We start from the raw sequence: 288,358 nt of genomic DNA on the forward strand, positions 1-288,358 counted from the left end.
CTTCACAGAACTGTAGCACACACTCTGCCTGGGCGCTAAGAACAAGAGGCAGCAGCTCTCATGCACTTACCCAGGGGATTTGCTGTCACAGACATTCTTCCCACATTCTGTCCCCCACGCATAAAAGTGCTCCCTTTCGTAGGACAGACAGGCACTCACATTCACACATACCCGGGGACAGCAGAGACAAGAGCTTTTGCTCATTTTTTTAATGTATCACAATGAGCAGGAAACATACTTGATGAAATATTTTCAAAGGAGTATATTCAATTACCATCTACAATCAACTTAACTATGACAACAAAGTGTTTTGTGACAAAATCTTTTTTTTTAAGAGTTCCGTGTGGTTTCTGTTTTTGTCCGTCTCCATGTATTTTGGTACAGTTCGAGATCAGCATTGTTACAGTAACAAAAAAGCTAACAAGACTACATTATAGAAAAACACCAAGAACATCATTTTTGGTTTCACTTGCTCTAGTTTTTGTACATTGCAAAGGCTGTTCATATACCTCTTCACCTCATTTATGCTTTCTGTTTTATCCAGACTTGTCCCCACCCCCCGCCCCCGAATCAAACAAATGAAAAATAGTCAAAAACTTTGTGTTTCACAGTGGGCAGGATTTCCAGCGCCATCAATCCAACCAAATATCTCATGTTCTACTTCTGTTTAAGAGAGTCCCAGACTGCCACCCTTTGTGCTGGCTTGCACAGGGGCCCTGCTGCACCTCAGTCATCACCTGCCTGCCTACCTGGCACGGTCTTGGTTGGAACCAGAGCCAGCAACATTCCACTTCTTCAGAACACTCTTGGTTACAGACACTGCTCTGCTCAATAATGCCATGCTTGTGTTTTCCGTTCTATCACTTGGCTTAAATTCCAGCATCAAGGGAGAGCTGTTAAAAACAAAATGACATCTCCGCAGTGTGAACGGTGGCTCAGGTAAGAGGCCAGTTCCATGGGAAAGAAGAGGCTGGAGGATTTTGCAGCCCAGGCACCAAATACTGGCTGGCACAGAGGCCTCATTCCCACCCCCACTTCCCAGCACTACTCTGGGTGCTGCTTAGTGCAGCTGCTCCTCCTTCCCTGCTGAGCTTCTGCAGAATCCAAGTGCCAACCCACACAACCCAAAATGGCAGGGTGGGAGGAGGCAGAGGATGGCTTGGAGGGGCTACTTGGCTCAGGGAGCTCTATGAGCTCCATGTTGGCTGTGGGAGCAGGAGAGAGGAGAGGGGCAGCAGGGGAGGCTGCTCTGCCCTTCTAGGACAGAGACGTCTCTCATCAGACTGGGAGAGTCTCCCCCCACACAGAGGAAGAGTTATCAGAAAATGCACTGAAACACTATTTGGAGTGGGAGGAGGAAGATTGCACCCTGTGTGATTAATCTATGGGAGTGGGGCAGGGGAAGGGGGGGGGAGGGAGGGAGAAGGGGAAATAAACAAAATGATTTCAAAGCAGACCACGCAAACCTGACAGGTAAAGCTAGTGTTTAACTGGCAACTTATACCACACAGAGAACCAAAACAAAACAAAAAACTTCTATATGATACAGAGTAACATACAAGTTAAATGGCAAAAAATATATATATATATCTATATATTTTTCATAGAATTACAAACAAGATAAAATAATGGAAACAAAAACTGTACAACTTTAAAATTTAAAAAATGTTCATCTCAAGCAAGGGAAAAATACAAGGATCTTTGTAAAAAGGGAAAACAGCAACATTTTGTCCGCTTTTGACACCTTATGCTACAATTGGATACTGGCAGGAATATTCAATGGTACTCTTTTTAGTACGGTCTACTTAAAAAATTAAAAAAAGCAACTTGCATTGTGCATCAGTCTAGTCAGAAATATGTACACCAGTTCAAGGTTGAGTCTTCCATTAAGCTAAAGACAAAAAAGGCATGAAGAGTCCTGGTTTGGGAGGGAAGGAGAGAGGAGGAGGAGGAGGACGCTGCTGCTGTCCATTGGTCAGTCTGCCTGCCCACCCGCCCTTCCTCTCTGGGATGGAACACACCAGCCTCACCCAGGGGCTCTGGCAGCTTCCACAGTTCGCGGGCTGGGGAGAAGGGAGGAAGGGAAGAGAAGTCTGAAGGAGAAAGAAGTGCCCCTTCCCTCCCCCTCCCCCCATTCACAGTCTAGTTCCCTTTTGAAACACAAGGAAGATGGTCAGGAAGAGGAGGAGGAGGCGGCGGCCTTTCACTATTGAGGGTGGGTGCAGGGAGGGAGAAGGGAATGTTGACCTTTGGCTAGGAAGTGACCATGCAAGGCCTGCTTGTCTCCAAACTCTACATTGTAGCAGCACAAAGTTTTCCTTTCAATTTCCGGACCAGAGAAGATGCCACCAGGAGCAGAGAGAGATTTGCACCAGGCCCCAAATGCTTTTTGTTGCCTGCCCCTCTGGGGCTCACACGACACTAGCAGCGACACCACCCTAACAACGCAGGAGCATCGTGTTGTTTGTTGCAGTTGCAGGAAGGGTTGCTCCTCTGCTTGCAGAAGAAGCACAGAGAACAACCTACATGCATGTTTTTCTTTATGAGTTCCTTTATTTAAACTGATTCTTGTGGCGGTAATCAGAAACAAATCCTCAAGTCAAAAGAATCCTTTTTGCTCATTCTGCACCAGTGGTGAAAAGGGTTTGTCTTTGGATTTTATTTAAAGCATGAATTTTCTTTTCGAGGAAAGAAAAACAAAACAGAAAAACAAAACAAAACCCACCCACACATGCACGCGCGCGCACACACGCACAAGCACACACACACATATATAACAAAAAGTCCTTGGAAAAAGGAAGAAGTGCACCCTAATTACCCAAAGAGAAACAAAGGCCTACAGTTCCAAAATGGAGCCTTTGAAGCATTTACAAAATGAGGAAAGGAAGCCAAAAGAAGAAGAAAAAGAAAAGAAGAAGACAGAGTTAAGTGCACAAGGGTAACAGACATGTATACACCTTAAAAAGTTTTGAACCCCCAACAAAAATATTCTGCAAGGGATCCTACTGACCCCCTTTGAAACCCTTTGAATTTTTTCTTTAGTTTTTATAAAATAATTCTGCAGCTGCCCTCTAAGAAATGAAGGCAGTGACCATAAGTGGAAGATTACAGGATGGAGAAGGGAGTCAAGGTACAAAGGGGGAGGGGAAGCTTCGGCGAGCGAATCGATGGGTTGTAATCTAGCTGGCTAGGAATGAACAAGACAACATCCAATGAGAAGCCGTCAGCTGGACCAATACAAAAGCTAAATGTACACAAAAGGGGTTTTTCTTTTAAATCTACCATACTGCTTCAGTTCATTTCCAATGCAACAATCTACTCAACACCAAAAATGGTCATATCTATCATAAATACAGAAAGTCAGTTGTTTTAAAACTTATTTTTAAGCTCCAAGTCCTTAACACTCTTTGCGTGTTGTTGGGTTTGTTTGTTTTTCTGAAAAGTGGGAGTGCTGAACTTTTCCCCTTGAAATTGGCTTCAGCAGAAAAGCTACCCTTAAAATCCCCAGAAAGCTAACACAGTTCACATTGTTTGTCTCTTGAAGACTTTCTGCCCATTTTTAAATTAACAAAAAAAATCCTTTTCTTGGAAAAAAAATCAAAACCAAAAAAGAAATTATATATATATATATTTATATAAAACAATGATTCTGAAAACCGAACAAAGTGTGAGCGATTGACCTGAGAATAAAAAGACGTTACATTTCTTTTTTTTTTTCCTTTTAGCAAGCCATTGGTATCTGAATGCTAAGATAGCAAGAAATTTAAAACGGTAACAAGGTGGTCTGCTTTCCCATACAGTTATGCCGGCCTCTGCTGTGCTCTCAAAGGGGGGGGGGAGGGCTGGGGCTCCACAGACAGACAGAAAGACCCCGGAGAGGCAACCAGGGTGGGGTAGGGGGCTTGGGCCTTCCAGACCAACACAGCACAGCCGAAATGCAAAAAGAAAGCAATGGAAAATCTGCCGGCATCGGTATATGGGAAAACAACCCACACTTCTCTCTTCTTTTTTTCTTTTTCTTTTTTTTGGTTAGAAGCTTTGGAATTGCAGTTAGTCTATTTTTGAAATTGGTTTGTTAATTTTTTTTTTTAAATTCATTTTTTTAAATTGTTCATCTTCAAAGCTTACAATCTAAAGGTGTCCATTTCTAGGCTAGTGAGACCACCGTCCTTGGGGCAGCTTGGCTCCTCAGGCCTCTCCGCCGGGCTAGCCGGTCCATTGGACTTTTGGCTAAGATCCGAGTCAGACTCCTCCAAATAGTCATCTGTTGGCATCGAGGGCTGAACCCCTGAGGTGCTGCATGAACTTGAGGTAACCGTTGAAGATGAGGAGAGAGGAGGAGGAGGAGGCTTCCCCAGAGGAGCCTGGGGGACCACTTGAGGCCAAGACTTTCTGGAGGTGTGGGGGGAAGCTGAGGACGGGGGGGAGGGGCTGTCATTTGAGTGAGCGGCAGACTGCGAGGTAGATGCGGTGCTAGGGTCGGGGAGGCAGGCGGAGTGAGGTAATAGACTGGGGTGCTCTTTGGCGTTTCTTGCTGCTCTTGGGATTGTTCGATGTTTGTGCGAGGCAGACTCGAGATGCTGCTGGAGGGCTTCATCCCCGCACACCGTGCTCTCACACGCCACACACTGGTACGAGCTGTTGCCCTTGCTGCTGCCGCCCGTGGGCACATGAAGCACCATCTCTTGCAGATTCACCACAGACTGGCCGAAGAAGCAGAGGGACTTCAGGTGGTCGGTGGCTGCCTCCTGGGTGCTGAAGCCTGCCTGGCACTTCTGGCAGACCAGCCTGTACTGCACCTTTGGAACGATGAAGGGGTCACAGAGAGAGTCCACAGCACTGTTGCTTTCCGTTTCAGGCTCTTCTTGGGGTTTGGGCAGGTGGGGGGACACCTCGCGGGGTGCATTCTTCTGCTCTTCTTGCTTGGGGGATTCTTTGGCAGGGTCTTTTTCTGGGGTAGCAGCCCCTGAGGGGACTGGGGTTTGGCTTCCTTTGGGCTGCTGCTGCTGCTGCTGCTGCTGCAGCTGCAGCAATTTCTGCTGCTGCTGTTGCGCTTGCCTCTGTTGTTGTTGATGTTGCTGCTGCTGCTGCTGCTGCTGTTGTTGTTGCTGCTGCTGCTGTTGCTGCAACGCTTCTTGCAGGCTCTGTTGATATTGCTGGTACTGCTGCAACAGGGAACCAGGGGACAAGCCGAGCAGGGCTTGTGACAGTGCAGGGCTATAAGGGAACAGCCCCTCCATGCCATACATGGGCTGAAGGTACCCGCTCTGTAAGGCCCCTGGGATCTGAGGGGCATAGTAGGGAGAAAAACCAGGGACAAAGTAGGGGAGGAACTGGCTCGTCAGCAAAGCTGTGGGGTCCGAGTTCAGAGCTGCCTGCAGAGCCTGGAGCTGCGTGGGGTCCACAGAGTACTCCATGGCAGGCAGCGTGGCAGAGAGGGCAGCTGGGGCAGGCACCTCCACTTTGTCCTTCTTGGGTGCCAGCAGGGAATCCCCCTTCCCCCCCTTGGGTGCTTTGTCCTTCTCTTTCGTCTTCTCACTTTCTTTGTCCTTCCGAGGCGGTGGCTGAGGCTGCGGTGGCTGTGGCTGTGGAACCGTGGCCGCTGTGGCTTGTGCTGGGGTGGGGGAGCTCAGGGAGGCCGAAGGTTGTTTATTTGGTAATCCAGAGGTGGGAAGGCCAGGCGAGGGGATGCTTGTGCCGGGTAGACCCATCAGGTTGGGTTTTGGAGAAGTTAAAGCTAGAAAGAAAGGGACAGAAAGAAAGTAAGTTTTAGGTGGAAGACAGGTAGCTAGGCCTGTTCCTAAGCTGGACAATGGACCCAGAAAGGCAAAGGCCTGTATTTTTCCTCTGGCTGGTGAAAGAGAGTTGTTGTTGTTGGTGGTGGTGGTGGTGGTACAGAAGAAAAGCTACTTCCCCCTTTGGAGAAGAGGGCTCAGACTATGCAGAAATCCCAAAGGAGGGCAGTTCAGTGAGCGCTGTGCCATAGCACCAAGGGTGTCAACAGAGAGTACTGCTGTACCAGGCCCAGAGGCAGCAAGGGGTCCTAGACTACTAGTATTCCTGGGATAGCTCAGTTGGTAGAGCATGAGACTATTACTCTCGGGGTCATGGGTTCGAGCCCCATGTTGGGTGAAAGATTCCTACACTGCAGGGGGCTGCACTAGATGACCCTCATGGTCCCTTCCAACTCTATAGTTCTATGAGTCTATTCATTAAAGAAAATAAAAAATGTAGAGTGAACATTATGAAGCAAAATTATGAGGCATCATCTCAAGCAACAGTTTTGTGAAATATGAACCTGCTCCTGTTTTTCAGTGATTTTAGCCAATGAGTGAAATCAGTATAGAGATATAGATATATTCAGAGTCATACAAGCCCAACAGAAGACCAAAAATAAAATTTTTAAATGACCCAGGAAGCCCCTTCTGGAGGGACTTTCTGAATCATTCTGAAGTCATTTTTCAGCCTTCTTTGGTGCTTGTGTCACACTAGATTATCTGTAGATTCAGGAGAAGGACTGCCAGGTTCATTTGGAAGGGACTTTGTGGTTCATTTTGAAACTATGTTTTCATCTTCCCTAGTAGAGAAGTGATTCTTGTCCAGAGAAAATAAATGAAAAATCCAGCTGTGACTGGGCAATAGCATGGCCACCAAAGAGCAAAAAGGCAGAAATTCATGTTCTTTCTAACTCAGCTTTTTTTTTTTTTAATGCAGGGTTGTGGGGCAGGGTTGTAAAGTTCATTGTTCAACATGGGATGGGGGAAGGGGGTAGAGGGATTATTGTGGGTGGATAGTTGCTGCTAATATAAATTAATGGCAGATTCATTTCCAAGGCTCATGCCTCCTTTGTTAAAAAATAAATAAAAAAGAAGCCATTTGAACATTGCTGCAATTACTAGAAGGTATAAATGAATAATAACAAATGCTCCTAGAATGCACTGGTTGCTTTTAAATAATTTAATATTGACTCTATCTAAACATGCCACTGTAAACCCTCAGCCAATTTTGACTACCTCTTCCCTCTGCCATCTGAAATATCACACTTAGATTTGCACTGAATGTTGTACTGCCAACCTAACCCACAGAAAGTGGGGAACCTCTAGCCTGTGGGTTAATGTTGGCCAGCTAAGTCTCCCCACTTGGCCTGCAAGGATGCTTTGGGTAATGATGATCAGTGCTCACCTGCCCAACACTTGATGCCATACATGCTATCAGGTATGAAGCGGGTACGGGCAGAGATTCGAAGGTACAACTGGGAGATTAAAGTGAGCTCCCAGTTTTCCTTTGCTGGAGAAAAGTACACTCTCACGACCCATTAGCTGATCTGCAGTGGGAGCGTGTCATGCTTCAGGAGGGCGAAGTGGCTTCCACCGTGTGTGTGAGGGATCTCCAATTTGGCAGCAAATTCAGTGGCAACAGTTTCTCCCTCCCAGCACTGCTCTTTGAACCTCAGATTTCTGGATATTCAAAGAGCAATGTGTTTTCAAATAGCCAGTGCTGAAATAAAAAACAGTGTCACCTGATGTCACTGTGATGCCAGGTGATGGACAGGTGGGCAGCCCCATCCACTTGTCAAATTTGATGAATGGAGAAATAAGAATCTGGCTCACCGGCTAGGAGAGGATTCCCTGCCCCAAACTACAAGAATATAACTGGTTTACAGCTCAATACAGCTGGAGTTCTTTGCATTGTTTAGTACTGGCAATAGGGTCTTGTACTTTTAACAGCTGTGTGGTAGGCAGAAATTCAACAGATCAAGCCTTTTCTAGTAAGGAAGCAAATTATGGAAGAAGCCTCATCTGCTGATTTTCTGTTACTCATACCTATTTACTTGTGGGGTGGTGGTGGTTCACCTGCAAAAGAGGACACAAATTTGTATATGACACTTAAGTATAGGCAAATTGTATGCAAAGTTATATCCTGTTTTGTGAGTTGGTCAAAAGGACAAGTCCACACACAATGTATAAATAAATTGTGATGTTTTCCTCTTGCTCATTGTGGGTACAAGGGAGTGGGGAGAAGGAACGGGGAGAGCTGCTGGAGGGCTCTTAGGGAAGGATGGAATATGTCCCATGACAATGTCTGGTTTTGAACTACTGACATTTCCAGCTATGTTCTGGGAAAGCTGATGATGGGAGGGGTGGGCTCACTAGAACACCTTTTCTGGGCAAGTTTGGGGAAGAAGGAAGAGAGCATCTGCAGCAGCCATGACTAGAAGCAGAAGTTCCTATCCTGCTACAAATTGCCAAATGCCAACTGTCCAGAGCTACTCAGACCTCTTCAAAAGGCTCTCTCGGTTTAAGGGGCCCCATGTGCAAAACTAGGGGAAGGGCCATTGCTCATTGGCAAAGCAGAGGGTCCCACAGGCAGTTCCTGTTAAAGAATGTAAGGAAAGCCTGCTGGATCAGGCCAAAGGCCATCTATTTCTATTATCCTTATAAAAGCAGATAAAGCCATTACATTGACAGACCATATAAAACTGTTCCACATTGAAGAGAGCAATATAAATTCAGTAAATGAGCTGGGTCCCACAGAACAAAATACTTTTAACTAGGGTGGAAAAGGTACATCTTCACCTTATGGCGAAAGCTGTGCAATGAAGATGCTCCTCTGCAGGAGACAGAGTCCCACCATTTACGAGTTGTCCAAAGTTAGAGCCTAAACAGTGGTATGAAGATGAAGAAGGTAGAATAATAGTGGTGGAGGTCAAGTGGAAGGGAAAAGTTGGATAATTGTGGAAATATATGCCCCAAACGAACAGAAATGAATCTTCTATATATATTTTTAAAAAACCAGAGGAAAGTCTATTTGAATTATATGATGGAAAAATAATAATAATGGGGTACCTGAATGGGGTCACATCTCTGGAATATGATAGGTCAAATCGGGAAACAAGATCAAAGGAAGGGAAACTGCCAAATTCCATTTTTGATATGATAAAAAACATGGACCTAATAGACTTATGGAGATTTAAACATCCAACAGAAGACGAGTACACATTTCATTCAAGTTCTCAAAATTCATCAAGTAGAAAAAATATACAGTGGTACCTCGGGTTACAGACGCTTCAGGTTACAGACTCTGCTAACCCAAAAATAGTACCTCAGGTTAAGAACTTTGCTTCAGGATGAGAACAGAAATCGCATGGCGGTGGCGCAGCAGCAGCAGTGGGAGGCCCCATTAGCTAAAGTGGTACCTCAGGTTAAGAACAGTTTCAGGTTAAGAACAGACCTCCAGAACGAATTAAGTTCTTAACCCGAGGTACCACTGTAGTGTGGGTCTCCAAAGATTTGGGGATGAGGGTGAAAAAGGTGGAGATACACCCAAGAATGATCTCAGACCACAATTTGATATCAGTAAAGATATTAAGGGAGAAACAAAATGGTTACAGATGGAGAATAAATGAGGAATTATTAAACAACTCAGAAATTGTAACCAAGGGGGGAAAGATTCTAAAAGAATATTTTGAATTCAAGCTTAATAAAGGGGTAGATGCGAATGTGATGTGGGATGCAGGTAAGGCGGTTATGAGGGGATACATGATCCAACAAAATGCACATCAAAGAGGAATAAGAGAGGCAAAGATCCAAGAGGTATTAAAGGAACTAACAAAGAAAGAGAAAGAGTTTAGTAAAAAACCAGGTAAGAAAGAGCTATTACAAAGAATTAAAATATTAGCACAACACTCTATGCTAATTAATTATAGAAAGGAAAATTAAAGTGATAAAACAAAAAAGATTTGAATTGACAAATAAACCAGGGAAGTTATTAGCTTGGCAACTGAAGAAAGAAAAAGAAAAAAGGATAATCAATGGTCTGCTAAAAAAATGGAACCCCCACAACCAATCAAAAAGAGATGACACAAATTTGTTAAATTTTACGTAGATCTTTATAAGAAAGAACAAGAAAGCTCAGAACTGATTGAGAAGTATTTGGAAGATTGTAAACTGGACAAAATATCAGAAGAAAATGCAAAGATTTTAAATACTCCAGTATCAGTGATGGAAATGCAAAGGGTACTAAGTCAAATTAAGACAGGAAAATCCCCATGGCCAGATGGTCTGTCGTCAGGATATAAGGAATTTCAAGAGGAGCTAACGCTTCCACTTAAAGATATTATGAATAAGGTACTAGAGACAGGAAGGATACCAGAGTCCTGGAAAGAAGCATATATAACTCTGATACCAAAATATAATAAAGACCTAATGGAACCTAAAGATTATAGACCAATATAATTATTAAATAACGATTACAAACATTTTACGTTGATATTGGTAAATAGATTTAAAATGACTCTAAGAAATTTGATACATGAAGACCAGACGGGTTTTCTTCCTGGGAGACAAATGAAAGAAAATGTTAGGAACATTATAAATGTTTTGGAATACTGAGAAATCCATAATGAAAAGCAGGCTTTCAATAACGTCTCCTGGCTATTTATGACAAAGTTACAGGAAAAGATGGGATTTGGCAAAACCTTTCTAAAGGGTATAAAATCAATCTATAAAGACTAAACAGCAAATATTATAGTAAATAATAATATTTCAGAAAAATGTAAGATACACAAAGGGACGAGGCAGGGCTGCCCATTGTCTCCGTTGTTATTCATATTAATATTAGAAGTTTTGGCATAAAATATAAGGAAAAATGATAGAATACAAGGAATAAAAGTGGGACAGCAAAACTATAAATTAAAAGTATTTGCAGATGACTTAGTATTAACTTTACAACATCCGAGTGAGAGCATACCAGAAGTGATAGATGAGAAAGACAGATTTGGAAAACTAGCTGGTTTCAAATTAAATAAAGGAAAAACCAAGACGATGGTTAAAAATATGGGCAACCAAGCAAAAAACGATCTAGAAATCATGTTTGGGTGAAAAGTAGAGAAAAAAAATTAAATATTTGGGGATCTGGTTAACAACGAACAACTATAATATTTACCAAGATAACTATGTAAGGGTTTGGAAATAAATAAAGATAAATTTGGAAATATGGAAAAGAATGAAACTATCGTTACTGGCAGGATTTTGGCTATTAAAATGAATGTCCTTTCAAAAATGCTATTCTTATTTCAAAATATCCCAATAATTAACAACGCTAAATGCTTCAAAGAGTGGCAGAAAAATATATCAAGGTTTATCTGGCAGGGAAGAAAGCCCAGAATAAAACACAAAGTCGTGATTGACATGAAAGGAAGAGGAGGCTTCGCTCTACCAGACTTCCAAATCTACTTTGAGTCATCATGTTTATGGTGGATAAAAGATTGGATATTGTTGGAAAATATCAGAGGTTTAAATTTGGAAGGGCATGGTATAGAATTTGGGTGGCATGCCTGCCTATGGCATGGGAAGGCAAAAATTTATAAAACCTTTACAAATCATGTGATCAGAAAAATATATATACAGAGTATGGGAAAAGTACAGAAATCTATTAGAAAAGAAAACACCAATATGGATATCCCTGATTGAAGCCACTGCAAGAAAAGAACAAATATGGACAAACAATGGTTAACATATAAGAAATCTTAGATCTTTCTGGACAGGAACCAAAGTTGAAAAATCCCGAGATAGGTTACAGAAACATCAGATAAACAAACTGTTTAAGATGGATAAAAACACTGGATTTATTAGATACGAAAGTGAAAGTATTATAAAAAATGTACAAACCGCTGCTAGAGTGGGATACAAAAGAGGAATTTGTGAAATCAAGTATGATTAAGTGGGCACAGGATGTGGCTTATAACATTGATTACGAGCTGTGGGAGAATTTATGGACAGTAAATATGAATTTTATGGCTTGTTACGTATTAAAGGAAAATATGATGAAAATGACCCACAAATGGTATTTAACACCTGCCAAACTAGTGGAAATGTTTTAAAAAAGAAAACAGTAAATGTTGGAAATACAATGAAGTAGAGGGATTCTTTTTCCACATTTGGTGGTCCTGTAGAGTAATCAAGGAATTCAGGGAAGTAATTTACAATGAATTAAAAAAGATATTGTAAAGAACCTTCCCAAAAAAGCTCGAGACATTCCTTTTGGGAATGGTAACAACAGAAGTCCCTAAAAACAACAACAACAAAAATATTATATGCCACCACTGTGGCCAGAAACTTATTGGCACAAAAGTAGAAAATGGGTACGGTACCCACCAAGGAAGAGTGGCAGTTTAAAATGCCTGAATATGTTGAATTGGCAGGCATAACGAATAGGGTAAGAGAAAAGGAGGATAAAGAATATAAGGACCAGTATAAACAAATAACTAATTTAGCAGGTCTTGAGTAAATCCAGCAGAATAGGAGTTAATAGAATTTAACAGAGGAAGAAATTCAAAGATAAAAAATTTGGAATACGTGATTTAAGAGAAAATAAAGAAACCAGGAAAAGGGTGGAAGGAGAGTCACCAGATATTTAGTTGTATGTAGGGATTGGTATGAAAGCTGTACAATTGGGGGAGTGGAGGAAAGAGGATGTGGAATGTGTTTTTTGTCTCTGTATTAAAAATGTGAACTATATGTATATTTAGGGTGGGTGGGTGTCCAGCAATTCTGAGGGACTCCCAAGAGAGCTCCCGTCCTCAGGAAGGTTGGTTGGTAGTGTTCATTGACAACTTTATCCTCCTCCTGTATTAATGTGTCTAATCCTCTTTTTAAAGCCATCCAAGTTGGTGGTGATCTCAGCTAATATGTCTGGGAAAGGCCTCTATGTCTGCTTTTGACATAGCAGCCAGAGATAAAAGCAGGGGCCTAGATGGACCAATGGCCTGAGTGCACAAACCAGCTTTATATGCAGTCCAGCACACCAGGAAGCTGAATTCCAGCACAGCCTTCCCTCTGGCACGCTAGCTTTGCAGGAAGAGAATTCAACGTTGAGGTGCTTTCACAAAAACAATCCCCTTTGTCTGCCTTCTGATGGGAGAGTCCCAGGCAGACCCTGAAAGTCTGAATTGCTCCTGTAGTGCAAAAAGTGGCACTTCAGTGTTAAGTGGTAGAATTAATTGCAACTACAGAGCATCAGTTCTGCAAGGATCTTCGCTGGTCACCTGTAGGTTACTAAGCCCAATTCAAGGTGTCCGAGTTAATTTATAAAGCTCTAAATGAATTGAGACTTCAATGATAGAAGGAGCATCTGTCCTTATACCAGGCTGCAAGGGAGGCCCTGTTGGCAGTCCTGTTGCTAAGCAGCCCATGATTCAGTGATTCGTGGTAGGACTGCTCCGCAGTGGCACCCTGGCTATGGAGTCCCCTTCCCCCTGAGGCCCTATCTGGTTCATCAGCACCAGCTGAAGATGTACTTCTTCATCCAGGCCTTGGGGGTGGTTCTGTATGGACCAGCTGAAACTGCATGATGCCCATTTGCTGTATGATATTGCTGGGATTTCAATTTTGTATTATATTTCATACTTTTAACGCTCAGGCATTCTATTTGTAAATCACACTGGGAGCAAATGTGATGTAAAGTAGTTTAGAAAATGAACAAACAAACAAATTCAGGTTGCAGAAAAGCTGGTGGTGAGAAATCATGATGATTATCATCCCACTGTGGTAAGAGAAGCGCCCACTAAATAGGAGAGGCCAAACAGGGGCCTTGGAAATGCCTGCATGAAAGCCAACAAATGAGCAAGGGTCAGGGTGCTCAAGGCATGGAGCCAAGGACTGAGAAGCCACCTGCTGGAGGCCAGTTCTTGCTCTGCAGGAGGGACATGAAGGGTTGTCACAAGAAGGCCGTGCGCCATTTTTTCCTGCTAACTGGAAGCTCTAGCCCTTTTTCTCCCCTCTGTAGTTACTGCATGAAGAGTGGCCTCCCGACGATTAAATGACATTTTGAACTTAATCAAACTGGTGTTGTGAATTGTATTTCTTGCTGTTGGGTCCAACTATAAACTTTATTGTTAATGCTTACGTTACGCTACCAGCAGGGTCCAAGAGCAGAATAAGAATAAAAACAAAAACAAAATAGAGTTGGCCTTGGGACTTGGAGGGAGGGAGGAGCCTATATTGCTTCCTCAACCCCTGATGGCAGTGGTGACTGGTTCTCAAGCAACCAAGAACCATCCACCTGAAACAGGAACCTTGTCATTGCATGCTGAGCACTTGTGCACGAGGTCAGTCAGAAACTGGACCTGAGGAAGGCCATTTTTGCTTGTAGCAACCCAGAAATTCCTCCAGCGACCCTGTGAGGCTCACAGTGCATCAAAATCCCTCCTCCCCAGGACATGTACCAAAGAAGCGGTGGGGGGAATGCAGTGGAAACTCACCTGTGTTTGAGGGAGTGAAGCCAGGCAAGGATGGGCTGTTGAGGCCCGGCAAGAGGACAGGAGGGATGCCCTGAAGTGCTGCTGGGTAGGTGGCAGGAAGGTTCAAAGCCTGCAGAGGGGGGCTGTCAAACATGCCTTGCTGCTGAGCAGCCAGGCCGAGAACTTCATTGGCCTTCTTGATCCGGTCCAGCTCCTGCTGCGCCATCAACTGACGGACAGTCGCTGGGTCAAAGTACTCCTTCTCTTTGTCCAGCTGGCTTCCGATGGTGTCCTTCACTTTGGAAATGTGCTGCTGAGAGAAGATATGGTCACGTACAGACAAGCGGGCACTGTACTTGACACCACACAAAGTGCACTCTGTTTTGGGTCCCTCGTAACTTGCTTGGTTAATGCCAAAATGCTTGGCCATACTGAGCTTGGCCTTCTTCTCCTTGGCCCGAGCATTCTGGAACCAGACCTGAACAACTCTCTTTGGCAGCCCAATATCGTTGCCCAGGACCTCACATTCCAGCATGGTTGGAGTCCTGTAGTCATTAAAGCAGGACTTTAGGACCTTCAGCTGGAGGTTCGTCATTTGTGTCCGGAAGCGCTTCTGTCCTGGCCGATCCCCGCTATCTCCAGACTTGCCCGCTGAGCCACTTGTGCCAGGGCTGGGTGAGCAAGGGTCTGCCAGGCTGGAGGTCTCACTGTAGTCCACAGTACCTTCATTGTCATACTCTTTGCTGTAGTAACTGGGAGCTGGGCTGACAAGGCCAGAAGACAGTCTGTCTTCATACTCTGACATTGCTATCATGGCAGCCTTGGTCAGGCCCTCACCTGGCCCTGAGGTGCATTTGGCTTCAGTGGTGATCCCCGTGGCACTGTCATTGTCTGCATTGCCTTCATCCCCCGTGGTGGTGTCTGTGATGGCTGTGTTGACAGAGGAGCAGTCATCGTTGTCCAGCTTGGTGTGGTCAAAGCTCAGATTGACAGAGGACATAGAGGGGCTCTCAAAGTCCTCTATCCCTTCTACTTTAATGGAGGAGGGGCTCAGCAGAGTTCGAGGAGAGAGCTCCAGAGACTTGCTCACTGGGGAGAGCGGAATGCCCTGGCTATCGCTGCTGGTGAGTGGCAGGTGAGCAAAGCTTGCTCCATCAAAGAGGTCTCCCTTCATCTGGAGCCCTCCATCACAATCTAAAAGCATGGCTGACAAGGTCAAGTTGTACCCTGCCCGCTTGGCTTCATGCCAGTGCCGCGATCGGATGTGTGCTTCCAGGGCTGTTTTGGCTTTGAAGAGGGCCCGGCAAAAAGGGCACCGCCTGTGGGCCTGGGCAGGCCCCACTGCCCGGAACTGCCCCTTCCGCTCCCGGGCCCGAGTGTTCTGGAACCAAACCTGCACCACACGTTTTTTCAAACCTACCTCGTGAGCAATGTGGTCAAGCATCTTTCTGGTAGGGTTGGAATCAAGTAAGTATTTCTGGTAGAGAATTTCCAGCTGTTCTGGGGTGATGGTTGTTCGGAGACGCTTGTCCCTCTGGGGCTCCTCCCCGCCAGTGCTGCTGTCATTCTCGCCAGGACTTGCACTGGCTTTCTCCTCCAACTTTCTCTTCAGTGTGCTCATGGTGGATGTTGGTGTGGAGGGTGAAGTGGCTGAGCTCATGGGCAGCTGGGGGAGCGTCCCAGACAGCAGCTGACTGGCCAGGAGGGGGTTGCTGGGGTCAAAGAGCATGAAAGGCATATCCAAAGTCCTGTCCAGAAACTGGGGGTGGATAAACTGGTTCTGGGCACTCAAGAAGTGGAGCTGCTGATGCTCTTGCCAATGCTCAAAGGAGGGAAATGCTAGTTTGCACTGGTCACATTGGTAGGGGATGAGCTGAGGAGGCATGTTGGCCAGCTGTTGAGGGGTGGATGTGTGAAGGGGCTTGAGGTGTAGGTGAGAGAGTTGTGAGGGGCTAGGACTGGACTGTGGCAGCACAGACTGTGGAGGAGGCTGGACTGATTGCTGTGGGGTGGGTGGGGAGGCCTTTGGGTGTGCTGCACTGGCCTTTGGCTCGCCTGGGTCCTGCTGCTGCTGCTGCTGCACCTCCTGCTTTGGTTGCATTTGCTTCTCTGGAGTTTGGTTTTGCTGCGTACTTGGAGGTTCAGGTTGCTTTGGTTTTTCGTCTGTAGCTTCTGCTTTAGAACTATAGATGGCGAAGTCATCGTCTGCTTCAGCAGTGAGCTGTGGTAGGAAAGCTGAGGAAGAGCAGGCTGTGTTTGCAGAAGACGTGGGGGTGCTGTAGGCCTGGGAAGGCATTGGGGTGCTGCAGGAGGAACTGGTTGGGGTCAGCAGCTCTGCTGCATCCATGGAATCCTCGTTCTGACTGTCATCCTGCCCGTCTTCATCCTCATCCTTGTAGCACAGCTTTTTCTGATGTTTGATCAGGTCAAAGATGCGCTGGAAGACAAGGCTGCACTTCTTGCACTGGTAATTCAAGTTGCTTGTCCGGATGTACCTGTCATTTGTCAGCTCCCGTCGCTCTCCATCCTTCCCTTCCCCCTGATTCTCGTAGTTTTTCCTGGCCTTCTGGCGAGCATTCTGAAACCATACCACTATCACACGGGTTGGAAGGTTGAGCAAATTTGAGAGCTGCTCGAATTCATCATCCTTGGGGTAAGCATTGGCATCAAAGAAATCCTGCAGCACTCGGAGTTGGTAGTCAGTAAAGCGAGTCCTGGAAGACCTCTTGCTTCCCCAGTACTCATGCTTTTGAGGCTCTGGAGAGGGTGGTCGAGAATCTACCTTCAGGTCCTCCAGGCTGGTAATTGGAGGATTGCTGAAGTTGTATGGGGAGTCCTTGTTGCGCTGGCGCTCTTTGAAGAGTGTGTTCCGAAACCAGTGCTTGATAACCTTCTGTGGCAGTCCAGACTTGTCTGCCATCTCCTTGATCTGCTCCTCGCTTGGGGAATTGTTGATATCAAAATATTGCCTCAAGACCCGGAGCTGGTCATCTGTGATCCGCGTGCGTGGCCTCTTGTTCTGCTGCTGCTGCTGCAGAAGGCCTGGGTTGAGCTGGTGTTGGTACAGCTGGGCCAGGTCTGCAGGCAAAGCATCCACGGGGCCAAGCTGCGGTGGCAACTGGGCAGGCAAGGTTTGCAAAGGCATGGTCTGCATCATCAGGGGAGAGAAGATGGGCAGCTCCATAGGCATGGAAAGTTGAGTGAGGGGCAGCGATGGCTGGGCTGGTGTAATGGTGGGAGATGTAATGGATGGAGCCGAAGCAGGAATGGTAGGTGTAGAAGGCTGCTGTGGAGGTGGAGCTGGCAGAGGAGGAGGAAGAGGTGGAGGGGGCGGTGGCGGCGGGGGAGGGGGCGGCTCTGGAGTTTGAGGCCGCAGTGGATACAGCTTGTCGTAGTGTTCACGGTACTGCTTGGCAAACTTTTCCAGCTGCTTGAAGGGGAAGTAATGCTGGTGGACATGTTCTTGGTGGCTCTTCAGGATGAGGACGTTGGAGAAGAATTTCCCACATGACTCACATTCCAACTTTTCCAAGTTGTCACCCTGCTCTGTCTTCCCAGCCTTCTTCTGCACCTTCTGCTTGTTCTCATTGTACTGAATGACCAACTCAAAACCAAAGTTTTCCAGCAAGGCTTTTGTGGCATTCCCACGTGCATCTGATGCGATACGAGGAGGAAACATAGAAGGTTCTGCAGGGCCCGATCCTGTCCCTGCTGACTCTGGCTTGTCTTTGGACTTCAGGGTGTCAGGCAGGTGCTCTTTAGAGATGGAGGTGCCATCCCCCTTTTCAAAGCTCTCCTGTTCCCTTTGGACTTCCTTCTCCTTCCCAAAAGCCTTGCTCTTCTTCTCTGAGTGTTGGCTCTGCTGGAGGAGAACACAATGAGGCGGCTGTGACAGCTGACCTTGAGCCAGCTGCTGCTGTGGCGGCTGCTGCAGGAGTGGTGGGTGGCCTGGCTGGGGGAGCTGCACCTTCAAGTCGTCCAGAAGGCTAGGTCCGGTCCCAGTCAGTGTCAGTGTGCCGCTGGTCACAGGCAAGCTCACTTCGGGGTTCAGCTGGAACTCGGCACTGGGAATGTAGAAGGGGAAGAGAAGGTGCTGCTGCTGCTGGAGCTGGAGGAGGGTCTCTGTGGTCATCGGGAAGTGGGGCAGGAGAGCAGGGTTGAAGAGCTGTGACTGGATGAGAGCAGCTTGTTGCTGGAGCTCTTGCTGGAGCTGCGCCTGTACTTGCGCCTGTGCCTGCGCCAAAGTGTGAGCTTGATGCTGCTGCTGCTGCTGTTGCTGTTGCTGCTGCCGTGAAGCAATCATGTCAGCCAGTTTCTTACGGTTCACCTCTTTGGGCTCAGAGGGGCTTGCAGCAGCTGCCAGGGTGGAGCTGGTAGTGATGGGGTTGCTGAGAGAAGGGATCCCAGTGCTCTCGCAAGAGACCTGGCTGAGCAGACTAGAGACGGGAGCTGTGCTGGCAGTGCTTGTGTTTGTCATGGCAAAGGAGGTGGTGGTGGTTGTGCTGATGGGGCTGGGTGTGGAAGAGCCCAGAGAGACGCTGCTGCTGCTGCCACCACTGCCACCAGCAGCTCCATTGCTGTTGCTGCTGCCACTGCTACCCCCTGCAGCCTCCAGTTTGGCAGCTCGTGCCTTGGTCTGATGTAGGACGGACCGCATGTGGATCTCTAAGGTGGAGCTCTGGCTATAGGCCACGCTGCAAGTGCTGCACTTGAAGGGCTTGTTGTCGGGGCTGCTGGTGGGCTCCGGCTGGCCAGAGGTGGACTCTTGGAGGGCTCGTTTCAGCTTGTGCAGGTGAGAGACTGAATTGTAGTGGACCAAAAGGATGTTTTTCTGTGTGAAGGATTCTTTGCAAACTGTGCACTTGTATGGGCGGGATGGGTCCAGGAACTTCTCCATGGTGAAGTTTGGGCCCTTTCGGAAGGGGAGAGCTCGTTTTGGTTCTGAGCCAGAGTCTTCCTGTACAGACCCAGAGTCACTTCCTGTGGGACTTTGCTTGTCCTCTAGGTCACTCTCCTCCTCTTTGTCTTCCTCTACTATGACAGTGTGGTCTTCAGCCAGCGAAGGGTCACCCATGGCCAGGAGGTCCCCGTTGACCAGAAGCCCACCGTACAGTTGCTGGATGTCAGTTTCACTCAGTTCCAGGTGACTTGTCTCCAGGTGCTTCTTGAGGGCTTGAAAAGTGCGGAAGCTGCGTTGGCAAAGGCAACACATAGTAGCTGCCCGGATGACATGGTACTGGGAGTGCAGCTGGAGCTTCTCGATTGTTTTGAAGGCCAGGCTGCATTGGTTGCAGCGGTATTTGTAAACGTGACGGTCAGAGACAGGCAACTGGGGCCGCTTAGTGTGGACCTCATTGAAATGCGCTTGCAGGGCAGTGGAGCTTTTGAACACCTGGCTGCAGCCCTTCTTCCAGCACAGAAATCCAGCATCATCCCTGGCAGAGGCCTGGTCAGGCGGAGCAGGCTTTGGTTCTGCCCCACGCTCCCCTGTGTTCTCAGAAGGCAGTAGCAGGCCTCTGCCTAAGTCCTCTGAAGTCTCTGTGGAGAAAGAAACAAAGAGGAGACCATGAGAGCCCTTGTCAGCCATAGACACAACCTCTGGGCTATTTAAGGATTCAACAGCTATATGCTATTCATCTGGACATGTTGGGACCTCTCACCAGACTCTTCTCAAATAGATCAAAGGTGAAGACCCCAACCTTCTCCTTTTCTCACCAGAAGAACAAGATGCTCTCCTTCATGCTATCCTCTGTCTTGGCTCTGCCTTCACACGAACCTCTCTCTTCCCACTCAAAGCTCAGGCCTCACCTACTTCTGCTGCCTTTATGCACACACTATGAATGTGTGGTGCTTCTTCAACAGCGTTTTATAATGCATGGCACCAAACTGGCAGAATGTAACACCTAGTAATATGTCAACCATACTGCAATTAAGACTGCTGGAAAGGGGCATGAGGGAGAAGGAGAGCAAGAAGGGCATTCCAGGTCATTTTTCATTGTGTGTGTGAAAACACAAATATGTTCCCGGTTAGATGATGGGAGATCTGAATGCACTAAAAGTTCCCCTCCCAACATACACCCAGAGGTGACCTTTGCTAAACTTTCATAATATGGTGTTCTGTACAAGGCCAAAATTTGGTGCTCCCAAATGGAACCTCAATTTTGCACCCCCTAGGCTTGATGCCCTGTGCAGGGGAACCACCTGACCCCCTAAATATGGCACTGATACACCCTTGGTCATGCACCAGACTCACAGAGTTCCGCCTGCCTTTGGCTCAAGCACCAGAAACTCAATTTGGGCCTGTAGACCACAGAAAGACTCGCCTCTGCTGCCAAACAGGCTAAGTGTCATCACCCACTCAGAGTCCCAAAAAGAAGGTGCAGAATGCAGAAGAGCTCAAACATGCCAAGAGTCACTTCTAGACTCTGGAGCATCTGAAAGCCCTGAGGAAAAAGTGCCTCCAACTGAGCAATTAAAGTCAGTACTGACCAGGCTGCTTGGCTGACTCATCCGTGCTGGTGTTCCCATCTCGATCTGGTGTTGCAGCTGGAAGAAACATACTGCTAGGCATCATAACCTCTGGGGTTGTCACCTGTAGATACCCAAAAGAGAAGCAGAGAGGCAAAAATGTCTTTAAAACTTTTAATATGTTGTCAGTCTTGAGCCCCTCCACAGACTGGTGTTTAAATCAGCCCAAAACGTTCCCACTGTTACATTTTGGACATAATTAGGGGCACATTTTCAAAGAATAGTATTATTCATATTTTCCTTTATGCTCAGCTCCATCTTTGATCATTGATAATGTTTTGTCATAGCTGTGAAACTTCTTACGCAACTGATTAGGTAGGTATGTTGAAAGGCCCATCTTAAGTGGCTGAAAAAGTAAGGAAGCTCTTAATTAAACCACATATTGGAAACCTCACTGCAGTTTTGAACCAGGAAGGGCTGTAGTAGCACTATTTTCAAAATGGCTTAATACAAAAAAAGGAGGAGCTAGAAAAGGAAAGAGAGATGTGTCAAGGGAGGCAGGAGAAAGATAAATGGAAGGGACAGCAGATTGTCTTTGGCAGGCAAAGAAGAAGCTTCAGCCTCCCTTTCTGCACATCAACAGAAAAAGCAGCAACAGCACAGCCCTCCTCTTCACTTGGGCTCAAAGAACAAGCAAGATCTCTTGATAGCAAAGGCCAGAAGGTCAACGTTGAGGAAAACACACAGCCATCCACATTTGTTATGGCTGAAAAGAATACAATGAACTGAATAGGCACCCATAAATGATGATAAAAAAGGGTCTACGTTAGGAGCAAATGTAGGTCCCTACACAGGCATGCAAAGATCATCATGCACTCTTGAAAATATTGGCTGTCGCATGCTGATGATGAAGTTGAGATCATAGCTGGGATGGCCACAATGGTTGCCTTCTGATGATGCACTTCTGCAGAAAGGAAGCTGTGCTAATTTCTAGCAGCAGCCATCTCCGGTTGTTTGGCGAACAGCAGTGCCTTTGCTGGGCCTGAGCCGGCAGCATCAGTGGCACACATACAAGACGGCACTCAAAAGCAAACGTTACCAGAATGGACAGCAGCCATTTTGCTCACTCAAACAAGAGTTCTGTAGGCTGCAGCGGTGATGGGAATAAGCAGATCCAGAGTTAGAAATCATTATATATGGGCTTGGAAAATAAAATAATAGGCACCATTATGCGATTAAATAAATCTATGCTGCAACCATATTTAAAGTCACTATGTAAAGTTCTCCCCTGTCCAATTACATTTAGTATTTATTTCATTTAGCAAATTTTTTTATACTGCTTAATAAAAAACAATCTCCAAGTGGTTTACAGAAACATGTAACAAAGTCAATAAAAATAGCAATTAAACTAACTTTAAAAGTAGAAGATAACAAAATTAATAAAATATAGGTAAAACCTTAGAGCTTTTAAAAACAAAACAAAACAAATGAACATAATTAAATTATATGTCTTTGTAGACTTGCTTAAAGGTGTGTTGTTTTTTTTAACCAGTACAATCAAAGCACCTGGCTCATATTAATATTGTAGGCTGACTCCAATAGATGATGATGATGATGATGACACGACTATTCAGTATATTTATATCTCGCCTTTCTTACAGGATATCAATTATAAAATAAAATACATAATAATATCATGGCTCGGAGAAGCAGAGTCTCTTTAAGGAAAGGCTGCTAAAACGTTCAACTTTTTAGTTTTTTTGGGGGAAGATGACTAATCACAAGTGGCACGATAGGGGTAATGAATGATAGGGTGGGGAACCTCCCCCACATGCCAAAAAAATTCTAGAAATCTGGGTCATACTCTCAAGTTGATTGGCAATAGGTCCAAAACTGACACCAATGAAGTATTTCTTCAAAGAACACCTACTGAGCTGAAGGAATTCACAGCCTCACGATGTGGCAATGTTTCCTTCTTTGATGGCTTTTTAAAAAGCATTAAATGAATTCATGAGCGGGATGTGTCTGTATGTCTGTCCATGGTGGTGGTTGAGAGGCAGCAGCAAACTAAAGGGTGGCAATGAACAAGGGGTGGCTGCTGCCTACTCCCGAGGGTGCTTCAATGAGTATGAAAATGAGTATGAAAACTACAGGCAACTAGCTGGAAAAAGAATTATGGGAAGATGGCCGGTGTCCTGAACCCTTACAAATGAGCAGAAACAAAGCTGATGTATGAAATTATTTAATATAAGGTATAAAGACAATTTAAAAACAGACAATATGTATTTATTTGTTTTCAAAGTAGAAACATACATATTGTCTCTTTTCATCTTTTGACCTTCTATTAAATCATTTCATACATCAGATTAGTTTTTCCTCATCTGTAAAATGTCTTTGTTTTTCTATCATCCCAACTTTTTTCATCTTTGACCTGAATGCAAAAGTCCATTCTTGTCTTACTTTATGAAACACACTCCCTCCTGCTCCAAACACACACAATTTGGAAAAATGAGTATGAAAACTATTGGGAACAAGAAACTCCTTGTTTGCTTGAGCACAAAATAAAAGACGGACACAAAGCTGATCCAGTGGAAGACTTTCCCCTCTTTTTGTGAAAAAGCAAGTACTCTGCTTTACAAAGACTGGCTGATGCCTCAGGGCTCTGACTTGGGCTACATGGGTTACATAGAGACACCCCACTTTTCATTCATTTGTAGAAAGGAGAAAGCTCTAATCCTTGTCTTCAGTGTTTGTTTTTGTCTCAAGTACAATTGCCCTAAAGGCCAATATGCTCTCCCTCAAACTGGTTTCTGTATATTCCTATTGTAACTGTTCTGCCTATTTGGCTTTGACAACCACTGAAGGGCACTACTAGTATCCACTGACTAGTAATACCCATGGCAAATTCACATAAGTAAATGCCCAGTGAGAAGGAGGAGGCCTGGAGTCAGTGGACCTGGGAAGCTGCACAGAGGGCTTTTTCCAGGGATCCTGGCTACACACCATGTAGAGGCCATACAGGAATGAACAAATCCTGTCTCTGGAGGGAGATGAACCAGGAGGGACAACAAGTCCCCTCCAGCATTCCTGTCCATTTTCAAGGCTGTACCATCCCCTATGGAGAGATGGGGCTCAGAGTAGCCCCGAGGGTAGGATTTGAGAGATGAAGGAAGTGGGAAGAGGAAAGACAGCAGGAAGGAACAACAAGTGCCACTCTTAGCACTATCAATAGGACAGGCACTTTCTCTTTCTCTACAGAAATTATGAAAATAATTCAAAAGAAAGTGTGGGGGAAAGGCCCAGCGGAGTAGAAAAAGAATAATGTTATCTAACCTAAGTTGCACATTATTACAGCAAATCATGGTCTTTCCCCACAAAACTAGGACGGTAGCCACCCCCACTACCAGACTCAGTACGATGGATCAGTAATTGTTTTCATACACTTTAATTAGAAAAACTGAGATGGCTACGAATAATAATGGAAAGAGAGGCTTTTGCACTTGAAAGGTTGAAGTCAATCAAGTGTGAATGACGGCAAAACCAAAAAGAGAGGAGGGGGAGAGAGAGAGGGAGAGAGAAAGAGAGAGAGAGACACCAATTCATCAAGCGTCTGTTGTCTTGCCGCGTCTTTAATCATAATTCCTGATTGGGATTCAAGAAGGCAGTAAGCAGCGATTCTTTGTCTGCCTTCACCTTCCGTCAATTAACTCTCCCTGAAATATAATCATCAACCTCACGTGCTCCTCTGCATTTCAATCTGCTGCTGCAAGCCAACCAGTTCTTCCTTCCTTCCCACCTTAGGTGTGCTTAACTCATTCCCTTTCTCTAGTGGCATACTGCCCACCCCCCAAGCATTTAAAGGCAGGAGGCTGAGATGGGGAGGGATGCCCCAAGGACCAAAGGGCCCTGTTAAGAAGTGACTTGAGCAACACCCCAGGTGTCATTTCAGCTCCCTCAAGGACATGCTCCTCAGCAAGCAGTAGTCATGAGTGGAGAGCTACAGATCCTTTTAACAAGGAACACCAGTTCTGCTCAGAAGAGGTGACCAAAGCTGGCTTAACCTTATTTTGTTCACCAATGGCATCAAGGGATTTATGCCTGGAGGGAGCCAAGCTGGTGGAAAGCAAACCAGTGTGCAGCCCCTTCCTTGTTGCTTCCAAATGGCACTCAAGAGCCTTAATTTCTGCCCGTGGCCCACTTTTGCACTACAGATTGCAGCATTGTGGCATGTCCACCTGCCCCTTCTACTTGACAATGCCCTGTAGTTTAAGCTACCAGTGTGGGTCTGAGCATTGCAAGATCCCAAATGTCAGCTGGTACCCAGCCCAGGTGTTCCCCTATGCCTTCTCCGAAAAGAGACACTACCCTAGGCAGTGAGAGGAATGAAGAAAGAGAGGAATGAAGCCCATTCCTCTACTATCTTCTTGTATCAGACCCCATTGTCAGTTCAGGCACTCCCTGCCCCCTACAATGGCTGGAATCTAATTGGTCCAAAATGAAACCTCCAGCAAGAGTCTGACTGAGAAGACACATTAACATCTCCTCTGTCCGTGCAATGGGGGAGGGGGGAGTTGTACAAGACGAGGTTCCAGAGCCAGACAAAGGAGGCAATTTCCATTACAAAGAATGAGAGGGAGAGCGGGCAGGAGTGTGTGTGCTGGAGAGAAAAGCTTCATTAGGCTCAGAGAGGCAAAGCGATGGCACTATACCAAGGTCACTTCTAATTTAGACCATCTAATTGGCAAACATGGCTCCAAATGGCTATCATCTCACAGGGCTCAGAATTAATGAAGGCCGATTATTTTCATTACCTTCATCCGAGATGGGGAATGAGACGGGGGGGGGGGGGGTGAGATGAGGGAGAAAAGAGGATGACCGAATGACAGTGGAAGGGAGAGAGAGACACACAATGGGGAGAGGAGAAGATGCAAGTAGGGAGAGAAACAGCACCAGAATGCAACTGGGGAGGAAAGACAGATGAATGATGGAAGGCAAGAAAGAAAAAGAGCTTTTTTACTGCCTTCAGCCCCTCTGATGATTCTGCCAAATCAACACAGTCCTACGAAAAGTGAATCAGCCACAACACTAAAAGCTGGGGGATAAGTCAGTGCTGAGCATAGAGAAGGCAACACACCATCCCCAATCAGAACTGCAGCAGCAGTTTTGGTCTTCACAACCTCACCCCAACCCCAATCGCTGATCAGCTGGTGTACAACACCCCTCTCATAATTGCCCTTGCCCCACAGACAGTAGTGCAGCACAACAGGCCTCTGACGAAATGGGGAGAGGGCTCCCCTGCTATTGTTGACAGGGAAAGAGGGGGGCACTGTGGAATACCCAGATACACGGCACACCATGGTATCAGCAAGTAGCTGTTGCTATGGCAACAGTCATATTAAACATGGCAGGTTCCTGAAAGGCACATGATTAAGTAAGATTAACAGAAGCCTCTCCCAGCCCCAGTGCAAAGGCCAGAGAGGGGCCCTCACAAGAGCTCTGAAGGGACCCTGCCGTTCTAGGAGCAGCATCCTCTTGCCAATCTCTTGGGCAGACTGATGTCAGGAAAAACTCAAGACGACAAGTAGCTGGGGCAAAGATCAGAATGCGCTTTCAAGCAATCATGAGTGACATTCTGGGAGAGCCCTGGAAGCAAAAAGGCTCTTTCATGCCGAGGCTGGGTCAGCAGCAGCAGCAGCTTATGGGATTGGGAGGACAGCTCTTCTGCTGCCTAGGTAAGGTCGCCCTCAACTGTTTATAATAGTGCCATCAGTGGGCATGGCACCTAACGGTCACAAATGCAAAGGGACAGGTTTAGAACGTGGATTTCAACAAGAGGGGATATGGAGGAATTTGGGGACAGAGTGGATGAAGACACACAAAGACAGTCACATGTACTACTTGGGATTCCCTGTAGTGGTGTGTGCACAGTAAGGACTTAAGCCAAACGAGGGAAGGAAAGCCCTGGAGAGCTCTAAAGATAAAGGCAAGACACTTGTGCTGGATATGGTACTTCGCTGCTGGATTTTGAATAGAGATGAAAGAACTGGTGAGGAAAGGGAAGGCAAAGTCAAGGCAAAGGGCAATCAGAGCAGAATCAGCAAAAGGGACTTAACAGGAAGAGGCAAGTTTGTGCAATAGAAAAACTTTGAACAAAAAATGTGTAGGCCATTTAGACAAGACAAAAGAAAGCACCTCATCAGATAATGCATAATTAGCATGTGGAATTTCCTACCTCAAGATGTGGTAACAGGTGGACACTAAGCTTGGATAGTTTTAAAAAGTGATAAATGCATGGAGGATGCCTCTTCTATTAGGCATGTCAGCAGAATGGAATCCCTATGTTCAGAGGCAGTCTACCTCTGAATACCAGATCCGGAGAAAAGCTCCATGCCCTTCTTGGAGGTTCCAGAGGCATCTGGGTGGTCAGTGTCAGAAAGCGGGCTTGGCAATAAAGGACCCCAGTCCTATCCATCAAAGCAGTTCTTCTGGCCTCAGTCCTGTGGGACCAGCTCACTTGCCTGAGGAGCTTAGAAAGCTGCCTTATACCAAGTCACACCATTGGTCCACTGAGTTCAGTATTGTCTATACGAACTAGCAGCAACAACACTCCAGGGTTTCAGGCAAGGAATATTCCCAGGGTTTGAACCTGGGATACCTTCTGCATGTGTTCCCCTGGCCGGTGATGTCACAATAAGCTTCAGCCTTGTCTCCCTGCTGCACACTCCTTGTAGCACACTGTGCTAAAGGAAGGCCCAATTCCTACTTTTGTATTGCTGGCCCAGGTCACTACTCAAGAGGTGGCATTTCAACAGTGCCTGGTATCTGCTTGCCTACTGGCAGGTGTGTTGAATTTGGGCAATTCACTGAAGAGGAGGAGCAGGAGCAGGAGGAGGAAGGGAAGAAATAATGCAGGCAAGATAGGCCTTCTGGGGGTGGGGAACATTTTCCCCATTGAGGGCCACATTTTCTTGGGGGTAATCTGTCACGTCCATCAGTGGGTGGGGGTCACCCGCTTTTTCTGCTACCACCACTCTTCGTTCTCCCACCTCCCCAGGTGATTGCCAGGGTGGGATGGGTTGGTTTTCCAAGAAGTCAAAACCAATTGCTCGCAGGGGACTTTATTTCCTCCTTGCCTCTTGCCCTCCCTTTCTTTGGCTGAGAGGTGCAGGCTGCCCACCCACAATATAGGGACTCACCGTCAAAATGAGCTTCTCCACACAGTCCGGGGAGACGCTGTGGAGGTGAGTGAGGTGCAGCTGCAGGTGGATCTTGTTGCTGAGCATGTCCTGGCAGAGAGGGCACCGAAGCATTGGCTGGACCGAGTGCTGAGTCATGGCATGGACCCTCAACCGGTTGACATCGGTGTTACTGTACTTGCAATATGGGCACTGATATACCTGGAGGACAAGAAGACATCACAAGCTTTGGCAGAATAAAGCCTTGATAAGGTCAGGCTGCAGGACAGGTGTCTTCCTCCACCTTTTTAACACCTTTTGAAACACACTGCCCATTTACACAGTAAGAATAATCAAAAAAACAATTTCACTATGAACTGCCTTGTGGGCCCAAGTGGATTTAAAAGTTGAATATAAGGATGGATGGGAAGGAAGGAAGGAAGGAAGGAAGGAAGGAAGGAAGGAAGGAAGGAAGGAAGGAAGGAAGGAAGGAAGTTGAGCCATGACTTTGCAGAAGCAAGTGCCAGTTGCTCCAGTGCCTCACCTGCTCCAGCTTGGTATCATCTGATGTTTTAGGCCATTTGGTGACAGGCGACTCAGAGCTTCTCGGAAAGGAGATACGTTTAGAGGATGCTGGGGACTCTGTCAGCTCCTTTTCAGCTGGGGTAACATGTGCTGCAAAAAAAAAAAAAAAAGGGACAGAAACAACTGCATGACTATGTCACACCTCAGCTCTGGAAGAACCTGGAGGCAAGAACGGCATCTATGAATTCCTCACAGATGGCCAAGCCTCCCATTCTGCACTGCTCCTCAGTTCCATTCCTTTACACAAACATGCTCTGAATCTTCATTCCGAATTACTTTTGAGGCTTTGGGCTGCAAATCATCATCATCATCGTCAAAATCGGGTCAGTGCCTGCATGCCAGATATGCACTACAGTTGTGGAAAACCTGAAACCAGCATGAACTGGATTACCTGAAGGTCCCTGAATAAACCTGTATAAGCCCTTAGATCACCTGGGGAAATTCTACTTATGGTACCGCACCCTAGAGAATATCATAGGGCAGTGACCCAAAAAGGGCCATTTGGCCCAGGCTTTCTAGGCACTTTTACTTGAATCCCCTCAAATTCCTATTTTTGTACTATTGTTTTGTGAGTTTTATGTTGCATTTTTGTTTTAATGATATGGTTCGTTGGAGATTTTAAAATTGTAAGTGCTTTGTAAATGCTTTTCAATAAATAAAATAAAATATGTGCTGGTTGGTGCTTTCTCCCTGCAATGCCCCTGCAACATTCTAATCTCCCCACTGTTTTTTAGGGGGAGAAAAATATCTCAAAAAATGTCCCTTTCCATTTTGACTAAGAACCATTTTCCTTCCACGGACCAATGCAGCCAGACTGTGGGTGAGCCCAGCTGAGTCACACATGCTACAACTTTACTCTTCAGTCACCCCTGCATGCTCCATGTCAATAATCACTCTCCAAGCCTGATTCCAGGATAACACTGATGTCCATTAGTGCTTTTGGAATTACTCTGGTGAATGAACACAGGCAGACAACAAGCAAAGCTAAAACTCGACATGGATTTCTAATGCAATTTGAGTCAACAAAGGGAAGGGCATGGCAGACCCATGTAGTTGGGATGGTGGGGGACACACAGGTGGCTTGAGAGGTTCTGACACTCCCACCCACCCAAGACAATCACATCATCTACCTCACACTGCATCAAACATGCACATAACACCAGTGCTCAAAAGCTTGCACCGGCTGCCCACACGCTACTGGGCCAGCTTCAATGTTCTTGTGTCAGTTTACAAGGCCCATAATAACCTGGGCCCAGGATACCCCAGGGACCATCTGATCCCTTATGTTCTCACTCAATCTCTGATGTATTTTGGGGAGTCACATACCCCCCCCCCCATGGTGTGGATGCATGGGTCATACACAAGGCGCAATGCATTCATTATTGTGGGTTCAATTATTGTGGGTTCAGTTTTATCACCATTGAGATCAGGCAGGCCCCTTCCCCGTTGAACTTCCAGGACTTATGGAAGACTTTCCCCCCAGCAGGCTTGAATTCTTATTTTATAGTTTTAAACTCCTTTTTAGTCTCCTGTACACTGCTCAGAGAAGACTCTGATTGTGCGGTATACAAATGGTTGAAATAAAAAATAAATACCTCCTGCTGCAATTTAGAGAGAGGCATGCAGGCTTTCGTAGATGCCAAGATAAGCTCCTTCACCATTTCCTCTCTCTGTCTCTTTCAAACATAGCAAAACTGGCCAGACTGGTCACACATACCCATTGAAACACCAGAAAGGCAGAATGAACACCATTCTGGTGTGTTCCAGGAAGTTGATGCTCTTCCCAGAATGCCCGCCTTATGACCTTTGAACTCTGTACCCTGGAGCACATAAATCTGCAGGGCATCTATTATTTAAAAACTACAAGGACAAGCATATTACACCTAGCCCCCCTGAACACACACATTCAGAACAGTACTTTAATCTGTCTCGAATCGACTTCAAACCCATTTCACCCTTAATGGGAGTTATTCATTTTCACTTGAAAGGTAATATATGACAGCTGGATATTTAACATGATGGATTGGCTGCCGATTAACTAAGCGGTTTAACGCTTCTGGCTTGCTCCCCCCCCCAGCCCCCCCCCCCCAAGATGCAAGGAAGATTCTGACGGGGGAATTTGTTCAAAAGCCACAAAAGAGGACCCTGCACAAAGTTAAATAGGCCTGAAACCAAGGCTCCCAAAGGCACCACTGAGTCACCCCATTGCTCCTCCAACCAGATAAGGGAACTGGGGCTCTTCCACAACTATGCCAACATTTTACACACACACCACCCCCAAATAAGCCTGACTCCTACTGCCTTAACCACTATCACCATCCCTGTTAGCAAGGGAGGCAGGGTGAAGCCGTTTGCAGAAGCAGGAGACCTTCGAGCTAAGGATAGGGGCAATAGAGGAACAAAGGTTACAGGCAGGAATATATCAGGATATACATAGTTGGGCTGTTACTGCTACAATAATTGCATATATTATAAAATACAGAGGTGCACACTATATTTCATTAGACTTCTGATGAGAAGTTATTTCATCAAGTCTACTCAGTCATATAATTCTGCAATCTAGGTTGGTTTTAAAAGATTTACTGATTTTATCTGAGATTTTTTAAATCAATACTTTAAAATGTTTTTTTGCAATTTTAGATGTTTTATTGATAATGTTATCAATATTATATTTCTACTATTTATTATATTACAGAGTTTAGTGATTAAGTGACTTGTAAATCTTTCTAAAAGGAAAGAAAGAAATGGGTTATAATGTTTAACTGTGTTTCGTGTATTTTAATGACATGCTGTTTGTTAAGGGTATTGGAAAAGCTTTTGGGGTTATGATGCAACAAAAAGTGGTCAATGAGCACAATAAATCAATAAATAATATGTAAGATCCGAGAGTTTGGGCACAGTAAGCCCAATGCGTTTGTGATGGATCTAGAAAAATAGAGGAAACTAGGATGGTGGTGTAAGATGTATGTATAGCTGAACAAGTCTGTGCTCCAAGTTCTGGACAGAAGTAAAGTGGATAAAAGCTGAGACATGGCTGTTGTGACCAAGACAGGAGGTGACCATAGCATGAGCCAGAGTCAGATTTCTCGCCAAGAAGGCAGAGAAAAAGGGGCACATTTTTGTGATGTTGTAAACTGTGGAACAGATGTGACCTGACAACAGGCTGAAGAGCAAGGAGTCAAAGATCAAGCACCTGTCAATGGATATGGAGTGTAGAGGAGGATGAGGAGAGGGTTTTTGGGGAGTGATGAGAAGTTAGGTTTGGGACAAAATGGGTTAAAGACAGTGATGAAGCATCCAAGCACACTGGAGACACAAGGCGACCTGGGGTAGAAAGGTAGAGCTGGGTGTTATTAGCCTATGGATGGTACTGAATGGCATAGGATTGTACAAGATCACTCAGGGACTGTGTATAAAGAGAAAATCACAGAGGAACAAGGGAAACCCCATTTGAGGAAGAGAAGAACATTGCCAGGGTCAAGCAGGAAGCAGAGTTCACCTGTAGATAGCAGCAGGGCTGGCATCAGGGACTGGCATGGTCAGGCACCTCCCCAGGGACTCAGAAAGGCCCATTGCTGATCCCGCTGCCAATGAGACACCTGAACAGCGCCCCTGCTGCCATCAAAGGAACCCCTTATTCCTGATGTCAATCTTCACCCACCCACTCATCCCTAGTGGGGAGGGGGACACCATTTTGGGCCTTGCCTCAAGTGCCAAATGTATTGGGCTGGTCCTGATTAGGAACATAGGAAGTTGTTTTATACCAAGTCAGACTAATGGCCCATCTAACTCAGTTCTGTCTATTGTGATTGGCAGTGGCTCTCCAGGGTTTTATGCTGTGAACCTTCCCAGCTGTACCTGGAGACAATGGCGGGGATTAAACCTGTGGCCTTCCTACATGCAAAGCATGTGTGCCCCTCCTAAGCTACAGCCCTTGCCCATTGTGACTGCTTGTGGTTCTCATTCATTCACCTCATCCCCCTATTCTCTCTACAGATGCTTACCCAGCAGCGGCAGTACAGACTGCAGGAGCTGAGCCAGGTCTTGACTCCATAATATTATGGGGTACTCACTATATTAGATTCCCCAATGCCCAATGTTGAATCCAGGCATCACATATTGGGGAATTTAAACATGTCAGCTGCCTGCTGCAACACAGAGCTAAATGCTGTCAACATTGGGTAAACATGTCTGTAGAGAGGAGGGGGTAAGCAGAGTTACTTTTCAGTTGTGGTTCCCTATATGCGGAAAGCTCTCCTTCGTGAAGGGACTTCCCTTTTCCCCACTCTACTGATGGACTGAGATTATGTTGTTTTGTTACTAGTGTGCTGCCAAAGCTTCCTGTGGTTTTTTGGGGAGGGGGGCATTGTGTGTGTATTTATTTTAATTAATTGCAGCTGTTTTTCTGTATGAATTTGTTAATCAGATAATGTAATTATGTTTAGAAACATAAACATAAACCCTGGGGTAATAAGCAACTAACGAGTCTACATAATATTAAATGGCAACAACAGGGTGTATCCAATGCTAGTACTACTCTGAGGAGACCCACTGAAGTGAATGAACATGACTATCTTAGGTTCATTCATTTCAATGTGTCTGATTTGAGCAGGACTAGCACTGGATACAACCTAATAGCAACAACAGCAGACAGCCTGCAGACAAACTATGAAGAGACTCTAATGCAGGCATGGCCAAACTTGGCCCTTCAGATGTTTTGGGACTACAATTCTCATCATCCGTGACCACTGGTCCTGTTAGCTAGGGATGATGGGAGTTGTAGTCCCAAAACATCTGGAGGACCAAGTTTGGCCATGCCTGCTTTAATGGCAATGGCAGAGGCAGCTGCAATACCAGGTTGGCACTGGGCAGGAGTCATTGCGGTGTCATGCCATGAGCCCAATGAAATCTGGTCCTGAGTGGCAGAGTGGTCATGGACATTTGGCAGCAAGGAGAATACCAGTGAGCTTGGTATGGGCAGTTTCAGTGAAGGGCAGAGAGTGAAGCCAGATTGTAAGTGGTCAAGAGAGAGAAGTTTAAAGAAAGAACGTAAAAAATGCAGGGGCTAGCATTACACTCCAGGAGTTTGGAGACAAAGAATAGACAAGTACTCAGGCAGTATCTGGGAAATGAAAATTTATTAAGGGAGAGGTTTTAGAAGTTGGGGAAATGACAACATGTGTGAATGCATCAAGGCAGAGGTGACAGAGAGGTTGGCTGTGTGGCTGAGAGATGTAATGATGGCAGGAGAGATGCCTATTAAGAGTCAGGAGGAAAGAGTATCAATGGGACACAAATGAGGGAAAAGTCAAGGACCACAGACTGGTCAACTCATTAAGTGTGTTGGTGGATGGAACAGGAAAATATTGAAGGAGTAGAAGAGATACCATAGTGGAGAGTTCTAATTTTATTACTGCAGGAGATGAAGTCTTGAGGGTGGGACATTGCAGATCAGATCTTATCAAAAGATAAAGAAGAGGCATTGAGGATTCTTAGAGTTGGTGTGGATCATGGAACCAGGAATATGGTAGACAAGAAAGAGGAGAGGGTGGACTTATAATGCTGGCCGGTTCCTCAGAGGTATTCAGCTGTGAGAGAGCATGAATGGATATTCAACTGTTTTCTTTTCCATTGAACGGAGATCATCTTTAGGCCAGGTATTCCTGGCATCTCTGAGGAAAGACTGCTAAACTACAATTCCTTTCAGCCCCAGCAAGCATGGCCAGTGTCTAGGGATGATGTGAGTTGTAATTCAGAAACATCTGGAGGAACATCTGACACGCCTGGAAGAAGCGGACCATTTGGATCCCTTCCAGTTGGGATTCAGGCCTTATCATAGGACTGAAACTGCCTTGGTCGCACTGGTCGATCATCTCCGGGAGTGGGCTAGGGACAAAGGTGAGAGCTGTTTCCTAGTTCTGCTGCATCTCTCAGTGGCTTTTGATACCATTGACCATAACATCCTTCTGGACTGTCTAGAGGGGCTGGGAGCTGGGGGCACTGTTATACAGTGGTTCCGCTCCTTCCTCCTAGGCCGTGTTCAGAAAGTGGTGGTGGGGGATGAGTGTTCCGACCCCTGGGCTCTCACTTGTGGGGTGCCTCAGGGTTCTGTCTTCTCCCCCATGCTTTTTCAACATCTACATGCAGCCACTGGGAGAGATCATCAGGGGGTTTGGGCTGGGTGTTCATCAGTATGCGGATGATACCCAGCTCTACCTCTCTTTCAAATCATAACCAGTGAAGGCGGTGAAGGTCCTGTGTGAGTGTCTGAAGGCGGCTGGAGGATGATGGCAGCTAACAGATTGAGGGTAAATCCTGACAATACAGAAGTACTGTTTTGGGGGGACAGGAGGAGGGTAGGCGTGGAGGACTTCTTGGTCCTGAATGGGGTAACTGTGCCCCTGAAGGACCAGGTACGCAGCCTGGGAGTCATTCTGGACTCACAGCTGTCCATGGAGGCACAGGTCAATTCTGTGTCCAGGGCAGCTGTTTAGCAGCTCCATCTGGTACGCAGGCTGAGACCCTATCTGCCTGTGAACTGTCTCGCCAGAGTGGTGCATGTTCTAGTTATCTCTCACTTGGATTACTGAAATGTGCTCTATGTGGGGCAACCTTTGAAGGTGACCCAGAAACTACAACTAATCCAGAATGCAGCAGCTAGACTGGTGACTGGGAGTGGCCACCAAGACCACATAACACCGGTCTTGAAAGATCTACATTGGCTCCCAGGACATTTCCGAGGACAATTCCTAAATGGTCTTGGTCCAGTATACCTGAAGGAGCATCTCCACCCCCATCATTCTGCCCGGCCACTGAGGTCCAGCGCCGAGGGCCTTCTGGCGGTTCCCTCACTGCAAGAAGCCAAGTTACAGGGAACCAGGCAGAGGGCCTTCTCGGTAGTGGCACCCGCCCTGTGGAACGCCCTCCCACCAGATGTCAAAGAGAACAACAACTACCAGACTTTTAGTAGACATCTGAAGGCAGCCCTGTTTAGGGAAGCTTTTAATGTTTAACATACCATTGTATTTTTAAAAAATTTTGGAAGCCGCCCAGAGTGGCTGGGGAAACCCAGCCAGATGGGCGGGGTATAAATAAATTTTATTTTTTATTATTATTATTATTATTATTATTATTATTATTATTATTATTATTATTATTAATGGAATAGCTGCTAAAGTAACGAAAGGAGAAGATAAGCAGCCAACTGATGGGAAACCATTTCCTGAAGCCCTATCATGTGAGAGACTATCAGGCGGAGTGGAAGCTAGCTGCCCTGCTTGCTCTGCACAAAGGTAATGTACAGGAAGGAGGAGTGAATGACTGGGGATAAAGAGGGAAGATGATGAGGAGAAGGGATGTCCAAAGTAGCGAGCATTCCAGGGATATCTAAGGCATTATCAACCCACTGTATCTGCCAGCTGCGATTCTCTGGCACCATCTCCAAGGGAATAAGTGTTGCTCTCTCACCATCCTGCCGCCTAGTCACAGCAAGGCTGTTTCAGCTGCAAAGTCAATTTTGGGGACCAGAGTCCTACCAGTTAACTCAAAAGAGAGAGAGTGGTTTCCCCAGCCACTCTGGGAGGCTTAAAGCCTTAAAGTGAAGGCTACACTCATACCAATACAATGAAATGACCCTGGAAATTGTTTTATACCTTATGAAGTGCACTATGAATCCCTCACCTAAGAAATAGCTCACTGCAAGAGACAGTTTACTACCAAAAAAGTCTTCCTACTGCTTCAAATTTTCAACACTGAAAAAAGTGTCTCCTTCCATCCATGAGCTGTGGAAAGCAGCATAGAGGTGAAGCTCAAAGAGCCCAGCCCAGGGTAGGAGGACTGAGGAGGATGGACTCTACCTGACTAAAGACAGTTGCCTCTCCCCTGCCCCCAGTCATCAGTTTCTCTGAGCTAAAGCACCATTGACAGCCCCTTCATCTAAACTTCCATCTACTAATCCAGCAGCATAATGGAGGAGCCAATTAAATGATTATTAATTCATGCTGCTTTCCGTAAAGCTGGGTTCTCATCTCTCTGCATTCCGTAAACCAACTCGCCACCTGCCCCAGAAATTTACAGCAGGACTCACTGACGTTTGCTCTCTCCATTGATCATACCAGCTCAGCAGCCGGCCAGCATCCCTGAAGCCCAGCTCTCCAACCAGGTAGGTCCTTCTGCTCCACCATGTGGCAATGCTGCACCTCAGGTGGCTGATGGCATGACATGGGGTGGGCCTGCTTTGAAGACACCCTTCCTGGTTAAGCTGGAACCATGGAAAAGGCACTACACAGGGTGTAGTTTGGTTACTTGGACTCCTTGATGGAGGCCTTGTGATGAATGTTAAGCAGAAATGAGACTCAAGAGCTGCTGGTGCTGTTATGTGGGCCATGCTCATGCCAGTGGACCATTGGCGTGATTTGCACAGCACCCCGAGGCTATATTGTGCCCCCTAAGACAGGAGCAGCCAATGAACCCACGAAGGCAGGAGAGGAAAACAGCCCAAGCAAGGCACCTCAAAAAAGGGCTGGTGGAAATTCAAGCACACTAAGAAGTCTTGGAAACAGATGCCAAAGAGCGATTCAGATATGGAAGCAAGAAGGAATTATTGAGCCTCACCAACTTCCATAAAGAAATGTGGACAAAGTGGGACAATCATCTTTCCTGAAAACAGGAAGAGTAGCCACTAGTTTAGCATGAGGGCTGTGCTGGGCCCCAACAGCCCCTAAGGGAGGGTAAGCAGCAAGTTGCAGAGGAAGACTAGTTAAAAACAGGAAGATAAAAAGAATTAATAAACACTTCCTCCAGCTAATAAAGCTGCCTCCCCACTTTAATGCTGACCATGCTTTTGGCAAGGAGTAGGAGCTGGTATGCAGCACTTTGGGAAAGAGATATTGACTGGAGAGGAGCAGAATCATGGTGGGTCCAGTGCATCTTCAATTACCTAGACAATGGCACTGGCAGTTTACCAATAATACAAAATATGCAACCAATAGACTAAATGTTCAGAATTATCCTAGTAAGCTGGAAAATGAGGCTAAAATGTAAATTCAACTAAGAGTTCTGCACAAGGCCCACAAAAGGCTGGCGAGGGAGTAATCTACAACTAGGATACAGTGTCTTCTGAAAGGAAGAGAGCTATGAATCAGGAGCCAGAAAGAAGAAGAAAATAGCCAAAGTAGAGAATTTTAAAAGCAGGAAGATGTTACGCACCTTTTCTGAATATCTAAAGAGGTGCCAGAATGCTGCATGACTGGGAGGTGGACTGGAGCCATATTGGCTCTGTTCCACTTCTGATTCAATGGATTGGGGGATAAAGAGAGCTGTACCTCATGTCTTTCACAGAGGATACACAGTGGGCAGGAAGAAATCATCAGCAACCCAAACCTATGGGGTTTAACAGACAAAGCTCCCCTTGCCCTTCCCAGGCAACACTAATAAATTCAGTTTGTTCCTCATGCTCAGGCACTGAGAAGGTACAGTAGGTACAGATTCCAGGCACAGCTCACCCCAGACCTCCCCATCACAGTATCCAGGGCATCTGATGAGACTTGGTTAAACATGACTTCCTCTGAAAATCAGGGGAAAGTTCAGTCAGGATGGCCTTGGCCTGGTTTTTTTTTTTTGGGGGGGGGGGAATTGCCCCCCCCCCTTTCCCTACTTTTGCAATTAGAAAGGCAGTGGGCCTGTAGGAATTATTCATAAACAGCAAGAGCTGTGCAGTAGCCATTTATGTTAAACATGTCAAACCCAATTGCAATCATGCCTGCCAGCTCTTACTCCATAAACACACTTTTCTGCAACAATTTCCCAGCCCTTGGCAGCCCATTAATACCTCCCCTAATAGCAATCTGCCATGGGTGCGAATTACGGATGCTCTGTTGCACTGATTGCTGCGTTAGGTGAGCCCTGCCGATCTCTAAAAATGGGGAGCACTTAAAAGCTCTCTGAGCTGGTCTGCCACAAGTACTGCTTACTTAATTCATTATCCCTTCCTGTTGTGAAGGCTGAGGGTGAGTTCCAGTGCTGCCAAATACATGAAATGTTTCTGGACCAAGTTTTTCTTTTGTCTTTTTAATCATTTAGTGACTTTGTGCATCACAGTTGTAAACTATTCACAAATCTTTTAACTTCCTACATAAAACCCCATACCACACCCCTTAGGAAAGCAGTGGTATCTGCTCTGGGACTAATTTGTCCAGACTAGAAGGAACAACACTTTCACCTTTGAAAGGCTCACTGTCTCCTTGTTTGAAAACAAAGTCTAAGAAATCTTTTTTCTTTCTGATACAACCCCTGCTTATCAAGTAAATCTTATTTCAAGGACTGAGAAAATTTTGACAGCTATTATGACTTGAGATGGTCTTCTGCTGCTGGACAAATACAGACCCAAAAGTATGGACTGATGCACCAGGCCAGCACAAGAAAAATTATTCGTAGGATTGGCTGGATAAAGGGTCAGACCTCTCTTTGTCTCTTCTGTCTCTGAATCAGCTCCATACAGAACTGGCCCAAGGATTTCTCTTGCCATAGTCTTCTGGTTCGTAGGAGGTAAACATCCGCCTCAACTGTTCAGAGTGATTCGCATTCAGGCTTAGGCAATTTTAGAATTTGCTCTAGATTTTGCATTATTTCACAAAAATCCTTTCATCTTCAAAGTTCACTTGTCTTTTTTTTTTTTTTTTTAAGAAACAGAGCAAGTTCACTCTATATAACACCTCTTTCCTAATATAAATATGTACTGCTGCTCTTACAAAACGGGATCAACAAGGGAATACAAAATGCAGACTGACTGGGGATATTCTGACTGAGAGAATGATTAAGACAAATTTGAGAACAGCCTCCAAACCCACTGTAGGAAAACTTTCACTTGAGCAAAGTGTGTGAGAGAGAACCAGAGCTCGGCTTCCATTGACTATCACTCACCTGCCGCCCATTTGCCCTCATCCTTTTCAACAGCAGTCTCTGCATCTTTAACAGGCTCTTCTGGATCGGCAGCTGCCTCACTAGGAGGCCCTTCTGCATCTTCAATCAACTCCTCTGAAATGGGAGAAGAAAAAGAAGGAAAAGAAAGAGGTAAAAACTGCACTTGACACCTGCAGCAATGTTGCCTTAAGTCACTTCTTCTACCTTTCCACATTTGCTCCTACAATGGACTCTGGGTTGTTTCCCATCTCATTTGGGAATCCTCAGGTGCAGCCCCAATACATGCTCCCTTTATCTCCAAGTCACAGCAGAAACTGAGCCGCTGAAAAGGGACCCAAAGGGGGTCCTGGTGGAGAAGCCTTGACAATTGCATGGCAGGGAGGCATGCAGTAGGTGCTATAGGAGCAACAGAAATTGTGGCCACTGCTTCTTACAAGCAGTGTTAGAAACTCAGATATATAACCTAATTGCCAAATGGCACCTTAAACCTAGGTTATGGTCACCACAACTATATGTCTAGGCACCATTTCCCCCCAATGGGATTTATTATTACACTGTGTTGCCTACCTGCTTAAGAAAGCTGGAGAGGCCAGCTAGATGTAGATGTCAAGTCACCAACCTGGAATCCAGAGATCTCCACGTGCTCACAATTGAACCCACACCAAACACAAAACAGACCTGGCACCTGGCTAATTTCTAACACTGCTTACAAGCTCACTGGATACAAAGCTCAGGCTAGGAGTCTGTGGATTCAATTTACATCTATTTCCCTGGATAATCCCCTAAATCTCCTGGGAAGAGCTTTAGTTTGGCCTCCAAATTTATTTACCGTATTTCATTTGCATGCCACCTACACAACTAAATGCTCTGGATGGTTTGCAAACATTGAAAAATAGAATACAATCCACAATTTTTCACAATAAAACAGTAAACCCAAAATAAAGTAAGTCAACAATAAACAAAAACAAAAAACCCCAAACAAACAAATAAACTATGACTATAAATACAAATGAACGAACATACATAGCAGCTAAACCAATTTAAAACTGTCAAGAGAATGTACATATTGTGGTTAAGTGTCCTGAGAGAAAAAGATCTTTTCACCAGGCACCTAGCAGGGGTGCCAAAAGAGCATCTCTAGGCAGCCCATTCCATAACTGGGGCTGCACCAACAAGGACCAGTCCCTAGCAACTACACACATCACTTCATTAGGCAGGGAAACCTGGAATCTCAGGGTCCATGCAGGTATATACAGGAGGTGGCGATCCTTGAAGTAACCTGGCCCCAAGCCATTTGTAGCTTTAAAACAGTGATGGATAACAGGTTTTTTAGCCTGGGGGATGTGTATGGTTCTGGGGAACTTTCCAGGGGCCACATGCCAGTGGTGGGCAGTGCTAGAAGCAGAAGTGGATGGAGAGGAGAATGCCATTTTCACCTTTGTACAGTAGGCTAATTTCTATGCAGACTCACACAATCCTCTATGCAGCTAAAACAGGGGCTCTGTCTGAGTTCAAGGACATATTCCAGCCAGGTAAAAACACTGCTGACAGGGCTGGTATGCAGCTGAAGGGAGGACAGAATCAGACCAGAGATTAGAAGGCAGGTAGAAAGCTCTGAAAACTGACAACCCATGCTAGTTACTGACCAAGGCTGTGGAGGGGAAGGTGACAAAGCTAACTTTCACTGTGTTAGAAAGCAACCTGAATAAAGCATCAGCCAATCAGCTCACAAGCATTTGGAAGCAAACAGGTAGTCATCATCAGTCAGTGTACATCTGATAATTCCACTTGGCTCTTCAGTCCAACCAACCTAGTCAAGCAGATAAAATGGGTGTGATGTGTACCATGGGGTCTGGTCATCAGCAGCGCTTTTGAAATGGCCCCACATGGCGGTCAGTCTGCACCCATGGGGGTGTCAGGTCTCAAACTTGCCTTGAAATCACACAGTATCCCCAAAGCCCTGTCCTCTGGGTCCTACGTTTGGACAGTCTGTTTGAACTGAATAGTGAGAGAAAGACATCCCATCTGTGCCTGAAGCAGTAAACAGAACACCCAGGAAAGAAAGTCACACCTGTTCTTTAGCACTAGGTAGCCATCAAAAACATTGTACCACACACACAGCACAACATCAGGGGCCAAACTTCTTTGTATTGATATCACATATTTTTGTGGGGTGGGGGAGTTCTATCAAAACACCCACTGAAGTATAAGTTGCCAAGTTCCTAAAAAAAGGAAGCTGCAGAAGTACTGTCCGTTCTCGTGCCATTCACTGTCTGCACTCTGTGACCCTCACGTGAGCACTCAGCAAAATTTGTGTGTGCCTCAAGGATCCAATAGGCAGTGAAGCAACTAGTGATGAGAATTTAAGATTGGCCTCCTGGCAGGAGAAGAATCTCCTTCCTCGCTTTATCAGCAGAGAAAGCATAAAGCTAGTTGGGATGCAAAACACACTGATTGTGCATCATCTATGGAAAGGAGAGGAGGAGATATAGTAATGCTTAGTACGTCTATAAAATGCTTGAGTGTTCAAAGTACTTCATTGGCATATGGGCCAAGCCTGGAGCAGCTCCATGGCATTGAATAAACCTTCCTCTAAAAAGATCTGCCCACTTATGAGGTAGACTAGGCTGAGGGACATCCAGTGATCTTTGTGACCAAATGGTTATTTGAACCCATAGTGCTCTAGGGAGCATCCAACACACTAACCACTGTACCACACTTCACTGCTGGAGGAAGAACATTCATGCCCTTACTTGCTCTTATTTAAACAAGCTTATAGAGGCTGAACTGGTGGTGAAGCCTGGAGGAACAATTTCCAGCTGCAGATGCTTTTACTAGATGGGTGGGGTATTATTCTTATTCTTATTCTTATTCTTATTATTAATTACTGTTAAGACTGGTGGCTGTTTAATCTAGGGACTACTGGCTCCATCTAAGCTTTACCTTTAAGCAAGAAGAAAATGTGGGCCTCCTGAGCAGTCTTTCTCCTCCAGTCAAATGTTGGAAAAAGCTCCTCAAAGGAAGAATAATGCCCACCAAGCCCCTTCTGGCCCAGCCATGCTGAAGGTCCCCTGCAGTCCCAGCAGCCACCTAGAGGTGTCACCCTCTCCAAAGCAAGCAAAGGATTGCTGGCCATCCGCCTGGCTGCTAAGTTGCGACTGGACTGTCTGGGCTCCCCTTCGAAGCATGTGGAAATAATATACGTCTTCCAGCAAACTGTCTGGTTCAGAGGAAATAAAATAGGACATTCATAAGCAGTTACACCATCTGTCTTTATACCATCATCATCAACAACAAGGGGGAAAATAGCTCTTTAAAATGGATGAAAGCCCAGGCTGACAGTAACCAGGAAAATGTGAGCTATGAATACCAATAAAGGTAGAAAAATGATTAAAAAACAAGGATACACACTGCAAATTTCTCTCCTCCGCTCTGCTGCCTTGTTTTATTGGCTAGCCCTGCAAAGGAGATACTGTCTCTCAAGAACCAACCTGCAAATGGGGGGCAGGGGGGCGTTAGGAGGAGGACAACACTGGTTATAACAGCAGAAGAAGCCCATTATTTGGGGTGGGAAGGGAAGGGTAGGGAAGCAGCTCAGCACTGACCTCAGGCACTCAAGAGCCCTTCTTTCTAGGATTCCCCAAAAACATTAAACAGTGGCAGCAGTGCCTTTCATGTGTAGCGGGAGAGATGCCCCTCTGCCTCCTGCCAGGGCTCCACTGCAATTTCTTTAGGGGAAATTCTTTTTTTAAAAGCAGATACAAAGAGAGCATTAGGCATAGGCAACTACAGGGTGGTGATGGATGACCTCTGTGGCTCGGGACAGAGAATGGAAGACAGAGTGTCCCTAGTCTAGTCCCAACCTTTCCAACATAAAGTGAGCACACAAACACAGACATATAGCATTCTCCTAGAGCTGAGGTCCTTCCCACAGCCCACACTGGGAACTCTCCCAACTAAAGAAAGAATAGCCCATGTGGTAAAGCTCCCACCTTCAATCCTTGGGCTCAGCTCATGCTTCAGCAGCAGAACCCAGAGTCTTTACCCCCTCCCCTTGTAGGCACCTCACCCAGGTGTCTTTTTCCAAATAAGCATTTCAAGGAGGCCACCAGCATTGAAAGGGAAGGGGGAGCATCACCTGGAGAGGGACTAATTCTGTTAGCTAGCAAGATGAGCCTAAGTCTCACAAGTTATCCTTAGGCCCTTACTGTAATGCCTTATCCCAGCTCCAAGTTACCAATGGAACACTTTTACTTTGGCCAGGAAGGACAAAAACCCCACAGACCTCTGAGGGGCAAGCAAAGGGTGAGCAAAGCTCTTGCAAAGTGTGCTGGGTCCCACATGGATGCCACAGGGCCTGTCTCTTCTGCTCCTACAAACTTGGCAGACAGGCCATGACTTCCTGAGACAGGATATGTTCCTATGTCCCAAGCAAGGTCTGATCAGTGTGAACCAAAAAGAACAGATTGCGGGAAGTTGTCTGGTAGAGACCAGCCAGGCGCCTCCCCAGACAACTGATGCACTTGCTGACCCCCCTGAATCATTCCTTAGCTGTGGGACTTGGAAATCCAAATAATTTCATGCTTGTCCTGCTCAAAGTTCTCCACAAAGGAAGGCTCAAGTCAGAGGGGTTTTTTTGCCTCTGGTGAAACAAACGTTGCAGACAAACCCTATTTCTCAAGAGGAGGCATCTCCTCCCGGCCCTTGGTGAAGTGCACAGAATTTCCAATCTAAGCTTAGTCAAGAAAATGGGCCTCAGCCCCCACCTCCAATCAAAGGACAAAAGGCCCCACGACTCCTGCTCCTTCACACATCCTGACAGACAGCCTTAAAGCCCTGCATGGACAATCCACCCACTTCCATCTGGAAAACAGCCAGGCGAACAGAGCCTTTCCCCCCTCTCCATTCCCTTAACAAAATGACAGCCCCCTCGTCCAAACACTTCAAGGGCTTGCAGGGTCTGGGGTGGAAAAGGACAACGAGAAAGGAGGGAAGTAGAGCATGTTTGCCTCCCCACTCCCGCCCGTTCCAGTAGACTCAAGAGCCGAGAAACATTAGCTGTCACGAACCACAATCAAATCGGGTTTGAAATATTTAGCAGTGGCTTGGAAAATGCGATGGTGCAGCTCTGACAGGCGAGATGGGCACAGACACCCATTTTCCATTATAATGGAAATATCCAGCCTGTTCTGAATATGTATAACCCAGAAAAATGTATTGATTTTTCATTCAGCATAAAAAAAATTGAAATACCCTGCAGCTGTCAAAAGCCTTTTGTTAAAAGCTCATCTTCCTGGAATGAGGTTTACCAGAAACAAGTTTTAATTGTACACAGGCTGCTTCTTTGAAACACAGAAGGATAACCCACCCACCCCCACCCACCCCGTTAGCAAGAAAAATTCCTACTATGTCACCCCCCCACTCCGCTGCCTCAACAAGAGACTGCTCCCATCATTGGACAGTAATAAGCAGGCTGCAGCCCTGGCATAAGGGTGTGTTGAATTTTTCAACTTTTAACTTCCAAAAATAAGGAGTGCTAAAAAGTTGTAACATGACTTGGTAATTCAAAATATATTTTGGTTAAACTAATATAATTTAATTTTACTTGGTAAGTAAAATGTGTGTAAAATGGCACAGAAATCATTTTAAAAGAATGCCAAGTGCTTGCAGTTATATTACATATTAATATTCTTATTTATTGTTATTTCACAATACCTGACATATTCAGAAGATAAAATTAAAATCTTTTGGTTTTCCAAAAACAGTTTATGTGCTTCCTCATCAAATGTAGACTTACCAAGCTAGGACTTACCACTGGACAATATTTTTGTCTAATCACAAAAATATTAGCAGATTTGAATTTCTCACCCCAAAACATATTTTCAAGACCCCTCACTGAAGAAATTTGCAAAAAATTAGGTTTCACCCTCTAAAATGACACTGTCAGTGACAGACGAAGTAGGAATGACACTGGGAACCTCCCTGAGGAGAGCAGCAGTAGAGACAAATAGCTTGAGACTGCCAGGTTATTGGCCCAGATATGCACACACATACAAACACACACCCATCTTTAAAGAAACCCTAGTGCCAACTACTTCTGAGTGCACCTTGTCTGAAAAAGGCTGGATAGAAATGAAATGTCATATATAAATACAGAAACTGGACAAGTCAACAGAGACAACTTTGAGCTGTGGTTTCATTTATTCCCGCAAAATAAATCAGCACTGAAGATGCTGCTTGCTCCAGGCTCTAACCTAGAGGACAGATGGAAGCCTTTCCTGTTAACAGTCAGGAAGGAGGGACAGTCCAAGAGTTATTCCAAGTTCTGAACAAATGGCCTATACTCTTTAAGCGGAGAAGATCAGCAGCTTCATTCAGACCAGGACTCCCTGAACATTGCTTCCAGCCAGACCCACTTCACACATGGCATTTCCTCAGCACGGAAGTCATCTCTGTCATGTTCAAAGTGGTGTACACTTTCTTTGTGAAAGTTGCTCAATCACGTTTTCTGCATTATCAGTTTTATTGCCACCGAAATCGACAGTAGTGCACCTTGTGCTGTACAAATGGGCCCCTGCTTCAAAGGGGGCATGGGCCAAACAAGAAAAAGAAAGGCAGGGATAGTGGTGCGTATTTGCAGCAAAGTGCTGATTACCTCTGTCAAGAAAACAGTGTCAGGTAGAAGGCAGGTAACACCAAGCCAGTCCTTACTTGCCAGATTGTCAGATTCACATACCAGGTGGTCAGACCTGCCTGGATCTTGCACAGGGCAGGAGACAAGAACTCTGCGTCCATCTGGAGCAGCTGACACCACAGCACCCCTCCTCCTTACTCTGAACACCTAGGCCGGCCATCTAGAAGTCATCTCATCTCACAGACTGGCTACAATACCACCAATTGAACGACATCTTCAAGGTAGATAAAAAAATTGGTTTTGCGATAGAAATATCGGAATAAGAGAAAGGTCTATTAAAAAATAAAGACAAATTACTTTCCAAAATGTACAGACTATTGCTAGACTGGGAAGTGAAAGAAGAAGTAAAATCAGTTATGGTGCGGTGGGTGAAGGACTTTGGATATAACATACAGGTGGTGGAATGGGAAAATTTATGGAGAAGGGAACTGAAATTTACAGCTTGTTTTACTATAAAAGAAAACTTTATGAAGATGCTATACAGATGGCACTTCACCCCCAGCAAATTGGCCAAAATGTACAAAATCAACTCAAATTTATGCTGGAGGTATAGAGAGCTAGAGGGAACAATGTATCACATGTGGTGGGGTTGTAAAAAAATTAAGAGTTTTTGGGATTATTATTTTTTAGCTGTTTAAAATAACGTTTATCAAAAAACCTGAAGCCTTCCTCTTAGGCATTATGGCATCAGACATCCCAAGAGAGAAAAGGAGGATTTTTTTGTTTGCAACAACGGCAGCGAGGATGCTGATTGCCAAGGGGTGGAAAGGAGATAAAATTCCATCAAAAGAGGAGTGGCAAGTTAGACTGCTTGAATATATGGAACTAGCGATTATGACGGAAAAGATCAGGGATAGATCGACCCAAAAGTTTAAAAAGGAATGGGAGATTTTAGGCAATACCTAAAAAAAATTGTCCCCCACATTAAAACTTTAGAATGCTTTGAATAACTCTCGGAATTGCATAAAGTATAAATAAGATTTAATACAGGTTAAGTTTATTGAAAAATAGGGGCAAGTAACAAGGAAACAATTAACCCACCACACCAAGGAGTTCGGAAGTCAATGGCTGAAATATTTTTGTTTTTGCGTTGTACTGTTTTCTTTTCTTTTCTTTTCTTTTTGATTTGTAAGTTGTGTGCTGTGGGGTCCCCCTGCCCCCATGTGTATCTGTGTCGTTTATAAACCAAATAAAGATTGAATTTTTTTTAAAATAGAAATCAGAGCTCACTATGCATATGAGCGTAGGTGTGCAGAAGAGAGGCCTTATGGGTATTCTACAATAAACACAGTGTTTTGCTTCCCCTCCCCCCAATACAGGTCTCAGGCCAAGTACAGATTGGCTACATGCCCAACACCAGTGAGCGACTCCTGAAGGAGAAGCCACCCAAAGGTTGGCTGGAATACCCAGAAGATATTTATACCTTGATACTCTCAGTTAGTCCAAATGCAGCCACCAAAGACAACCTTCTAGAAGCCACAGGCAGCTATAAAGGGACAAGAACAGAAGAAAGGACATACAAAACCCCCATTCCACAAAGGCAGACTCAGTGCCACCCAAAAGTTTTGTTTAAGGGCAAGGTGCCAGCTGAATCCTTGCTAATGGGATTAAATCTGATAGTTTGTAGCCACATCCAGAGGAGTCCTAGTAACCCCAAGACATTCATTGCAAAGTATTCTGGCCAGGGTTCTTTGGATTATGTGGTACAGTCATTGGAAGCGTGACCACGTTTTTTTGGGCTGACCCTGGTCAAAGTGGTGGAGGGAGAGATTGTTTCTCACAAAACTGTCCTACCCTTTGAGCCTCTCAGACAAGAGCAATGGGTCAGGCTACCTCTCCCGCAGACATAATTTCCCTCTTAGGCAATGAAGTACTATGTAGGGTGAGGGGGTGCATGGCTTGACCCCTAGCAGTGCTCCACACAAAACAATTCATCTTTTTTCAATTATATGCTCTCCCTTCATGACAGAGGCTGAGTACAGATAACAACCTTATAAAACCCAAATACTAATCATCAAATTAGAAACACAATTAGCTGTATTAGCCTGAAGGATAGCTATCCTCCATATGGGCCTGTCTATACACTAAGATCATCACTGCCATCATCAGTCGTCTGACGTCTGGCAAGTAGCTACCAGGGAGTTTTGCTCTTAGAATGCTCTCCCCAAAGAACCCTGCCAGGCACCTACCTAGATGTTATTTCCATGATAGGTGAGGGCCTCCTTGTTTTTCCCAGGTCTTTAAATTTAATCCATTTTATCTCTGCAGGCAATTTTATATTGCTTTTTGATAGAGTCTGCTGCTTTTAGATTATATATACAGAGAGAAGATAGAGAAAGGTAGAAAGGTAGACGTTCATCTCAAGGCACTAAGTCAGAGAAGCAGCCAGGTAGTAATCAGGAACTCTCACAACAAAATGTGAATCATGCTTGATGGTGTCCCACTGATTTCTACAGGTACCCAATAAGCAAGCAGGCACAAGCATATGTAGCCTCTTAGCCAATGTGTGAGCATCGTAAGGAAGAAGGCTTTGCAGTCATAGTAGCAGCACAGTATTGCACCCTAACAGTCCGGCATGCCACAAATTCATGAGTCTGGGAAAATGTGAAGCAACTGAGTGCTGCACAAAGGTGCCCCCACCCCAGCTGAAGCAGGAATTGCTAAGAAGGCATTGTGATTTATTTATGGTCACAAGAGACTAGAAGCTTGCTTTTGCAGGAGAAATGCAAGCAAATATACTTCAGATTTGCACCATCAATGATTCCCTTTGGATAGACTGTTTGAAGTCAGTTGGCCCATAAACTATTAGACTTGGTACCACCATCTGTTGTTGATACTACACCACACTTTGACCAATGTGATCAGCAAGAGTATGTACTGTTCTTGCAGTCTTCCAGCAGAACACCAGAGTTTTCCTGCTTTCCAGTAGTCAGCCTTTTCCAGAGTTCCTAGTTAGGAAAACACATTTCCTATTCAGTTCAGTTCAAAGTATAAAGTGTTTATTATCTCATGGCACAATACAAGCATAAGCAAACTAGCTACATAAACTTAAAAAGATGCTGGTACTTCATGAACTAATCTACTCTAATACAGTTATTCTGGTCTTAGAAATAAACATTGTAAAGAAACAAGTTTGCAGAGAGATCCACCAGCACTTTGCCATGCCAGCTCACCATGCTATACTGAACCAATGAACCATATAACATGTAACCTTCAGCTTCACCACTGATACATTGCACTGAGCAAATACCTCACACACAGTGAGTACCTCACATCCCTGCTAATACCTCACACTCATGTAGAATTGCTGTTGAATTCAGCCTTGGCTTTATACCCCTCACTGCATGTTCCTTAGAGAAATAGAGGATGACATTCAACCTTGAACTGCTAACGACCTCGTGCTGCTGGGTCTTTCTCTAAAGCAAATCCAGGTGGGGGGATGAGTTGCTCAGAGCATGGCCCAAGCACTTACTGTAATTTGGCAAAACAAGTAAAATTGCACTAACATGGGAGCCAGTAGCTATTGCTCCCAAATGGGTGGAGCAGTCATCTAGAAACCCTAGTGATAAACCCCAGCATCTGGTCTCTTTGGAGGGTGCCTGGAGATAGCAGAAGACTGAGCAACTTCATCACCAGCTTGGGCAGCAAAACCAGCCAGATGCTTGTAATTGCTTTGGCAAAGGAGAATTCAGCTTCCTGAAGACCCTGTTGTTGGACTCTAAAGAAACGAGAGACAGAAAGTCCAAGCTCTACTTTTCCACAGAGGGGGACCCTGCTGTGCCTTCTAAGAGATGTAGAACAGCATGTCAGGTGCCCTAGGACTAGCCACCCAAGCCCAACAGCTGACTCTAAAACACCTGCACTATGAATCTCATTCTCTCAATTATGTGCTCCTGCAGCCAGTGGCAGTTCATCAGCACAGCCAAGTTAATGAAAGGCTCTATAATGAAGAAATCAGATGCATGGGGCTTTCTTGAACCTACTGGCAACTCACATGGGGTGTGTGTGTCAAATGATGGTTATCCCTAGGCTGCCCATAGTGTGTGTTATTAAATTAAATTTCTATACAGCCCTTCATCAGAAAATCGCAGGGTAGTTTACAATATAAAATTACAAAAATATAAACAATAGTAACAAACAAAAACAATACCCCCTCATTTTAAAGACCATATATTGTTTAACTAGCCAAAGGCTAGGAAAAGAGAAGTGTTTCTGCCTGACACCTAAAGATATGTAATAAAGATATATAGTACTGCATCCTACTGCAACTGACCCTCAAAGTCCTTCTTTAAAGAGTTTCACACCAGAAACTAGGATAACTGTTGCTTACCAACTTCCTCACTCAGGGAGCATTGCTCAAAGGCTGCCAAGTCTTAAGCTGCTTCACATCTCATTGCCACCCTCCATCCACACCAAGCCCAACTGGTTCCCCTTTCTTCTTCTGCACTTAAAGACATCCCCAAATCATTAACTGCATGTGGAGTGCAGACTGAGGCGAAAGGAGGCACTTCCGCCGCAGCCTACAGAGAGTCCTATTGATCTGACACACACTTGGTGCCTTCAAAGTTGTTTATGATCAATATGCAAATTGCTCATGGCATTGATCTAGTATTAATTTTCAATTAGGGAATCCACAAGGGGTCTCCTAGGGTCAATTCCTAACAATGCAAAGGAACTGCTGGCAACCAAGTATCAGGCTAGGCATTTGGAGGCACTGTTATTGCTTTATGTGCACCCTCCTCCATCTTCATCATTCTGGGCCCTCTCAGGCCCTATACCCCTTCCAAACTAGCCATGTTATCGCATAAATGCTCTTTCTCTTTCTAACCCACAATATACTGCTTGGTTGCCCCTCCACATTTTTATTGCCTTATTATGTGCTGGCTAGGGTGGGGAAGGGTAATCACACCTCCTTCTCAGAGCAATACTTACCTGCTACATATATATACCACCTTTTCTCCAATGACTGAAGAGGAATAGAGTACACTGGCAGAGAGCAGGTGGCCACCAGATCAACCCCATATTGTTATTATTTGTCCCCACCCATCTGACTGGGTTGCCCTAGCCCCAGCTATGCAATCTCTGGAAACTGTTGCTGTTTTTATGAGGGTTGGGGACTTAATGGTGGCACTGAGCAATCTCTCATAAAACTGATGTGGAGGGGCTGTGCTCATTTCTGGCAGGAAAAGCACAGTGGTTGTAACAGAAAACTGACCCTTCCTGGCAGAGTCCTGCAGGTTTTCTTCATGTCATCCCCTTCCTTGTGCATACAAGGCCACCAAATGAAATCATACAATGGTTTAGTGTTCAGCATTTTTTCTACTGATGATAAAACTTCAGTCTGCCTTTTTTCATCTGGCCCAAGTCTGCAGAGTCTGTGCTCACTCAGGGACTTGCCAAGACAAGGAAGTAGATGAGCCAAGTGAGGCTGAATCTAAATAAGACCAAAGTGGTAATGCCACACAGTCTTATGAACCGTGGCTAGGGAGGGAGGAGAGATGACAGGGACCCACAGAGGATGTGGTGTTTAGGCTTCACTGGTATCTCAGGTTCAGAATCTTAACAGGTTTGTAGGTTGACTGCTCTGCTTGAAACACCAGGAAGTAGCAATGACTATATATGCCTTTCATCAAGTCCCTCTAGCAAGGTGGCTGGAAGCATACTCCAAATCTGGTGACTGCAGCTACTTTGAAGCTAGATCTCTAAAATGTGCTCTCTGGAGGAGGAAGGGGGGCAACTGCCGGCAAAGACAGTCCTGGTAATAGGCCAGGGCTCAACTGAATTTTATAAATATGTTGATTTTTAAACAAAGTGTTAAGACAAGCATTAGACAGCCAGCTGGCACAGAAGATGATGGCCTACCTCCTGACAAGTGGGGTGGAGGTGGGGGGGAGTCAGCAATGTTCCCAAATCCTCTTAGCATAACCCCTCTCCCTAAACATAGCTTTATGTTCCACCACATGGAGCACACAGGACAGGCATACAGAGGCACCACTGTAGCAACTAAACCACAATGAACTTCCTTCTACGAGCTGTGTTTCTAAGTTTAAGCCCTAAAGTGGTTCCATGAATACTCAAGACTTGTTTGTTCAGATCCATTCCAAAATGGGTTCAGGCCTAGCCACAGGACTGAGTTGGCCTTGGTCACCCTGATGGCTGACCTTTGAGGAGAGGAAAACAGTGAGAGTATGACCTTATTCTTGCTTCTTGATTTCTTGTTGGCTTTTGATACCACTGGCCATGTCATCCTTCTAGACTGACTCCAGGGAATGGGGGCACTGTGTGATAGTGGTTCCAATCCTACCTTCAGGACTGAACCCAGACAGCAGCATTAAGAGAGTGCTTTTTGGCCCCTGGAGGCTTTGTTATGAGATGCCGCAGGAAACTATCCTATCTCAAATGCTATTCAATATTTCTATGAAGCCGCTGGGAATGGTCCTTCGGAGTTTTGGGGCAAAGTGTCAGCAGTGTGCTGATGTTACTCAGCTCTGTGTCTCCATATCAGAATCGGGAGAGGCTGTGCAGTCCCTGGACCAATGCTTGGATGCAATGGTGAGATGGATGAGAAGAAAAAGCTGAGCTTGAATCCTGGTGAGACAGAGGCACTGTGGATGAACAGTTCCTGTGTCTGAGAAATTGGTCAATTGCCTACCCTGGATGGAGTTGTACTTGCTCTGAATAAGCAGGTTCACAGTCTGGGAAGTGCTTCTGAGTCCAGCTTTGTCACTGGCTGCCCAGGTCAGTCTCAGTGGTTAGAAACACCGTTTCCCAGCTGTGACTGACACCACAGCTATGGTGTCAGGAACTGGCTGGCTGAAGATGAGTCATGGGAGGCACCAGACAAGGAACCCCCAAAGGAGGACAGCTCAGGGCCAGGGGATTGGTGGTGGGACACTGAGGAGAGATCAGAGGGAGAAGATTGGGAAGAGGGGCTGGATGTTGAAGAGGCAACAGGGTTTGGTGAGCAGGGAGAGCCAGTGACAGGGAGCAGTTCAGAGCCCAAGGCTGAAGCAGAGGAGGAGGGGCAAAAGACATTTACGACTTGGAATTCCCTGCCTGTTGACATTAGACAGGCACCTTCCCTGTATTCCTTTTGGTGGCTGTTAAACTTTTTTTTGCTTAGACAAGCCTACCTAGATTTGTAGAAAGTTTATATGTGCTTTAATATGTTTTTAACTTATTGTAGATTTTAATTATTGTTGGAATGTTTTAAATTATTGTTTTTCACTATTTTTACTGATAATTTTATTGTTTTAGTCTTTTTGCAAACAACTTTGAAGTGTTTTACAATCAGCTGGTGCATAAATTTTATGAAATAAATTTGGGGTGGGGCTTAGGGCAATTTTAATATCATTTTAATTTAATTTCTCCTCACCAGCTTTGTGTTGTATTTTTAAAACTATTGGTCTCTCTGAGCACTAAGAAGGGAGCAGGGAAGAAATGTGATTGAGCAAACACAGTTCTCCATAGATGACAAAAGGAAGTGTCTGTGTTGAGCAGAAGCTAGAGCTGGCGCAACATTTGTGAAATTGAGCCCCAAACACTTCCCTGAAATTGTGCCACTGACTTTATCCCCAACTTCGTTTCTCCAAATCATTTTGACGATTCATCATCACATGTACTTAGGAATAAGTCCTAATGAACTCTACAAGGCTTACTTTTAACTAGTCAAGCTCTAGAAAGCTCCACTTCCTCCTCCTCCACATCTGAAAAAACAAGGGGGCATGGGATCACTTTTAAAACTTTTAGGCCACTTTTGCATAAACAATCTTTGGATTTTTGCAAGGCAGGAGAGAGGGGGGGGGACGAGAACTACAAATGTAATGAAGAAACAAAAAGAGTTTTCCTTAGTACTACAGGCTTATAAAGTTTCAGGGAGTGGCACAAAGTGACAATCTATTTTCACAACCTCTGCCCTTTCTTCAGAAGTGTATTTAGCCCTGTGCTTCTCAAATTAAATAAGCTGTTGGGCTTGCAGGAATGGCCCACCCTTCTGTAAAGAGTGTGTGTTTTTCTATACATATTCAAGCACAGTACACCAAAATGCTGTCTGGTGTCGGAGGCAGTATGTCTCATATGTCAGCTGCTGGGAATCCCAAGTGGGGGAGAGTCCTGTTTGCAGGCTTCACTGAGGCATCTGCTTGGCCACTGTGAGAACAGCATGCTGAACTAGATGGTCCCCTTTGGCCTGTCGTAGCAGAAGGGCCGTTATTATCTTGTTATAATGGTGGCCTCCAGTGACCAGTAAAAAACTGACAGTTCTAAAATTAAACCAAAACCTGAGAACAGGACTTTCTGGGGAACAAAAAATGTTGGCTACTCCAATTTTCTTCCCCTCCAAAAGAATTTTGCCGCATCCCTGAAATACAACCAGCTGATTCTGAGATGGTCTTCATCAACTGGGTGCTGCTTAACAGGAAAGGGCCTTGAGGAGAGCCTCACAGTGGATTTTTCTGTACTTTGTCTTTCCCAAGTAATGTCCACTGTTATTCCCGTTTCCTTCAAACCTGAACAGGACTACTGTTCTCATGACTGCAGCTGATGCCCTCCTCCCCCAAATGTACCACAATCTGCCATTCACTGCACTAACAAGCACATTAGCTACCCAGGCTAATTGGTTTATGGATAACATTAATTACCATGTTGCTCATTAATGGATGAAATCTTTATTGGTTTCATTGATCAGCAGGACTTGTTAGTTGGCCTAACCAATGGCAGATGTAACAAGCTCACTTATTGGCATATCAATTAATGTAATCAATTTCTGGCCAGCGGCTGCCATTCGCTTCCCTGTTTGTTAGAAGGTGGGAGTTCAAGGCAGAGCAAAGAAGCTTTCATTGCAAGGGTTTCTCATTCTTCTTAAGCCAGCTTCCCCACAGGCCCTCATTGGCCATGTGTGGGTCTGTATGGCAAAACACCTCTTCTCCTGCACAATACACGACATTTTCATCGCACTCTTTCTCTATACACATACAAATGTGCATGAGAAATCCATCAGTACAGGCATCCATAATCATGCAAGGCCTGCACTCCCAGAAAATATATTACCCCTCCTCTTACAGATGCATACTCAAGACTGCAACATCTTGTGGGTCTTTCTGAGTGCTGTATACGCAAGCCACTGTATATGCAGACATGAGAGCAACCTGCTGATAAATATGGGGAAATCCAGAAGCTCTACTTGTTTCATCTACAATTCTAATGGGAAAAGGGGAGTTATACCATGGGCAGTCAATGGGTACAAGGTATTCAATGACTTCAGCTGGGGAGGGGGTAGAGATGGTGCTGTGATGAGGCCACAAAACAAGATACACCAGAGGGTGGTGAGGAAAGGGAGAGAAATATGGTGGTGCTGATCTTTTTGAGGGAAGAAGTTCATATTTAAGGATGCAAATGTCACTTTTCATAGGCTAGAAGCAGCTCGAAAAGAAACTAGCAAATTATTTAATGAGGAAGTGAGGATTTATTCTAACAGGCTTTTGGGAACTGAATGCTTTTAATGAAAGGGCTGGTGTTGTGCTGCTTTTGTTGTGTATGTTTTAATAGATCTAGCTTTTAATTGTATTAATGTTTAATTGTTTTTAATGATTTTTTTAAAAAATGTTTTTAGCTGTTCTTATTTTTTTCTGTAAGTCACCTTGAGTCCCTGTTGGGGGAAAAGGTGGGATATAAATAAATATATGATGATGAGCTCAAAGTCCACATGCTACTCAAACCAGCCAATTGTGAGCAGCAGCAAAACTTTTGAGAAGCCCAGGACTGTCAGTATTCTAGCTGTGGTTTTACTCTTCCATAAGTGAATTACACACACTAGCTGCTGCAGCACACTGCTGGACTCAGAAAAGCGGGGGCAAAGAGAAAGGGAACCAGTTACCTTACAAACCCTAGGGCAGAAAACTTACAAACTTTATTGTGGGGGAACTCAGAGATATTGCTGAACTAGAACTCCCACCATGCCTGACCATTGGCCATTCTTGCTGAAGGGGATGATGGATCAAAGGTTCCCCTCTGCTGGCTAGAATTTCCACCTCCTTTTCTTTGCATTATGGGAGACTTGGGGTATTTCCCCCATAGTATGTTGCCCTTTCCAGTTGGAGGGAGCAGCACGGTGTATGTCAAAGAGGCAGTTAAAGGAGCCCTTCCAAAAGGAAGAGTAATGGTTCTTTTGGCCCTTCCTCTTCACCTGCTTATTGGGGAGTGCCCTATTTCTGTCCCTGGTCTCTACCAGGGCATCCTCCAGCCCTTTCCTGAAGAGCTTGCTCCCTTTAAAGGGGTCATTGGCCAGGATGGCCACTGACTTAGCATCTGTATGCCATTGCTTAAGCCAGAGCTGCCTGTGCACTGCCAAGTCTGTTGTCGTGGCTTTCATAGAGAACTGTAAGGTATCTGCTGAGGCATCAACCATGTAGGACTATGGCTTGGAAAGTTTTGTTATTCCTTGATGTAGGTAGATGGCCTAGAGTGGGGCTCGTTTCAGCATGGCCTGAACCCCAATGTAGGCAAGCTTTGGCCATGAATGAGGCTGCTTCTGAGACCCTAATGGCAAAGGCTGAGGCTTCATGCAAGCAAGACTTCTGCCCTCTTGTTCTTGGGGAAGTCATCCCCATTGCAGGACACCATAAACCCATGTGAAATTAAAAAGGGGGGCATGTACAAGTGGGACCTTGAACAACTCCAGGGCACGCTTATCAAAGGAATAGACAATTCATGACAGAGTGTGCTGCCTTGGAGACTCCAGGAATCTGCCATTCATTCAAAATGTTCTCTTCAAATTCTTCTGGGAAGGGTAAAACCCTCTTGATGGCCTTGTGCTTTGGGAAGGCCTTCAAACCATTGTCTGAGGCCTGAGGCTGTTTCTCAGCCTGCTGAACCTATTCAGGGAGGTTCACTGTCACACTTACACACCTTCTCCAAGAGCTGTCTAATGTCTGGGCCCAGGAAAAGTATGGATGAATTATCTCCTTTCTCTCCTTGTCCGGCGACAACTCACCTCCCTCCCTATAAAAGGGGGGTAGATCTGCACCTGGAAGCTGGCCTCTTGTCCTGGCAAAGATGCATCCTCCTGTTCCTGCCTCTGTGTCCACTGTGTGGGGCTAAGGAGCTCTCTCATCAAAGGAGGAGGATATGGAGAAGGGAGGAAAGAGGCTTGTCCTCCTCCTCCTCTGAGTATTTGGTTGCTACAGTTGCTATCAGTCCTGTGGGGCTTTGCCTGCTGCTGCTCCGGTCTGGGGCACCCCTGGTGATGGGCTCGGTACCTCCTAGGTGGCTGCCCACCCACCCATGCAGCAGTCTGGTGTCTAAATAGAAAGAAAACACTTTGAGGGCAGTTGCTATCTTATTTTGGGTTCCTGGACAAGACAGAGTGTGAGGAGGAAAAGAAGCTGATTTGAAGATCTGGGAAGGGTGGCTGGATCAGTCTCAGCCACTTCCCAGCTTCCTTCCTCAAAGGAACACAGTGCTTACAAGTTGTTTGGCCCAAGAACAATTGAAATTGACTCCACACAAATACAGCAGGCTGAAGGTGTTGGAAGGGGTGCTGCCCCATGGCTGCCCTCAGCTTTGCAAGCAGACTGGACCTCCAGGGATCTACACGCCATCGACAAGATTTGATTTATCGGGGCTAAACTATAAAGGTGGGAAGACTCCAGTCATTTCCAACTCAGGAAATCACATCACAAAAGTACTTTTTAAACTAATTACCCAGATTCCAAATTGCTGCCCTTAATGAGCCTTCTTTCTGCCCAGAACTTATGAGAGAAAAAGCTACCTTTGGAGCACAGTAATTACCGCTTTCCCTTTCAAACTTCTAACTGGAGATCAATGCTGCATTTTAAGACTCATTGATTTACAATTAGCCTGGCTTTCCTGCTAAAGTGTTTTCAAGCAGAGTTTACTTTTATTTTATTCTGAAATCTCAGAGATCTGGTTCTTGGATTTCACATCCTCCTGAGACACGTGCTGGAAACTCAAAAAGGAAGAAACACATCTGAGGGAGGGATGTGGGCCACATTGAAGTGGCTGGTGGGGGGGGGGAGGGGGGATAACAAAGCAGAAGCCTTGAACAAAGCTATGGGAGAAAGGAGAGGCAGTCAAGCCAGACAGAGCAGCCACAAATACCTGGCAGGAGCAACAACAGCCTATCAACTCAAGGAGCTCTCAGCAAGTGCTTCCCTCCTGCTCTTCTGTGGCATCCGGGAGAGGGATGCTCTGCGCATCTTTACAAAACAAAGCACTGGTTAAAAATAGTGTAGAAGGCAAGGCCATGAGGGGCCAGCAGCTCCTGCATTTGCACAATCTATCCCACAAGGGGAATAGAAGTAAGCAAAGCAATTAAGAATTTCATGCTGATTGCTTCAAGCATTTTCTTCTCTGCCATAAATGTAATCGCATAAAGAAGAGAGCCTCTCCTCCTTGACTCCATCTGGAGCCCTGTTCTCCATATAGGCAGAAGCCCAAGTGAGACATACAGATCCTTGGGCTTGGCCACCTCCTACAGCATTTGCCTGTGGCGAGCAATTCTCTACAAAGGAACAGCATGATGTGACAGAGGACCGCAAATCTGAGAACCCTCAGCTGCACAAAGGGAGGCTGCCGTACTCCTACGCTCATGTCATCTGACAACTGGCATCAAATCATGAAAATCTCGGCTTTCACTTGAAAAATCAAGCATGTGTTGCTGGACTTTTGTTTGTGGAAATACGTTTAAACAACAGGTAAGCAACTGCAAGCAAAAAGTCATAGTGTTCAAGGGCAGCGGCTCCAGTTGTGTCCTGCACAACTTATGGCTCTCCACCACACCACCATTATTTCCCACTACTCCCCTACCACTCATCATTTATCCTAAATCTCCCTTTCTGCCCCACTGCTTTGTAACAAACAAACAAACAAGCAAGCATATTCCCTTAATTCCTTTTTAAAAATTGGAGTTTGGAATAAAGTATCTGCACAGGGAACGTATATACAAGGTGTGGCACTACGGATTTGTTACTGGTTTGAATAATTTATTTTGGACAGAAAGCCTAATTTTTTATTGGCTTAAATATGCAATCCAACACTAAACATTAAAATGTGACCCAGTTCATATGTAATACCAAGCCAAACCATGGTTAAGTGTGAACAAGTGAGTGTACAGGTACTCAGAAGAAAAATCACAGCTACTTCCCTGGTCCTACTGCCACTGTACTACCTGGAAGCAAGCCTTAGTTTGGCTTACTGTTATGTCTGAGCCTGGGCTCACAGGTTGTCTCTCCAAACCAAACTGAAAGCAGTAAGCCAAGAACAAACCTTGGCTACAGCTCACGGTTGTGTAGTGAAGCAAATCAGGAGCTTGGAATTGGCTGTAATGCTAAGCCAAACCATCGCTTGGCTCTATGTAGTACAGCAACAGAAAGACTGGGGGGAAAGTGAAGTAGCCACAAGATTCCTCCAAGCACCCACACGCTTGTTTACACTTAGCTACAATTTGCCTTAACATATGTGCAAACCAGGCCTCTACCTGTGCAACTGACACATTTTTGTCAGATGATTACACTTACTTACACACACACACACACACACACACACACACACACGTACGTACCAGGAACCTGTTAGTTATATATTCTCTGCAGTGTTCGAAATTAGCATACCTTTGGCATAGAACACCATCAGTAACTGCTTTAGTGATCTAGTTGGTGGTGTATGGAGAAAGGTTTGCCCCAGGCTAGGCTATGTGCACTGCCAGCCAGAGATTAACACAGAGGAGGAGTCAAAATAGCTGCTTAGCACCAAATTTAAAGAAAAATATCAAAAAGTTCAAAAAATGAAAGCTACCTTGAGGACAGCCTGCTCAAGTCTCAAAGATAATGTTTGGTCTATTTTTAAAACAGGTCTTTAACACTTAGTACAGGGGTCTGCAACCTTTAAGACAAAAAGAGCCACTTGGACCCGTTTCCGAAGGAAAAAAAACTGGGAGCCGCAAAACTTGTCATTATAAAAATAACTTTTTTGTCACTTTTTTATTATTTCTTTGTTTGACCCCTCAGAATTACTCCTCCTCATAGAAATAAACATTAAATTAACAAGTTACCTTTTTGTGTGTGTGTGTTCTTCACTCCCCTTCAAAACAATGACCAGCGTACATGCCCCCTTTCAATGCAGTGACCAGCGTACATGCCCCTTACAATGTAGCGGGCGGGCGGGCGGGCGGGAAGGTGACGTCGGGACGGTGCGTGACTAACGCACGCACCGCCCCCATGCGACGTCACAGCCAGTACAGCGCCCGCCACAGTGGGGAGTGTCGGGGCACACAATGCGCCTCCTCCCCTCGCTAGTATCCGCCCCGGAGCCGCGGCAAAGGTGTAAAAGAGCCACATGCGGACCCCTGACTTAGTAGGATCCTTCTCAGAAGCAAGCAATCCTAAGACACACTGCAAAATCAGGGGGAAACAAATAATTTAGGAAATCAAAATCCAAAGGGAAAAGAGGGTCAAGTGGCAACAAGCCCATCCGTAGCCTGTAGCAAAGGCATGAAGTGTGAGATGTGATGGGATAAGGAGCAGGGGTGCAGGGCTGTTGTGTCAGTTTGACTGCCACTTTTCACTCCTGCCCATCCTCAGTTGTTATCCACAACTATTATTTTGCTATTTCCCCACACACCACAGAAAAGGGCTTCTTCTGGCAGCCTGGCAGCCACCTCCATTAAACACCTAACAGGCCTGACAATAAACAAAGAGAGAGGCTGCTGTAACAAATGTCCTGCCCAGCCATACCCCCCAATCTGTGGTACATGCTCATGAGCTCCATTCCAAGCCAGCAGGCTCATGTAAGAGGGAAACAAGAGGCAAACAGCCTGCACTATGGCTGAGCAGCGGAGGCTGGGAGGGAAAGATGGCAGAGAGATGGAGCCATTTTATTAGATCAGGCAAATTCTAATTTATTCTGCAGAGAGGGAGGCGAGAAAATGGATTCACGCTCAGCAGGCTGACTGCAAAGCATCCAACCCCCATCATCCTCAGATTTTCAAACTCATTGTTTGCCTCTTTTGGCCATTCCTAGCAGCTGTAGAAAAATCAAGCTCCTCCTGAAGACAGGGGGTAGGTGGGGGGAGTGGGCGTCTTATATTTTAGCCCTCAAGGAAACAAATTGGTTGCAGGGTTTTGCTCTGCTGAGTACAGAATCGGAAACAGCCCCCGCCCCCCAGCTCATATTCAGTTTCATGTAATGCCAGACCCCACCCAGAAGGATTCACTGAAAAGGTGCCCAATTGCTCTTGGCACTACATACTTCTAACGGGGTGCTGCACTAATGGTCATGTGGGAAAATCTCCTGCAAAAGGAGTCCAAGGCAGGAGATGTACAGTAAGGATAGCTATACTTCAGCCACACTGGACACTGCAAGAGATGCAGGCACATGCATGTGCGCACACACACATTGGGAGAAACATACATGAACAAACACATACTAGGCATATGTGGGGGCTTGGAGCCTTGGCTGACTGAAGGTCTGCAGTGACTCCACTAAGCACCCCTTGCCCTCTCTCTGCTTCCTATTCATGTCCCACTTCAAAGAATTGGGAAACAGCTTGACATGATGAAACAAAACCAGCCAATCAGGACTAATCTGTTTTTGAATAGTAAAGCCACCATCCATTGGAAAACAAGACTGGGGTCAACCCCCCTTCCAAGAAGGATCAATTGAGTAGACATAGAAGCAGCAGACTCTGCAGGGTGAGGAAAGCAAAGCAACCACGAAGCAAAAATTTGCCATGAGCTGGGGCAAAAGCAGCCATCTTCGAGTCTGGGTGCAGTGGGCGAAGACCCCTTTTGCAGCAATTAGTAGCAGAGGCAATACTTCTTTTGCAACCAGTTCTATGATGAGAGAGGCAGAGCTAATTCTGAGTCTTAGTTCATCTTTGATGAACAGAAGGGTTAATGTAAGAACCATTTCTTTGCAAGGGTAACTCAAGCGACACTGATGTGAATCAATGTTCCTTTTGTGAACACATTACTTGGCAGAAACTGGCTTTTTGTATCCCCCTTAAACGAAGCCAGCAAAACAAAAAAAGGGGGAGGAATGTCCTTCAAACAAAAGGATGAGGTGAAAATAAAGAGAGACTCGCCTGCACTTTATTCTCTTTCATAGAAGCAAATGCATTTGGTGCTTTTTATACATTAATCAATCAATATCACTGACTGTACATCAGCAGTGCAGCCAAGTTATGAACGACCTTTCTGGCAAAGAGGACACTTTTAATGCTCACAAGACTGCTCAGAGCTTTGCAACTTTCTGAATTTATGCCTGCATGATTACCCCTCAGAGGCAGAAGCCTGTTAGCAGAACACCAAGGATGACCAGATTAGAACTTGCCAGTTTGCACAGGCTGGGTGGAGGGAGCTGCCGTGTACGTGCACAGCCATCAATTGGTCTGGGAAGGGCCCTGCCATATTCCAGGAAGCTTTTTTCCATTGGCCAAAGTGGACATACTGGGAGAAGCAACTAGGCTCCATCTGTCTGGCCAACAAGCCACGGCTTGTGAAGGATGACAACTCCACTTTTGTTGCTGGCTAGAGCCACAGATTTGGCGTTCCCCACCTCACACACCTGCAGCCCTGAGTTGCCATCGAAGCCAAGGTTTCAAAAAATAAAATTGCTCCTGTCACCTGGCCTGAGGCAGCCTCTGAGCAGAAACAGGAGGAGCTCTCTTCTTTGACCCGTATCTAAAACCACTTTGGGTTTCTCTGCACAGCCATCTTCCCAAACATAAACTTGAAGAGCATTGCCTTGCACAAATTGGACAACTAACATTTTAACCTGCTCTTAAATCATCAGCAGAAATGGCATTTACCCAGCCCAAGAAGTTCACAGCCAAGCTTTGCTAACAAAACAAAAACAGAGGAAAACCCAAATAGAAGCAGTTACACGTCTTGTGAAAAGGTAACTATGAGATGGTTAGATCTGATAGAAGGCTACAACATGTGCTCCAGATTGGTTTGTTGCAATGTGTTCTATGTGGGCTGACCTTGGAGAAAACTCAGGAACTTGCAGTGGGCAAGTTACCAGACAAGGTTCCGTTTACAGCTCATATAACCAGTTTTAAAACAGCTTGCATGGATTTTCCATTCATATCCAGGCCCAAATCAAGGTGCTCACATTGGTGGTTCAATGGCTTAAACAACTTAGGCCCAAAATATCTGAAAGACTCCCCCTGTCCCTACAGACTTTCTTGGGTTGGGCAGAGGATATGTCCTGAAGTGCAGGGGATGGCAGCCTGGGAGCCCACAGCGGTGTGTCTTGTACTCTTGTATTCTACAGCTTCCACTGTATGTTCTTTACTCTGGCCTTTGACACCATTTTTTTAAAAGGACCCACCCCATTAATCCGATAATTAAAGCAAATTACAGTCAGGTTTTGTTATTGTTGCAGCCCTGGAACAACAGCAGCAGCAACAACAACAACACATTTCTATTTCTATTATGATGAAAAGGAGTCACATGAATACCTTTTTAGCATTTTAAAAACGGTAGACAGAAACATGTTGCTTATACAGTGATGTCACTTTTTCAGAAAAATTGTAACTGGACATTTTAGTTGAAAATATTGCAATATCATAAATCAATTGGGATCTGATTTAGCATGACTGATGTCTATTCAGTAAGTAAGCTAAAAATGCACATTCCGTAATTTTTACATGCTGTACGAATCTCAAACATTTCCCCAATTGTTAAAATAATTTCAACTGAAATATTTTAGAGGGTAGGATCTAGAAAACACTTAACCCTTGTGTACCCTCAATACAGAGGGTTTGCTCTGTGACCAAAGAGAGAGTCCACAGCTTCTGTGAGAGTGCAGCACTTTCCACATCAACTTTCATGGCAAGGATCTCCTAGACAACATCCAAGTTGTGCTGCAGCTAGGGCTGGACTTTGGAGCTGAAGTCTAGGGCCCCGTAGTTGAGGAGGCCACTTGTACAACAACAACGAAGTCCAGTATCAGCAGCACCAGGCCAAGCAAGTGCTTGATAGGGCCCTACTGTGGTTGGTAACAAGAGTCACGGCAGCACCATTTCTGTCTTTTGCTTTCTTTCTTTTTTAATCGTTTTATAGTCAGCCACTGGCTGGGCATGTACATAGTTGCAGGGCTCATCTGGTGATTTTTACTTTAAAATATATTATCCTTTTCTACCACAGTATGGTGCTGATTTCCAAGTAAATGTACTTGGCATCAGGGCAGCAAAAGGAAATTCCAATATATTCCTACAGTCATGATGGTACTATTTAGCAAGTTTAAAATACAAAACTGAACATGGACAGATAATTTTTTTAAGAAAAGAAAACAGGCTTGGAAAACTTTTTAGTTTTAGTTTTTCTCTCACATCAGAGGAATGTAGTAGTAGTTGTAATGTTCTGATTTACAAATGAAGGTATACACATAGCCACCTCACAGAATCATAGAGTTGGAAGGAACCTTAGGGTCATCAAGTCCAACCCCCTGCAATGCAGGAATCTCAAGTAAACCATCCCTGACAGATGACCACCCACTGTGCTTAAAACCTCCAATGAAGAAAAGTCCACCGCCTTTCAAAGGAGTCTGTTCCACTGTCAAACAGCTCTTACTGTCAGAAAGAACTTCCTGATGTTTAGTCAGAATCCCTTTCTTGTGACCTGAAGCCATTGGTACAATTCCTACCATCCAGAGCAGAAGGAAACACGCTAACTCCATCTTCCATATGGCAGCCCTTTAGATATTGGAAGATGGTTATCATATCTCCTCTCAGTCTCCTCTTTTATAGGCGAAACATACCCAGCTCCCTCAACTGTTCCTCATAAGGCTTAGTTTCCAGACTCCTGATCATCTTGGTTGCCCTCTCTGCACATGTTCCAGGTTGTCAATATCCTTCTTAAATTGTGGTACCCAGAACTGGACAAATTGGTGTGTTCTGACCAAGGCAGAATAGAGAGGTACTATGACTTCCCTTGATCTGGACACTAGACGTCTCTTGATGCAGTCTGAAATAGCATTAGCCTTTTTTTGCTGCTGCATCACACTGTCGACTCATGTTAAGCTTGTGGTCTACTAAAACCCCTAGATCCTTTTCAAATTTACTACTGGCAAGTCAGCTGGTCTTCCCTGCATAAGTGTAGAACCTGATATTTGCCCCAATTGAAATTAATGGTGTTAGTGCTGGCCCCCTTCTCCAATCTGTTAAGGACAACTTGAATCCTGATTCTGTCTTCTGTGGCATTGGCTACTCCTCTCAGGTAGTGCTATCTGCAAATTTGATTAGCATTCCCTCAATACCTTCATCCAAGTCATTTATAACTACAATGGGCCAAGGACAGAATGTGAACACACACACAATCCCATTGTAAGGCCATTAAATGTTTAGGGTCTAAAATGACTTATTTGTACCTCTGCTTCTAGGAAACAATGAGAAGGGCACCCTCCCTACACTAGGTTTCAGAGAACCACTAGAGCGGCCAAACTAGCATGGTTGATTTGATTTGATAAGCTACTAATATGCCTATATCTTCTTCTCTCCCCCCCCTCTCTCTCCAATCCTGGAATCCATACAGTCACCTTTCCCCTTCCCCAGAATCCTTACACCAGGAATGAAGGAAGGAGGAAGGGCCCCTGGGAGGTGGCCTGGAAAGCAGAGGCAGCTGTACTAGTCAAGTGGAACAGACAGGCACTGCCTGCCTGCAAAGGCTGGAATTAATGCTATTGTCCTGCCACAAAGGCAGCAGCAAAGCAAGCAGTGGAGGGCAGAGGACAAGCCCAGCCCAGCAACAAGCCAAAGGATGAAGGAGGAGAATGACAAGAAATTAGGGAGAATCTTCTTGGTCTGGTCTAGGGCAGGGTGGTAGTGCCTAGAAAGATACCAGCTTTTACCTAGAGAGCCCAGAGGTCAATCATACATGTTTCATGTGAATATGCTAATGTGCTAGAAGAGTATGTTCAGGACACTCATGGGCTGGAGCATTAGCTACAGAAGAAACAGGTATGGGTGTTGTATTCCGTCAGGCACCAGAAGGCAAAGCTAACCAATCTTTTAATTTATTGGCTTCTGGAAGTTTGGCCTGGTGTATCCAGTGAGCTACTCATTAGCCAGCATGATAAGGCCAGCATGCAACAGCCTGGAACTACAAGTGGCTAAAAATGTTTTCAGATGTCACTGGACTGCAAGGAGACTCACTTCAAAAGGATTTGCAAGCTGAAAGTGTAACCATGCCACATGCCAGAAACACTTGCTGAAAAAGAAATCTCAAATACAGGAGACAGAAAGAACACATCAAAGCCTGATGCCCCACCACCACCAGGCACATATGCCTCCAGCCCCAAACTTGAGAACAGGTGATGCATGAATTGCTTCCTGACTGGTAGCAGACCACAGAAGGAGCACAGAAGGAACCTATTTAACATGGGAAACTATTGGGAAGGGCCTGTGCTCAGTGGTGCAGCATCTGCCTTGCATAGAGATGTTCCCCAGGTCAATCCCTGGCTCTCCAGGTAGGGCTGGCAGAGCTCCTACCTGAAATCCTGGACAGCTGCTGCCCTCGGTGGAGACAATACTGAGCTAAATGGACCAGTGGGCTGACTCAGTATAAGGTAGCTTCCTAACTGCCTTATTCCAACTTAGACTATTTTTTCATCTGTCTGGCAGTGGCTCTCCTGTGTCTAATGCAGTGAAGGTCTTTTCAGCCACCTGCTACAAGATCCTTTTATTAAACGGTTGGACCTGGAACCTTCTATGTGCCAAGCAGAGTCTACTACTGAGCGACAACCTCTCCACATACTGAATCCGATCTCCCAAAGGTCTGAGCAAATTACAAAGCAGTAGGGGGAACTGATTCTGTATTTGAACATTGTCTATCAACCAAGGCTTTCAAACCCTGTGACCACCATGTGGGGTGCTGCCCTCTGTGCCCTGCAGTTTCTGCTGCAGGTTGGGAAGATGTATATGGGCCTGCGTTCCTTGGGCAAGTCATCCAATGGGGACAGGAGAGCTTTCAGAGGCTTTGCCTCTGCACAAAAGGGCAAGATAGCATCAGAGACCCAGCCAGGCCAAGTCAAACCTATGTTGTGGCTGGCTGCTAAGCACAACACGTGAAAAGAACCAGGCCTGTGCAGCAGCAGCAGCAGGAGGAGGAGGAGGAGGAGGAGGAGGAGGAGGGATGCCTTTAATGATGAGAAGCAGCCAGCAGAGGGACCCCAAATCACTGCCAAGCTTCCCAGCTCAGCAATCTGGCAGCTGGCTGCTCCTTGTGGGCTTAGGATGCAGCTGAACAAGGAAAACATTCTGGAACAAGTCAGCAGCTGGAGCTTCCTCTCTTGCTGCTTAATGAAAGCCATGAGCGGCTGATGACAAGTGTCTGGTGGAGCAAGCTGGAGGTTTATGAGATTCCTGCCACGTTTCAGAGCAACTGCAGCATGCCTTCACTCTGCCTGCCACAATCCTGCTAACCACTTCCTTCCTGCCAGGCGCTCCTGCTAGAGACTTTCATTAACCCAGTGCTTGGTGTGTGTGTATAAGTTTATACTACACCCTCAAGGGGCATGAGAAAGTGTTTCCTTGAGCAAAACAGAAAATGAAAATGATTAAGCTCTTCATATCCTTCATCATCACCTCCTCTACCCACTGGGCACAGCTGCCTCTCTTGCCTCCCAAATCACAAACACATGAGGACAAATGAAGTTCTTCTTCTGCCAAAACCTCAGCACCTAGAACCTGGTGTGAGATGTAAGTGGTGACATTTGACTCCAATAGAGGAAGCTACCCAAAAATGAGGGAACTGATAAAAAGGAAGTTGAAAAGGAAAGTAAAGAGGGTCCAATGTTTCTAGAATGCTTGGGGATTGTACCAATACACTCTACTCTAACAGAAGTTAGCTAGAATGTATACTGGGGGTCAGGGCTAAGAGGATGCCAGTGTGGTTAACCAGGAAAATCAAGAAATTATTAGGAGGCAAGAAGGCTTTCTTCAGAAAATAGAAGTCTTGCCCAAAGAATCACAAACTTTGGCAAAAGATATTCAAACAGACATTAAGTAATGCAAAAAAGAAAGAAAGAAATTTGAGGAGCACATTATGTTTTCAGCAAAGACCAGCTACATAAAAACTCTTTAAATACATTAAGAGAGGAGACAGGCTAACAAGGTAGTTGGACCTTTGGACAACAAGGAAGCCAAAGGTGTGCTAAAGGAGGAAAAGGAGATTTCAGAGAAGGTGAATTCTTTGATCTGTCTTGACAGTGGAAGATGTAAGTCATATCCTTGGTGCCTGAACTAACTCTCAGGAAGGGGGTCTGAGGAACAAAGGCGAACAGTGGTAATAAGTCACAAGGTTCTATGTCTTATTGACAAATTAAAAAGTGACAAATCACAGGGTTTGGATGCACCAGGCAATTTTAAAAAACACTTGAATGTTAAATTGCTGATTTTCTAACAAAACCATGTAACTTGAAGGGTAAGGACTGTTGCTTAGAGCAACTGCCTAGCATGCAGAAGGTCCCAGGTTCAATTCCAGATAGGGCTGGGAAATTTTTTTGCCTGAAACCCTGGAGAGTCATTGCCAGTTAGAAAAGACAAGGCAGCTTCCTATGTCCGTACGGTTAGCCTCCAAGCCTGAGGAAAGTGGCCAACGTTACACCAATTTTTTAGAAGGGATCAAGTGGAGATCTGAGAAAATACAAGTCAGTTAGCTTAATGTCTGCTCCAGGAAAACTGGTGGAAATCATTGCTAAAGATAGAATTACGAAGCATAAGGAAGAACAAGCCTTGCCAAAGCAGAACCAGCGTGGCTTCTGGAAGCCTAATTTCTGTCTCACAACCCATTAGAGTTATTTGAGTGTAAACAAGCATATAGACAGAGATGATCCAATTAATTTTGGTCATAACCATACCATGCATTTAAAGCACACATGGCTTCCCCCAAAGAATCCTGGGAACTGTAGTCTACCTCTCACAGAGCCCCAATGCACAGCACCCTTAGCAAATTACAGTCCCTAGGATTCTTTGGGGAAAGCCATGTGTAATGTGTAGTGTCAATATGACCATTGTGTACTTAGACTTTCAAAAAAGCTGTTGATAAAAGTACCTCACCAAAGACTCCTGAGTAAGCTTAGCAGTCAGATTCTCTTATGGACCAGGAATTGGTTAAAGAATAGGAAGCAGAAGTGCCCTGCCCCCAAGGATCAGTATCAGGAACTGTGCTTTTTAACTTGTTCATAAATGGCCTGGAGTTCAGGGAAAGCAGTGAGGCGGTGCATGACAACCAGTATGCGGACCTAACAAACTTGAACAGAAAGGGATTGCTAGGAGTTCCAAAATGAACTCTCCAAACTGGGTGAATGGCATTTAAATAGAAAATAAGATCCAACATAAGGAAGGGTAAAGTGATAGTCAATGGAGCAAAAAAAATATGTAACTTTACATATGCACTGATTAAGCCTCAACTGGCAGTGACTGATGAGGTTCTATGATGTCAACCCTGTGTGTGACAGTTATGAAAGGTAAATTCCACGTTAGGGATAATTAGGAATTAGGATAATTAGGAAAGTGGCAACAAAACTGATAATATCGTAATACCTTTATACAAATTTATAGTGTGACTGCGCTGTGTGCAGTTCTGGATGCTTCACCTTGAAATGGATTTTGCAGAGCTGGAAAGGGTTTAGAAAAGGGCAACAAAATGACCAAGTGGTTGCAGCGCCTCTTCTATAAGGAAAGATTACAATATTTGAACTTTTTAAAGATTTTTTTTTTAAAAAAAACAATTAAGGGAGGACATGACAAAGGTGTATAAAACTATACATGGTGTGGAGAAATAAGATAGAGAGGTGTTTCTCCAGAATACTAAAACCTTGGACCATCCAATGAGGCTGGAAGATTCAGGACAGACAAAACAAAGCACATAACACGTACTTGAACTATGGAACTCACTCACACAATAGATTGTGATTGCCACGAACTTGGATGACGTTAGAAGGGGTTTAGATAAATTCACTGAGAAAGCTGTTAAGGGCTACTAGTCATGATGGCTACTAGTTCTTCCTCCACTGTCAGAGGCAGAAATCCCCTGAATACCAGTGGCTGGGAATCACAAGTGGGGAGAGTGCTGCTGTGCTCATCTCATCTTTGTGAGCTTCCCATAGGGTGGCCACTGTGAGAACAGGATGCTAGACTAGATGGGCCTTTGGTCTGACCCAGCAGGGTTATTCTTGCATTCTTATGATTCAGGCTGTGATTAGAAGTGGTGCTGAAATAATTATATTCACCACAATGAATTTGCTGTTGTTTGCTGTCAAATGAAGGGACTGCTGCCATCCCTCCTAGCAGAGCCTTGGAGGAAATCCGGGAGACTGTTTATGGTTGGCTAGGACAAATGGACAGGCCCTTCTGCATACGGCAGCATTCCGTCACACAGGAGAATGGCACTTAACTGAGCCAAAGAAGGCAGGGAGTAGGGAAGCCTACAAAGGCAAAGGCAAATGCAAAGGAGGCCTCAGAAGTCGAGCAAAGGGAAGATACATTTGATTCTCCTTAATTTGGGCCAGGATGCGGGTGGCACTGTGGTCTAAACCAGTGTTCCCCAACCTTGGGCCTCCAGCTGTTTTTGGACTACAATTCCCATCATCCTTGACCACTGGTCTTGCTAGCGAGGGATGATGGGAGTTGTAGTCCAAAAACAGCTGGAGGCCCAAGGTTGGGGAACACTGGTCTAAACCACAGGGCCTAGGGCTTGCTGATCAGAAGGTCGGCGGTTCGAATCCCCGCAATGGAGTGAGCTCCCATTGCTCGCTTCCTGCTCCTGCCAACCTAGCAGTTCGAAAGCACGTCAAGTGCAAGTAGATAAATAGGTACCACTCTGGCGGGAAGGTAAATGGCGTTTCCATGTGCTGCTCTGGTTCACCAGAAGCGGCTTAGTCATGCTGGCCACGTGACCAGGAAGCTGTCTGCAGACAAACACCGGCTCCCTAGGCCAGTTAAGTGAGATGAGCGCTGCTACCCCAGAGTCATCCATGACTGGACCTAACGGTCAGGGGTCCCTTTACTTTTAATTTCGGCCAAGATGCTAGAGAAAACTTATTGAAAAATTCCTACGATATACCTGATAGCCCTTTACAAATAGGAACAAAAGAATAGCCCTGCTGGATCTGGCCAGTGGCTCATCTAGTCCAGCTAGTGGCCAACCAGATGCCCTAATGGGAAGCACACAAGCAGGATCTGAGCACAAGAGCACTCTCCCCTCCTGCAGCTTCCAACAACTGGTATTCAGAAGCACAAAGCATCCAACAGTGAAGGTAGAACATAGGCATTATAACTAAGAACCATCAATAGTCTTATCCAACATGAATTTGTCTAATCTTCTTTTAAAGCTGTCCAAGTTGGTGGCCATCACTGCCTCTTGTGGGAGCAAATAGTTTAACTTTGAACTGTGTAAAGAGGTACTTTCTTTTGTCTGTCTTGAATCTTCTAACATTTCTGCTTCATTAGATGGCTCTGAATCCAAGCAGTATGAAAAAGATAGAAAAATATCTCTCTCATTACTTTCTCTACTTCATGCATAATTTTATACATTTCTCTACTCATCCTTTTGTTCTAAACTAAAAAACTCCAAAGACTGCAACCCTTCTTCTTGTATGAGGAGCATTCTAGTTGGCCTTCTCTTTTTCTAGTCAACAATATCCTCCTTGAGGTTAGGGAACCAGTACTATCTATACACAGTACTCCAAGTGTGATCTCAACATAGATTTGTATAACAGCTGGATGATATTAGCAGTTTTACTTTCAATTCCTTTCTGAGTGATGCCTCACATGGCATTTGCACTTTTCACGGCTGCTGCACACTGGATCTGTTTTCTGCCACTCTCTCTCTCTCTCTCTCTCTTAGGTTCTCATTGAACCTAAGCAAATCTGATTTGAAAACTTTATTTTATTTTAGAAAACAAATGCACCAACAAACAAATTGGAGGATAGGCCAGTTTGAATTGGAAGGGGCTTCTTCCACACTTCTATAGCATTAACCTAACCCACCCTCCTATCATTAATGCCCCTGCACAAAACACACTACAAGGAGCTCAGTCTTCTCTACCACGTTAGATGGGGGCTGAGTATGGGGCCAATACATTGCCTCCAGTGGTGTAGCGTGTTTTGCCAGCCCCAGGGGTGTGCGCGTGCGCACCAGGGACAGTTGGACGCAGAGTGTGAACAGAGTCTGCTGCGCCAGTCCAGCCCTCACCACCAATGTGACCCTACCTCCACCAGAGCCAAGAAGGGCAGCGTTGCATCGCCTTCCCCTGGATCATCCCAGCCTTGAAAAGTGGCTTGGGGCTGGCAGGGCGCCCTTCGATCCCAGCCTCACAAAGTGAATCATTCAGATCAGATTCCAGCTTTGCAATGCAGGACGGAGTGAGGAGCCAAATGCACAGTGTCCCTCAGAAAAATGCGCCCAAGGCCATCACCCTGACAGCCCTCCACGCTACGCCTCTGCCTCCTTCCCTTGCCACCCCCACTGCCTGCACATAATCCTTACTTCCTGGAACCTGCCAGGTTATGGCACAGGAGGGTTGGTGCTAATGTAATCCCAAAGGAAAAGGAGCAGACAGCAGGCAGTAAGCAGTCTCTATAGATCATAAAACAACTCATGAAGGCCAGCTGGATGCTTTCCTTACAACAGGAGAATGAAATGCAAGTAAGATTTCTACAACACTAGTCGCACACATCCACTTCAAGGCAACTTGGCTGATGTTGGTCCCACCAAGCAAGCAGAAAGTCAGTGCAAACCGTTATTCAGCTAGACAAGTGTCTGAGTGCTGGGCCAAAAATCCAGTCACAATCCCAGTGCTGCCTTCCCAACTGCAGTCATGAACGGAGGCCAACTTGTTCCTCACCTTCTGAAATTGAGAGAGCAACACCCTGGTGTCACTGAAGTAGACACATCTCACTGTAATGGCAGAAAGAAGAGCTACACTTTGCTCATGTGAGAAATACCACTCACCAGCATCAGGGGCGGAGCACTTCTGGATGGTGAAGATCTGGCCCAAGTCCTCCTCTTCTTCGGGAAGGCCCTTCTGTAGGCGCTGCAGCTTACGCAGACTCTCACTCCGTTGGTGCTTCATGGAGCGAACATGCTGAATGAGATTTAGTTTGGCCTTGGTGGAGTAGTTACATAGGACACAGTGGTAGAAGCAGCTTTCCCCATCAACTCCACTCTCATGATGCTGAAGGTGCTGCAGAAAGGAAATGAGAGCAAAAGGTCAGCAATGAGGACCAACTTACACAAACTCCAGGGCAAAACTGAGTGTGTCAAAATCCTGGGGACCTCAAAAGGCCAAGTGGGGGCAGGAGAAGGCAGACTTTCCCACACTCTCTTCATTTCAATCATAAGAAGCATATTTTTAAAATCTGAATTTCAAAGACAAACTCATCGTTTGTCACCTAAAAGACTAAAAACGACTTGCCTTTAAAGGATCCCCTTTTTATTCAGGAGTTTCTCTTGCTAAAAACATAATTAAAACTCATGCTGAAGTTAAGCGTGTGTTAATACACACACACTCCTCTCAAAAAGCTAGGAAGGCATACCAGACCGTTAGCCATGTCAGCCTGTTCAGCAAGTGCAATAGTCTTTTAGCGTGTTAAGGCTAAAAGATTTATTCTGGCATATGTTTTTCCGGACCAGAGTTCACTTTGCATGCCTGATGAAGAAAGCAATTCATATCAGAATGTAAGAGCCCTGTAGCAGAATCAGGCCCATCTAGTCCAGCACTCTGTTCTCATAGTGGGCAACTAGAGGCACCAATGGGAAGCCCACAAGCAGTACCCTGAATACAACAGCATTTTCTCTACCTGCAATTTTCAGCAACTGTTAAAAATGCATGTTGGTTTAGGAACTCTCTGCAGCACCAGTGGAAAACTGGGCTTTAATCAATCCACCTAACAAGCAACCCTATCACTCTTGAAGAAAGAAGTGCCTCTTGCAAGCAAAACAAGCTAAATTCCAAACTAAATCCCCAATCGGGTGGGAAGGGGGTTGCCACAGAAAGATGCATGTAGATTCGTCTGCAGCCTGTCTGCCCCCTGGAACACCTCCCTGACACTTAAAGTGAATGTGTAACACAGCCTCTGAGAAGAATAGGCAATCAAAAACTGTGTCTCTCTGGGTGATTGCCCACACCTCTGAAGGTGCATGACACAGGGAGTTATGGGATCGGTCCAAAGACCCATCTAGTCCAGAACCTTTTTATCACACTAGCCAACCGGATGCCCTAATGGGACACCTGAAAAACAAGAGCACTCTCTCCACTTGCAGTCATCACTGCAGCCTCACTGGAGTCATCATGACCTTTTTTCCTAAACTAAATGTTCCCAAATGATGTAACTTTCCTCAGGGGGCGTCTTCTAGTCAGACGGTCATTTTGGCTGCTCTTTTCTTAACCTTTTTGAGTTCTACAATGTCCTTTTTCAGCTGAGTTGACCAGAACTGTACAAAGTATACTCCTGTATATGTAAAATTGGGGGAGGGGTTTTTTGTTTTTTTTTGCCTCAATGTGCACTGCTTTGCACTTGCTTACAATGAATCACGTTTGCCATTTAACACACATTTATCCAGTTTGAAGAGCTCCTCACATTCCCTTTTTTTGTTTTTAGTACTCTGAAAAAATGGGTGTCATTAGTCTGCCCTTCCAACACTGAAACAAACACAGAAAGAAACCAAATTGGATCATCTATGGCCAGCTTCACAGCAACCCACTCCTCTTCACCCATGGACAGTAATCACAGTTTGCACCTCCCTTCACAAGCCTGCTGAATTCAATTCATTACGGAAAAAGGTATGTGAGAATTAAATGCTAGTTGAGCCCCTAGTGCAGACTGCCCCTCAATGGAGTTGAGCTAGACCAAAAAAAGAAACTTATAATTCTCAGGGATAATAGGCAGAACCACAAAGAAACATTGAAAGCTGTCTTAAATCAAGAGAGATGACTGGTCCACATAGCTCAGCATTGTCTACACTGATGAGCTGTGATTCTCCAGTTTTTCAGATAGGGGTCTCTCCCAGCCCTACCTGGGGATGCCAGGGATTAAACCTGGGACCTTCTACATGCATAGCATGTGCTCTACTCAAAGCTCATCCATACAGAATATGAAAAGGAAGAGCTAAACAAGAAGTCTCACTAGGAAGTAATTTCTTCTAAAGAATATAGGCTTTTACTAGCTACTAAGAAAAGCCAACCAACTTCTGCCAGGGTACATTGATCAATTCCATAATATGGAGGGGCACAACAGCTTCCCCCTCCCCTTTACCAACAACAGGAAGCTTCTAACATCAGGTTCTTCACGCATGGAATGCAAAATATTGATCATGGTTAGTCAAAGCTTCACTTTTAAAGCAGAAACACACTGAAGTACATTTGATAAAAACCCTCACAAGTGAAGTTTCCCAAAGGATTAGAACTTGCTGGAAAATGAGGGCATTCCTCAGTCCAGTGAGGACCATTTGTTAGAAAAGAGATAGTCAACACTGTGCCCTCCTGATGTTGTGGACTACAACACACACCAGCCGCAGACAGAATGACAGGAGTTACAGTCCACAAGAGCTGGAGGGTATTACTCTGACTACAAATAAGCTGAGCATAGATCCTGGAAAGACAGAGGCCCCGTGGGTGTGTGGTTCCCCTGCCTAAGAAATTGGCCAACTGCCTGCCCTGGACAGGGCTGCACTTTCTGAAGGAGCAGGTATCCAGTCCAGGGGTACTTCTGGATCCAGCTCTGTCAGTGGAGGTGCAAGTAGCCTCAGTGACTAGAAGCACCTTTTACAACCTTTGACTGGTGTGACAGCTACAACTGCTCCTGGACCAGAAGCCTTGACCACAGTAGTTGAGACACTGCTGAATGTAATATTGGGTTACTGCAACACACTCTGTGTGGGGCATCCCTTGTACTTTATGCAGAAACTGCAGTTAGTTTTAGCAGCTCGGTTGCTGACAGCAGTGAGACCCTGTCTGTATGCAACCCTATGCTCAGAGATCTGCACTGGTTTTAATTTTACTTAATAAAATTTATATATCTCTTGATTGGTAAGAAAACCTCTAAGCAGTTTACAAAAATACAAAATGAAACATTAAAATATGTTTTAAGCAGATTGTCTATCTGCTACAGGGCCAAGATAATCAAAGTGTTACTATTAGTATGCCCTTAACAGTTAAAGACCAGTTTACTTGCAGGATCGCCTTACCCCATATAGGCCCACTCAGTTGCTTCAGTCTATGGAACTGGCACTGTTATGAGTTCCACATAATACTTGTAGGGAACTGATCTTTTAGTGTGGTAGCATTCACACTTTGAAACTTCCTGCCTGTTAATATCAGGCAGGACCTTTGCTAGCTTAAAACATTTTTCTTTAGGCAAACCTATCCAGAAACTGGATGTGTTTTATTTCATTTTAGCTTTGCTGATTTTAAACTTTAGAATACTTTTAAACACCTGTTTTATAATTATTTTTATTGAGAATTTTAATGTCTTATTTTATATTTTTGTATGCCACTTAAGGGGGATGTGAGTGGTGTTGTGGTCTAAACCACGGAGCTTCTTGGGCTTGCCAATTGGAAGGTCGGTGGTTCAAATCTCCATGATGGCGTGAACTCTTGTTGCTCAGTTCCAGCCCCTGCCAACCTAGCAGTTCAAAAGCACGTCAAAGTGCAAGTAGATAAATAGGTACCGCTCTGGCGGGAAGGTAAATGGCATTTCTGTGTGCTGCTCTGGTTTCGCCAGAAGCGTGTTAGTCATGCTGGCCACATGACCTGGAAAAACTGTCCGCAGACAAACGTCGACTCCCTCGGCCAGTAAAGCGAGATGAGCGCCCCAATCCCAGAGTCATATGCGCCTGGACTTAACTTTCAGGGGTCCTTTACCTTTTTTTATGCCACTTAAGAGGTTTTCATACAACCAAGTGGCATATAAATCCTCACCACACAGAACTTCAGCAATCTGCAACCAGGGTGGTACCCAACAGGCTTATTTGGACTGCTGCTGCCCAGAAAGGACCACCCTGCTGAGAGACTGAGGGCCCACTCCTGCCTCTCTCCACCTGACCCAGGCTTCAAAAGGACCGATGCTGTTAAAATGCTTTTAAGATGTTTTTAAAAAAATATTTTTGTAATTGCTTTTTAGTGTTTTAACTGTTTTTAACCCACATCCTATGCCCTTTTAAAATGTGTTGGGGGTGGTTATTGGGTTGTTGTTGTTTTTAATTTGATTATGTACTTTGTAGTTTTACATTCTGATTTTATCCTGTGAGCCGTCCTGAGACCTGTAGGTATAGGGCGGTATATAAATTCAATATTATTATTATTATTATTATTATTATTATTTGGATTTCTTGCCTACCCTTCACCATATAGTCCCAGGGCAGGTTACAACATTTATAACTGTATAATTTTAAAGCCAAATAAAATATTTCTAAAATGAAAATAGATAAAATAAATATACACCAGACAAGAAAGCAGGTCCCACAGAAATCTTAACTGCCAAAGGTCAGGGGAAAGAGGTGTGTTTTCCAGATAAGAAGATATAGCAAAGGTGACAGACGCACCTCTGTGAGGAGGGAGTTTCATGGTTTAGGGGCTACCGTGAAGTATGTCCACCCCAGGCTGCCAGCCTCTGAACTTCTGACGTCAACGAAACTACCAAGAGGGCCTCTTCTGTCTATCTGAGAGATTTGTAGGGAAGGAGGTGGCCTTTCAGATATCTGGGGTTTAGGGCTTTGAGCACCTTAAATTAGGGCCAGAAAACAAACAGCAACCAGTGCAGTTGTCTTAAAATAGGGGTTATATGAGCTCTAAATAGAACCTTGACTAGTAAAGCTGGCTGTTGCATTTTGGACCAGTTGAAATTTCCAAATAGTTTTCAAGGGAAACACTATGTAGATCACATTACAATCATCTAAGTTAGACATCACCAGACCAAGGGTACAGTGGCCAAGTCATCTCTGTCTGGAAGGGGCTGTTGCTGGAAACTGGCACTCCTATCCACTGAGACTATTTGAGCCTCCAGTAACAGTGCTGGATTCAGGGGAACTCCCAAGCTATAGACCTACTTCATCTCCCCAGCTCCTGTATACCAGAACTCAGAATACATTTTCTTTATGAGATCCTCTTTACTGGCCCACATCTAGTCCATGACCACCTCCAAGCATCAATCTAGCACCAGATTGCCTCTCCCAGTTCAAATGAGAGGGGGGGGGGGTACGTATGCATCATTCACATATTTCAATCCAAAATTCCTGATAACAGATCCCAGCGGCACTTCAAAAAGGGCAAATGGAAGAATGAGTCCTTTGTACTGGTGGGCTTCAAGGTTTCTTAGAGCTGCAGCTGGGGAAGACTCTGGGCTTATCCACACTTCCTCTTGTCCTGCTGCTATCCCCCAGGGAAAACAGCTCCTCACTTAGTACTCTATTGGAGCAGCAATTTGGGTTTTCTACAGATTGATGTTTTCTCTGATTTAGCTCCAAAGATTGGGGTTTTCCCTGGGAAAGGAGCAAGGAAAGGGGAAAATTGCTTGGACCCGTGCCTAGAAAGTGTGGGTCAAGTGGAGAAATGCTCAGACCTGTGTTTTCTAGGCATGGGAGATGCAGAAGTGTGGATGAGCCCTCTGTCCAAACAATCCACAAATGTATGTTCAAGACCCATGGACAGTTCCCCGTGTTCAGTTGCTAACGGACAGGTTGCTATACAGTTATGGACAGAAAATGACTGAGAAAGAAAAATTTTTAAGAAAGCTCTGATGGTGAGCCGCATCTTGAAAAGATGTCAGAGAAGAAAGCCCCAAAGGGGCTAACCAAGCAAATGGCTGTGGAAAAAACTTCACGCAACTTAAAGCTCAGGAGGGGAAGGAGAAAGCAGCACTTATAAGGCTGATGAGGAGTCCAGTAGAACAAAGTAAGACACAGGGGTTGAAGTCAAGGAGAAAGCAGGTCTAGAGGATGCTCGGCTGGGTGTGGGCAAGACCAAAACTATTTTGGGCTGCTAGGTCTGGACTCTAGAAGCTGACAGGTGTGTGGGTATTGTCTGCCAGTTGTGGCCTCTATTGCGATTGGTGCACTGTGAACTGGTAAATCTACAGAAGGAAGCAATGAAGGCTAAAGGCAATGGATAATGACAGAATTATACATACTGATTTGAACTGAAAAGCCAGTTCCTTGACTATGATTCTGGTTTCCCAGGACTGGCCCTCCAGAAGTTGTTGGACACCAACTCCCATTAACCTCAGTCAGCATGGTCAATGGATGGTCAATGATGACGGAAGCTGGAGGGCCACAGGCTCCCCAACTCTAGCTTATCATGAGGAAGGGAGACAAAGAGGGCAGAAGCTTTGGGTTCAACCTATAGCAGTAAAATCACTCAGTAGGTTCTGTGAAGGTCATATATTGGGCCCAGATACCTTCATGTTGCCAAAATTTTAGGACAACTGCCTAGAGACAAGTGAAGGTAGGCTACACTACACACACTTGTTTCAAGGGGGAGTTGCATCTTCAACTTTGCATGCAGTAGAGTCAGACATGCCCCTGTACATTGCAGGACATCTCCGCTCTTCTGGGCCAAGAAAATTTTCACATGGTGCCCTCAGCTTTTCCCAAATGTGGCTACTCTCAGGCCTCTGTGGTTTCTCCATCATTAAGGTATACATTAAAAGTCAACAAAAAGGTGGCTCAGGGAACTAAGCATAATTCATGCAAAGCAGTTTTAGAGAAAGGGAACAGAGGTCTCCGCAGCAAGTGCCAGAAACTATTGATTAACTGAACAGTTAAGACACATAAAATCAGGACTTAAAAATGAACTCACTTTTATGCTTCTTCTACCCCAACACTGCACGGATCCTAGCTGACATAGTCATACATGGCTTGTTCACATCACTGTTACAGAAGGCTTCTGCGTTTTATAAATAGTTAAACTCCCTTTTATATCTCAGGGCAGATTAGAAATTGCAACTGTCACTGCAGCAAGCAGTAGTCAACCATCTCCCCATGGACAACTGCTCTGTGAAGCCTGTGCTAAGAGTGGCAGAAGCAAGCAAAGGTGCTGCTGTTGCTAGGACTTCTAAACCCTTCTTCTGCCCCTTCCACAGAACCAAAAGGCAAATCTATCTTAGGGCAGTATTTCAGATTGCTCACCCCTTTGCTTTCCCCCATCCATTCCAATACAGAAATGGCTGGCCGGCCCAAGGTTTGTTCCTCTACCAACACCTACATGCAATGGAGTCTCTGTCAGGATCCCCCATAAACAACAGAAACACACGGCCGGCAGGTGGATTTTTGCTCCACCCTTGAAGCCTCATTAAAAGCCAATATTGCTCAGCCTAAAGATGGAGAGCTCAGCATAGATTTTACTGAACGTTAAATCAACCAGCAAGCACAGCCAGCAAACTCTGTGGCACTTTAACTTTAAATAATGCAATAATTATTGAATTTCCTTTTTATAACTGAAGTGCTGGAATGTAAACAATGGGGCTGTAATTGCAGGAAGGGGGGATCAATAGAGGCAATCGTTTTCAGCCATGTTAATTGTAAATACAATTGCTCCAAGATGTCAGCCTTGTTCCTCTCGCTCCCAGAATCACCCTAACGGATGACAGAGTCCAACTTTCCCATTACAGCTGTTCGTTCCTTTAAGAGGTTCTCAATCAGGTCTGATCAATCTGTCAAGATAATGCATGGAGTAAGTAAGACTCTTCCAAACACAAACGCCCAATCAATAGCCCCAACTGGCTTAATGAGGAGGGGCTAAAGCCCAGAGGGAGGCAAGAGCCCGGCTGCAGCACAAGCCAGCTAAACAGATCAGTCCTTAACGAGGCTGCTCTGCATGCAGGTTTCAGAGAGCAACACGGCCTCCTCCCCAGGGACAGGTGGACACGCAGCAGTAGAGATGGGACCAAGCAAGTCTTCCCCAATTGCACAGCAGGCCACAGAATCCTAATTAATCACTCACTACAGCCATTCCGAAAGACAGAAGACTGTTGGGCTGCGGGGCCCTTAGGCTGCACAGTGGAAAGGCCAGAAGCCAGCAGCAGCAACAAGATCAAGAGCCTAGAAGCAGAAACCATCCCTTTCAGGTGTGCACATGCCAGCCTCCTTGCAGAATAATGGTATGGAACTATGAACACGCTAGAAGGGGGCAAAGAATGTATGCAGAAGGTACCTTGAACCTGACCATTTCTTTGGTGAGGGCTTCCACAGCTCTTTGGCCACAATGAGAGAAGGCAGGAAAACAAATGTTGGGATAAATCTCCTCAATTCCTAAGCATAAAAATGTGACTGTCTTCTCAGAAGTTACAAATCCTTACAGCAGGTTGGTTCACCTAAATGATCATGAGCAATGATTTATGAGCAAGGCTGAACTGATGGGGAGTACACATTTTATGAAAAAACATGCCTCTTATAAAGTTCCCATCCCTACCACTGTTATCCAATTTTTCTGGAAGCCTGCAAAATAGGCTAAAATATCCAGCAAGAGATGCAGGAAGCATTGCCCTCACTCTGATTTGGCTTCATGAAGTCACCTGATTGGCTAGGTGGTATTACTAGGCAGTCCATTTAGAGTGAAGGCAATGCTTCCTGCCCTTACTCTGATTTTGCTCTGTGACAATACAAATATGATTGGTTGCATTATGACTTTGTATCATTATTTTTGTCTATGTGATCCCAAACTATTTTTGTCTATGTGATCCCAAACTTGGTTCTATGTCAATTTAGCTTGTAAATTGACATAGAACCAAGAAGCTTCTAACAAGCTGCAAACAGCACATCTAAAATATTTTTAGATGTTCTTAATATTTTAATTATATTGCTTTGCTACTTTACCATACCACCTTTGGGAGGAAGGATGGGGTAGAAATTTAATAATTAATAAAAGTAGTTTTTAAAGAAAGGTATTGGGGGATGAAGCTTAACTTGACACTTTTTGTTGGTGAAAATTCAGCATACATTTTAGCTCCACAAACTAGTGTAGTAGCTCTGGAAGATGGACACACTCACTTGGAAGTTAACAGAAATAACACCTAGAGCACAGATCTGTCTTCAGAGTTAACAGTACTTGTTTCTCAGCTGCTGGCATGAAGACGTCTGAGGCTCACCATATAATTTAATACGTGTATACCATCAACTTTGTGTGCAAAATTCATTATCCTGGGGAAGTTGGGAAAACTGAGGCAAGACCTATAATGTGCCAGTTCAGGGCAACCTTAGATATCCTAGATCCCATTTAAGTGCTAAACAATCTGCTGCTCTCCACTACAGATGATTCATCCTTAACAGCATCCCCATCATTAGGAGCCATAGCTTAAGGGTAGAGCACATGCTTTGCTGCCAGTGGTCTCTGGTTCAATCTCTAGAATCTCCAAATGCACCAGGAACTGTCAAGAGCAGACTCATTCATCATTTGACTGTACCCATGAGGTGAGGCTTTAGTGACTGCTGTGTCTAACTTGTGGAACATCCTCCCCAAGCAGACCTATCTATTTAGCCTCATTGCTTGTCTTTTGGTAAGCAAAAGTCCCTTGACTTTTCAAGGGAACTTTGCGCTTGAAACGAATCTTCTCTGTGTTTCCCTGCCTCTTTCTGTTATATATGACTTTTAAAATATTGCTTTAAACTTTATAACTAAGAATCCCCAACAGAAAGGCAGAATATAAATGTTTTAATAAATACGTTAAATTAAAATCACAGGTCTTCTGTAGAAGAGGTCCTGGTTCTGGACCACTGGGGTGCTAATATTCCCAGTCAAAGGAATGCACACAGCAGATAGTTGACAATAAAGAGTTAAGATAATGCTTCTATAGCTCTGGATACCTACACGCACCAATTTAGCATCTAGGCAGCTACTCCTAAGTCTATATTTGGCTATTCTGGTCTTTATAATGCTTTCCACTAAATTAAGTGGAAGATAGGACAAGAAATGTGTAATTTCATGCATTTCCCCCTGGACTCCCTGCCCCCCATCTTCATGGTGTAATACTGAGCATCTTTCAGTCCCCTGGCAAGTTAATATTGCAGATACTGCATATGTCTGTTAAAGGATAGTGTGTCATGCCAATTTGTTGTGAGGTGTGGAAAATAGTAGAAAAAACATTTTATCTTCTACTCTTTCAAGTATTTTGTCATGTGTTTTCACAGCCATTACGCACATGATTTCTTTCCCTCCTTTCTCCTCCCCAAGCAGCATCAGAAGAAACACATCTTCTTTGCTCAGGTAGCCTGGCCAATGCTAGCTGGCTTACCAAGCTATGTTGGCAGTTTTGTTGCCCACCAGCACTGCAGAACAAGTCTCCACCCGCCTCTGGTCACAACCAGCAGAAACAGAAAGTGGATGCACAATCAGATGAACACACACACCACGTTGTGCCCCAACTAGTCAACCAAGCATAACTAGATCAGGCCTACCCCATAGCCTTGGCAACAGGACACATTCTCTTCTCCAGATTATGTCCCCCTCAGAAACAATTTTACATCCTAGTCACACAAAGGGGTGCAACAATAGCCGGGGGGGGGGGGGGAGAGACTTGCTTGTGAAAAGCACACCTATTGTTTCTCAGCACTAATACAGCCCTAATGACTTGCCAGTATTTAACCAATACTACTACCAAAACTACTGTTTGTTGGTTAGGTGCCTCCTCTTCCTCCTAAAATGATGGTCCAAATATAGGTGTTTCTCCAGCATCTGTACTGATTATAGATGTAGAGGGTTGATTTAGCTTTTTGGCAGCCTTCCAGCCCTCCTATAGCAATCCTTTCACATGTGTATCATCTAAAAATCCATCTAGTTGTTTTCCTACTTCTGATTTATTTATAACTTTCTTTATATCTATAGCAACTGCTCCTCAAAATTCCTTATTTACTTGCATTATTGACAATTCATATTTGCATTTACAGAGTTTGTGTTCTTATTTTCCATATTTGGGCAAGACTTCTACTTCTTAAAAGGAATATCCCTTGCCTCTTACAGCCACCTTTACTCTTATTTAATGACATTGGGTTTTTGGACTGGTTTGTGCTCATTCTAATTTACAATATACAATTTATTGGAGCCTCTACTATAATACGTTTTTTAAAACCTCTATGGCTCTCTCTCCTTTTTTGCTTTTCCCCCAGCCATATCTATCTATCTATCTATCTATCTATCTATCTATCTATCTATCCATCTCCTCCTCTGAAAATCAATTTATTATGTTAACACATTTTGGACAGTATGCATGTATGCATGTAGAATCTGTTAGCATTGTAGTCAGTGTTTCCAAACAGTTCAACAACACTTACATCTTGCACCAGATCCAGGGCATCATATAGGATTAAATCAAGAGTCGCCTCTCCTCTTGTCGGTTCCATGGCTAACTGTTAAGACACAATCATTTATCATGTCTAGAAATTTTGACACATTGTCATGGCCTAAATTTACATTTAGCTGGTCACTGTGAGGGTAGATAAAGGGCCATTCATTACAATTTCTAGTTTGGATGCCTCCCAGTTTCCTTCTACCTCACTGTTTTGTTCAGAGTGTGGGTGTTATAAGACAGGACAAACCGAGGACTGTATTACTGTAGTCAGAAATACTGTATAAGGATACTTGTACTCTTCTCATGCCACCTCTTTGGTAGGCTGCTATGTGGAGTCCAGCTGGGCTCTCCTGCCTTGCTTCTTTCAGAAAGAGGTTGAATGACGTGCTAGCGTTATTCTCCTCTGGCCTCGGGTGCAAGCTTTCAACAAGCATGTAGCCTAGCTAGAAGAGAGATCCAGACATGGAAAATCCTCTTTCCCCCACACAACACCCATTCCAGCACCAGGACAATTTGAACTGGAATTTGGGGGGGGGGGATGTTTCCTGCTTCACATGTTTCTTTGCCCCACATTTAGTAAACAAAAACTACAGCATATCATGTTAATTTTAAATGCTGCTGAGCTATCTTTTAAAAAGATTCCGATAGCCAAAAGTAATCAAACTTAAATATTTGACTGGTGGGGGCTGGGGGAATCAATAAGGTTCACAAAGTATGGTTTAAATGTTATTGTTATTTTATTAATGCTTTAAAGTGTTTTAAAACATAACAAACTCAATAGAAACACACATCCCTGACTTTAGATTTTAAAGGGCAGGGGGACTAAGCTCTGAAAACTGTTAACATATTATTTTTGTTATACCTGTGTGCATAAATATTTGTGCTTTCTAGTGAAAGTCACCTGGAAAAAGTTAATTAAGATTTTGCTTTAGATATGATTGGCATTGTATCCATTCCAGCCCCCACTTGATCTGTATTGCATTCATTCATTTTGTTATCAGTCAATTCAATGAAACATTTTTAAAGCAGATAATTTTCTAGTAGTGAAAAGATTTTCCTTCCAAAAGCTTTTCTGTGCCACATCATTGCTGCACACACCATTGCAATGAACATCAAGATCTGAAAGGACTGTCCAGGGGCTGATGAAGGCCAGAGTCATAATGATAAAGAAGTTGTAATCAAAAGACAGTGAGCATGCAGCAGGTTCAGGGACTTCCTCCAATCCGTAGAACAAATCCCCCTCTCTAGCCTTAACTGTACTTGAACCTTAAAGCAGCAGCAACAGTAACTGAGTTGTCCTTTAACCAGGATTTGAAAACCTCATGAAGTAGTAGACCGATCATCATCAGCCAATAATTCAGACCACATTCTGGATAAAAATTCTTTCAATAAATAAACCTAATAATATCTAATGAGTAAACCAGAAGACAACAACAGTATCCATTCCACAAGAGATGGATATGCAGAAGGGGAAGGCTGTAAACAGACCAGCTTGGGTTTCTGTTAAAACTAGGCAGCTTGGATAGATATCAACATCTATCAAAAAAATTAAGTATTAGGAAAAAATTATGCAGAACTTAGAAAGGTTGTGGAATTTCCTTCCTAGGATATTTTTAAAGAAAAGGATTGCAGACTAAAAAACACAACAGGAATAATATGAGTGAGTATGAGGTGTGTGTTTTTTTAAAGTATTTCATTATTGAAACAGTATTATGCCTTCACATTTACTCTATTTTTTTTATTTAAAAATACAAGTTGCCGATCTTGCATATCCTTGCATTTAGTATACATCCAAAAGGAAATAATAAATAAATAAGTAAAATATATTAAAAAAGACATGACTAGGAAGGCTTCATCTCTGGGATATCCTGACTCAGCTCTGGGGTTGGCTTCAACACTTGCATACATTAAACCTCAGCATAAGATTTTCATCACTTCAGCTCTTAAGGTTTTACACCCTGTCTTCTACCTATCACACAAACACCCTTGTCAGAATCATACAAACCTCCTGTCTATATACCATCTGGCAATAAGCAAGTTGCATGGATTAATTACTTTTTATCAGAACAACTTTGTGTCTTTAGAAATCTGGAGGTTCAGCCAGGAGATGAAAAGGTAGTGTGAATCAAATCTTGGTAGTGCTCTCTTGCTCTGCTTATTTGTGTCCACTTCTCACTAAAGGAACACTTTGCCAACTAGATCTAGAAACCAGCTAACACCCCCAATTCCTTGCCCACACAGCTTGTTCTGAGATAAGCTTCTACTGGGAACCCCAAGGCAGAAGCACTCCAGAAATGACCCCAGAGTAGCTTCAATGGGCTGGTCTTGGATAAAGGCAGAATACCAAGAAGCCCATAGAGCCACTCAGTCCCAAAGCACCTGACAAAGGCAGCTTTAGCTGGACACTCAAGTGAGACCAGGGACTTGCTGCATAAGCTCCAAGAATGTAAGACACATGAGATCCAGCCTATTGAAGGGGTCACTAGTTTATGGACAACTGAGGAGCACAACATCGGAAAGGTTCATGCAAGTTGAAACAGGTCCACATAAGCGGGGGCAATTCTGCAACCCTCCCTGGGAAACAAGGGCCACTTGAACTATGGTCACTAACTTTTGTGAGACTAGCTTCTGTTGGAAAGAATCAGTCCCAATTTCTCCCATCCTACGCTCAGTCAAAGGCACAACAGAACTTCTTCTGGGTTGTTCATTTCCCAATAAACACATTTACTTCAAGTCATTTATTTAATGCATATAGTAGCTATATTGTCACTGGGCAACCAATTGATGGTGCGTAACAGAAACAAAGGCATATATTCTGGAGGCCAAACAAAGGACTATCTCATTCTAAGAAATGAGATAGTAATTAATGCACAGTGCCTACCAATGAGTGCATGAACTTGATTATAGGGAGTGATCTCGGAGCAGTGCTAGAATACAAAAGTATTCAGTAGGCACTCATCCAAGGAGGAGTTCTGGGACCCAGCATAAAGTCCTTGCCCCCAGTGGCAGTTCTGAATAGCCCACTGAGCCCCCACTGAGCTACCCAGTAGCTGGGTAGTACCCAGCTACCCTGAGGCATCTTGCCAGTCCTCAACGTAAACCCCTCCATGCCGCAACCCAACTATACCTCTTCATGTCATGTGGGAAATCCAGAGCCAAAGGCAGGAAATTCACATTTGGGTCATATCCACACCCGATACACCATACATTTAAAGCACTCTTAGACCACTTTAACAATCATAGCTCCCCCCAAAGAATTATGGGAACTGTACTTTATTAAGGGTACTGACCTCACAGAGCTACAATTCTCAATGCCCTTAACAAACAAATTTCATGGCTGTTAAAGTGTCATAACAGTGCTCTAAATGTAGATGCGACCCTAGTTGCCAGGAGACGTCATCCACAGGAGTCTACTTAGGAGGAAGGAAAAGCCTGAGAGGGACCAGGTGTACCTTATAACCTAGCAAATGACCAGGAAGGGGCATCTCTCAGTCTCCCTTGGGCCTCTGCTGCGATCAGTCTCCTCTGGGAAGCCCTAGTCCCAGCGCTTTACCTTGGCTTGTTTCCCTTGGGTTTAGGGTCCCTCCAGGATCAGAACATCCATCCCATGGATTTTTAGCAGTTACAGCATCAGACTGAGACTGGAGAGGCCCAAGTTCCAATCCCTACTTGTGGGGCAATTGTTTCAGTGAAACACTCAGTAGCCCAGCCAACTAGCTTTATCATTAACCATGTTCACAGAAGGGATGTGCAAATGCTAAAACATGCAAATTAGAGGCATCCAACTAAAGTGAAGGCCCAACTTCGCTATTTTCTTTACTCACGGCAGCAATCCACCTGCATAGGCAATGTTAAATTGTAAGCCAATAACTTGGAGATCAGACATGTGGCAAATTTTACATTTGCTGATCAAGAAGGTAGCATTGGTTTTCATCTCAATGCTTTTTTTTATGAGAGGCACTAGCACACCATCAGATTCATATTATAAGAACATATTGCCTTAGTGCACAATTGAGAAAGTGGTGGGACAGATCCATGACCTGCTAAGATACACAAGCTAACTACAGTGGTACCCCGCAAGACGAATGCCTCGCAAGACAGAAAACCCGCAAGACGAAAGGGTTTTCTGTTTTGGAGGCGCTTCGCAAGACGAATTTCCCTATGGGCTTGCATCGCAAGACGAAAGCCCATAGGGAAATGCTGGCGGTCGGGAGCAAAGACTTTCGCCCACAGCCGGCCTTCAGAAGAGGACCTCTTCTGAAGGCCGGCGGGGGGCAAAAGTCTTTGCTCCCCCCCGCCTGCCTTCCCCCCGCCTGCCGGGGGCGATCTTAAAATGCTGGCGGGCGGGAGCGAAGCGTTAGCTGCCGACCCCCAGCATTTTAAAATCTCCCCCTGTCCCGGGGAGGTTTTAAAATGCTGGGGGTCGGGAGCGAAGCGCTGCCGACCCCCAGCATTTTAAAATCTCCCCGTGTCCCGGGAAGGTTTTAAAATGCTGGGGGTCGGGAGCGAAGCGCTGCCGACCCCCAGCATTTTAAAATCTCCCCGTGTCCCGGGGAGGTTTTAAAATGCTGGGGGTCGGGAGCGAAGCGCTGCCGACCCCCTGCATTTTAAAATCTCCCCGTGTCCCGGGAAGGTTTTAAAATGCTGGGGGTCGGGAGCGAAGCGCTGCCGACCCCCAGCATTTTAAAATCTCCCCGTGTCCCGGGAAGGTTTTAAAATGCTGGGGGTCGGGAGCGAAGCGCTGCCGACCCCCAGCATTTTAAAATCTCCCCGTGTCCCGGGGAGATTTTAAAATGCTGGGGGTCGGCAGCGAACGCTTCGCTCCCGACCCCCAGCATTTTAAAACCTTCCCGGGACACGGGGAGATTTTAAAATGCTGGGGGTCGGCAGCGCTTCGCTCCCGACCCCCAGCATTTTAAAACGCTGTTCCGAAGGGGGGGGTGGGGACACCTGCCCCAGCCGCCCCACTTCGGAAAGCTGTTCCGAAGCGGGGAGGGGGGGCGGGGACACCTGCCCCAGCCGCCCCACTTCGGAAAGCTGTTCCGAAGCGGGGAGGGGGGGCGGGGACACCTGCCCCAGCCGCCCCACTTCGGAAAGCTGTTCCGAAGCGGGGAGGGGGGGCGGGGACACCTGCCCCAGCCGCCCCACTTCGGAAAGCTGTTCCGAAGCGGGGAGGGGGGGCGGGGACATCTGCCCCAGCCGCCCCACTTCGGAAAGCTGTTCCGAAGCGGGGAGGGGGGGCGGGGACATCTGCCCCAGCCGCCCCACTTCGGAAAGCTGTTCCGAAGCGGGGAGGGGGGGCGGGGACATCTGCCCCAGCCGCCCCACTTCGGAAAGCTGTTCCGAAGCGGGGAGGGGGGGCGGGGACATCTGCCCCAGCCGCCCCACTTCGGAAAGCTGTTCCGAAGCGGGGAGGGGGGGCGGGGACATCTGCCCCAGCCGCCCCACTTCGGAAAGCTGTTCCGAAGCGGGGAGGGGGGGGCGGGGACATCTGCCCCAGCCGCCCCACTTCGGAAAGCTGTTCCGAAGCGGGGAGGGGGGGGCGGGGACATCTGCCCCAGCCGCCCCACTTCGGAAAGCTGTTCCGAAGCGGGGAGGGGGGGGCGGGGACATCTGCCCCAGCCGCCCCACTTCGGAAAGCTGTTCCGAAGTGGGGAGGGGGGGCGGGGACATCTGCCCCAGCCGCCCCACTTCGGAAAGCTGTTCCGAAGTGGGGAGGGGGGGCGGGGACACCTGCCCCAGCCGCCCCACTTCGGAAAGCTGTTCCGAAGTGGGGAGGGGGGGCGGGGACATCTGCCCCAGCCGCCCCACTTCGGAAAGCTGTTCCGAAGCGGGGCGGGGGCGGGAACACCTTCTGAAGGCGGGCGGGGGGCGAAAGTCTTTGTCCCCCCTGCCTGCCTTCCCAGGGGCTTTTAAATCGCCTCGGACAGCGGAGAAGTCCTCCGCTGTCCCGGGGTTTTTTAAAATGCTGGGGGTGGGAAGAAAAGCCCTTGTTCCCCCCCCCCAGCCTTCAGAAGAGGTCCGGGGACAGACTGTCCCCGGACCTGGTCTGAAGGCGGTTTCCCTAGGAACGCATTAATTGATTTTCAATGCATTCCTATGGGAAACCGTGCATCGCAAGACGAAAAAACCGCAAGACGAAGAGACTTGCGGAACGAATTAATTTCGTCTTGCGAGGCACCACTGTATTACTGTGCACAAAGCATTCCACTACTAAAGTGTGAACTGACCTCAGAGAACACCTTTCTACCATCATGGTATGCTTTCACTTGTAAGCCTGCAGGCAGAGCCTTTGCTTTAAATTTTTGTAGAATGCCTAGCAATTTTAGTTGCTTCATATTATAATAATTCATGCATGCATACATGCATACATGCATACATACATACATACATACATACATACAGGGTTAACACTAGAATTTAGGATTTCCACATATCCATAACATCAAGGGCTTTCGGAAGCCATCAATAACCCCTTTTCACTTGGGGAGAGTCTTTGAAGTTTGGCCTGCAGTCCACAATGAAAAGCTAAACTGTTTGGGTAATTTTACCTAAAGAGGAGGAAATGAGGGGGGGGGGTGTAGGAAAGCAGGTATGAAACTAAACATTTTGGGAAAAAGAAAAGGGTTTTTTTCTCTCCTCTCTTTCATTCTACTATAATTTGTAGACATAATACTAGAACCTACTGGGTTCATTCAATGAATCTGAAGATTCAGGACAGACAAAAGTACTTAGTTACAATGTGTTCAGGTGCAGTCTATGGAACTTGCTCCTGCAAGAGCGAGAGATGGCCAGCAACAGGGAAGGCTTCAAAAGGGGATTAGACAAATTCATGGAGGACAAGGCTGTTGATGGCTACTAGCCATGATGGCCATGTTCTATCTTCACTACAAGAGGAAGTATTCCTCGGAATACTAGTTGCTGGGAATCAGAAGAGAGGAGAGCGCTGTTCTGCTCTCATCCAGCTTGTGGGCTTTCCAGAAGAGGCATCTGATTGGGCATTGAAAGAGCAGGATGCTGGACTAGATAGGCCCCCTTTGGCCTGATCCAGCTACAGCCAGTCTCTTCTTACATTCTTTCACACAACACATACATTAACTTTTTTAAAAATATGCTTTTTATGAGTTTTCTTACTTAACACACACAATAGATTAACAAAAATCATAACAGAAAAAAGAACCAAATCAATAAGTTCTTACAAAAGAACTTATGCCGCCATATTCTTCATTTCCAATTCCTTATCTTCCCTAGTAGACTTCTGTCTTCCTCAAAGCAGGTCTGTCTTATCTATTTGTTAAAACTGCTTCTTTAATCATTTCATCGTTTCTTCTGTTATTTGAATACTATACAGTGGTACCTCGGGTTAAGTACTTAATTCGTTCCGAAGGTCCGTTCTTAACCTGAAACTGTTCTTAACCTGAAGCACCACTTTAGCTAATGGGGCCTCCCGCTGCCGCTGCGCCGCTGCTGAACGATTTCTGTTCTCATCCTGAAGCAAAGTTCTTAACCCGAGGTACTATTTCTGGGTTAGCGGAGTCTGTAACCTGAAGCGTATGTAACCTGAAGCCTATGTAACCTGAGGTACCACTGTACTTCTAATCCATATTGTAATTTGCGAAAATTAATCAAAGCATGTCCAGGTTTTGATTTGAGGGCACTGTTTTTTTTTAAATATTCCTTATAAATTTCCCACTCCTTTTTGAACTTTTGGTTTGGTTGTCTCCTAATTGTCTCTATCATTAACTTGTGGGAATTGCTGCCACAATATACAGTGGTGGCCACTTGTTTAATGGTAAAGGGACCCCTGACCATTAGGTCCAGTTGTGACCGACTCTGGGGTTGTGGCGCTCATCTCGCCTTATTGGCTGAGGGAGCCGGCGTACAGCTTCCAGGTCATGTGGCCAGCATGACTAAGCCGCTTCTGGCGAACCAGAGCAGCGCCGTTTACCTTCCCGCCAGAGTGGTACCTATTTATCTACTTGCACTTTGACGTGCTTTCGAACTGCTAGGTTGGCAGGAGCAGGGACCGAGCAATGGGAGCTCACCCCGTTGCAGGGATTTGAACTGCCGACCTTCTGATCGGCAAATCCTAGGCTCTGTGGTTTAACCCACAGCGCCACCCACATCCCTAGGCCATTTGTTTAGTGGGCTTCAAAAGCTTATTAGGCAAAATAATGGGAGGATGCACCGATCAACTGCTGTTGGCCACCAGAGCTAAATGAACCCTCCTTGTTTAGAAGACATGGGTTGCTATTGAATGAAAGTTGCTTGAGGGCCACAGTTGGGAAGGGCTGTTGTTTTCATGCCCTGCTTATGGGAAGACAGGAGACAAGATAAGCTGGACTTTCAGCAACCAGGCTCTTCTTAGGTTCAAGGAGCCAAGTCACATTTTAAGATGGTTCCCTAGGCCCAGCTGACCTGACTTTAATGGGAATTACTTTGTAAGCCCCGATCCATGGCATTTAAAAATATGATTTTGGTACATCTCAGTGGTGTCACTCAAGAACCTGCCCTGTTTGTAGTGGTTGCCATGCAGTGAGAGAAAAGACCCCTTTCTGACCCCAGTAGACCACCACTCACTGAATCACATTTTAAGGAATCTATTATCAGTCTTAAGTCTAGAAAATTTGTTTGGTTTCCACCACTTTTCTGTGTAGAATATCGCAGAATAATACTTTTTAACTACCTGTTGATTTGTTTACACCAGGCTTCCTCAAACTAAGCCCTCCAGATGTTTTGAGACTACAGTTCCCATCATCCCTGACCACTGGTCCAGCTAGCTAGGAATCATGGGAGTTATAGGCCAAAAACATCTGGAGGGCCGAGTTTGAGGAAGCCTGGTTTACACCCAGCCTGTAACCACTGTTTCTTACAATCACAGCTTTGCATTTTACTTTAAGGTCAAGTTTCAGAAGCCCCCCTTCCTGTAGCAACTAAAAAATGCAAACATGAAAACAGGGCTCAGAAAAGCATGCTGAAGAGACAGCCTTCACTTGCTTGGCAAGAGAATCTCACACATCTGGCCCCAACTGTTTCTGCTGTACTTTGCTGAAGCCAAATAAGGAGCTGCCTCATGCAAAGCTCATTTATATGCCTGCACAGTTGCAGCACACATCTGCCTGGGAACCCACATTTTTGGAGAAGCCTCATGAAGGCAAACAGCCACAGCACCGCACAACAGGATCCCCGCCAAGCTGGGGGTGGGGACTCCATGGCTCTCCAGCTCTCCTACAACCTCCCTTCGTCACATGCTGAGCAGCAGCAAGCGCTTTCCATGCCAGGCACTACTCCGCCTGTTGAAAGAGGCAAGCATTGTGCTTGCTCCCCACTCAGCCCCCCGAGGCTAACCACAATCCTTTGAGAGGCTCATGTATTTACAAACTGAGGCATGTCAAAATCAAAGGGGATACCATATGACATAATTCGCATTAAATACAAGCAGGCTGACAATTTATAGTGTCAGCCCAGGGAAGGTGGGGAGAGCTAAGACGTGGTAATTATTTAATTCCTGCTTAAACCAACAGCAGCTTTGCCTTCAGGAGTGCTGAAATAGGCAGGCCTTGGGGGCTGTGCTGGCAGCCAGCTGATGCCAAGGCCTGGCACCAGGCCAGGACTTAGATAACAGGCAGCTTAACTATTTATAGACACTTCACACCAGAATGTTAACTAGAGGAGGGGGTGTCCCTTCCACCTGCAGGCAGCTGCTGCTCAGATAGAGCACAATACCCCCTACCAAAGCAGCAGAGGGCAGTTTTTAAGGGTGACAACTCAAAGACCTCCCAGGCTCTGGCACAAGAAACCCTTATCACAGCCAAAGACCTCACAGACAGCCACAGAACATCAACCTCAGCAGCAGTTCCTAATAATAGGATTTGGAGAGCAGGTAGGAAGCTATGCTCTGCCTCAACTCTTCCACACACATTTCTGATTTTGAGACCCCCAGACACCAAAGCCTTTTGCTTCCAGCTACAAAGGCTTTGTGCACAGGGGATCCAAACACTCCCCCCCTCCGAATGTTTTGCCTTATACATGGTTCAGGTGGGGCCTGCAACAGAACCCCTGTAGCCATGAGCCAGAAACATCCATTGGAAGGTGAGCAATGGATTTCTCAATGCCCAAGAGTAGCTGTATCTGTGCTGGTGGAGCCTCTGCGCAGATTCTGGCTGTGTATAAATGGCAACACCTCATCCTCTCTTCTACCTCATTAACTGAAACACATTAAAACAAGGGTGCACTGGGAGTAGGAAATGAGACTGTTAAACCAAGCTGATATAATCCTCATCAGCTGTGGGCAACGAGGCCGCATCAATTATGCTGAATCAAGCGCAGTAACCGTGATTTACAGGAGGCTCCAAGACCCCAAGCAGCACTCCTGTGCCTTGGACCATATTTCTCTCTCCTGGCTCCTTTCAAGTGCTTCTCTTCGGCTCTTCTGCTACTAGCACCTGCTGGGTTTGTGGCTTTTGCCTTCTTTTCCATGAGACTCAGTTCCTATAGCCACAACAGCCCTCAGGCAAAATCCACCTTCAGATAAATACGCAGTCAAAACAACAATGGCCTGCTTTCTGTCCAGAGGGGCAGCAGAGGCACCTCCCTCCCACCCACACTAGCATGGAAGCACAGCTCTTACGCAAGCAGGTGAACTCACCTCAAGCAGTAACTGCAAGGCTGTCATGGGAAACATCCCATTAGTCCCTCAGCAAATGATTTAGAAATATAGTTGCACATTTGGGACAAATCAGAACTCAACTCAAACTAGAACACAATTTAGGGACTTATGCCGTGGCAATAATGATGGCAAAGCAAGCTTACTTTCCCATCGCCATTATGCCCTGCAGTCTCACCCAGCGAAGTTATTTCATGTAACCAGGGGCCTGATGCCACATGAGCCTTAAGGGGGAGGAGGAGGAATCCTCAGTAACCTATTGTTACTAGTCTTAGTGTACATTCTGTGGCCGTACCTAGAGCAACTACTTGTTCTTACTTTTCAATTTGCACAGCCCAAGGATGTGGACAGGTGAGGCCTACCATGTGTGTGTGTGTCCCTGGGCCTTTCTGACTGGTAAAAAGAGTGAGGAGGAGAAACTGGCTAATTAAGGAGAGTGGTAAATGCCTCCTTACATAAGGGCGTGGTTTCACCAAGCCTAAAAAAAGCCATTATTGAAAAAGCCTTCCCTGAATCCCACTCAATTGAATAATTTCTGGTCAGTCTAACATTCTATTTCTGGGCCAGGTGCTTGAACACAAAATGGTCTCTCAGCTCCAAAATGGTCTCTCAGCTGCATGAAACACATTATCAAGGCCACTTTAAATCCATATTCAAACCTGGTTAAGGGATTGAAACAATTTTGATCACCTTAGCTGATGTCCTATGCCAGGAACTAGAAAAGGGAAATACATCCCTATTGGTTGTGCTGGACCTTTCATTGACTTGATACCATTATTGCCCAGGGTATCCTCCTGAGATGTCGCTCAGTGGTTCAAGTTTTACCTGGACAGCTGGTTCCAAAAGGTGGTGCTGGGAGGCTCCTGTCTGGCCCCTTGGCTAGTGCCCTATGGTGCCCCCAGAGGGTTCTGTTCTGTTTTCCATGGTGTTTAAGCTTCTAATCTACACGAACCCACAAGGAAAGACTATCCCGGGATTTTTTAGAGCGAGTAGTATTCTCTCCTGAAGAATCAGGCTAGCGGTTTGGGTTACTCCAGGATTCTAGTCTGTGTTTGGATACACAGGTGGCAACTGTTGGCATTAATGCATTTGCACAACTTCAGCTGGAGCACCAACTGCATCTTTTCTTTGTGATATCAAACTTGGCCATGGTGACACAGAGGATTGGAGTTGGATGAGACCTTAGATAAAATTTAGTTCAACCCCTGCTCAGTGCAGGGTTTACAATGTAGGACTCTGCAACTACAGCATCCCTGTCATATGGACAACCTCGGGTGGGGGGGGCGGGCCACCCAACACTTTCCAAGGCTGTCTGTTCCACTACCTTAGTATCTCCTGATGTTCAGTGAAATCCACTTCTTTGCAATTTCCATCCATTAGTTCCAATGCCCAAGTCTGCTCTATTTTCTGCATAACAGACCTTCAGGTATCTGAAGAAGAGCTATCATGTCTCCCCTTCCTTTTTCCTTCTCCACCAGGCTAAACATGCCCTGAAGATCTTGCTTCCTGGGCAGGTGGTCTTTCAGGATTTAAGATATGCAAGAGAAATTCACTTCTGGCAGGGATAGCCTTGAGAAGAAATGGAAGCACTATCCTGTTCAGCTGTGCCACTGACACAGCCACCACACTACCCATCTCTGTTGGTATTGGTGCCAATTTATGGCACAATCTTGCTAAGATCTCAAGAGATCTCCCACACCATGTGAGATCTTTCAAGATCTCAAAAATTGGCGTTAAACTGGCACTGCTTCTCTACCGCCACCCAAGGCAGCTGTTTCACCCTGCTTCATGGATGGGTTAGCTCTGTCCTCAGTAAAGTATAGAGGATAATTTTGTAGAAACCTGTGAGTGGCTGCACCCAGACTATGGAATACCCTCTCTCAATGAAGGGCAAACTTCTCTTTTTCAGACGGCTCATCAGTGATTTTAATAGGATGTTTAATTTCTCCTGCTCCTTTACTTTTAAAGTTGTATTATTATTTGGTATGTTTTATTTATGGTGCATTTTAAATGCTTTTAGTTTGTATTTTCCTGTATTTTCTATTTATTATTAGACAATATTCTGATGGAAAGGTGGGATATAAATGTTCATAATAAACACCACCACAGTAAACTGACTGATTAACTGAAGGCTTTGCTAAGAAGATGCTCAGTGCCTGTCAGTCTCCAAAGAATTTAAGAGCAAGCAGGGCAATGCAAGGAACATTGAGCTCAACTACCCTAGGTGGGTTCAAACCCGTGACACGTGTCTGTCTGTTCACTGATGCCTTTACTATCACTTGCAAACAAGAATGTCATAGAGCACATGCAAACGCATGTGGTATGATTCAAGCCTAGAGGACATTATCTGTTAGATGGAAAAGATTCAGGCTGAGGGAAGAGAGAGTCTCCACAGATTACAGTAAGGTCTGCAGCTCCTTTTGCCCCCAGCTTTAAAGGCTGAAACCTCAAAGAGGCTCCAGGCACTCCAGCGCCTAAAATGATAAACACAGAATGTACGCCAAGGCATTCTGAAGAGTGTGCAGGAAGCTTACTTAACTAGCATGATCTGCACCAAGAGAGAGCAACATCTGTTGGATTAATTAGCTGTGTAATTAGCATCCTCTCAGTTGAGAGGATTCACTTTCTGCTTCCTGAAACATTTCCAGTGCTTTTATCATCTTCATTCTGCACACAAAGCTGAAGTTTATTTGGAGCACCATCTCACCCGCTGCCAAATGGTCTCAACAAGACCATCCAGGACGAAACACCACCACCACTGCTGAAAGCAAACAGCCATAGCAAAGAAGTGGAGGAGGAGGAGGAAGAACAGGAGCAAGGTACACAAAGAACTATTCAGCTGCTTGGGGACAAGTAAGGCTTCCAGACCTCAGTAGGCGCACTCACCCATCAACTAAGTCCAATGTGCCAAAGCAAATATAAAATGCTTCACCAAGGAGCCAATGCTTGACTCTTGGGAAGAGTCAGGAATATCTATCTTAGCTATGACAGTAAAAGTCCAGACAGCTATGGCCTCCCTGAAGAGGATAATCTGGGGGAAAGAAACAAAGGGCTGAAAACCGTGCTAATAGAAAGACAGCTGAAGTGAAAAAACTTGCATAGAGTGCACCAATGCATGATACATCCAGATGTCCATACAGGAGAGTTCCACAGAGACAACTTAATGGCAAACATGAAGGTGCAAGGGGAGACTGCTTCCTTTTACCCACAATGTACCATCTTGTCATGAGCATGGAGTAGCAAGAAACACACATCACTAAGAAAAGTCAACACACTCCTGCAGGCTGTCCCAGAGCCAGCATCTCTCCAGCTTCATTCAACAAAAAGTGCAAGGAGTTTCTTTTTCAATCCCAGATCTGGGGGCAAACTTATTTACCTGTAGATGCCTGCCTTGTATCAAATCAAAGTAAGTTTATTGTGCCATGACAATTCCATACAATCACAGTCAACTTAAAATATAACTCAGACATCGGCAAATAAAAACAGTAAACATATGTGAGATATCTGATAACAGGGATACCCCTGCATCTACACTGATTTTCAATTTAGTACTCTGAATCTCCCTTATAGTTTATGGCTATTTTATCCAGTTCCTTCTTCCTGATCTTTTTTGCTGCCACAACAAAAAAGGCCACCTTATGTGTCACCAATGTATTGTTGTCATTCAACGAACACTGAACCCTCTCACTTGGGAAGGGCCCACTATCCTGTACAAAGAGAAGTGCCTCCTTGGATCTGTGTATAGGGGACAAGTTAACATATAATGGGGTTACCAAAAAAATACAGAGTCTGTCTGCATAAGGAATCTTATTATAATAGCCATCCAGAACTGCTGAAGGAAGCCTGTCTTGTATAGTATTACATAGGAACCGCTTAAAGGTAAGGGACACAGAATATCTGAGTTACTACACTCTTGTCCAACCTGTGTCAACTTTCAGTTATTTTCCAAGAGTTTTGCCACCTCAGGAAGATACAGGACTACTCTCAGGCTTGTAATGACAAGTGCCAACACAAGCTCCAATGGGCCCCCTGACATGCACAAAAGGTGACTTTACTGGTAAACTGCTTTGGAGGATCAGCCATTGAGCAGAAAGTCCCATTAAGGGACAAATTAAAGCATAATTAGGAATATTTAAATGCCAAAAAACAGCTATTAAGCAAGCAATCTATTCTGACAGCATGACCCTAATGTGCAACGTGAGCAGCAGCTACTTCAAGTGTGGGGAACCTTTGTCCCTCCAGATGTTACTGGACTACAATACCCATCATCCCTGGCCACTGGCTACGTTTGCTAAGGCTGATGGGAGTTACAATTCATCAACATCTGGAGGCACAACGTTTCCTCAGCCTTGCTCTACTGCATGCCTAGCCAATGTGGTAAAATTGGTCGTCATTTGAATCCATGACATTAACAAGCTATGGAGCAAATAAATAAATAAATAAATAAAAGAAAATGTCCACTTCTTTGGAAGACTTAAATGTAGTGTTGAATTATTCAGTGATTTCAAATACTAGTTTGAAAAATCCTTCATTTCCCTGTCGTGCAAGAATGGTTTGCTTTTGCATTTCTTTACCTTTTGCATCCAGGCTTCCCTACACATCCACCTTAACTTTGTGCCCACTTTGCCACTGAAGCTATACATAGGTGGTGCTTGCCAACGTCTTATCAGCGCCACAAGGGCTATCTCATTAGCACTAAAACCCACTAGGCAACCTGCTCAAGGAGCAAGGTTTCAAGTGTCCCTCTGCTGATACTTGTCAGTCACACACACACACATTTCTGGCACCTAGCACCATTTATGCAATACATGGAGCCAAGGAATAACAACTTAAAAGGAAAATGGCAAAAAGGCAGGGTAAGGAGGATTGCAAGTATGATAAGCCTTGAGCTCTCTCACCCAGGCAGCATCTGGAGAGGATTTTCTCCAGCAGAGAGGCAAGAACTCGATTACATCCAGTTAACTGCACTCTAAACTGATTATGCATGTGCCAGGCTAATGGATTACATTAGCAAGAGGAAAACATCCCACCAATCTCCATTTTACAATAGACAACTCAAGGTCCTGAAAAAAGAAAAGCTGGCCCTAGGATTGTTCCCCAGGCTCTGAGCCACAGGGGCAGAAACACAAATGAAGAGCCAGACTTTGTTGTCAGCATGATCCCCAACATTCCTGATTCCAATATCCAAACTCAACTCCTTCTAGACAAGGGGTAGGCAACCTAAGGCCCGGGGGCTGGATGCAGCCCAATCGCCTTCTCAATCCAGCCTGCGGAAGGTCCGGGAATCAGCGTGTTTTTACATGAGTAGAATGTGTCCTTTTATTTAAAATGCATCTCCGGGTTATTTGTGGGGCCTGCCTGGTGTTTTTACATGAGCAGAATGTGTGCTTTTATTTAAAATACATCTCTGGGTTATTTGTGGGGCATAGGAATTCGTTCATATTTTTTTCCAAAATATAGTCTGGCCCACCATATGGTCTGAGGGACGGTGGACCAGCCCACAGCTGAAAAAGATTGCTGACCCCTCTTCTAGACTAAGTCACATCATCCTAATAATGTCAGTGCTTCTACCAATACTACAAACCAATCCATCTAACCAGGTTGGGACACTACCCAACACTAGAGCCAAACTGGGAAGGACTAAGCCTGATATTTCTAAAAGGACATGGAAGTCAGGCTCAGTCTCCTTCCTTGTGGGTAAAATTGGAGACATGGAGTTTTATCTAAGTGGAGGACTCAAATGCCTGAAGCCTCCACATATATAAAATTTGAATACCTTATAAGAGTTTGGGAGGAAGTTGCAGATTTAATACCAGTTTTGTACATGGGTAGCATCCTCATCAGGTAGGTTACATCAGCAGAAGCTCGCTGCATAGGCAAGAAGATCTATCATATTGCCCCAACTACCTTTCCCATTCCCCACCCATCCTGGAGGGAGACCATGTAGTTCTAATTGCTGACATAGCTCCACAGTCTGGCTGTTACTCCAAGCAGCTCAACTAGCCCCTTCACACACAATAACATACACCAGTAAAGTCTCCTGCAGTGGTCATCCCCTGGTGAACATTTACATACTCACTTAGCCTAGGTTTATTTTCAGAACCAAGAAAAGCCTACTTGGGGTCATAAGCACCTGCAGCTCTGTTATGCCAGGCCAAATACTCAGTAACAGGTTACTCTGGTCTCCTGAAACTTGCCAATAGCCAACTTTGGGCCAGACAGTCAAGAAGCAGCCAAGAGAGAATAAGAGTGAACCCAGCACCAAGAGGGCAACACCCTTTAGCAAACAGGAGGAGGGCTGGAGAGAGGCAGAACAAGTAGAACAGAAAATTGAAGAAAACAGATGAAAGCAAGTAAGACAGCATGTATAAGTGAGTGGAAGGTACATGAAGTGAAGCTGCTTAGAAGCTGCTTAGATTTATAGCAATTTGTACCTGATTGTTCATACTAAAGCCATTATGGGATGATTAGAGAAAAAGGTGAAGCTTTAAGTCCAGTGAAAATCAATAGAAATGTCTGGAGCAATTCTGCCGTGCAAGTGAAAGGACTATTTACTGTATATGCAGAGCTTCTCGGTTTCTAGCCTACATGGATTGCGTGGGGGCAGGGCGGGGGGAACAGAAATTTGCAGCCAGAAGCAGCTGACAGAGAGGTAAGACAGAGGCAATGAGGATATACTAGAGGAGGAGAAAAACCTGCTTGGCAGCAGAGCCCTATTACAACCATCCCTCCTCTCTGGCCTGCCACTTTGCTGCAGGTACACCAATGTACAGGATGTATAAATGACAGGTGTGATCCATGAACACCTGTGTGCCTTGGAGCTATATATTGAGAAAGGCTAAGGAGATGTGCACATTTCTGGAATAAAAAACGAATGCAACAGCACAACTAATAGGCATGGGAGCAACAAACAACAGCACCACAAGAACAGAAACAGCCAGGTCACCCCACCCCTCAGTACAAACCGCACATAAATGTGCATTCCCTACCGAAAGAATGATCTTCCTTATAGGAGGAAGTGACATTCTTGTATCTGCAAATACTGCCTCTCCTCAACAAAAGGCTCTCCTAGAATTGGGCTGCAGGTGGTGAGCCAATAGAAAGAGTAGCAGCTCTGTGGGTTACATGTCCGCTGGCATCCTTGCACTGGCACCCAGTCTCAGAATTCCTTCTGGAAAAGCTACTCTTAGCCAATCTAGGAATAAATGTAACTGAACTGGTGTTCAAGGCAAGCTGCCAAAGTTTTTCTGCACTGTCCCACCCAACAGCAAAAGCATGTGAAAAGCTGGGTCTTCCTTACCTTGTAGAGTTTCAGGCTGGCCTCATGCCTGGAGTTCGCTGTGTGGAGACGCAGCTTCTCCAAGCTGTTGGTATAATAGTCACAGGCATTGCATTTCAAATGCACGGGGTTCCCAATAGCCACACACTTGAGCCTCCACTCATTGGCCTTGCCCCCCTCCTTGATATGTGCCACCAGCTGGTACTTCTGCACGTGTTTGTCAGTCTTGCAATGGAGCTGGAAATTGGCCTTGAGCTGCGTATTGTAGCGACACAACTTGCACTGATAAGAGTCCCCCATCACAGCCTTCCATTCCTCTTCAGGCAGGCTGCGCTCCACGTTCATGTGCAGCCCCAGCAGGTCCAAATTGTCTGTGGTGAACTTGTTGCACACGGCACACTGGAAAAGCTTCAGCGAAGGGTCATTGGTCTGCGTGAACGTCTCCCCCAGGTTCATTAGCTCCTCAGACACCAGCTGCCCACCCCCAAGCCGCATGTCCAGGGGGATCTCTCCACCCACTGCACAGAGAAAGAAGAAAGTCAGTCAGAAAAGCTCTGCAGAAACAAGCAGGGTGGAGGGCAGCAACTCATTCCCACTCCATGACAGCAGTGCATCTAGAAGGGTCCTGGCCATAGAAGCTCCTACAGACCTTGAGGCATGAAGACCTGGGCTAGAAACAGGGTGAAACTGGAAACAGAACCCCACTTTCCCCCTTTTATTTCCCAAGGTCTGAAATGGACATACTGGAAATTGGGGAAAAGCTAAGAACAATTTTATCCTTTATAATAATAAATGCAGTATTTTTTTTAAAAACAACAACAACCCTGCATTGATTATTAAAATAATATCAATTTTATTTTTAAAAAGTAACTGTCAGTTCACATTGTTGCAAATCTCTTAGATCAAAGAGAGTGATGCAAGGGATATGCACTGTTGCTGTGTTTGATGAGATTATTCAACAGGCAACATTTTTCTCATGATGTTGGAAAAGTACTTTCAAACACTGCTGAACATCCCCAGGTATGTCCTCTAAACTGAGAGCATTCCAAGCATATTGCCCTGACAACACAGTGGCATGGCCTATGCTCAACACAGCCCTCAATGTATCTTTCCACTTGCCTCAGATTCCTCCAGCTGGTACGTCAGGGTTATGGAACATTTTTGAGCCTAAGGGGCAACCTTCCAAAGGCTGCTTACCATAGAAGAAGAGGCAGAAGTGGGCACCTTTGCACAGTAGGCTAGTTTCTACAGACCTTCCTCTCTGCCTTTCATTCAGACAAGCAAGAGGCATTGTTAAGAGTTCAAGGACACATTCAAGCCAAGCAAAATCACCCAGGCTGCAAGGCAGGGCCAATGAGGGGGTGTGGCCCTGGAAAAGTTTTGAGGGCCTGATATAAGCCTGGGGAGGGGGGGACACATTTGGCCCTGCGTCTGAGGTTTCCTACCCCTGCACTACATCAAATCAAATTAAACTGATAAATGTTTGAACCAGCACCAGCACCCCAAATCAAGGATGAAAACTAAATTTATGACAGACTTAAGCTCATTTCAATGCCTGAATTTTCTGAAGCCCATTGAGCTAAAAGCGGTATTTGAGACATTTAGTCTGATTAAGATGAAAAATAAGTCATACTGGTATATTCAAGGATATATTTGCTGAGATGAAATCTTATATAAATTAAATAAATTAAATTTAAATTTTGTCTACAGCTAAGGTGACACCTGCAATCCAATCCAATTCCACTCAGTTTAATGGGGCTTACTTCCTTGTAAGTGTGTAGAGGATTATAGCCTGACTACATATGATGACATACTATTGAAGAGTTCAGTGACACAATTAAGATTAACTGAAAATATTCAGATTTAGTATTACTCTTTAATTATATTACAGGGATGGTTATTTTCTATTTGAGTGCTCTCTCATATTTTCTGCACAACCACACTGAGGGCTACATACTGCTTCTAAGCTCAGTTAAAAAGCCCCCCCCCCCCCTTTGTTTACTAGGATGTTAATGGTTTCTATTTTCAGCTTTTATTTATTTCTATTTTCCCACCTGGCAAAAAAATAGATGCAGTTAATACAATATGGTGGAACAAGTTACAATTCCATTTGTGACCTTTGGTTTATCATTGTTTTAGTAAGAGTGAAGGAATGTGTACTTTTACATTTAATATATATCAAACTACCATGCAACTTCATGTTCTTAATGTAGTAAAGGACATTTGGTTCTGACAAAAAGGAATGTTGAATACATTTACTTTTTCTATCACCTGCCCAAATCCCCTCCCCCAAACAAGCTGTTTTCTTCCATTGCTTCAAAATGCCTGATAATTTTACATCTCTAAGCAGAATCCCCCTGCCACAACCCTAGCTATGCCCTTGGGTGCCACAAGTTCAGGAAGGAAGTCATACTAATTGCCATGAGGAATGCACTGGTGCAATTCAGACATCACATCAAACCATAGCTTAACTATGGTTTAGTGTATCATGTCTGGATTGGCAAACCATAGCTATAGTCATTGACCTGCCTCCAGAGTTTACTGCATCATGAAGATGAAGGTGGACCTCTGAGGCAGAAACAGAGGCAGACAGGCAGCTCTAAAAATCTGTCAGCTGTACAATTGGCCAACTGTAAGATTAAGGCAAACCATGATTTGGCATGATGTTTGAATGAACTGGTGTTACCCACTAGCCCATTTGTTAAAGCATGATGAACACCCGAATTCTGCATTTTCAGGAAAGGGGACTAGGTAGGAACACAGTACTGCAGTTGTACACTCTAGCCAAACTAACAGCATCCCAAACATGGAGTCCAGCAGTGAGAACTATAGCCTACTCTGGGCTATTCCATTTCCTGTTCAGTCATGGGTAAGTTTCCATCTCAGCTTACTTGCCACCTTTAAAATGGAAACAAGCAATGTACCCTCACAGGGGTATGAGAGACCAGTACAGCACATTAAAAATGCAGCACAGAAGCAGAGGAATTTGAGGTTGTGTTCATAAGGCTGTATCCAATACTCTCTGTCCGCAAGTGCAACTGATGCTAGCAGATGGGTGAATTTTAATGTTGCACAACAGAGGAATCCAATGGAACTGCTGTCCTAGCAGTAACATACTGTGCAATAGATTTCACAATCTACTGTGCAACAAATCTATCAGCAACCTGCTTCTGCATTCTCTCACTCAAAACATTCCACTGATGCAAAACATTTCACCAGTGGAACAATAATACATTTAAATGAGTTTAACAGCACTACATTGAATGAAACCCATAGACTGCCTTACTTTTAAATGCTTTCTCTCACCCTCACACACAGAGTTTTTCACTTTAGTACAGACTTCTACAAAATCATATGCACCAATGCTTTACACACAGTCACCTCGATTCATCCTGCACAAGAAAAATATTGTTTGGACAGCTAGGTGCAGGAACATCACAGTCAAAACAATCTTTCCACTCTCAAGCCACCCTCATCTACTTTCCATCATCTCCCTTCTGCCACAGTGCTTTAAAACACCTGTTCTTCTTCAGACAATGGCTTCTTAGTTTTTGTAGCATTTCCTCCTACAGCAACTATTACCTATAATTCTCGTTGTCTAAACAGCAGTAATGCTGAGTTTGGACTCATATCATAGAACAATGGAGTTTTCAATGCTTTAAAACAAGCATGCCCAATAAAAAAATTGGGAATTTTCACAGAATCTGTTTGAGACAAGAGACTTTGAAAGAACAGCTAAATTATAAACACAGTTGTCTGAAAAGCTTGCAGTTTCCAAAAGGAGGGATTTCTCTGAACTTCAAACATAGAAAGACACAAAGGGCTGGTCTCTCAGGTCTGTATCTGATCAGGGGAAGAAATCTTAAAAGCATGATTTTTCCCTCCCTCACCCTGCCCTGTTTCAGAGCAGATTATACTACTATCCACTGTTTTCTGTATGGCAAGAAAAGTCACTCATTTCCCTGCAAAACTCCCAGTATGAAAGTATCTACTGATATGTGAAAGACCAGCTACATAAAATGAGAAAGTGACATCTCCATCTCCTTTTTCTCCAATAAAACATTGGTCACGAGTCTGCTGGAGCCAAACCTGGCTCTTCTGCACACCTTCCACTCAGTCCAAGGTTGCAGCCACAGGATGGTCTTTCTTACAGCTTTAGATGCATCCATAGGGAGGGGGAGAAATTGCTTTGCTAACAATGAGGGGATGTCATGCTGCCCCCACCCCCAGCCTGAATCTCTCAATCTCAGCAGGAGATTGGCTTGACACACTCCAGGAAGAAGTTGCGGAGCCACTACACTCAGAATTGTACCATTTCACAGATTACCAAAAATAGTGACTTCCATACGCATGCACCACTGCAGTTGTTTAAAAGCAGCAAACTCTGCTAACAACAAACACCCATTTTCTACATCCAAATTTCAACTAAGCCATCCCAACCAAAAGACATCCAAAGAGCTAGCAGATTGGCTTGAAGTGAAATAACTCCTACAAGATGTTTAAGTAGGGGAACCCTTTCAATCAACCCTACTGAAAAGTGCTTCACCCAAGTACATATAAAGTTGATAAAGGTGTTATATGCACCAGATTAATGATAGAAATAAACATAGGCTTTTCTTGTGATATGTTAGTGCTAAAAAACCCTACCATTATTACCATGTGGGAAAACACTTTAATATTAAATATTCAAAAGGTGGTGTCACAATAAGCCCTGCTCTGTTTGAAACACCACACACAGTTCTTCCAAAATGTTAAAGGTAAAGGTACCCCTGCCCATACGGGCCAGTCTTGACAGACTCTAGGGTTGTGCGCCCATCTCACTCTATAGGCCGGGAGCCAGCGCTGTCCGCAGACACTTCCGGGTCACGTGGCCAGCGTGACAAGCTGCATCTGGCGAGCCAGCGCAGCACATGGAACGCCGTTTACCTTCCCGCTGGTAAGCGGTCCCTATTTATCTACTTGCACCCGGGGGTGCTTTCGAACTGCTAGGTTGGCAGGCGCTGGGACTGAGTAACGGGAGCGCACCCCGCCGTGGGGATTCGAACCGCCGACCTTTCGATCGGCAAGTCCTAGGCGCTGAGGCTTTAACCCACAGCGCCACCCGCACTCCAAAAGGTTACTGCGCATATATATATATATATATATATATATATATATATATATATATATGCAGGTTTTGGTGTCCTCGGGTGTCTTCCCGTGTAAAAGTTGGGGTGTCTAGGCGACGTTTCGACGAGGTCTCACTCGTCATCTTCAGGCTGGTGCTTTCGGCTTCTTGTTACTGGAACAGAGCAGGATCTCAGTGTTTGAGTTCCTATAAATACTGTTGAAGGTGTGGTGTATAGCCTCCAATGTTCTGGGCGGAGAGGAGGTTCCCAGGCTAGTGTGCCTTTTCTTCTTTTGTTCCTTAATTACTTGAGGGATATCTTGAGTGATTTCTTGAGTGATATCCTGAATCCCACTTAGGTGGGTCATTAGGTGTGGATTAGTTGCTCAAGCCTTTGTGTCTTGAACTCTTGAACTTTGTGAAGAGTTTTTCTGAGAAGATGGTTGTACTGCATTTGGTTGTGCTCTGGCTTGGCTTCGTGTATAGGGGCGAGCTGTGGTTTTGTGGCCTGTGCCAGCCAGATCTGTGTAGGGGTTGCGGGGGGGTGCAGCATCCGGAGGTGCCACCATGGTTTGGCTACTGGATGGTGTCTGTAATCCAGTAGCCAAACCATGGTGGCACCTCCGGATGCTGCACCCCCCCGCAACCCCTACACAGATCTGGCTGGCACAGGCCACAAAACCACAGCTCGCCCCTATACACGAAGCCAAGCCAGAGCACAACCAAATGCAGTACAACCATCTTCTCAGAAAAACTCTTCACAAAGTTCAAGAGTTCAAGACACAAAGGCTTGAGCAACTAATCCACACCTAATGACCCACCTAAGTGGGATTCAGGATATCACTCAAGAAATCACTCAAGATATCCCTCAAGTAATTAAGGAACAAAAGAAGAAAAGGCACACTAGCCTGGGAACCTCCTCTCCGCCCAGAACATTGGAGGCTATACACCACACCTTCAACAGTATTTATAGGAACTCAAACACTGAGATCCTGCTCTGTTCCAGTAACAAGAAGCCGAAAGCACCAGCCTGAAGATGACGAGTGAGACCTCGTCGAAACGTCGCCTAGACACCCCAACTTTTACACGGGAAGACACCCGAGGACACCAAAACCTGCATTCTTGTACCCGTGAAAATCTACGAAAGCAAATATATATATATATATATATATATATATATATATATATATATATATGGTAAAGGTACCCCTGCCCGTACGGGCCAGTCTTGACAGACTCTAGGGTTGTGCGCCCATCTCACTCAAGAGGCCGGGGGCCAGCGCTGTCCGGAGACACTTCCGGGTCACGTGGCCAGCGTGACAAAGCTGCATCTGGCGAGCCAGCGCAGCACACGGAAACGCCGTTTACCTTCCCGCCAGTAAGCGGTCCCTATTTATCTACTTGCACCCGGGGGTGCTTTCGAACTGCTAGGTTGGCAGGCGCTGGGACCGAGCAACGGGAGCGCACCCCGCCGCGGGGATTCGAACCGCCGACCTTTCGAACGGCAAGCCCTAGGCACTGAGGCTTTTACCCACAGCGCCACCCGCGTCCCCTATATATATATATATATGCAGTATATAACAAAAGTTTAAACCTGTCTGGTCAGTTCTTCTTATGAATGCAATAATAATCACAGCTCTCCTGCTTTCTCCAGAAAAAGGAGGATGGAGGCATATGCATATTCTGACAATATGAAAACCAGCATGATTCAAGTGATCGCTCACCTGTATAAATATCAGCCTAGGTTTAAGCTGAAATGCTAAAGAAAGTGGGGGGGGGGGGGAAGAAGCTATTCTTTATTTTTCGGGTTTCTAGCAATTCAGGCCTGCCAATTCACCATTACCACTAAGTCTGCTGCATTCACCACACACATGGAACAAACCTGAAAGCTGGGTTTTGCCCTTTTCCTTCATAAACATATTCCTAACCCTCATGTAAAAAGAGAAACTTTTAGAATAGGTTGGCAGAGGTACAAGAAATGAAGCATCTAACATATGCATGTCTGTAGGAGTCTGATGGCAGATTGCCCTCTTCATAACCTTTTTGATGTTCTTAAACTCACAAAATTTGCTAAGAGATGTAAACATGCTGCCCAGAGAAAACAAGAAATCTGAACACATCTCACGACCCACGAAAAGCCACTCTTCCACACCATTTCTTCCATGGCTCCTCCCAGTGGCAGACCCCAGCTGAGAATATCTATGCACAACCCCCCACAGGGCGAACTCAGATCATCTCACCTAGAGATGGGGCCATGGATGCTATTGTGTTGGTGGGATCCATCTGGAAGCTGCCCATCATGAACGGAGCCTCGGACGCAGCGCTGTCCATCTTGAGGTTGGGCAGGGTCATATTCTGAGCCAGGTAGTACTGGTACAGCTCAGCCTCAGCAGGCAGGCTGCCCAGGCCCAAGTGGCGGTTGTGCTGCATTTGGCTCATGTTCTGCTGAAGCAGCATCATGTTGTGCATGTGCTTCTCACTGGTCATGTGAATGCGAAGGTTCCTGGCAACGTTGGTCTCATAGTCACAAACCTCGCACCGCCAGGTTGGTTTGCTTTTTGGTTTGGTGGGGGAGGGGGCCCCACAGCTGCTACCCATGTTGGTGGCGGCAGCAGCAGCCGCAGCTGCAGCAGCTGCCGCCGCCGCCGCCGCAGCAGTGTGGCTGAAAACTTGTTCCCCACCTCCATTCTGCAGGTTCTGCATGTTGTTGAGATGCTTGTCAGACTGCATATGAATACTGAGGTTGCCTTTGGTAGTAGTGGAGTAGTTACAAACCTCACAGCGGAAAGGCTTGTAACCACATGTGTAGCTCTCGCCCCGTGCCAGCCGTGGGTGGGGCTGCCCGCTTTTGCAGTAGGCACACGCACCCCCTGGCTCTGGGTGCTTTTCCTTCATGTGAGCCTCAAGCGTCTGCTGGTACTTGTAGTGCCAATTACACTTGGGGCACTTGAGCGTCTTACACGAGTTTCGTGAATGCATCATGGTCATGTGGCCGCCAAGTGACCGTGAGGAGCCCAGGATGGTGTCACACTTGGGGCACTCCACACCGCTCCCCGAAGGGCACTCCCCACCCCCAAGCTCACATAGGGGCCCCACATGCTGGTGATGGGAAATGCAGCTCCCGTCTTCACCCTCAACACTCTCATTTGGTTCTGGTACTGTGGCATTGTCTTTATTGGCACTTTCATCACTGAAGTCGAGCCTCCTGCTGCCCTCACTGTTAAAGCTTAAACAATTCCTCCTATTTGCACCATCAAAGACAAAGGAAGAAGCAGAATTAGAACTAGAAGAAGCTGTGCCCCTGGACAGAGTCTGGAGCACATTAGGCATTAAGGGAGAAATGCTTTGGTTTGAGAGAGCAAGGTCCTTTTTGCTGCTGCCGCTGCCTGCCACTGCCCCAGACTCCTCAGGAGGCCTTTCCTCCAGTTCATCCTCCAACTCGCTTGGGAACAGCCCTTTGCACCCCTCATCATCTTCTTCCTCCTCCTCGTCCTCTTCCTCCTCCTCTTCCTCCTCCTCGTCCTCCCCAGCTGGCTCAATTTTCTCTGAGAGGCTGTCCTGGTCAGCCAGGTCTTGCTTTTCATACTCTACTATCCCAGGGTCCTCCTTCCCCTCGGAGGATATTGTTGGACTGGAAGCCAGTGGGCCCAGGGGGACTGAGGTAATTGGGGTCTTCAAAGCTGAACTTGTTAGCCCTCCAAGGTTCAAGAGAGCCCCAGAGGCCAAGAGGCCCGACTGGGGTTGTTCTGCTCCACTGGCAGCCCCAACCTGGGTACCCCCTTCCCCTTCCATGCGGAGCCCACTGAATTTGCCATAGAAACTGTGTCCAGGGCCTATGAGGTTAGCTGTGGAAACTAAAGGGTGTGGAAAGTTTTTGTTTTTTGGTTCCAAAAAGCTTACAAGGGGTTCCTTGTCTTTGCCTATTCCTTGGATGATAGCGGAGATGTTCTTATTGCTAAGAATTTTCCGCTCCTCCTCGCTCAGAGTCATTCGATGGTCATGCACCGCATGGGTCACAAATGAGCGGACATATCCAAAGGAGAGCTTGCACAAGAAACACATCAGGATGGGCTTCCGCTTTCCATAAAGCACAAAGCCATCAAATTTGGACAGGTCCACATTGTTGGGAACATCTTTGGATACGCAGGAACTTTTGGCAGAACCATCGCTGTTCAGGTAATCCTTGTTGCTTTTGTGGCGCACATCAAAAACGCGGAAGCTGTGCAGGACAGGGCTAACCCCTGTCAGGGCTGAGGTATTCGGGAAGGCCTGGTCCGAGCCCTCAAACCACTTCCCAAAGGATGAGGCTATGTGGAAAGTGTTGATGATCTGTGGGTAGACAGGCGCAGCCGAAGTTGCCTCGCCTTGCTTGCTCCCAGCACTGGGGAGAGAGTTCATAAAGAGTGATGGGAGCGTCCCACTGCTGGTGCCATTGCCACCCCCACAGACCCCCCCACTTTGGATCAGCTGACTGATGCTTTCAACAATGTATGCCGAGCCATCTGGCTGGTAGACTATCTCCCCTGCCAGATTCTCTACATCACTTTCCTCATCTCCCTCCTCGCCAGTGTCACTCCCACAGTCTTCTTGCAGAGGGAGGAGCGGACGGGCACTGGGGCAGTGGTGCTCCATGTAGGTCTGTAAGCTGGCGAAGGAGGTGGAGCATTCGTTACAGCTGACCTCCTTGCTGGCTGGCTCAGTGCTGGAGCCAGAGGCAACGACACTTTCTGCGGAGTGCTCACTGAAAGGAGCCTGCCGGTTGTCTAGGGCTTCATGGCTCTCCGCTGCAGATGGCTCCATGTTACAAGGTTTGCTGGGGAGGTGGGTGCTGCTGAGTTCAGTCCATTGCTGGTGCTGAGGAATAGCACACCCATTGTCCTTCCCCGAGATGACAGATGAGTCACAGCCTTCCATGGCGAGGCCTGCATGGAGCGTTCATTGCACCCAGTTTGGTTCGGACCTAAAGGCAGAAAAAGAGGGAAGAGGGAGAGAGAGAGAAAGAGAGAGAGAGAGAGAAGCAGTCAGTCAGGAGAAAGAATAGGCCAAATTTCCACACAGAGCAGACGAGACATGCACACAGCCCCCTCACCCAATAAAGCAGCTACTCTCTGTTGCCAAGCCTGGAAAATATAGTGGGAGGAAAGCACGGATGGCCAGACGTTATCAGGAACACTAAAACCCATCAGCACTATGGCAGTCAAAGCAGCATGGAAGGAGCTCTTGGAAAGCCCCTCACTCATTCAAGTACCAAAAAAGTAAAAAATTAAATCTGTTTCCCAAAGCTTCTTCAGGAACCAGGAAAAAACATTCCTCTTCTCCCAGACTTTTGGCTAATTAAATAATCTGTGGACCTTTAACTGGGGGTGGGGGTGGTGGTTTGGTTAGGTTTGCTGCCATTTTATGTATTTCGTGTTTTTATATTGTAAGCTGCCCTGTGATCCTCAGATGAAGGGCAGTATAGAAATTTAATAAATAAAATAAATTGTTTGTTAATGGGAGCTGGACCCTGGCACCTGCAAGGGGGGCACAGCAGGTCTATCTGTGCACTTGCTGAAAGTAGCTCCAGTTTATGCACTGCCTTGTAAAACAAAAGCATGAAGTAGGCTAGACAGGAATGGTATGCCAGCCTCCAGAGTTTAAGCTACTGAGGGAGGGCTCTGAATAATGAACATGCAATATACTGATGGCAAGAGAAAGCCATCCACCAAACTGCCTCTTTATGCAGTACTCCAGACCAAGCGCCATGTGTCTATTAGGCAGGCGAAAAAGAGGAAGTTCTATAGCACTGACTATGCAGATCACACCCTTGTTCTATAGTGAGGTGTTTCTGAATTTTAGGTGTGTCAGTTGTGCCAAACATCTCTTCTCACTCACAGCCTTGTTATGTGGGATCAGGCCTGATTAACAACACCATCTATATTCACAGCAGAGTCATGACCAGTTCAGCCAAGCAGAGGACAAAGGGAGCATTTTTCAAACAGTGTCCAATTCTGTCACTTTGCAATCTGAGTTTGGAACATATACATTGATGGTGCTGCTACCATTCAAGCCTCTCACGTTTTAGTCCTCATTCCCCAAAGGATCATCCTGGCAGCTATCTTGAGACACTTTGATCACATTTAAATTCCACTTGACACCTGCTGGAGTCTAATGGGTTCCACAGACTGACAGAATGCACTTTGGACTTTTAGCATATGGTAGCCAAGCTTGATTACCTGGAGAATGATACCTCCTCTCTGCCTACAGCTGCTGAGAGTAGGGGGAAAGGAAGAGGAGCCTGAAGGCAGGCAGTAACTAAAGAGGAATGAAGCAGATAGACGGGCTGGGAAGAATTCAGGTAGAAACAGGGCAGCAAAAGGCTGCGGTCACCAACACAGCACAGCTGAAGAGCAGTGAAAACATGTTGTTGCCCAGTCTGCCAGAAGTCACTTCCTACTTCCTGTTGAGGGCTGCTCAGAGGGTGGAGTCAAATAAACCAGGGAAGCCTGAGGCAACGCTTCAGTGCAGCAATGCCTGTCAACAGCTCCCAATTCAAGAGACTGATTTAGGGCAGTGTGACTGATTCTGCCACACTGGGCATGGAGCCTAGAGGGTGCCACAGGGGGCCACAACTATGATGTAGTGAATTGAGAAGCACAGAAGGCGGGAGCTGGGGCGCGTGCCAAATTTTGGCATCACACAGGGCGTCCCTGAAATTTGAGACACCAAAGTCTGCTCCTGCCATCTCTCCATTGTCAGCAACTGAGATGCTCATTAGCATCCGTTGTACTCACCCCGCCACAGTCAACTGCCCACAGGCAGTGCTTTTTTATAGACAGAACTCACCAGAACTCAGTTCCAGCACCTCTCAGGTGGGCACCATTGCCAACAAGGGAAGCATTCATGGTGAGTTCCTGACCTCTTTTTCTATAAAAATAGCACTGCCCATAGGAATTTCCTGAATGACCTAAAGACTTCCTACTCTCGCCACTCTCTTCACATTTCCAGCATTAACAAAAAATTGTTTATTTGCTTATTGCATTTGTATCCCACCTGTCCTCTAAGGAGCTCAAGGTGGTGTAAATAGTTCTTTTCCTCCCCATTTTATCCTCACAACAACCTTGCAAGATATGTTAGGCAGAGAGCGAGTGATTGGCCCAAGGTCACTCTGTGAGCTTCATGGCTGAGTGGGAATTTGAACCATGGTCTCCCAGGTCCCAATCCAACACTCTAACCACACCACACTGGCTGGAAGGGAACCCAGAGTCCTCAAAATTGACACCAGATGTAAAAACTATAATATTTGCTCATTTTATTTATATACTGCCTATCTCTTATTAGAGCACAGGGCAGCATACAGCATAACAACAAGTACAGCAATCTCCACTTGTAACCCTCTCTTGGCTCAGCTAGGTCTGTCTGATGCCAGGCAGCAGCTGCCCTTGGTGGCCCATTCCACGGTTCTACTTGATAGAAGTTCAGCTCACAGCTGTGCAGCCTTCCCCCAGTAGCATAAGGGAAAGCAGCTTTTCTAAGGTGGCCTTGTTAGACTTCTTCAGAGTGATAGATCTTTTATGGAGGAGTTCCTTTTTGGCTCCCACTTCAAACATGTTCTGTCCTGTTCCTCTGGCAATATAACACTTCTCTGCAGTGTCTGGAATCTCCATAGCTCTGCATCTAATCTTGCTGGACCAGAAACCTCAGCAGCAACTTCCTCAAACTTCCTGCTTTTTTAAGGGTTTAGTGCTGAAGGTTCATCTGGAAAGTTTTACTGGGGCAAGGGGCAAAAATACAACTGGCTGCTCAAGCTGGAAAGCCAAGAGGACAAATCTGGCACTCTCAGCAGAGGTACTATAGCAAACTTATCCTATTGGCTGTGAATTGTCTGATTGGCAGGTGGGGCCAATAGGGTTGGCAGAGCTGATGGGGCGGGAGGGTTAACAGCCTGATTGTAAAATCAATGTCATAAATGCTTGGTAAGTTACAGGAACAAGCGGGAAGAAGAGGCTGCGATTGATAAAGGACTGCGGCTTTGATGCTGCACTAGGGACTTGTTTATTGACAGGAAAGCCAATCTCCTCTGCAGGCCAGGCCAGAGAAACCGGCAAATGCTTCCCAATTAATTGGTGGGCTCTTTGGCCTCCCGGCTGCTCTGACTGCCCTTCCCCCTACCCAACAAGTTAACCAATGAAGGAAACACACCATGGGAAGGTATTCTTGCCACCACCCTACCCCTTTTATGCTCTTATCAGATGCCAGCAAAAGACCCTGAGAAGGATGCTCTGCCAACCAACCAGTCACACAAACTGTGCTGAAAGGGACCAGGCCCCCTTCATGCAGAGCTTCTAGTCACTTAAGGGGAAATGGGGTGGCTGCAGGCATAGGTCCCATGAATTGTCTCTATCTGAACTCATAGCCCAAAACAGAGATTACACATCTCAGCTTGGGGCTGAACCCAGCTTAAACAAATTCACCCCACAAAGAATTTTCTGTCCAAATTCCTTCTACACATCCAGCACTACTGCATCTCTCTCTATCAGCCAGTCATTAAGGAAAAGGTAGCTCTTACTTAAGGAGGCAGAAGTCAACTAGTCAGGTCGATCAGTGCACTGTCTGTAAACATGTTTTCCCGTAAAATCAATGATCTTCAGTTAGAGAGAGAAGGAACTGAGAACCTAAAGCCCCCACCATCACCACCTCTCATTGCAGCCCCCCAGGCTCTTGCTCTTCCCAACTTCAATTCATCCCTGCTCCTGGAACCCTCTGGCCCCAAGCCCTGTCTCCACTGTTACACCTTGAAGCTATACCACAACTTATTTATGTTAAAAACATATATACCCTGCCTTTTGACTAAAAACATCCCCAAGATGGGTGAAAAATTGAAGATCCAAATATAACTTACCACAGTGATCAAAACAGAACACAACAGTAGTAGAGAACACCAATAACTTTGGGGAGGTGGCAGTGGTAGAACCCTCTCCCAGATAACAGGTGGTATTTAGTTGTGGCATTCAAAAGGTCTTTCAAACATACCTTTTTACTACTGCCTTTCCTTAAGAGAGCTCAATATCTCTCATGTATTCATAAATAACTGGAATAAGTAACAATAAGTAATTGATTAATCAGCAGCAAAAGGCGGTTAAGCAAAGAAACCCCTTCAAACTCAAAAGAGGGTCCCAAAGGCTCTATGGAAGACAGCATATTTGCCTACCGCCTAAAACCAATAAAGAAGAGAGACAGCAGGCCTCCACTAAGGAGAGTTCCACATTCAGGAAAAGGCCCTGCCCCAGATGAAACTCTGCTTTCTTCCAGATAGCAGGAGGACTGGGTAGGTTCAAGTGGGAGAGAGTGATCCTTGAGCTGCCTGGGGTGCAGGACATTTAGAGTTTTAATGGTCAAAACCAGTGCTCTCTGAACTGAGTATGGAAGCCTCTAAAAGCTAATGAAGCTGATTCAAGATTGGATTCATGCATCCTCTTAGATCAACCCAATCAACATTATGGCAGTTGTACTATGAATTGGTTGTAGAACCCTTGAAAGGAAGCCCTATGTAGATTGTGAAGAGTGCTAGAATTCTATCCACACCCCTTGTGTTGCACAAACTGAAAGGTATCCAAAGATATAAAAGTAGCGGAAGGTTTAAACCAGACTAACAGTAAAATGTGGTGTCCAAATCAGAACAAGTATGAGCAATTTTATCCACAAAGTATAAAGCAAACTGTTCACAGCAGACCCAAAGTTCCTCCAAATCTTCCTGTGTACGAAGATGCAACAGATCCCTAGTCACTCACTACAAAATATGTAATTTATCTGTAAGATCAGCCTCCATACCGAAAGACTGGAAAGTGGCCAATGCAACACCACTTTTAAAAAAGAATCTGGAAAATTGTATGCCAGGGGAAAGGTGGAAAACATTATTAAATATAGAATTATCAAAAATATAGAACAAGTCTTGCTGAAGCAGAACTAGCATGGTTTCTGCAATGATAAGTCCCATTAGCATTTTACAGTTCTTTGAAAGTTTCAACTAAGTAGTGCTGGGCGATATATCGTTATATCATCCCAAACTGGTTTGAAGTCCATATCATTATATCCGTTTCATAATTTTTGACCTGGCAATATATCGCAAATCATAATGTATGTATGTGTGTGTGTGCGCGCTATGCAAATATCACAATGTGAGGAAAAATGTGAAGCCAGCCAATGCTTCCCTCGATTCCTGCAGCTCGTTAACTCTGCTGCCTCAGCTCTCCCCTACCTCATGCAGGGGGCAGTGAATCACAAGAACAGGCGCTGAGAAAAATCACGGTGTAGGAAAAATTGTGAAGCCAGCCAATCCCTCTACATAGATTCCATCCTTATTTCAGACATTGTGGTATATTGGGATATCGTGAAGTTTAGCTGGTGATATATCGCAATGCTGAAAACCAGGTATTGGCCAGCCCTACAATTAAGCATATAATTAGTGGTGATCCAATCAACATTGTACACTCAACATTTCAAAAAGCTTTCAATGAAGCGCCTCATTAAAGACTCCTGAACCGCATCCGGCCCACGGGTCTTAGGTTGCCTACCCCTGGTGTATAGTTTTGGTTGCCTTACCTCAAAAAGGATATTGTGGAGTTAGAAAGTGTTCAGAAAAGGGCAACCAAAATGATCAAGGGGATGACATTTGGGGCTTTTTAGTTTAGAGAATGGCTCACCAACCCTTTTGAATCAGTGGGCACATTTTGCATTTTTAAAGACTTCTGTGGGCATCAGTCATGAAATAGCTGCTATGGTGTAGGACAGGGGTCACCAACCTAAGGCCCATGGGCCAGAAGCGGCCCACGGAGGTCGTTTGAGTGGCCCACGAGCTGCCCCCGAACTGAGGTGCCTGCTCACACGCTGCGCTAAAGCAGCGCAGCACGGCGTGGGGGGCTCGCTTCTGCAGCACCGGAAATCGCATCTGCGCACGTGCAGGCACCAGAAATCACAGGCGGGCGTGCTCACGTGACCCACCCACAGAGGGATCTCCATGGGACCGATGGGCCCAGGCAAGATAAACTTTGCTGACCCCTGGTGTAGGAACACAAAATGGCTTCAAAGAAGGGCCCACCAGCTTAGCCCTGGGACTGTGGGTGCCCGGGGCTACGTATACTGCATGCATGCGTGCGCCTGAGGTCAGCACACCTGTGATGGTCCCAAACACATTTTGAGGAGGGGGTGCGACCAGGTGCCCGCATGCAGGCTCCCTCATTGGAGCCTGCCTCTGGCACGCAGTCGGAGCTCCATTCTTGGATCAGATCTGACCTGGAGGCGGAGTGGAGGAGAGGTAGAGGCAGCGTTGCCACCCCTCTGCTGCACTGAGCCAGCTCCCTCACATCCCAGCTCAGCTCTGTTCACGCGGAGAGAAGATGACACACGGCAGCCATGTTGCAGCAGTGGCACCCTTCTCCTGCACTGGGTGGAGAGGAGGAAGAGAGGAAGCAGCAGCTGCGTTGCCGTGATGCCGCCTCTTTCCTGTACAGAGTTGAGGCGCACGAGGGACCTGCCAACTTCCTCACGCCCAGCCACAGTTCCACCCGGGAGGTGGAGAGAAGTAGGAGAGCTGTGGCAGCACTGCAACTCCTCTCCTCAGCTGGGCAGCGCTACGCGAGGATGCTGCAAAGGCAGTAGTCTCACACCCAGCCAGGCCAGGCACAGCGGGCTCCATCCTCGCCCTGTATACCCAGGGCCAAGTGGTGGGAAAGTACGCGCCACCACTGGGCGTGCTGATGTTGGGTTGCGTGCTCCCGCAGCATGCACAGCCCAAGCACACAAATTTGTGGGTGCCCAGCCTCTTCACGGGGAATGGTGTGGGGCCTGGGGCACCCAGGGGCCCCTGCCCCCAGCACCTATGTTCCATAGGGAGCCTGCCGTTAGACAAAATTAGACAGAAAGCTATGCTTGATGACCATAAGCTTACCATGGGAAGTCAACTATGTCTTGCTGGTCTTGATTGTGGAGATCACACAATATTGATTTTACAACCACGCTGAGCTGGCTTCCCAAAGGCACCTGACTGGCCACCATGAGAACAGGATGCTGTACTAGATGGGTTCTGGCCTGATCCAGCAAGCTGGTTCTTATGTTCTCATACATGCCTGCTGGAAGGTACTGCAACTGCTATACACTTCTATTTCCACCTAGGGTTGCCATATTTCAAACAGTTGTTGAGCTTTTTTCAGTTCTGCCCAAATTGTTGGGCAGAAAAAATGCAGTTTTTGAGCTATTTTTATGGAAAATCGGCATGCCATACACCTGGATTTTACAAGACATTTTTACCTATTTCTGCCGACTGCAGTATTCTGGATATGTCCAGGAAATCCCTGACGTATGGCGACCCTATTTTCACCACCACCACCACCACAACAGAGCAGGTTCTAAAACAAGCTCTCACTCATGCGAGCCAGATTCATTGTTAATCTTTTGCTATGATGGCTCAAGCTGCTCATTGCCCTGTCATCTAATCAACCAAAGCTCACTGGAAGACTAAAGCAAGAAATCTTCAAGGCACAGTTGTGTTAACTGCTTGAGTCAGTTCTCCATTCCAGTGGAGAAGTAGCTGTTTTAGTCTGTTGTAGCAAAGCACAAGTCTTGTGGCATATTATCTTGACATAATTGCTGGTCTACAAAAACTTATATGCCATAATAAATGTGTTAGACAATAAGTTGCCACAAAACTGTTTTGTTTTTTTTAATTTCTGAAGTGGATTGGAGCTTCAATGGAGCCACTAGTACGGAACAGGAAAATCACCCAGAGCCCCAATAAAACCTTTTGAACCCAGCAATATATCTGTGGTTGGGTTGCTCTTAACTGGTGCTTGTTGTATGGAAAAAGCAAGGGCAGAACTTCACTCAGAATGCTGGGAATGAAACCCATTACTGGCCAAATGGGAAGCAAGGAAAGACGCTCCAGAAACGTGCCTTATGGTACCGATCCTAAAGCATGATGCAAAACATAATGGCTACTTGAGAGGCTCTGATTTTAGAAAGATTCCTGGTTCATTCAAACTGTAACCCTCTATACACTTACCTAGCAGTAAGTCCCAATTAACCCAGTGAGACTTACCGGTACTTCTAAGAAGACATTTAGCAGCGGGCTCTCAGACATTTATTTTTCCATCAGTAAGCAACAGTACATTCAATAATCAAGAAGTGGACTGTCTAAAGCATTCAAACTGCAATTCACCTTTTGCAGACTAGATTTAAAAGTTTTGCTGCAATGACATTTAAAGAGAAATCAAAACCTGCTATTCTGCAAACAAGGTTCTCTCCTGCTTCGCCAGCAAGCACAACAATGGCTTCTAAGTGGGGTCAATCCCAGAGGCATCAGCCTTGTGCCAGAAGCCAGGCACAACTTCCTCAGCTCGGCTATTTCCAGCACAAATATAAACTCAGACTGGAACTGAAAGCTGCCAACTCAGCCAGTACAGGGACTGTGTAGCAACCTCATCACTGCGGTTAGAATACAGGCTGAGGCAAAACCCGGCACAAAAGAACTCTAAGCAGTTGTGGGAGGGCAAGGAAACACAGGAAAGCAAACACATCACAGCCCCTCCCCTCAGACACAGCCACTCTACCCTGACCTGATCCCTGGCAAGGGCCTTGGAGTTTCCTAGCCAGAGGAGGAATGGCTGCTCCCAGAAGGGCAATGGTCAAGTTCAGTTTGAGGCTCCCTTAGAAACCACACAGGGACATGTCCTCTGCTCTACCAGATCCAGCACTGGGGAAAAGGCCCAAAGCAAGATAGACTTAAGAGGAAGGTGGGGGCTTTCCTCTCAGGAACCCCACCCCCCACCCCAGTGCTTGCCACCAGCAGCTGGAACTGGTAAGCTGACAAAACTAACAAGAATGACACAACACGGCCTGCCTAAGTGGGCACAAGACACGAAGGCAGACTGATGCACAGCAAGGCCCTCTGATCTTCAGGCAGCCCCTTGAGTGTAAACAGATTTCCAAGCCACAGGAAGCCAAAGCAAATGTTTGACAACCCAGGAAGGGAACACAGCAGGTCTGAGTCCCTGGCTCAGGAAGAGGGAGAACAGTTTCCCAGGGCAATAACACAGCCAGGTCAGGCCAGATTTCTCAGACAACACCTCCTTCTGTCAAAAGATGCCATTCAATAAGTGGTTGAAGTCTAAGCAACTAAAGAACATGCTACCTGCCCCAAATAAATGTTAGAGAAAATGCTTCTTTTTAGCTTTGTTCTAATAATACTGGGGAAATATTTGGCTACAGTGTGCTTCAGCCAATAAACGTACAGAAATGGGCTTACTGGGAGCACATCTTTAGAACAATGCTTCTACAGAGGAAAGTCAAGAACAGTCAGAAGTCAGAAGCTTCTTGACTGCACATCTGACATGCTCCAACGCTCTGAAAATTTTCACTGCTCTTTTCTGTAGAGCTGAAAGCACCACCAAAAAGGCAATTAAAATGTTCATGGAACTGGGACAACTTCCTGATGAAGAAAAGCCAAAGTGCTGGGGACATTTTAAGTACAAGATAGCATACAACTGGAGCTTATAAACTTATGAAAAAGGTGGCAAGTGATTAAAAAAAAAGTTTTCTCCTTCTCCATATAATAGTAGAACTTGGAAGTCACCCCATATACCACACTACATGTGACCCACCCCATGAACTCACTGCCACTAGATAGTTGATGATTTCTAGCTAAAAGGTATCTGAAAGCATTGAAGATAGCTCAGCAGAACATCTGCATGCACAGAGTAAGAGAAGTGGAAACAACTAATTGATGGTAGTATGGGTGGGATATAAATTCCAATGAATAAATCAACACAGCAGTCTTCCCCTTTTCCTTCCTAAGACCATGTTAAAATAAAAAATAAGCAAATTATCAGCAGCACATTAAGTATATGTTACTGGTGAGTTTCCGACTGTGATCCCAAGATTTCTTTCATGGGTAGCTCCATGGGATAACCCAGCTCAAAGGACAGAGCATTGTTTCTGGGCTCACTCCTTGGAATCAACTCCTGTTCATCTATGCCCAAGGGAGACCAGAGGAAAGGAGCTTCTTTGGCCCTGGGATGGGCAGAGGCAGAGAGCTCTCAATAGTTCTGGACACCAGCACTGAAATGGTTACCCTACAGCTTGGCCTCCTGCTAATTGCAGGGCTTTATTTTTTATTTCTTATTACCCTCTCACACGCCTGATGAGATTATATTACCAGAACTGACAACAGCTGGAAGCAGCAGCAATATGTAGAGCCTCTAAGGAGGTGATGCAATTTCATTTTCATTGATCAGAAATCAGTAGGGCAGCAAATGATGGGAAATTCCATTATGAGAAGGATGGGGCCACAAGACCCAGTGTCCAAATGCCAAAGGGCATGAAGCCCTCCCCTGGATCAGGCCCAGCTCTCTGGGCAAAGGAAGCTCTCCCCCCAAAAAAGGGCTACCCATACATTCTTGCTTTGAGGGATTTGGCAGAGTAGGGCATGTTTCATGCCCAACATAAGCAGGTATTCAAATCTGCATCAAGCAGATAGGTAGGTGGAACCCAGCCTTGGGGGTCTGATATGGAGACTATGTCTTACAGGAAAGACCCCAGAAGCAAAGTCTTGTCCCTAGGACCAGGACAACTCATTTTAGCCAGGGCAAGAAGATGCCATTTCAAGGCCCCAAAAGTAACATGAGTCCAAGCAACAAGTAGGCAGAGTGCTCCATTTTGCCCCTGCCCATTCAGAGTCTGATCAGAATCGTCATGCTCCAGGCAGTGTCTATGCCACCTGAGACCTTCAGGCTCAGCTGTCAGGTATTTCAGGACTAAGGGTTACACCTGGCTGGCCATTTTGGCTTTCTGTCTGTCAAGTTGCAGTACTGCCTGGACTACACACATATAGCCCATTTCCCCACCCAGCCCCTTCAGGGCAGACAGGTCCCTGCAGCAGACCAGGGGTTAACAGAAGCTGACCGCAGTTGCACAGCTGTTAAGGTAATCAATACCACTGAGATACTAAAGCAGCATAAGCCACATTATTGATTGCCAAGCAGATGATAAAACTGTTTATTATGATAATTGCAGAGCCCCTACAAGAGTACAAAGTGCAGCCTTCAGCCCGTTGCATAAAGTAAGAGAAGGATCATCCAGGTATCAGCAAAGCCTGAGCCAAAGACTCCACACTAACTTAGGATCAGCTGCTTTCATTCCAGGATACACTTCTGAAGCTCTCACACACAAACAAGCCCAAGACTTTAACCGCCTTCTGGGCTGAAAAATACTTGAAATTCCTCCCATGTCAGACTGGCTGAAACCTCAGCAATTCTCAGACAGAGCGCATGTGGCAGAGGAAGATCCTTGGGCTCCCCACTCTCTCCCAGTACTGTACTATCCTTTGCCCTAAGAGAGAAGGGAAGTATTGGGGGGGGGGGATATAGCTATTTTGCTCTTCATATCAGGCTCCATCAAAATAGCAAAGCTAATGACATTTCTACTATATAGTGAATCCATGTGTTCCCTGGATGGGTAAAACAAGAGGTTCTTCTTCTTTCACCAGACCAGTAGCAACTGATTACTGTTTGAGAGTCAAATATAAATTGATTCAGTGTTAATTACTGATGTGGTATTCTTGCTTTTTTATGTTGAAGAGAGGGAGAGAGTGTAATCAAAAGATGGAATTAGTTTATAAGTGAGTCCTCCCAAAACGAGCAAGTTGACAGTTGGGTCCTGCTTTCAAAAAAAAAAGGGGGGGGAACAATAACAACAAGCAGCAGCTGCTGCCCTGGTCTAAATGCTACCTTTTCTCTTGTGCAAGTGACACAATTCTGTACTTTACTTACAGAGGCCTCTTTCTGCAAGATCCACCATGTATCTCAAAAAGCAGCTATAAGTAAACACCTATCCTTGATTTTCAGTGGAGCTTGTTTGAAACTGACTTGTTTCATGCCAACTGCTGTCCCATGTTCTTCAAAGGTCTTCCGAGACTACTCTCAATAGCTTTGTACAACCCCTCACTTTCCTTGGGTAAATTGTCACTTTCACATTCCTTTTTTGATCTGATCATTCAATAGATCCAGTTTAAACCCACTTAAGCAGCAGCCTGCTTGGTTCTAGACTACTTGAATAATATTCATTAGGATGAAAGGCAGAGGGGCTGGAAAACCTCCTGTGTTGCAGCAAAGAGGTACACAGACTTCAAGGCAATTCATCTTCTGCTTCCATTAGCCAACTAGGCATCTAATAAGTGGCACATGGTAGCAACTAAAAGTCAGTACAGATATGGGTCAACTCAAGTTACTCCCTGAATCCATAGAAATGGGACAGGGAAGGAAGGGAGCACCCAACAGCATTACTAATCAATTGCTTTGACTTAAATCTCTACCACTCTTCAACAGCTTGGGTGGGACCCAGAGACATGAACAGATGACTGTTTGCTTAACTTTTTGCTTCAAGACTCAACACTTCACGTATCCAGAGCTCCTCAGCATCCCTACATTCAATTCTCCTAGCTAAGACAAATGAGTAGCATGCTCAAATATACAAGATGACCCCAACCAGTGCTGGAGTAACTGAAAATGAGAAGGGGTTAATTTCCTTCATGAGTGTAAATCACCCCATGGATAAGCTAACTGCAGGTGCAAGGTCAGCCAAACCTGTTGCTATGGTAATGACCCAGTACCCTGACTATATCTGTGATTAATGCATGTCAGCTCAGTAGTGTCAATCTGCAGTTAGTCTGTATGTTAGTCCATGTTACTTGTCAAGTGCTACATCTTGAATTGCTGGACTTATTTAGAGCAGGGGAGATACTTTGTACCTGTATGCATCTGTATATAGCTGCATTTGCAAAAGCCTGCAAGCTGCATACATCTACATTCAAAACTGTTTTACTAACCCTTATCTTCTGCAACAGTAAACTATTTGGATCTTAAGCTGCTTCCATGTGGTGACTGATACTGGGAGCAACTTCCACTGCATGAGAATCTCATTTGCAATTCTGTGGGGAAGAAAGCACAAGCAGCAATGGCCTCCAACACTGACTGGTTCTATTACATGTTCAATGCTAAATATACATGTTAGCAAAGTTATGTTGTTCAGAGCCACCTTTAGAGCCTGGGCTTTCTGAAAGGAGCCTGGGCCCCTTTCCCACCAGCACTTGCTTCTAACAGGACTCCACTGCCTATTTTCTACTCCATGGCCTTTGTAGATGGATACAGCTCAAATTTACCTTTGCAAGCTCTCTGTTTTGTTAATGTATTTTCATGAGAGCTGTCACTGGAGGGCAGTTTAGCAAGAGGCCCCCAGGTTGACCTTTGCTGGCAGCCTCCAAGCTCTCCATGTAAAGTGATCTAATGGCTAGGCAAGGTAATTAGTGCTAGAGCAGTAATTGCAGCTTCTAACTAAGTAAGATGAAGATAGCGAAAATTCTCCAGGGTGCCCTGCTGGGGACCCCAACACACACACACACACACACAAAAGCTTCTGCTTGCATTCAAACAGAGAGGCTCAGCAACATTTCTGTATGACATCAGCATGATTAAAGAAAGTTGAATGAAAGTTCTGAAAGCAACTGGAGAAAGTCTCCGTTTTGCAAGTTAATAATAATAATAATAATAATAATAATAATAATAATAATAATTTTATTATTTATACCATGCCCATCTGGCTGGGTTTCCCCAGCCACCAGACTGGAAACTAGATAGCCCAAGGACCACAGCCTGTTAGAAATCACAGACCAACTCACTCCAAAATACCACCACTGGGCAGATTTACTGAACCAAAACAGTCTCACAGCAGAAGTCTCAATAATCCAGGACTTACACTCTTACCAAATTCACTCAAGGATCAGTGTCTGAACTGTTGATATCTACTCTGAGACCAACATGGTAGCCATTCATGTAACTCCTCAAGAAATATGTGTAGAATCCACCATGTAGAATTCAAAGCTGCAATGTACAGCCCTACAGGGCATTCCTTCCCTGCACCCTCAAACTTGCACTCCTATAAGGAACATTCCTGTCCATGGCAACAATGCATAGCTTTCTCCTTGACATTTGGAGCTAGTTGTTTTATCACCACCACCACCATCAATCTCAAGAGGCAGAAACCTTCAAGCATTCCAAATGTTCATCATCACAATGAATCTATGGTGAAAAGGGAGCCAAAACCAAATTATTCTTACTTGCTTCTTTTGGCTCCAAGGCCTGGCAACAGAGAGAGAAACATGACAAGGTTAGAAGTTGTTCCAAAGGGCCAAAAAGAATGAAGCTGGTTCTCAAACTAACGTACATCCAGTTGGAAGCGTAATCAGAAAACTGTTTCAGGGAAGAGAATCCATTTGCTACCATTTCTTATCATTTGTTTTGACTGTTTTTAACACTGAAATTGAAATTATTGTATCCTCCCCTGGGACCTGCCTGCTGGTTAAATTGAGGAATTATTATTATTTCTTCTTTTTTAAGGCTGGAAGCAAGGCTTCTTGCTCTGAATGCAGTAATCAGTACCATTTATTGCAATGGAAAAGGAAGCAACGAGTCTTTGAGTCTTGAAACCAACAGGCAGGATCAGAGGATGGCTGAAGTGAGCAAACAGAACAGACAGGAGCTAACAGTCAACCACCAATATCTTTGATGATCACATTAACAAGATTTGCCTATGCTCTAAACCCCAACAGGATATTATTCCATTATATCATAAGGAAGAAAAATGCTAGCAACCTCCATCTTTTGCTACCAGTTTGCAATTGACCTGTTTTTTCTCTGTCTCTGTAGCACCCACATACAGGTGCCTGTGCAGGACACAGGTCTTGTCACAGCAATCTTGCTGAATTAAATAATCCTTCAAGTTTAAAGCCTGCATGATAATATCCTATCCAGTTCACCCTGCAATGCACCCATTTGTTTCTGCCAGTGTCTGAACCTGGTGTAAAGCTGACAAGCAAAATGTAAGTCATATTAAAGGGCACAGAAATAGGTGGAAATAGAAATGTAGCAACTACCTTCAAAACAACTCCTCTATTTTCCAGCTTGGACGAAACTTAAACTCTCTCTCTCAAGTTACACAGGCACTCAGCTATACAAGAATTGGCCAATAAAGAACAACAAAAATAAAGAACGAACATGTGGAGATGAAGCAAAGAGGTGGTAGATTGCTGCCATAATGGCCCACAGCCAGCCTCTCTAGCTACTATACTGTGGAACTGGAAAGCCTCCTTGCTCTGATGCCAAGCCCTGAAAGGTGGTGGCAACCTGCCTGCTCCAGAGGCAGCCCCAGGCCATCTGCTTTCTCCCAATCTTTGCAACACCTCCAACTATGTAAGGCAGGATGCAGCTGGCTGGTGGCCCATTCAGATTTCTTAACAGTGCTGTGATCTCGGGTTTCCAGGAAGGCCTTTCAGGCCTCAATCACCACCAAGGGGAAACAAAACCAATGTTGCCTGTGTCAGTATAGGTTGTGGTGGCACACTAAGTGGTCCTCTCCCAACCATATGTTTTGCACCAACAAAGCTGCCCTTAAGATGCAAACTTTTTGTCAGAATGAAGAACAAGCTAAGAAGGCAGCCACATCTCAGCTCCAGCATAACCCTGCTTGCCAGTACCCCAGAAGGCTTATCTGGCAGAGGTGTGTGCCTGCCCTCCTTCCCACAGCCAATATAGTCTGGCAACATTGGTACCCACTCTTCCTCATTCTAAAACCCCTCTCTATGGTGGAAGATAGAAAAAGTCAACCATCCACTGGAGACAGAACAAAGGCTGCTCCTGAAGAGAAGAAATCTTGCAACAAAGGTGCTCACCGTAAGGAGGTGGCTGGGCCACTGCAGGATACTCCAGATTAAAGGGCTGTTTCTGAAAAGCCTCAGGCCTGGGTTTCTCAAACTTGGGTCTCCAGCTGTTGTTGGACTATAACTCCCATCATACCTGACCACTGATCTTGCTAGCTTGCAACAGCTGGAGACCCAACTTTGAGAAGCACTGCCTTAGGCTGTGCCTAGTCATACACAAGAAGATCAAACCTATCCATTCTGAAGGAAATCAGCCCTGAGTGCTCACTGGAAGGACAGATCCTGAAGCTGAGGCTCCAATACTTTGGCCACCTCATGAGAAGAGAAGACTCCCTGGAAAAGACCCTGATGCTGGGAAAGATTGAGGGCACAAGGAGAAGGGGACGACAGAGGACGAGATGGTTGGACAGTGTTCTCGAAGCTACCAGCATGAGTTTGACCAAACTGCGGGAGGCAGTGGAAGACAGAAGTGCCTGGCATGCTCTGGTCCATAGGGTCACGAAGAGTCGGACACAACTAAACGACTAAACAACAACAACAACACAGTCATACACGGCAACATAAGGCAGCCTCCAGGGGCCCTTAGTAGAAGATAGAGAGACTATCCCTTCCAGTTCAAAGCAACAACACCATCATTACAGGAAACTCCCAGGCAGGTGATGGCTATGGCCTTGCAACTAAGGTACTTTGCTGAGCCATGGCCTCCTCACATGCCACATCACCACATAGCAGAGTGCTTCAGTGGAGCATTTCAGCCATCTAGTGGTCACAACTATCAACATGTGGGATCAAAGAGTGCTCTTCTATAAAGTAGCTCCAAAGGGGACAGGTGGGCAAAGGGCTGAAGAGTAGATGTATTCCCACTGCCAGATTCCCAAGCAGCTCCTTGTGACATTAACACCAAGAGCTCCTTCAGTGCTCACTACCTTCTCCACCTATGCAAACTGTCAACTGACCCATCTGCTTCTCGCTTGGGAGTTTTCTGATGTAAAGGACTTATTACACACTTTACCTATCTGTGCCTGAGCTTCAGCTGTCTGTCCCATAGAGTTTGATTTAATACCTAAGATTACCACTTTTCCTGTATAGCAGATACTGACCCTCCTTCTCTAGAGGGCATGAACTTTGCTGGCATGAGTCATCCCTGCTCTTGAGAAATGTTTCACTCTAAAATGTGGCCAAGCTAGTCTCTGTCTGGGAGCTTATGTATGTCTATGGAGTGTCTGAGTCCCTCCCCTCTTCATACTCCTGCATCTACACATACAGGGAAGGAAGAACGCAAAGGTGCACCAGACTGTTGTTTTAATTCAAACCAAAGGAAGTCCTCCCAAGAAGGGAATCTTCACTCTTCCTTCAGCTGCAACACTCCCAAGGCTCCTGTGACAGTTCCAACAAGCAACTGCCTCTCTTGTGAGCTTTATGGAGTGGAACATAGACTACAGGTCTGGTCTGATCCAGAAAGGTTTTTATCTAGTTCAGGTATTTAATTTCAAATGGAGACCAGGACTACAGAATCTCACAGGCAGAAGAAAGTAACAGTTGCTGCCTGCTGCTCTAGTGCTTTCCCTTTCTGCCTGAAGGTTTCATTGGCAGCATACACTAGGCCACAGTCAGGACTCACAGCCTCCTCAATCCTGTCTAAGATGCCACAGTTGCCACTTGTTACAGGTACTACATGGCTCAGCCCATGAGTGCTCAAATGCTGACCACTGACTTTCTGGCTTCAAATCCAGCGTGGTGTTCAACCCCAGGCTGCTTTCAAGAGTTGGACTCCTACAGGTAAGGTAAAGCCAGGAAGCCTGCTATTGTTCTTTGATAGAAAAGTACTCTTTGCTGGTTTGCAAGGATCACAGGAAGAGGCCTTTTCATGGGTTACAGCCTCCTTTACAATGAAGTCAGTTGCTAGTTCTCAGGTTCCAGTTCTTTATTTGCACAAAACTGGGGGACTGCCACTTTTGAGATGCACAATAATTGTCTCCATTCAAAATTGTTGTGCATGTGCAGTGCTCGTGATTTGTGATCTCAGATGACAATAAATAAATACTAAATTCTGGGTGCTCACCCTACAGTAAACTTTGGTGGTGCCTAATCACACATTCACATTTCTGGCCTTGGGTGTAAACCAGCATCAAATATGGCAGCCACACACCAACCATTGTCAAGGAGGAAATGAAGAAAGAACTGGGGATGTTCATCTCAAAATAAGTTTTGGATCACCATAAATCATGCATCCATGCATCCAGTAATATGTTGCCTATGAGGTGGCATGGCATTGTATCTGTCCCAATGCTTTCCTACAGTATAAGACACTGTAAGTAGCTTGTAACCCAAACGGATAATAGCAAAAATAAAAGAGTGACATTTGAACCCAGCAAACAAATGTTGGGCCCATACAAATAATATATCCACGCAGCCAAATGTGTCCTTTGGGGAAAAAACACTGCCAAGGGTGTGTATACATGCCAACCGTAGCCAGAATATGCAGCCAAGAGCAAGGAACAATAAGGCTGCTCTCTTCTCCCTGACATGTTACTTTAATATAGACATAGACTACATACAGGAAAGTCAGTTATCTGTGAAATGGAAGTGCAAACTCTTTCTTTGGGTTGTATCCAGGGTTGTTCTACTCAGAGCAGAGCCATTAAATTAATGGATCTGACTAACATAGGTCCATTAATTTCAATGGCCCTACTCCAAACAGAACTTCATTGGACACAATTCTCTTTGAACTGAACACACTGTCAAGGATACATACTCATGCTATGACCATTCAAAATATCCCAAAATAAATTTTCAATAAATCTTCACTTTCTAAAAAGTTTTGATCAAACCCTGTCCTTTCCAGGCAGATATAGTCACCAGCCATAATCACCAGTCCATAAAAACTCCTAGTTGCATTCAGAATGATTGCTCTTGATTTTCAAATGCATGCTAGTTTTAATGTGCAGGTGGGTGGAATCCTAGGAAGAAGAATTTTACCTTTTCAGTTCAGTAGCTACTTTTTTTCTTTTTTTGAAAGACACTATTCCATGCCCTCATAAAGCCCTGGTTCGCCAACTATGGCCATTCCTGGGCAGGGATAGCCTGAACACTGTCATCCATGTGTTGGTAACCTCAAGGTTGCATTGCTATAATGCGCTCTATATGAGGTTGCCTGCCCTTGGGTCTGGTTCAGAAGCTCCAGCTGATACATAATGCTGTGGTGCCAGACTGCTGAAGGGAGCTTCTGGCTGAGAACATGTGGAATCGTCTTGCCAAAGTTGTTGTATTTATTTCAATCAATCCCGATAATAGGTAATATTATATGCCTCAAGAAGTTACAAAAAAATCTATCAAAATTTGTCTGGAGTGGTAACAGGCCTAGGATAAAACATAAAATAATGATTAACTCAAAAGATAGAGGCGGCCTCTCACTCCCAGACTTTACATTGTATTATGAGGTGGCATGCATTGTTTGATTGAAGGATTGGATAAAATTAGAAAGAGAAGAAATCCTTGATTTAGAAGGACATGATAACAAATTTGGCTGGCATGCGTATTTATGCTATGAGAAAGATTAAAAAAACATAAAGGGTTTCATAATCATATAATAAGGAAAGCATTGATAAAAGTATGGAATAAATACAAAGATTTCTTAGAACCTAAAATGCCATGGTGGTTGTTTCCAGTTGAGGCAATAGCAATTAAACTGTTTAATAAAAAAGGAAACTGGCCGACATATAGAGATTTGTTAATAGAAGAAGAGAAAGGTTTGAAATTAAAAAGTTATGAAAACTTGAAAGATACTTTACAAAGTTGGTTGCATGTACAAAATGTACAAAACAGGATGTAAGATATGTTGGAGTTGCAAAGAGAAAGATGGTACTTTTTTCATGTATGGTGCGAATGCAAGAAGGTTAAAGAATATTGGGAAATGATATATAATGAATTGACAAAAATGTTGAAAAAAACCTTTGTTAAAAAACCAGAATTTTTCCTGTTTGGAATTTTAGATCATGATATAAGAGAGGGAAACTGGAGATTGTTTATGTATGCGACAACAGCAGCAATAATTTTATTAGCACAAGTATGGAAAACAGAGAAAACGGCAACAAAGGAAGAATGGCAAGCCAAGCTTATTGACTATGCGGAACTGGCTAAGCTGACAGAGAGAATACATGAGAGAGACAACATCAATTTCAAAAAGGAGTGGGAACCATTTATAAACTATATAAAAAGACAGTATAAAGATTTGGACTCATTGGCAGGTTTTGACTAAACTTTCACAACTATATAAGAGGTAAAACCAGCAGGGTATAGAATTTGTTTAATAAATCAACACGGAAATACAGGGGAAGCCAAAGAGGGGGGAGGGGAGAAATATGGCTTTATAAATTGTTCAATTAAGATTTGTAGAAAATTTGTTGTTACAATTTGAAAATTTAATAAAAATTATTTGGGGGGGGAAAGCAGAGAGAACATGTGGAATCATTGTTAAAACAGCTGCATTGGCTGCCCATCTCGTACTGAGTGAGGTTCAAGGTTCTTGTATTAATTTACAAAGTCCTGAACAGCTTAGGTTTAGGGTACCTCAGGGATTACCTGAACCCTTATGTCCCAGCTCTATCACTGAGATCACCTGCAGGAGTATAATCGATCAGTACGCGAGTTGGTGAGGCTTGTTTGACAACAAGAAGAAACTGAGCCTTTAGTGTCCTTGGCCCAGTCCAGTGGAATATTCTGCCAATAAAGATTCAGTGGGTGCCTTCTGTGCCAACTTTTAAACGCATGCTGAAAACTTTTTTATTACACCAGGCAATTAAGAGCACATCTCCCACAATGGTTTATTGCTGCTTGTTTTTAGTTTTTGCTTTGAAATTGCTTTTATTTTTTTATTGCTTTTATTGCATGATTATCTTCTTAATGTTGTAAACTGCTTTGATGTGTTGTGATTTAGTAGTAGATAAATACTTTTATAAATATATAATATGGCAGACACTGTACTGGTGATGTGGGTATATGATTTGTGGTGGACCAAAGCTTATCGTATTGTGTACACCACCAGTTCCTTATTCAGTCTCTGCTTCCTTGAGGAAGGACTTCGGGCAAAAGATGAGTGGGACCTCACAGTGGTTGGCAATAGTGTGTTTGCTAAGAGTCTCACAAACCTGATCTGGAGAGCTTTAAACTAAATCCTGAGTGGGAGGAAGACAATATTACAGATGAGAGGAGAACACCTGGTACTGGGGATAACAGCTTCATTGATACACAGAAAACTGAGATGGTGTTCCAGAAACCTCCTAAGGGGGAGGAAAGTACAAGGAGGAAGCAGCTGGAGGGAATGACTCATAGCTTCAGTTGTCTATACTAATTCACAGAGTATAAGAAACAAGCAAGACAAATTCAAGCTCAATACAGGATTGCAAATATAACCTAAAAGGCATTACTGAAACCTGGTGGGATGAGACATATGACTGGAATGTAGAAATTGAGAGGCAAAACTTATTCAAAAGGAATAGACCAAACAAGAAAGGAGAAGTAGCAGCATTATATGTAAAGGATATATACACTTGTGTAGAGATCCATGACCTGGAACATGGAAAGCAGTTTGAGAGTATATGGGTAAAAATTGAAAGAGAGGGAAACAACAGTGACCTTACTTTGAGTGTCTGCTATAGATCTCCAAGCCACACTGAAGACTTAGATAATGCCTTCCTACAGCAGATTACCATACATTCCAATCTGAGAGAGATAGTAGTCATGGGAGACTTCAACTTCCCTGATATCTGTTGGAACGCAAAACCTTGTCAAGAATGCAAGGTCTAAAAAATTTCTCCACTGCCTTGCTGACAATTTCATTTCCCAGAAGGTGGAAGAAACAAGGGGATCATGTATCTTGGACTTGGTCCTCACCAACAGAGAGGAACTGATCAATGAAGTGGAAGTACTGGGAAACTTAGGAGGAAGTGATCATGTCCTCCTGGGTTTCATGATACAGAGGCAAGGGAAAGCTGAGTGTAGTTGGATATTTACTCTGGACTTTTAAGAAGGTGGATTTCTAAAAGCTTAAGTGAGATTCCATGGTCAGAAATTCTCAGAGAGAAGAGAATTCAAGATGTATGGGAACTTCTTAAAGGGGAACTATTGAAGGCACAAATGCAGATGATTCCAACAAGTAAAAAATGTGGGAGATACTAAAGAAGCCAGTGTGGCTGTGATGTGCATCCACAGTAAATGTTGATACATCCTTATTTCTAGAACAGTATCCCATGTAAGACGACACTGAATAAAATCTGATCCATTGCTTTATTTCAGGACAAGCCAGTGTCAAATATGACACATATACACCCATGTTAATCTGAGGTCATCATTTATTCATTAGAGGTATTCTTTATATGAATAAATTCTTTATTCATTTTTTCATATTTTGACTATGATTGACATTTAGTATATGACTAAATGCCATATCAAAGGACATTCTCCTGGATATGGGGTGTAAGATTTTTGTGGCCTGAAACCTATTGTGGAGTGCACACTCCTTGATCATTACTTGTTGGTGATATCTGAGGTCACCACACATTCATGTGTGTTGCACAAACATGACAACCTTGATTGGAGAAAAACTTTGTGTATCTTGTAGGAGACTGTCCCCCAGTCAAGGAGTTATATGCTATGAGGTATTTCAAAGTTTATTTTGGGGCTCAGGAGACACAAACTTTAATTGATTAAGTTTTCTGACTGAGTTGCATTTTGAACTTTGCACAAACAACTGGGAACTAGTAACCAGATTCAAAGCTTTCCACAAGCAAGCTGAGCCACTAAGACAGACCAAAGTATCACTTCTCACATTGTTCTTGACTATCTTAGCTCCCCGCCCCCACCGCCCAGTATGCTCTCATTCATGCTAATGTCCAATATAACCACAAATTGAAAAGAGGATTTCTAGCAGCCAACAGAAAGAAAGGAGGTGCAGATCTGTGTCATGCCCAGAGTTCATCAGGAAGACAGCAATCCAGAAATGGAGACATCACTAGCTCATCCTTGTGTTTCTGGGTCCAGCCCTCCGGACATGGAGAAGAGGGATGTACAGCAACCAAAGCACCTACACCAAAGTCATAAGCAACTGGAAAACTAGAAAAGGTTAAGTATTCAACTTGTTTATGTTGTGCAATCATTTGAAGATGCATTCCCTGGAATCAAACCATTGTGCCATGATCTATCCATCACCACTGCATGCTGTAAGTGATGAACTAGCTCTCTACACATGAGGATTAACCTCCTAGTCCTTTCATTTGAAATGTGACTGAAACATGTTTTGTGTGGTCATTATGCCCATAAATGTCAAAATCCTATCACTCTCTAATAGTAAACTCAGGTGATGAGTGTCAACAGAAGTGAAGCTGTTTCACCCTATTGTTTCACTCTAGCTATGTCAGCATACTCAGGGGAACCTCAAGATTTGTAGAACTCTCCCCCCCCCCAAAAAAAAACCCAGACAAATGAGGGCTATACATGCCATAATATGTTGAGATGTCAGTTAGAAAAGAAAGCAAGAAATTGTGTTGGTGGTGGGGTGTCAAATGGAATACAGCCGTACCTTAGCTGTCTAACGCCTTGGTACTCAAGACGTTTTGGCTCCCGAATGCAGCAAACTCGGAAGTGAGTGTTCTGGTTTGCAAACTTTTTTTGGAAGCTGAATGTCTGATGCAGCTTCCGATTGAGAGACGGAAGCTCCTGCAGCCAAACGCAAGCCACGCCTTGGTTTTCAAACCGTTCCAGGAGTCGAATGGACTCCCGGAACGGATTAAGTTCGACAACCAAAGTACCACTGTATCCTGGGGGAGGGTGTGGCTCGTTCCCTGAACAACAACACTTCTGTTAGAAGTTAGGGCATTTTGCTGCAGATTTTCCACATAAAGAGCTACTTTAATTATACCCTACCGCACTGAAAATTTGAACAATTTATTTCTATGAACATTAAGTACAGACAAAACTGGGAGCAGAAGAAAAGGAGGAGAACCTCCAAGAAGCCTGTCCTGGGCACAAGCAGCTTAGAAACTCAGGCTAGTATTGCTCCTGCTGTAGCACATTAGGAGCCCTTCACCTGTCCTCACTGCCAAAATATACAGAGCAAAAGTCTTTTCATACACACACAAAAGTTTCACCTTATCCCAGGAAGCAGCCCTTATTGAACTGTGGAAGCATGTGCACTGCATGCTATGGGAATGAGTGGCTGCCCCACAGAAGCCATGAAGTCTAGCAGAGGCACACACACAAAAGGCAAACACCTGCACCCCCTCCCCCAACATGTCAGGTAAGAGGGCAACAGGAATGGTAAGTTGAGAGAGGACACGACGATAGTTTTGCAGGAACTGTACCTCAGGGAATGGATCTGATGTCAAGTGTCAGCCAGTAAATTGCTATTGGCTTCTCAATAAGCAGGAGCAGTGAGCTAAGTGTTTCCTTGTGTTGTGAAGGCTTGCTCAGACTCAATACGGCAGTATTGACAGCACAATCACCCAGTAATCCAGGCCTCACTAACGGCTCAGCACTTCTACCCTGAAAATACACTTTCCATTTGGACACCAGCCCATTAGCTGGGACTGGGATCACAGACATCATCCCACCTCCCCCTGAACTGGCACTGCCCTCTGAAAATGGCCTTGGGAGAAGGAGGGAGGGAGCAGAAGTCCAGCTGTTACTCCCTTCCTGTGAGTTAACCCCTCCTATGATAGAGGCCTGTCTTGTCCTGCAAAATCCTGTGTCCAGCTCACAAGCCAATCAACATGAAGATATCTGGCGATGTGGGCACTTCCAATCTGAATGGCTGACTCGAGGGAATTTTGGTCACTGTGACCTACTCAGCCTGCTTCAGTCTCTTTCACTGTGCTGCCAGTGGAATGATGAGAATGCCTCAATAGGAATTCTGTCTGCTTTTTGCTAAAATGCTCTTTTCCAAACCTATTGAAACAAATCCTTAGCAAAGCCCAATGGACACCTCAGTCTATGCAGGAACACAGCAGGTAAGCACAACATGCTTTCCTCACATGACAGACCCACAAGAGGACAGACATGAGGATAGTTGAGGCAAAGGTGTAAAGCGACAAGGCCCCGAGTAATCATAGAGGCCAGTTCTAGTGGGAAGCAGGTCCCTGGCAAGGAAAATGTTAACAGTGTTTCAGGCTGTCATCTGATAAACGGCTCTGTGGAAAGCAGGTTCTCTCACTTTGAGATATGATGTCACTAACCTTTATTGATCCGCCATCAGAGAACTTGGCTTATCTCTCGTGGGTGATCAGCTGCCCTCCTGGACTCAACTAGTGTTTAATACACTACTGGGCATCATGCTCAGCAAGAGTGCAAGATACAGCCACAAGAGGCAATATTTCACAGGTTATGCCAACAGAAGTGGAGACTGCTTGCTTGTGCACTCACTTTACCCCCCCTGCTGTCAAGGCCGCCATGCTGTCCTGCACTGAGTCGTAGCAATGTATTCAGGTTGAGCTCAATCACAAATCAAGGCTAATTTCAAAGTCAGCATACTCAGCCAGAAACAGTTACGGCTGCTCCTCCAAATGCTATCCCAACTCCATTTCCCCCCATTTTTAACACTGCTAACTGAGCAGGCAAAGATGTCTGAAGAACAGTGGAAGCTACAGAAAAATGAAGTGACTCAGGAGGCTGCAGAGAAGACAGGAGAACTTTCACAGGGATTGAACACAGATGCCATGGTGAGTAATGAAAGTGGGACAAATCTCAGTCCAAACCAATGAGTCAGCAAAATGGCTCCAACACAGCAACTGAGAATACAGTGGCAAGTGGCAAGAGGATGAGTTTAGGCTCAAATATACTGTGCAGTAGGGAGAAAGAACACCCTAACTGTGAAGAACCTGGGAACAAAAGGTTCTAAAGCTCCCCTTCACCCACAGAATTCTGTTTGCTCAGACACTGCAGACTAGATAAATACTGCAAAGCCATTTAAGGGACAGATAAGAACTACAAACGCTTAGTGCTGCCTGGAGCTCTCCAACTTGTTCCTTGTATCATGGGTAATGGGCTTTGGCTAGGGCTGAGAGTAGTTTATCAACTTCATCCAATTCCTGCAATTCCTAAATAAAAATAAGAAACAGACATAAACACACACCCCACCAGTTGTAACACCAACTCTCCAGAAAAGTAAGCATTTACAGACTGGCTACAGTGAAATGCTCCAAGCTGAGCACCTCTAGGCTGACACACAATTGGTATGAATAAAATAAATTTATACATGAATCACATAACACAAATCATGCTCTGCTAATTGAAATAATGGATACATACACCCCTTTCACCTGGATTCCAATCCTTTAACTGAGCTATCAGGGGGTTAAATGTAAAAGTGATTGGATTCTGCAGAAGTGACAAGGGTGGTGATGCTGCTGTAATTTTCACCAGTGTTGTGAACCACCAATGCCCAAAATGCTTCCTCAACTAGAGGGATCTTTATCCAGCATGCCTTGGGGGAAATGGTAGCTGTTAGGACACTGTCTGAACATCTTTGCTCTGGTGCATATAATTGTGATTTACTTACAGAAAAAAGGCATCTTGCCACGCTGTGTCTGTTTAGCTTAATATAGTTGATCAGAAGTAAGCAGTTCCAGTTAACCTGGAGATCACTGAATTAGTTAAGAGTGAGAAAGGTGGTCTGAACTCCAGAATGGGCACTGGGTCATTGTTCAGAACAATGGGATTAACATACTCTGATTTCACACAATCCAATGCTCACATCACCTTTCTATTGTGCATGTAGTATGGGTGAATATCTGAATTTTCAAATTTTCCCACAAACAGAGGTGTTCAAAGCAACTCACATAAAGGACAGAAACAGCCAATGTATAATGCAGGCCACCCACTCTTCGGACAGTCACCAAGACTTACTCTTCCAAGTTGCAGATATTAGTATCTTTCCTGTTATAAGAATTTTTAGGTCACACACACACACACACACACACACACACACACACACACACATATGTGTGTGTGTGTGTGTGTGTGTGTGTGTGTGTGTGTGTATAACACGTTCATAAATGTACCAAGCAAACACATATATAAATATATAAACCACATGTCTAAAACCCACAGTAAAAATCCTAAAGCCATTGTGACTCTTTCAGTCACCTCAAATATTTCTCTACAACAGGGGTCAGCAAACTTTTTCAGCAGGGGACCAGTCTACTGTCCCTCAGACCTTGTGGGGGGCCAGACTATATTTTGGAAAGAAAAAATAAGAACGAATTCCTATGCCCTGCAAATAACTCACAGATGCATTTTTTAAAAAAGCATACATTCTACTCATGTAAAAACACGCTGATTCCCAGACTGCCCATGGGCCGGATTTAGAAGGCGATTGGGTCGGATCTGGCCCCTGGGCCTTAGTTTGCCTATCCATGCTCTAGAAGGTGGAAGGAAATGCAGAAACCTCCCCATTGTCTGTGTCCTCACAAATCCTGCCTTAAGGGCACATTTAAGGTGTGAATAGGGTGAGCCTGTGACCTGGCTCAGGAATTAAGTATTTTCATTACAAAAGAATGGCCAGGTTCCCCAGGTAATCCAGTCAAGTGACCATTAACAGGTAACCTGGCAGACAGGGTAAAAACAACACACTCAGATTTCTGTTGTAGACAGCCTTTTCTGTGATGTAGGTATGATGTATCTGGGGGGTGGTCTTGGATTACACCCCTTCTGTAATGTATGTTTCTGGGGGTGGTCTTGCGACTCCAGGGCGGGCAATTTAAAATGTCTATATAAGGGCTTGTGCGCATGGTTCGGGGGTCCTCCTCCTCTCTCCTGCGTGTGGGGGAGCACCCTGTTGCAGCAGTTAATAAAGATCAGGCTTACTAGCTGCTTTGCTTCTCAATATTCTCTGATTTGTCTCTGTCATTTTCTCCTATTGATACAGAACCTACAAAAGGACTCTATATGGGCTCTTGGGTACTCCATAAGGGAAAAGGAGCAGGTTTTTTATTTTTATCACCTCCTTTCAATGTGAGGTTGAGGGGATTTATCATTTAGTTCTATCTGCTGCTAAAACAACCTATAGCTGGCTCAGTTGGGTAGCTCTCAGCTTCCTCTCCCTGCTTGTACCCAAATTCAACAGGAAAACACAGGAGCCAAACTCTGCCTGGGAAAATACACCTATCCTCCAGAGGGCACACATTGCACAATCAGTGCAGAAGCTTTTATCCAAGGGCAATATGAGAAGACTTTTCCATATGTGAAGGTGCTGCTGGAGATATATACACATGAAAGTCTGTGTAGGACAAGGGGAGGAATTATCCCTCCAATTGATTTTTGCTCTGGGGTATTAGAAAGAACACAGCATTTATCTGGAGATTTCTTCCCAAAGCCGACTGTGGACTTTCAAACATAAAGAGACTTGAAAGGAGCTTATCAGGTGAACAATCTGCTCAGACCATCATCACTCAAAACAGGACCCCCAGCAGGGAGCTCCACGATCCCATTGTTCTTTCTTGGACCTCTGAAAGCAACTCAGCTGCTTGTCCAGCTTCAAACAAGCAGAAACAGGGTGGGAGAGGGGGGAGGGTAGGCTAGAACTACAGAAAGGGGGCAGCCCCCCTGTGCTCCCAACACGGCCTTTTGCCTCTGCACATCATAACACTCTGCTAAACCCCATACATGATGCTGCCCAGCAAAAGAATGGAGACTGGCTATATTTAAGATCTCTAAAGAATTCTGATGCTTAACACATTCTATATTATCTAGGAATAGAAACATTTTGTCAGGAAAATGAATGGTAGAGATTTCCCCCTCAAATTATATACACCCAGAAGAGTAAGTTTGGGATTTCCCCTGTGTGTGAAGCAAACAGGAAGAAAAGGCGACTGACTACCCAAAGTGGTGACTGATGCTACCTACTCCTTGACCAGCAATGGCTCTTCAACATCTGTGGCCACAGAATCCTCTTTCTGGTGAGTCACAGCAATGCTATCTGCCACCAAAACTACAGTAGTGCTTGTTCCCATAAACACCTTTTACACAAATTACCAAGGATTCACCAAACACAGCATTCCAACTACTGGCAAAAATAAACAAAATTGTTGTGTACTTAAAAGACCTTTTGTCACCTCACTCCTTGACCTTTTGAGGACATGGGAAAGGTCTCTCCTTGACTAAAATGCTTTGAGGGGGGAGTGTAGAATGGGAAGACAGCCACAGCCTCTCATACGCCAATGAATTTTCTTGTATCCTGGCAGCTCCCCAGACTAAACAGGACCCAACAGCTGGGCCTGCCTGCCTGCTCTGTCTCTCTCAGGTAGCTGGAAGGTTGTAATTGGCGAGGCAGGAGATTAGAAATATCGGCAGCCTCTAAGTAAGACTTTAATTTACTGGCAGATCAATAGCACTACGGTTATATTGGCAAAGTGTCTACAACTCTATTGACTCCCGCAATTCCTCTTATCAATTTATCAGAAATCTGGAAGCCAGAAGATATTGTTTGAAGAAAAAGCAGGCAGGAACCCAATGCTTTGCCTCAGCTGCCCAATTGGAGCTCCAGACTAAGCCTCTAATAGCAGGTATATTTGTTGCAAAGACGACAAACTACCAGCAATATGATTAAGAGCTCACCAACTCCTGTTCAAATCCCTTCCCATGTTTGTTGTGCTACACAGGCCTCACCCCTCTTGCCCCAGGCAGCAACCACCACCCCTTCAAACTCACCTGGCATGTTGTACTGGCTCAGGACCTCATCCCAAGGAGGGACCACCACTCAGTGGTAGAACATCATCTTTGCATGCAGACGGCCCTGGATTCAATCCCTATCTTAGAAACAGGTGACAAGAGATATTAAAGACTATTTTCTGTCCAACACCTTGGAAAGTCAAGGCAGACAGTACAGGGCAAGATGGGCAAATGATCTGGTCTTGAACACAGAACACAGAACATAGCCTTATGTCAAACCATTGGTGCATCTAGCTCAGCACTGACTAGCAATGGCTCTCTCCTACCCTACCTGGGGATGTCAGGGATTGAACTTGGGACCTTCCACATGTAAAAGATTATCGCCACTGAGCTACAGCAATTCCCTGAAGACAGCATATTAAGTCCTCCAGTTTTACTGTTCTAAAGCAGCTAACGGAAATGTAGAGTGGATCCTGTCTTACGAGTTGTCAACATCCAGTCTTGCAACTATTTCACTGCACAGAATCAAATTCCCAACCTCTAGTTCATGAGGGAAGTTCCAACTCCTTCACCACTATGACATCCAACAAAGCGCTGGTTTCCAGCTTCTGCATGAAAATGACTTAAGAGGTATTCATGTCATAGAATAATAATCATAGAATCATAGAGCTCAAAGGGACTACAAGGTCAAGATGTTGAGAGAGAAAAGAAAACTGCAAATTCTCTCTTCTTACTCCAAGCCCAAAGTCCTTTTACAGCCCCCTTTTGCATCTCATTGAGCCAGCACACAGTGTAAGTATTTCCATGTAAACAAGCAATAACAACACTCCTTAATAAAATACATACTAATACATAGTAATCAAATGGTCTGATATTGATATTACTAACCTTAAACAATTAAAGAAGAGAACAGCTTAGTGTCTTAGGTGCATAAGTTCACTCTGGGCCAGCCCAAAACACCAGGCATAGAGTAGCAGCTGAAAATTACATAGCTCCTCCAGCTACTGTAATGCCGCTTTTGCCAAAGAGATGTACTCTTTACCCACTATTCCACACAACACACCCAAAGCTGCAAATAAACTCCTGGCTGCAAGGAGGCTAATCTGAGGTCTTGAGGACATTTAATATAACTCCTCTCACCATAGGGCAGGCTAGGAAGAAGAGGAGCAGTCGTGGGGAGCCTTTGCTATTTATTTACCTTTTTTTTTCATTGAACTTTGCTTTTGGAAATGGATTTATTTACTCAAGCACAACCCCTCAATTTTGGAGTCCTCTACCATGTCAAAGAAGTGATAAACCCTTCCTTACAATGAAATTGAAGAGCCCTTGAAGCCTACTGGAAAGAAGTGTCACATCAAAATGTCCAAGTGGTGGCTTTAGGTATAAATGCTATACAGTTTGAATGCAGCTGTATGGCAGTAAGTTCAGGATAATGCTAGAAACCATGGAGAAGGTGGCGAATGCCAAGTGCTTCCAGCAGAACTGCATCAAGGAAGACTGTGTGAAACTACAAGGCATCTTCTTGACTTAAAAGACTGCCAACCCATAAGGGAAAAAGGACCAGAATTTTTGATCCAGTGCTGGCGAACCACAAACTTGTAGGCATAATGAGAACTGGAATGAGGTTCTAATTTGACCCAAAAAGATGTTTTCTCCAAGCCACACCCACCTACCACATACTTGACATCAACTGGCCTTGTTCCACAGCTCACCCCTTGCTCCTGTCATTTTTCCATCTGTGATCAGCAGAGCCTTGTTGACTGACTGAGAGCCCACCTGGGCTCAACTGCCAGGGGAGTTGAGGTTAAATCAGTTACTGGGCTGGTATGCCAGCTGAGACCCTACCTGCCTGCGCATTATCTCACCAGGGTGGTACATGCTCTGGTTATCTCCTGCTTGGACTACTGCAATGCACTCTACACGGGCCTTCCATTGAAGGTGACTCAGAAACTACAGCTAATCCAGAATGCGGCAGCTAGACTGGGAGTGGCAGGCAAGGCCATATAACACCGGTCCCAGTACGTTTCTGAGCATAATTAAAAGTGTTGGTGCTGATTTTTAAAGCCCTAAATGGCTTCAGCCCAGTATACCTGAAGGAGCATCTCCACCTCCATTGTTCAGCCAGGACACTGAGATCCAGCTCCAAGTTTCCTCATTGTGAGAAGTGAGGTTACAGTGAACCAGACAGAAGGCCTTCTCAGTAGTCATGCCAGCCTTGTGGAATGCCCTCCCAACAGATGTAAAGGAAATAACCAACTATATGACTTTTAGAAGAAGGCAGCCCTGTATAGGGAAGTTTTTAATGTTTGATGCTTTACTATGCCTAATATTTTTACTTTTTTGGAAGACGCCCAGAGTGGCTGGGGCAACCCAGTCAGATGGGTGGTGTATAAATAAATCATTATTATTAATTATCATCATCTTCATCATTAGACAACACCAAAGAAGTTGCCCCCTTGGGGAGAAGTAATGTCCAGGGGACAGCAAGGACCACCCCTTAATATCTGGGGACTAGAAGATTAGGACAGGGAGTTAATATCTCTCTCTCTCTCTCGTGTGTGTGTGGGGGGGGTGGGTTTTTTTTGCTTAAAATATTGTAAATTGCTTTGAGTTGCAGGGACAAAAAGTGACTACCAAATTTAATAAATAATATATAATGATAATATATATCATCAAGTGTGGGAGAGTTAAAGAAGCAGCTGCAAAGGAACCGTAAGGAGCCATAAAATATGCTCCCAGTTGCTCCTGGGAAAGCAGAACTTATATTCAGCACCTTTGAAATTTTGCACCAAATGTAAGCCCAGCTGCTGGAATTGATGCTGTCTGGGACCTCCCCAGTAGAGTCAATTCCTGCTGAAAACAGGCTGGAATTGCACCATTCATCTGTGCAAGTTTGTGCAGGAACCAGACCACCACTCAGACAGCCTTCCTCTATAGAATGAACCTGGGAACAATGTGGCAACCTAGACACATTCAAAGGAAACAGCTTTCATTCTTTCCAAACAGCATTCCCACTGTAATCCCAGAGCAAGTAAAAGGGAGCCCAAGAGCAGTAATGGCTCTCAAGCACCCTTTTCCCAAAAGGAACTAGATCACAGATGGTAGGGACAAAGTGCCAGTGACAAAGCCTGTCAAAAGTACTGCCAAAGGTAGACCTGAGGAAAATCGGAAAATGATTGTTGTTAAAAAAAACTGAAGTTATGATATTGAGATGTATAGGACTTGATGGATTGTTTGAGTGAAAGACTTTGTTCCGATATGCGAGATTGGATGCCAGGCCAAGATCAGCCAGCCTCTATGGAAGGAAGAAGACTTGGCCAAAGAAGATAAAGAAGATTGGCAAAATAAATTACCGTACTGAACTATGCAGGACAAATTAAAAAAAGGGCAACTGTTCAATGCATATTTTTTAAGCTTTGTGCATAGATTCTTACATTAGTATAACTTTTAAAAGTCACTTGTAATAGGACGAAGATGATTTTAAAACTAGATTGTTAAGTATATAAGGTTTTATGGACATGCATGAACAAGTATATTATAATGGAATCAAGAGGGGGAGTGTAGGGAAGTTGATAAAAAAATTATGTTTTAATTTGGTTATGATTTTTTGTGTGGTTTTTCTTCATTTTGTTATATTTGGAAAATCAATAAAATGTTTTTCAGAGAGAGGAAGAGGGAGAGAGAGAGAGAGAGAGAGAGAGAGAGAGAGAGAGAGAGAGAGAGTGTGTACTGCCAAAGGCTGTTTGCCCCCAACTGAACCCAATTCCTCTTGTAAAGCACAGGAGTCAATGACACAGTATAGACTATGGACCAGACATAGTTTTTCCCAAATCAGTTTCTGCTATTTTCACAAATGGATTTGGTGCATTTGTATTGTTTGTATGCTTTTTGTGTATCAGCACTATATTTTTGAAAGAGTTGGTTTAAAATTATTTCAATGGATAATAAAATAAAGTGCTAAGAAAAATCCTTTGCATTTGCCAACTCTCATTCAGTATCACCATACAAACACAAGATCTGATGCTGATTTGTCTGCAAGCAAGCACCAAAGGTCACTGGGGGAGGGACTGCCATCTTGTGCACACTGGACGAACCAGAGCAGAGGAGGGGATGTCTCGATCTCTGATCAGTCCTGTCATGTAAAAGACTCTGCGTTTCTGCTGGGGGGGGGGGAGAGAGAAAAATATTGGACTTATTACTACTGACTGACCACACAAGGCAGAGAAGCTCAAAGACTCTAGACCAGTACAGGCCCATAAGCCAACAATTTCCCTAGAGCCAGTGCTCACTGCGTGATGCAAAGGTCTCAGAAACTGGGCCTTCCCCCACCCTCTTCCTCCTCACCATGGAGACGAGAGTCCTGAACACATGAATCTCCCTCCACCTCCTTCAGAGGGGAAGGCTGTGATCTTGCACAGGGTTACCATGGAGCTCAAACAGTTGCATTCATTCATCAGGCTGGGGAAGCGTGGAGAGCTTGGCCTAGTGATTAAAGAAGAGGCCTGGGCACTGGGAAGACCTGACTACAACTGGCTCACAGTTTCTGAGAGGAGCCAAAGAGTCATTCCCACAAGGGACTATCACCACCCAGAAGGCTTCCCCAGGCACTTTCTGGCAGCTAAGCTGGCACTGCACAAGGCCACAAGCTTCACTTCCCTCTACAGCATTTTGGAGGGCAATCCAGCTGCTTGAAACCTGAATGAAAGGTTCAATTACTTAAATCGCAAGAACCATTTCAACTTGACCCCAGACGTCACAGCCCTTAATGGCCTTCTGCCTTTTAAATGCAGATTTGAACTTTTCACCCAAGGTCGACAGCTGCTACTCTCCTCATCCCAGCAGGGACCAGGCGCCACTGGGCTTTTCTCCCCTTCAACCTCCCTCTAAGCAAGGAGCCCCCACTCCATCAGATGGATCTGCAAAGGGCTCAAAACCAAGCATGCAGCAGTACCATGTGTGGCGAGGCCCCGGGCCCCAAAGTTCCCCTTGGATAATAAACACACAGATACAAATATTTTGAGTTAATGGGGTAAATAAGGCCACAACTTTATTGGTTACAGATGCGAGCAGTTTGGCTTAGGGACTGGGTGAAACTGACTATATCCTGACTCTTGCACACCTGCAGGAAGTCTCTTAAGGGTCAACTACCAGTAGGGGGAGCCCTATGATATACATCAATTAAGAGCATGCCCGGGGTCCCCGATGGGGTTGTGGCATGGGCTAGCCCACGCCCAGGCTTCGGACAGGATCCACACCCCCGGATCCCTTTAACAGGATACCCTTAATGAGGAAGGGCTGGCGGAGGCAACAACCTCTCCTCCCATGAACCAGGCTTACCCAATGCCTAACCGCCTAACGTTACAAAGTTGTGACGATTGCTACAAAGTAGGTTAAAACCAAATGGCTGGTGCCAATTTGCCAAGTGGGAAAATTCCTGCCTGGCCCCAACAATAAGGTGACCGACATTAGTCCATAGCAAGGCCAAAGTCAAGCAACACATAAAAAGAGGACTGGTGGGCTGGGTGATCCAACGAAGGAGGTGAAAAGAGGCCATCCTCCAGCTGCGCTGCGATTTAAACAGCAGTAGCCACACCCCCTAACTAACCTGATTGGTCAACCGGGGGAGGGGGCGTGACATGGCTAGGAGTCCTGATGACATGGGCGGAATCACTCCGCCCCCTGCCAAGTCACAGTGATTTCCCGGATGCCTTCCCACAACTCCCCCCCCCCCAAGGGAAGGGAAGTGGTCTTATGCCCAAAGTGTGAGAAATCAACAAACCATACCATGGAAACCCCAACAAAAAATGTAATGGCCAGAGAATAATAGATGAAAAATCAACAAGACCCTCTAACTTTGTTTCTCCAAAAGTGGAGCAGAACCTCTTTATCAAAACAGCTCAATAGGACAAGGTACCATAGATTGTTCCACTATTGCCAAAGTCTTCTCTCTCTGTCTCTGTCTCTCTCTCTCTGATGTAAAAGCCCAGCACATGGCAAACAAAGGCCTGCCAAAAAGTAGGCTGAAAATGCAACTCCAGCAAACTTGACAATATCCCTGGCATAGTACTTAAAAACCCAAGGGCAGGTGTCTGACAAATTTCAGCAGGTAAGAGCTGATTCCAGGAAACTGGAATTCCAGCTGTCTAGGAAATGAGACAGAAAGCAAAAGGTGGCAGCTGAAAAGACAGAGCCAAACAAATGCCCAGGACTTCCTCAGAATCCAATAGATCTCCTCTTGCACTTCACAGAGAGATCCGTTCCAGGTCTGCTATAGGTAAGGTCACACAATCAACACCCATAACATGTTAGGCAGAAGCTGGCAGAAATGTAGACTTTTGGCTTGCACACAGTGATCAGCCCGGCGAATCATTCAGATCAGATTCCAGCATCCCAAACTGGCGAATGGCTGGCAGGGCAGCGTGAGAAGCCAAATGTGCAGAGCCCCCCAGAATAGTGCACCCAGGACCAGCTGCTCCCCCCACCACACCACTGCAGTTTGGCTCCAGTGGGGGGTCACTCTGGTGGCAAGGGCTGGGCTGGCACAGTGGGCTCTGTTCAAACTCCGCCCTGCGTCCCAGCAAACCATGCTACACTGCTGAAATCAGCCACATACAGCCCTCCCACTGGTTTTAATACATTTTTGTCAAATCCCTCCACAGCCGGTCAACATTCAACTTAAGAGCACCTAGACAGAAAAAGAGTCCACATCAGAGGAGCTTGCATCCACCCTTCCATGAAGGGACCATTACCCACTCAACCCTCCACAGCAGAGGCACAATATTAGAGCCACTGGTATTCTTCCTATAGCAGGATTAACACAAGAATGTGCTTCTTCACAGAGAAAAGAAAGGGGGGTGTCTAACCTGCACAAAGCCCAGCAAGAGCATATAATATGCCTAGGTTGCAAAAATGGAACGAAGGAAAGGGTGAAAAGCCAAACCCTGGGCTTCTGATGGGGGTGGAGAGCATCTTCCTCAGGCACTTAGATCCCTATTGTCTGTAAGGTAAACCCCCACCACCCCCTACCTTGAGTTAATCAAAACCAAGTTGCTCAGGAATGCAGCAGGACAGGTCTGTACTTCCAGATCTCTTTTGTCTTTGAGGGTGGGAGCCTGAAAAATACAATGTTGAAGGAAAACCAAGCCCTTCAAGGGTCTGCCCCTACCACAAGCAGAGAGAGGGAAGAGAAATTCCTTCAGAGTGCCTGCCAGCTGCAGGGCTCAGCATTACAGAGGCACCCACAAGAAGGAATAGGTGCCACTCTTTCCTTGCCATGATCAGGATACTGGCAACCCTCTAGCCACAAACTCTTGATATGGAGCAGCAAATAAATAAATGCTGCTCCCCGAGTCTTCCAGTTGCCTCCCTGTACTTCTAACCAGGCAAGGAGGGCCTGGGACATAGGAGCTACTTTGGAGATGCCAGACACAGCAGGCTGGACAGTGAAACATGCCTTTCCCTCACACTCTCAACACAAACTTCTCCAAAAGCTCTCTCCCTTTCAAACAAAGGTGGGGGGAATCATGTCAGCACAGATTGGAGAGCGCTGCCAGCTCAGTCTCTGCTGCTCCCTGCCTGCAACAGTGAAGCCACAGCCCAGCCCTACTTTTCAAGAGCAAAAACAAAGGCTTAAAAAAAAATTCTCACTGACTCAGTAACTGTAAAAAAATACTTTGCTGCAGGGCAGAATAGGAGGAAGACTCAACACTCTCTAGGTACAAACTGCAAGAGCCAGAAAACTTTGGACTATCTGGAAAATTGTGTCCCCATTGCTTTCCCCAGCCAAAGAATGCCTGGAGGGGACTTCAGAAATATACAAGTTGTGGCCTTCGATCCAACAAGAGCAAATGGACTCCTAACCTCCATGAAGAAAGGAAACAAAAAAGGAGGAAGAGTTTTACCTTCCTAACTGGATCCTGACCCAAGTAACAGCCCATTCCTTCTACACATCAGTCACAAGAAAACTGAATGAAATACAGTACTCATAAACATGCAATCTTAATATCATTTCCTTTAAAAATTACTTTTGCCAGAAGTCATCTTCATTTGGAAGCAGCTCAAAGATGCACCTCTCTCAGTAGCACAACCTATTCTGCCACTTGGAAGAAAGGTATTACTGGACATTCTGCAAACTGGATATTCTGCAAACATCCTGTAGAAAGAACAACAAAAAGGATGTCCTCTACCACTGAGGTTTGCATTTTCAGAATGATAGGTATGCTCAAGGTGCACACTAGCCGGCCTTATACAGAGGCAAGCCATTTGTCCATCCACCCCAGTCTACTGCAAGTGGCAAAAGGGTATCACAGTGGAGAGCTGCTAAGTGGAGATGCCAGAGTTGGAATATGAGACCTTCTGCACACAAGCACATGCTCCAGGCCCTTCCAATGATTTGCTGAAAGAATCCTGAAGCATGTCCAAGCAACAAACAGCATGATTGGCTTCAGAATCGCAGCTGCTCCTGTCCAAAGAAAATCTGAGGGGGAGCAATCTAATAACTGGGGGTGATAGGGAAAGTACAACTATACAGCTGCCTCCTCCCCAACCATTTCTCAAGGACCAACTATTGGGCAAGGGGTGGGTGGCAGTGAGTAGTTACCTGAGTAAATGCCTGCTCAACCTTGGCACTCTTCTTGTAGAATTCCCTGCTCTGGAGGTGAGTTCAGCTTTGCTGTTTACTGAAGATTTTGGTACCTCCTAATGATGTTGGTTAATTTGGTTTTTTAATATTTTAGATGAACCCATTTAGTAGAATGTATTGCCTTGGGATTGTTCTGAAGTAATAAGGTTTTTGTGATTTTAACATATTTTATTTGTTGTTGCATATTTTACACTTTTATTTGTGAATCTGATTTTGGGTGAAGAACTGTATATTAAGGTGGGGGAATATACACACATATTTTAAAAAAGCCCAAAGCAAAGATTGGGAACGGGACGGGACTACTCAATCACCTAAATAATATGTACCATTTTTATGAGGAAGAACATGAAGGCCAATGCTTTCCAAGGCATCAAGTACCATTTAGCTGTCTCTCCAAATCCAGGGCAACACACTACAGATACAGCTAGAGAGATGGAGGGATAGATATAGATATACTCTTTCTCTCTCTCAAAAACTAAACCCTCCATAAACTCCAGCCATGCTTGAAAGCTCAGTGTGTTAAACACACCCACCCACCCACCCCAATAGTTGCAAGAGGGTGACAGGAGGAGCTTCCTGCAAACCACCTCTCATGTGTTCAGGGGTTATCCCTATCTACCCTCAGCCTCACTGTGGTAGATACATATCTTTATAGAGCCAGAGAGGGTTGGAATAAAAAGAAACCAACCCTTTCCCAAAGCTGTAGGAAGCAAAAAGAAAAGCACCAATTAACTCAGCAGCAAGTTGTTAGTATTTGCATATAAATGCAGTCACAAATCACTACAAACAAGCTAGGACAAGTCAAGGCCATTAGCATATACAAATCTACTCTGGACAGCAGCTCTAGGTGGGTCATTGAAAGGAGGCAGCCTGCCAACTTCCTCAAAAGGGAGGGAGGGAGGGGGAGGGGCTCACATCTGTGCAAACAGAAGCACAAGGCAATTGCACAGGATACCAAGAAGAGGAAAAGTACCGGTACAAAGAGGGCTGGGACATATGATTCTATGATTCTATACCTCAACAGACTAGCCTCTATACACCAAGCACCAAATGGGTTTGAGAACGGCTACAACCCTTCTATTTTGGTTGCAACAGATTAGCCAGGCTACTCTGCAAAAACAGGAAATGCAAGATTGGGAGAGCTTCTGCTGGGGCAGGACTAGGCAAGAATTCCATACATGGCAGTTTCTCCGGAAAGTGTTCTACAAATTCATTTCACCATCAGAAGGTGAAAAGGTGGTCATGAAGAATAGAAAAAGCTAAGCTGTGATGAATAAAGCAGTCAGAATCTTGCTAATCTTGTAATCACTAGTAAGAGTATTTCTATTCTATTCCAATTGAAGATTTTTTTATTGTATCACTGCTATTTGCCCAAGTGATTAGTTGTTTTTTTTTAAAAAAGTACACCTTTTGACCACAGACACCAAAATCTACTGATTCACTGGGCTCTCCATAGGTTGTAGGCAAGTCCCACCTCTTGCCTCAGGCTTCCAGAGACAGCTGGTTCCATTTTGCAGGTGGCAGCATAACATGAAGCTCACAGTCCAAAGGGAAACCTGGTGCTGATCACAAAAGCAGTGTTGCTTCAGACTTGATATTTAAGGGATGGGGTGCCCTAAAGTTTTCAGAAAAAGCAAAATTTCTATCATCTTACCTGGTATAATCTTACCAGTGTAAGCACACAGAAACACGGGTGATAAAGCCTTTCACTGAGTTCTCTAGGTTTTGTTTTTTAAATCCTCAACCCAAGGCTGCTTATTGTCAGGACAGCAGAAGACAACACACCTTTGCCAGGTAAGAGTGTGTTGGACTCCTGTGTTTTTCCTAGAAACAATCACTTCCACCATTTAGAGCATGAGTAGAAATAATGTCGACTGGGATCTACTGGTAGTTTTCTGGGTGATTTGCAATAGCTCAACTAAGAATCCCACCTGTTTAAGAGTGGCAACAAATGACTCCAAACCACTCTAAATTAGACTGTAGAAATGGATGAGGCTTGGAAGGTGAGAAGATGGTAAGCTTAGCTCACTTCCAGTGACAAAACAAGGTTGTATGCTCAGCACCTGCACAGAGGCATCATCTACTTTGATTTCAACTTTGTTTTTTGCACGTGGCTCCAGTTGATGGCTCTTGGGGCTCTGGTACATCCCACAAGCCTGGGCTCTGTTCTCCCTTGCTTTAAAGGCAGCGACGGGAGGATACAGTTTGCTTGGTCCTGAACTGCAATTATTTAAAAGCTAAATTGGGGGGGGGGGGAATGGAGTCAGATTTTTTTAGTTTGCTCTGAACAAATTTTACTTATATAGAAAGATGTGTATAAAAAAGTCATGGCAGTTAACAGGTTAACACAGTATAACTAGCAACTCACAAACATATCAATAACAAAACCAATCCTAGTAAAACTAACAGCAAGATCTAATGCATCAAAACAAAAGTAGAACAAGCATCAGCAGCAGAAATTAAAGAGACTCTGGAAAACAATATCCTTCAACTGGCTCTGCAAGGAAAGCAGAGAGGAGGTTGAAACAAACTGCTCCTGCAACAGAGTTTCAGAATGTCAGGGCTGCCACAGAAAGGTAAAAGGTAAAGGTACCCCTGCCCGTACGGGCCAGTCTTGACAGACTCTAGGGTTGTGCGCCCATCTCACTTAAGAGGCCGGGGGCCAGCACTGTCCAGAGACACTTCCGGGTCACGTGGCCAGCGTGACAAAGCCGCATCTGGCGAGCCAGCGCAGCACACGGAAACGCCGTTTACCTTCCCGCCAGTAAGCGGTCCCTATTTATCTACTTGCACCCGGAGGTGCTTTCGAACTGCTAGGTTGGCAGGCGCTGGGACCGAGCAACGGGAGCGCACCCCGCCGCGGGGATTCGAACCGCCGACCTTTCGATCGGCAAGCCCTAGGCGCTGAGGCTTTTACCCACAGCGCCACCCGCGTCGCCACAGAAAAGGTCCTGTTAATTGCAGAGGTTTGCCTAACTTCTTCATATACAGTGGGTTGTGAACGTGATCTGTGCGAGACGCACGTCCGCAACACGCAGCGGCGCATCTGCGCATGCATGGGTTGCGATTCGGTGCTTCTGCACGTGCGCGACTGCCGAAATCCGTTCCAGTACTTCCGGGTTTTGGCGGTCCGCAACCCGAAAAAACGCAACCTGAAGCGTCTGTAACCCGAAGTATGACTGTAGTGGAAAGTAGAGTTGGACCTCCTTAGACATCTTAAGAGTCAGAAACTCGCATGGAAGGAGACATTCCCTGAGAAAATCAGCACCCATAACCAGCACTTTGAACTGGGCATAGAAACTAAATGGCAGTCAGTTGAAGGGGAAATATGAACAAACTGATCTGCCCTTTTCAATAGGCAGCCTGTCACATTCCTCAATAGCCAAAATTATTGAATCCAGGTTGGATTACTGTAATGCATTCTCTGTAGGGCTGCCTTGAAGACAAAATAGAAACTTCAATTAACTCAGAATGCTGTTGCTACAATGTCAACAAGACCCAGGAGGTGGGTTCTTATCCCACCCACTTCACTGGCTTCCTGTTCACCTCCAGGCTCAATTAAAAATACTGACACAAGACCTACATGGTACAGGACTCCGGTAGCTACTAGACCATCCTCTCTTATATCAATACACCCGTGTGCCAAAATGTACATCCAAGAGCCTTCTCTGGTTGTGTCCTCCATCTGAAGTAAAGCAGGTAGCAAATGAAAGAGTGCTTTTCAGGATTCGTTAACTGTCCCAAGGGAGGCTTACATGGCTCCTACTTTGCTGTCATTTCAGCACTAGGCAAATAACTTTTTAAGCATTGCTGACTTCTAGTTTTTAATTTTTGTAAGCTCCAGTAGTTTATTACCGACTGGAGCTCTTGTTCTGTGCTGTTGCATTATTTTTCCCCAAAATATGTTATTTATTTATTTATTTAAAATATTTTATAACACTTTTCCTTTTAAAATTACAAAGCATACAACTGAACAGCACAATGTAAAATTACAATAAAATCAACATGTTTATAACAACCACCATAAAGTAGTAAATCCAAAGCAAACAGATTAAGAACGAAATGGTGCTAATTGACAGCAAAAGCTTGGGAAAGCAAAGGAGTTGTCAGGAGGCACTGAAATACTATCAATGTGGGGGTTGCTGTAACTCAAACAGAATATGGTTCCTACGCAAGGGCGCCACAACAGAAAAGGCGCTCTAGACTGTTTGCACTTTTACAATTTAAAAATATTTATAGGCCACCATTTAGAGCAGTGGGTTATGAAAGTGGGGGCTGCAGCCCCCTGGGGAGCGGTTTGTTTATCTAGGGTGGCACTAAGAGGCAAGGGAATGACAGGGAATGATTATCAAACTTCAAAAAGATGATATCACTGGATCAGGTTCATCTATTTTGTTGAATTAAAATTAATAGTTTTAATTGGATTTTGAATAAATATGCAATTATTTGTTACCGTTTTGAATTTTATTGTGTTATTTTCTGCCTTAGCAGGTTGTCCAGACAGCTTTTCTCAATAATGCTTTTTACAGGGTGGGGGCACTGAGGACGAGTTTATGGAACCAGCAACCGGCCCATCAGCTGTAGTTTCCAAACCATATTCAGAAGCAGAGCTACATATAATGTGTTGCAATATTCTAACCTAGAGATTACCAGAGCATAGCCAACAGTAGTTAGGCTACTCCTGTCCAGATAGGAACACAGCTGGGCCACCAACTGAAGCTGATGGAAGACACACCATGCCACTGAAGCCACTTAAGCCTCAAGCAACAGCAAAGGATCCAGAAGTACCCCCAAGCAACGTACCTGCCACTTCAGAGGGAGTGTAACCCCCTCCCAGCCATCCAGTCTAGGGAACCACCCACTAGCAGTGTTTCAGTCTTAACTGGATTGAGCTTCAGTTTTGTTGGCTCTCATCCAGTCCATTATCCAGGCAAAGCAACGGTTCAGCACATCCACTGCCACACCTGCAGATGTAAAGGAGAAATAGAGCTGTATGTCATCAGCACATTGCTGACAATGTACTCCAAAACTCGACTCAGTGGTTTCATGTAGATGTTAAACGGTATAGGGTATAAAATTGAACCATGAGGAACCCCGCATTGAAGGTTCCACAGGTCTGAAGAGCACTCCCCAAGCATCACCCTCTGGTAATGATCATCTAAGTAGGACCAGAACCACACAAAGCAGTGCCTCCCATCCCTAACTTGGACAGCCACTCCAGAAGTATATCATGGTCAATGAACGGTATCAAATGCCACTGAGAGGTTGAGGAGAATTAAGAGGGACACATTTTCCCTGTCTCTACCCCAACAGAGGTCATCATACAGGGTGACCAAAGCAGTTTCTGTGCCAAAACCAGGCCTAAACTCAGATTGAAATGTTTCTACCAAAAGCGCCTAGATCTGTTTCTATCAAAAGCACCCTAGATGTGGTTCACGACCACCGATGCAATAACCTTGCTCAAGAAGGGGAGATTAGCAACTGGTTGGTAATTTTAGATTTTCCAAGTCCAGGGAGGATTTCTTAAGGAGTGGTTTCACCACTGCCTCCTTCAAACAGGTAGGGACCACCCCATCTTTCAGGGAGATATTAATCACCTCTTTGGCCTAGCCAGCTGTCCCCTCCCTGCTACTTTTTTTTTTTTTTTTAGCCAAGAGAGTTAATGGCCCAGAGCACAACGGGTTGCCCTGACTGAAGCATGCACCTTGTCCACATCTTCAAGCCTTACTAACTGAAACTCATCAAACACAACAGGACTGGACTCTAGACACCATTTGATATTCATCTGCTTTAAGTCAAGATCCCAGTGGATGCAAGTGATTTCCGCCCCCCCCTCAAAATGCTTTGGAAACAGGTCACAGCAAGCTGCCATCAGTTCTACTGCCTCCTTCAGGCCAGACTGTAACAGGCCCCATACTACCCAGAAAAGCTGTCAAACAGCACAATGAGGATGCAATGGCCTCATTGCCAGTAGGTAGATTTGATGATGAGCTTTCACCAGCATTTGACTGCATTTTCTTCCACTCACATTCAAGCCATCTCCAGGCCCGTTTCCTCACTCTAAGCTCTGGAGTATACCAGGGAGCAAAATGGGCTCCACAAAGCAGGAGAGCCTACTTAGCACACTACTGCCTTTCGGGGAGGAGGTGTGAGGGCTCTAGGACCCTGTCAGAGCCTCACACCTCCTTCCCAAAGCTCAGCACCTCACCTATCAGGCTTTGGGAAGGGCTGGGGGGGGGGCCTGTCAAATTTTAGCCTCATACTCCCCATGGATGAGTTCAAGGTTGAAGTACTATTACAGCCCACTTGGTATGAAAAGTTGGACTGCCCTGCTCTAGATCCCTGCATTTCCTGCAACAAACAGGGAGCAGGATTAGATGGGCTACAAGGCTTCCTTCAGCTTTATGATTCTATTCTTTTTATCTGCAATTCACTTCTCAGAATAGAGAAGGATGCACCCAACCCTAAGTCCTTGTTTATGTCTCGGTAACTACTGCTGGTTAGCTCTCCAAGCCCTTCAAAACTTTTCTCTATGGCACATCCATTCAACTTTCACACAACTGAAATTCTCATGTGCAGTCAAGTCTGAACCACCACAATACTGAGCTAATGGAAGCAAGGGGGGGGGTTAATTTAACTGCAAGATCAAAGAACAGAGGCAGCAAACAGTGGCTGGGTAGAAAAGGAAAACAGCATGAAATGAAAATCCTGCCATCCCTACTGCCACTTCACCATGCACAAACACCAACCCAACTCCTGTGACAAGGCCCAAGCTCTCTCCCCCCCCACCACCACAAACAAGCTTTTTTTGGCATAGCATCAGCCTTCCAGGAGACAGCAACATTCAAAACCACACATCTGAGACATTTTTGCTAAGAGAGTGCTGCAACCAAATGAAGGCCCAGAAAGATCAGGTTCTTGCACAAGCCTAGGACAGGCAGCCAATGAGATGTTCCCAGGCACACAGATGTCCTCCCTAGTCTGCAAAGCAAGGCAGCCCTCCCACATGCCACCTTGTCGTAATAACTGGAAATGATGGGAACTGACACCCCCTCCCCATTGTTTTGGGAAAGAAAGTTCTTTGATTGAGGCTAAAGGCAGAAAGGAAGAGTGTTTGTCCTGAGGCCCAATGATGCAGAAGTTACATGCTTCAAAATTCCCAGAGGAAGCTGCTGCCTCTCTGGAGGCTCTTAGATTAAAGGCACTTCATTAGTTATTGTGTATCCCACCCTCCAAAAACAGGCAACAGCAGGGCGGGGAGGGATAGAAGAGTTGCTCAACCCCAAGTCACATTGATAAACTTTGCAGACTTTCAGATAAATGGTACAGTGGTACCTCAGGTTAAGTACTTAATTCGTTCCGGAGGTTCGTACTTAACCTGAAACTGTTCTTAACCTGAAGCACCACTTTAGCTAATGGGGTCTCCTGCTGCTGCCGCGCCGCCGGAGCACAATTTCTGTTCTTATCCTGAAGCAAAGTTCTTAACCTGAAGCACTATTTCTGGGTTAGCAGAGTCTGTAACCTGAAGTGTATGTAACCTGAAGCGCAGGTAACCCGAGGTACCACTGTACTTTCAACTGCCTGGGGCCCTTTCTCCTTCTTAGAAAGCTCCCCCCACCTCAAACTGCACCCTCCAAAGAAATAGTTTCAACTAACATGACACGTCTCAAGTCAGGTTTCTTGCTGTTGCTATCACATAGCACTACCTATGCTTCCTGACTGACTCTAACACTAGACTAAGCCACATATCCCATAAAACTGAGGAAAGGCTTGCTTCTGTGAGGGTAGAATGTAGTTTTTTTATCTCTATGTAAAGCAAGGAAAAAGTTGCCCCAACTCTCAAATATACTTTGGGGGGGGGGGGGACTACAAGAAGCTGATACAAAAAGAAGCTTTTCAAAATTCAGGAACAGCCACTGAGTCAGCCATCTCTAAAACAGGCCCAGAGAAAGGAGACAATCTAGGAAGCATGGCAGCTGACAACCACATAGCATCTAGCCCTGCCCTCTCCCTCTCCAACCACAAGCTGAACTGGGCAAACACTCCTCAGCCCTCACCCAATCCAAGCAATCTCCTACCCTACAGTTCCCTGCTAGTTCCCTTCCAAGAGACCTAAGGCAACAGATATCAATGAGAGCACTCTATTCAGAAGAGCCATGTATTGCCCCCACCCCCTAAAAAAAACCCCAATGTTCATTTCAGAGAAACTGAACAGAGCACAAACTCTTAAGGGGAAGTGCCCCATACCTCCTGAAGAGAATGTTCATGCGTGCAAGAGCAAGGCCCTCACCTCTACTTGGCAGGATACTTCTGTCCAACATGGGGGAGGAGCGTGCTTCCTCTCTTGTAGCAATTGCTTTTACTGAGCAAATGAAATGTCTCTCAACAAAAACTTAAGAAGAGAAAGCACAACGAAGTCTGGAACAGGGCCACATGACTTCATTACACTGGACCCACCTTACAGGAAAATATGTGTGAACAACACAAAGGTAAATCACCTAATCCAGACCCCTAAAGGAGGGCCCCTTTTCACTGTGACGTTCCTGTGGAGTCATGCAGCTCACAATACTTCCCTCTTGTGATCCAAGATGGTGTGAGGTGTCAACCTGCACAAATCCAGCAGGGAGAAAAAAACAAAAAGATTTTTGCAGTTCCATCATCTCATGTCAGAATCTTTCACTGAAATAGAGGCTGCCCTGCTTTCTAATGCATTACTAAGTTATTAGACTGGAAGGTATTATAGCGATGATTCTCCAGGCACTGTACAGAACCCCAAAGTGCCAACAGTGCACCTGGATGCACCCCATGCCACTTCCAGGGCATGCAGACTGCCTAGTCCCCTACTGGCACTCTATAATTGTCAAACCACAACAGCACTAAAGCAAGGAAGAGCAGAGGTGCATTTATCAGGGAGTATATAGTTTCTTGGGGGACGCGGGTGGCGCTGTGGGTAAAAGCCTCAGCGCCTAGGGCTTGCCGATCGAAAGGTCGGCGGTTCGAATCCCCGCGGCGGGGTGTGCTCCCGTTGCTCGGTCCCAGCGCCTGCCAACCTAGCAGTTTGAAAGCACCCCCGGGTGCAAGTAGATAAACAGGGACCGCTTACTAGTGGGAAGGTAAACGGCGTTTCCGTGTGCGGCTCTGGCTCGCCAGATGTAGCTTTGTCACACTGGCCACGTGACCCGGAAGTGTCTCCGGACAGCACTGGCCCCCGGCCTCTTGAGTGAGATGGGCGCACAACCCTAGAGTCTGTCAAGACTGGCCCGTACGGGCAGGGGTACCTTTACCATTACCTTTATATAGTTTCTTATGCTGTGTTTAGACGCTTTTGTCTTGTTTGGGACTGTATTCAACAGACTTCCTAATAGCCTATTTGCTCTCCAGCTACTTTTGAGCTTTGCCCACAGGCTCAAGGCTCCCAAGACCTATACCTATTTTTCTAATCATAACAAACCCACAGATTCATTGCCAGAACCAGCTACTCTGACCACAAAGGTGATCCAAGGTGACTTGAGCACCACTGGGAAATATATATTCTTCCCCTCCCATCAAAATAAAGATCAATTAAACTACAGCTTCAAGTATCTTTTACTTAATGATTCCCCTGAAAAAGCCCCATAAGAGTAGAAATAAGGGTGGCTGGACTAGAGAGATGAAAGAGGAAGGGCGACATGACTCCTTTATTAGGAGGCCAGAATCCACAGTTAATACAAAAAGGAAACTTGTGCTGCTCTGACTCCAAAACCATTTTTTCATGCCACTCAAATGTTCCCTGAGGGAGAAATCTTGGGAAGTACAGCTCCAGCTGATGAAGTCACTAGAGATGGGCAGGGCCCTTAAAAAAAATGTAGATAAGGATCATTCTCAGTTACAAGTGTGGGTTATGCAGCAATGTGGGACAGTAAAAAATCCAGTGCTTCATTTTTCCATAGAATTTTTTTTTAAAGCATTTATAAACTGCTTACTTTTTAAAAAAATCTCTAAGCAGTCCACAACATAAATGCAATAAACAGTATCACTAAAACAAAAATACAGCATAAAACTGGTAAAGCAGTAGTCTTAAAGCATATAAAAACAAAAAACAGGAATTCGAGGAATTCTAACAATTAAAAACAAGTTCTGATTCCAAGGTCACAGAAAGCCGGGGGGGGGGGGGGAGAGAGAATATGTGTTTAACAAGAAAACTGAAGCAAGTTTCATCCTCCATTCTTCAACCATTAATTTCATCCTCCATTCTTCAATTCTTCTTGCTTCCATTTTTGGGCCAATAGTATTCTTGCTGCTGTTACTGCATATAAAAAAAGCTTACTTTCCTTTTTATTTATATTTATATCGTTTCCAACAATACCCAAGAGAAATGCTTCTGGTTTCTTTATAAATGTATATTTCAACATTTTTTTCAATTCATTATATATCATCTCCCAGAAGCCTTTCACCTTTTTACATTCCCACCACATGTGATAAAATGTTCCCTCTTTTTCCTTACATTTCCAACATTTATTACTTACTTTATACATTTTTGCTAACTTTACTGGTGTAATGTACCATCTATACATCATTTTCATCACATTTTCTTTTAACGCATTACATGCAGTAAATCATTCCAGAGGTCCGTTCTTAACCTGAAACTGTTCTTAACCTGAAGCACCACTTTAGTTAATGGGGCCTCCTGCTGCTGCCACACGATTTCTGTTCTCATCCTGAAGCAAAGTTCTTAACCCGAGGTACTATTTCTGGGTTAGCGGAGTCTGTAACCTGAAGTGTATGTAACCCAAGGTACCACTGTACTCTGGTAACCTCAAGGATAAATTTCTGCAATGTGTTATATGTAGGGGCTGCCTCTGAAGACAGTTCAGAAACTTCAGCTAATGCAGAATTCAGCAGCCAAGTTGCTCACCAGAGCAAGACAGTTTGTGCATATTACACCCATCCTGGTTCGACTGCACTGGCTACCAATTAGGTTCCAGGCACAATTTAAAGTGCTGGTTTTGACCTATAAAGCCTTAAACGGCTCAGGACCGCAATACCTCAAGGACCACCTCTTTCCATATGAACCTACCTGGACCCTGAGATCCCCTTCTTAGGCCCTTCGTGTACATCCTCTCTGAGAGGTCCAAAGGGTGGCAACACAAGAACGGGCTTCTCTGCAGTGGCTCCCCATCTGTGGAATGCTCTTCCCAGGGAAGTTTGCCTGGCGCCTTCATTATACACCTTTAGGCACCAGGCAAAAACTTTCCTTTTTAACCAGGCCTTTGGTTGATTTGATTATCATCCTATGCCCTCTTAAAAAGTGGGGGGGGGGGGTATTGAGTTGTTTTTATTTTGATTATGCATTTTGTGGTTTTATATTTTGATTTTATTCTATGAACCACCCCGAGACCTCCGGGTATAGGGTGATATATATATTTATTATTATTATTTATTATTATTATTATTTCAGACCAACCCCAAGGGAAGCCCCACACTAAACTGATCTAATGTACTCTACCTATTTATAATAATTTTCCATTTCACAATTTATAACTGATAATGAATGGATTCTAATAGCAAATACAGTAATAGGCAAACTTGGCAGCTTGAAAATTGCTAGCTTTGTTTACTGAATATAGGATACCATAAACTTTTCTTATTCAAAATTCACTGCAAAATCCCACATTTCTGGTTGTACATACCCATGACTGGTGATATACAGACACTTTGGGTCATGGAAATTTCTCCCATGCACCACAGTAGCTACAGTTAATGCTCTAGTCTACTATAGTGAGTGGTTGTCTATACATCCCTAGCAGCATATTCCACACTACATTCAGTTGTATGTATGAAACCAGAGTGGATGCCACTGATCTTCCCTTCCTTACAAAATCCAGGCACCCTGCCACATATGCATAGAAATGTTTCAGAAAGAAAAGCAGGTGAGGTACTTCTCATGCCCAACAGCATACACAACCCAGGCACCTGAGGATCCATGCTTATAAAAAGTAAGTTCACAAAAGTAAGTTCATCACCATTAAACAAAAGGGCTCTGAAAATGGAGCCTTGCTTGGTTCTCAGTGGAACCCACAACATTCCTTGGGCAGAGAGAACTAGCTGCAATCTTGGGAACATAGTTAAGTGGAGCCAAAGGTTCTGGACAGCTTTGAGCCCACACCAATGGTAGTTCCCAGTGCATTCCTTTGTTTATTTAACAAAAAATATATATAATACTTTGTAAGAAAACCTCTAAGTGTTTTACAAAAATATAAAACAAAATATCAAAATTATCAACAAAAAAAGTTAAAACGTTTTAAAATATTAAAAAGATTATTTTATTTATTTTCTTACATGGAAGTGAATGGCTACCAGCTATTTCGAGGGCGGGGATAAAGTGCTATACCCTTGGGAACAACACCCATCCCCATAAGAGCAGGTACCTCTTCCTCTACTGTCAAAGGCTCTGGGAGTAGAGGGGCTCCAAGTTAGGCCTGTATAACGCAATACACACACAGAGAATACACACACAGGAAACGCCTTCTGCTCTGAGGTCTCTGCAATATACAGGCTCTCCCTCCAGTCACTCAACCCTTCATGATGTGCTGGAGAGAATAGCCAGTGACCAACAACCTCTCTGTCATCCTTAACCAGGGACTGGCTTCCACAGTTGGTGGCCCAGGGGTGGGGGAAGAGACAGAATAGATTTTGCCAGTCGTCCATGCACTGGTAATTTCCAATTGCAATGTGTTTTATGCAAGTAGCCTGGCTTTCAGAAGTAGTTTCCAAACACCAGGGGTGAAACTAGGCTATATTTCACCCAGGTCAAAAACGCAGTTTGGCGCGCGCACACACACGGGGTGGGGGTGGGGGTTGGGAGCCTTAATGGTACCCTTCTGAAAGCTTCACCCAGGGCAAAAAAACCCCAGCTAGCCCCCGCCCCGTAGCTACGCGATAGCCACACAGCAGGTCCAGACCACAGCTGTCAGTGTTAATGGGGACTTCTCAAAATATGTTAGATCCCTACTTACAGAACTGCATAGACTTTAGACTGCTGATGACCTCTAAGGCCAGGATACCTAAAATACCACCAACTCCCATATGGATCCTTCTATGTGTTGAGGTCATAGTTAAAGGCCATGGTCTGTAACCAGAGCAAGGGCCTTTTCTGTTCTGGTGCTATCCTTTAGAATCCCCACCCCAGCAAGGACCACCTGCCTCCCCTTTCTTTTAGATAGCAAGTGAAAACAACCACATTTAATGTGCCCTTGAAGCCAAGTGGGGGAATAAATTTATTGAGGAAGATGCACGCTGTTTGCATGACTGTATTTTGTTGGCCAGCCTTGCTACTGAGAATAAAGCATTTCTCACCAAATTCAACACCAAGACTACTACCACCATCAACAGCTACTAAGCCCATAGGCAGGGCAGAAAGACCAGTCCTTCCAAATGAGCACAGCTCTGGTAAAAAGGTAAAGGGACCCCTGACCATTAGGTCCAGTCGTGGCCAACTCTGGGGTTGCGGCGCTCATCTCACTTTATTGGCCGAGGGAGCCAGCTTCTGGGTCATGTGGCCAGCATGACTAAGCCACTTCTGGCGAACCAGAGCAGCGCACGGAAACACCATTTACCTTCCTGCCAGAGTGGTACCTATTTATCTACTTGCACTTTGACATGCTTTCGAACTGCTAGGTTGGCAGGAGCAGGGACCGAGCAACGGGAGCTCACCCCGTTGCGGGGATTCGAACCACCGACCTTCTGATCAGCAAGTCCTAGGCTCTGTGGTTTAACCCACAGCGCCACCCATGTCCCTTACAGCTCTGGTAGGGGCCAGCTAACATGGAATACCATCCCTTGCTGAACTCAGAGATGAGAATGGCCCAACTCCTCCTCCTCCTCCATTGCTGCTCCCGATCAACCAATGCACAGGCTGGACTGTGAAGCCAGTCCTGGTCCTTCTTTGCCTGGTAGCTGTTTCCACCAGCGTTAAAAGCTGCTTATGCCAGACTGGAGAATAGCAGGACTAGGTTTCAATAACTGGCTTATCAAGTCCAGGATTACATCTGATCTTAGAGCAGAAATGAGCACTGCTACTTGTGAAGCCTCTCTCTACCACCCAGACACATTTGTCAAATTTCACAGGAATGCAAGTAGCTAGAAATAAAATAGACAAGCTGAATGCTGGCAATGAGGTTTTAAAGGGCTTTTACTGTGTAGCAGGGGCTGCTGTCTCACACACAGAAGACAGCACAGTAACTGACAACTGAAATGTCAGGTTGTGTGAAAGCATCGTCACAAACAGCCCTGTAGTGTTATAGACAAATGCTATTAGTACATAATCAATTTCCACTGCAGGTTCCTGCAGTAGCTACAATATACCATCTTCTCAAGAGAAATTTGATGCACCAGAGTGAAGACAGACAACAAGCGTTCATCTAAAACTGATCCAAACAACCACGCTAGGGACAAGGCCAAAAACTTGAATTTTCAAGGTTGATGAGTACTTGAAAATATGAATGGTAAGAAGGCAAAAGAATTTACAAGAAAGGTGTCAGTTTAGCAGGATAGAGTAAAGTCAAAAGGAATCTGACAAAGCCAAATTTGCAGCAGGCTATAGCTATGCACACACACACACACACACACACACGCTTGATGACTGGTCTGTCACCCAAGTCACCACAAGCTGGAGGTTGGCATCTGAATTTCCTCTTTTCTAGACCTGTACCATTGTGTGGAACATATAGCTGAGATGTGCCTGAGAGCACTGCTGCCCAAGTGTGGTCTTCCTGAGGCCCAAACTGCCTCCCCTAAGAGCTTTATGTAAATTGAATCAGGCTCTCAATTTGCTAGCATGCAATGGGGGGGGGGGGGGGAGAGAATCACATTAGACATCAACAAAGCAGAAGGTTAATTTGAAGCTCCCAGCCCTGCTGCTCCTCTGCTCATCTCTCCCTCAGCGCCTGCTCTTCTTGCTGTGCAAAGCCTGACATCTACAGTTCTGTCTGGCACAGTGAGGGGCTCTGATACAAGGATGGTGGGTACACAACAATCAAGGGCTCCTTCAGCAAGCATGTGCTTTCGCTCACAAAGCCAACCGGGCTCTACCAAACAGGACAAGGGGCTTCAAGTCTCCCCAGCCTATTTAGTCCTCAAATTTACCTGGGACTGTGGAAGCTTTAGAGCATCAGTCACCCCATTTTGCATCGGCAGAATGCCCACTGCCCACCTTCTTTTTTAAGAGGATAAGGGCTCACCCCTCCCATTCAGAAGACACTCCCAAATGCTCTTACGGCTCATCAGCGCTAAACTAGAAAACCTCTAAGGATTCTCCTGACACTTTCCCTTCTGCAAGCCATTGTCATATGCAGTCTGCTTCTTGCCTTTCTCTACAAATCCAACCAGCTTCTTGACACACTCCCACACACAAGAACTACTGTGCCTGGAGAGACACTTATTCATCCATTGCAGGTCTCTGTCCATTTCTACAGAACTCAGTAAGAGAACACCAGTAATGCACCTGGCTTAAGGAGCAGGATGAACACTGGTATATTTTTGCAACAGTTGACTTAGGGTTCAAAGAAGAATCAATTTTATACCTTGAGCAATAGAGACGCACTCTTAACCACCAGCTGACTGATACATACATCATACACTACAGTCTCTTCTCAGAGGTCTCCCGTGTACTTCTGATGGAGTAAGAAAGCTCAGGGGGAAACTAAGCAGACCACAAAAAGAGCTCAGGCAATGAGTGAGCAACACCCAGGACTATATCTAAGAACAGATTTTCCAGGGCACAACTAGCACTATTAAGGAATGTCCAGAAATTCAGCAATCTACAGGATTTTTCTGAGAACTCTTTTCCAACCCTACCCCAAATTAGAATATGCATCCAAACCCTTAGCAAAGTGAAATGCCTTCTGAAAAACACACACCACAAAATCCAAGGATTAGAGCTATACGTTCTTCAGCCACTTGGGAACGAAACTGTGCAATTAAGGGTGATGTGAAATTTAACTGTGCAGCTTTAATGTTTAGTTAACTAGGTACTTTCTGCAGTTTGACAACACTATCCAAACAGCTGACCAAGATCCCCAACTCATTAAAAGGATGAATTCAGAAGCTAACCACCAACAATTCCCAACTCAAGAGCATGGCCAAATACAAGTCACCAAACCCACTTCTTTCACTTCAGAGCCAGAAGTGGAAATAGCCACCAAATCTCCAGGATATAGATTGTTCCAGGCATCCTGCAAGCTCCTATAGTAGGCAAGCGGGTAATCCAGCAGTTGCCATGGCTATCCTTTTGCCCCTTGAAAGCAGATCTTCCCAGCCTGAAAATCCAAGGTGGAAGAAAGTTTAAAGGGAAACTATGCACCAGCTACATATTATAGCACCCCACGAAAACATATACAATATTTCCCTAGCTTTTATCACCATTGTGCTTTAAGTTGTGGTTGCTGTGGAGATAACCACTTCACTGACTGACAGTTGTCCTGGGGGAATTCGCAAGAAAATGTGCCCATGGTTGAGGCCTCTTTTCAGTGCCAGAACTCTAACCCAAAACAACAAAGCGGAACTTGAGCACAAGTGGACCAGACAATCCCTTTTCTCCTCTCTTCCCTAAGAGCTCTCTAGAAGGTCGGCCATTCTCTTTTCAAACGATGCCAGCTGGGTTTTTCCACACACCCACTGTGTGCATACTGACTCACTTGCAGAACAGCCCCTCAACTAGGTGACAGTGTTCATTAGCCTCCAAATTTTTATTCTTAGGTATATTTTCCCAGCACAATTGAGTTTATAGCTATTTATCATTAAAAAACAAAAAAGTGAGTGATAACGATACATAAACAATGGTGTACTATCACATTACAAGACACTTGCTTAGCTTCTTAGCTTTTACAGACGTGTCACCCCAGCAGCTCTTTGTAGGTACAGACTGTGGTACCAAGCCCACCCCAGCACTACACAGCATCAGGATTTCCCAGACAAACCACTTAATCAAAACCACGAGTATTCACTGCACAGGGCCTGTATGCAGATGTTTCGATCCCCATTCTTCCATCCTGATATGTTCATCTAACAACAACTGTATTGTGGATTGGTTACTTCAGAAATGTACAATCTCAGGGCGAAAAAATCAAGGAAAACAAATCTGGTTTTGAAAAGACTGGTTGAACAAAGAATTTCTCACCTGGCTCCCTTTCCCTCCCTTCACAGTACAAAAGTACAGGGTAGAAACACAGCCTATAGGATTGCAACATCAGGGAGAAAGAGAACAGAATTCAGAAAATAAGACAAAATTAAATCAAGACCATTCTGGAAAATTTATCTTAATTAGCAAGACTCTTTTTTCAGATTACACTCAGATTGCACTGGCAGGCACCTTAAATTGCTTAGTTCACTCCTGGGAGAATTCCAAATACAAATATGGGTAAAGAGAGGGTCCCATGAACATCCGCCCTCCCCCCAAAAAATGCGGAATGAAGAACAAGAGAGAAAATAAGTCTTTGCTTTGTTCAGTCATCTCAATTGCCACAACCATTACACTGGTAAAGCTGTGTTGTTGTAATGAGAGATTTTGAGTTTTCCCTCCCAAATTGTCTTTCTGAAAAAGCCCAAATTTGTGCTAATCAATGCTGAGTTACCACACCAGAAATACTCCAAGAATAATACAGCTGCCTCCTTGAATTTCCAGTACCAATCTCAAGCCGACAGAGCAGGGGGATACATGCACTCATCGGGGATTACAGTGTTGAAACATACGCTACCCAGCGCTTTAAAATCAAGTTAAGACACAACCCTGCTCATGCCTTTGTAATGCAACACATTCCTCATAAAAAGCGAGTGTGGTAATCGAGCAACAACAATGCAGGCCCCTATCCAGGCACCTGCTTTGGAGGCAGCGGTTCCTCTACAGCTGCTCAACTACTGGCCAGTCTTCTTTAAGGGAATCTATTCCATTAACTTCCCTCAACTCGAAATGCCACAAGATCATAAGGACGGGGGGGGGGGGGGGATAGAAAGTGAGAAAGAGGAAGAGTTTAAAAGGCTGGACAAAGGTCTACACTTTTTATCCGGGACCAAGTGGCTCCCTGCTTAATGTGCACCAACAATAACCATGGGAAGGCTGTGTGCGGAGATTTCTTTGGTATGACTGAAAAGCACCTTAGCTCAGTTCCCGGGAACAAAAGGCCAGCACTATGGAAAGTGACCTGGGGTTTTCCCATCAAGTCAAGTGTCAAGGCCACTTCATTTTCCCCTCTGCTCAGATGCAGAAAAGCAAACTTCCTAACAGCTCTTCTTCCTCAGAGCCAAATATACAGAGAACATTTTTAAAATTAAAACAAAGCAGCCCTCTCAGACGCAGAAGAGAAGCTGCTTTTCCTTCCCGCAGTTCTTCGTTGCCGACAAACGCCTACTTCCAGGCAGAGAATAGTCCGAGTGTCAGAGTTGATTTTACTCTCTAAAGAAAGTCAACTGACCAAAAGCAAAGGAGAAAAAATGCATTTTATGTTCAAATAGAGACAAGAAACAGAAGTGGAGGGAGGAGGGAGAGAAACCCTGAAACACTTTCCTTCTTTTCACAGCAGGCGCCCCACTAATGCTGGCCTCCGATTTGCAAGTGAATTGAAGTTGTCATTGGACCTTTAAAAAAAAAAGGGTGGAGAAGGAGAACAGAAGAGAGAATTAAAGATGTGGAGGAGGGAAAAATGTAAAGAAAGAAAGGGAAACTGAAATGAATCATTGCCTGACATGGCGGCCCAAGGACAAGCCACAAAGTTGATGCTGGAATGTTTAGCCAGACCCTGAGACCACAGAGTGATGAAAATGCACCACACGACCCTCAGCCTTTGAACCCAGAGCATGCTTTGCAATTGCACTTCCACATGCCTCCGCAGGCTCCAGCTGAAAACTGGAGGAGGCACAACAGTTCAAATAGGAAAGGAAATGACATCAGCAAACTGGAGGACCTGTTTAGAAGAGACCAAAACAAAACAAACTTCTAAATATTTTCCATAAAAGACCTCTCACAAAAAGCCATGAAACATACCAGTAACACAGCACCAACAGAATAAAAATAAGGGATTGCAACTGTCATCGTCGAAATGGGGGGGGGGGGGCACAAGTATGCCAAAGCAGAGGAGGCCGCAAGCTCTCCTCGACTGAGTTTTCCCTTCTGCTGATGTTGCATTCATATTGCTGTTTATAACCAAAACCAAGCCCAGCATTTCACTTCATACAGGACCAGACAGTGAAACCAGGTTGTTAATACTGTACTGAATTCTTAATACTGGCAAGTATTCAGTTACATAATAATAAAAGAGGCTGCAGCGGACAGCAATGCAAGGCCACACTTTGTCACTAACATCAAACAAAAAACAGGGCACAGCTGTTTCCAATCAGAGCTGATTTCAATGCAGGTAGTTTATGAAAAGAAAAAAAGAAAAATAAAGTATGGGTAATTCATTTGCCTCCTGAACGATAATCCTCCTGACAAAGGGTCCAAACCTCACTCCTGCGATACCCAGGGCTAGTATGGGAACTGTTAGCTACCTAACGCTGAGGAAATACATGTGCACAAAGCACACACCTATCTTTCTCACATACACTGATTTTCACATATAAAAACTTACTATATATAAGAATAGGTAAAACCACTAAAAATGTACAGGAGTATTTTGAATATAGATGAATAGAAAGTACACTTCTCAGATTAATACCAAGCTTTCATTGCTTTTCTATGCAATACCTTAAGACTGTAAATCTATAACCACTGCAATAATTTAGTGATTAAAAACTATGATAACATATTGTGTAACTGAAAACCACATAATGCCTGCCAACACTCCTCCTAGACATGGAACAAAAATACATAAAGTGTGTTGCTTGCAGCAATCTTCCCTCAGTTTTTTAACTGGAAGGGGGGGGGGTTTGCTCACATACACATCAGAAAACGGCTCACTACGATCTACATAAACATTTCAATTCGTAATAGCTTTAAAAAAAACCTGTTCCCCCTGTCCCATCTCTTTCTAATAAATGAGGACAGAAACATTCCTTTCTTTCTAAGTTTGCTGTAACTGGAATAGCTGGTCTTGCGTTATGTCCTACGTATTCAAAGTTGCTTTGTAACAAGATATGGAAACCAAACCTTATTTGCTTAAATTTCAAGGCTCGGGAAGGGGGGCTTCCCCCTCTTCCTGCAGCAAGATAAAAATTAAACCAAAATATAGAAATATTCCTCTAGGTAGCCTCTGCCCCTCCTAAGCTGCCAGCCTGTTCAGCTCAACGGCAGGATTCCTGGCCCCTGAGGAAGGCGTCCCCAAAGGCAGGACCCGACGACCACGACGAGCTGGGGAACGGCTTCCATGGGTAGTTTGGGCCGGCACTTCTCAGAACCCAAAACAAAGGTCTGGGCGAAAGACGCACTTGGCACCATCCACCGCAAACCCCCGGACATTTGGTCTTCACCACCACCACCACCACCCTCCCCGCGAAGACGACTCGGTTTGCTCAGAGGAAACAGCAAAAAAGAAAAAAGGAAAAAGGCGCAGTTGCAAATATTTAGATAAGCGCAGAACGACGACTCCTCAGCACTAAGCCAGCAAGGCACAGGGGGCCGGCCCCAGGGTGGAGTGGACTGGGGCGCGGGGGGGGGGGGGACTCCTGCTTGCAACTCTCCGGGTGCCCCCTACCTAGGCAGGAGAGCGCTGGGCCGAGGGCGCTCGGGGGCTCCGGTGACATGTCGGCAGGCAGCGTGCCTGGGCACCGCCTCCGGAGCAGGGGGTAGGGGCTGCCTCCCCGGGAAGCGCGGCGAGGAGGCCGGCGGAGGGGAGCCGCGGCGGCGGGCGGGCATCGCAGCCATTTCCCGGCCACCCTCTTCGCTGCCCTATCGATTATGCAGATGGGCCGATCAATCTACCCTCTGCCGAGCCGAGCGCCGAGGCACTCCTGCCTGCCAAGGCGAGGCAAAGCGGAGAGGCAGCCCGCCCGCCCGCCGGACTCTCCTCCGCGCCTCGCCGCTGACCGGCGGCCAGCCCAGCCCGGGCAGCTCCTTCTTCTCCTCGTGGGCCGCCTCTCTCTCCTGCCTGCTTGCGATCGGTCGGAAACACCTGCGAGGGCGAGGGACACAAAGTTTGCCGGGGGGGCCCCGATCCAGGCGGGGGGCTGGCCGGGCCAGCCCCATGCAAAGCAGCCCAGGCGGGGCGGCGGAAAAGTTGCCACTTACGCGGCTGGCGGCGGCGTCCTCCCTCCTTCCTCCTCCTCTTCTTCGTCTCCCCCTCCTGCTGCTGCTCCGGCGAGGCGGTTAATCCCGGGAGAAGGCGGCGGCGGCGGGGCTACAGATCCCATGAAGGCTGCAGGATCGGCGCGCTCCGAGGAGGAGCCCGGGGTGGCGGTGACGGGACGAGGCGGCGACCGGAGCAGGAGCGACGGGGGCCAGAGCCAGGCGGGAGCCGCTTCCACTTGCGTCGCCGGCGCTGCTGCTGCTGCTGCTGCCGCCGCCGCCGCTGCCCAGCAGCAGCAGCAGCATCGTTCTCGGGAGCGGGCGGGCGCCCCCCGGAGCGAGCGAGCGAGCAGAGGAAGGAAGAAGCGGGGCGGGCGAGCGAGCGAGCGGGGGGCCCGGACAGGCGAGCGGACGAGAGCCGGGCTGGCGGGGCGGCCGGAGCAGGAAGCGCCCGCGCTCAGATCTGCTGATTGGGGAGAAAAAAAACTCTTTGGATCTTTATTCTGCTAATTAGTTTCCTGCAAAAAATGGCTGATTAGTGCAGTGCGCATGTGCCTCATTACCCAGGCACGACGGGAAGGGCTAATTAGCCACCTTCTGGATCAATAAGATTCAGCCCAGGCGGCGGCGGGGGAGGGAGCGCGCGAGCGAAGCAGGGAAAGGGGGGGGGGGGTGGCGGCGGCGGCGAGGAGGAGAGAGGGGGAGGAGGCGCGGGAGGGAGCGGGCAAGTGAGGAGGGAGATAGGAGGGGGGCCGGCGGGGCAGCCAGGAGGGCCAGAGGGAGGAGAAAAGGAGGAAGCTCTCCCAAACCGGGAGGGGGGAAGGCGGAGAGAGGGAACGGGGACCAGTCCGGGCCGCTACCCCCCCCCCCGCATTCCATCGGGCTCCTCGGCCGCAGGGCCGCCTCCTCGTCCCCTCCCCCGCGGTGGGACGGGGCTGCAGCGGCGGCGGCGGGAAGTTGCCGAGAAAGTTGCTGCTCGGCGGGAGGAGCCCAACTTGGCCGCGGCCCCGATCCTCTGCCCCCGAGTTGGCCGGCTTTGCTCGTCTCGGGCTTCGGGTGTGCCGTCGCCGCAGGAGGAAGCAGCTGCATTCCTGCGTTCCCCACCAAAGGTCGCTTCTTCGCGGCCCCCGTAACGGGCTGCGCCGTTTCCTCGTGCCCCGCTGAGTCGCTTCGGCCAGCCGCCGGGTTTGGAGCCTTTGGAGGAAGCTTCCTCCCCGCCTCACCACCCAAGTTCTTTCCCCCCGGAATGGCCGAAGAAGTCCGGCAAAGGCGGCTGGCGTGGAAGTACGGGAGCCGCTGGAGCGGAGATCTTCTGCCCTCCGCCGCGCTTTGATTCCCTTTTCGGAAGGGCGCCGTTCTGCCTCCCCTTCCAGCTTCCTGCATTTCTGCTGGGGTGGCGAGGCCGGCTCTGGACATGTTTGTTTGCTCAAAGACAACCGGTAAACGGGGACTGCCGAATTGGGACAGGCACGCACCCTTCAGCGGCTTTTTCCTTTGGGGTTGGGTGGCTTTTTAGAACGTGTCGCAGCGAATGCACCGAACGAACGGAGCTTTCTCGGTATTTTAGATGCTAGCTAACAGATTAAAACTGTACGTATTTAATTCGAGACATTCTGCAACCACTATTCGTGTGTATGTAATAACAAGTATGCATAATGGTGAATGTATCCGTAGGAGGCGTGCGGAGGTGCCGTGTCTGCCTTGCAGATATTATGTGACCGCTTTCGGGTACTTGGTACCCACACGTTTGTTTTCTTTGTTTTAGTTTGATGGCAAAATGTTTTTTTAAAAAAAATAATTAATTTTTCTAGAAATGAGAGTGCTGGACGCTCCTGGGTTCATTTTTTCAGTTTGTCAACTACAGTTTGTGCCCCTCATCCCTGGGGAAGGAAATCCAAATTGATGATCAATCTGTGTAGCAGGAATGCCTCCTACTACTCTTGGCATTTGAGCTCTGCAGAAAAGCAACAGGGATGGGGGCCAAACCAAAGTGCTTGGGTTTTTACTAAGGAAGCGAGAGAACATCTTGGGAGGTGTAGGGTGTTTAATCTTGCTGCAAATAGAGTCTTATCCAGAGATCATGGGCAGCTCTTCCATCCCCAGTTTGTCTGTATGTGCCTCAGCCCAGCTAGCTGGCTTGTGTACTGCAGTCCTTCCATCTCCTTTCACATGTGGATTCTATCAGTGTAAACATGCCAAAGCACATCTGTCTGTACAATTAATACGATGATCCAAGCATCATTCTTTAATTGGCTTTCTCAGCTGTTCGCCCCCCTCCCCTTGCAGTCTTATTCTGCTCTGATTTCCAGATCTAAGTTGCCCTAAATAGAAGGCTGCTTTTACCACTAAGGCAGAAGAAGGGTTAATATGCAGTAGCAAAAGAGTGGTGTGCTCTGGGGCATTTTTAGCTGCCTCTGGAAAAGGTGTAGGGGAGATAATCAAAACCTGGCTAACTATGGGCTTAAGCTTTGGCAGGTGCCAGAAGTAGAGGTGGAAGAACAGCTCTGACTTCGAGGCAGGATGGAAGAAATTGGAAGCTTTCTTCTTCCTAACGCAGAAGAGAACAAAATTGCCCAAAATGACGTGGGCTCAATAGTATCTCAGAGATCAAATAGAGGTGCTTGATACACCTTGTGAACTGCTGTATTTTTTGAAGTTTTTGCCAGATGGGTATTAAATTAAAAAATACTCTTATTAATAGAGAAATGTTCCTGGGTGAGCAGACAGCTCACTATAACTGCTGTGAACAACTGAACACATACATTCAGAGAAAATGTGGTGTTAACACTGGAAAAAGGCGCATTGTAAGACCCCCCCCCAAAAAAATTAAATATTTGCCTAAAGAAAAATAAAAGAAATGACAAACTTTTCTTTTGTGAAATGGCTACATAGGTAGGAGCACCTTGTGAAAACCAGCAAGTTTATTTAGCTTTTTTTGTCTCTTAAGACAAAAGTGCTGGAAATAGAAAAGGTGAGGTGGGGATTCTTGCTGTAAGGCATTTGGTCTGCCAAGCACTGATTTGGCTGAATATAGTCCCCCTCTGTAAACTGAAGTAGGAGATCCATAAAAGTCCCAAACATGAATGAGACTGACTCTTCACTCTAAACTGAGTTATACAAAGAGATCAAACGGTAAAAACTGAAGTAACTTGTGGAATAAAAGCTATTGGGAATGCTGCAATGTTGTGGTATTTTCAGAAGTAGGACTGCCCCCCCCCCCCGCACCTGAATTAAACTGGGGAGGGGTACACTTAAGCCAGAGGTTACAGGATTGAAAGTTCTATTGGCTCAACTTGCCTGTTGCCTTGAGCCATGGTAAAGTTATACAGCCTTGGGGTCAATGGACTTGAGCTTCTTTTCTAAGATGTAACCTTCCTTGCTGGAAGACACCTCAGGGTATGTACAGTAATTTTGTTGTTGTTGCTTGAAAATGTAGCAAAGGAGCAAGAATGCAGCTTGCAAAAGTAAACACATCTAATGCTGTGAAAATGTGGGTCAACTTAGATGTATAGCCACTAAGCTAGCAATATATTACTTCTGTATAAAGTTCCTAACAGTTGCTGCTAAACAAGTGTTAGGCATGGTACTAGTAAACTATTTGAAGGTACCGTATTTATCAGAATTCCCATTCTCTCTGCTCCTTTGCAATGGATATGTGCAATCAACACCTAATACCAGGAGTATGCAGCCTTCTCAGCATTTCTTTTCCTAATTTAGCTGCACAGTCTATAAATGCTTTGATTGTATTTTGATTTGGAAATGTTCTTGTTTGAACAAAATCAACTCCACAGCACAGGGGAGGAAAAGGAAATGGCTGCTGTTAAATAAGTAGAGCTGATGTATTAATGTGAGGGCTTCACAGATCAGAAACTCTTGAGGGCTGCTTCCCTCTACATGGCAAGTCAAAGCAGCCTCTGGGGCTGAGATGCAGAAATGCCACTGGGATCTTAAGAGGGGAGCCGGAGAGATGGACTGTTGCAAAGCTCCTCAAACCAGAAGGCTGATTTATATCAGCAAGTGTGTTATTGCTTAAAGGGTTGTGACTCGGGATCTGCCTTTTTGTACAGAAAGACAGCAGAAGATCTGTTTACATTTCTTCTTGAGAGAAGTTTTCTCTAGCCTCTTCAAAGAGACTTTTTTCTTCATGAACACCCTATCCTCCCCCTCCCCCGCACATAGTATCGTAGTCAACAAGAATGGGTGGCTATCAGTGAATTAAGTTACGCCTCACCTTTCTATATAATACTGTACAGAGACATCAATCGGGTATTGTTTCTAGTCTAATATTCCTGTTATACTAATATTTGTCACTAACAGACCTTGTATGACAGCCGACAATACAATGGAACTATTTTATATTTAATGTGACATTTTTAATTGTTGGAGAAATATTTGCTAAATTCTTTCTTATTCAAAGTCTTTGCTTATACACAGCTTCAGTTGGTACTGTCTGATTATTATATTGATGTCAACTTAAAATTTATCCCAATAAGCACAGTTACTAAGAGTTTGCACTGTTTAAGGAAAATTAAGTAAATATGAATTTAAATTAAAACCTAGGATTGAATTATAGGCTGAAGGTGCAGTCACCCTTCCCCAGTACCATTCATATAACATGATTTGGTAAACCTATCAAATGATATTTTAAAAGAGTCCTTCTCGTGCCTAAAGCTACCTTCAAAGCCACAGCCTCACACACAAGACATCCTATAAATTAGAGTTAGATCCCTGGGTATATTTGCCTGCCTGCCTGTCCTTGTATGTAACTGGGAAATACCTGGTTTATTGCTTTTCTGCATGAAAACCTGAACCATTAAAAAAATTACACATATGTATTGCTATGGGGAAGCTCTTAATAGCCACTCATTTCATTACCTGACATGCAGATACCTAGCTGCACAACCCCTTATTTTTCAGGGGGATGAGTAATAATGTTTACAAAAGTGGCTTACAGAGACCCAGATTCTCCAACAACAACTCCGATCAACTGAAACCTGGATTGCAGTGGCATCTTCTCAGCTTTTTGGGTGCCAAAGCCAAGAATTCTGCAGGTGCCAAGCTTTGAGATGCCCCCCCCCTACCCACACCAGTTTTATGAAAGTCTGTGTCAGTACTGGACGTCTTCCCGTCTGTCTTTGAATGATTTTGCACACGTGTGTGTGTGTGTGTGTGTGTGTGTTGCTACTTTTTTCACCAGGTGCCTTAACTGAAAGGCAAGCCTAACTGGTCTGTACTCCGGTGCTATGGTCTGGACAGTGCTGAACCTGGCTTTCCTTTTGTATTGGCTGTTAAAGAAGTAGTACTACCTATTTCCTTCTCTCCCAACCAAAGCTGTTCTGCAGTTTTCTAGGGGAACAGCTAGAGATTTTGGAATGGTGGACTACTGATCACTAGTCTGAATATTTTCCCCCATATCTCTATGAAGTCTCAATCCTGCAAACGCCATACACGCACTAGCCCTTATAGAGCTAAAAGGTGTGAGTCCAGAGATACCCCTGTTACCTGGCATAGTATGCTCTTGCTGCCAGGCTGAGAAAATGGTGAAGGAAGAAGGTAAGAGGTCCTCTCAAAAAAGCAAAAAGTCTGAAGTCTTTAACCATTCCTCCTCTCCTAAAAGAGAGCCAATGCTGCAGGAAAACATTTGCTCATCATGCTGCTTAAGCCAGCACACTTGAATGATATTCTTCCTGGAAGTGCTTACTGCTAGCTGGAGCTGTGCTGTGTGTTCACTGTATCCTATCAGTATCCACCAATCCATTGCGAGTGCCTTCAGAGCTGTCTGTTAAGATAGTTCAAAAGCCTGCTTTTCCCAATAGGGGTTGGAGAGTGTGTGTACAAGTGCTTTCTGGGATAGCCTGGCATTGCTGTTCTAGTTTCTTCAAAGAGAGTAAGAAATAAAATATTTTGTTGTTTCTTTCTGCCCATTTGTTCAAGAGGCAAATACTGCTCTTCCAAGTTTCTGGCTAAAAAAATTCCTATGCTAGTGTGTCTCCCTACAGAAGGCAGAACCAGGAGCACCATCCCATCTTTCCTTTACCGCCAACTTGTAGATCTGTATTAATTTGTCTTGACATAGATTTCAGACCTCAGAATCCTGAGTGCATTTCTTAATTAAAATATGAATAATGGCAATTGAAGGTGCCACAATGTGAAAGAGTCAACTAAGCTTCAGTCCACTGAGGGTAAATTAGAGGTACACATGACAGCCCTAAGGCAGATAGGGGGTTGGAGTGGAATGCACCTCTGTAAACTATTACTGGGCTAAGTTCAAGGTGTTGGTTTTGGTATATAAAGTCCTTTACAGCATGGGACCAGGATACCTGAAATATTATACCTTGTATATAGCTAATCACTGTGCTCTGTGGGTGAGGACCTCCTGCAGACCCCAACTTATGGGATGCCTTCCCCAGAGAGGTTTGCCTGGCACTAACACTCCATGATTCCTGTTGTCATAGGACTTTTAATGACAATCTATCAGGTGCTCTAATTTTTCCACCAAGCTCTCTTTTGCTGTGTTTGATGCCATGTTTAAATTGTTTTGGCTACTGTGTTTTGTTGGTTTTAGTTTTTGTTTGTTTGTTTGTTTGTTTAGCTTCCTGCTTTGTAAATTTTCTTTATTAAATATTAAAAGTGTTATTTTATTGTAAATTCTATTTTGGTATTTTATTGTCTATGTAAACTACACATGAAATGAAAAGCACATATAATGGGTGTTCCATAAATAGTTTTTTTAAAAAAAAATTTATATATGTATATATAAATATAATTTAAATCTCCTTGCCATAGAAGCAAAAGTTAGTAATAGCCTCCAATTTTCTATGGACATTGCACTAACCTCCTTTGCATCACTAGACATATGAATATTTATTGTTTTAAAATTTTATTTAGGACATATACTGAATTTCTCATTCAGAAGCCACTGTGGGCATTTGTAGGTGCTATTCTCTTCAACAGACTGTTGTGTTCAAATTAGACCACAATCCTAATGTGGGAGTTATCAAGGTAGCTTAACGCCCTTATCTGAGCTTGAGCTATCAGCATAAGTGAGACTGGAGGAACAAATGATGTTTGCATCTGTTTCCTGGTTGTTTTTAATTGTGTCCAATGGAAGGGGAAATAGTGGGTTGGTGGGAGTTTAGACATACTCTGAAGCATGTTTAAATCTCCCAATTTGAGGGTATGGTAGGGGAGTGGGAGGGTTTAGAATCCTCTAGATCTCAGCCACTTCCCATAAATCCTCCCCTTTAAAAACTCTTATGACATCAAGTGGGCTAGAGCTTCAGAGGAGCCATCAGCACTGGAGAGGAAGGCTCTGACATCAAAGGACCTCCCAAGAATCAGAACTGCACACTTTTCTTTATTAGGTGAATTTTATGCAGGTTTATGCAGTGGGGTCCTGCAATTCTGCAACCTGACTGTCCCTCGGTTGTTATATTCCTCCTATACATTACAGGCAAGTTACATGAAGAGTGAGATCTTCACACTTTTCACTGCCTGAGCCTATGACAAGCACCTACTCTGAGCAGCTACATGTGTTGCTGGTCCTCTAGGCTTGGGTCTTCTGCCCGTGGTTGACAGGAAAGGCTGGATGACTCGGCAACCAGCATCAGGGTAGTGGTGAGACAACAATGACATCTTGTCTAACTGGACTTGCAGGGTAAGAGGGCCATCAGGTTTTCACACTAAGCATCAAGAGAGCAGCACTCACAGAAGCAAGCTACTAAGCTTCAGCCACACTTGTTTTCATTCTGCAATGTAGAATCTGTCTGCTTGGAGTGTTCATAATGGGATAGCAACACACAGGCATCAGGATCTGCTGCATGGGATGTCTATTCCTCTTGTTTGAATGGTGATAAGAAAAAGTGCCCAGAGGGGGCAGGGAAAGCAAATGCTTTTGGCTCCCAGTCACACTGGAAAAAGGGGGATGGAATGGTAAAGGGAACCCTGGTGTAGTCCTTAAGTCTCTCAGTGGAGAGAGAGGAACAATCTACTTGAAACTCTTGATTGAATCTTTCTGAACAGTGAGGTCTCCCAGCTGAGTCTGCATGAGTAAGCGTCTGCCAGAATCACAGGATTGGCTGAGCTTTATGTGAAGGCTTTGCTGAAAGGCTTGTTAAGGAAGCACTGCTGACCAGGCCATCCAATTGCATCACGCTTCAGAAACGAAATGTGCTGCAGCTGGAGAGTCACACGTTGGTGGCTTCCGGCAACAGAGGGATAAAATAACCAACTCTTTCCCACCCTTGGGGCCTGTGCCTCAGAGAATCTCCTGCACTTCCACCCAGCAGCTAGAGCCAATCTAGCAAGGAAAATGAAAGCACTTTCTGCTGCAGGCTGTGTGAAGTGGGTTGGAGGGACAGGTCAGTTACATCAACTTTCCCCAAAATAAAAAATGCAATTATTTATTAATTTATGAATGGCCTTTGGCAAGTGTCAAGGTAATTTACAAACAAAAACAGCTAAATATAATTGCAATTTAAAAACAGCATAAAATGAACATCTAGGGCAGAGATTTTTTTTCATCCAGTGGATGTTAATCTCATATTGCTTTTGTTATGTATCCTGTGGTGTGGAGTTTGAGCCTGGCAGTGTCTAAGATGCTGCAAAATTCTTCACATGCAAAGGTTCTGTGCTTTCCACTGAAATCCAAGGAAGCACAGGAAACACATTTGGTTTACTAGCACACTCTCTCCCATTAACCCGGTCCTCTACTAGTTCACAATACTGGACTACCTGGTACAGCAAGCCACCTCTCCATGATGTACCCAATAGCACTGGTGACTTAAGCTGCAGTCCTTTACTCACTTGAATACTGTAAATGCTGTTGAATTCAACAGGGCTTACTTCTAAGTAGAATTACACTATAAACCAGTGGGTTTTGAAAATACTGAGGTGACAGTAAAATGGCAAAATGAAGAAGTGGGTGCTTGCTGGGGCCTCTAGCATAAGGTGCATTAACAATTGTGGCTCTGGGGACCTGGAATCGTCCTGTTCTGAAGTTGTATTGAACAAGCACCTTTATCTCAAAATGCTCTGAATTTCAGGAAAAGTGCTTTTAGCAGCCCTCCAAGCTCTTGAGTTCCCTGGCTTGAAAGTATCTCCTCTTTTCCCTCAGCCTCCTCCTTGGGGATAACTGCTAAGAGTGTTTAGTTACAAGTATGGACCTACCCAGCAACACACTTACCGTACTCCCTCCCTTCATCTTGCCTAGCCAAGAATTAAAATGCAAATCAGAATTGAAGGGCCACCTTTAAAAGAGAGGAGTCTTCATATCTGATTTTTTGTTTACTTGGTCTTTTAATTTTGCATGTGAATTGGGACCCCTACAAACTGGAGTTTTCTTGCTGGTGTATTCTGCAACATGTCATCCAAGCAATAATAGTGTATTAGTGATGGATATATACTAGACCATCTGCACATAATTCTACTTTATTTGTAGAATTCTTCCCCAATGTTACTGTGTTATTGCTATCTGGAGGGGAACTCTTACATTATAGTTCACACTATGTCCTTTCAAATATATTTATAGGAGGGGAGTTATTGGGGTTTTTGTTCTTGTTTTTATTATGTATTTTGTGTTCTCATTTTGTATTTTTATGTTGTGAACCACCTTGTGATCTTCAAATGCAGGGTGATATACAAATTTGATTAATAATAATAATAATAATATAGCACAACAAAAGCAGGTCATAAAACCCCTGGAACAGTTGTGGTATGAAAAGGTACTGGATTTCAGTAGGAAGCCATAGGACATGTACCTATTCCAAACAAAGCAGTATGATCACCCTGAACCATTTGAAGGTGCAAACAGTATTGAAAGCCAGGTTGCATGTAACAGCCCCAATATTATTATGAATGCACAATTTAAAACATATGTATATCACCTACTCCTTGCAGATTGCTCTTCTTGCTCCCCACGTCTGCACATACAAATTCCTGCTGACCAAGATCATTGTCCATAAGGCTTTCCTGCACTAAGTTATTAGTGTGGCTGCCCCTCAGTATTGACTATCTGCATGTGCAAAAGGATAAATCACTTCAGGTCTCAAAGGCTTCCTTTATCATACAAGCCATTCCTTGCACAATAAAGAAAATCCTATACCTCATCTCTTGCACACAACGATGCACATCTTCTTTCAGCATGATACGTCTGTTGTGGGCTTGTTGGATTTCTACAGTATTCAGATGGTAATACTTTGTACCTGAGGTGAAATGGGGCCCTTCTCCAGAACAAGAGCATTTTCACTGTTGATGTGACTGTTCCCTGCAGACAGTCCAGGGGGACTTCTAGACCCCAGAGGAAGTGAGGGAAATCCTAGCAGGTCCAGAATATGGAAGGAACCACCCATGCAGGTACCTTAGTTTTTCAAAGGGTCATTTATCCTGGGAACCATGTGGCAAGGTTTAGAGCTAGCACTGGAAGCTTTCCCTGGGCACTTGGGCCCACAGCCAAAACATGCAGCTTAAAGGAAATGTAAAAGACACAAGAACCTAAAATTGTTTATTTTAACTCTCAGAAAGGCAGGGAGATGCTGGTGCCTCTGGATACTGCTGGCAGCCTAAGAAGTCAGATTCTTGGGGGAAAGGTTATAGCAGCTCATTAGAGTGCCTAATAAAACTGTCTACAGATGTTCACTGCCCATCCTGATACTCTTTGAAAGAATAGGACCTGAGTAGGTCCCAGATAAACCTGAAGAGCATTTCATCACTCAAGCAGCATTCCTTAGAACTGCACTAACAGAATCACCATGATTACAGGGCCCAGCAAGCATCCTGCTATGTGCTGACTGAATGCCACCTGAAAATATTGGTAGAAAGATGGTGGAATGTTGGTCATTAGTCATTACATCCAATATCAGTGGGGCTTGTGAGACCCATCTTGCACACATGCTGCCAACATGAAGAGGCACATCTTGTCTTTGTGCTCCATACATCTACCCCAAAAGCAATATAGCTAGGACTACAACTTCCTATCACTGCTGAGATACCCACAAGGAAACATATAATGCAATCAATGTTAATCCTGAAGGCAATACATTGGTTGGTATGGAAGGAAGAGGCAGACAACACTAGAAAGGGTAGGAGGTTTCAAGAGGGACAAACAAGGTTATATGGTGAGAGATAATTCAACTGTTGTACACCCATTTATCTCCATCATTAAACTACAACCTAGGCTTATATGGGTGGGCTCTATATGAAACAGAGCTGAGCCAGCTGAAAGCAAAAGGTGGCAGATCCCTAGAAGAAAACCAGCAGGAACTAGGGTGTATACAGTTTAAGACAAATCTGCCCTAAAAGGTTAATGAGGGTGAAATTGTTTATGATTGCTCAAATGTGGAAAGGCACCCTATAGGTGTTTATAGGCTAATACAATAAGTTTCTGAGCCATGGTGAGTGAGCTGGAGTGCTTGGTCTTAGAGGAGAGCAGAAATATAGTGAGCATAATGGAAGTCTGGTGGAAGGGAGAAAACCAGTGGGACATGGTTATCTTCAAATGCAAATTCTATAGGAAGGACAGAAAGGGTGTGCTGAAGGTAGTGTTGCTCTTTATGTCAAAGAGGTCATATGAATTCAACACACTAGAAATCCCAAAAGGGAAGGACTCCTCCACAAAATCACTGTGGATGGTAATACCAGGCTTCAAAAGTAGTTTAGTACTGAGGATGTACTACTGTGCCCCCAATAAAAATGCCTAGGATTAACTTGAGGTGGAGCATGACACCAATGAGAAAGCCAAAAGAGGAAGTGCTGTAGTAATGGGTGGCTTCTATTATCTTCACATAGATTAGATGCATGACTGTTCGAATAACTACATAGAAGGAAAATTTCTAGATACCCCAAAATACTGTGTCCTAGAACAGTTGGTCATGGAACCAGCCAACCAGACAGTGACTCTGGTCTTAATCCTAAGTGGCACCCAGGACTTGATGTGAGATACAAGTGGTATTGAATTGGTTTGGAACACTGATTATAATACTATCAAATTCAACAAACAGTGGTACCTCTGGTTATAAACTTAATTCGTTCCGGAGGTCCGTTCTTAACCTGAAACCGTTCTTAACCTGAGGTACAACTTTAGCTAATGGGGCCTCCCGCTGCCGCTGTGCCGCTGGCGAACAATTTCTGTTCTCATCCTGAGGTAAAGTTCTTAACCCGAGGTACTGCTTCCAGGTTAGCGGAGTCTGTAATCCAAAGTGTTTATAACCCAAGGTTTGTAACCCGAGGTACCACTGTATGTTTAAGTGGAAAACTGCAGAGAAAATCCAACACCATCACATTTGACTTCAAAAGAGGTGCACTGGTAGAAAGGAATTTGAAAGAGAAAGTCAAATGGATTAAATATCTCCAAAATATCTGGAGGTTTTTCTCAATAATAGAAGCTCAGCTAGAATGTATAATACATTCAGGAAAGGTATCACTAAGGCCAAGAGGATGCCAGCTTGGTTAATGAGCCAAATCAAGAAAGCTCTTAGAGATAAGATTGCTTCCTTCAGAAAATAGAAACCTTGTCCAAATGGGGAAACATACACACCCCTTTTCATCCAACCAGTTCTCACCAATCTCTGCCTAGTTGTTATGCTCTTCCAAAATCAAATCAGAGACAGTAGGTATTTTCCCACTCACCAACCTGGCAATCATTAGTAGTAACACTACCTAAGTTATTGGGGATGGAAGACAGGCCAGAAGGGGAGACAAAGTGCAAGTATGGCCCCATCTCATCACCTGATGCCTCTGTCCACTACCATAGCACCCTCTGCTGATAACACCAAGTCATACAAGGTGATTAAAACATATCCCCAAGTTGGGTGAATGGGCATTAAATGACAAGTGTGTTTCAATGTAAGCAAGTGTAAAATAATAGAAATTGGGGTAAGAAAAATCCTACTTTCATATATACTATTCAGGTCTTAACCAACAGTGACAACAAATCGTAATGTCGTGATGAATATCTGAATGACAATGTATGCAGCAGCTATGAAACAGACAAATTCCATGTTGGGAATCATTAAGAAAGGAATCAAAATAAAACTGTCAATATCTACGGTGCAGCAACTCTTGAAATACTGTGTACAGTTCTGGACACTGTGCCTCAATGATGTTGCAGAGCTGCAAACAGCAAGAAAATGATCAGTGGCTTGGAGCAATTCTTATTTGAGGAAAGGTTACAATATCTAAGGCTTTTTACTTTAGAAGAAAGGTAAGTAATAGGGGGCATAATGGATGTATAAAATTAGGAATGGATTTCTTATAAGATTAGAACTCAGGGCCACCTAATGAAGCTGAAGATTCAAGATGCACAAAAGAAAGGGCATCTTCACACACTGAGTATTGTGGGCCCAATTTTATGGAACTTCCAACAGAGGGTGGATGGGTCCCTTTCCTGTTGAGTATGTGACACCTAATGAAGACTTTTTGTTCCACTGGGTATTTTAACTGAATTCTGATTTTATTGCTTTAATTGATTTTTATTTTCATTGCACTGATTTATTTGTGTAAGCTTGGAGACTTATCATAATTAAGCTGTATATCAATTGTGAAAAATAAAATTATGGAATTTGTAATGACAAGATGTGGTGATGTTCACCAACACAGATGGCTTAAAAGCAGGGTTAGACAAATGCATGGAGAATTAAGCTATCAGTGGCTGTAAGTCATGATGGCTCTTTTACCTCCAGTATCTGAGCCAGTATGCCTCTAAACACCAGTTGCTGGGGACCACAAGTGGGGGTGGGGGTGGGAATGCTATTGTGTTCATGTCCTACTTGTGGATTTCCCATAGGGATTTGTCCTCATGGCTATATTGTTGCCTATGGGAAGTTCACAAGCAGGACATAAGCGCAATAGCATTCTCTCACTTGTAATCCCCAGCAACTGATGTTCAGAGGCATACTTTGATATAGATAGCATATAGCCATCATGATTAGTAAAAAGACCTAGCACTATGGTCCCATCTTCATTTTAATGACTTGTTATCGACAAAGAGACAGAGTGGCAATCCTCCCTAACTGTGAAAATGACAGAGTTCATGTTTCAGTCTGTTCTACCCTAACACCTCTTCTGAAGATTTTTCATGAATTTAATTGTGGGAGGGGTGGATAAATGTGAAATGGTGGCTCACGGTATTATGAGAGTTACTGCTTTAGAAAATTTGATGATTTATTTACTTATGTATTAGTAATTGTATTTTACTGATTTGTTAGGTGTTGTTAAGGATTATGTTTTTTTGTGGATTTCTCTCTTTCTCTACCTATTGTAAACCATCTTTTGACTCATGGAAAGGGTAGTATAAATAACTAACAATATGTATGAAAATGTTATACCGTCCTTCTATTAAAATGACAATGGTGGTGGATGGGATACGATACATTAAAAACTCAGCAGGAAAAAATGAAAATTGCACCATGTGCTTCCTACCTGTTGGTGTCTCTTGCACTTCTTTTCTAGGCTCTTCTTTTCATGCGTCTTTGAGATCCAGATGGTAGTAAGGAGGCCCAGAGTCACCAAGTGGGCATGAACAGTTTGTTTCTGCAGATTAATTGACTCTTTGGTGAATTTCTGTATGATTTTTTTTCAGACCAATCCCTTTACTGTTTCATAGCATCTTTTGGTAAAGTCTAATAAATCAAAGATGAAGAAATAATTTCTGCATCTGATTGTCCAGCTGATGGATGAAGCACAGAGTCTGCGATTGAACTCCTCTCCAGGTAGGTCCTTGGTAAGGACTCTTCCATCCTAAAATAAGAGAAGACTACATTGGCTCCTTGAGATGGGAAGTAAACACAGCTCACAAGTTTTTTACAATCTAGCTCCCTACCTACAGTATATGCTTCAACCCACTGAGAATATAATATACTGCCATTCCATGACCCCTACTACCATATAACTTTATTTCTAATGTGTCTTACGATTATCCAGGGATGGATATATGTATAATACTTGAGACCAGTGCATTCCCTGTGAAAAAATATTTCTCTGAAAGGACATACAATGGGAGCCAGCTAGTGCAGCACCCAGGAAGAAGATACTGATGGGGTTTAACAGCATGCAGAATATGGAAAGAAGAGTCTAAAAGTCAATAGAGCATGTTTTGTGCTCCAGCACTGTAGGAAGGAAGCAGTTGTAGGCAAGAACCTCAGTAATCTGAAAGCATTGCACAATTTGCAAAATCTGAATTAAAGGACCAATGATTCAGAATTTTATTCCATTTTATGAAATACTGAATGAAAGGTAGGTTTTGGTGCCATAAGTGTTAAGTGTCTGATTCTTCCAGTTAGGATGCATGCAAAAAAATCCCTGCTAATGTTATTAGCAGAGCCACTCATCTCCTTACCAGGTTGTGGCCCAGATAAGCCACCCTTTTGCACCTCCTGGAGCCCCTCAGCCTAGTTTATAGCCCTTCTGCTACTTCTTACTTGAGACATCCAATAACTGTCTCCTCTTATTAGCAGTTTTATCAATAAGGACTCAGCTATCGACAGGCTGCAACTTGAAAAATACAGCCCAACTGTCCCTGGAAGAGCATGTGAGGACTGCTCAGTTTTTAAGGTCTCATTGCATAAAAACTGAAGTGAGTTCTTACCCTTCTAATCTTTGTCCCCTATTCCAGCACTGCAGGGATGGTTCACACTGGCTTGTGGGCATAGTTCAGGCTGGGTTAATTAAGCATATTGAGCCAATAACCTTCCATGTTAGGATAGTGATATTCATAATTTAATGTATTGCTGCTGAAACATTAGCCTGTCAACAAATGGCACCATGCCACAGAAGTCTTAGTGCTGACCACCTTTCAGTAAAATGAGTGTATTGTTAAAGCAGGCATAAATCATTTATGGTTATGGCTCTATTGTCAAACTGTACATGCAAATAAGCAGTAACTTGGGTAATTTATTTTGCCTTTTGGAGATTATTTTCATGATTTTATTATCCCATTTTATGATTCATAGGCACTGGCCAAATGCCATTTTGTGCCTTTTCAGTGCTTTGCTGCTATTCTGTTAGTCATCTTCAAAACAAGGGGGAATCTGGCATCAGCACTGTCACAGTCCCACCAGCTTCCAGCACGGTTGGTGGAAATCCAAGCATCTTATTGTGGATACACCATTCCATTCAAAATACAGGAAAACAGTTGACAAGGCTTTATTGGAAAGGATGGTGAATGGAAGAAGTTTTAGATTGGAAACCTCTTTGGCTAGAGACCTGTCAAACCTGTTCTTTGTACAGCCCTATGTTTATGATATTTAAACACAAACAGCAACATAGATGGGGTGTTCTACAAGCTTTCAGCCCACCAGTTGATGAATGGATTCATGTATAGACCAGGAATGAAACCTCAATTGGCTTTTGGAGCACTCTGGCAATTAGCTGCAAGATTGCTGATGTTTTTTCTTCTTCTTTTTTTTTTTTAATTAATCCTGCTCTTCAGCCAAAAAAGGATCTGGAGCAGCTAATGGAACACATGAGGGAATGCACAGGATTCAGAATATGAAAACAAGCAACAGCAGCACTAAGCAGGCATCACAGCATCCAGGAAGGGGAACCTGCAGCTGATCATTTTCAGCAGAGGTTGAAGATTGTGATAAATCTGTACATAGGGTAGAAGACTTGAAATGTTCTGTGTCCTGATGCTTATATAGCATCTGAAGTCACCCTTGTAAGATGTTGTGGTACTTTGCTTGTCATTTATTTATTTTGTTTATTTAAACAATTTATATACCACTTAATCACAGTAATCTCAAGTGGTATACAGGAAACCAAATACAATAAGACTAAAATGAGTTAAAACAATAAAATCAGAATTTAATTTAAAACAGTCTTATTAAAATTTAATTTTAAAAGTATTCAGTAAACACTGGGAGTTCAACAGGAAGGGGGCCTGTGTGACCTCAACTGAAAGGAAGTTTCATAAAATTAGGCCCACTATACTGAGTGGGCAGCTCCTTGTGGATACAATCTGTGCATCTGAGCCATGGGGGACCACCAACAGTGACTACCCCAAATACTTCAGTAATCAAACAGGAATATGAAGAATCAGGCAATACCTGAGGTATCCTGGGTCCAAGCTGTTATGGGCCTTGTAAATAAGAACAATGAACCTGGATGGATAGCATACAGGCACCAGAGTTATGTGTTGGCAATAGTCTGTCCCAATCAACAGTCTAACTGCAGCATTTTGCATAAGCTAGAGCCTCCAGACCAGGTCCAAGGGTAGCCCCACATGGAGCACATAGCAATAACTGAGTCCTGAGTGAATCATAGCAGTCAGACTATTCCTGTCCAAGAATGGTCATAGTTAGCATACCAGCCATAGCTAGTAAAAGGTGCTCCTAGTCACTGAGGCTACCTTGATCCTCCAGCAACAAGGATGGATTCAGAATAATTCCCCAACTCTGAACATGTTCTTTCAGAGGGAGTGCAAACCTATATAGAACAGGCAACTGGCCTATCTCCTAGACGTGGGGACCACCAATCCTCCATCCTTCTGTCTTCCCAGGGTTCAAGCTCAGCTTACTGGATCTCAACTCCACAACTGTGCCCAGACAATGGTCCAGATTTTGCACAGTATTTCTGTGCAAAAATACTCCACAGTATGGAGAAGTAGAGCTGTGTGTCATCTTTGTACTGATGACACTTTGCCTCCCAACTCCAAAAGAGTGCACCCTGTGGCTTCATACAGATGTTGAACAAAAATTTGAAATAGATGATAGACAGATGATAGAAAGAAAGAACCACATTGAGAACAAGATTGCACGCAGTGGTACACTGCAGTGCAAAGACCATTAAACCAAAAAAGCTATATTCTAATGCTACTTATTGGAAACACCTTGTAGGTAGCAGTAGAACAACAGTAGAAAAATGCCCCTGATACCCAACCCACAGAGCCAGTCCATAAGTATACCATGGGTAGTGGTATCAAAGCAGACAAGAGATTAGGCAGAAGCAGAGAGGCACTTCTCCTGTCCCACTCTTGATTCAGGTCATTTGTCAGGGCAACCAAGACTGAGTCAGTCCCAAAACTGCACCTGAATCCAGACTGAAACAGATCTAGATAATTCATATCCTCCAGGAACTCCTGCAACTGCTCAGCCAGCATTCTTGTCACCACCTTCCCCAAAAAGGGGTATTTGCAACCAGGAAGTAGTAGTTATATACCATGGAATCTGGGGTGAGCTTCTTCAGGAGTGGACACACTACCACCAGTTTAAAGGCAGTAGGCATCACACTGTGTTGTAAAGCATGTGTTCACTATACCCTGGAAACATCCAGCCAACCTTACTCCCCACAACTAGCTTTCACCAGCCAAAATGGGCAGGGGTCAAGAGAGCAAGAAGCCAGTTGCATCATTATAAGAGTCATGTCCACATCATCATAAACTGAAATTGATCCCTCAGAGCATAGGAAGGCACTGCATTGGACACCTCAGCTGGAACACCAATGACAGTGGCAGTGAAGGCACTATGGAGCTAAGTTACTTTATCCTCAAAGTATAGTGCAAATTGATCACAGCATGCTGCTGAGTGCTCCAGAGGCCCATCCACTACTTTTGGTACAACTAGCCTACAGAACACCTGAAACAACTCTGCTGGATGGTTCTCTGAGGATACAGTGGAGGTAGAAAAGTAATTCTTCTTTACCACCTTTACTGCTGCTTGGTAGGCAGAGTTATGTGACCTAACAAGCATTCGGTCATCTTTGGACTGAGTTTTCCACCACCTGTGTACTTGGGAAAGGGTGGTGAAATTGGGTGCATAACGTCATTGGAAATAAAAAGTTTGTCCTTATCTGCCACCATGAGCTTCTTTGTAGCATTCTCAGGGTATCTACTCACTTGGAAACCTCTCAGCTTAGGAGGTACTAGACTGATGAAGTCGGAATGAACTTCCATCTACTCACTAATGTGCATCTGATTAACTTATATAAACTATTAGATGCATGATCCTAACATATTTTCCATGAGCTGCTGATTCCATCAATATCAGTATAATAAATATCATTCACTTTAAATAGTTATTGTATTCTTGTGTTGGATAACTCATATATTGTAATAATCTCTTGTGTTATGCGGATTTTTAAAAAATGCTGCTTTGCAAACCTCTTGCAATAATTCCATGGCCCCTCAAGGCGTCTACAGCTCACTGGCTGGAAACCACTGAACTAAAGAATACAGATATTAGTGGTGTTGCCAGAAGATTCCCCAAGCCACTGGATAAAGTTCATATCCACTGCTGAGGAGGTTCAGGGTGACTATCCAATTTGAGGATCAGTGAGATCTAAGCACAAAGCCATTCAGGATATGGTTCAGCATTATAATTACCTCATCACCTCTTCCCAAGCTATTGAATTAAGCCTAATCTTTCTGGGCAGGGCAGGACTGTTTAATTTTACCAATAAGAAGGGACAGTTATTCACTGCAAGTCGAAGAGAGAATGAAAGGAACAAGAAAAGCAAATTACATAAGCTCACTGTGAGTACAATAAATTTTAGAAATTAGGACTGTTTCACACAAGCAAACATTGGTTTGTCACTTAGGCTACAAACATAACAGGGAGCTGCAGCCAATCCTGATTAATGTACCTGTTATGGTACACATGCTTGTCACAGTAACTTTTTGTATCATTATGTGGTACACTTAAAGCATCTTAGATGCACACTTAAGAAATGTCACCTGTGTTGTAGCTCTTGCACAAGTTGTCACATTTATCATTATGCGCTATAAAGATCAACATTCCCAAAATAAATTTTTGACCTATTGCTCAATAATACAGCTTATGCAATTCAAAATGTTTCTGGTGATGATCCACTGAACCTTGACTGAACATAGAAAAGGCTTAGAGCCAAAGCCAGGGTTGTTCACTTTAAAACTGCTCTTGTGGTCTGGAGAGTGTCTCAGGCAGCAGGTGCCAGGAGAGATCTCCGTGCCAAAGACTCTGGAGAGCCACTGCCACCCACCAGGAGACAGTCCTGGGCTAGACAGATAACATCATATACTGCATTGGATTTCAAGGCAGAAGAAAGGTGGGGTAAAAATGAAAGAAAGGACTGTCTGGGAGGGACCACAGATCTCCTTTGCCAACTATGACTACATTTTGTGCTGCACAGCCAAAAGCAGGAGCAACCATTACTCTCTTAGCTACAGCTACAAGAGAGTTAAAGCTGAGGTTTCTAAATTGCTCTCTTGAGGTCTTATTACTTGTTGATTAGCTCCTTTTGGGGACTGCATCAAACCTTCTACAATAATAAACACTCCCTTCATTGGGAATTCTGTAACAACCTGAGCTGCCCTGCAGCCCTCTGTCCTCGCCTGGAAAAGGCAACAACATATGTGAGAATTGCTTCCCCTTTTGGGTTGTGAGTTCTGGAAGTGGGTGGACATATTGATCTGTGGAATATTTAACAAGCTTATTGAGAGCAGATATACAAGTGTCAGGTTTGTATACTTTCATATTTAACTTCTCAATCCTAAAAGGCTAAGCAGAAACAAAAGTGGTCTGTGTACCTGTGGGAAAGCATTTAAGGTAGCTTGGTCCTTGGCTAGTGTCAAAAACAAGCTGCTCTTTGACAAACCAAGTTCCACACTTGTGTGATGCTGGTCTTGAGCAGCATCACCCCTCTGCTCTAGTTAGTTAGTGTTAAAGTGCCAATTACAAGGACAAGAAGCAACTCTGGAGAATACTGTGGATGTGGATCAGAAAAGATGAGCAGAACTGGTAGGAGATCCTACCTTGAAGATTTCTAAGTAAAATTTGGCCTTCAGCTTGGCAAAAGCCAAAGCCATGGCATTGAAAACTAATTGTTTTGCTGAGATGACTTATGCCATTATTTGGATTACACTTAGAATTCTAAAAGAAAGGGGAAGGAAATACAGAATCTCAAGCACAGGGGACATTGTTCTCCGTTTCTGATATCTGTGTTTCTCTCCAAAACAGGGCATGGGGCCTCCCTAAAATCCTCTGTAATGAATTAGCCTGAAGTTATCTCAAGTCATTGCCTCAAAAGAGCCAGCTACCTGTTGGAAGAGAGGTCTGATCGATGCGAACTAAAGCAGCCGTGCGTGAGCTGTTACACAGTGGTTAGTATTGATCAGAGCTAAAGGCTGCCGATAGGAATGTAGAGGGAACTGACAGGCGGAGAAGAGGAAAGGAGGAAACTGCCTTCGCTGGTGGCAGTCATACAGAGGAAAGCCGATAAAAAGTCAATTCCACTTAAGTTAATAGCTGCTAACTAAATATTTTGGGGGGCAGAGCCTTCCCTCTGTTCCGGAAGTGAGACATCAAGCAAGAGCTGGGCATCGACAGATGAGATCACAGAAAGAGTTGTGATGGCCAGTTGAGCAGAATGAGAAAGACGTAGGCTCCACACAATCTGCTAAGCCAAACCTTGCTGTTGCGTATATCAGAGGGAAGAAGCAGAAAGGTAGCAAACAGCATGGGACCATGGGCATCTGCAGGATTTCTTCTGGGATGGAAGGCACAAAGTAAAGATTCCAGAGTAATAAATATGCGCGTGCGCACACACACACACACACACACAGAGCGAGAGAGCTGATCTACCTTTTCTTAAAGTTCTGGCGATTGAGCAATGGTGAGACTCAAACAGTCCTGACCTCTGAGAAACAAGCATTCCAGTCTACCCCTCAGTTGTATTACATTTAGTAGACCCACTGTGCTTCTACAGATAGTCCTGGAATCCAGATATATTTCCATCTATGACTAAAACACTTTATTATTTTGCTGCCTTTTTAAAAACTCTCTCCAGCCCCTACTGTTGCTACAATTAAGTTCTCAGCTATGCCCCCTGCATTTCCCTAAAAAACTCAACACATATCCCAGGATCAGCAGTGGACTACACAGTTTTGGAATACGCTATTCTACCTCCCTACAGCAAAATGGGGAGCAGGGGGTGGACTCACTGGGCTACTTTGCAGGGCTGGCATAACCTATGCTCTCTCAGCCATCACTCCATGCCCTGCAATATGGATATAATAATAAAGGGCTTTGTCTGCATTGGAACTGGCTGGGTAATTTTTTTAATGTTCACAAACTCCTGGGAGGAGGGGGAGAATTATCTTTTTTATATGAATAATATTCAAATTAATAAAAATAAAAATGCCCATCTTTGCTGCTATGTTCTGTTTTGGGGTATCTTTTGCTCAATCACAGCTACATTAACATCCTTGATACCTGAATTGTTTTCTGTTGAGCAGCAAACATTTCTCTCCCAGAGAGGACCAGCAGAAAAAGGGGAAACTGCCTCCACAAATAAACCCAGGCATAGGCAAACTCAGCCCTCCAGAACATCCCTGACCACTGGTCCTGTTAGCTAGGGATGATGGGAGTTGTAGTCCCAAAACATCTGGCGGGCCATTTGCCTATGCCTGAATAAACCTATGCATGGAGTTCCCTCTTCCAGGCAGACACAGGAAAGGCTGGCAACATTAACCCTGCCATGTGGGAATCCCTTGCAGACGACAGCAGTGCCTGGAGACAAGTCATGTATTCACGGCAGTGACCAGAAGAGAAATGACTGCTGGGAGGAGCACAGAGAGAATAAATGCCATGGTGCACCTGCAACAGTGAAACTGGATGCCTTTATCTGCCCCAGCTGCAATAAACTATGTCTCTCCTGTACTGGTCACTACAGCCACAATAAGTGCTGTAATTCTCCAACAATTTGACCTTACCCCCAAATGGTGCACTCTTCCATTGTCTCTCAAGACGGATGGATGCCAACAACAAAAACACTTGGGTTTGTCCCTTGAAATTCTCAGTCAATGCAAGAGTGAGAATGGAGAAAACAGCATTTGATTAAGATTAGGGAAGGGGTGATGAGGGTGAATTAGGAACGAAGTGGTAGCCCTTTTAATTTTTTTAAGGTGTGGTGCATCTGAGGTGTGGTTCAAGTGAGGAAGAAGCTCACTAAGCAGAGATGAAACTTGCATATCCCAGGGGCAGTGGAAGAAGCAAATGAGGCACTGTGGAAGGAGGATAATTTGGCCACAAAGAGAAGCACAGATATTGCTGCACAGTTCTAACATTTAACTTGCAAGCCTGTAAAAGTAACATTTTGCTACAGAACATCAGGGATACCTGAACACCAGGAATCAAATTGTGTTTTGTATAGAATGTATATAATTTACACATTATATACACATTTAAGCATTCATCATCACATTTTCTCCCCCTTCTCCCCCATTGTGAACCGATCTTCTTACATGCACTGGAAAATGAAAATGGACATATTCAGGTTTCTTCCCAATTAGTTAATTGCTGGATTCTTCCGTAATCTGCACTTGCTGAAGTCTCTCTTCTGGCTTAAGTAAAGTTAACTTTTCTCTCTCTCTCTCTCTCTCTCTCTCTCTCTCTCTCTCTCTCTCTCTCTCTTTCTCTCACACAAACAAGATTTCTATTAAGTGGACAGTTTTACAGAATTAGGTGTTAAAATTGAGCATAGGCATTGATCATGCAGACTTGGGAAACTTGGGTCCTGATTCCAAAGACTAGGAATAGTGTGGGGATCTTTTACAGCCATATGCTTTCTCAGACTCTGGGTGGAAGATTCATGACTGTATCAGGCTCCTGGTTTTAAATCGTCTCAGTCACTCTTGGGTCTGCTACTACTGCTTCCTTAATGGGTCTTGCTGAACTCAATTGTATGCTTAACCAGTGTGACTGACAGAAATCCAATGCTGACCACTTCATTATGTGGTGACCTTGCCCCTCTTTCCTTCTGTCTTTCTAATTCCCCATCCTGGGCAGTGCCCCCTTCCTAATGAGAACTCATTCAAGGTCAAGACCTTCAAGCCTTCACTTTTGGGTGCAAAGTTCTACTGTATCCCAAGAGAAATTCTGCCAGTGGAAATCAGCACTTTGAAGTGCAATCTTCCCCAGATCAGTTTGGTACAGTTTGGGTGGGATTCTATTTCACCAATTAATCTCTCATGATCCATCTGCACCCCAATAGGCATGTCTGCCACTGTTCCTCTGTAGAAAGAAAACCTTCTTAGACAAATCTTTTTTAAAAAAGTAATGCTGAAATAGATGCCATCCCTCTGTGGTAGATCAAAAGTGGTTCAACCAGTCTCACGGGAAGTGTCTACACTGATTATCAATATAAATAACATAATAAATAAAAATAGTAAAAGAAACACTAAATAAAAATTGTAAATCAATTGCAGCCCTCTCAAATATTCCCAGGTCTTTCTGTACCTATTCCTTAGAACACTTAAAAAAAACAAACACTGGGAGGGAGCATAACTTACTAGCAGAGCAGTTGTTTTACATGTAGAAGATGGTCCAGGACGTCACCAGTTAAAAAGATAGCAGGTGATGGGAAAGGCCTCTCTCTGCCTGAAATGACAACCCTGGAGAGCTGCTGCCAATCAGAATAGAAAATACTGGGATAGATGGACAAAGAGTCTCAGTGTGGCTGTAGAAGGCACACTGCCTTTTTCGGCATTTCCTCCAAGCAGTCTTAGCAAAAGGCAGTTGCATACCACATAGTCAACAGTGCTCACTAATCACAAGAGAACATCTAGGGCAGGGTTCCCCAAACTTGGGTCTCCAGCTTTCTTGGGACTATAATTCCCACCATCCCTAGCTAGCAGGACCAATGGTCAGGGATGATGGGAATTGTAGTCCAAAAACAGCTGGAGACCCAAGTTTGGGAAATCCTGATTTAGGAGATGGGAGTAAGGGAAATTATTCCAGATCTCCACAAACGCAATAACAATTTTAACCCTAACTCAAAGCAATGGCATGAGTGCAAAGATGAAAAATGAGGGAACATTTGGTCAGATTTGTATTTCCAGTTTATCTCGTCAAAAGCACCTTGGTGTTTCTCCTTCATGTCCTTCTTCCTTATTTTGATTTTTCCTTTTTAGGGTGGTGGTGGTGGTTGTTTGGAAGTTACTATTTGTTTCCAACATTTCCTCCAAGGAGCTCAAGCATACATGGTTTTCCCCCATCACAACCACCCTGTGAGATAAGCTAAACTGAGAGACAATGACTGGACCAAGGTTACCTACTGAGTTTCATGGTTTAATGTGGATTTGAACCCTGGTGTCCAAGATCCTAGTCCAAAACTAACAACTATTTTTTTAATGTAATTAAAATATTAAATAAATAAATACTGTAATACCTAAACAAATAATCAGAGCCATAGCTATTGGGGGGTAGCCAGGGTTTTGCCCCGGGTGAAGCTTCCAGAAGGGTGCCATTGAGGCTCCCAGCCTGTGTGTGTACACAAATACATACATGGGGTGCGTGTGTACAAAACTGGGTCTTTGACCCAGGTGAAATAATCATTTGCCCCTGCAAATAATCAACAGGTTACTCCTGAGGCTAAGGGTTCAAATAGTCTCTTCAAAGAAATATGATGTCCACACTCCCTGTCCGTTTAACCACAGGAGTCGCACAACCCTCCTTTTCTCAAGTAGCAGAATTGCTGACTATCTGAAACTATCCACAAAGAGAGAAAGGAAGACACACACACACATACCTATGTGCTCACGCACACAAAAAGCAAACATGATCTGTGATCAATATCTTTACAAGTCTGAAGGAATCCTAGCTCCCAAAGGGTTAATCCAGAGAAGCAAAGCCATCAGACTGTTTAGTGAGCTAATGTTTTTATTGATGGGAAATGCCTTTCTGGCTCCAGAGAGAAAGCTCCATACATGTTGCAAGGATACAGCCTGGGAAAGGGGGAAATCACAGAGACCTGGCACCAAAGGATCTGCGTGCAAGGCTTTTTCACCACCACTTTCAAGTGCAGGCACTCAAAGTAGCCAAGCCACCCAAGAGCTACTCCAGTCATGAGATCATCCACATTAAACAGCTTCAAGGTAAGGCACCCTAGTCATTGCCTCAAATGCCAAGCAAATCTTAGCCTGAAAATCCCATATAAAGAAGGTCCTGCTCAGATGGCTTAATCTCCTGTTCGTGTTTTCTTACAAAATGTACAGAGCATTCCTTTTTAAAACTATCCAGTGCCTGCTGGTTGTGATATCTGGCCTTAAAAATGTTACCAGTTTGCTTCAAATGATCGGCATCTATCTAGTAGGCTATCTGTGGTCACTGCCAGGGTCAGGGATCAAGGTGTAGTAGTCTGCTAATAAAGTGTAAGCTAATGTTGTTGTCAAATTGCTGGAGTAAACAGACAGTGCCCACTTCCCACTGATGAACTTCCTCTGGGGTTGGGGATATTGGCTTTATTGGAAAACTGCCAGTTGCAGAAGTGATGGAAGTGGCTGGTAGCAGAAAAAGACATCTTGATTTTGTAAAAGGATGAGTTCTGTAGTTGATAACCATCTGAAAAGCAGTTCATTGACTGACTGTACAATGACATTTATTAACGATCTCAGGGCATGACCAGGTGTGGGTTTGGTCAGTGCCTGGAAGACAGCCTGTCTAAGAACCCCTTATACGATACTTTTAGTTCCCTTCTATTAGGGAGCTGGAATATAAATCCAACAAATAAACATAAATGGTTGGTTACTCCTTATATATGGGGCTTCTCTTAAGGTGGTCCAGAAGCTACAACTAGCGTAGTTATACAGAGATGCCCTACTGACAAAAAGGTACACTGGCTGTAGATACGCTAGCAGGCTAAGTTTAAGGTCTTGCTAGTGAGGTACAAAGCCCTAAACAACTTAGGACCAGATTACCTCTGAGGATTTGCTACCTTCTACAGCCCAGTCCAGTCACTTTGATCCTCAGCGGAGACACTCCTAGAAGTACAGTATGCTCCTGAATGTCCTCTTATGTCCACTGAGACCAAAGCTTTTAGAGTGGAAGCACCTTCCTTTTGGCATGCACTCCCAGTGAATATCAAGCAGGCATTTAGGCTCCTGCTTAAAACTCTTCTTTTTACCCAGACATTCCCCGAGGGGTATCTGCATTAGTACATTAAATTATGTTGATGTACTAATCTGATCTATGATGTATTCTATGTTAGTTTTGTTGATATAATTGTTGTTTATTATTGTTGATTTTATGTTATTCATTGCCATGCTTTTTTAAAAATGTAGTTGGGAGGGAATTTTTATACAAATAAATAATTTAAATAAACCACATGACAAATATGCCTGGTGTGGACAGTAAGGGCCCATGTCAACATAAAATGGTGATCTCTGTGCCAGTGTCTGCCAGAGAACTAAAAACCCAAAGGGTCTCCATGGAACCCAACAGTGTTGTAAAGGCAGAAAAGAATCTCATCAACAGATGAACATCATATGACACAAATGATCTATTTGAAGAGGAACAGCTCCAGGAGCAGAATCAGATGCCTCCCTGTTCACCATCTAGAACAGGCTTCAGTTGGTATTTAGTTGCTTTTCAGAATTGTTCTAATACTCACTTAGTGCCAGCAGTTAACTGACAAAGATGTAGAAATGAAGCACCATCTTAAGTCTTGCTCACATTTTTCTTCTTGTGATTTGCATATTCAAGGTCTAGATGCCTGGCTGTCAGAGATGGTGACAGTTGTGGGGGCTTTCTAGCTTTATCAAGGGGGATTATTTCAACCCAAATTATTCTGCATTGTAAATGTTTAAATCTACATTAAACCCTGATTAATTCATGAAACAGCCTGATAGCGTATTTACTAGAAGGGAAAAAAATCAAATTATTATGGCCAATTCCCAACCAAAGTAGCCTTTAAAATGCTGTATTCTGAGCTTTGGCTAACAAAAATGTTTTTAAAATTATGCTTCATTTTGGAAAAGCTCTCTTTAATTTCATAGGCAATCTGAATCCTCCAGCACTTTTGCACAACACAACAGGAATTAATAAAGTAGATAAATCCTAAATAAATCTGGATTTGGGTTAACTATGTCTTGAGATTTAGAACACTGTAGGAAAATGAAAAGGGGCGGAGGCAGGTCTACCCCTAAAAGCTGCCTGTGCATGAAGAAGAGATGTGCTGAGGAGGAGGGTGGGGGTTGGGGATCCAGTTGAGCTGGGTAATCAAAGAGCTTATCATGGTAGTTCTGAGGAGATGTTCAAAGATCTTGTCTGGCCACAGGCTTGGTAAGGTCACATCAAATGCAGTTCTCAAAGAAGATTATAGGGGAGCTTGGTTTGTGAGATTTGTTGCAGCAAGCTAGTTGGACTACACTAACTCAGAGTCCTGTCACAGGCAAATCTGGCTTCTTTCAAACCATTTTGGAAATGAAGGTCTGGCTCCAAACAATAAGCAAAAAACAGCTTTGCAAAAAGGCAACTCAGGTCTTTCTAGATCCCTGCAAGCAATCCACTCCTCAGGAAAAAAAAAAAACATTTGGGGAACACCCTTGGATTTGCTATATTGGATTCAGAGTGTAGCATCTCCTACACTCCCTCTGAATGCAATAGGATGCAGGAGCTGCAGCAGGCTTGGGAAATTGGACAAAGACAGTAAGACTGTTTTTCTATTCATACAGGATACCTCTGGATCCAACCTTTTGATACTCTATGCCAGCCTTTCACCTTTCCTTTTTACATGAAGAGGAAGAAAATGGAAGTGACTAAAGAAGTGAAGAGTATTCTCGTTGTAGAGTGTACCACACACAACCATCTGTCCTGGAGAGTTAGGCATCTATCTTCACATATTCATTCATTAAGAGAAAAATATTATAAGAGCATATAAAACATTTCAAGACTTTTTTCCAGAAAAGAACTCACCAGAACTCAGTTCTGGCACCTCTCAGGTGGGCGCCTTGCCATTCTAAGAAAATGAGGGAGATGTTCATGGTGAGTTCCGCCACCTCTTTTTCTAGAAAAATAGCACTGTTCAATACTTTTTATGACACTTGGAAAATTAACCCTGCAAATAACTAGATCTATTTGTCTGGATTTTAGACTGCTGTAAATGTTTCTGAAACTTACTCATCCCTCTCAGCTTCCTCTTGTAGAAATGGAGCAGATGTGCACTGCTTGAGTGCTGAGTCTTACTATTCTCCCTGAGACTGGAATGACCAGAATGACACAATGACCAGAGAAAGGACTAGGTAGTAAGAAGACAGGGCAAAAATGTACTCATCAATTCATGTTTTTTGGCACCAATGTCTAAAGTTTACAGTGCAATCATATCATTCCCTCAACAGCAAGCCACACATAAGAAGAAAGTTGCCACCAACATAAATCAAAATTCAGCTGTGTCTGGAACATTCAGTTTTCAACATACAAGACAAACTCTGACCTGTGTCCAAGTTCAAGAAATAAGAACATTCCACAAGCCAGCTATTAAAACTATTTATTGCATCAGGATAAAATGCACAGACAAGAAATTACAAGGTAACAATTTTTGATCATTGTTTTATGTGTCCCTGTCCAAAAATGCATAAATGGTTCTTCCTCACACAAGGAAAAAACCTTTACCTACAGTACACGTTACTTAGGCCAATTAGTGCAAAGCTCTGTAACCAGCCAAAACACAGCAGCAATGTTTATTTTCCTAAAAATGCATGGTAACCCCCCAAATTTTGAGAAAGCTTATTAGTCAGTCTGTGCTATGGGGCTTTCCTGGCCCCTCCAGCCTTGTGAGCAGCAAGAAGGGCTGAATTTAAGAGTAAGAAAAACCAGGTGCATAAACCTAAGAGAATGTCACTAACATCAAAATAAATGAGTTTGTTCATTTTCAGTTTTAAGTGTGTGGTTTGCTTCTTTTTACTAACACCCCTGTTGTAGTACTACTATTGTTATAATTTTAAAAGAGTAACTTGATATCTGATGAGACTGGAAGAGAAACAGGTTTTCCAAATAGGAATGAGGAAAATGTGTTTGGTATCTCAGACTCAACACAGGGATTTGATGATGCAGCATCTCATTTTCCTTGCCCATTTTATTAGGCACTGTGTAGTACTTGCATTCACAAGAGCTCTGCCTATCCAGTAGAGCTCCCATATAGCTTAGGACAGACGGAGGAATGTTCAGGGCAGTGGCAGAAGGCTATTCATAGTGGCACAGAGGATGGCCATAAACTTTCCCAAGCTAACTCCTAGCTCTCCCCATGGAATAGGCTTCTCCCTTCACCCAGTGACTTAGACAATCTTTCTTCCAGAATGGCCTGTTGAATGTTAACCTTTTCTGTCCATGTCTTCCATGTGATTAAACCATTTCCTAAACAAATCATTACTATTTATTTTTCGTATCTTCTCTTCACCAATAAATATAGTTCAAAACCCAGTAGAATTTGGGAAATCATATTTTGTCTGTTTATGACAGATAGGACTGCAATGTTGATATCTAAATGCCATCCCAGAGTTTCTCATTGCTGCCAAGTTGGTGTGTGTTAGCCGAGAGCAATCAGTGTCAGGGAAATCTTATATACACCCATTACCACAAGGGGAGAGGGGGATTAAACCACAGCTATGCCTGTGGAATGGCTACCATATCCTATACATCAGGGGTGGCCAACTTCCAAGAGACTGTGATCTACTCACAGTATTAAAAACTGGCAGTGATCTACCCCCTTTTTGGGGGTTCGGGTCAAAGTTGTTGAGTTTTTTGAGGGAGGAGGTAAAATGTTGAGCTTTTTTTAGGGGAGCCACAGTTCTTCAGCTTCTTTGGGGGGAGCCAATGATCTACTAGTGATCTACCGCAGACGTCCAGTGATCTACCGGTATATCACGATCTACCTGTTGGACATGCCTGCTATACATGCTTAGGCCAGAGGAAAGGGGGAGAAGGCACACCACTTTTCAAACTGAGTACAAATGGTGAACATTAACAAAACACACCAATCAGGGATTATGCTGGCAACAATGTCTAGGAATTCAATTCAATTCAATGTCTAGGAATTCAAAATGACTCCTGCTGGCATGCCCAGCAGAAAACCAAGCTGTATCAGGGCAAATGAGTTTCCAGAGCTCAAACCCACACCATAAAGACCACAGCAGTTCCTTAGCCCCTCAATCACAGCATGGACATTGGCCCAAGCAAGCGCAGATTAATAGTTTCCACAGCAAGGTGACAAGGCAAAAGCCAGCACCTTGAAAGAAAATCAAGGTGTGGGTTCAGAATCACAGGCCATGTTTCCACAGCTAAGTTGTCACAGCAAGGCCCTGCAACAACTGGCTAAGTTTTATAGCAGAGCTAGATGTTCATTTTCTGGAGGCCCTAGCATTGAATACAGGCTACAAACTGATGCTAGGCAAGATGGGGGCCCCTCTACACCAAGGAGAAGGATGGGAACCAACCAGTCATTTTGGACACACGAGAATGTAACAATAGCCTTGCTGGATCAGGCCAGTGGCTCATCTAGCCCAGCATCCTATTCTCACAGTGGCCAAACAATAGCACTCTCCCCTCCTGCTGTTTTTAGCAACTGGAATTTGGGACCAAACAGCCTCTGACTATGGAGGCAGAGCACAGCTATCATGGCTAGTAGTCATTGATCATCTTATCCTCCATGAATTTGTCTAATCCAGTCTTAAAGACATTCAAGTTTATGGCCATCACTACCTCTTGTGGAAGCTCATTCCATAATTTAACTATGCGCTATATGTCCTGGATCCTCCAACATTCAGCTTCAATAGATGCCCATGAATTTTAGTGTTATGGGTAAGGGAGAAATATTTTTCTCTATCACTTACTATATCCTGCATAATTTTATAAATTTCTATCATGTCACCCCTTATTCACCTTTTCTCCAAACAAAAAAGTCCCAAATCTGTAACCTTGCCTCATAGGGAAGTTGCCCCATCCCCTTGATCATTTTGGCTGCCTTTTTCTGGATCTTTTCCTCCTCTACAATATCCTTTTTTACCATCCCTTGCTCTGGCAACTCATGTGACCTCCCCCCACCCCTGCTATTTTGCAAGATGGGCCAGCCCTGTCCCCCATCCCCAGTGTGCAGCCTATGCTTACAGCTCAGCTTCTGCCTCTCCTCTCCATGGAGGGAGGGGGGGAGAGACTGCAGTGACTGAGTATACTCATCCCTTTGTGTGTGCATCCACTTGTTGACTACAGGCATCCAGAAGGTGCTTCTGTAAGGCAAAGGTGTTCCTGAGTTTACCCAATCATGGCAATGTTTAAGCACAAAGCTTGGCCTTTCCAGGAGTCAGAAACTTCAGAAACAGGTGCAGCAGCCTTACTCTGAAGCAAGTGTTTCCCCTTTCTTGCTTACTAGTAAGAGGTGCTCTATCCTGGCACCAGGCCCATACAGGGGAGTGAGCAGCCAAGTACACTTGCCCTGTGCCTCAATGAGCTAAGCTGGCTGGGGGGGGCACCAGACACAGGCTGCTTTTTTGTTTGAGTTTATAACTTTATTCCAACAAGAGTCCTGCCCTGGGCCTCAGACAAGCTCTGTATGTGCCTGCCTGGCACTCCAGTTGTTGGAGAGATTGAGGGTTGTTATTGTATGTTTGTGTCCGGAGTCCCAAGATGATGTATCTGCTACAGTTCTAGGAAGAGAAAAGTTAGCAATGTGCTCAGGTTCCTATGAGTGTTATGAAGACAGGCTGCATTGTGCTAAGTGTTTCACTGTATGCAAAGGGCCATTTCTCCCAGATTCCCACTATCAAAGTTCCCCATTGAGAGAACTAAGTGTGCATTAGGGCTGAGCAATATCTGGTTTTCAGCATCATGATGTATCAGCAGCTAAACATCGCAATATTCCACTATATCACAATGTCTGAAATTAGAGATCAGGCATGAGGATCAGGGAAGGAGCAGTCACGGAGATAGTGCAGATGGGGTGTGTGCAGATCAGGCGTGGGGATATGGGAAGGAGCAGTCATGGAGATCAAGTGAGTGTCCGTGGCAGCTGCTGCTTTCCTGCTGACTGAGAAAAGCTGCTCTGCCTCAGTGCCAGGGGAAGGTAGTGCCACAGGGCCTTCAAGTGAGGAAAGGCAACTCAGATCAGCAGTGATGGCCGTGCCTCTCCATCAGCGTGAGGGAAGGCAGCTCAGATAAACATGGTTATTGGCTGAGATCACTGTGCAATATCGGTGGTGCCTTGAAATTGGCTGCCCTGCCTTCCCTCGTGCGAGTAGCAAGTAGTGATATATTGCTGCATATTGCCGGGTCAAAATAATTATCGCAGTGTGATTTCAAAACTGATTTTGGCCAATATATTGAAGAATCGCATAGCGCTAGAGTGCATGAAAGGAGGCCCGAGTTTTGACCTCAGTCCTATGCAACTATTGTCTAAACTGTGGTCTCTGACTGTGGAGTTTGTGGGTTGTATCCAATACAACCCACAATAACTCAAAGGAGACCTATTGAAATTGATGGATGTGACAAAGGGCTCATCCACACTTAACTTCTGTCCTGTGCTTTCTAGGCACATGTCTGTGCTTTCCTGGTCTGTGTCCAAGTGCTCGCCCCACCCACCACCACCTCTTTCACCAGGAAAACCCACTCTTTCATGCTGAAGTGGAACAAATGGCAATTCAGTGGGATAGTGCTAGCCATAAAAAAGGCACTTGAAAATGGAGCTTTAAAGTGTGGGCCTGTGCCTAGAAACATGGCACAAAAGCAAGTCTGGATGATCCCTAACCTAAGTGCATTAATTTCAATGGGTTTATTCAAAGTTGAACTTAGTGTTTGTCCCACTGCTTCCCACCCCAGGGAAAACCACTCTTTAGCATTCAACTTGAGCAAGCAGCAATTCAGGTTTTCTCCAGCCCTTTAAACCGCCCAGAGTGGCTGGAGAAACCTATTATTATTATTATTATTATTATTATTATTATTATTATGGCAGAAATGGTATGCTGTTGCTGTGTGGAATTGAAGTTACACCATATCTGCTCTGTTTCAGACATTCTGCCAGTATTTAGTTATGAAAAAAGGGGAACCAATAACTAATAAGGATAGGATATCTGGAAATACACAGAAGGAGATTGAGGACAGGTAGACAAGAGCAAATGTAAAAATAGCGAACACTACCAGGGCTCCTTCCCTGCCTGTAGTGGTGGTTATAAAAGCAGCTCAAGGTCTATAGGTTAATAGAGAATGTATTAAGTCACAAAACTCTAGGGCTGAAGAGATGTGATGTTTCTCCTAATCCAACTTGCTTCTCTGAATCAAGATTTAATTTATTGACATATAGCAACAAAGTTCATTTCAAAGTACTGAGATATCTCTGCAAATTGGCACATGGCATAGTAAGTGGTGAGAGGCAGATCCCTACAATTAAGAAATGCACAAGGCTCTTTTACCTGAACCCTCCTCTACTGGTGATGTTACCTGGGGTTACAGCACAAAGCTGACCTCAGCTGTTTGGAACCTATTAAATTCCTACTCCTGCAGGCCCTTATCAGGCAGCCATCCAGAGGCACATACAACTCCTGCTATTAACCCTGATCTCCATGTTAGTTCCTTTTTGCCCATATTCTGCCACATTCCCTACCCATTGTGGAGTCTCAGCATCTCTTAAAAGCATCTCTCTGCAGCGATGCCTGCCTTCTGGCCACTACACATTTCCTTGTCTTCCCAGCACCAAACATAAAGGAACATCTGTCTTTGGCCAGGGTAGTTGACTTGATAGGTGCAGTGTAATGGAGGACTATCACCTATTGCAGAGACTGATAACATGGCTGGCCCTGGAATAAAAATGGCATCTAAAAGGGCAGGGTATGTTCACTTATTCCTGTGCCCTGAATGACTCTATGTAAAATGGAGTGCTCTATATGGTGAAGTTATTCAGTTTTACTAAATACCTGCACAAAGCAATGTGTACCTAGTCAAAATTCTCCCTGCTACTGCTATGACAGAGATCGCCTACCTTAAGTACTACTACTAAAATGAGGTTGCATTTTAAGCTGTATTTTAAGCCGTATTTTAATTGTTTGTTTGTTGTTTCTTCTATTACGTTTTATTGTAATTCATATTTGGTGTTAGCTGCCCTGAGTCCAGCCCTGGCCGGGGAGGGTGGGGTATAAATAAAAATTTATTATTATTATTATTAAGTAGCAGAAGCTTGCAATATATAAATCATCTATCAAGGTGCTCCTGAGTAAGATGGAAAAGCCTATCTTATTTCTCCTCTTTTTTAATCACCTCAAAATAATTGGTCCTCGAGCTGCTGCAACCCCTGCATTAACATGAGCCTTTTCAATTATTATACAAAAAAATAACAAGAAAGAGATATTTGGAAATCTATCCATTATCTGGTTGCATTCTCCATATGGCCATAACAACAGAGAGAGAAAGAAAAAAATCTGCCATTTGTCCCCCAAACCACATATTTAATCCATGTGCTTATGTCAAACTTAATTACAGCACATTTGGCATAAAATAACAATCCACATCCTTGGAGAGGAGAATTTAAGTAGTTAATACGTGTGATTGAGTGAAATTGCTTTGCTGAATGTTTATGGGAAATTTAAGATGGATGAAATGTGATGATATTTTAACCATGTAGATGCCAGTTCTGGGTTTGAAATCTGCATTTTTCCTGCCATAACTCCAGTTTGGGTTCCTAACTTTTAAACTACCCAGCAATTGTGTCCTTAACAGCAGAATAACATGTAGAAATGAAAAAGATGACATATACTCCATCTCTACATGATAGGATGCAGTTTAAAACTTTGCAACCTCCAGAACAGGCATCATATTTTTAGCACTTTAAGAACTTGTGCTTGAGCCTGCTTTTCCCTTCTCCCTCTCATCACTTTTCCCTTTTGTGTCATGTCTGTATAGCATGTGAGCCTCAGGGCAGGGACCATCTTAGCACAGATTTAGGTCAGGCTTGTAAGTCTCTGAGAACCCTTTTGGATAAAAGATGGGGCATAAATGCCTAAATAAATATATCCATGGTTACTGTTGCACCCAGAACACTCAGTATGAAGGTCGCCTTAAAAACATCTTCAGAGGGTTCATTCTTTCTTAATACTGACAACCTGCTGATTGAACTATCAAAGACCAGGCTGGGTGGAGGAGCTACACATAGCCTTGATGTGGACAATAATGGTATTGTTTGTTTTTTGTATCTATGCATGTATGCATGAAGTGCTTTTTTTCTTTGGGGACGTAGGGGTACGCATACCCCTGAACATTTTGTGAATCTAAGTTTGGCCCCATTGAGGGGCAGTATTTCAATATGAGTAGGAAAATTAGAGTACCCCTAAACACTTTTTTAGAAGAAAAAGCAATGTATGTATGTATGTATGTATTTCCCACCATTTTCCCCTGATGGGGCTCAAGGTGACTTACAGATAAAAACAAGAACCACTAAAAACATAGAAACATCAATAATTAAAACACAATTAAACATTGATAGAAACTACAGGCATACATAAAATCTGTTTAAAACATACCAATAATTACAATAAAAACAGCACAAGCCCTCTCATTAAAAGCAGTCAATTCTCATTAAAAGCAGTCAATTCCCTGTTGGAACAAGAAAGACTTCACTTGCCAGTGGAAGAACAGCAAGGAGGGAGCCAGTCTAGCTTTTTTAGAGAGGGAGTTTCAAAGTCTGGGAGTAACCACTGAGAAGGGAGATGGGCTTCCCCTGAATACTGTATCTCAAAACCCAGGTAGGTTCACATGAGGGAATATGGTCTTTCATATTCCTGAACATATTTTATCAAGCATTTTTATCAATAATCCTCTCATTTATTCTCTAATACATGAACAGGACCCAATGGCTATAAAGCAGGGGGTACAGATCTTGGAAAGCTATAATGTGGCCCATGAAATGAAGATTCCCGTCCATATACAAGCACACATGAGCAACCAAGAGAAGCTTCTTAACCACCTAAAATGTGAGTGGGAACATTTTGCACCCACGCTAACATTTTGTACTGCACATGAAAGGGAGCTGTGCTATGCCTTGCATTGCTTGATATCAGCCCAGGACCATCAGTCAATAATGGCTCACACCATAATAGTGCATGGCAAATTACAGGGGCAGTCATATGAGAAATCTGTTTGGTTTGATAGAAAGATCTACTAATAATGAGGGACTAAAGCTTAATTATTTGCTTCTTGCCTTGTTACCTAAAAGTTGAAAGTTAAACACCTAATCCCTGTCAGCCTTTCATTGATTATGGAGACAGAAATCATATCTGTTATCATATTGGATTCCTATTTCAGTCAGGAAGTTTGATGCCCTCTCCCATCTTACTCTGAGTAGTTAGTCCCTCTTCCCATGTCCACTGGAAATAACTGTCTCCTCTGCTAGATCTGAGATTCCAGACAGAACTTTCCCATGCCACCATCCCTCAAAATAGCCTGTGTTCCTCAGTATTTATAGCAGCAGACTCTGCTGGGCTGATTTGTTTGGATTTCCACTGTTTTTGTGTTTAACTCACCCCTCACCCATGGGCAATTTCTTCAGGCTGTTGCTGATGGGATATGTTTGGGTGGCAGAGACAGCATTCAAGATGGTAGCTGTGCAGAAAAGGCATGGGCTGCAGAGAGAGAGGGTGGGGCAGAGGTTTTGTAAGTAGCTGGGACATTGAGAACAAGGCAGGCAGTATGCCAAGCATGGGATGGCTGCCAAAACACAGATCATTAGCTTGGGCCAGCTATAAGCAAGGAAATGAGAAACATATGTGGGAGAGCAAGGTTAGGAGTGAGGGCCTGTGGGTCAGTGACAGTCGTACGAAAACGTTTCCCTTGTTCTTCAGCTGCAGCCTGACAGTGTCAAATGCCATTCTGGTAGCCTTGATTTCTCATGGTGCTCAAGCTTGTTTTGGCCTGATATGGTTTTTTGTTTCTCTTTCACTGATGGGAGCTTTTGGGAGGAGGAAGGGAACAGACAAGGAAGCCTTTCCCCTCCCCCACCCTGGCTATGGGAAAAAGCAGTGTTTTGTATACTGCTCCCAAAATTCCTAACACTTTTCTGAATAGCGGCTTTAAATCCCAACTGCCCTGGGAAGAAAGGGCGGAGTTCTCAAGTAGGTCTTGGTGTTCTTTCTTAAATGTAACTAGCTGCACCTCATTACCTGATACCGAAGGCCTTTTGTGCTTTTGCAGAGCTGTGCTACCTGAAAGCTGTGACATGCCACAGCTTGTAGTATCCACTTTTATATTATGATACTAACTGTTTGGTTTTGACATCTTTTAACTATTCTCTATGTAGACTAGGGCTTGCCGATCGAAAGGTCGGCGGTTCGAATCCCCGCGGCGGGGTGCGCTCCCATTGCTCGGTCCCAGCGCCTGCCAACCTAGCAGTTCGAAAGCACCTCCGGGTGCAAGTAGATAAATAGGGACCGCTTACCAGCGGGAAGGTAAACGGCGTTCCGTGTGCTGCGCTGGCTCGCCAGAGTAGCGATGTCACGCTGGCCACATTACCCGGAAGTGTCTCCGGACAACGCTGGCCCCCGGCCTCTTGAGTGAGATGGGCGCACAACCCTAGAGTCTGGCAAGACTGGCCCGTATGGGCAGGGGTACCTTTACCTTTACCTTTATGTAGACTTCAAGTTAAGTTGTTTGCAAATAATTTTGATTTTCTCCCAAGTTTGCTGATCCATCAGTCAGCGAAACTTAGTGAACTGTCTACAGCTCCAGCATCTCTCATTTTTCACTCATGAAGAGTTTACAGACAACAACTTATAGAATTTTTTTCACCTTTTCCCAATCATAGCACAGAGGGAAGTGAAACAGTATCTGGATATGTGAGGAGCTCTGGTTGACATGCAAATTCCATTTTTTAATATTCTGGGATGTGTGGTGAGGTGTTGTTTGTTGTATTTATTTATGTTCCTTTGGGTGTTATGGTTTTATGTCTCATTTTTTATTTAAATTGCTTTTGTACTTATTCATTGTAAGTTGCCTAGCTAACCTTATGTTATCTATGTTGCATGTATATTGGCATCCATCTGCCCAAGAGATAACAGATGAGTGTGCCATTGGGAGTAAAGTCAAACCGTCTGAGAGTTACAGTGCCTGCTGTGGCTGTAGAGACCAATACAGGAAAGACATATTTTATTGCAGCTGGGGCATATGAAGGCATCCAGTTTTGCTGTTACAGATGTACCATGGCCTTTATTTTCTTTGAGCTCCTCCCTGCGGTCATTTTTCCTCTGGTCACGGCTGTGGATACACAACCTGTCTGTCTCCAGGCACTGCTGTCAATTGCAAGGAATTCCCACACGGCGGGTTTAATGCTGCCAACCTACATGTCACATTTGCAGACATCTTTATAACGCAGAGTTGGTCTGCCAACAGGCCTGGTGCCTGCCACATGCTTGAGGTGGTAGGTGGTTTTGTCTATCTGGGCTCCACCATAACCAGCAACCTTTTCATTGATTCTGAACTGTACAATCGTATTGGTAAGGCAGCTATAGCAATGGCTTGCCTCTCCAAAAGGGTATGGGAAAATGTGATGCTAACAACCAATACCAAGATGAAGGTCTACCAGGTTTGCATGTTGAGCATGCTGCTTTATGGAAGTGAGTCATGGGCAACTTACACCTGCCAGTAGCAATGCCTCGATGCCTTCCATATGTGCTGTGTCAGGAATATTTTGGGTACCACATAGCAGGAAACTAATGTCATAAGTAAATCACAATTAATTAATTAATTAATTAATTAATTAATTAATTATTCTTATTCACATTCACATTCACACCTGGGAGTGCATGATAAGTTTTAGGGTGGAGTAAGAAAGGGACAGCAGTCACAAAATTAAAAGACGCCTGTTTCTTGGGAGAAAAGCAATGACAAACCTAGACAGGATCTTAAAAAGCAGAGACATCACCTTGCCAACAAAGGTCCGTATAGTAAAAGCTATAGTTTTCCCAATAGTGATGTATGGAAGTGAGAGCTGGCTGATCGCCAAAGAATTGATGCTTTTGAATTATGGTGCTGGAGGAGACTCTTGAGAGCCCCATGGACTGCAAGAAGATCAAACCTATCCATTCTTAAGGAAATTAGCCCTGAGTGCTCACTGGAAGGACAGATCGTGAAGCTGAGGCTCCAATACTTTGGCCACCTCATGAGAAGAGAAGACTCCCTGGAAAAGACCCTGATGTTGGGAAAGATTGAGGGCACAAGGAGAAGGGGACGACAGAAGACAAGATAGTTGGACAGTGTTCTCGAAGCTACCAGCATGAGTTTGACAAAACTGCGGGAGGCAGTGGAAGACAGGAGTGCCTGACGTGCTCTGGTCCATGGGGTCACGAAGAGTCGGACACGACTAAATGACTAAACAACAAAGAAAGGGGATCTATTCCAAATATTATTTTCTAGTGAAAGTTTAAAATACTTTAAAAAGGTAAAAGGACCGCTGACCATTAGGTCCAGTCATGACCGACTCTGGGGTTGCAGCGCTCATCTCGCTTTATTGGCAGAGGGAGCCGGCGTACAGCTTCCGGGTCATGTGGTCAGCATGACTAAGCCACTTCTGGCGAATCAGAGCAGCGCACGGAAACACCGTTTACCTTCCCACCAGAGCGGTACCTATTTATCTACTTGCACTTTGACGTGCTTTCAAACAAAAGCTGGCTGCAATTCTGACTTGACACTGTAACAAGAATCCGAGGAAGTATTCTAGAGAAAGCAGGTGCCATGCAGAACATGAACACTGGCCATTGCATAACAGAAAAATACATTTCCTGTTGGTCCTATAGCTGCCTACCTTCCTCCCTGTGAGCAGGGAACCAGCATGGGCTAAGGAAGAGCTGCTTGAGCTGAATGACTATACAACCCCATGTTATGCAGAAGCACCCATAGATGCCGCCTCTCATCCTGTCCCAAGACAAGCAACAGTGCAGTTTAGTCATGTGTGGTGGTGGACTATCACATTACTGAGACAGTAGCAATCTTTTGGAGGTTCTAATAACAACACCTATTTGAGTCCTCACCCAACTCAAATTTGTCTCAGGAGTAGGTCAACTAATTGTTTCTTAATCTGCTTCCAAGGCAGAAATTTTCTGGATTTCAACTCTCCTTAGGATTCCAGGGTATGGGCACTTGTGCTCCCTGGAAACTCTGGCCATAGTCACAACTCTTGTCCAGTTTTCCTTTGGCCACTGTTGGTCTCTTCAGGAAATGGTAGCAAATGCTCCCTTGCCTGGATGTCAACTCTCTTTATATTCCCTAAGGCTCTCAGGCCTTAGGGAAGATGAGGGGAAAGGCTGCTCCAGAATTCTCATAGGCCACTAAGAGTCTCTGCAGGAGTCAATAAGCTGAACTCCCAGGCCTGAACTCTTTCCAGCAACATGAAAGATGTAGGTGCAAATATATCTAATGCCTAAAGTGTCAATTGAAATATATATCTGTCTGTTTCCTGCATACTGTGAAAGGCTGTCAGCCTTGAGAAAAAAGTTATGTGCAGTTTAGATATTCATCCATGCATCACTGTAAAAAAAATAAAAATCTGAAGAGTCAATGCTATAATGCAGTAAACTCTGTAAATAAATCTCAAGGTTCCACCCACATCTGCAGAAGTCTGTAAGTTTATCTGATAGCCATTCCTATCAGTTTTTCTTTTTTTAAAAGGTCACTTGATAGCACTTCCTTTCATATAAAGACACTGCCTTATAACAGGTCTGTCTGTCTACTCTGACTTGCAGTGGCTATCCAGAATAGTCTCCTTGGGCAGAAAGAGGTAATTTCCACAGCCTGCTACCTAATCCCTTTTTAAACTAGAGATGACAATGAGGATGTTGAACCTGGGGACCTCTGCATGCAAAGGAGCTGCTTTAGCACTCAGCTATATGTGCTTCCTCCCCAAAGACGTAAATGGAAAATATTTTTTGCAGAACCATCTATGTATCAGGAACAACGCTCCTTGCTGCACTACTAAATGTTTCCCAGGAACCTTCAAAATCTTTTCTTTTTAAAAACTTTTTTTAAAGAAATTTATAATCACAATCATTGCAGATGGTGACAGCAGTCACGAAATTAAAAGACACCTGCTCCTTGGGAGAAAGGCGATGGCAAACCTAGACAGCATCTTAAAAAGGAGAGACATCACCTTGCCAACAAAGGTCCGTATAGTTAAAGCCATGGTTTTCCCAGTAGTGATGTATGGAAGTGAGAGCTGGACCATAAAGAAGGCTGATCGCCGAAGAATTGATGCTTTTGAATTATGGTGCTGGAGGAGACTCTTGAGAGTCCCATGAACTGCAAGAAGATCAAACGCATCCATTCTTAAGGAAATTAGCCCTGAGTGCTCACTGGAAGGACAGATCGTGAAGCTGAGGCTCCAATACTTTGGCCACCTCATGAGAAGAGAAGACTCCCTGGAAAAGACCCTCATGTTGGGAAAGATTGAGGGCACAAGGAGAAGGGGACGACAGAGGACGAGATGGTTAGACAGTGTTCTCGAAGCTACAAACATGAGTCTGACCAAACTGCGGGAGACAGTGGAAGACAGAAGTGCCTGGCGTGCTCTGGTCCATGGGGTCACAAAGAGTCGGCCACGACTAAACGATACAACAACATAACCACAATGTAAATAATAAATAATTCCTAGACTGACAAGGAAAGAGGAAAAGAACAGGAATAACCTGTCAGCAACCCATAATCAATTAATAAATTTTTTTACAGGTGGTCATCCACCCACATCACAAAGGCTTCAGTTTCTCATCACATATATTCACCTTACATTGACTATACAACCATTGAGATAAGCCAGAAGGACATGACATGAAAATGTCTAGAATTCAGTAGCATGCAGTGTACTCACAGTCAGATACATTGTGTTTCTACATTCTATATTAAACCAAGCAGCTATCTGTCATTTCAATATATTGTACGTGCAATCATCATTTTAATCAAATTGAGCCCAAGACTGCCTAACCAAAGGTAGTTATAGGACATGTACTAATGTAACATTACTCATTTTCCAGAGATCCTGCCTTTTTCATTTCTTTTTTGGAAGAAAGTGAGATCTGTTTTTTAAAAAACAAAACAATAAAATACATTTAAATTGACACCCACAAGCAAGAAAACTATGAGCTACCCAGGAAAAGGATGAACGCCTCCCCTCAAAGGTTCAGGTACAGCCACAGACAAGGATTTTTCCATGGAATACTGTTTTGATGGCTCATAGATGAGCTGCTCTTCTCCAGCTCTTGGTAAACATACCTTCTCCCATGCTTGAACTCTGCCACAAGAGGTAGTATGGTGCAAACAAAGAATAAACCATAACTGGGTTTTTTTGGCTGGCAATGGTGGTGTGATCATGGTTGCTCTTTGTTAATTTCTTGTGAGTTTGGTCACACCTACACCATACACACATACCACTAACAGACATGGCTTCCTCCAAGGAATCCTGGGGACTGAAAAGTGCTAAAAATTGTTAGGAGATCCCCACAGAGCTACAATTCCCAATAGATGGATGGATACCATGCAGATCCAGTAATTTTTAAAATTTTAATTTGACAGTAAGGCTTAGAATTTCATCTATTGTCACTACTATTTGCCTCAGTTTTTCAGATTCTGTTCCTGAAGAACTCAGGCACAAGTATCATCCTTCTTAAGCACATATTTAATTCACTTGTCATCCAACAGTCCAACTAACTCCTTAGATGGTTTCCTGCTTCTAATGTATGTTAAAAAATATTATTGTTAGTCTTATGTTTTCAGAGATGTGCTCCACATTTATTAATATTTTGTACCCCTTATTATCTGCTTGCATTTATTTTGCCAAAATTTGAGTTGGTTTTGGAAATGTATTTTGTTTGCTGTTCATCTGGGTTATGTTCTTATATTTTTATTGTCAGACCTTCTTATGAATTATCAGTGGATTCTTTAATTTTATTGTTTCATTATTAATATGAGATGCTTTCATTAGTTCATTTTTATATAACTATTTAATTTTTTATGTTTTGTAACTCTTAGTGAATTATGTAAACCATTTTGATGTGAGCTGCCATGAGCATAATTTACTATGGAAAGGTAGCATACAAATAAATGATGATTTATAAGCTTTTTTCCGCAGGTGGCTTTGAGTGACAGATTGCTAAGCCCAGCCAATGGCAAATGGCCATGTACTTCAGGAAGCAACACTAAGAATGTTTGGACAAATGGGAGGAGGGCTGCCACAGTGCTAACTACTACAATGCAAGCTTTGCTGGATTTGCACCCCTCTCAGGCAAGATAGTATCAGAGAGTGTGTATCAGAGAGGAAACCTGGCTTTTTCACCTGGATGTGCAGGAAGACTAGAGACACCAAGCAATACAAAAGTGACAGACTGGGCTTTGGCACTGCTGGGAGGTTTTCTGAGATACCAAGTGGTAGACAAATGATTTTAAATAAATAAATTTAAAAGGGCAGAGTTGTGCCACAGCCTTTACTAGCTTTCTTGAGTCAGTATCCACTTTTTCCACACTATACATAATTTTACATATAATTTATCATATCCCCACTTGCTCGCCTTTTCTCTAAACACAAATATTGTAACCTTTCCTCATAGGGGATTCAATCATGTTGGTTGCCCCTTTCCCAGTGTTATGATATCCATTTTGAAGTGCAGTGACTGGAAGTGAACACAGAAGCCCGTGTGGTCACACTAATAGGTATGTATAATGGCATTGTGATATTGGCAGTTTTATTTTCACATCACTTTTCTCAAGTAAACTTTCCAAACTACATGGACACTTAGGCAGAAAGAACCAGCTGCACAAATATAGGATGGGGGACACCTGTCTTGTATATGTGAAAAGGATCTAGGAGTCTTAGTAGACCACAAACGTAACATGAATCAACAGTGTGATGCAGCAGCAAAGAAAGCTGTTCCAAACTGTCCATTTTACAGTTCATTGGTTTTAAAAAGGAATTTATCTGAATGCCTCATATGCAACTCCACAGATGCTAAACTACACCTTTGTGTTCTAATAATGTTCCAGAAAGTTTTGTTAAGTTCTTTGTTTTCTGAGCTCCTTTAATACTTACATTTAATATTTCTAGTGCTAGGATTAAGGGATGGTTGTCAGGTGACATTAGTAACCCTCCCAAACAGTCAGATAGCCCATAAGGTTTGGGGCCAGAATTAGCCTGTGGTGCATCTATCAGGATTATTTCTGGGCAAACCCTTGCAGAAGGGGGCCTGCCACTATGAAAAATTCCTCCCTTCTCCAAATCCATCATAGATAGGGACATCCACTGGTCCTTGATCTAGGGTTGCCAACTGCCCGCCTCCAAGCAACAACAGTCCAGCCAACTCCTATACCTTTATTAGAAAGGTACAGTCAGAAAGTTCTTCCTGATGTTTAATCAGAATCTCCTTTCTTGTAACTTGAATCTATTGGTTGGAGTCATACCCTCTGGAGCAGAAAAATCAAGCTTGCTTCATCTTCCATATGACAGCCCTTCTCTCATTCTCTTCTTTTCCAGACTAAACATACCCAACTCCCTCAGTCATTCCTCATAAGACTTGGTTTCCAGACCCTTGTTCATCTTGGTCACCCTTCCAGCTTGTCAATATCCTTCTTAAACTGTGGTGCCTAGAACTGGACACAATATTCCAGGTGTGGTCCGACCAAGGCAGAATAGAAAGGTTCTAAGACTTCCCTTGATCTGGACACTAGACTTCCATTGATGCAGCCTAGTATTAGCTTTCTTTGCTGCTGCATCACACTGTTGATTCATGTTACATTTGTGGTCTACTAAGACTCCTAGATCCTTTTCACATATACAAGATAGGTGTCCCCCATCCTATATTTGTGCAGCTGGTTCTTTCTGCCTAAGTGTAGAACCTTACATTTGTCCCTATTGAAATTCATTTTATTAGTTTGGGCCCAGTTCTCCAACCTGTTAAGGTCATTTTGAATCCCGATTCTGTCTTCTGTGGCATTATCTACCCCTCCCAGTTTGGTGCCATCTGCAAATTGGATGAGCATCCAAGTTGTTTATAAAGACATTCAGCAACAACAGGCCAAGCACAGAACCCTGTGGCACCCCACTTCTCACTTTTTTCAGGATGACAGGGAACTATTAGTGAGCACTATTTGGGTTTGGTCAGTCAACCAGTCAACCAGCTACAAATCCACCTAACAGTAACCTCATCCAGCTTCTCCACAGGAATATCATGGGGCACCTTGTAAAAAGCATATGTCCGCAGCATTCCCCTGATCCACCAAACTTGTAACTATCAAAAAAGGAAATGAGATCTGTCAGGCAGGACTTGTTTTGGAGAAACAATGGAGATTCGCTTATGTATTTATTTAACAAGATCTGTATACCACTTAACTGTAAATAAAACATGTAAGTGGTTTACAAAGACTATAAAATATACATTAAAATTGAAAGCAAGCTTATAAAAAAGCAACATGTATAAAATCAAGAATAAAAAAGGTCCTTCAGATTGCCATTCCCTCGCCCCAAACAGAAAAAATACTAGATTATCTGTTCATAAATTAATCTATTAAACTACAAATAAGCTCCATTGGACACAATTTATACTTTAAAGTCAATGTCACTGAAGTCCATATAATTTACTGTTAGTCCCAGAAAAAGTGTTTAGGAGTGTAGTCTTGGGACACATTCACACTGTATATTTAAAGTGCTATAATACCTATTTAAACATTCATGGCTTCCCCAAAGAATTTTGGGAGCTGTAGTTTAAGAGAGTTGTGCTGAGAGTTGTTCAGAGGCCCCTATTCCCCTCCCAGAGCTAGAATTCCTAGAGTTCCATGTGAAGAGAGATTGATTGTTAAACCTGTCTGGAAATTGTAACTCTGAAATGGGGAGCCTATTCTGCATGCCCACATTAGAGTCCTAAATCTGGCATGTGGAGCAGGCTCCCCAGAGTCCTAAATCTGGCATGTGGAGCAGGCTCCCCACTCAACATGGTGGAGCCAGCAGGGGATGAAATAGTGAGGGCAGGACTAGGGAGCACAGACCTACTATGCCCCTCATGCAACAGCTATCACCTAAGCTACTAACTGAATAGGACTTTTGTAATTCAATAAAAATAAAGCGATGTTCTGAAAGCCCTTTCATATACTTATATTTCTGTAGGAGGGAGAAGGGATGTGATTGCAACTTCTGGTACAAGTTATGACATTAAAAGATTATGGAAAGATGGTAGACACAAGGCCAAGTAAAATTAACTCAGAATTCTATGCAGAATCTGGATGCTTCAGAAGCCCAACTGGCTTCAGCTTGAAGTCAGGCATGTAATGTTGCTGGCCCCATACTGTGGAATACTCTTCTAGCAAAGGTTTAGCAGGGATTCTCACTGCTGTTTTTCAGGCATCTCTTGAAGACCTTTTTATGGTGACAGTCCTGTTCTGTTGTTTACATTTTTTTCTGAGATGAGTAGTCATTTTAATGATTTTTTAATATTGTTTTTATGGTATTTTATTTTTTATTGTACTTGTGTATTTTGTTGTACACTGCCTTGATATTTATATGAGGGGTGCTCTCTAGAAATATTTTTTAAAGAAGGAAAGGGTTGTATTCAATGCTAGTCCTACTCAGAGTAGACCCACTGAAGTTAAAGGGCATGATTAATTTCATTAATATCAACGGGTCTACTCTGAGTAGTTAGTTACAATCCAAAGAAACTAAGGAAGGGACTGCCAAGCTGCTTGTGAAAAAGATGAGAATAAATAGGGTTTTTTTAAGTTTTTAAAAGCAGCAAAATATTTCTCTTTCACACAAAAACTCACACACTTCCACATTTTTATCAGAATTCTGTCAGTTCTAAAACTGACATTTTCCTTTTCTGATCACTTCTGAGATAGTGGCATGGGTTTTTTATTTATTTATTTATTTATTTATTACACTGATGAAAACAGCAGATCATCCCACAGAGAAACAGCAAGGACAGTTGAAGTCCTAATCCCTGACCTGCCTTGCCCTTTCCTAACTAGCTATTGACATTGAACTTAAAAAGCTGCAGTGCTGCGATGAGATAATGACTTCTGTTTCTTCTCAGTGGAAAAATGTGAAGTAGGCCAGGCTGGGCTGGGAGACCTCAGAAATGGTGCTCTCAAGGAACTGGTATAATTTACCAGTAAGTCTCCTGATGCCTGAAAACTGTTTAGCAAAGGAAGGTATGGCAAAAAGCAAAGCAAAACTGAACATACACAACAATGATTCTTAGAATGCTTCTTGAAGAGCAGAATAATCCTATCTAAGTCATACATATAAATGTCCCTGCATCTCAATTTACTCCAGTAGTGAGCTGGAGCCAGGAACAATTGCCCAGGAGATCTCACGGCCTCTAAATTCAGCAGAGATAGAAGCCGTTGAAGAAGACCCCAATCATATCTCCTGAAGAAGGAGGCAGAGTCACCTAACTCTGAATCTGGGAGTGGCTGCCCAAACCTTTCAGAAGAGGGATCTGAATGTGATATTTGCTCTTATTGACCCCCACTCTGGAGAAGGCAAAAGACACAACCTGAGGCCACTCAGCAGCAGCACAGTGCAATCCCTGTGCCACTTGAGGAGGTGGGGAAGGGGCTCTGGCTGACATCAGATTTTACTTGAGGAAATAAGGGTTCAGTGGAGCCCATACCTTGGTGGTTTTCAACCAGTGTGTTGTGGCACCCTGGGGTGCCTTTAATGGTGGTCAGGGGTGCTGTGGGCAACAGTGGCCTCTGTCCCTCTTTCCTCCCCTCCCTCCTCTGATGCCCTCTTGCATCTCTGCCTCCCAAAGGCTTGCACAGCTGTTTGTTGCAGCAGCCTTGACTATAAGCTCCAAAGGCGGGTACTGGCCTTTCTTGTGCTTGCTGTGTGCAAGGCCTGCCTGGGAGCTAAGTGCCCGGTGCTGAAGGGGAGACTTTCCACCATGCAGGTCCAGCAGCACCCACTGCTGCCATTGCTGGCCTCACGTTCACCTTTGGCCAATTTCTGTTGGGCCACCCAGGCTGGGGACATCCTCTTCCCAGGTTCCTGTGGGGTAGCATGAGGTGGCAACTCTCTTGGGGGTGAGGGGTGGCTCAGAGACCAGGGGAGGTGGTGGTGGCTGCCCAGAGGACTCCCAAGGAGAGGGTAGAGGAGAGCAGTCTGAGGGAACACTCCACAAGGGAGGGTGTTCCAAAAACAGTGAGAGGCTGCCAGCTCTGCAGGCAAGGAGTGACACAACTGGGCTCCTGAGCCCCACAGGGGTGCCGTAGAAAGAACGCAGTTGGTCAAGGAAGCCGTGGACTAAAAAAGGTTGAAAACCTCCGCCATAGCTGGTTCAGCTTCTGCTATCCCTAGGAACTGTCCCAGGTCCTGCAGGACTTCAGTCTGACCAGCTGCCTGCCCCTGATTCTGCTTCCTATTACCACATACTGATGCCTGCCTGTCTGTCAAGAAGAGTTTCTGCCTATACAGCAAGCAGCAAACTCAGTAAATGGGTAGAAGGTAGAACTACATGAAGACCAGAAACACCAGCAAAGATGCCTCCAAGGATCACTTGTCAACAGTCAAGTCCCATTGTGTTTAGCTCTACACCTACACACAGGCTTTGCATGAGAGTTCCAGTAAGGAAGACAACAGTGCCAGGAAGTATTTGAGTTTCCTATCCAAATGAACAATCATTTGGATTGACAGATATTTGTAACCCTCATCCTCACACTGTCAGTCCATTCCCTAGAAAAAGAAAGCCAGCCACTGAAAGACTGTTCCATTACCAGAACCTTCCATTCATCCTTCTGATTAGCATAATTCATGAAAAAGAGTAAAGGGAAAGAATCTTCTTTAGTGGATATTTAATCAGTGTTCTATGAGCTTCATAAGCAACCTCTTTAAGACACCAGAAAATGAAACAAGACATATTTCTGGGGCTGTCAGCAGGTAGATCCACTGATTTTGCAGTAAGTAATCTCTATGGGAGGAAGCTCTTGGCTCTGATGTCTGTGTTGAACATTCTGTGGCTCCCCCCAGCCGCACCCGGGCAGGTCTCTTCAGTGGGAGAGGAGGCGGTGATGATATTGCTTCTAACAACCAGACTGAAGTGTGGCCTGAGGCGATCTTCCAAAGCCCCCTCCAAACAGCCTCTAATTAATTTTTATCCTGCTACTCCAATGAGTCCCAGGAGGGCAACAACCAAAACAAAAAAATCCTCTCATTTGCTCATTCAGAAAAGCTTTGACGGCAGTTCTTCAAGATTGTAGAGCTCTAAAGAGAAAAATGGCACTGAAGTTTTGCAGCTGGATTTTCCTCCAGTTCCTGTTTTTTGTTCAAAGAAATAGTTCTGTTGTTTCTGGTGAACAGGTCAGAGTGTATTTCTCTTCAGATACTTAGAAACACTTTATGAATCCTTCTATACATGTAAGGAATTGAGTCACAAGCTTGGATTCTGCAGTGCCACCCATCCACCCCAAAAAACTTTAGGAGCACTTGGGCAGAAGCACAAACAAGGGTACAGTCTGGCTGAGGCCCACTTCACAGATAGAACAGAAATGGTGACACTGTTCATGGACTTTACCATATCAGACTGTAGGTGTGAGGGACCACAGAATGGATTGATCAATGTTCAAAATATATATAATTCAGAGACTATTTAGTTCTCTGACATTTAAGGTTGCTCCAATTCTTCTTACTTTTAAGACGGTCTTCCTGATATGTAAATCAGCACTGCAAAGGAGATCAGTTTTTCTCTTCCTGGAACCCCCCCCCCCCTTTTGTATTTGAAAGCAGTGGTCTTATATAACCTTAAATGTTTTTCTGCAAGTGGAACATACTCTCTTTGTCCAACTTCTCTCCACTTTTCCAGGAATCTAATTCCTTCATATTTATTCTTATTTTCTTCTGAGACTTGCTTGAATAATCTGAAGACTGAAGTGCAGCTGTCCTTTGAACTGACTGACTGTGTTGATCTTTGGAAGGGTTAAAGTGAGTGGATGGTTTTGAATTGAGCCTCAAAATAGGCCTTGCTTTTCATTTTGTTCTGTCCATTTCTATTATCTACATTCTACAAATTCTTCCTAATATGTCTACCTCCCCAGCATGGCTAGCTGGGTGGATCTGAATGCTGGTGATCATTCACAACAATCATGGAGTGATGAAAGAAGGCAGTAGATGCCCAATCCCAGAATACATGGAGACAGAAATCCATTTCATTACCTCATTATAGAAAAGCAAACGACAAGTCAGTGCAGAATTAAGTAGAGGCTGCTATATTCTTAAGGGAAAGCAAAGAGTTTCATGAGCCCAAGAGAGGCAGTATCACACCTGCTTCGCACCTCTCCTGTATTTCAATTTCTTCCCTGACCAGTGGGGATAATTTTGTAACATTACACCAGAACATCTTCCTTTCTATTTGACAAAATGAAACAGAGTCCTCAGGATTTTCCCACCCATTGCTCTCTTGGCTACTCTGCTGCAGTACTATTTCATTACTTATTGATTTTTCAACATGCTGTCTGCGTGGCTGTAATTTACACAGGTTCTGATGGCCCTTAGCAATTCTTAACACCTCAAGGTGAGGTCACGGAGTTCATCTAAGACAGTAAATGTAGACAACTAGAGTTTCAAGAAAGGATGACAAATTGGCAAACTTGGTAGCCAAATAGGAGTTGCTGCTAGCCCAAGGCAGGCCACATACTGAATTATCACTGGATTAAGACAAGAAATGAAGCAAGTTTACACCTTGGTGTTACTATCCCGTGTAGCCAAGAATGATCGGGAAAGCAACTGAGGAAGTAAATACCGTATTTTTTGCTCTATAAGGCTCACTTTTTCCCTCCTAAAAAGTAAGGGGAAATGTGTGTGCGTCTTATGGAGTGAATGCAGGCTGCACAGCCATCACAGAAGCCAGAACAGCAAGAGGGATTGCTGCTTTCACTGCGCAGCGATCCCTCTTGCTGTTCTGGCTTCCGAGATTCAGATTTTTTTTTTCTTGTTTTCCTCCTCCAAAAACTAGGTGTGTCTTGTGGTCTGATGCGTCTTATAGAGCGAAAAATACAGTAAATAGGCAGAACAGGTTCTAAAGGGCTTCAATTACAGAAGTACAGATGATAAAGGATAAAGGTCTTGATTGTAAGAACAGTTCAAAAATTGATCCACTTAGCAAGAGTGGCAGCAAGGGCGTGGGTAGACTCTTCCTAGCTGCATGTCTTTTATGCAGAGGCTGGGCTGGCATCTATCTGTTGGGTATTTCCTGCATCAACCAAGATGTCCTGCAATACCCTCTCAAGTACTTATGACTCTATAAAAACTATTTATTTGTGCATTGTTATTACATTTATATCCTAGGGTTGCCACACATCTGGAATTTTCCAATCATTACTGGGATTCGGCCACCGGAAACATTGTCTGGGCAGAAATTACTTAAATGTACATGAAAATCTGGACTTTTGTGTCCAGATTTTCACTTTTTGAAATATGTCAACCCTATTATATCCTATCTTTCCTCAAGGTAACGTACATGGTTTCCCCTTTCCATGTTTTCTTCACAACCACCCTGTCAGGTAGGTTAGGGTGAGAGACAGTGACTGGCCCAAGGTTACCCAGTGCGTTTCATGGCTGAGAAGAGATTTGAACCCTGGTATCTCATGTCTGTGTCCAGCAGGCTAACCATAATAATAATAATAATTTATTATTTATACCCCACCCACCTGGCTGGGTTTCCCCAGCCATTACATCACACTGGCTCTCACAAGTTGTATACCTTGAATAAACAAAATAATAAAACTTGTTCCTAGTATAGAAGGACTAGTTCAGAAGTACAAAGAATGAAGCTTTGTCACACTTAAAAAACTTACAAATGTATTGTGACAGAATGATTTCTTTGCTTTATTTGCTGCTACAGGCTAGCCTGGTTACCTTATTCCCTCCAGGATTGTCAAAATGTGTGGATCCAGAAAGTTGAGAAGAAGAAAGTATAAGCTGAGTCTGGCAGAATTCAGAAGGGCAGGCTGTGGGAGAGTGAGCACGTATGCATGCCTGACACCTTAAGGTGCAGTATGGCCTGACACCTTAAGGTGCAGTATGGCAACTGGAGCAAGTCACTAGACCCATAGCTATGACTGGGGAACACCCCTGCAGGAAGAGAGGAAGGTGTGTGATAATGTATTATCCCACCGCTTCCAGTCTGAAGCCAGAAATGCAGGACCAACCTGGGTGGGCATAGAATGCTGAAATGGGCTTCTACAAATAACAACCACACCTAAACTAGATATGCCTTGCAGATGTCTTGTATTTTTGCTCAATGACAATTCTTTCTTTCCCTTTAAGCATAGTTTTAAAAATTCCAAGCATCCAAAATTAATTGCAAAATATGCCACATTTGACCATGAAAATGACCTTATGGGTCAGAGCTCCATTTGAACATGCGTTGTACACTCCTCACCACCAAGTATACAAACAGAGGCTCAAAGATGTCTGGGATAGCTCAGTTGGTAAAGCCTGAGATTCTTAATCTCAGGGTCGTGGGTTTGAGTCTGTTAGGTAAAAGATTCCCGCATTGCTGCATTGTTGGACTGGTTTACTTTCATGGTCCCTTCCAACGCTACACTTCTATGATTCTATGAAAGTGACACACTGACACATGTGCAGCCCAATCCTATGCATATTTACATAGAAGAAAGTTTCATCATTTGCCTTGTTGGTTTACCATGAACAAGCCTTTCTTATCTGTTTGTCTCCTCCCTTCTAGAATGTGGAAGAAACAGACCACTCTCACATCCAAACCAAGGGTTGTGGGTTTATCTTCCAGCAAGTTATTATCTGCAAGCAAGGTTTAATTTTGGCATACTGATTATGATTTGTTAGAAGCAAAAACAAAAACAAAAACAGCAAACAGCAAACAACAACAACAACTATGGTGTTTGAACATAATGCTAAGTTAGAGGTCGTGGTGTGTTTCTTTCATGTGCTAGCAGGGAGGAAACAAAGAAACCAGAAATCAATCATGGTTTACCATGAAATGCACACTGGGTCACTTGGTGCAATGGGGCTTACTCCCAAATAACTGCATATGCCTTAAAATAACATGCTAGCAATAAAATTGTCATGGTACACACACATTCTAAGCCTAACAATAAGGTTCTAGTAGTCATTGCATGAAGAAAGTAAATGTTATCATTCTCACATTAAAAGGAAGTTAATTATATTCATACTCAATTACTGGTAGCATTTTGACATACTTGAATCCAAACTACCGTACGTTTTCAGTGCTGCACAATTTTGAGAGGGCAACACTAACATTTCTTGACATTTTAATTTTTGCTGAGCCACCAAGGTACAATGCTTTGACTGTTTGTTCATTTCATTTCACATATATATTTATTTATACATTCATTATGACTTGTGATATTCAAGTTTGTGTGAATAATACCAGGAAAAGATACTATTCTAAAAATCAATATGCTGAAAGTGCTGTTTTAGGGCTGCTGTAGTTGTTTGTTGTTTTTCTGAGTTATTCCTATTGACCTGAGTTCAAAAACAAGGTATTGATTTATAAAGTACCTTCAGTAAATAAATGCACATTCTTTCAGCTAACCCTAGTAACTAGTCACATACTGAACAGGGCTTCAGCTCAGCTTACTGGCTGTGTTCAGAGTCCACTCTAAAAGCCACCAGACTCTGGGAAATAAAGGATAACCAAGAGAGAATACCATAACAGTGAAGTAATAGTTTTGGGGCACCAGTATTTTTGGTCTATAAGAGGCGTGTGGGGGATTGTAAAACAACATTAGTAACAGATAGTGACTGATATTGGCCATAGGTAATATAATGATGCCTTCAGACAACTAAACAGCCTGTATTTATTTCTCAGTTTAGCTGCTGGTCACTAGAAAGTATGGATACCCTCCCCCCCCCCCCGTCTAGGCATCTTCTTTCTCTTTGGTACCACACCATTTCTTCAAGTCTTCAGGTCAAATTCCTGTTAAGCCTAATGCTTCAGGACTGCAGCAGCCATGCTATTTATCAGTCATGGATTATATAGTCCACATCAGGCCTACAAGATGTCAAGCCTTCTCTCAGTCATTCTTCTGTGACCTAGGAGTAAAAATAGGTGATAGTACTTCATATGGGAACATGAATGGCTCTACTGGTAACATATTCTGCCTCCTACCTCATCTTTTGTACAATTTTATATTATTGCACATTAATTTTTGGTGTCCATTTGTGGCTTATGATTAGATGCGCTCACACTGACCAGCAGGGTGTGCTCTCAGAGCAAAGCCAGCTATTCCTTGGCTCCAGATTACATGAAGCAGACCCTCTGAAATTTCAGTGCCCTCCAAAGGGTAGGTGGAATGCTTTCAAATTCCCTCCTACAATAGCTCACTAAATGGCAATAATATATAACAAGTAATTCTAACAAATTTATTTATTTACAGTATGAACAGGCTGCCCTAAAACAAGGTCTCACAACAAGAAATAATACCATTTAAAATTCAGTAACAATGGGGGAAAAACAGCAAAATTTTTGAAATGTGTTTCCCCCCTCAAAGGTAAATTATTTGTCAGAGACTACAGACTTGTTTAGATGGTATGCCTCATTATATGTAGTATACTGCCCTCCCTAATCCTCAATGAGAAAATCTGAATTATTAAAATGCTACTCAGCTGAGTGGCTCAGCTTATTTCCACATATTTCCAAATCAAGATGTCTCAAAATCCAGTAACTGATATAGAGAAAGCTTCAAATATCCCCTAAAATGAATCTTATCTTTATTTTATCCACATCAATTACTTTTTTGAAATCCATTTGCATTTGAACAATGTTCCAGAGTGCTTGGTGCTACTGCGGTGTCCAACCAGACATTTATTGATTTGGTGAGGTATACAAATAACAATAATTAAATAAATATATATGAACATTGGCTTGACAAGTTGTCTCAAATCTCCATTTCCAACTAGCTTTCAGATGCTCTCTCTTCTGCTTTGCTTTAAAAGTTTCAGTTTTGCATTATTATTAAGTAATTAATCACCTTAAACAGTGAGGTCCCAAGCAATATAAATACAACCATAACCTAAAGATAATCACACACTAAAACATTTTTAACTCCCCTGCACACCACTGTGCAAAATGAAGGAAGGAGCTATGAGGAAGCCTTCCCCAAGCTAATCTCCACTTCCAACACTACCAGGTTTCCTTGATGCTTTCTTTTTGGCTCCCTCTCTACATCCCCAGCAGATGCAAATATCCACTCTCACTGCATATTGTGCTGCTTCATAAATCCAAGCCTTCACAAGCAGTTGCCACTAGCCTTTTTGTTCAGTCAGGGAATTGTGCTTGTTCCAGCTCTGTGCTGAGCAGGACCTGACTTGCCAGCTACAATGGATGTGTCTATCAGGGTATTAGGGCAACCACTGTGCACCTATGGCCAGAAGGTGCTCTGCCAGATTCCACACACACCCTTCTTTAGATTGGGTGAATCTAATTAGATAAGCCATCCAAGAACAGAACTATCACACTTGTGTTCAAATGCCACATCTTACTTTGTGGTGCTCCAGGAACAGTTTGTCAGGGCACCTGGCCTCCTCATGCTGGGACTACATCAAATGCCCCTATATTATGCACTATCTCCCTCAAGCCCTCATGTGCACTGATGCTGGGGAAGGAAGAAAATAATGAAATGAGACTTTGCTTCGGTTTCATAGGTAATACTGTAGCCATCCACCTCTCTCCCCCGAGGTGTAAGTGGGTCCAGCAGCCCTTGGCTAGATGAGTCCTATCGATCTAAGAGGCTCTGTGTCATTTCCAGGGGATTTGCTAAAGAAGCTACTTATGTCCCTTTTTCATTTTCACCAACTCATTACCAGCTGCTTCTGCCTTGTGTATTTCAGCAACACCTGCAGGAATGAAGCCCGCTCCCAGTCCTTTTTATCCAATTTTGATTCAGATACCCTTAATTAAAAGCAAGACAACAGTTCGCTTGACAATTGGCTGGGAAAGCTGGAGTCAGCTCACACTGGCATATGAGACTGGGGAAGAGGAGTCTCTCTTTCTTTCTTTCCCCTGCTCCCAGGTTCCCAGTTCCAGATTAAGCAACTGATCCCTGGCTTAACTTTTAAATTAAGACTATTGTAAATTTTGGAACTTGAGAAGAGAGAGGACCCCCATGATCCTTGCAAATATCAAGTGCCTCTTGATATTGGTTACTTTCCAAAGGTAGCTGCTAGGTTACAATGTGCTATGGGAATGAAAAGGGCCCACTATGTCCACCCTGTAGGATTTCAGTCAATACACATAATATTATCAAACTTTGACAGGATTAAATATTGCTTCTTTTTCAGCCTGAAAATACAGCAGTTTCAGCCAGGCACAGAAGATGCCACCTTGTCTTCCTTAAGGAAGACAGGAAACCTAAGTACTGGATGGAAGACTGAAAAGCCCTTTTCAGTAGCTTCCCTGGCAGTGAGCACACCTTTCCATCAAGTACTTTCCAAATGGCTAGTTTTAAACAGTTTACAAGAGCTGCTCAGATGGATGTTAATGGCATCTTTTCTTTTTCTGGTAACTTTTCCTGATGCAGCAAAGATTTCACCTGGATTTCTAGCTGCTTTACCTTGTCTAAAAGGTAGAAATGAAATGCCATTTTATACAGTTTACAGGTCAAAACTACTAACAGAGAACAATTGTCAAGATTTTCCACATTTCTAGAAAGTTCCCGAGAAAAGACAGGTTCTCTCTTTACACACATGCAACATAGCTGAACACAGCTGAGGAAATATGGGTGGCTCTGACAAGAAAAAAAGTGTCTGATTCAGTTTAAGCAACACTTCAAAATACGCATAAACACTGAATTAATACACTGCTGGTGAGGTTTGATCTAAGACTGCAATTTGCATTGGACAGCCTGCCTGTGTGTAATGCCTTCATAAGAGTTTTATCTGAGAGAAGGGCACAAAAGCACCTTATCACCACTCCAAATACAGGCTTTTGCCCTTCCTTGCTTGCTTGGTGTTTGTAGAGACATTCGAAGAAGTCTTAAAGTTCTGTTGGTTATAATGTGCTTTCCATTAATTAATTTTAATGAAAGGTTATTCAATACCATTTTCATTTATTTATCATCTTCATTTATACTCCACAGAAATAGGTTCCTTCAGAGTGTAGAGAAAGAGACTTATGTTTATTAACAGAGGCATGGCAGGCAGAAATTCAACAAATGAAGCATAGTGATGCACGGTAGAGGAATACACACTTCACCTCTAGAATGTCTGACTAACATGCAACTATAGCGTCCTTGTCAGGAGGAGAGGTGACCATCCCAAAGGCTTTTGCAAGTTAAATTTTAAACTCATAATATAAAACTACAAATCCAAGTAGTCACATACACACACACATCAAATTCTTGCAAGCAGCTGAATATATTTATTTACTTATGTATTTAAAACGTTTCCATTCTGCCCTTCAATCATATATTTGTAGGGCAAATTAAAATAGCTTGTAAATCACAATAAAACAGTAATAAAGTAACAAGTGACAACAGCAAAAGGTGGTACTAAAAATAACCGGACCAGAAATAAAAATATATCAAAGGTTAAAAACCTGTGAAAATAAGAATGCCTTTGCCTAGTGCAGATGTCAAGTTAGTCTGCCTGAGGAGAGAATTTCACAAGCATGGTGCCACAACCCAAAAGGCCCTCTTGCCCATAGCCACCTTCCACACTTCAGATGAGGCAAGTTTTAGTGTATGTAAAGCTGATAAAGAGGAAGACGTAACATTTACGTCCATGTCCGAGGCCATATACGGTTCTGAAGCTAGTACGACAAGAAGCTAGCAAAGCTATCTGGCACAATGTGTTTCTAACACTTGGTCCCAGTTAGTAGCTGACAGTAGCTGTGTTTTGAACTAACCGCAGTTTCCAGACAGTCTTCAAAGGCACCCCATACTCACTGCAGTAGTCTTAACTGGAAGTTACCAGAACATGGGTATCTGTAGCCAAGCTCTTTCTCTCCAGGATCACAGCTCATGTATCAGCCTTGGCTAGTAAAAGGCCCTCTTGTGACACTTGGATCTCTAGCAACAGAGCTGGAGCAATTCCTAACTGCAAATCTAATCCTTTAGCGGGAGCGATCTGGAGCCTAATTCAGGACAGGTTGGATATAATACCACTTCCGTGGACAGTACCCACCACCAGTACTTCCATCTCATAAAGACTAAGTTTCCTGGTCCATTGCTGGCTTGAGGCAATGAGTCAGCATTTCTATTGCTTCATCTGAATCTGATATAAAGGAGAGCTAGAGCTGAAGGTCATCTCTAGTTATGACTGAGGGCTCATCCACACCTCCACTTGTTTTGCTGCTTTCTCCCAGGAAAACCTGCTGTTTACTGATGAATCAGAACAAATGTCAATAGGTTTTTCTGTGGATTGACATTTGTTCTGATTCAGTGGTATACTGTGGGTTTTTCCAGGGAAAGCAGCAGGACAAATGAAAAACCGCTTTTACCTATGCCTAGAAAGCACAGGATAAGTGGAAAACATCTCAGACTCGGCAGCAAAACTGTGGAGATGCCTTGCGTGTCAAAACTGCAGATAATCTCACTCAAAAAATTCCTGTAGATGTTAAAACCCTCTGGGTTCCCATGGAATAGAGTTATGGAGTTAAGCAGAACTCACTCAGCACTATGAAACAGAGTGAGCCCTCCAGATAAGAGTAGAACCACTGAAGCACCATGCCCCAGCTCCCAAACCAGAAACCCTGGATACTTAGCTGAATCCACAGAGAGAGCCTGGAGCAGGGGTGACCAAGCAGCCATGGGTGCCATGGCACTTGTAAATATCTTCATTGGTGCTCCCAGGCAGGGACCCTGTACTCTGGGCTTTCATTTTTTAGCAAATAAGTCTCTAGCCCTCCTAGAGAGAGAAAAAGTTATGAAGCACAATGTGCAGGTACTCTTCTAAGCAGTTCCTGTGAATTGAACTTGGCTGACTGCTTCAGTGATTTTAGTCTATGGATGAAGTCAGAGGTGTGATTCATAAATAAGTTGTTTGGACAACAGGTAACAGGAATCCCTGGGGTCCTAAAGAACTACTGCTTTCCCCTCCACTTTAGTACTTCTGTCTTTTCTACTCCTTGCATTCACCCATTTGCTGCTCTATTTGTTTTGATTTGCTGTTTGCCAGTCACATTATCTCCTCATACACCCCTAAAATTGAGGAGGTAGTAGATGACATTCAGCCTCAGGCTTCCCACTAACCTGGGCCAGTATTGTTCAACTACTACTATGGTGAGGTTTTAAATGTATTTTGTGTGTATTTTCCATATATTTTTATTCTTTTTCATTCCTTAAAAACTCAGACTTGCCAACCAGCATTAAGTATGTATTTTTATTTGTGACTATATATGAAATATGGCTGGCTATAGTAATTCAAAATTATTCCTCAATTCAGCTATCTTTTAATTTCTAGCTCTACAACAATACCCCAGCAAGAAACAAAGTTACAACCAGTGCCTGTAAAAGAAGGTTTCCCACCAAAAATATTCAGATAACAAAAAATAAATACATAGTTTTTTATGTGTTTAAACCATTTAATGTTATCATCTCTTTTCTTTTTCTCCTGTTTTGGAGTTGGCAGCCATTTTGTGTAACACTTCTGGCAGGAGCCATTTTCTTAATGGTGCTATTTTCTGAGTGGTGCCTTCTCAAAACTCCAAATGTGCCCCTAGACCCCAAAATGTTGGTGATCATTGGCCTGAAGAATAAGTAGGGTCACATTCCCCCGTCCTTCTCCCGTTACAGGCTATCTGTCCAAGCAACAAGATAGTTTCTGTGCCAAAATGAAGCCTGAAACAATACCAAAATTTAGCACTAAATGGGGGGCCATTTCCAAAAAAAGAGAATGATAATTTCAGGAGGTGGAGTGTCAAACCTGTTTGTGGGAGGGAGCTGCTTATTTTACTAGTAGCAACAGCAGTCTCTGCAGTGATGACTCTTTTTTCCCTCCTAAGTGACACTGCCTGCCACCACAGGTTTTTAATGAAAGTGGCTGCAGCTAGAGCTCTTGGTTCAGTCACTATCATGTTTTCCCACTCTCTACATATTAGCCATTTGAAACCCTGGTTTGGCTCTGAGTGGGAGAAAGGGAAGAAGAAGCTTGCCTCTGCTGCTCCTCTTGTGGGCACAACATTTAAAAGCAAAAAATAGCCATCACCATGGGCACCACTGCCACCAGGATAAGCAGCTCCCAACCACTTAAATGGCAAACTGATTAATGCTCCCCTCAGGTTCCCACTTGTAAAAAGGTAAAGGACCCCTGGATGGTTAAGTCCAGTCAAATGCAACTATGGCGTGTGGTGCTCATCTTGCTTTTCAGGCTGAGGGAGCTGGCGTTTGTCCACAGACAGCTTTCTGAGTCATGCGGCCAGCATGACTGAACCACTACTGGCACACGGAGGACCGTGACAAGTGCCAGAGCACACAGAAACGCCATTTCCCTTCCCGCTGCAGCAGTACCTATTTACCTACTTGCACTGGTATGCTTTCTAACTGCTAGGTTGGCAGGAGCCGAGACAGAGCAATGGGAGCTCACCCCATCACACAGATTCAAACTGCTAACCTTCCAATCAGCAAGTCCAAGAGGCTCAGTGGTTTAGACCACAGTGCCACCCATGTCCCTGGATCCAAAAGACACTATGGTGGCAAAGTACTATTATTTGCTGCCATTATCACTACTGAGAGTGAACTCAATAATGAGCTTTTTCTGAGTTTAGTTGGATCCACATCTAGATGTCTGCCACTTGTGTTTTTGCAAACTCCCAGTCTGCTTCATTGCCTCTAGCTCTGAGAACAGGCTACTCAAACAGGTCCACCACCCTAGTAGAGGGCAATGGCTGAAGAAGTCATCAAGCATCTCATACTGGGGAATCTAATATGACAGTTGACCATCACAGTATGAAACCAAGTATTCACTCACTTCCCAAAGGAAAGACTTCTACTGCAGATAGGAGGGGATTAGGGGAGTGGCTGACGGCAAGCTATCCCACCACACCATGCTGCTCCAATGGCAGCAGAGGTGGTAGAAGCCAAATCACTACCAGGTTGTGCCCCAGGCTGGCTGGTGCTGCCCCTCATTACACACTATTAGGAAACACTCAACATCCAACTATAAGCATGGGGGTCCAACTGGACAAGAAATCAGAGATCTGTGAGACATCTCTTTAAATTTCTTTAAGAACAAGCCATGGGGAGTACCTAAAGCACTTTCCTCCAACACCTATGGCATTTTCCTGGTGTAAATGGCACCTCAAGCTGCAACTTGTTTCATTACAGAAAAACATTTGAGCCTAGAAATTAATTTCCAAAGAACTTTGAGCATATTAGCAGTGATGAGAATTATAAGAAATCATTATTTAAATTTAATATAAGCCCAGAAATGAGACAACACACATAGTGAAATGCTCTGATACCTGAGCTGATATTGGTCTGGCAAAACTGAGCTATAAATAAAGTACAGTTTCTTCATGTTGGCAGTTGTGCTCCCAAACTTCAAAGCTATTTGAGTCAGCCCAGCCATTTTCTGCATCTAACATGATCAGGTGGGTGACACCTCCTTTGCCAAGTTCTTGGGCAGGAGCACATGTTCCTAGAAGGGAAAAGTTGAAGCACAGGATGGGATCCTGTAATGTTAAGAGTGAACTGCACATTCACTTTCCTAAAGCCTTTGGGCTGCACTTCTGCAGACAGAATATTCCAGCAATTCAAATGATTTCTTCAGCACTATGAGCAGCACAAAAATGTTGCTTCCACAGGACTCTCATGAGGGTTTTATAAACTTAATTAATAGATGATAGATATTTGCAGCTTTAATTCCAGTTCAACTAAAGCCTTTTTTCTGGGAAATTCCAAGTCTCAGCCAACATCAATGAAGTTAGAGCTTTTCTGGGCAGCCTGAGGGCAGCCAGGTACTAGCAGGTGTCTGCTGCTTGAAAATCAATTAACACCGACCCTGCATTCTGGCCACTAAAACTGCTTTGCTGCTGCATGTGACTAAATGCTGCTTTAGATTCTGAAAATGGAAATATTCCCACAAACAGAATTTCTTCAAAAAATGATGTTGGTTGCGCCAAAGGGGAGGGAGGGGTAAGAGGGTTCCTGGATCACTATAGCATGGGTTTGCCAGGAAAAGAATTCCTGGTGCAAAGTCCACAGAACTTCTCAGGACAGAAATGTCATTTATCACCTATATTTAAAGTTGAATTTGCTGATATTTTATGGTATTCGATATTATTTCTATTAACATTTTATGCTGAAATTACAGAATGATTCGTGAGTACTGAATTTTTGATTGCTTTTACACTTCCTGGGACACTATTAAAGTTGATTTACGTTAATAGCACTGTAAGAAGATATTAACAATGAAATTTCCAAAAGCACTTAGCATCCCATAATTGGAGTTAAATGACAAAAAGAGAGAGGATAATAAAGCAAAGGGAGAGAAAAGAAGAGAGGGAGATTTTTGACAATATTCCCTCTGCTACCCTCTGTTTGCCATTACACCATACAAGCTTGTTCCATGAAAGAATAAAACTACCAGTCAAGAAAGGGAATCCTGCTTAGCTGACTGAGAAATGTGGTGCAAAGGTGAAGGACTCAACAATAAAGTAGAACTTAAGAGGCAGAACTTTCTGATTGTTTCTTTTTCTGACAAGTAAACACTCCTTACAGTGTTTACTGTTTATGGCAATCAGAGATTCTGGTGAAGGAGATACAGTGATATGTGTCAATAAAAATTCATATCGACAGAAGCCCAATTACAAGAAAAGGCGTTTGCCAAAATGAACTAGTCTGCATTGCAAAAAGTGTCAAACCAAAGATAGCCATGATTGCTTCTCTGGTTTTATTCCTATGAGCTGATCTGCACATCACATAACACTGGAAACTTGGGTGGGAGTCATCTCAATCTCTGCATCAAGTACAAGAACCGCTACATGCTAGCAGAGGCAGGGGGCATGATTACTGACCCTTTGACCCTAAAGGAAGGAGCGGTGAAGGGTCCCCATGCAGATCCGGCACAGTTGGTCTTCTAGGTGAGGGTCAGTCCTTCTCTGCAGTCATAATTGTTCCTTGTTCAGACTTTCATGCAAGGAAAACCTATCATATTTTCCCTCATCTTTAATTGTGGTATTACTGCCCATTAGGGGTGCATGGGGTGTTAGGGGAGGGATAGTGCATCTGGTGAGGGACACATCATGCTCCTTCCGGGGAGGTCTGTCCACCTTTGGTCTCCACCCCTGCACTCTTACCTGTGGCTACTGAAGCTGTCAACATGCAACAGTGGCCACACTCCAGGAACAGTTTCGACTGGCTGGCTAAACCAGGTGAGGGTAACTGATGGGTCTCAAACCCTTGATGAGTTAGGGACTTCAGCTACATGAGAATACAGACTGGTGGACTGAGACCAATAGTGGGTCCAATGGTCAAGGAAGCAGTTTCTGCACATGATGGAGAGGGAAGTGAGGGGCAAATGGGGCTTGTCAACCTGGGAAGGTAACCCATTTAGGAGAAGGAAAACCCTGATCCTAAACCTTCACTGCCCTGGGGGGGATGTTTGGGAGAAGAAAAGGCTAAGGAGTAAACACTAAGAGTGAAGCCACTAAGATGGCTGGAGGGTGCCTTGTACACCTCCTTCTGACAACTCCTGTAGTGAAGCTGGTGCCGAACATATTGCTCTGCTTTCCATTGGACCACATCAGTGAGGCCGAGAAGGGGGGTGTTGTCATCAAGGCAGCCCAGGACCTCCATACTTGTGCCCCAGGGAGGTCACTTTGGTTTGACTTCACCCCCGAAGGTGCACTCCATTGTCTCTTGAGACAGACGGGTGCCAACAACTGCCCATTAGCTAAGTTCAAGGCGTTTAGAGAAGTTTTTAATGTTTTATGTTTTATCGTTTTTATTATTCCGCTGGGAGTTGCCCAGAGTGGCTGGGAAAACCCAGTCAGATGGGCAGGGATTTATTTATTTATTTATTTATTTAGTGCTGGTTTTGGTGTATAAAGCCCTAAGCAGCTTGAGACCAGGATAACTGACAGATCGTCTCACCCCTTATATACCCAGCTGATCATGTGCTCTGCCAGTGAGGGCCTTTTGTAGATACCATCTTATCGGGAGGTCTGTTCCACATAATGTAGTGTTATGGCACCTCCCCTTTGAAATTCCCTTCCCTTGAATATTAGACAGGCAGTCTTTTCAGCACCTACTGAGAATACCTTCCTCTTTCAACAAACCCTTTAAACAGAAATCTTTCCCATTTGGCAACTGCAGTGTAATTGTTTTTAATATGTTGTTATTGTTTCATTTTTTGTTGTTTGTAACCCTGGGTTCCTCTGGGAGGAACAGTGGAATAGAAATTTAATAAATAAATAAAATATTCATAAGCACCTTCTTTGGCAACCCTGCTTGGGAGGCCAAGAGCTGGAATTAACACGTCACAGGGCAGATGTGGTGGCAGCAGAATTAATAACTGGGTTTGAGCAGTTGTGATGAGCAGGGGCATCTCATCCCCCTGTGATATCAATGTCTCTGCTAGTTGGATTATGTGAGCTTAGCAGAAGCCAGAGAGAAGTTTGCTTTTTTTAAAAAAACAAAAAACCAGCCTTTCTCCTACTGGTGACAGCTGATGCTTTAGGGGTAGGCTATGTACAAACAGTAGATTTCACAGATGCAAGAGTATTGGAAAATTAGCACAGCCACAACTCAGCTTGGTGGGATACACACACTCAAGTTCTGTGTCCCACCACTGCCTCTGGGAAAACCAGGTTTTCATTGATGAGGATGCCTATAATTATTGAGTTCTCCTGAACAGTTAAGTCCAGTCAAAGGCGACTATGGGGTTGCAGCGCTCATCTCACTTTCAGGCTGAGGGATCCGGCATTTGTCCACAGACAGCTTTCAGGGTCCTGTGGCAAGCATGACTTAACTGCTACTGGTGCAACGGAACATGGTGACAGAAACCAAAGTGCAATGAAATGCCATTTACCTTCCGGCCACAACGGTACCTCTTTATCTACTTGTACTGGTGTGCTTTCAAATTGCTAGGTTGGCAGGAGCTGGGACAGAGCAACAGGAGCTCACCCTGCTGTGGGGATTTGAACCGCCAACCTTCTGATCGGCAAGCCCAAAACAAGTGCGCTCCCTGTGGCATATAAGAATTGTCCCTAGGTAACCAGACAGACGGGTTTGAAAAGCAGAAGGAACTCACTTGTTTTTCCATGAACCTGTAGAAGGATGTGTGGCTGCCCAAGAGCATATTACACAGAGCTGGACCATTTCCTAGAAGGGAAGGAAGAAGGGTTGTATCCAAGTTTAGTCATGCTCAAGCAGAACTATTGAAATTAATGGACATTACTAACCTAGGCTCATTAATTTCAATGAGTCAACTCTAAATAGAACTTAGCTGGATACAAACCATACTGTGCAGGTAAGGTAGTAGCAGATAGCTGTTTACACTGACCTTCTGCCCCCAGATTCTGGGCCATGGAAATGCTCTAGGCAGTGTGGGACAGACATGTTACCTCTGCTATCCATTTTGCACACTTTTGCCAGCTTCCTGGTTAGCATGTTCAGGCACATTTCAGCTGAAGAATGGGTGGGGGAGAAGCAGATGTGGCTTGGGACCCCAGAATGGTTCTCCTATTACAGGAAGCCGCTGCTGCAAACTGACTGTCGTCCCCCACAAACCTCCCTGTCCCCTGTTCCTGATTTTCTTTCCAGGAATTTACAAACATTTTCCACAGATCAATATTGGTATTGATTATTCATTGTGAGTGAATCATGTGTCTTTGGTGATCCAGCCTGGCAGAGTAAGCAGCCAAAGGCTGCTGCAGTAAAAAAGAAAGAAGGAAAGAAAGAACATACATACATACATACATACATACATACATACATACAAAAAAAAACAACAACCCAGAAGGCAAGAGGGACCCAGCTCTTGCTGGGCTTGCTGCTGACAGCAATGCACTGACAGAAGGGGAGGAAGAAAGGAAGGAAAATGCAAAGGCAAGTAAAAGCATGGAGAGGAGGGGGCAGCAGAAAGAAAGATGACAAAGTCTCAACTGGCAAGTGTGTTCCTTCCAGGGCACCTTGGGAGACTTGCAGTCGAGCCATCGCCATTCTATGCACAGATGCAGTGGACCTTTTGATCAGGGAATAAGAAGTGACTCATGTTTCTGGTATCTGCTACGTAACAACATTGGGGGAATTCCTTGGCTCACTGACAGCAAAAGAGGAAAGCCGAATCAATGAAGTAACAGTAGATTGCTTTCTACTGCCTTCCTAGGAATACACAGTCATCCTGGATGTCTTTAGCATCTCACCGCTTCTGAACATTTAAATGGATCAACATCATTTACAAAGTGAGTAAATACAAAGCCTTTCATAATTTGCTTGCCAGCTAATGCAAAACTGTATTTTTTAGACTTGGGAGAAAATCAGATCGTTGTGGCATTTGGTGTACATAGACATGTGGAGAACAGCCGAGGGGGGTGGGGAGCAGCTAATTGCTGGTTATGTTTTAAAAGGGATTATGAAAAAAGACAGAGAAACGATCACAGGAAAACAGTCTGGATCACAGCCAAAATCAAAGATGAGCAAGGCTGGAGTGCCTGAGACGGCACCAGCTGTTTCTGACAGCTCTTGGATGGGGTTTCTTGGTATTTCCTATGGATGGCAAAGCCCCTGGAACCAGGGAGATTTCTAGAAAGGAGCATGGTGTCAAGAACTGGAGCTGGGAGAAGATGGCTAAGTAATGATTAACTGGAGGTTGCCGAAAACCCTTTTTGGAGCCTCAAGCAAATTCAGAGAGCAAGAGAGCACAAAAGATAAGAGTCTTAAAAATTAACCATTCAACAACAGAAGTAGACATTTTTCCATCTCCTGAAGACACCATGACTTTTCAATACAGGAAGGCTGGATTAGTTAACTTCACTTTTGATAAAGGATCTAGGAAGCCTAGACATACATTCTGTACCAGCTGGACTGAAATGTATAAATTCTTCCTGGAATCAAAAGGGGGGGGGGGAATACTCCAAATGCCTCCCCAAGCAGGGAACTGCAATACTGTTGTTCTGCATACACACAGAAAAAATAAGCTTTCTGATGGAATGTGAACTGGCTATCTTCCTTCCAGTCTCTGTTCAACATGGCCATTTCAGAGCAGGACAAAGTAAGTCTCTTCTTCAAGGTCTTAGTCTCTCTTCATCATGGCTGTATTTTATCCCATCAAACTCTGTGGTGGCTCAGAAGAAGAAACAGTGTTGTCTATGCAAGCAGGAATCTTTGGGGGCATGGGTGAGGGTTAAGGTGGCAGCAGCATCAACTAATACAATAGACCTTTGAACATTTCATTCTTGAACCATCTTCCAAAAGCTGTATATGTGGCATTGTGTATGAAAAGAAAGAGAGCACAGGATAAGCAAAAAGCAGGCAGGTAAAATGCTTGGGCATTTCCGTAGTCATTATCAGCATAACTAGTCTGGTTGTAAGCTCCATGCTGTGGAGTGCCTGCACAGACCTGATTGACATATTAAACCGAGAGTGCTTCAGTAGCATACTAACCAAGTTATGATAAACCCAGGCAATCAGCAAGTGGTAATCTTCCCTGCTCTAATGTGTCAGAGGCAGACTCACAGCTACCGGTACTTTGTTCCTTTGTTAGCCTCTTCTGCATTGAGATTTTTGCTTTCCTGATTTTTAAAAAAGACTGGAAGAGAAGGTTGTACAGTGGTACCTCAGGTTACAAACGCTTTGGGTTACAAACTCTGCTAACCTGGAAGTAGTTACCTCGGGTTACGAACTTTGCCCCAGTATGAGAACGGAAATCGCACAGCGGTGGCGCGGCGGCAGCAGGAGGCCACCATTAGCAAAAGCGCACCTCATGTTAAGAACAGTTTCAGGTTAAGATCGGACCTCCAGAACAAATTAAGTTCGTAACCCAAGGTACCACTGTACTTCCAATAGCTATAATAAAAACAAACAAGCTCTAAGAACAGGTGGAGCAGACAAAGCATGGCAACAATATCCAAAAGAGACCTTTGCTGTGTTGGAAGTCAAGCCAAAGTTTGTTCATTTGTTTTATGTCCCACCTTCCCCCTAGTACAGGACCCAAGGTGGTTCACAACATGAATTTAAACAAATACAACGAAAACCACACTAATCAATATAATTATTTTTTTTACAAAGTTAGTCTATTAAAACAGCAGTGAATCCAAACACTTAAAAACATTTTAAAATGTAACAGCAAAAAACAAATAAACAAAACCATACAACACCCTGCCACAACAGCCAGTTAGTAGAAAAAGGTCCTCTCTTGTATCCTCACCAAATGTGCCCATGAAGGTGGCGGGACCAAGAAAAACCTCAGAAAATCCCAAAGCTTAGGTAAGCTCATATAGGGAGAAACAGTCCTTCAGATAACATGGACCCAAGCTGTATAGGGGTTTGTAGGTCATAACCAGCACTTCTAATTGTGTCAGAATTGGCCAGTGGAGCTGTTGTAACAAGGAGTTTTTGTTCTCCTTGTAACTGGCTCTAATCAGCAATGAAGTCATAGCATCTTGGACCCACTAAAGTTTCTGAACCCTTTCCAAAGGCAGCCCCACATACAGCACACTATAGCATAGCTGTCAACTTTTCCCTTTTCTTGCGAGGAATCCTATTTGGAATAAGGGAATTTCCCTTAAAAATAGGGAAACATTGACAGCTATGCACTATAGTGATATATATGGTGTGTAACTAAAACAGATATCACTGTCCCCAGGAACGGACACAGCCAACACACTAATTATAAATGTGCAAAAGTTAAGCACTTTTCTGTTCATTTCAATGTGAGAACTTATATCTCTCATTAAAGTCAATTAAACTTAGAAGTGCTTGACTTCAGCTGAATTGTAATGCCATTTTTTCACAGAATAAGATCAAACATATTTACTTATTTATTTGTTAAATTGGTATCCTGTATTTCCACCAATTGCTGCTTAAGGTGACCTGCATAGTCCATCATCGATGGCCAGACGTCAGCTGGTATAGGAATATATGACTTGACAGAAACAGAGAGTATGCACTGTTAGATAAATCTACTTTCCACAATTGGTCAACACAAAATTTATAAATGATCCCTCTAAAATGATCTCTTTATAGCATAGTTGTGAAAAGAATGACATTAAATATGCACCAAAGCTGAGACTGCATCTCATTTATCTCAACTGCAGTATGGACACTGGTATGGATTCACTGAGTGTTGTTGGATGTGCATTTATCACACCAAAAGCCACATCTTTTTATTTGCTTTTTCTTCTGTCTTTCATTACCTTGAAGTATCACGCAGTTGAATTTGGTTTCATGAAAATCTGAATATTTATGACTGGATGAGACAATTATTTGCATTGGTTAGGGGAGTTTTAAATGTTTGCCCATCTGGTTTTCAACATTCTTCTGCCATTAGTAATCACAGTTAATGATCTTCATTTTGAAATCTGAAAGGGCAATTGCATCCTGTTGATCCTGTTAGATCACGATGTGTTTGTAATTTGTCTGGGGGAACTAGTATGAGTTGGAGGAGCTATTCTAGCACACTACCACACATTTCTGTCAGGAAAATCAAATAGGATTATGTTGAATAACTGTTCATCTCCTCCCATTCCCATCCAAGTGTTTCTACCTGGTCCCCCCACCCTGTTCCATACAAGAAGAAGAAGAAGAGTTTTGGATTTGATATCCCGCTTTATCACTACCCGAAGGAGTCTCAAAGCGGCTAACATTCTCCTTTCCCTTCCTCCCCCACAACAAACACTCTGTGAGGTGAGTGGGGCTGAGAGACTTCAGAGAAGTGTGACTAGCCCAAGGTCACCCAGCAGCTGCATGTGGAGGAGCGGAGACACAAACTCGGTTCCCCGGATTACGAGTCTACCGCTCCTAACCACTACACCACACTGGCTCTCACCACACAAGGGACTAGATGAAACCTTGGAGAAATTCTGGAGTGCAGTGTCACTTATTTATGTAATCACATCAAGTGCTACGTGTTTTTCATCTCACTCAGGCTATGCAGTACTGCTGCCTCCCCAGTTTGGTCACTCACCACATTCTAAAAACAAACATTATTTTCAAAAACTGTCAACTGTAATTTGTCCTATAATCATTTAAAAAAGAGGTTTGTTCCCTTCATCAACAATAGTTTGATTTCCTTTGTTTCAAACTAGCATCTTCTATGTACCATTTCCCACAATTTCTGAACTAATCTAATCTAAATGGGATTTTTGTGATCTGCTATTCAGCTTTGAAGCAATCCCATTTTTGCTCCATTCACCCTGCACACCCAACATAGATGGCTTTAAGCCCTTCTGTTTCACAGCCTTGAATGCTTCTGAAACTGAAACTGTATCTAGGAGTCCAGGATTCAACAGCTACCAGATGTTTGTTTCAGAAATTACTCTGTCTTCTAAGAAGGCTACACATTTTGCCTTTGCTTAGCACCATGAACATTCCAGAGGCCAAAGAAACCTGTGCTTGAAAACCACATAGATGTTCCTCCTGTGCAAGTCAATACATTTATGAAGGTAGCAATCCAAAATAGAATTTTTAGAATGCTTAGGCAGCAGTCTTTTGCACACTTACTTGTAAGGCCAAATGATCTCAGTGAGACTTACTTTCAAGTATATATGCACAGGATTACAGTTAGTGTACATAAATCTTACCTCAACAAGCCATTGAGACAAAGCTGTGGCAACAGCATGGCACTGCTCAGTTGAGGAGAGGAACTCTTCTTACCCCTTATTGAAGATGGTGGAAGTTCTTCCCTTTCATCACCTGTACAAATAAAAAGGAGATCAGTGACATTATTCTGAATAATTGGCATTTGCCATGAATTAGCATTACCCTGATATCCCTTGGTGCTAGTGTCGGTCATCTTCCACCCTGAATACTCCTTGACCTTCACTTGGGTGGTTTTCTTCAGTCTTTCTGTTTTTCTTTATTTGGTTTTTCCAGCATCTGCCTAAGAGGCAGTGCTTTTTTTCTTCCTAAAAAAATGTTTAGGGGTACTCTCATTTTCCTACTCATATTGAAATACTGCCCCTCAATGAGGCCAAACTTTGATTCACAAAATGTTTAGGGGTATGCGTACCCCCAGAAAAAAGCACTGCTGAGAGGAATTAATATTAACAAAAATAGCTTCCAGATGGGTAGATGTAGCCTGTAGCTTCAGGAAAATCAACAAAAAGTATTGTGGCACCTCAAAATCAGACATATTTTATTATAGTATAATAATATAATTTGTTAGGTTTTTAAAGTTTATTTTTATTAGTTTTCAAGAATTGCAATTTAATAATATATCCAACTAAAGGCAGGGCATAGAAAAACTAAGCATATTAAATAATAACACCTAATCTAAGATCATGATATTCATATTTCTCTAGATGGAGTAGGAAGAGATACCTAAGCCTGAAACCAAACTTGATAGTTTTCAAGGTGTCACAAGATTCTTCATCAATTTTACAAAAACTGCTTTTCTTTTTTCTGATTTTGAACACATAACTACTTAATTTGTAATCCTTTCCAGTAGTTTCTTTTTAAATCTCCCTTCCTTTCATATTATGTGCACTGCAGCAAAGTTATCCATGTATACAACAGGTATAATATATCTGGCTATATGGAAATTCAATTTCCCCCCCAAAAAATTAAGCAGATCCTCCAAATGCAAATAACAGCTAGATTATCACAAGAGACAGAAGTGTGCATGCACTATAAACAGGTCAGGGTATGACATACGAAGTCCACAATGGGCCAAGGACAATATTTTAACATCAAAATGTTAAAGATGTTAACAGTGATTCAGGGGTTTAAGAAGACCCAAAGACTGTGTACTGGCATAGCAATTGGCAGTGGATTATTACTTCCAGTTGTCAGTTACTACAGTATACTTCTGAATATCAGTTGCTAGGAATCACAGATGGGGAGACCGCTGATAACCTCAGGTTCTGCTTGCAGGCTTCCCACAGGTATCTGGTTGGCCAGTGTGAAGAAGGATGTTCGACTTGATAGCACTTTGGCCCAGTCTAGCAGGGTTCCTCCTATGTTCTTATGCCTTGGGGCTATAAAGCTGAAGAGAGGTGCACTCTAATGTCTGCCACCAGCCAGGAAACCAAGGACGGTTAGGGAGTTGCCTCTCAAGAAGAACATCATGGCAAGGGGTAGATCAGCAAGATCCTATTTATCAACCAGTGACAGAGCAGCTGATCCAGTAACTGCTTTCACCTTCTAATTATTTAATATTTTTACAGTGGTTAGAAAATTTTAAATGTTTTATAAGTATTATTTGCATTCCTCCCTCCTTGTATCTCATTATGATCCTGTTACTTTTCTCTGTGCTGGCTACCTATCACCTGCTTCATCAGCTTAAAGCTATCAATCCCTTATAGTTTTCCAAATAAGGGGTGTGTGCAGCTAGGGGTGCCAACTTGAATAAAATATGTGGAGGGGGGGTAAGCCCTGCCCCACATAATCAATCGCCTGATGAGGTGCACCCACACTATTTGAATGGAAATGCCCATCACCTTTGAGGGGGAACCTGGCCCCTTCAAATATTTTATGGGGGAGGGGGGCAAAGGGACATTGGCTCCTCGGAGTTGGCTCCTATGTGTGCAGCTAACCCTGGATTTTTGATGCAGTTATCAAGGCAAGACAACAAAAAAGTGGTATAGGAAAGAGGCAGGAAGTAGCATGAAGACATGACTGAAAGTCAAAGCTGAAGCAGGAAGGGACAGTAGCTTCACTAATGGGGAGCCTGCTTGACCGGGGAAATCAGGTCCTTTCCCATTTCCCTAAAAGTCAGTGGAATGGCATCCTTTTCATTGACCTGCATGGAAGAAGGGAAAATTGCCACCTTGAGGAAGGAGAGAATAAATCTCAATGCACCTCAGACCCCTGCTAAAGACTAGTTTCTGGATCAGTCTCAGTCCTTCCAGTTATGAACCCACACCTTTCTGTCCCTTATCCTTTCCACTCAAAAGCTCCTCTGCTTTCAGTCTGTTAAACTTCCTCATCATGATGCTCTACTGTATATGGATGGAACAAGTTCCCTCTCTTTATATGCCAAGTCACTTTTCACTCTTCCTTCAGCAAAGTCACACATTTTCTGCTCTCTTTGCTACTAGGATACCCACCTCTGCCTCTTCTATCTCTTTCTCCCTCATCCAGCCACTTGTCCTTCTTCCCCATGAAATGGGAAAGGCAGCCAAGAAGAGGAGCTCTGGAATCTTGATGTTGCAAAAATGCTGGCAAAGAGCAACTGCTATGGAAGCTTCTGCTGCCAATATTCCAATCTGCTTCTTCAAGGCTGCAACATGTCTCCCTGTTAAGTCAATCTGCACCCACAGGGAGTGGATTTTCCATTCACTCCTTTGCTCCCTTGATCTCTCCATTCAGACACAAGATGATCCCACAAGAGGCCCATCTGCAGCCTTATAAAACAAAAAAATGTAGGTTGCAGAATGAGCAAAAATCTCTCCTCCAGGCTCCACCCCACAGCAGTTACGAGGCTTTCAGACCCAGCTGTCCCTGGTGAGTCGGAAGCTATCTTCCCATGTTATGATGAACACTTAAGAGGAGAAACAGGATTGCACCCACTGTCTTCCTTAATTCCACCTCTTAAACATGCCCCTAATATCTGAAAGAGATGGTGCACATACAAACTGCATGTGTGATCAGGAACACTGACTTTTTCAAGGTTCATGACTGAACAGACATAACTACACGGTGCCAAATGCATGTAGGAGTGAAGCAAGGGCAGCAGCCACATTCTTGCCCCTCTTTCTATTAATGTTTATTGTAAGATACAGGGCCGTCTTGAGCATATCTGGCACCATGGTGCAAAGCTCCTTCCCGCCCCCTGCCCCAGTTTCCCAGAGTTGTCCACCTTTTTTTAGGGAGGACGGCGCTGCCGGCAGGGCTGGAGGTGGTGGGCAGCGGCTGGAGGGTGGCTCCTCTGGCTGAGAAGAGGCGGAGGCTGGACACAGTGCCTCCCAGCTCAGTTGGCAGCTTCATGCCGCAGTGGCCATGGCAGACGGAGGCTCCGGGCGCGGCGCTGCTTCGGCGCGGCATGGCAGAGGTGGGCGAGGGCAGCGAGCTGATGCTGGGAGGCACCACGTCCAGCCTCTGCCTCTTCCCTGGCGCCTTCCAGAACTTGGCGCCCTGGTGCCCTACACCACTAGCCTCTATGAGTAAGACGCCCCTGGTAACATATTAATAGGGTTCTGGTTGTGACATAGCCTTTGGTACTCTGTGCAAAACTGACATCGTATCATCACCTGACCAATGTTTAATTACAAATTACTGTATCCCATCCCATCAGTTTCCCAAGTGAACCTGGGAAATTATAAGCCTATGATTTGAGTCCATGTTGGCTATCACTTAAACCAAACATGCAGGTTCACCCTGTGATAGGCTGTAAGGAGAGCTGGAATGTGTCTACCTGATGCTAGAAACAGAGCCTCCTTCAACCTGCTCCATATATTTGTATGCAGTACAGCAGCTACAAAGACATCCTTGTATGCTTCTGATCCTTATACCACAAGCATACTAGAGTTATGAGCCTGGCCTATAAAATCACATGGTGGTTTTAAGAAATTAAATTATTTCTTTATGTTATATTGAATGTTACCATGGCCCCAGAGAGGCTAGAAAATGTGTTTATTTACAATTGGAAGCTAAGAGAAGCTGGGACTTTCCAAAAAGCACCAAGGAGGATTGAACAAGTCTTCAACAAAAACATAAGCAATAGAAGCTGCAGAGAAGCACCGGGGCTCTGTGCCAGCAAAAGGCATCTGCAACATACAACTGATGTACTCTATGGTGGGCTAGTCCAATAAAATATGCACAACTTTTAAGAGTCAAACATTTCCTTGTTTTAGCTTTGCATGCTGCAGTAAGGCATGTGGAAGAAAATCTTGAAAAACTGGCAATAGCCTCGCTATCCATGTCCATTTCCCTTTCTTCACATTATAAGGCTTGAAGTAATCTATTTTTTGTGAATCCATTTTGCAATTTCAGCTCACATCTCTCCATAATGATAATTCCACCCCCAGGCACAAGAATCCAGAACTACCTTTACACTGAATGCACAATTCATACAATACAGTTGTTGTTTTTGATTTTATTTTTTGCTGTTCTCAGAGGATGGGACAACTTAAACTGCAAACCCTGACCACATCCTTAAACCCAATCCAGTTGCTTCAGGATAACTCACCTGTGTGCAGGCCCAAGATGAGAGTCATGGAAATATTTAGCCATCTTAAAATATTCTAAACATTTGTACTCCACCTTGCGAAACAGAATCTTCACAAGGCAGCTTACAACCAGATTTTAAAACACAGCACAACAGTAATCTAACTAGAACTAAATGCAACCTACACAATGAGAACCAAGACTGCAGCAGAGGGAAGCAAAACCCTCAGCAGAGAAGACATGATGAATAGATAGATGCAGACCACAGAGTGTGTGGGTACCAGCAACATCCTATGAATGGCAAGAAAGGGAGGGGACAGCATGGCCACAGAAGAACCCCACTGGCACTCAACTCCTAGGATAACTCTTTGCAAACTGACAAGCAGCCAACCCCTCTTCATCCTTCCAGCTGTCCTGCATGTGAGACTGTCTAGGAGGCCACACTGAAAAGCCACGGCATCTGCCTTTGTCTTGCTGCATGCCCACATACTGAGGAGCCTGTTTGTGTCTAATCACAATTAGCACCATGCCCAATTCCATGCCCTGTGCTAATTCAAGAGGAAGAGCATGTCATTCCCTGCCAAGAATTACAGCTAATCGCCAAAGGCTCTGTGGTACGCCTGCTTTGCCTTTCATTAGGCTTTTGTTTCTAATGGCAAAGCTGGTGGTCTCCTTTTTGCTAGAAATCACCGTGGCATCACTGAAAAATGCCAGCACCATCTCAGATTGCCTGAGGACAAATGTAGTGCCTGTGAGTGATAGCAAATTTCCCCACAACAACAACAACAACACCAATAACAACAACAACAACACACACAATATGCTCAACAGTCAACTCAGGGGTCTGCCAAAATGTTCATATTACAGCCCTGCAGCCCAAATGTAATGTGAAACTGGCAGCTGCATTAAAGTCTCAGGAAAGTGCAACGCAAGAATCAACTCTGTCCCTATATTTGCCCCTTTGAATTTGTTCGTACAGTATAGTTAAGAGCAAAAATCCAGACTAAATACTTCTGACAAAATAGAACACATTATAAATATACAAAAGGAGGGCAATGCAAATGAAACAGCCCATGCTCTTTGAATGACCCTTGAGGCCAGACACACACATACACCCCGCCAAGCAGTACAAAGACTGTTCCACTCATGAATTCTCAGTGCAGAAGAGTGGCCACTGGAGGGAGGGAGAGTCCTCCAACTACTCACATCTCCCATTAGGCCTAGGTATGGTAAGGAAGGACCTCCTCCACGTTGTTCTGTAATTGGAGCAATCCAGCACTGAGAGACACATTTGTCTGCCATAACTCACTAGGTCAGCTAATCTACTTTTTAAAATACTGTAGCTTTTTGGATGCACATTATGAAATACAGAGCCTGTGGTCATAACTCGAATAATGCCAAATATTTCAGAATGAAGATTCTTAAAAGTGTGCAAAAAGACCATCATAGCACTGGCAAAGTGAGTGCCACAAGTGATAGGGTCTTTCTGAATTTGCTCTGCACTAAAGAAACCCAACCTTGCAATAACTCCAGGAAACGTTGTGGAAGAGCAAATTAGATTGCTAAGGACATCACCCAAGTGTTATAAAAAGCTAGGATAAATGTGTTTGTTCATTTATTTAATTAATAGCAGTTTACTGCTAATTTTTTTATGATGATGATAATTCATAATGTATTAGTAGATGTATAATCATACAACTGTTTGTTTATTTGTTTGTTTGTTTTAATAAGTGGCATCTGTACAACACTTAACTTGTTTCCTGCTCAACCTTGAAATCCTTTCAAAACAGTGACACCCCCTTTTGCGAAAGATACAAAAAGTTTGAAAAGTAGCAAGTTCATCTTGGCTAAAACTGCTCCCCCAACACACACTCCACAAAACCTGGGAATCTGGCTAACTGCTTCGCCTCCACCCCTTGCTCATTCTGTGATGTCTGAACTAAGTATGAAATAAGAATGCAGCAGATTCAAGCCAACTGCAAATCCGATAGGGGGAGGGTAGTGGTGATGAAGAATGCACCACAGCCCCTTGGGATAACATGGTGATTTTAAACTCCTGGCTTTTCTTCCATTTGGCTGTATCATTTATATTCCCTGACCCAGCAAAAGCAGTTGGTTCTGCAGTCTGATTAAAGGAACTGGGCATTTGATCTGTAATTGTTTTTCAATGGCTGTATCTTCTTCTGTGTTATTGCTTTACACGGCTTGCCTTTGTACAATATTGAAAATCAATAAAAGTACAAAAATGTATTTCCCCCCTCCTCTTAAAAGTGAAACAATCTTGTTAAGATTCTGCTGCAGACACTTTGCAATGGTAGTACCCCCCTTTTTAAAATAGCACTTCAAGGAGCAAGCCTGGCAATCCCAGACAGTATGGAAACAGCCATGGCACAAATGCCCTTAGTCATGGCATTCAATCCAATCTGAGAACAGTCTTTGGACTGAAGCCTATCATGGCTCAGGGCTCAACCACACTTCCACTTGCCCCAGGCCTAGAAAGCATGGGTCCGAAGGGTTTTCTACTTGACCTGCGCCTTCTAGGCATGGGTCCAATCAGTTTTGGTTGGTCCACTGCTTTCCCCAGGAAAGCCTGCTCTTTACCGCTGAATCGGTACAAGTGGAAGTGGAAGTGTGGCAGGACAAGTGGAAGTGTGCATAGGATACATCAACTAGCTAAATCCAAGGTAGGTATCTGAGAGGCTCATCTCCCTACTATGTTCATGGCATTCCCAAAGTCATTGCCAGCCACTTGCTGGAAAGCCAAAGTGTTTCAAGGTTTTACAGACCTGAGGCCAAGAACTGCTGCAGCTTAGTGCCACAGCCCCCCAACTGTACTTATTTAAGAAGGGCCAGCACTTGTTTGCTCATAGGGTGTTTTGACTGCAAATATCTGCATACTGTTGGAAGCTAATATAACAACTGCTCCTATCTGAATGGCCAAATACTGTTTCGATAGAGAAGTTTCAGTATAACTTCCTAGAAACCATCAACATGCTCTGAGACCAAAACTAGTGCTTTTGCTCAAAATGCAGGAATTTCCAATGAATATTATTCTGAACATTTTAAATTTTCACTTCCTTTTTTGTTTAAGTAGAGAATTGGAGTGCAAAAGTCACCTACCTCAGCTACATAATTTACCCAGCTAAATTTGCTGCAAGCGTTACCAATGGCAGATTATATATATATATATATACATATACATATATATATATATATATATATATATATATATATATATATATATATGACAAGCAAACAAGAAGCCCAAACCCAAATTCAGTGATTGGTTCCTCAGTTTCCTTGATAACTAGACCATCTACACTTCTCTCATCTGGCTTTAAGGGAACACGGGAAAGGGCATTTGGACTGTTTTCCTGTTCCCTCCCTATCCCCTTTTAATTCTCTATTATATTATAAACCTGAGAATATGGTCTAGGTTGTTTTCTTAAAATCTGTACAGTGCCTTAATACCAGGGCAGGAAAGGGGGAGCAGTGCTGAAAGGAGTATCAATGGGGTGCCAATTTGATGGGGTCCTCAATTCCTGTAAGTGTGAAACCAAATGCTTCCTGGTGCTAAAAAGGCACCCCTTCCTCCTCCACTACTTACCACTTGTAGGCTTCAGCACCCACTTGCTCACCCAGCCTCCTGGAGGCCTGGCACATTGTGGGGCCTAGCTGGAAGCTGAGAGTGGCCATCCTGCTGCTATTGTTGCTGATGGAAGGTTCCAGAAGAGCCAAACAGCTGCCTATCCTTGCTTTGGCCCCTTGAGGCCCGGCAGGGTGTCCTTCAGGGGGCCGAGTCCCTTCATGGAGCAAGGCACCCAGAGTCATTAATCAGGAATAACAAACCCCACAAGTCCTGTTTCCTCAGAACTGAACGGAATAATTACCAAGTTGGTGTGGGGTGATGTGAGAGAGCGGCCATATTTCCCATCTGCTTAAGCAGCCTGAGGGAGGGACTCGAGGAGGAGGAAGGGTTAATGTGTACTATGGCAGGTGCCACTATTCTGTGTTAAGCCCACAGCCCAGAAGTTGGAGCCAGGCTGGAGCCAAGCTGGCTGGCTCCCCAGCCTGCCTCACCAAGAGAATTGCCTCAGGAGGACAGAGAGCTTCTCCCTCATCAGAGAGCAGCTCTTGGACCTTGAAGGGGGAGGGAGCCTCTATTGGCTCTTCTCCTTCAACCCTCCTTCCCATTGGCTCGCTGGTATGTCTGTTTCGGATAAGAGGTGGCCCATTTACCTAGGCCTTGTTAGTTTGATTTACCCCTCCCTTGCTTGAATTCCTCAAATCCCAGCAGCCTTTTACAACAGCCTGACACAGATAACATGGCTGCAGTTATTTTATTCCTTTGATAAAGGTAAAGAGCAACAAATCTGTATATTTAATAACAAGGAAAGAGAGAAATGGTTTCTGCCTTATTCCTACCACTTCTCCTTGCTTTGAGCCAAACAGTCTCTTCTATCCTTCCTCCACTGTTTCTGCAGTTGGTGTGTAGAGTTGTGTCTGGCCAAAGGCAGTGTGTGTGTGTGTGTGTGTGTGTGTGTGTGTGTGTGTAGTTTTCTGAAATATTTAGGGATTTTTTTAATTTAAAAAAGTGTGGTAATTTGCAGTACCTAAATAAGAGAGAGCCCAATGGACAGTGGAGAAATAAATGAATGCCTACTAATACCAGGCCCCATCTTTCAAAATTTGAGGGAAAAGAGATATGAAATTGCCCTTTTAGCTAGGAATTAATTTAGTGAGGAACGTGTAACCTTACAGTAGCTTTAATCTGGGTATATCTCGGAGAGATTTTTAAAGTTTACTTTGTCTACTAGGCCTGCAGTCTGAGCCAATCTGTATTTACAGTACTTGGAATGAGTAATGAGAACAATGAGACTTGCTCCCAAGTGTGCACTGGATTGCAACTTTACTGTGCAATTTGGGCCCTGAGTCTTCCTCCCACCCCACCTAACCATCCCAATTCACACTGTTATTTCCTAAGGATTTCTCACAAGATCCAGACATTCTCTTATAAAGTGAAACAACTCAGACTGCTGGTAAGCTTCAAATCTGTCACTCAGCCAGGAAGCTTGCTGAGTTGATCCTGAGTCACTTACCACATCTTAGCCTAACCTACTTCACCAGGTTGTTGTGAGGGTAATATTATGTGGTGGGAGCCAACTACCACCCTAAATGCACTGAAGTCGGTTAAAAAATGTAATAAACAATAACTGGGTTTCTCCAAAGCTTCCTTACTATAGGAATAAACATATTAGGCCTCCCTTACAAGCCTGTTGTAAGGATTATTGCGACACTTTGAGCACTTAAGAGGAAAGCACTATGTAGACTACATGGGACTGGCTGAGATGACCGGCAGAATCCGTGACCAAGGAAAAGAAACGGTGGAAGAAGATTGGAAGAAGTACAAAGATTATCTTAAGAATTGTTATAAAATTAATGAGTGTTAAAATGTCAAGGGTATTGAAAAAAATAGAATTACAGCTGTAAATGATTGGGTAAGAGAGGTAAGATTAAAGAAAGCGAACAAATATGTTAATGAAGTGAGGGGTTGTTGAGAAAATTTTTAAAAAAGGGATGCAGAAAAGGGAGGCATGGGGAAGTCGGCGAAACAAGCTTAAGAAAAGGAGGTTATGAAATTATACGTGTTTATATGTTTTTTGTTTGTTGATGTATTGTGAAGTGTATTGTGTTTATTTTATGTTGGAAAATCAATAAAAAATTTATAACAAAAAGAGGAAAGCACTGTATAAAATCTGTCTGATTATATATTTTTATTTTAGTCAGGGAAAGATTTGTTTATTCCTAAAACATTATTTTATTTATAATATGGTTTTAAATTATTATCTCATTTACTTCAGTGCTTAGAACTTCTTATAAATTTAATGCAAGACGGGCAGAAGTCCAATAAAGATAGATGAGTATTGCAGTTCCCCTTCTATCTTCCTTCTCATTTGTTTTACTTAGATAGGAAAGACTGAAGCTCTGTCCCTCCTACTGACAGAAAAACTGAGAGATAAAAGGGGATTTAAATGCCTAGCAAGTCAATTGATTTGGGTGTTCCCAGCTGCTGGGAATATAAATAGAGCTAAAGGACTAGAAAATGATAAATTGCTACATTTCATTTGCTATATTTTTCAGGTAAGAAATTTTTTTTAGGGCTGTTTTCCAATTTCTGAGCCAAATCTCTCCTTTGGGTGCTCTAAAAGTGAGCTAAGCTTTGCTACTTAGGAGAGGAGCCCCTCCCCGCATCTGCATCTGAAGGCTCCCATAATTTGGCTCAGTCATGGGCTCTCCATGGGGTGGGGGTAAGTGTGTAGGCACAAAGAAAGGTCCCAAGAACCAAGATTACACTTTAAGGGCTTATTGGGGGTGCATGTGTGTGTGTAGAGAGAGAGATTCTGAAAAGAACACTCAGTTTTCACATGGATTGTTTAGAATTTCTGATGAAACTGCAGAAATGTCAATGCAGAGTAGGAACAGCCAATCAGAAAGCAGCTCTTTGACCTTTGCCCTTCTCTTCCTCAGCAGGACTGCTATTATCTTCAAGGGGGGAGAGCCCTCCTCGCCTCTTGTTATACCTTTTTTATGATCTAGGATTCTGAAGATAATAATGACTCCATGTTACATAAAACAGATACATTAATGTCACCAAGTCCCAAAAGTATGGAATCAACCCAACTCCTTCAGAAAGACTGGGGGGAGGGGAGTGATAGAAATTCAGAGAGCAGAGCCTTAATAAGGCCGAAAGAAGAGAGGTGCTGCCTTAGACCGCTTTTTCCTTCCCATTTGAAATGGGATATTTAAAGGGCCCTTTGGCTAAAGGAGATCAGAGTCTTGGCAAGATAACTGAGTATGACTGAATGCGCTGCCATCAAAGTGAACAAATCAAATGTGTGATTTTGATTCGTGCTGTAGAGTGTTAGCCTATTACACTCACTTGCTACAGCCCCAGCTGCTAATGGGGGAGAGGGGGAGGACATACCCAGGCACCCACCTTTCATCTGGGGGATGCTTCTACCCAGGCTTGGCTCTTTGGTGACACGGCTTGTTTGGCCTCAGTAGAGTGTAGATTGTGATCCAGCCCTCCCCACACTAGAAACCCATTGGCTTCTCATTTGTTGGATGTCTGAATCCTGGTTTCTGGGGTCACAAGTAGAAGAGAATATATGTTGTGGCAGCAGCAAATTCCACTAATATTTTTATGTGAGGAGCTAGTGCTGCCTCTTGATCCTGGCTGAGATAGAGTGCCTGATCGACCAGCAGTGTATTTTCCAATGTATCCTGCCATGCTACATCTTGAGAGGACAAAGGAAACGAGAAGCAGTCTTTGTGGTACTCCTGCATAAGGCCTGTTCCAGAGCCTGGAGATGACTTGTTCCTCTTGCCTTGTTTTTATGTACAAGTGTCTAAGAAGGAGCCCCCACCTGAAAGGCTCTTTTCCAACATAAATTCTGCTTAAGGGTCCTCCCTTTTGCATCTTAATTCAGTTATACTAAGCAGGTGGGAGTGTTATGTTCCATTCCTGTCTGAATTCCAAGCTAAATTCCAGACTAGCTTTGGTCATCTTGATAGATGTCTTGAACAGGGAACTGGATAGTGGGAATGCAGCCACCTTGATTTTACTTACTGCATCTCTCAGTGGCATTTGACAACACTGATGACCATGGTATCTTTCTGTCTGAACTGTCAAGCCTGGGCTTAGGAGGCATAGTATTATTATGTCTCTAGTCCCTTCTTTAAGTTCAGTACCAAAACATAGTTCAGTATCCCGCCCCGTTGCCTCTGGTTTGTGGAGTGCCACAGGGTCCATCTTATTCCTCCTATTCTTCAACATCTATATGAAGCTCCTAGGAGAACTCATCCATCAGATTGGGCTTCAGTGTCACCAATAGGCAGATGGCACACATCTCTACCTTTCTTTTCCACCTAAGAATCCCAGGGGAGGCTGTGGAACTCTTGAAGAGGTGTCTGAATGCACTGCTGAGATAAATATGGAAGTACACTGAAACTTAATATGGAAAAGACAGTGGTTCCATGGGTTGAGAAGTCAGCCAGTCTGGATAGTGATGTGAAACTGGTTATGGATATAGTTACATGAAAATGGGGGGGGGCAACTTGAATAAAAGATGGGGGGAGGTAAGCCCTGCCCCGTTTAATCGATCACATGATGCAGTGCATGCACACAATTTGAATGGCAATGTTCATCAACTTTGGGGGTCTTGCCCCCTCAATTTGGGGGGGGGGGGCGGAGCAAAGACCTCTCAGCCCCCAGGAGTTTGCTCCTATTCATGAAAATTGCATTGGTTACCAGTAAGTCTCTGTGCTCAATTTAAAGTGCTGACCAGGAATCCAGGTATCTAAAGTAGTACCATCATCCATATAATCCTGCCCATAAACTAATATCTGGGGTGTTTGTTAGCGGAGGGGTAGTACCTCTGGTGAGGGACACATTGTACTCCTTCTGTGGTAGTTTATATAGCTTTGGTCCCTAACCAGTACTCAGGTTTGACTTGTGACTGGCCTGCCAAACCAGGTGAGGATAGCCAGGATGTCTCAAACCCTTGATGAGTTAGGAATTTCCCCTGCATGTGAAGATCAGCTCTGGTGGGTTGAGCATACTAGACCAATAGTGGGTCCAACAATCAAGAAGGCAGCAACTGTACATGCTGTAGAGGGGAAAAACTGTACCCACTGCCTTGTGGGACATCTTTGGGAGAAGAAAAGGCTAAGGCAGAGCTTTCCAAACTGTGTGTTGTGACATGTTAGCGTGTCGGCTGCAGTGTGTAGGTGTGCCACGTGAATGCTCCCCATGCTCCTCCCAGGGCTGGAAAGGTATTAGATTAACTTCTGGTTTGCTAGCAAAACTGAATTCTGTGTCATGAAATGATGCATGTCTAAAAAGTGTGACACCAACATGAAAAGTTTAGAAAGCTCTGGGCTTAAGGAATAAACCCTACACAAATCTTGTATCCTCCTTCCGGCAACTCCTGCAGCCAAGCTGGTGCCAAATGTATTGCTCTGATTTTATTTGGACGACATCTGCAAGGCCAAGAGGGGGGTCTTTTCATCTGGGCAGCCCAGGACCTCCATATACACTGCCCAGTCTTGCTTCCTGGAGAGGTCACTTCAGTGCTGCAAGGGGCAGGCCTTGGTAATATGGTGCCCTGTGTGAGGTAAAAATTTGACACCCCCCACAGCCCTCACACTACTTTCCCAAAAGCTGAGTAAGCTTTTGTGAGTGCGCTGGCAGGGTCCTAGAGCCCTCCTGCCTCCTTCCCAAAGCTGGGCGAGCAATAACTAGGCTTTGGGAAGGAGGCAGGAAAGTGTTCTCTTGGCTCAGCACTCTGTGTGGGGAAACTAGTTGTGCTGCCCAAAATCCACCCCTGATGCTGCTAACGCAGAAAAACAACAACATTGGAGGCAGCAGTTATGAGTTACTGGTCCCTGCAGCCATAGCGATTTGGCTTCGCCTTCAGAGGCACTCTCCGTTGTTTCTCGAGACAGATGGATGACAACCAAACTAATATCTGTTTCAGTGGTCTTTCTTGAGAGCTTGCCATTAAGTTGACATATACAAGAGGAAGGGCTTCTCACTGGCTGTCCCCCAAATTTAGAACTTCTAACTGATAAACATCTTGCTCCTTCACTACAAGCCTTTAGGCAGGCCTGAAATTCTCTTCACTGCTGCATTTACCTAAGACCCAAAGTAGGTGTGTATTTCAGAACAGCAAGTTCAGAATAATTTGTACCCTTCTCTATCGTGACCACTATATCTCCACCCGTGTCTCCTTCTTTATATGCATCTCATTTTGTAAAGTGCGGCTGTAAAAATTGGCTTTAAAATATTTTAAATAAATAAAATGCTGCAACCTAGTGCCCAGTTCAACATGATACTGATCTGACAGGCAGCATGAAACCCTGCCTGCGGGCATTTGTAAAGCTAGAAGAGGAAGGGATCTATTATTAATGGCAGAAAGTGAGGTGAAATCAGGGCAGGGAAATAACATGAGCCATGATTAGTGCACATTATTGAAGAGGCCCAGGAGTTGTTACCTTTTGGATGCACAGAAGCCACAGAGAAAGTGTCAGGCTGCAAGATCCACCACAACTCTTTCCTATTTGCTGATTAATAACACTCATTAATTAGAAGAGCACATAATGGGATTGCTAATTGCAATTGATGGAAGTCCCATCTTTGCTAGAAACATTCTGGATTTGGTGGATCATATAATCTCCTTGTCTTTGATTTTATCTGTAGCAAAAGAAGAATGCAGAGAAAGGGAGGCAGAGGAAAACCCCAAGGATAAATGTAATGGATGGCAAAGTCTCTTTGAACTTATGTGTACAAACCAGCCCAGCTACTATCCTCAACATCCTCCTGAAGGCCAGAAAGCCATAAAGATTTCCAGACTCTGAGCAATCATGAGAGGCATCAAGTGCAGGACAAACTCTTATTGTAATGCTTCGGGAAGAAAGAGAGAAAAATCCTCATCCTGAGCACACAGCCCCAACTGTAAAGCAGGCTCATGCTGGCCTTGTAAAAATCTGTTTATTTATGCATATTATATAGGCTGAGCAAGTGATTACCAGCGTGACATTATGAGATGCTTGGGGACTCAAGATAACCTGAGTAATAGGAGCCAGCTCTGACTTTGGGTGGCACACAGATAGGTGTCAGCAACATCAGGAAGATCACATCCCAAAATCCAAAATAGCCAAAGCTAAGTGGCTTCTGCTTAAGTCTCCAGCACATCCCAAGACCAGATCCAACTAGATTCAGTCACCACCACCACTCAGGTGGGACTTTTAAGACAAAAAGGTAGACAGTTGCCCTCTGCAACCACCCATCAACCTCTCCCAGTGGCATAATGGGTCAGTGCATCTGGCTGTTAAGCAGAAGTTTGGTGGTTCAAACCCACCCAGGGGCAGCTGTAAGCAGGATTCCTGCACTGCAGTGGGTTGGACTAGATGACCCTTGGGATCCCTTACCAACTCGACAATTATATGATTCTAACTCTAAGGTAATATCAAAGCCTATGGGTGTGGGTGGGTGTGTCATTTTTCACAATGACGAGAAGCAGTAGTGTGACTCACACAACTGGATAATACAAATATAGACATGGTTAAAAAAAAAATCAACAGGGCATTGAGTTAGGTCAATTTTAAGTGCAAAATAAAATAAGGGAATGCAAATGCAAGCAATTGTTTCCTTTGCTAATACTATTTTATTATTACATTTGTATACCACCCTTTACCCTTTGGTATCAGGGTAATTCACAATATTAAATCACAATATAAAACCACAAAATACATAATCAAAATATAAACAAAAACAACCCAATAATAGTAGTTTTCTTAACTGTGTATCTCCCTAGAGGTGCCCACTGCTTCTTTTGTTCCAGGGCACATGGAATCATAGAACTGTAGAGTTCGAATCATCTATTGTAGTTCAACCCACTGTACAGGTGGCCCATACAGGATCAAACCCACGACATTGGCATTATCAGCACCATGCTCTAACCAGCTGCCCCCTTGAGATCTCACAACTCACGATGCCAGAGGTTAACAAGCCTCTATGCATGGTTCCTGATATGGAAGGCAAAACTGGAGCAGCCCATAGTCAGTCTTTGCGCCACCACTGGCACCACCCCCACCCTTCCACACATGCATGTCCCAGTAAGTACCATTGTAGCTCCCAGACATCCTAGAACTCTGTGAACATGCCAGGAGTATCTGAGAAAAACCTTCGTGTCCTGGGTGATGGCAATGACATGTCCTTAAGCAGACCTTCAAATCCCCTGAGCCAGATAAATGAAGGTGCTCTTTTATTAATGGAAGGGGAATGAGACAACAGTGCCAGGATAGCCTAAACCCTTCAAGAGTTCTACTGAGGGCTGGGGCTTTTCTTCCCATTCTCTCTGTCTGTCTGTCTCTCCACTCTAATCCTTTCTATTGGCTCGCCCAGTAACCTTACAGAAACTTCTCCTCTCAAGTGCCGCCTATTGAGCTCTGCTCTCAAATTGCCCCCAGAGCCCACTGGATATTCCTTCAGATGTCTAACAAGCGTCGAACACAACTGAGGTTTAGAGAGACACAGAAATCAATACTGCGGCTTCCACCAGTCACGCTGAGGGATTAGTCGTCCCAAGGAAAAGCACAGACAGTTGAATAAGAGAATCATGACTCCGAATAACCTAAGAGGTTTATGAAGCTCGAAGGCAGCCTCTGGCCTCCTTGATAACCTCCGGTTGGCCCAGAAAAAAAGGAGGCTGTGAAAACATTCACTTAGCTTCCTCCCCTTCTCTGTCAATGAGGGCAAGCTCTAGAGCTCTGGGGTCAACAACAGTGCACTAAGGCACCACCACAGAATGTCCAGGACACAGTGACCATTTGCCGCACTGTTTGCGAGGAAGCACATAGCTCCCCCGCCCCTCTCCAACTTGCTAACATTTAAGACGTCTGGTGGCAACTTCAGCTTGTGGTGCCAGCTTCAGGTCATTCTTCCATGACACAGTGTGTGTGCAGAAGGAAGGTGACAAGATGCCTGGGTCAGGCACTTCAGCCACACCTGTCCCACTTTGCAAGGAGAAATGCTGGCAAGCTTTTAGCATTCAGTTGAGAGACCTGCTGATGCAAAAGATGACCACCGCCTCTATTGCAACATGACTTCTGCCTGTTGAGGGCTTCAGAACACAGGCTGTTGCCAGCCTTCATGGCTGCTTACACCTCACTGGAGGATGGGGAGGAGGTAATGAGACACACCTGAATCAGACACAGTTGGCTGCAAAGACTAGTTGCAAGCCGGGCTTGGGGGGGGGGGTCCTCTGCGCCAAGATGCTGCAGTTTTCAATTAGTTATGTGATGCATAACTGGTGTCAAGTCTAGTGTACAGCCACCCAAGATGGGCAAGAAATTAAATGCAATTCCCATTTAAAGATGAACTTACCTAATTCACACTTTCCTAAGCAATATGTGAATAGAAACATAGCTAGCCTTTGAAATTCACACTACTCTGAATTTTGCCATGCAGCTCTCCAGCCAAGGAATGTGTACCAAAATGCATATACTATGCTAAAGTATGCATAAAAATGCATGTGGTGGTGAAAATAATGTACAAAATCCATTATACTATATTAGGGGAAAGTGCAGAAAGTGTATACTAGGGGAAGTGAAAACAAAGATGTGTATGTGAGGAGAAATTTGCATTAAACTGCTGGTGAATTTTGTGAGGACTTAAAAAAAATAACAATCTAATGTGAAGAACAGAATTTAAGATTGGAAAACTGGAAAACTGAGATAAGTCAACACTGACAGATTCACCCATTATTAACAGTCACCTTTATCAACCTGGTACTCTCGAAATGACTACAACTCCCTATGGTGGCTGGAGTTGTAGTTGAACAACTTCTGCAGGGCATCTGATTGGTGAAGGCTAGTGAAGTGGGTCGTGTTGGACTTAGACGACGGAGACTCAGGTTCAGTTTGCCACTAAGCCTAAGCTTTACAGGTTTGTAGTGAGGATAAAATGGTGGGGGGTGGGAGGTTGAGGACAAACTGTGTGCCACTCTAAGCTCCTAGGAGTGGGGGAAACCCAACTGGAAAATCACTCTCTTAGATATATTCTCAATGTTGTTGCTTTTGGGTTTTGTTTTGTTTACATTTATTGGCATAGTAATAGACTACAAAGAAAGAACTATTTAGCAAATGAAAGAGGGTTGCAAGGGCAATGAGGCATATTGGTCAAGCTTTAAAGACCCCTGTACTCTAGCAAACCATCTGATAAATTTAAGAAGACACGTGTTCCTCAGCACATGCCAACCCAGTGTCACATGCTTCAAAACTAAGCCCTTTGTGTCCAGTCCATTCTTCCAGCAAGCAAGGAGGAGTCTCTGTGGTGTACAGTTGGGCCCTGGGTGATGCCTTAGACCCAGACCACCTCCCAAGAAAGACTGTGAGGGTGCTAACATTTTTGAACTGATTTCCAATAGTTTGAAAGTGGACTTTGGGTGTGTAGCAGGGACAACAGACAGAGCATGTGGGCAGTTTTGCACCTTTGCCTTGCAGCATATCAGGCAAATCAAGTCCTAAGAGACAGAAGAGGCTGCCTGCAGACCTTCTCCTCCTCCTCCTACCCCTCCATCATCCCCACCTGCTGCTCCTCCCTATCATAGGCAGCAATTTTATGGTCAGCATTACTAGCTGAAACCCTCCTTTGAACCAATCAAGAGGGAGACTGGCTCTCTGAGAGCAGCTGCAGCACTGCCTGACCCCCTCCGCCAGCAGCCACCATAAATCTGCCTCACCTGATGGGAGATGGGCTTTTTAGGATGTCTCCGGGTGCTTTGAGGTAGCACTTCTATGAACTCCATGCCACAATAAATAACGCTACCTGCAATATGTCTTTGGGAACGTGTCAGCAGCCGCTGTCCTGCCATGAATTTTTATTCTTTTGCCGTCTGGAAGATAGATTCCAGATACAGCATTTTCCCGCACTTAGTGTCAGGTCTCTTTACCCCTTTGCCCCAGCAGAATGACAGGGACCACAAATAAAATAAAATAATAAAAAAGCAGTGTAGGAGAAATAGCTGGAGAGCAGAGGAAGAGCACGGCACAGCCTTCTCCTGCGGCTTCATGGATGACAACAGCACCCAAAAGGCAACTACCATAGCTCTAGCTGAGAGGGGGGAATTTGGGGCCCTGAAGGGTGGAGCTGGCCTCCAAAGGCTATAAGCAGAGGACAAGGTGCTGACCCAAAGGCTTGCAGGTGTTACAGAAAGACAGAGAAACAAGGGCTCAAAGGTCTTGTCCAGCTCTGCGATTATTGCCCTCTGCAAAATGACCTCATTTGGCAATCAGACATTAGCCAAGAGCTGAGGCAGACAGGGACTACATGGAGTCCAGCTCATGATGCATGCTTAAAGAAGTCTTGCTCATTCTGTTGAACTAACCTTTGTCTCATTGACACTGAACAGTCACCATGGAAGGAACAGGAGGAGCTGGCCCAGATGGAAGGAAAGTTGCAGCCCCCAGTCCCTAAGTGATTAGAATAGCCTCCAATGCTGAACCTCCATCTTGGGCGAAACTTCTCATGTCAGGCACAGAAGCCCTGCCAGAAAAGACGCAGCAAATCCACTTTAATTAGCTGCCAAGTTCACTGGCAGAACAGGATCCTTCTTCACACCTCTTGCCTTTGTCCGACTACAGAACCCTGAAGTTGGGGGCAGACTATGAATGCATGGCAGGAACCCTGTGGCCTGCCTGGTCCGAGTTGACCATGTTCCCTTCCCCGCCCTTCATTGGTGGGGGGGTTGCAGTAGCTGCAACTCTAGAGCCTCAGTGGGGACCTGGCCTGCCTCCATCCCCACCACAAATGGTCCCTCCACCCCCGAGCCGCAAAATGAAAGTGGAGGTGATTTACAAGGTCGTTGACAAATGCCTGTATTGATCGGGTATTAAAGTGTCTTGTGATTAATACAGCCTTCGAAGTAATTAGTGCAGAAAATCTCTTATATCTCAACATGTTTAAATAATGTATCTGCGAACACCCAGGCCTCCTGTCAATCAGGCTGGCTCAGGCCAAACACCATATCACCTGATAACTCATTTGGAAACTGGGCTTCCTGCCTGCGGAGTAGCTTTCAAAAACAGTGGCTCTCGCCTAATTGCCCACAGTGACCTATATTTAGAGCAGTGGACTTCATTAGGGAGTAAGAGGGTGAGGGTGGAGAAGGCAACGCTCTCGTGCCCAGTATGCTGAACAATAGCAGCTGACCCCAGGAGGAGATCCAAAGGCATTGATGAGTGGCTGTGTGGGAACCCTGGGAGGCTGCATGTAAATGTCCCTGCCTGCCCCCAGCCAACCCTGTCAGAATGGCAGCCCCATTCAGTTCCTCCCTAGGTTTGTTTCCGGCCATGCAAAACTGGCCACTTTTAGCCCAGCAGGGAAGGGTCCAGCCTGCCTGCTAGGGCTGCCTCCTATCTTTGTTAAACTTCTGATCTTGGCAGTGCAATTTCCTTAATTACCAAGTGAACCACATGCTGGTGTGGAAGGCCTGCTTGGAATGCCCAGTGCATTAAGCCGAGGGAGAATTCATTATCCCTTAACACCAGCTGGAATGAATTGTGTGCCTGACACCTCGCCCAGCAGCTCAAGGCAGTGCAGAGCAGCTCTGCTGAATGAGAGAAGAACGGCTTTGGACATCTCATTCATTCTGCTTTACAATTACTCTGAACTACAGCAGCTTTCCAAAGCCAGGCACAACCCACACACTGCCACTGGCGTCTGCTATAATCAGTGGCCTCGGGGCTGGCTCAAGAGTTCAGAGACCCTCGGCAAAGTGGTCACCATAGTTCACCCACACACCCCTCCCTGCTGTGAGCTGAAATGGAGGCAGTGGAGGACAACAAAGAAAGGGGCACAGAATATTCCTTGGGACTGACCAACACCCTAGGGCATTGTGGGAATTTTTAAATGGCAGCTACCTCATGTGGGGGCTTTGCCAGGGTATTGGTGTCAGGCAGCCACCTGGGGGTTTTGGGTATCGAGTGCCTGCCCCACATGAGCCATACACCCTATATACGCAAGCGAACAGTCAGCATTGCAGAGTTAGCTTTATTCTCAAGGAATTTTACTCACAAATCACTTTGCCAGTCAGGAGCAAGAGTTCAGAGGACTTGTTTTACCCTTTCCCCAAAACACTAAGTGCACACTAACACAGGTACACACTCAAGGGGATATACCAAAATGTAAGAAAAACAACAGCTATGCAAGCAAACAGGGGCTAGGCCACTGATCTGGCTAGCTCAGCCTCTTGTTTTCAGCAGAACCCATGTTTACACTACAGGAAAGTTCACGTGGAGGAGAACATGATGGAGAAATCTGTTCTCTGTTGTTAGCCTCACAGCCTCTGGTAGTAAGACTCCAAGTAGCCTGACTCTGTATAAATAGACTGCTCTTTATAAATGTATCTAATCCTTTCTTCTTTTTCTTTTAACCATTTTAGTGGCCAGGAGTTCCACAGAGCAACTGGGGACATGGTATCAGGAAGACTTTTGCCCTTGAGAGAAGCTGGGTTTGACTTCTCCCTGGTTTTCAAGGGAACAGATAAAGGCCACAGGTCAGACAGAGTTCTCTGTCATGTTTGCCTGTTCAGAGACGCCAATGGTCCATGTGGTTTTGCCCTGAAGCAGAAAGGAGAACCAGCCTCCAGCCAGTCATCTTTGTTTCTTTCAGAAGCCCCAATCGTTTCTCAACTTTGGGGTATGTTTGTGGTGGGCATTTCCCCATCTATTGACTTAACACCCTCCACTCAAGTATTTCATCATTTGGTTCTCTGAGAAAATCGTATTTAATCAACACAGGAGAGAAACTAGCATAATTATAGATGCTGGGATGCCATTACACTCGGAAGAAATTAAGCCTTGTCTTAAGCCATCCAGCGGCGCCTCTGATGAAAACAAGAAGATTTCATTACCCGTGGGGTTACAGAGAGGTTACTGGCCAGAGAGGACCAAATGCACCTTGCGGCAAGCGTTTTCTGACCCCAATGAGCCAAGAAAGATATGGGGTGGGGGTGGGGGCAGAGGGACAGCATCAAAAACTAATCAGATTGCAGCCAGTAAATGAATCTTTTGTTGTTCTGAGAATGTGATGAATGATAGTGTAATAAAGAAAGGTTAATACACAGAGCTGTAACAACTGTAAATAACCAGACCCTTCCAAATCCCAGCCTCAGGTGCTCACAGAGGAAACTCTAATTCCCAACCATTTATAAGAGGAATAAAATAGAAATACTTTGTGGTTCCTGGGGGCAACAGCAGCAGAATTCAGGGGAGGAGGGGCAGTCCAATGCAACCCAGGAGGACAGACATGCCCGACTGCCTCCCACGTGGCCCAAACAGGCATGGCAGACAAAGACCCTCTCAAGTACTTGCACACCAGTGTGCAAGGGTGCACGCCTGTCTCTCCCAGCCTGGCAACAGGATTTCATCCCCACTGATACAACCCCTTGAGTGTTCAGGAACCTGATTCAGCTACACAGTTGGCTGTGGTGCTGTTGTGTCCATGGAAAAGGCAAAACGAATGGAGTCCAATGAGACGGGATGCAACACTAGACTGTTAACTGCATGCCTAAGAGTCCTGCAGAGAGAATGACCTAGCATTGTCTTCTATTGGTAACTCAGGTGGGTGTGGAGCATCTCCCAAACTGTATCTATATGTTTCTCTGCTGCTAGTTCCTGCCCTGGAGGGATGCATTGTTTGGGGATGAGGCTCAGGTCTGCATCACCCGTTTGCTCTGAGCATAGCACAGTACAAACACCCATGGAATAGGAGTAATTGATGAATAGTCCAACGTTTCTCCAGGGACACGGGTGGCGCTGTGGGTTAAACCACAGAGCCTAGGACTTGCTGATCAGAAGGTTGGCGGTTCGAATCCCTGTGGTTGGCGGTTCGAATCCCTGTGACGGGGTGAGCTCCCATTGCTTGGTCCCTGCTCCTGCCAACCTAACAGTTCGAAAGCAAGTCAAAATGCAAGTAGATAAATAGGTACCGCTCCGGCGGGAAGGTAAACGGCGTTTCCGTGCCCTGCTCTGGTTTTGCTCTTAGTTATGACCACATGACCCGGAAGCTGTACGCCGGCTCCCTCGGCCAATAAAGCGAGATGAGCGCCGCAACCCCAGAGTTGGCCACGACAGGACCTAATGGTCAGGGGTCCCTTTACCTTTACCAACGTTTCTCCACTGGAATGGTTTCTGCTTGATGTGCGAGTTTTTTGAGAGAGCAGATGAGCTACTGAAAGATGTTCACAGGAGTTCTAAGAGGTCACGGGGAGAGTTCTCTGGCTCCAACCTGGTCCTGAGTCTGGGACTTCAAGGGCTCTTTGCCTGAGAAGACCTTATTGCCCCTCCCTCCCCTTACATTTATAATTTTGCTTGTGCTAAAAATACTTCTGAGGTTTGTCTAAGTAACTGAGAGGAAGGAGAGGTCCTTCCAGATCATCCTGCTGCTGACGATTAAGAAACCTCAAAGTAATTTTTGAAAATGTCAGCGTCTCATTTAGCAAAAGGATAAATAATGAATGACGCGTAATCACTGTCCTGCGCTGGCAGTACAACTTCGCGGTGTCATTAGTAAACTAACGGTATAATATCTTCGTGTCACAGTTTAATTATATCTTGTAATTAGTTTCAGCAATGGATTGCACAGAGTCAGGCCCCCTGAGCTAAACAAAAGGGTAATGGAACTTTCAGAGCCCCTGCAGAAATCAATTAGGAAAGTGGCTGAGGAAGGGAATGGGTCCTTTGCTGGGAGGTTGTGCCTATAGCAGAATAAAGTGCTGCAGGCCAAGGCACATCATGCACCTCTCCAAAGCACTGGCCCAAATTGGCACTGGGCTTCTGACAGTCCCCGCCTGCAGGACCTGCCACCATGTGATCCATAGCCACTAAGAGGGGAGCACAATGAGAGCCTGCAGATGGAGCAGGTCAAAGGAGGCCAATCTAATCCAGCATCCTGTTCTCACAGTGGCCAACCAGATGGCCCAGTTAGAAACTTGCAAGCAAGGCATGAATGCAACAGCAACACTCTCCCGACTTGTGATTCCCAGCAGCTGGTATTCAGAGGCATGCTGCTTTTAATTTATTCTGAGCACCAACATGTGCCATTGCTGCTATATGCCAAATTGGCCTCTAATGCACCTGAAGGGGAATGTGATTACATACAGGGCAGCAAGCACGCAGCCATCTGACAATGGTCAGAGACATGCAGCCATTGATGGAACCATCATGCACAGGGACTGCATGAATGATCCCAGACACGTCCACAAACTCTAGCTTTTCCTGGCTAATAATTTTGCCTTTGGGTTTCAGCACTTCTCTAGGAAGATGCCCCTTTTGCCAAGGGTCTTTTCAGTTGGTAAGCAAATAGAGCAGATGTTACTATTTAGCTAAAGTAGTACAACCCCAGTTCTCATGCTAGTTGTGTCATGCAACCCATTCAACATGAGATTGTGCTCCCAGTGCCCTCACTGGCAGAAGCTGGGCAGGTATCCACAAGGAGCAAGGCCTTCCCAATGGTGGTGCCAACCTTATGGGATAGCCTCCCCAGAGAGTCCCACCTAACCCAAACATTGTATGCCTTTAGGTGCCAGGTAAAAAGTCAGCTCTGTGGGAAGGCATTTGGAATCAGCTGGACTTGTTCAGATCATTTTTGCTAGTTTGCTATTGACATTTGTTTTGCTACTGCTATTTCCGGATAATTTTGTTCACCACTTTCTCCTGTTGCTAAGCACTTTGCGGCTTTGCTGTCTTCTATTTTTGTCTTGCTTAATTTATATTTTTGATGTTTGGATGTTTTGCAATTTGTATGTTAGCTGCTTTGAGTTTATTTATAAAGATAAATGAGAAGATATATTTCAGTAAAATAAATATCCTGTCCCAAAATGGCCAAAATTGCCTGTGTGTTCTTTGAGAAACTTGTTGGAGTCTGCAGATTGTTGTTCGTTGGTTTGTTTCAAAAATTTTAAAGCCTCATCAGCATTCCGACTGGAGTGGAAATGAAAGGAGAACCCAGCCTTTAAAGCAGCAGATGGAAAAAAATAATGGAAACTTTTGTAAAAAAAAAAAGTTCTCAAAACAGCACAGGCATGGAGGAAGTGAAGATTATGCAGCTAGTCGTCAGTGACATCACAGGCACTAGCCAATAGGTGCAGCGCACATAGTGATGGCAGTGCAAGCTGTAGGGGAACATGCACATCCTCCCGGGGTAAAATAGTATGTGATGAGCACCATGCATCAGGATGAAAAATGCCATTTCCCAGCAATAGCTGAGCCGCCTTCTCCCCACCAATGAGTGTCTTGTCAGCTGCACCTTTACAGGGTGGTGGAAAAGCCCCTTGCCCCTGCCAAGCAAGAATCAGCCTGGCTGCCTCAGGTCTGCTGAAGCATGCTGGGATTCGAGTTCAAAGGCCTCCTTGAGTCTTCCTTGAAAGCGAGTCTAGTGGCCAATTGGCCTCTCTGTTTATACAGCAACTTACAGGTTAAATGAAAAGCTACTTGGAAAGCAGGCCTGGATCCTCCTATTGTGAGCCCTTCAGCAAATTTAACAAAAGGGGAGGGGGAGGAAGGGGGGAGCCCAGGCTGGAAAAGTGGGGGAAGGGAAGAGTCCACTCCTCAGGCTGGTGTGTGGCAATCTGGCTGGTTGCTATGGAGACGTGATGACTTGTTCACATGGCAACATACCTTAGGCCTACTATTAGCATGATGAGAATGTCGTAGGTTGCGCTCCGGAGAACACCCTCAGTGCCGGCGCATGCAGGAGTGAGGCCAGATAGAGGAGCAGCCCGGGGAGGGGAGCAAAGGAGAATATGCTGATCCTCTTGCTTTCTCTGGAAGCAAAGGGACAGGTGATGCAGTAGCTGGGGCTTCCCAGGCTGCAGATACTTTCCACACCACCACAGATGACACTGTATGCTAACCTGGCACCAGGTTTTGTGATAAGCATCCCTGTGCAGACTTCTGTCTGGGGCTTCCTTTGATTCCTGTTCCTGAGATTTCAGCAAAACAGGAAATTCATTTGCTGAGGAACGAGGGTGCTTTTTAGCCGTTTCTGACAGTTCTGAAGGACCAAAGCACCCAAGAAGAGGCACACACTGCTGCGGTGTCTCTGGGATTTTAAGAATCCAGAAATTGCCACCTACTTGATGGCAGCGAGAAAACCAAGGGCTCAGCCCTTGCCTGCCACTGACATGTTGGACATGGAGGGGAGAGTGACTCTCTCCCAATCACATTGCACAAACAGTTCTTTACGAAGTGAGAGAAGACCTAGGAAGGAGAAGGACCCTCTTTGCTCGCTTGCCTTTTCAACAAACATGCAAATCCATCAGAGAGGCCAATGTGCCTTCAGCCTACAAAAGCAGTCCTGTGCCCGATGATTGTAGGTGTGTGAAAACATCCACGCTGCTGAGAATCAGTCAAGTCCCCGCCCCCCAGGCCTTTCTGGCTTGGCATTCTTGTGCCAGAAGGGCATCTCTCTTGCACAGAAATAATGAGGAACAGGAGGCAGCAAGGAGCAGAGAATTTCCAGGTGCTGCAACAGGTGCCTAAGCAATCCCACCTCCCTCCCTCCTCCTGGCCTTCTTCGCCCTTATTTTCAAGTTTTACTCCATCATGGAGTTGCTGCTTAGCACCTTGTGTGCTTAGCCATTTAATTAAAGCAAATCCATGTCCACATGCCTTGACCAGTAGAGCCAGATCCTCATTGTCATGCCAGCTGCTCCAGGAGGGACGGAGCCCCGCGCATACTAATTGGGGGAAGGCAGTGATTCATCAGCCTCTGATACGGCTCCAGCATCTACAAGCACTTATGACATGTAATTGGTGGTGCATAAGCAAGCCGGGCCACATTAAAAACCCTACAGATAGTCAGAGATAAAAATTAATGACTTTTGCTTTGTGTAATCCTGCACGCATTGGTGGGGAAAGGGGGGAAAGGGGGGGGGAATCTGGGATTAATGGGCAAATCTAAGCAGACACAAAGGAACAAAGGCTTCCCTCACCCTTGTTTACATACCGAACAATAAGAAAACCCACAAGTGACAAGTTATGGGAAAGGCAAGTGCGAATTTTCGGCACGAGTGAGTTGGAAGACTACACGCAGTTCATTATGGATGCAGCATTTCCATACTCATTATCCTGAGCCCTTCTGGGACCAATGGCAGCTCTTTTTATTATTATGCCTTTCCTGCTAGAAGGGCGGAGGCGGCCAGTGGAGGGGGCTGTATGATGCTGCCGGTGGCTGACTTTCAGCAAGGAGGGGTAGGGGCTCAGGGTTACAGGAGACCTCTGGCTGTAGTAGGGAAGGGATTCAGGGAACAGTGACAAAGGCTGGGGAGGCAGGAGGTGCTTGGGAGGCCTACATGTCAGCTTGGAGGCTCCTCCAGGACCACTTTCATATTTTTGCAAAGGCCTTCCTGACTTTGTTCTCTGTATGGACTGTCCTATTCAGCTAAACTCTGCCTCCCAATGCAACTCACTCAAGGGGGAAGGGCTGGATACAAAGGCATGTAAAGGATGGCCCAAAATTGCCACCACATTGCTCCCCTTGCTTCCTTCCCTGCCACCCAACCCGCAATTGCCTATTCGGGTAAAAAAAAAAGGGGGTGAAATGTCTTCAGGTTGAAGAGTAAATAAATAACAGAGAAATGCCTTTTACAGTATGTGAACCTTGGGGTGAGGAGTATCACAAGGACACCAGTCTGTCCCTGTTTCCATCTGGGAAATGCCTAATGCCACTGCCGCCATTATAATTTTTAATATATTTATGGGATTTACAACGTGCCCCTCATCACAAATGATCCTGGGATGAGTCACAACAATATAAGGTACCATTAAAAACATCAACAAATTTATTCATCATCTGGCTTCCAATATATTCAAACTGTCCAAAGGCCTGGAGGAAAAAGAACTGTCCTCACCTGGCACCAGATGAATCTCAAGGTGAGGGGAGAGAAGGAGCATGTTCCACTATCTGTTTGCCATTGCATGCCCCACCTTTTCACATAAATTTAGGGCTGCTTACAAACTTGGATGTGGGTGGCACTGTGGTCTAAACCACTGAGCCTAGGGCTTGCCGATCGGAAGGTCGGCGGTTCGAATCCCCGCAATGGGGTGAGCTCTCATTGTTCATTCTCAGTCCCTGCTCACCTAGCAGTTCGAAAGCACATCTAAGTGCAAGTAGATAAATAGGTACCGCTCCGGCAGGAAGGTAAACAGTGTTTCCATGCACTGCTCTGGTTCACCAGAAGCGGCTTAGTCATGCTGGCCACATGACCCGGAAGCTGTCTGCAGACAAACGCTGGTTCCCTTGACCTATAGAGTGAGATGAGCGTGCAACCCTAGCGTCCACGATTGGACCTAACAGTCAGGGGTAACTTTACCTTTACAAACTTGAAACGCAAGAAAAACATCATAAGAGTACAACCACAACATGATAAAATAATATGGAACTGTACCATTTAGCTTTCACCCACTCTAACTTGGGCAACCAGGGCAAGGCCAGAGTGAGGCGGGGGGTAGAAGAAGCAACAATCTCCAATCCCCACCAGGAAGCAGCTCAACTAATTGTTCCTCACACAGCTTGGCAGATGTCAGTTGACGTGCTGGGCATGCATACACCACTCTCCCCTTTTCTCTACACACCCAGCTTCCATGCCTTCAGCATACAGTGGTGAAGCTGAAGAGCCCTTCAGGAAAATGCTGCTTTACCTGCAAATGATTACTACTCATGCATTAGACACTTAGGTGTGGGCTTCCCTGTCTGGCAAGGGCAAAAATCAAGTGTAAAGAAAGGAGGAGCCTTCATGCACTAGGAGGACAAGCTTTGTTGCTTGGGACTGTTCTTGGAAGAAGAGCAGGAACTTGTCCCTGGAGCTGAGAAGCAAAAAATGCCTTCCATCATCCAGTTTCCCAGGAAAGGCTCTAGGGCAGAGCAACATCCCAGGCAGCCCCCCCGGACAGCCCCGGCTCCTAAGAGGTGCCACAGTCATGCCTGGAGGACAGAGGCTTCCTGAGTCTCCAAAGGCACCTCTGGCACACACAACAGCAAGACAATCAAAGAGAGAGCAGAATGGCCTCTTGGAGCAGGGCAGGCAGCGAGTATTGCTCAGGTGAATGGAAGCCCTCAACCCTCCTCCAACATGCAGGCAAGGCTTATTCCAACTGCCTAGTACAAATATCTTTGAGGCTTTTATGGCTTCCCTGATCCTTCACAAGCTCGGAGGCTGGGAAGGCAGGTGCTGGGACTCTGGAAAAAGAAATTCATTGATATTGGCAGGCAGCTGAGCAGAAAGTCAGAGCTATCAGTTGTGTTTAAGCACGATTGCCACCCCACCATATTTGCTCTGTGAGACTCTCCTTTCTCTGGGCCTGTGGCTTCTGTGAATTTCATCTGTTTTGCAGGGATGTTGGCTCAGGGCTGGTGCTAAGAGAAGGAGCCAGTGGCTGCAACCACTGGAAGCTTACAGAGTTCATTGACAACCGGGGCTCTTCTGTGCATCTCGCTAAAAGAGGATTAATTATGCTTTGCAGATTAAGAGGTCTTTGTATTCCACAAGGTTCTCGACCGCACTGTCTGTGTTCAACAACCAAAAGTGACTCAGAGACACTTCCCTTCATGAGCCATCCAAGGCCATCCCTCTTGTTGCAGAGGACCTATGTAGGCTTGAAAACTAATCAGAAATGGTCCCTATCACTTTTCAGCCCTGCCACACCTGTGCCCTCTGAGCCTTTTCCCTAACCACACCCCCCCACCCCTTCCACTTCTGGCTAGAGACCAGACCAATCATTCTAAGGTTGTGTACACACCATTCATTTAAAGCACACCCCTGCCCCCTTTGCAATCCTGGGAACCGGCACAGAGCTACAGTTCCCAGCACCCTTAACAAACTACAGTTCCCATTATTATTTGGGGGTGGGAGAAGAAATATGCTTTAAGGGTATGGTGTGTTTGCAGCCTCTGCTTCCCACCTGTAACCTACGAGGCATGATTAGTCTGTTTTGCAGGTGAAACTTGCAAAGGGCCTTGCTTGGGGGTGGCGGCGGTATCCTGCCTCTCCAAAATACATCCACACAAGAAGGGTTACATTTGCATGGAATCCAGCTCATCCTTTCCAGCCATGTTACTGTTCATGTTCCTTTTCTAATGGAGGGCAGGGGGACTTTGCAATGGAATCTGGCTTGCTCAGTTGTCAAGGCACAATTACTAGTTGTGAAGGGGACATCCTTAGCCACATGACCCAGAAAGCTGTCTGTAAACAAATGCCGGTTCCCTCAGCCTGAAAGCAGAGATGAGCGCCATACCCCATAGTTGCCTTTGACGGGACTTAACCGTCCAGGGGTCCTTTAACTTTTTTTACCTGCATATGCAATATAACATAAGAATAGGGTATGGCTTCCTCTTCACAGTCTTCCACTATGCTATCACGCCCATACACAAACCTGCTATCTGACTGACGCAAGGGCGCAGTTTTCAATGCATGTATGTGGGTAGTGCCAGGAGACTAATGCACATTTGTAAGTACCAGAAATCAAGAGGATGGAAGATATTCCATATACTGTAAATTGAGAGGGGGGGGTGCGCATGTGCTCTGGAGCTCTCCTTTACTCTTATCTTCTACAGGCCTGTTTTTCAGACCTCCGCACAACCCTTAAGTCACAGTAGATAGCACAGGCATTCTTCGGAGTGGGGCGAGAGTGTGCAGGAACCACCTGCCTCAATGCTAGATCCAAAAGGAGAATCCATAAAAAGAACCCTGCTATATCAAGCAATCTTCTCTAGAACCTTTTCCAGCTCTGCAATATTCTTTTTGAGGTGAGACAACCAGAACTGTATCCAGTTGTGCCACACATTTGTATAACACTATTGTGATATTGACAGTTTTATTTTCAGTCCCTTTCTTAATGATTGCTAATGGGAATTCACTTTTTTTTTTACAGCTGCCACAAACTGTGGGTCCCTCCAGACAGGTGTTTTATTGCGGGTGTCTTCTGCAACATTTCCTTGACACGATAATAGTGCATTCATTAGTGGTGGATTTATTCTGCTTTATTAGTTGTTCTGCAGTGCTTCCCCAAAGCTACCACATCGTTGTTGTATGGAGGGGTTGCAGTGCAACAAAAGCGGGACAAAAATAAACCAGAACTTTTGCAGTATAAAAAGTTATGGGATTTCAGCCAGACATTACAGGATATGCACTCATTGGAAATGAAACAGTATGACCACCCCAAAACTTTTGCAGGTGCAAATAGTATTGAAAGTGGGATCATACACAGCTACCCTAATAGCAGCATGAGCATAACTCATAATGAGTGTGCAATACAGTGGACGTCCCAGGGGTGGGGGGCTGAGCCCATCTCTTATTTTAGCTATCCACTATGACCCCAAGGTATTGTTGCTGGTCATCACTACCAGTTCAGTCCCCATGAGCATATCTGTGAAATTAGGATTTTTTGCTCCAATGTGCATCACTTTATACTTGCTTACACTGAATTGCGTTTGCCATTTTACTGCCCATTCACCTAGTTTGGAGAGATTCTTTCAGAGCTCTGAGCTTGCAAGCTAAACTTTGAAGACAGTATTATTCCACACACTTAAGTGCCTGAAAAGGGGGCACTTTGGTTGGCAGGCTGCAAAGTACGGTTGGCAGAGAGATGCACCCTTTCCGCGCACTCCAGAGCCAAGCTGCTCTTCAGAAAAAGACAAAGGGCTCAGCGGCCAAATGGGCTTGTACAATACAGCCTATCTAAGAAGACAACACAGTTCTGTCGATGGAAGCAATTGCTGCCGGCTGCATTAAGTGTTAACTGTCCAGGAATAGCTAAAAACAGCACGCTAAATGGTAATCACTAGGTAACGTCTCCGACAGATAGGAAGAGAGGGGGGGAAACCCTGGAGTAGCTATCTTTAAAGAGAACAAGCAGATCTGAGTAATCCAATTTAGGGGAGATAAGAGTGTGCTGGTAGCCCTGTCCTTTAACTGGACAAACGCCTTCGTTCAGGTGTCAACCCCAATCCTGGAGAGGTCACCGCAATGGGCCTGCAGCCTAATATACTCCAGAATTGGCTGAGTGGATTTCCGAACAAACACGCTGGCCCAACAGAATTGATTTCCAACGGGCCGCATTGGTCCCTAACGTAATTATACTGCAGTGAGTCAGTTCATGGCAGGCCCTGCATTTAAAGCTCCTGGTCAGCCAAAAGAAGAGGTTAGTATCACGCCCTCAGCTTCAGCCGCTCCTCTCTGCACAGGGCTGTGCGGTCCTTGCTAATGGAAGCCTACAAGCAAATTGGGGTGGAGGAGAAGGGAACTTCCCTCTTGAGCCCCACTGAACCACCACTCTAAAAAGAACACAATAGACAGCAAGGAAATGCACACACATGCACACGGGTCACAGCAGACCTGGCTTGTCTCATTATACAGAGATGCTTCTAAAGGTGGAGGAGAATTTCATACTCTACCAGCGGAGCTATCCAGGCTTTCATTCAGTCCCCATTTGTCTCCCCCTCGGGAGAAAGGGTGAGATATAAATCTTAACAAAATAAACTTCTACATCATAGAATTGTTCATTTAGAAGGGATCTTCAAGCATCATCTAAGTTCACCCCCCTGCAATGCAGGACCTAATTTGCACCTTCCAGGCTAATGCATGGATTGGGAGGTAATTATTCTTTGGATGTTGCACTTCTCTGATTTTTGCAGTACAATTCTCAGGTCGAAAAACATACCACACCAACGTGTTAAAAAGTGCACAAAATGCATTTTAGGATGAAATATATTTATAAATCTGTACGTTGAGATAAAATGCATACGTAAATTAAAAAATTGTGATAAAATCTAATTCACATTTAAATATGAATTGCAGGTGGGTACGAAAATGGGACAGAATTGGACTCATAAATGACAGGTGAAAGTGACACAGACAAGATAGCCAACTGAGGCACCTCCGTCCATCATTAGCTGTGTCCTCAACACTAGCTAACCTAACACAGGGGCAAAACTAGACTTTATTTCACCCAGGTGAAAGACCCAGTTTGCCACACACCCCATGTGCATTTGTATACACTCACACACACAGGCTGGGAGCCTCAATGGCGTCCCTCTGGAGGTTTCACCCAATGTTGCCCTTACAGAGGCCTCTCAGCAAATAGAAGGTACTGCTGCTCTCCTCCCAACCCTGGGGAGGAAATGGAAGCGGCTGCCCACTGGGGTCTTCTGAGTTCCATATCCACCCAGTGCAATACAGAGCAGACCCCTTTCCCCTCCTTTGATTCCCACTTCAGATAAGGTTGATTTGATTTCCCACTTTGTTCCCAATGCAGATCTTCATTCGCAGCTTGTTCTTGGGGTAGATCTTCACTCACCCCTTCTTCCTTGGCAGGGTGGTACCAATTTATGGTTTGCCTCAGGTGTCAAAATAACTTGGGCCGGTTCTGCCTACCCTCCACTGCATATGGACAGTTGGCCCCCACCTTGCCACCTCTAGATGCTTCAGCTGCTGCCTTTCCCTTCTCAGAATTTCCCGGTGAAGAGGGAGGCTTGTTGGGGAAGCTAGGGCAGTGGAATCTGCTCCTTCCCATGTTGCTGGCAGAGGGTGCAAAAAGAGGAAGGAAGAAGCCACAAACTTGCAAAATCCAACATGAATAAAAGGTATCCATACAGGTGCAATGTAGCTTCCCTCCCTAGTCTCCCGGGCCATCTTAGTCCACAGACCCAGTCATGGAACAACAAGAAAACTTCTCAGATTCAGGGGAATTAATTGGTACACAATACAGTCAAAATATGGGTCAAGAGAAAGTGTGGATGAGCCCTGACACTGTGCCCTCCTTGTTCCAGCAGCCCACAGATGCTACCTGGTCACTCAGCCTTGTTCCCTATTGCCCATCTTTCCCCCAAAGCTGGAGCAAGTAGGGCCAGGTCCCAACTACATTTTTCAGCCTCCAATTAGCAGGCTCCAATTCATCACCCCGAATATCTCCTGGCATCAGAGCTGGGATTTCCGTCCTCATGCCTGGTAAATCGGTCTTCATTTAAAATCTCCTCTCTTAGCCCTAAATGGAAATCAATTCTGCAAGTTTAGCAAATAGTTAATTACTCCACAAAGAGGATTGATTGGCCTTTGATCACCAGAAAGCTCTGTAGTGCTATTAGTCTCTTTCATCTGTGATTAAACCACAGAGAGAAAGAAACAAAAACTAAATTAGGCCTCTCCTGTTATCCTACAAATATTTAATGACGGGATTATCTCTGAGAGGTGTGAGCATGGGGTGCACATTCCATGAGGAACAACTTCCAATTTTGCCTTGAACCCACAAGTGGCATCCTTAGGAAATGGGTGTCTCTGGGCAGCATTGAAACACCTTCCCCATTCTCTCCCTCTCTCTCTGCAGATCATGGATTTCCCAGCAGACCCTGAGGTCACCATCACTTTCATGAAGGTCGTCTCTTAGTTGGAGTTTGGCACTGCCTGCTTGATGTCCCATGGATGTACAACATTGCAAGTAGCCCACCTCCCAAGAGGCTGACTATTCTCACTTTGGGCAAGAGTCTGGTCCTGTTACAAACCACATATGTGCCATCCTTGCAACTACTGGTACACCTTGACTCAGCTTGGAATTTGGATGGTGGTGGCAGGAATCAGAACATAACTTCTTTTCCCCAAGCTTACCCCTGAGATTTGAATCCTGTTGGGCTTCCAATTACTTTGTTGGGAGCACAATGGGGTCCAAATGCCTCTCAAGTCTCTGTGAGCAACCCACCACCAACAGCCAAACAATGCCCTTTTCTGCTTTCCTGGCAGTAGCAGCAGTTGGGGTGTGTGTGTGTCTCCCTGACCCTCTCTGTAAGCTCTTACTCTCTCTCAGGCACCTTGAACATGGTAATGACATTTTCCCAGGAGCCAGGGGCATGACACTTTTGCAAGGCCCCTATGGGGTCTGTTTGCTTCATTAAGCTGTTTGCTTCATTAAGCAGCTGAGCATCACTCAGGTAATTGCGAACTTTGGCAACATCTCAACAATCTGAAGGAAAAGAAACAGGCCCTAAGTAAACAGTAGCCAAGAAAAGGTGACTGTAAGTGGCTGGAGGAAAGGCACGCACAGCAGTACCACCATCCCAGGGTTCAGTTCCCCACCCTCATGGCTGACTGAGAATTCTGCCCACCAGCAAAGCCAGGGAGCTCCCCCAGGCCAGGCATGAAAGGATACATCAAGGGAGAATCCACAGGGAGCCCAGCAAGTTAAAGTGGCAGGACACAACAACCATCCCCATTTCCTATGAGGGCTAGCTCTTCTCCATAATGTCCCAGCCATAGAGGGTACCACAGTCTTTGCTGAATGCAGGATGGCCCGGATTCCATGGTGCTCAACAGAACAGTCACAAGAGGTCCGCGTGGTCTCCTTTATTTTTGTTGTTGCAAATCTCTCTACTGCTGCACGTTCCAGGGGTATGCAAAGCCTGAAGTCTTACACAGACAGACAAGCACACTTTGTTTCTCTGATCTGTGCACAGCCTCCTGATTGCTTGCTGGGATCTTCACAACTATGTGCACAGCAGTCGTCTTATGAGAAGGCCTCTACAAACAGTCAAGGAAGAGAGGTCTAATACTGGATATTAGACATCACTCAGGATGGCTCTATGGAACCCCCAAAGTCAGAGGAAGTCTACCCTCTGAATACCAAATATTGTGGGGCAACCACCAGGGAAGACACTCCCCCCCCCACCTCGCTTGTGAGCTTTCTGGCTGGTCTGAAGGACTTCCTTGTGGAACATGGACATGTTCCAGCCAACATGTCCTGAACTATATCCATGTCGCTCTGAGAATTCAGACACTTCTCCTCCTCCTCAATAAACTTTCTCTGTGCTCAGGTGCCATCACATTCCTCATGCAAAAGGTACCAAAGAGGCTCCTGACATGCTTTGAACTCCCCCAAGGCGAGGCATCCTTGAGGGGCAAGCTGCACAGCCAGCAACAGCAGGCGCTAATTAGCCCAGATGTTCGATTGACTTGTTTTGTGTGTGTGGCTTTTCTTTTTTTTCCCTGGGTGTCTCATTTGCAGGATGTTCAATCACCTTCCCCTCTCTCTGATTCTGCAGTTGTGTGTGTTTCTATGTGACTGTCGGGTCTCAACACCTGTCAAACAGTGCCACAGTAAATTGGACGTGTCAGCCCCAAGGTGCTGGTGCCAAGGTGCGAATTAGACACAGTCTCTTGCAGCTGTTCTTCTGACCTCCTACTCTATTAGCGGGACATCTGTAGATGTCCAATCAAGGAAGAACCGGACCTGCGGCCTGTTCCCATTGATGCCAAGGAAGCAGGAGAGGGCGGGGGGCAAGGAGGCAGATTGCAAGGGGAGGCCGGGTGGCAAACGCAGGCCAAGTGTCTTGAGGCACCTTCGTGGCTCGCCTTGAATTTCTGGAAGGCATCCTGGATGAGGGGGCTGTTCTGGGCTGGGCTGTAAGCCTTTTTGTGCAGCCCTAAGACAAGACCAACTGTATGTGTGTGCAGAGGGAGCAGACGTGGGGAGGCCTGAACTTCTTTCTGGCCATCAGAAGAGCAATTTGAGTTTTTTTCACCATTAAAAGGAATGACCTGCTCTGTAAGCCAGGCACATCCACTCTGGATCTTTCTCCCTTTTCCAATTAGCTGTTCTCGAAAAAGTGGGTGCCGAGACTGATTGCCCTTGAGTGACACCCAGCAAAGGCCCCCTTGACTCTCAGCCAAATGCCCACCTGAGCCTTGGAACCTAGTGAATGTTGGGAGCTGCCCCACACCGAGTCAGACCACCACTCCAGCTAGCTCAGACTTCTCCACAGCTGGAGGGGTAGGGTGCCTTTTTCATCTTGGGGGCCACGTTCCCTTATGGGTCACAGTCCATGGACCAATGGCCAGATGCAAAAGTAGGCAGAGCAATGGACATGTAGTACTATTTATTTATTTCATTAAGTTTACACACCACTTGATTGTAAAAAAAACCCTCAAAGTGGTTTATGAAAGATAATACGGTAAAATCAAATCAAACTTACAACCCTACTATAAAACATACATTGGTTAATATATTAAAACAGATTAATATTACCTTAACTTTCTAAGCATCTGGGTGGGCTTGTCTAATCAGGAATGCTTTTAGCAGGCGCCAAAAAGGGTACAGTGAAGGTGCTTGCTTGATCTCAATAGGCAGGGAGTTCCAAAGTGTAGGCACTGCCATACTAAATGATTGGGTTCTTACAAATGCGGAATGGGAATTATGTGACACCTTCAGTAGTGCCAAGTCTGGTTGAGTGGGTGCATGTAGGGTGCGGCGACCTCATAGGCAAACTGGTCCCAAGACATGACTCTTGTCTTTGTACAATGGACGCTGTTCCAGCTACACCAAGGCTTCTACACTCACCTCCCCATCAAGGCAATATGCAGGAGGCAGCATTGCAGTCCAAGGACACAACAGAAGCCAGGCAAAAGTACTCAAGGAGGGTGTGGAGGGGGGCAGGGGTGTGGCCTGGAGGATGGGGCATGGCCTGAGGAGAATCCCACTTCTGCTGCCCAGAGGTGCTGTTTGGGACTGAGGTCCAGAGCTTTTGCATACAAGGCATATGCTCTGCCACTGAGCTAAAGCCTCCCCTTCTCTGCAAGAGTTTCCATCGGCTCTAGAGGAACCACTGCCTTGGCCAGAAAGGGGTTGGGGTCACCTTTCCATGTACCTGCCTCGTGGTTGCAGTGGGGAAAAGATCCTTCAGCTAAAGTAAAGGTCTGTTGGGAAGTGCCGCCCAAGCCCTCCCTTCTCTCTGTACTGATTAAAGCCGAACAGAGCCTGTGGCTCCCTCTCTACAGCGCTGTCTGATCTCACATAAGAAGTTACAATAGTTTAAAGTCTTATCTGATCTACCAAACCCAACAGTGCCTTTTTTTTTTTTTTTTGTTTAAAGTCGGCAAAAGTCTTAAAACTAACACACCAAAACATAGAAGTAGCGTTTAGTTTTTCATGTTGAAAGTAAGACATTTCCCTCTTATGGGTGACACGTTCATTGCTAATTACACAATTAGTTTATTATGCAGCACTTACCGAAAATAACAGATTTTGAAGTGTGAAGAAATGTCTACCAAATAATAGAATCATTCTGATACCATGAATAAATGTAGCCACTGTTTTCCTTTAAGCTGGAATTTGCTGAATGGAACTGAAGCCAAAAGCATTTTCAGAGTCCAAGGGAAGTTGCTGGGAAATACAGGAGCAAAATGGAGGGAATAAAAGTTTCTCTTTGGTTTTTCACAACTAGGGATGGGTGAAACTGTCTATTTCTCTATTTCTCATTTTAAGTTCAGTTCCCCATATTTCCATATCAGTGTGGATTAAAAAATAATAATCATTGGCATTTTTGTGTGCAAGTCTTCTAATATACACATTTTTTGAAAAGCAATTTCCCCTAATATAAATCATTTTGGTGTGTTATCTTCCTCAGCCTAGGCATTTATGCATACCTGACTCTAATATATGCATTTTTGGCTGGAGAAATACACTGCATTTTTTGACAAATGTGAATTTACAAGGATAGTTATGTCTAAATTCACAACTAATTGTAGAAATAGCAAATTAGGTAAGTTTGGCTTTAAATGCAAACAAATTGCTATGGGTGCATTTAGAAATGAATGCAAGGAAAGTGCAATTAATTCACTGTCTTTTTTTTAAGTCAAGAAGCTTGAATGCGGAAGAGTAGGCATTTCCACCTTTTCTAACCACCATTTCCAGTCATTCCTTTAAACATTTCACAGGCCCATTTCATTTTGCAAAGTTGCTGGTTTCTCCTTAGGACCAACTAATATTTGCACAGACGCACCGCAAGGTCCATAATGATTTCCATAAGTGGGAATGGGCACACAGTCACACTTTAACAATGCACACAGTCTCTGAATACAAGGATGTATATGAAGAGGACTGATTACACTCTTGCTCCTTTAAGAAAAGGAAAAATGTATTATTCCTGAAAGCTTGTTTCTATAATAAAAAGTTATTTTCCAGCCAAAAGCAAACCATTGCTAGCTAAAGAAAGGGCTGGGGATGAGGACTGACTTGCTTGGCATGCTCAGTGTTTCCTCAGTTACTGAGATGGTAGAAGGAGAGAAGCCTCTGTTTCGGGATGATGATGAGAATCCACGCTACACAACCACACACATACAACACACATGGGAGGACTTTGTCAGAAAACATCATACATGACAAAATGGCCCCCACATAAAATGTTTTTAATGTTTGATGTTTTATTGTCTTTTTATATTTAGTAATATCATACTATATCATCATCATCATCATCATCATCATCATTATTATTATTATTATTATTATTATTTGCAGAACCACATGGCCAAAAGAAGGAGGGTGTCTGCCAGGCTCTCTTTGCAGAGCAGCCTGGACCTCTGTGCAAATTATTGTCCCTTCAGCCAGCTAGTGAGAAGGCTGGATGCAGGCAAGGCTGCCTGGAGTGGGAAGTGAAGGAAGTAATTCTGCCCAAGGGGCTTAGGCATTCTTCAGGGATATTGTTAGTTTTAATTGTGCTGAGTTCACTCACCTTTGCGACATAAAACATTTTTATTTATGTCGTGCTTTAGCTGAGCCCAGCGCTTTGCAGACCTTCCCCTACCCTCAGTCTCTGGCATTTCTATTCCCGGGAAGTTATAGCCCTAATCTTGGGCTGGCCAAAGGCCAGAGGGGCACCACATAGGGAGGCAGGAGGAGCCTGGGAACGGTCACGGTAGCTAATGCCCACCTTTAAAATATTCCCTGGAAATCTGGGGGGAGAAGCAGAAAAGGTTTCGAAGCAATGGATCATAATACATAAATATAGGATAGGGGAGTGTGCAGGGGGAAAGAAAGATGAGGGAGAGCCTCACAGTCAGGCCAGGATAACAGGATGGGGGGAGGCTCTGCACATGAAGGACATAAAAGGGGGTTGTGCTGGTGAATAAACACAGAGGCAGAGGCAGCCATGCTGAGGCTAGAAGAAAAGATTGAGGAGCTTTCCACCCCTAACATGGCTGGTTTGTTGGTACCTGGACCAGAGGTGAATTTAAGGAAGCGCAGCTGGTTTGCCCGCACTCGGTGCCAAGCTGGGAGGGTTCTGCTGGAGGCACTGCAACCAGGGCTTTTTTGCAGCTGGAACTCACTGAAATTCAGTTCCAGCGCCTCACAGGTGGGTTCTGGCACCTCTCTGGTAGGCTCTGGTAGTCCAAAGTCTGCCACTGCCAGAAAGGACTCTGGCAACCCCCTGCTGGGTATCACCTGAGTGGCCCCTCTGTGCCTGGGGCTGCATAAACACAATACATTTAAAGCACACCCCCCCCCCCAAAAAGGAATTCTGGGAACTATAGTTTAGGCCTTACAGAGTTACAATACCACCTAGCAGTCTCAAACTGAAGTTCCTATAATCCTTGTGGGAGGGAGGAGTGTACCCAAGCTTGGTCCAGCATGGGATTCACGATTATCTCTTTATTTAAAAGGCAGATTTCCATGAGGCATAACAGGGCAGAGTTGGCTCACTTCAGCAGCACATGCACTAAAATCAGAAGGATACAGAGACCACAGCCCCTGCACAAGGAAGGCATGCAAACTCATTAAATGTTCCTTTAGGGTGGGGGTAATGTAAAAATGTAAAATGAATAACTCTCTCTCTCTCTCTCTCTCTCTCTCTCTCTCTCTCTCTCTCTCTCACACACACACACACACACACACACACCATAATGGACACCCCTTTTGGAGACCCCCATATGGTCAGCTGTGGTCCTTTCCTCATAGAATTGCTGTTATTGTTTGCCATAGATGACTCCACTATCTTCACAACTACCCTGAGGCAGGGTGAGAAAGTTACCCAGCATAGCCCACCCAAGGTGCTTGCAGCTAAGCTGGTAGCTCAGCCTGATTCCTCTTCCATTGTGCATTGCAGTGGCCCTCTGGAGCAGGCCCCCTTCCTGACCCCATAGTCCCCAGAGGCTTTTTTGCATCTGGCCAGACCTGGAGTGGGGGCAGAGGAGAAAGAACGGGATTCTAGTGCACATCCCAGGGAAAGTTGGCCTTGAAAGAGAGCCCTAAAGGAGTCCTGTAGCTGCCTTAGAGACAATTCCAAGCAGCTTCAAAATACTTCTGTAACTCAAAAGGTAACAAAGGTATTCGGTGAGAACAGTGTAAAATCCATTATTTCCGATTTTCGAGCAGCTCACATTTCTTGTCCTTTAAATGCACCACCTCCCCCATTTCTCCCCCATAGCAGTAATTCAGACCTATGGGTAGGGGGAGAAGAAACCTCATTAAGAAGCTCCCCCAAAAGAGGGCTCAATGAGGTCTCATTTCATCATAATGAGCTCCAATTGAACACGATCATTATTTCTGACATTAAAGTCCTCTGAATCATGTCACACGCCTGGGGGCTATTTTCTTCCTTGCCCTCTAATGCTAGAAATAACAAGCCACCGTTAAGGGACAGGGAATCTGTGGCAATAAAATTCCATCAAAATGGGAATTTTACTCCTGGCAGACTGGCTGCGATCCAGTCAAAGTTTGCTGAGGCAGGTGGTCTGTCCTCGCTTTGTGTGGTTGGTCCCTGTCCCTCCCTCCCAACCTATGAGACGGCAGGTGTGATAATCTACACACACACACACACACACACACACACACGGGGGAAACAAGGCTTCATTACCTTCCCATTGCCAACATAGTGGTGATTAAGTAAGCTTACAACAGATTTGATTTGTTGTAAGCCAATTAGCTCCCTTGTTGTTAACCAATTAATCGGATGTCCAGAGTAAACATTACGCATCCGCTTCGACTGTCCCTGGAAAATCTCTGTGCCTCCTTTGTCCCTTGGAGAGATTCAGGGTTTGCCTTGTTAAAATTCCTGTCAATGTCCCCTTCCTTAGGTTTCATCCCCCCCCCCCCCACTTTTTCTGGCTCTCTGGCAGGGGTGGGAGTCATGTGGCCGGATTCATCTCTTGACTAGAGTGCACAGGTATGTAAAGGCAGGTCCCAAATGCTGGCAAGTGGTTCCTTTTCTCTCTCTCTCTCTCCCCCTCCCGCAATAACTGCCTATTCAGATAGCAAATGTAGCTAAACATGTTTGAGTTACAGAGTAAATGAACAGCAGAACATCAATAGATCTGCTTAGATAAGGGATTCTCAAACTGTGTTATAGTGAGCCTCATTCCCCAGAGATGCTCTTGCTAAAACAGGCTGCAGAGCAAGAAGAACCTCAGAGTCGTTGCTCACGAGAGTCCAGGGATTTGGTGCTACATAAGCCAGTGTTGTGGCACCATAGGTGGGTCCTGCTCTCCCATTTGGACCCACAGAGATGAGCAGGGGATCAACACATTCCCTGCATATTAGAGCAGGGGTAGCCAATGTGCTGCCCTCCAGATGTTGTGGAACTGCCTCTGCATAGAAGTCAAGTATCAATACAGAGTCCACACCCGAACCCAAGAACTATGGCCCTTCTTTATACCATCAGTGACAGCCATCCTCCCCGCCAGTCCCTCACTTGCTCCCATCTGGAAAATATTACATTTTAAGTCATTTGGCTAAAATACTGGAAAGAACCAAAAATCTGATGGATTATTACAGATCTTTGCATACTACTCTTCTTTCTTCAAGGGTCCACACACACAACCCTGTGAGGTAGGTTAGGCTGGGAGAGAGTGGCTGTCCTCCAGGGGTGCTTAATGGGAGAATGATCATTTGGCCTGCATACATGCTATACATTAAAAACACATGCCTGCCCCCAAATCCTGGGACCTATTGTTTGTTAAGAGTGCTGGGAATTGTAGCTCCATGAGGAGTAAACTGCAATTCCCAGGGTTCTTTGGGGGAATTCATGTGCTTAAAATGTATGGAATGTACACAGTCTCAGAGACACTCAGGATCCTCGTCACCTTAAGCCCAGCCCTCTAACCAGCCACTATTCCACACTGGCTTCCCAGGATAGTGGGTGCAATGCATTCATTCTGTGTTCATCAGCATCTCAGATCATACAAAAAAATGCAGCCGTGGTGCCATCTCAGACCTCCTACGAGAACCTGTCCAACTACCCCAGGCCCCAATTCTGCAGGCCCCAATTCTGCAGGCCCCAATTCTGTCCAGTCATGTCCTTCCCAGAATATGGCTGAGGCGGGCTCAGAATTTTGGCAAAACAGAGCGGGAGGCATCTCTGCTTATTAGATGGAGTCTACCCCGTCACTGTCTCTCCCCCACTGTCCTCCGCCTTGCCTGCTATCTAACCTCTTCCGAATTATGTCAGCCGCTTTGATTTCATTGACTCTGAAATGCATTTTCATAAAGGTGCAAATGGGTTGATTAGTTTATTCAGGGGTATTGACAAGCTGTAACGTGCTGGAGCAGCGAGTCCATCTCCTGCCACGCTTGAGGAGGCAGTGGCTACCCCACTGCAGTGACATAAGCAGGAATCAAAAGTGCCCGCCTCCCACCATGACTGAGTGAGGACACATTCATTGCTCTGACATTGGCCGAAGGATGACTTTTGTGGGATGCTGCTCTCTGGATGTGGCCACCAATAAGTGAGCTATCAATGGTGTGGGGGAAGGAGGAGTGGGAAGGAGGAGCCCTGGGATCAGTCAGAGGAGAAGTTTAGCTGGGCCTCCTCTCACCTGTGCATTCCATCACCAGCAGCCAGCCAACCAATCCAGGATGCATGTAGGATTTTAGATCTCAGCACCAGGTCAGAAATTCCTCATGACCGGATCTTATCTTGAGATTGCACTGTCCCTCATCCATGGGAAATGGTGGGCAGCTCCCTGAGGCCGACAGCCTTGGCAAAAGTTACAGGTTAGAAGGGAGCTAGGGGAGAAGCAAATGGGGTGCTCCTACTGCATCAGAATCGGGGGGGGGGTGCCTTTGACTTGGCTTTGACCTGGAAACCTCAGCAGGTGAGAGAGCAGTCTACTGCTGGCAGGGTAGCAGTGAAGGTTTATGGCCCAGCAGGGGACAAGGGGGGCACCTGATTTCACCACTCATCAGCTGGAGTGTGGAACCACCTGTTTGCCATGCCACATTCTGGGTACAACCCAGAAAAGGAGCCCCCACCCACCCACCTACCCAGAACCACAACCTTGCCTCATTCTGCGCCAGGGGCAGGAAGCGCAGCCTGACAAGTGCCCTCGAAAATCACAGCTCCATTTGCATATGCAAAACAACTTGTGACTGATTCCCTCCAGGGATGCTAAGTGGCATCCATATGGCAGCAGGCGACTCCTGCCACATTCGGTATTAATCTCCCTCGTTTAGAGAGTGTTTTGTGATCATTATCTCATTAATCCCCCACAACATCCCTGCCAGGCAAGTAGGTCAGCTCCCTCCTGCCCACTTTACATGGGGCGGTGGGGAGGAGGGAAGGAGGCATAAGCCGCCGTGAGGGAACAATGACTCATGCCAGGGAAATCAGCCCACGGATGAATGAGCTGGACTTGGATTCCAGGCCTCTGCTCCGCTGAGGCCCATTTGCAATGGCTCTTGCCTTGGAGCAGACTGAAGATGGGCCAACACCACAGGGCAGGCAGATGGGGTGCCCTTCCAGATTGGGCTCAGGAAGAGTCTCTGCTTCTGGGGACCCTTCATCAGACTTGCCACCTGTGTGAGGGTGAGCACCTGTCCACCTCTTGCATGCTTCCGCCCTTTGCTTTCCACACGTGCGTTCCCTGTGCAAGTCCTCAGGAAACAGGCTATGTGTGTGTGCGTGTGCATGTGATTGATTGATTATGGGGGCATGCCAAGTGCTGAATGAGCCTTTCCAGAGAAAGGGGCCAATTGCTATCTTTCCCTCTAATTGGTGTGTTTGTGTGGAGTGAGCAGGCAGCTCAGGCAGAAGAGGCTGCAGACAGGAGGGGGTGGGCTGCAGTTCTGCTGCCTGAGTTAGAGTTGGAGAGAAATGGTTAGTAACTCAGGCTGGTCCCTCAGGGGTTCATTAAGTGACTGGTCATCCACTATATCCTGTCACTTCTGACCTGGAAACATAAACACGAAGGAGGCCAGCTTTGCAATATGCATGTGCCTCTCCTCCCTCTGCTTGGCCCACAGTGTGGCTCCTAACAATGGGTGCACAGCATCAAAACCACATGCAAGGAATCATGGGTGGTGCTCTCCTGGCTCCCAGAGTTATTGCTGCACATCCTTCTCTGAGAACAGCCTCTTTGCTTTTCCACTAAAGGTGCCAGGGTG

General features: G+C 44.7%; 1 protein-coding gene, 1 long non-coding RNA gene and 1 other non-coding gene across 12 annotated transcripts; 2 read left to right on the forward strand and 1 right to left on the reverse strand.

The window, feature by feature from the left end:
• Positions 1-247: 247 nt before the first annotated feature.
• Positions 248-176,558, reverse strand: ZFHX3 (zinc finger homeobox 3). Of its 10 annotated transcripts, XM_077931645.1 has the most exons (13): positions 171,666-176,558; positions 155,276-155,436; positions 141,871-141,972; positions 109,673-112,392; positions 102,347-102,843; positions 84,364-84,438; positions 73,057-73,288; positions 39,388-39,501; positions 28,427-28,557; positions 27,904-28,104; positions 20,729-20,831; positions 14,261-19,777; positions 248-5,737 (listed from the first exon to the last, which is right to left on the reverse strand). In XM_077931645.1, exons 4-13 carry the CDS (start codon positions 112,344-112,346, stop codon positions 4,125-4,127), a joined length of 11,157 nt encoding a protein of 3,718 aa, XP_077787771.1. In that variant the 5' UTR covers positions 112,347-112,392; positions 141,871-141,972; positions 155,276-155,436; positions 171,666-176,558; the 3' UTR covers positions 248-4,124. The 10 variants fall into 10 exon arrangements, with proteins under 10 accessions (XP_077787771.1, XP_077787770.1, XP_077787772.1 ...); XM_077931644.1 differs by lacking the exon at positions 141,871-141,972; XM_077931646.1 differs by lacking the exons at positions 141,871-141,972; positions 171,666-176,558 and adding an exon at positions 171,133-171,632.
• On the forward strand, positions 6,059-6,134 carry TRNAN-AUU (transfer RNA asparagine (anticodon AUU)). The gene has a single exon. It is a non-coding gene; the product is annotated as a tRNA-Asn (tRNA).
• Positions 176,559-186,235: 9,677 nt separating the features above from the next.
• On the forward strand, positions 186,236-190,639 carry LOC144328413 (uncharacterized). The gene is made up of 3 exons (XR_013393640.1): positions 186,236-186,367; positions 187,109-187,230; positions 188,086-190,639. It is a non-coding gene; the product is annotated as an uncharacterized LOC144328413 (long non-coding RNA).
• The last annotated feature ends 97,719 nt before the right edge of the window (positions 190,640-288,358 follow it).

This window comes from Podarcis muralis, chromosome 7 (assembly GCF_964188315.1).
Source record: "Podarcis muralis chromosome 7, rPodMur119.hap1.1, whole genome shotgun sequence".
NCBI lineage: Eukaryota > Metazoa > Chordata > Lepidosauria > Squamata > Lacertidae > Podarcis > Podarcis muralis.

What these genes read in the sequence shown, in the direction of transcription:
- ZFHX3 (XM_028739846.2), bottom strand. Translation starts at nt 112,346, where the DNA reads ATGGAAGGCTGTGACTCATCTGTCATCTCGGGGAAGGACAATGGGTGT. An exon ending in CCAGCCTGAAACTCTACAAG is followed by an intron (nt 84,439 to 102,346) that starts GTAAGGAAGACC and finishes GTGTCTTAACAG; the next exon opens with TTAGCCATGGAACCGACAAG. An exon ending in CTTCACTCCCTCAAACACAG is followed by an intron (nt 5,738 to 14,260) that starts GTGAGTTTCCAC and finishes CTTTCTTTCTAG; the next exon opens with CTTTAACTTCTCCAAAACCC.